The following is a 288,358-nucleotide window of genomic DNA, read 5'->3' as shown; positions in this document are numbered from 1 at the left end:
GGATCTGTTTTGGGCCAAGGCCACACCAAATACATTTTTACAAATGTTTTCAATATCTTATAGTCAATATTCAAATTCCCCTAAATAGTGTTCTGTTTGTAATATTTTCCTGGCTCGAATTCAAATTATTGCTAAAGACAGAAAGAATGAAAGAGAGAGAGAGAGAGAGAGAGAGAGAGAGAAGGAAGGAAGGAAAGAAAGAGAAAAGAAAAGAAAAGAAAAGAAAAGAAAAGAAAAGAAAAGAAAAGAAAGAAAAGAAAAAACAGGTCAGGTGTGGTGGTACACACGTTTAATTCCAGCACACAGAGGCAGAAGGGCATATCTCTGTAAGTACAAGGGCAGCCTAGTCTACATAGAAAGTTCCTAGACAGCCAGAGTGACATTGAAGGAAACTGCTCCCCCACTCTGCACAAAAAGAATGAATATAATGAAAACATATAATTTTATCCTCTCTAAATCTTGCTTTTTATTTGTTGCATGGTATAGTTTGTTGAAGAAATCACTGTTACTCCTGAAAAGATTTCATATCCTGCATTTTGTAAATCTTTGTTAGGGTCGCTTCTTTTCGTGCTTGCTTATAATAGGCTGTTGTGTCCTTTGTGTGCATCCTGAAAATTGATAAGCAGATCTTACACTTTTATCAGATTTAGGTTGAGTAAATTAGTGTTGTGTGTTTGGTGAAACTACAACACCCAGAACACACCAAGTTTTCTTAACCCGAGCACCTTTATTGATTTGAACAGCAAACTGACTTGGTAAAGACTCAGAACAGACGCGAGAGCTGAGCAGGTTTTAAACCCCAAAACCAAAAGAAATATGTTTAAGGGCACCACAAGCTGGAACCCCACAAGCAGGTGGACCCTCTAAGACTACACAGGAGGGAACAATAACACAGTATCTTCTTAATATAGGTTTCATGGAACAGGAAATAAGAAATAAGTCAATTTTTTTGCAGTTGAAACATGAAAAGGATGAAAAATAAAGAAAAAAAGAAAAGAAAACAAAAAAAGAAAAGAAAGAATGCATCTGAGCCCTTGGCTTGACCTTTTTTTTTTTTTTTTTTTTTTTGGTTTTGTTTTGTTTTTTTGGTTTTGTTTTTTTTTTTGTTGTTTTTTTTTTTTTTATTAACTTGAGTATTTCTTATATACATTTCGAGTGTTATTCCCTTTCCCGGTATCCGGGCAAACATCCCCCTCCCCCCTCCCCTTCCTTATGGGTGTTCCCTTCCCAACCCTCCCCCCATTGCCGCCCGCCCACCACCAGTCTAGTTCACTGGGGGTTCAGTCTTAGCAGGACCCAGGGCTACCTCTTCCACTGGTGCACTTACTAGGATAATCATTGCTACCTATGAGGTCAGAGTCCAGGGTCAGTCCATGTATAGTCTTTAGGTAGTGGCTTAGTCCCTGGAAGCTCTGGTTGCTTGGCATTGTTGTACATATGGGGTCTCGAGCCCCTTCAAGCTCTTCCAGTTCTTTCTCTGATTCCTTCAATAGGGGTCCTATTCTCAGTTCAGTGTTTTGCTGCTGGCATTCGCCTCTGTATTTGCTGTATTCTGGCTGTGTCTCTCAGGAGCGATCTACATCCGGCTCCTGTTGGTCTGCATTTCTTTGCTTCATCCATCTTGTCTAATTGGGTGGCTGTATATGTATGGGCCACATGTGGGGCAGGCTCTGAATGGGTGTTCCTTCAGTCTCTGTTTTAATCTTTGCCTCTCTCTTCCCTGCCAAGTGTATTCTTGTTCCCCTTTTAAAGAAGGAGTGAAGCATTCACATTTTGATCATCCGTCTTGAGTTTCATTTGTTCTAGGTATCAAGGGTAATTCAAGCATTTGGGCTAATAGCCACATATCAATGAGTGCATACCATGTATGTCTTTCTGTGATTGGGTCAGCTCACTCAGGATGATGTTTTCCAGTTCCAACCATTTGCCTACGAATTTCATAAAGTCGTTGTTTTTGATAGCTGAGTAATATTCCATTGTGTAAATGTACCACATTTTCTGTATCCATTCCTCTGTTGAAGGGCATCTGGGTTCTTTAAAGCTTCTGGCTATTATAAATAAGGCTGCAATGAACATACTGGAGCACGTGTCTTTTTTATATGTTGGGGCATCTTTTGGGTATATGCCCAAGAGAGGTATAGCTGGATCCTCAGGCAGTTCAATGTCCAATTTTCTGAGGATCCTCCAGACTGATTTCCAGAATGGTTGTACCAGTTTGCAATCCCACCAACAATGGAGGAGTGTTCCTCTTTCTCCACATCCTCGCCAGCATCTGTTGTCCCCTGAGTTTTTGATCATAGCCATTCTCACTGGTGTGAGGTGAAATCTCAGGGTTGTTTTGATTTGCATTTCCCTTATGACTAAAGATGTTGAACATTTCTTTAGGTGTTTCTCAGCCATTTGGCATTCCTCAGTGGTGAATTCTTTGTTTAGCTCTGAACCGCATTTTTTAATAGGGTTATTTGTTTCCCTGCGGTCTAACTTCTTGAGTTCTTTGTATATTTTGGATATAAGGCCTCTATCTGTTGTAGGATTGGTAAAGATCTTTTCCCAATCTGTTGGTTGCTGTTTTGTCCTAACCACAGTGTCCTTTGCCTTACAGAAGCTTTGCAGTTTTATGAGATCCCATTTGTCGATTCTTGATCTTAGAGCGTAAGCCATTGGTGTTTTGTTCAGGAAATTTTCTCCGTTGCCCATGTATTCGAGATGCTTCCCTAGTTTTTCTTCTATTAGTTTGAGTGTGTCTGGTTTGATGTGGAGGTCCTTGATCTACTTGGACTTAAGCTTTGTACAGGGTGATAAGCATGGATCGATCTGCATTCTTCTACATGTTGACCTCCAGTTGAACCAGCACCATTTGCTGAAAATGCTATCTTTTTTCCATTGGATGGTTTTGGTTCCTTTGTCAAAAATCAAGTGACCATAGGTGTGTGGGTTCATTTCTGGGTCTTCAATTCTATTCCATTGGTCTATCTGTCTGTCTCTGTACCAATACCATGCAGTTTTTATCACTATTGCTCTGTAATACTGCTTGAGTTCAGGGATAGTGATTCCCCCTGAATTCCTTTTATTGTTGAGGATAGCTTTAGCTATCCTGGGTTTTTTGTTATTCCAGATGAATTTGCAAATTGTTCTGTCTAACTCTTTGAAGAATTGGATTGGTATTTTGATGGGGATTGCATTGAATCTGTAGATTGCTTTTGGTAAAATGGCCATTTTTACTATATTAATCCTGCCAATCCATGAGCATGGGAGATCTTTCCATCTTCTGAGGTCTTCTTCAATTTCTTTCTTCAGTGTCTTGAAGTTCTTATTGTACAGATCTTTTACTTGCTTGGTTAAAGTCACACCGAGGTACTTTATATTATTTGGGTCTATTATGAAGGGTGTCGTTTCCCTAATTTCTTTCTCGGCTTGTTTCTCTTTTGTATAGAGGAAAGCAACTGATTTATTTGAGTTAATTTTATACCCAGCCACTTTGCTGAAGTTGTCTATCAACTTTAGTAGTCCTCTGGTGGAACGTTTGGGATCACTTAAATATACTATCATATCATCTGCAAATAGTGATATTTTGACTTCTTCTTTTCCGATCTGTATCCCATTGACCTCCTTTTGTTGTCTGATTGCTCTGGCTAGAACTTCAAGAACTATATTGAATAAGTAGGGAGAGAGTGGGCAGCCTTGTCTAGTCCCTGATTTTAGTGGGATTGCTTCAAGTTTCTCTCCATTTAGTTTAATGTTAGCAACTGGTTTGCTGTATATGGCTTTTACTATGTTCAGGTATGGGCCTTGAATTCCTATTCCTTCCAGGACTTTTATCATGAAGGGGTGTTGAATTTTGTCAAATGCTTTCTCAGCATCTCATGAAATGATCATGTGGTTTTGTTCTTTCAGTTTGTTTATATAATGGATCACGTTGATGGTTTTCCGTATATTAAACCATCCCTGCATGCCTGGGATGAAGCCTACTTGGTCATGGTGGATGATTGTTTTGATGTGCTCTTGGATTCGGTTTGCCAGAATTTTGTTGAGTATTTTTGCATCGATATTCAGAAGGGAAATTGGTCTGAAGTTCTCTTTCTTTGTTGTGTCTTTGTGTGGTTTAGGTATAAGAGTAATTGTGGCGTCGTAGAAGGTATTCGGTAATGATCCATCTGTTTCAATTTTGTGGAATAGTTTGGATAATATTGGTATGAGGTCTTCTATGAAGGTTTGATAGAATTCTGCACTAAACCCGTCTGGACATGGGCTCTTTTTGGTTGGGAGACCTTTAATGACTGCTTCTATTTCCTTAGGAGTTATGGGGTTGTTTAACTGGTTTATCTGTTCCTGATTTAACTTCGGTACCTGGTATCTGTCTAGGAAATTGTCCATTTCCTGAAGATTTTCAAGTTTTGTTGAATATAGGTTTTTATAGTAAGATCTGATGTTTTTTTGCATTTCCTCTGAATCTGTTGTTATGTCTCCCTTTTCATTTCTGATTTTGTTAATTTGGACACACTCTCTGTGTCCTCTCGTTAGTCTGGCTAAGGGTTTATCTATCTTGTTGATTTTCTCAAAGAACCAACTTTTGGTTCTGTTGATTCTTTCTATGGTCCTTTTTGTTTCTACTTGGTTGATTTCAGCTCTGAGTTTGATTATTTCCTGCCTTCTACTCCTCCTGGGTGTATTTGCTTCTTTTTGTTCTAGAGCTTTTAGGTGTGCTGTCAAGCTGCTGACATATGCTCTTTCCTGTTCCTTTCTGCAGGCACTCAGCGCTATGAGTTTTCCTCTTAGCACAGCTTTCATTGTGTCCCATAAGTTTGGGTATGTTGTACCTTCATTTTCATTAAATTCTAAAAAGTTTTTAATTTCTTTCTTTATTTCTTCCTTGACCAGGTTATTATTGAGTAGAGCATTGTTCAATTTCCAAGTATATGTGGGCATTCTTCCTTGATTGTTATTGAAGACCAGTTTTAGGCCGTGGTGGTCCGATAGCACGCATGGGATTATTTCTATCTTTCTGTACCTGTTGAGGCCCGTTTTTTGACCAATTATATGGTCAATTTTGGAGAAAGTACCATGAGGAGCTGAGAAGAAGGTATATCCTTTTGCTTTAGGATAGAATGTTCTATAAATATCCGTTAAGTCCATTTGGCTCATGACTTCTCTTAGTCTGTCTACATCTCTGTTTAATTTCTGTTTCCATGATCTGTCCATTGATGAGAGTGGGGTGTTGAAGTCTCCCACTATTATTGTGTGAGGTGCAATGTGTGTTTTGAGCTTTAGTAAGGTTTCTTTTACATATGTAGGTGCCCTTGTATTTGGGGCATAGATATTTAGGATTGAGAGTTCATCTTGGTGGATTTTTCCTTTGATGAATATGAAGTGTCCTTCCCTATCTTTTTTGATGACTTTTAGTTGAAAATTGATTTTATTTGATATTAGAATGGCTACTCCAGCTTGCTTCTTCTGACCATTTACTTGGAAAATTGTTTTCCAGCCTTTCACTCTAAGGTAATGTCTGTCTTTGTCTCTGAGGTGTGTTTCCTGTAGGCAGCAGAATGCAGGGTCCTCGTTGCGTATCCAGTTTGTTAATCTATGTCTTTTTATTGGGGAATTGAGGCCATTGATGTTGAGAGATATTAAGGAATAGTGATTATTGCTTCCCGTTATATTCATATTTGGATGTGAGGTTATGTTTGTGTGCTTTCATTCTCTTTGTTTTGTTGCCAAGACGATTAGTTTCTTGCTTCTTCTAGGGTATAGCTTGCCTCCTTATGTTGTGCTTTACCATTTACTATCCTTTGTAGTGCTGGATTTGTAGAAAGATATTGTGGAAATTTGGTTTTGTCATGGAATATCTTGGTTTCTCCATCTATGTTAATTGAGAGTTTTGCAAGATACAGTAACCTGGGCTGGCATTTGTGTTCTCTTATGGTCTGTATGACATCAGTCCAGGATCTTCTGGCCTTCATAGTTTCTGGCGAGAAGTCTGGTGTGATTCTGATAGGTCTGCCCTTATATGTTACTTGACCTTTTTCCCTTACTGCTTTTAATATTCTTTCCTTATTTTGTGCATTTGGTTTTTTGACTATTATGTGACGGGAGGTGTTTCTTTTCTGGTCCAATCTATTTGGAGTTCTGTAGGCTTCTTGTATGCCTATGGGTATCTCTTTTTTTAGGTTAGGGAAGTTTTCTTCTATGATTTTGTTGAAGATATTTACTGGTCCTTTGAGCTGGGAGTCTTCACTCTCTTCAATACCTATTATCCTTAGGTTTGATCTTCTCATTGAGTCCTGGATTTCCTGTATGTTTTGGACTAGTAGCTTTTTCCACTTTACATTATCTTTGACAGTTGAGTCAATGATTTCTATGGAATCTTCTGCTCCTGAGATTCTCTCTTCCATCTCTTGTATTCTGTTGGTGAAGCTTGTATCTACAGCTCCTTGTCTCTTCTTTTGGTTTTCTATATCCAGGGTTGTTTCCATGTGTTCTTTCTTGATTGCTTCTATTTCCATTTTTAATTCCTTCAACTGTTTGATTGTGTTTTCCTGGAATTCTTTCAGGGATTTTTGCGATTCCTCTCTGTAGGCTTCTACTTGTTCTCTAAGGGAGTTCTTCACGTCTTTCTTGAAGTCCTCCAGCATCATGATCAAATATGATTTTGAAACTAGATCTTGCTTTTTGGTGTGTTTGGATATTCCATGTTTGTTTTGGTGGGAGAATTGGGCTCCGATGATGCCATGTAGTCTTTGTTTCTGTTGCTTGGGTTCCTGCGCTTGCCTCTCGCCATCAGTTTATCTCTAGTGTTACTTTGTTCTGCTATTTCTGACAGTGGCTAGACTGTCCTATAAGCCTGTGTGTCAGGAGTGCTGTAGACCTGTTTTCCTCTCTTTCAGTCAGTTATGGGGACAGAGTGTTCTGCTTTCTGGCGTGTAGTTTTTCCTCTCTACAGGTCTTCAGCTGTTCCTGTGGGCCTGTGTCTTGAGTTCACCAGGCAGCTTTCTTGCAGCAGAAAAGTTGTTCTTACCTGTGGTCCTGAGGCTCAAATTCGCTCGTGGGGTGCTGCCCACGGGCTCTCTGCAGTGGCAGCAACCAGGAAGACCTGTGCCGCCCCTTCCGGGAGCTTCAGTGCACCAGGGTTCCAGATGGCCTTTGGCTTTTTCCTCTGGCGTCCGAGATGTGTGCACAGAGAGCAGTCTCTTCTGGTTTCCCAGGCTTGTCTGCCTCTCTGAAGGTTTAGCTCTCCCTCCCAATGGGATTTGGGTGCAGAGAACTGTTTATGAGTTCTGTTTCCTTCAGGTTCGGGGGTGTCTCAGGCAGGGGTCCTGCCGCTCCTGGGCCCTCCCCCACGGGAGCCCAGAGGCCTTATACAGTTTCCTCTTGGGCCAGGGATGTGGGCAGGGTTGGGCAGTGTTGGTGGTCTCTTCCGCTCTGCAGCCTCAGGAGTGCCCACCTGACCAGGCGGTGAGTTCTGTTTCCCAAGGGGTCTGGGAGCAGAGAGCTGCTGCGGGCTGGGATCCGCGGGCGTGGGACCTCTGGCAAACACAGGATGTGCCCGGTCCTAGATGAACTCTGCCTCTGTGGGTCCCGATCTCACCAGGCAGCTCTCTTGCAGCAGACAAGTTGGTCTTACCTGTGGTCCCGAGGCTCAAGTTTGCTAGCGGGGTGCTGCCCAAGGGCTCTCTGAGGCGGCAGCAACCAGGAAGACCTGTGCCGCCCCTTCCGGGAGCTTCAGTGCACCAGGGTTCCAGATGGCCTTTGGTGTTTTCCTCTGGTGTCCGAGATGTATGTACAGAGAGCAGTCTCTTCTGGTTTCCCAGGCTTGTCTGCCTCTCTGAAGGTTCAGCTCTCCCTCCCACGGGATTTGGGTGCAGAGAACTGTTTATCTGGTCTGTTTCCTTGGCTTGACCTTAAATGGGATGCAAGTCCCAGAAAATAGGCGGTTGGCTTATGAAGATGACACTCACGCCAAGCCTCAGAATTCTTCCATTAGCATGGATAATTTACAGAAGCAGGAGATACCAAATAGTTCGTTCTGTATCGTGTGAGTACACAGTTCCTCCCAGCCAGTGCACCTATCTGTGTTACTATGCTTACATAGCAAATACAGACGTACCCACACACTTAGAGACCAGTTTAACTGCTTGCTGCTTTCTTCTGTAATCCCTTGTGCGGTAGAGGCTGAGAATTAGGAACACGAATCCAGCATAAGCTATATTTCTCACAATTAAAAAATAAACAAAAATAAAAAATAAACATGCCCCAAACAAAGAGTACGTTGATTGAGTTGAACAGCAAAGTGACCGGCCAGGGACACAGCGCAGACTCCAGTATCAGCGACCTGAACTGTTCTGGGTGAGCAGGTTTTAAACCTGAAAAACAAAAGAAATTGGTGAGGATGTTTCAATTCCACTTATCTGGGGGAAGGAAATTTCACTGGTGACAAAGGGAGTGAGGGATCTGGGTAAGAGATGGGAGGGGAAGAAGTAAAGGGGAATCTGATCAGGTATGGGGGACTGGACAGGAAAGAAGCCCAGAGGGTCAAGAGCATGCAAGGAAGATATGCATCAGTGGGCAGGGGGATAGTTGGGCAGGTCACTCTAGAAAGTACCAGAGACCCAGGAAGTGAGAGACTCTAAGGACTCAATGGTTGAGACCTTAGCCAAATGCCCAACGTTGGGAAGAGGCAATTCGAAGGGTCCACTTCCAGTAGATAGACAGGGCCTCAAGCAGAGGGACAGGGTTACTAACACACAGCCAAATTTTCTGACCCAGAACTGTTCCTATGTAAACGAACTATAGATAAAACTTGAAGAAGAGACTGAAGGAAAGGTAGTCCAGTGTCCGACCCAACTTTGGATCCATCTCATGGGAGGGCACCAAGGCCTGATGCTATCTATGATGAGCTTATAGATGAGAGCCTGACATGACAGCCCTCTGATAGTCCCCACCAGCTGCTGACTGAGGACAAAAGCAGATGCACCCACGTTGAATTGAAGTTGGGGAACCTGATAGTTGAATTAGGGGAAGGATTGGAGAAGCTGAAGGGGGAGAGCAACCTCCTAGGAAGGTCATCAGTCTTACCCTGACCATAGGGAGCTCCCAGAGACTAAACCACCAACCAGGAGCATAGAGAGGCCAGTCAGAGGCCCCTACCACATTTAGCAGAGGTCTGCTTGGTTGGGCCTCAGTGGGAAAAGGCACACTTAATCTCTGGTTGAGACCCCAGAGAAGGAGGAGGTCTCGTGGGGGTAGCACCCTTTCAGAGACAAGGGGGGGTTGATGAATGAGATGAGGAACTGTGGAGGGGGGACCAAGAAGGTGGGCAAAGACTGGGATGTAAATGAACAAAATAATAAAGATTAAAAATAAATATTTTAAGTACATATTGCTATTACTGAGTACAAAATGCCAATATTCCCATTTTGTCACCGACTTCATTCACTGTCTGAAATAGCCCCATGCAAAAGAATTTAATTCGTTTAAGGTGTGCTTAATGTCAGAGAAACAAGGAAGTGCCTGTCAATTTCTCCCCTTATTTAACAATAGTGAGCACGTCTTGTGGGGCTTAAGTTTCCCTACATTCCTTCAGCTCTGCTCTTTTTCATGGCTACAATTTGCACCTGCCTTGGAACAGGACTCCGTTCGTAGAGGTCCCTACATGAGCAGTCGCAGCTTTGCCTTCAAGATGCTCTAAGGCCCTCCTATCCTTTCATTACAATTTTGTTTTATTTGCCCCAAACCTGCCATCTCCTGCTGGTCTCCCAGTGCGTGGTACATGATTCCCTAGGCTGAGAGGCTCGTTTGTTTTTAGAAATTTTCAATGGCAATCCCCTAAAACATTGTGTTCAGATACGCTGTGTCCTGAATTAGGTTTGATCAAGTGTATTTAAATCTAGGATTACAGAGTTTCAGTTTGACTTTGGCTTTATACTTATCTAACAATAAGGCCATTCCGTGGTGGCATAAAAAGCACTTGTTTGCTTTCTCTGAAAATATATAGGTGGTGATTTTAAAAAATTGCTAAGGGACTAACTTACACATTAAATAGTTTGTCTTTTTAATGATCTTCTTGGATTTGAATGCGGCTTGCTTTCTGTTTGCTTTGTTTTCTGTTTTATAAAATCTGGCATGAACACATAAAGCTTGTGTCTAAATTCAAATGAAAAATGAGGCACTCTGCTGTTTGTATTTCCTTCTTCCCAAGGCTAGTTTTGTTAGTCTTTTTTATCACCTTTCTTCCCATTGTTTTAACCTGAAAGGTAGTTAAGCATGCATATTTCTTTGCAGCATTCTGATATTATGAGTGCTTGTTTGTCAGTTATTTTGGTTTAAGTCGAATTTGGTTTGGTGGTTCCATTTTCATGGTTAGTAAGCCTCTTTCCTGGCCGTACATTATACTGAGGTGAACTGATTTTTTTTTTCTTTTTTTTTTGCCGAGATGTTTAACTGTCCTCTCATTATTTTGGCAAGAACGAAAAAAAATCTCTAACATTGCAGTTTCTAATTTGAGTGTGTGTGAAGTGTGAAGCTTGCTCCTATGATTGCCAAGTTGTTCCGGGCAGACATGGTATCCAAGGGTACTTTCTTCAGTACTGTGGAAGCCTCAATTGTCTACCCTGAGAATCTCACATGAATACAGAGGTCATCACAGCATCGTTAATTTCTCTAACATTTCTTTCTTCAATGCATTTCATCAAGTTAAAAAGGTAATGAAATTTTGTATGAATTTCAAATTTATCCTGTAATACAGAACCTTTTAAAATATATACCCATAAAGATTTCTGCATTACAGCCTGGCATTTCCAGAATGCAGTGAAAGTTCTATTTCTGATTTCCTCACTCTTTCCCATCTCCAAGTACTGTGGATTTATATGAGAGAGGTCAAGCTGTTCCCACAGCTTTCTTCCCACGTTAGAATCCCATTCGGGTCCAATTTTTCCGATTCATACCTTTTGTTCGCACAGTCCCCCAACAACCACATTGACTTGCTTTATGTCATCTCTCCAAGGCCCCTCATAAATGAGATGTAACTAATATGGTAAATTGATAAGAAACTCAAAATCACTCAACTGTGCTACGTGGCTAATGGCAAACCTAATGTGATAATAGCATAGCCACACAAGTAGACATCTATATTATAGAGGATTACACCGCATTTGGATATTTTTCAAGAAGTACCAACTGAGTACTAATTGGTCACCAGGTACTATGCTAGGGGACTTAGTTTATAATGGTAATCAAGGTAGATTAGTCCCTAAGACAACAAAACATAACAGAAAAAAAAAATAATTCATTTTAAGACTCAAAAACAATGAGTTTGGAGTCCTCACTTTTGAGAAAGAAACTTTTAATAAAGTTAGAAGACTTTTAAGAAGGTCCCTTCTTTTAACTGAAAGGTTAATGCCATGTAAAGGAGTATCAGTGAGAGTGAAGGTGTGTGAGTCAGGTGTTAGAGACAGTCAGAGAATGGGATGCAGACAGCTTAGGAAGTAAAGGCTGAATGATGTGCTCCTTTGCTGCCTCTGGACCTGAAAAAAAATTCACATCTAGAATCTAAGCTTAAGCAGTGTTTACTGATAATTCAGCTGTTGTTTGATGTGCATTTTCAAAACACATATAAGAGGACACTCACTCTCTCTCTGATGAATCTGTGCTCACTGGAGATGAAGCATGTCAGAAACACACAAGAGGAACCTGGGAACAGCTCAGTTGCTGTGCGTGCGTGCGCGCGCGCGTGTGTGTGTGTGTGTGTGTGTTAACACTAGTCTGTGCAAACTGGATACTACCTGTCCACTGAAGGAAGTGTGAGGGAGTTGAACATCCTGACCCAGAGAATGTATACTGTCACTCTGTTCCTTTTACAGGTTCTAAAATTTCCCCTGACACCGTACAGCATCTCATAGACCCTTAAGACTCTCAAAGCATAACATAAACTACAATCATAATGCAATGACATGTAATGATCTGATTAGAACTTGCCTATCACTTAGAAGCAAAAATTGAGAATAGTCAGCTAAATGATTCATGCAGAGCTGTGAAATATGTAAACACATGAATCAGACCTCCTTTGCTGCAAAACTTTATATTACGCATCATCAGTTCTCAGGCATGCTCGCTAACTGTTTATAGCATAAGTCATACTGGGCATAATTACTCATGGAAGCTGTAGCTTAATATCTGTCTCTACTCCTTAAATGTAAATGAAGTTGATGAGCAAAAAGATGGAAGTCATGCCAAACATAGTCTTTATTACATTCATGTATATTTAATGGGGGTTTCCATATTACCATTTGTTGAAGTAGCGAACATAAGGAATCAAGAAGAAAAGAAAGAGAGGGCCAAATAGAAGAAGGGAGTGACCAAAGAACAAGCATGGAGATATATGTGCCAGGGGATGGACTCTAATGTCCCAGTGTGTCTAGGTTATGTGGATGTCTGTTAGGTACAAATAGGTTACAATTAGTATTATTAGAGATGTTTAGCCTCTGTCAGTTACTGACCTGTGTCAAATGAGATCTCCATGAATTTCCTCCTTATTGGGCTTTCAGCAAACAGCATGAAATAATAACTTTTATCATTTACCAGCATGGACAGTATCTGAGAGATACACTGCTACTATTTTTGGCAATGGCTTCCATTTTGACAACTGCATAAAATCTCATAATTCTCTAAAGTAAGGACAAGTTATAGCCATTTTTGAAACCTATATTTCAGGTACTATTTTGGTCTAGGTATTAAGAGGAACATTCATCCTCCTTTTGAAAATCATATCCAATCCTTTATCTACCCCCTTTCTACCTCTATACAGAGAGATCATTCCTATTTATTGTGCAAACAAAGCAAAATGGCTTCCATGAGGAATTACTTGGTCACAGAAGATCTCCAAATCCTTAATTGATTTAAGAAAAGAAAAGAAGCAAGGGGAACTGTGTTCTGGATGCATTGTGTCAGGGAAAAAACTGTTTTTAGTTTAAAAAATGAAGAAAATAAATAGTAAAATATACTGTTTTTGACATTTCTTGCCTTTAAAATAATAGTCAAAGTAATAATGTATAACCAAATGTTTGAAATCTGAGAAGGAACCTAACCAATCTAAAGAATTTCATCTGGAGTTCAAGGTGATTTTTGTGCCTTTCAAAAAGAACATCCATGTTACTGCTTTATTGATTGGTACTTGGAAACAATAGAGAAATCCAAACTTTATAATTTAATCTTTTTGCTTTGGGGGATACTAGCAAAGATTTGGGCAATAATAATAGGACGTCTTTCCCTCTGAACTCTTAAGTTATGTATGCTCTGTGGATTTCCTGGAGTAACACCAAGGCTACTGAGAACAATATTGCTTTCGGAAGGATGCCAATATTTCTTGATAATTCTTCATTAACAAAAACCAAGCTGGAAAAGAGTGCATTGTTCACTTGAGCAGTTTCTGAAAATCTATATAGCTGGTGCAGTCATCCTTGCTGGGGGAAAGAACATTCCTTGAATTTTTTCTTATACTCATACTCATAGAACCAACTATGCACTTATATAACCGTCATATTAATCCTGGAGTTAATATTACTGTAATCTTTCTTTATATAAGGTAAATGCAGTCCTGAGGTCTTTGGGGACTCTTTTTGAAATGTTCTCTTGGAAGGCGAAAGTACCAATTGTAGGATCTGTAGTATAAAGTGTTTCATGTAAGTGTAAAATATGTTTCATCTCCAAAGAAACCTGAGAGTCTATTAAATATAAGAGCCTTCACCATCATAGCAATCACATTTAAGGAGATTAGAAGGAAACAAAAGACTTCCGAGCACAAAGATGAACTGCTCAACACTTCTTTCCTCTTTGCTTTTCATCCCTTTGTGTTTCATTATTGAACAGGCTCCTTGGCTCTAAACTAGTCATCTTTATCATCAGAGCTCCCATCACCTGCCACATGCCTGCTTCTTGCAAACCACATCTCCAGTTTACAGGCTGGCTTCTTAGGCAGGAAAGAGCCCTAAGAGGAGAGTTCCTATTTAAACAGAATGCTTGCATTTTGATGACAGCCCACAGGAATCACAAATTCCACAGTAGCTCAAAACTCCCTACAGTAAAGTCAACCTTTTACACTATGGTCCTTGATTTTCGTTTGATTTTTTTTAGGACTTGCATACACAGTACTCCTGTATCTCCCCCACCCCCAGGGAGAAGGGAGAAGAGAGCTATAGGCCTATATATACAGGAGGATGTAAGAACTTTTAGGATGTGTAAGGGTATTTCTTAAACTAGATTTCTGTGTATCTCACCAGGGATTTATGATGAAAAGGTGAAATAGAACTCAGGTGTTTTATGGAATTTTTAATTAAAAACTGGTGTTCTCTGCCATTTTTCTAATGCAACAGATACACATTTCTAAAACATGCAGATTCTGAAAATTTGGGTAATACTTGTTTGCATGTGTTTGCGTGTTTATGTGTGTTGTATGTGTGTGTATGTGTGTGTTTCTGTCTTTATGTGGGTTGTGTGTGTGTATGTGTGTGTATGTGTTTGTGAGTGTATGTGTGTATGTGTATGTGTGTGAGTGAGTTTGTGTGTGTGTGTGTGAGTGTGTGAGTGTATGTGTGTGTGTGTTTTGTACCTCCCCAAGACTGCTCCTATCTCTGGGAATGAAGAATCCTGGGGAATCTTGCAATGTCTCGTTTTTGTTTGCTTGTTGGTTTGTTTTTAAGTGCTAAAAGTATTGGGGCTTGTGTGAGGTATGAGTAACCTATGAGTAAGGTTTAGATGACATATAGACCTGGTGACAATGTTCCCCATGTCTCTAATTTTTGCCAACTTTCAAAAACTTTTGATAACACCTAAATTTAAGCTTTGAATTTCTTTGTGAAGAAAATACCTATTGCTTTCCCTGATTGAAGATACTGATATAGTATTACTTTTTTTGCAAAAGTGTTCATTACTTTTGCTATAGAATCTAGTATTTACCTTTCTCTTTACTAGGACAAAATAACGGACAAGCAAATTAAGAGAGGAAAGGTTCACGAGGTTCATTGTGACTCATACTTTGAGGGTCTACAATTCATCATGGCAGGGGCATAGAGCAGGATTAGGCAACCTACATTGGGTCTGTAGTCAGAGAAAAGAATGAACAGGATGTTTGCCCGGATACCGGGAAAGGGAATAACACTCGAAATTTATATAAGAACTACTCAAGTTAATAAAAAAAAATAAAATGTAAAAAAAAAAAAGAATGAACAGGAAACAGGGCTAAGGTTGGACCCAGTGTTCCTCCTCTAATGAGGCTCTAAACGCCAAATGGTTCCACAACCTTCACAAACCACATCATTTACAGAATTTCAAGTATTCAAATACATGATCCATGGAGACACTTCCTGAGAAAGCTGTGTGTCTTGCAAAAACATTAGTTTTTTTTTTCTTTTTTCGGAGCTGGGGACCGAACCCAGGGCCTTGTGCTTGCTAGGCAAGTGCTCTACCACTGAGCTAAATCCCCAACCCCAAAACATTAGCTTTTAATGTATGTCTTACTTTGGTTTTGATTACTGGGAACAAATACTAGATAAAATCGTCTTGAGATGGACTTACTTGGCTTGAAGAAACACAGGCCATCATTGAGGGACATGATAGCAGGAACTTGAGGCAGGAATGGAAACAGAAACAATAAAGAAACACTGTTTATTGGTTTTCTTCCTCATTGCTTGCTCATATACCTTTTTAATGTAATCCTGGACTACTTGTCCAGGGTGAGTATCAGTGGCATCAATTATTAATAAAGAAAATTCCCAATAGACATGCCATAGATAAGTTTGATAGACACTATTCCATCACGACTACAGGAGTCTTTGCACATGACTCTAATTTGTATTTAGTCAACAGAAAATTATCAACGAATGTTAAGTAAGGATTCCCTTCTCTGCTAAATATTGAACAGGCTCCATGTTATATTTATTCCCCCCCCCCAAAAAAAACACAGTGAACACTATTGATTATTTTACTTAATAATGCAAAAGTTGCACAAGAGATGATGATATCTAGCAATAAAATAAACCTACTTAATTTTAAAAGCTTCATGTTCATAGTAGCTTAATCTGATTTTTTTTATTTTAATCACTTTTTGGGGTTGTCTTATAGTATTATCCTATTTTAAGCTCCACGCTGTGGTACCTGATATGATGTACCATTTCCTGAAATAAAAAATTTCTGTAGAAAAGCATGCCTCACTTCATGAAATAAAATTAACCACATAGGTTTGCCCAGGATCCACATACTAAAAATAGTAGTTCATTCCTATTGTGAGAGCGAGTATGCAGCATCCAAAAGAATATTCTTGCCGAAGGAGCTTAAAGCTTTAAATAAATAATATATAGAATATGTAAGCTTAGTGTCACTGTGTGTATGGCATGTGTATCTAGATATCAATAAGAACCTTAGCCGGCATATAAATTAGATTATGTATTCATCATAAAATGCTATATCCCGTGTATCACCCAACTTCCCTTATGTGCAAATGGCCCCAAGACGACCATCTTCTAAAGTGGAAATCTTTGTCTTGGCTCTCAGCTTTCACACTATAGTCTGTGATAGGCTGGCTTTCATTGACTTGGACTTTGTGGCTAGGCGTTGCAACATGGAATAATAGTGTGGGAATGTGAATATGCTCATATCATCATCAGGAAGAGAAAACAAGGAAAAAAGACAAAGAGAGAAAAAGACAGAGGATGTGATGGGGTTGTCATAAGCCCATTTAAGGATACTCCCTAAATAAGCTGGAAACATACTGATAGATTCAGTCCCTTAAAGAGTCTCCCCTCCAAAAGGACATTAGGGTAAGGATTAAGCCCTTCACATGTGGACCCTGAAGGACAATATCTTTCAAAATACAGCATCCTGGGTATATAAAAAGCTAAAATGTGTTCTTTGAGTCCAAAGCTTTAAAATCGAAAGATTGATGTCTGATGGGATTCGATCTTTTGCGTGGACTTTCTCACGGGCTTTTGGACTCTCCTCTCAGAGGATATATGTGCAGAGTAGTGGTTGGCTATTTTCCTGCTCTTACAATGCTACAAGTCACGTTATATCAGGGCCCCATCAATAGACTTGATTAACATATAAAGTTTCAATTTTCAGTCACAGTGAAGATTTTAAAGAACTGTAAGATATGCATGAGGAAAGGCATAGTTAGTCCACAGCAAGCTGACACCCAACAGATCTCACCAGGAACGTCATCCTGTTCATAGCCAATCACTGTCCATATTAATCAGTATCCATACCGTACCTACTGATACATGTCTTTACCTTTGTCACATTATAATTATCAAAGTGAATCATTATGCGTAATTTCCCCAAGGTTCAGCTTGTCAGGATCTTAAGACTTTAATGTTACTGAATATGATGACCCAGAGTTCATTCAGTTTGAGAAATGCCAGGCCTCAGAGCAAGACCATAATAAGAAAACAGAAAATATATTAAAGTTAGTGTTTTATTGCACAATGACATGAATACAGCTAGATTTGTATAGAGAAGTTGACTTTAAATTGGGGGTTGCAGAAATTTTTTTTGTTCCAGTATTATTTTGCTTCTAAAGCTGGTAAGGGCAGCCAATTATTTATCTGCGATGTTGGTATAAAACCATATCCACAAAGTTCTAATCAGGTATTACTTGTGCAGTGGTGGAAAAAATGGCTAGAACACTGAGCTTACAAAACTGATTATCACAAGAAAATTTCCTGATGGACCAAGGAAGTGGCTCATTTAGTGTTACTAAGTCTGCTAACCCGACTTTAATTCCTGGATCCAAACATTAATTCCTGTTCTTTCCTTTTAATTTGATTACTATTTTTCAGTTTGGATGTTAAATAGAAAAGCTCTGAGAGTCCACTTCATGTCCGTTCTCCAGACAGGAGAAACGTCCACAGAGATAAAGTCCTAATCATTTTTTTTCCTAAAGTCACTAACCAATATATATATAGTCACTAACCAACATATATATATATATATATATATATAAATATATATATGTATATATATATTGCTTATACAACTTGTAACACTCTAAGGAAAGTGAGCTGAAGGACAATTTTCCACACTAATTAACCCTCACAAAAATTAACTCCGAGACTGCTATACTGGCACATGACTATAATTCCAATATTTGGGAGGTTGAGGCAGGAGAATTCAAGGACTCAAAGTTATGCTCTGCCCTCATCGAATACTGATTTTTAAGGCCAGCCTATACATTAGACAGTCTCCAAACTCCAAAAATAATAATTTAAGATGAAATACTATTATTAGGTCTAAGAATCTGTGTTTGGGGGTAATCATTTAGGTTTAAAAAATTATGAGAGGAGGAGGGAAAAGGAAAAGTGGAAGAGAGTTAAGAAAGGATCTAAGAGGGGAAGGTAAAATTAATACATAGAGTTAGTAAAATAATTTTCTTCATCTAAATAATATATTTGAGAATGATGGAGTATTTTAATTTAGATTTGACCAATTGAATCACTTTGCTTGATAGAATGTGTGTTTTTTCCCAAAGGTGGGCTTATGATAAATGATATTAAATGATACTTGTTTCCAACACTGTCTTAAGAACTTCTTTCTAGTTCGCATATAGTCTGTTCTACATGTAGTCTGTTTTTGGTATCAGACACTTAGAAACCATAGGGCATAAACTTCCTGAAAGAACAAATGTTAGCCGTCATTTGTTGTGCAAATATGCCCCCTACGTTAGCTACTTCTGGTTTCTTTGAGTCTTGAAAATTAATTCACTAATGATGCTATGACTAATAATTTATAAAGTAAATATAAAACTTTCCCCAAAGAAGCTTCATTTGTCTAGTAAAACTGCTTATCAGTGAGCAAATTTGTATTCACATATTTTAAGAAATATTTTAATGCACTCATGTGTATTTATATGTATTTGCATATATATGTGTGTAAGTGTGCACATATGCATTTCACAAATATATAATTCTCATCTAGACTGCGTGTCCCAGGGATTGAACTCAAATATTCAGGCTTTGCAGAAAACACCTTTACCTATTGACTGGTCTTGCTAACCCTACATTCAGAATTTTTGAATAACTAACGCAGCGGTCCTCAGGTGAAAACAATATGTCAGTCCAATATCAGGGACACACAGCCCTGTTAAAATTCAAAGTTTTCCTACCAGATGCTTTATGAAGCTCTGTTACTTGTTTTGCAAAATTGGACCTGCTAACGTTGCATTCGGAGTTATACATTTTAAAATATCAAGAATCAAATGTGTTTTCCTAGCCAGGTGTGTTGCTATATACCTGTAGTTACAGCATTGGGAAGTAGAGTCAGGATCAGGAGCTATTCCAATTTTGTTTCAAAAGAGAAATCCTTATTATATGCCTCAGTACCCCAGATTTTCATCAGTCATCCAGTTAATGTTATTTTTCTAGTGGGGAATAATATTACTCAACTTTGCCCATCTCTATGGTTGCCACCTGTGGTGATTTAAATAATAAATGTCTCCCACAGTCTTGATCATTTGATCCCCAGTTGGTGGTACTCTTTAGGGAGGTTTAAGAGATATGTCCTTGCTGGAGGGAGTTACTGGGGACAGGCTTTGAAGAATAACTTATAGCCTATTTCTAGTTCACTCTTTCTTCTCTGTGCCTAAGGTTCAAGATGTGAACACTCACATCCTGTTGCAGTTACCATGCCTGTTGTGCCTTCCCACCATGAAGTCATGCTTAACCCCCTGGAGCTGTAGAGCCAAACAAATTCTCTCTCTTATCAGTTGTCTCAGTCATGGTGGTTCAATAGAGCAACAGAAAAATCACTAATAATGCTACCTTTGTCAGCATACTATTCCCTCAACATCCAATTATAGGTACTATCTGCCAACCTGATCCCTTCTATCCGTTCTTCCTTTAAACAGTATCTGGAGCCATCTTTCTAAAGTGCCAAAGAAGTTGGATTGAAAGCTTTCTTATCTTGAAAATAATGGAAAGATAAAAACTAACTGCTTGGTGGAAACTTCCTTTCATTGTAGCAAAAGGAAGCACTCTAGGATCTAGCCCCCTGTTTCTTACCCGTAAGCTGTCACTGTTTTACCTCCAACACTGCAGTATAACTGTGATTCATGGACAATGTTTCTACTTTGTTACCTCTGAGAATTTTCAGAAGATGCTCTTATTTATCAATCCCTCCCCACCTCATGAACTCTTAATTTTCTTCCTTACTGTGACTTAAAAAAACAACTCTTTCTAGGCTCTCTTTTCTACAAAGAAGGTCAGGATCTCTTGTATGCTCCCAGGATTATCAATGTTGAGTATAGCCTAGAAAATTCTGCTAGCATGGCTACTTTCTATTGTTAGTTCTTAGACAAAATGATTACAAAAGTCATATGACTTATGTATATGAGGAGCTTTCTTCCTTGTTACGTGTTTCAAATTTAGTATAGGGTTGGATAAATGGAATAGTGGTAATATGAGTTACAGTGCAAACAGAAGGACCTGAGTTGCACCCATGTAAACACCATGTTTAGGAGTGGTGTACATACTTGTAACCACCAACTGTGTGAAGTAACAGCCTACTTGCCAGCTTAGTGAAATGCTTTCTCAGGGTAATAAGAGTGATAGAACAGGATGCCAGGCATCCTCCTTTAGTCTCCAAATAAGCACAAGGTCTTATATACCCTCATGTATGCATGTAGCATTCATAGTACATATAGCACACACATACAAATGTAAATATATTTTAAAAATTAAATTTATTAGATTTTATACATAGATAACATAGTAAACAATATACTTACAAGATGTCTTATATAATATATTAACTATAAAGAAAACAAATGAGTAAAATATTTAGGAAGGATTTACTCCTCCAAAGGCATTTCTATATTTGGAATCTAACACACTATTATTCTTAACACTTACACAACTCTTGTGTCTGATATGTACAATTAAATGAAGACTTCCACCTTCTATATGTATGTATCAACTCACAGGTGAATGACAGTGTTTATTTAATCCTGCTTTTTAAAAATTATTTCCTCTCTTTTAGTTATGCATATGTGCAGGTACCCAAAGAGTTGAAAAGAAGGTGTTGATGTTCCTGGGGACGAGTTACAGACGGTTATGAGCCACCTGATGTGGGGCCTGAAAATTGAACTCAGATCTTCTGTAAGAGCAGTTCTTATATTAATGTCTGAACCACCTCCCTAACCCTAATATCCGTTTTATACTATTTTTAAAAAGTGCAAGGTTTTGTTTATTTGTTTCGTTTGTAACCATTCATTTTACTTTTAATATTGAGTCTGAGTACGGATGTATCATGTGAGTGCAGATGACAGTGGAGGCCAGAAGAGGGCACTGAGTCCCTGAAGCTAGAATGATAAGCAGTTGTAAACTTCCTGACTTGAAAGCTGGGAATGGGTGTTTGGACAGCTGAAGAATAGCATGTATTAATTAATTTCTCAGACATCTCTTTAGCCCATTATATAAACACTTATAATTGATTATTTCCTAGAGATCAAAAGTTCTCTGTAATATTTTCAGATTCTAACTGTACTTCCTACACCCTCCAAAGTCTGATAACTAAAGAGGGTTCATCTGATGTGAGAGCAAGGGCTGGACCCTCACTGACACTACCACAGTATAAGTCTACACTCTGAATTTAGTATATTAAATTAATGCTTTAGCATATTCCACCATAACTCTTGCTTAAGATTTTGTGGCTTGATTCTTGTAAATTTTCCTAGTTTTCCAAGAGTTCACATATAAGAAAATCTTTCTTCAAGAACATATCCTAATTAGGATATTTTTACATGGTAGGATAAGCCAAATCCTGCTTTGGAGCACCTCCTGAATAGTTTGCATTAATTAGAGGAACGGGGTGGTGTTCTAGCAGGTACATTAATCTGACTCTTCCTTGGAGTGAATCCAGTAATTAAGATTAAGGCTATTGTCAGAATGGGAAACGAACTAGTCTCCATGCTGAATTACATCTCTGTTTGTGATTAAGCTTTTCCCAACAGGTTCTTTTTTTCCCAGAAAACAAGTCTGTGAGCAGCGGGCCTGGATATCCGTCCACTCTCTGCTGAGTCGAAGCCTCTTTGGGGACAGCTGTTACAGAATGTTATCTGCTGCACAGAGTCAGAGAGAGAAAAAAGTGACAATCCTATTAACAAGGAAGGGAAATGCAAGGCTTCTATGGGGATGTTCATATTAAGCAAGTAAGCAGGGGACTATTTGAAATCATTCATAAAGGCGGCCCCAGTGTAATATTCTCCTGGTGACAGTCTTTATGTGTCTGTGAATGAATGGAGTTGTTCCCTACCATTTTGTCTCTCTTAATAGCAAAACAAATCCGGGAACTTTGATGTCAGATGAAATTTTAGAATTTTCCCTCAATTTCAAACAGCACTCGATACTGGAACAGTTCTCTGGATGCAAGACATGGCACCGACCTCATAGGTAGATGGATGCAAGGCAAGATTTGACCATTCGGAGCAGAAAGGTTTTGAGTTTCAGTGACAATTTTGTAACTAAATGAGTCTATAATCTCTGCATTATTATTTGTATCCTCTTTCAGGAAAGGAATTATGCAAATAATAATTATACCAATTCCACAAGACCATTGTGAGGCTAAAGTGATGAGTACAAAACCCACAATATGATCCCTGGGATGAGAAGTTACTGGGGTGTGTTCTGCACTGAGTAGTCATTCAAAAAGACCCTGACATTATTATTATTGTAGAGTTTCTATCTCGTTTTTTATTGGATATTTTCTTTATTTACATTTCAAATGTTATCCCCTTTCCCAGTTTCCCCTCTGAAAACTCCCTATACCATTTCCCCTCCCCCTGCTTCTATGAGGGTGCTCCCCCACCCGTCCACTCCTTCCTGCCTGCCTTGACATTACCCTACACTAGGGCATCAAGCCTTCACAAGACCAAGGGCCTCTCCTCCCATTGATGGCCAACAAGGCCATCCTCTGCAAAATATGCAGGTGGAGCCATCAATCGCTCCATGTGTATTCTTTGGTTGGTGGTTTAGTCGCTGGGAGCTCTGGGGTGTCTGATTGGTTGGTAATGTTGTTCTTCCTATGGGGTTGTGAACCCCTTCAGCTCCTTTCTCTAACTTTTCCATTGAGGACCCCGTTCTCAGTTCAACGGGTAGCTGTGAGCATCACCTCTGTATTTGTCATCCTCTGTCAGAGCCTCTAAGGAGACAGCTGTATCAGGCTCCTGTCGGAATGCCCTTCTTGGCATCAGCAATATTGTCTGGATTTGCTGACTCTACGCGGGATGGATCGCCAGGTGGGGCAGTCTCTGCTCTACACTTTGTGCCTGTATTTCCTCCTGTGAGCATTGTGCTCCCCCTTCTAAGAAGGGCTGAAGCATCCACACTTTGGTCTTCCTACTTCTTGAGTTTCATGTGGTCTGTAAATTGTATCTTAGGTATTCATAGCTTTTGGGCTAATATTCACTTATCTCTGAACACATATAATGTGTGTTCTTTTTAGATTGGGTTACCTCACTCGAGATGATATCATCTTTAGTTTCTAAGTTATCTGTATCTAAGTGAGAAATATCATCCTAAGTATCTGTTTCTTATTTTGAGAGAAATCTGCTGCATTGAATTCACCAAATTGGGATGAGTATATTGTTGCTAAGAAGTTCAACGCCACCATCTGGAGATGAATACCTTAACGTGTTATTTCTTTCACACATCAATAAATCCTGAGTTGGCTGAGTGACGTAGAAGAAAGAAGTCCTGAAGCGCCACCTGGTGGCATGTACTGGGTTCTTGCTTCTGCTAACACGCATCAGTGATATCACAAATCCCATAAGGCTCATTCAAAATGAAGTCTTGGACCATTACGTTAATTAAGTACTTTTGGGCACCATAGTGCGTATGACCCAATATAAGAATTTTCATGATCCAAAATTGAAACTAAATTTAGACTAACATCTCTCCTTTAACTGTGAGTTGATTCACAGCCAAACTCTTATTAGAAGGATTTCAGATTGTGGGATTTCTGAGCTATGCAACCCAAAATTAACTTATAAATTGAATGTTCATCTCATCTCAAACACTTATCCACTGTTCATTAAAATTTAAATATTTTTTCACTTTAATTCCAATATTCTTTTTCTGCCAAACTCTGAATTTCCTTTCCCAGCAGCATCTGTCCTAAGCCCCAGCACAGCAGGGCTTCAGAACATGGCTGATAAGGCGACTTTTCTTTTTACTGCTAGCGTTCAAGGGTATACATGTAGTATGGATCTTTTATGAGTCCTGCCAATTAACTGTGTCACAGTGAAGAGATATACGCAGGCGATCAATTATAGTCCAGCTTCTATTTGGCTGGAGCCGTAGGTTTCACTGACCAGAAGGCAAATTTGGTACCTTGAACAACATGAATGTGTTTGCAGCCTGTAAGGAAACAGACAATATCCAGTAATGAGGGTGGTGGCAGCCAATTAGGAGAATTAGAATATCTTTCTTCAAAGAGTCGTATTTCTAAGCTAGCTCTCTTATGGCTCAATTAAGCTACTTTCTTAATGCTTGAGTTTCGAGAAGTGGATTGATCATCATTAATCTACCCCAATGCCCACAAAATAACCTGGTTTCTTCTGATCCTCTGAACCTATAGGAGCGCTTCAAAACAGTGTTCTACAGGTTCACTAAGATATGGCTGATTTGGAGACCACCCAAGGAACTGATTGTATGAACTACCATTATGATCCAAAATTTCTTTCCTCCATTTCCCCTCTACAACCCTAAAGCACTACATGGTAGAGACTCATTATTTCCTCTCTTAGCTATTTAACCATTCCTTAAGCAGTTCCCCGGTTTCTAAACACAAAATCAATATTTCCCTTGTCTTTCACATGATGTGGCAAGACAATTTTTAAAGAGCACACATCTAAATGTCTCATAATCCCAATACAAATATCTCATATATGGGTATACATAGACACATATAAACATGCATGTACATATTTGGACATAGACCTCTTGGAATTTGTTTCAAATACTTTCAAAATAAAATTAAATATTTTAGCAGAAAGCTAAACATTCAGATATTATTGGTAGCTGATATTTAGCTGTAGCGCTCCGGGGTTGTCACTTAAAATCAGCACACAACACATAAGCACCCATATTTATTACAGTTTTACTTGCAATAGCCTACTTATGGAATTTTCCTGGGTTTCCATCAACAGATGAATAAAGAAATCACATTTTCACACTGGCTTACTATTCATTCATAAGTAAGATCAAAGTACATTGCTTACAGGGAGAAGGATGGAGCTAGAGTTCATCTGGTAAGCAATCCAAGTCAGTCTTACTCAAATATCATACTTTTCTCTCATATGTGGAATCTAAATTTAATAAGAGAATGAAAGGACACGAACCTCCAAAGACCACTTGGGAAGAAGAAGGGAGCCAAAGGGCTCCACTGTACAGCACGTGACTGTGAATGTGATCGAATGTATTATAAAATTCTTTACATATAAAGAAATATCATGAGTGAACTACGAGCCATTTAACTAAGCATACTAAAATATTGTAAAAATTAAGGATCAAACCAATTTTCCCTTTTATCATTAAAATTTTCTGCTTCTCATAGAACACACACACACACACACACACACACACACACACAAAATTGACTTTTCCAGAAAGCCCTAAATGCTATTTTAAAGCATATTTACCTTTATTTTATGTATTTGGGAGTTTCATCTATAAATACATTTGTACACCACATGCTTACAATGCCTGAACATGCCATTAGGACATCACAATAATGAAGGACAGTAGATCTTCAGAAACTGGAGTTACTGGAAACTGGGGTGCCATATAGGTATTGAAACCCATGTTATCTGCAAAAGCAACAAGTGCTTTTAATTGTTCAGACATCGCTCCATCCTCCTAACCCAATTTTTATTAATAGAATGTGGTTTTATGTGTATGTGTGTGTGTGCATGCATGTATACATTTATTATTAAAATGCCAAGTCTCCATTCTGGTATTCTTCCGATTCATATACATATATATGTGTGTGTGTGTGTGTGTGTGTTTGTGTGTGTGTATATATATACATATACATATATATGTATATATATATAATCTTTTACCCCTGCCATTAGAATCATGTCTTTTATAACTTCAAGTCCTCAGTCAAATTATTTATTTTTCCCAAGCTTACCAAATTAATAGACAATGTCTTGTCCTTGAACCAAACTGATATGGATTTAAGCAATGTCTAAAAAAAGCATAATGAATTATTCTGAGGAACTTGTTCACTGTTTAACATCCCTCTCTCCTGAGTAAGGAGAGCTGTTTGCTTACCACTATTGGTTCGGAATGCAAATGTCGAATGGGATTGGATTGGTGCTCATGTGAAGCCTTTCTCTTCACACTTTATCCACCTGTAATAGTGCCATAATCCACAGATTTGTACAGATATGCACAGTTTCCATCAAACAGAAAGGTGTATTCATTTCAAAGTGTCAGATCAAATATTAAAGAATTCGTGAACCTAATGCCATATGCTCTGCCTATAGCTGAAGGTTTTATCTTTCTCTGAGAGTCAGTGGAACTTCCAAACACAGTTTTAAAAGCCCATTACTTTGTGTTTTCTAGAAAACTCTATTAAAAAATAATTAAATGTAGGGTTGAGGTGTTGTTGCACAGGACTGTATCTGCAGTATTTAGGATGCTGGGGCAGAAGAATTATCCATTCTAGGCAGACTGAGTTTCACAGTGAGATCCTGCCTCAAAAGGAGAAGAAACATAGATGTGAACTCAGGATGGCTACTTGGTGTCAGAGGCAGAGATGGACTGGGTAAGAGATGGCTTCACAACCTCACGTAGCCGCTGCTCCACCTAATGCACAGCTGCAACCCTGTTTACCTGATTCTAGAAGCACCAGGAAATGAAATAAGGCATTCTATTTTAGCAACATGTATCTATTAGAAAAAAACATCCAACAGAGACATGCGTCCGGTGGGAAAGCAAGCAAGCTACACAGCATAGACTTTGGGGTGTAATGGACTCAACAAATTAAGAAACATATGTTGTGGCTTTCTGCATTAACACAGACTTGAGTGTAGAGGTGTGGGCTCCTGCGTATGGTGCTATTGGCAGTTGTTGGTGGGAATCTTTAAGTGCTAGGATGGAGTTTGATAGGATGAGTTAGGGCACTATAGGTAGGCAGTTGAAGGGATATCAACATCCTGAGTGTCTTGACTTCCTCTATTTGTTTCCAGTAGCTATAAAGTGAGCAGCTTTTGCTGCCAGTTACTCCTGCCATGATAGTCTGTCCCGGCTTAGGTAAAAGCAAACAGACCCAGCTGAGCATGAACTTAAATCTCCAAAATTGTGACTGAAAATAGACTTTTCTCATTTTTTTAAGTGGGTGATTTCAGAGGTTGTGCTACAGTAATGGAAACGCAATGTCCCTCTATAGAGCAGGCTCTTAACTTCACTTTGAGATGATAGCTGAAGCTGTGCTAACAAAAAGCATCCACTCTGTGACAAGCAGGTAGAGTGTCTGAGTCTGGGTGAAGTCCAAAGAGCTACCAGAAACCGAATCCACAGAAAGTGGCAAGGTAATTTCGTGAAAACACATTTTAGATAGCCTCTTCCTCACCTGGGAGCAAGCCCATCAGCAAAGAGGCTATAAACTGGTTGTCTTTTCTTTGCAGACAGTGTCTCATGGACCTCAGACCGGGCTCAGGATAACTTTGAACCAGCTAACCTCTCATCTTCATGTCTTACCCAGCAGGTGCTGAGATTACATGCATGTACCTTCCTGCCACAGCAGGCTAGGGACTGGAATCCCTAGCACATTGAATATGCATGTCAATCTACTTAAATCAACCTCTATTTTGACATTCATTAACTGGCCCAAATTCTCCCGTCAGCATAGTAGAGTTGGCATTGGAAGGTGGTAGTATTAAAGCTAACGTACAAATGTGCAATCCATTGGCACCAAAACTATGTCTCTGTCCTGAGGCACTAAGGATTCTTAGAGAAATACAAAAAGGAGTTGGTTTCAGTCACATATGTAGAGAGATCTTTACATAAATGTACATTTGTGAACTTGCATATACATGTTATGTGTACTCATCTATCTGTCTATCTCTCTGTCCGTATGCATGAAAAGAGAGAATTAATACAAACAATGAAGAGAAAACAAATGCAGAAAATAGAAGAAGCTGGGCACTGTGAGTTTTGAAACTCATGAAATCAATACCAATTTCCCAAATTTGAACTACCCTGTGACTGTCAAATAAGTCCACTTGTACTGTACTCTACACCTAGGACATAGGAAACCTTCTTAGTGTGTTCCTGAAAGCTCTCCTGGAGGCCACTAATATGAGGAACAGCTACCTCAGGGTATAGACCCACTAAGTATGAAAATGGCCCTATCCAAAAGCCTGTGGCTCCCAAATGAACAAAAGCCAACCAAGAGCCTTGCACTGGCAAACACATTCATGCTATCTCTCATTTTCCTGAAATCAGAAATTGAGCGTTGTCCTGCCTCACAATTATCTACTAACAACCGGAACCTCTGAGCCAAAAAAAAATGGTTTTGCTTTTAACTCTTTCTCTCAGGTATTTTTTACACTCAGGAAATTCGAACCAAAACATTAAGATACACCACATGAACACAGTCCAAAACAGGGATGAGTGGTGGTCTTGGCGTCACTAATAAAGTTTTCAAAGCCTTAATTTTGTAGAAAAGTTATAGTACGATCATTAGAAGTCCTGAAAAACCTAACAATCAAATATAAAGCAAATGGAGAAGACACTGCTTTCTCCATGTATTTCAGTGGTATAAATGCAAGTCTCTTATGTACCACAAAGAAAAGACGTCACCCTTCCCTAAATGAGCAATCAAAATGTTATGTAGGCCTGTATAGTAAAGATCTTAGCAGCGATCATAAACAAGTAGCACAATTAAAATAAAAATATTCTAAAAGTATAATATTATTAGAGGGGTTATAAAAGAAATAGGTGAGCCCTGGGCATCAGCTAAGCATGAGTATCTACTGGAATCAGTGGTAAGCGTGTTATGCGTTATAAGAACACTGCTCAATCTGGGTACCACTGACATTCTAGCTGGTTGCTCCATGGGATGCTGCTCCATGGCATTCACAGTTTCTGCAGACTAAATGTCTGCAAGATGCTGCTTTGATCTGAACACAAATCCCATAGGATCAGATGCAAAGGTTTGGGAAATTCATGATGCTACAATATGAGATCCTAGAAACTAGAGGATATGGGATCTCATGACAGGACAGTCACTAAAAATGTCTTTGGGAATGGTGACTTGTTCTCAAAGGTCTCCCTTTTCTCCAACTTTGTTTCTCTTCCTACTTGCTACCACCATGAGGTGTCAAACATCTGTCTCACTAAAGGCCCAGAATCAGTGAACTCAAGAATTACAGATTATGGTGGTTTGAATAAGAATGGCCTTCATAAGCTCATAAATTGGATGCCTAGCCATCAGGGAATGACACTACTTGAGAAGCATTAGGAGATGTAGACTTGTGTGTGTGTGTGTGTGTGTGTGTGTGTGTGTGTGTGTGTGTGTGTGTATGGGGGTGGGGGAGCGTAATGGATTTGTTGGTGAAAATGTATCACATGGGTTGGGCTTTTAGCTTTTAAAAACCAAAGCCCAGCCCAGCAGCTCTTTCTTTCTGCTGCCTTCAGACCAGGATGTAGCTCTCAGCATCTTCTCTAGCATGATATCTGCCTGTGTGCTGACATGCTCCCTATCCTGAAGACGATGGACTGTAAACTGCAATTAAATGTTTACTTTCGTAAGAGGATTTCATGGTCATGGTGACTTTTCACAGCAATAGAACATCAACTAGGACACAGACTGAAACTTCTGAAATCATGACAGAAAATAAACAATTCCTCCCTTGAGGTTTTGGTAGGTTCTATGTTTTTCATTGATTGTGTTTTAGTGTGATTTAAAAAAATGACATGCTCTGTCAATAAAAGATACCTCCACATGTTCCTATGGACAGACTTGTCCTAGTTGAAAAGTTTGAAGCCAAAGAAAATGTTAAGCAGATGAAAAATTGAACTATAAAATTCAAAGCTACACTCAGGTCAAAGAGGTCAGAGGAGAGAAATGGAGAAAAGATTCTTGCAAACATAGAGAGCTTTCCGGAAAACAGACAAAAGAGCTTAAAGGTGAAAAAGGTGTTTTCATGTGAGAAAGTAAAGCTAATGTGTGATTCAATGAAGATAGTGTTAGTGGTTGGGATAGACAAGGATAGGCAAAAGCAGAACAGAACACTGATTAATTTTCAAGTAATGTAGGATAAGAGAGAAACAGCTACATAGGTTCTTGGAGGAGAAACTTCTTTTGCGTAATTTTATAGTGATGAGAGAATACATATTATAGACATTGTGGTGTGTGTGTGTGTGTGTGTGTGTGTGTGTGTGTGTGTGTACTCCCAGACAATGGCAATAACATTAGTTTTAAATCTTATATATAATATCTGTAAGCAAGAAGAAGTCTTGGTTATAGTGATTATTTTACTACGAACTGTGTGTGTGTGACAGGTATACTTAGTTAAAGGAATCTATTTTGAAAGTATAAAGAAAAATTGTAGCATTTAGAAAAATGAGGCGGCATTAAGAAGTTATGGTCAAAAGAAAATGTCAAATAAGCCAGAGAAAGCAGGCAAAGATGTGCAGGGCAAAAAGTTAATACTAAACCAGAATTCAATCAGCACAATTCCAACCCAATGGCCAAGTACCTTATGAATATTTTAAACAGTTTTTAACAGTTTAGATTCTTTTGTGCTATAGGAATTGTAAGATGAGAGATGGGCTGAGAGATGGAGAGAGAGACAGAGAGGAACAAAGACAGAGAGATAGAGTTAGAGGAATAGAGAGGTCCATAAATTCTTTTTTTCTCTATATTCCTGTACTGGTAAATTTTGCACAGCTTTTCCTGGCCTGTGATTCATCAGTCTTATATCTTCCAACATAATTTGTGAATATTTTGCTTTGTATAAAAACAAGAAATGTAACTACTCATCAAAGGACATGTGCTTTCTAGAGCTCTGAAGTTGCAAACTTGCAGAGTGCTGAGGTAGATAATGGAGCTAATGCCTGCCGAAGTTCTTTGCTTCCATTTTTTATCTTTAAAATGAGAAAGTTTGAAAATATGGTCTCTAGTGTCCCTATCATGTTAAAATTGAGATATTATCATTCTATTTGGTTCTGTGAATCCTCACACTTTTCTCTGTCTTACAGTAAAACATAGCTTAAGCAATTGTTAGTGTGTGTGTGTGTGTGTGTGTGTGTGTGTGTGTGTGTGTGTGTGCACGCACACGCACAAGAAATTAGGCATTTTAGTAGTCAGGCAATTTAAGCATATTAACTCTTTAAACCATAAAATTATAGTCTAGTGCCCTGAAGCAGCAACTTACTAAATGGTATTCTAAGTAGCCTGGAAAATTTAATGGACCCTCTAAAAAATGACCAAAAGCTTTGGGCTAGACATTTCCCTTAAATTGTCCAGTATAAAGACCATGTTGATGCAAAGATGGCAGCCATTAAGAAGGTTCCATATATAAACTCCACATAGCCACAGACACTGAGGTGATTTATTCCTGATGAAACGTGCATTTGCTGACATGGGAGCAATCTTAAAGTGAAATTTTGCTCTAACATGTGATGATATATCTTTCAAATCAAAAGTTGCCACTAAACAGCTAAAAATATGTCTACAGAAATGAAATAACATACATTTATTCTGGTGCAGAAATTTTATCAAAAATTATAATCACAAAACATCAGGATATATGATAGCATGAAAGTATAGTATCTTAAAAGAAGTCAAGTTCTGTCTCAAACAATGTCTAATACAATATCTGTAAAGAGTCAAGACATAGGAGTATTAATTACTTGCATTATTACCCTATCATGATGTAAATGTGTTCCAGCTTACTAGCCACATAATTGGGAAAGGCAGTAAGATTTGTGACACCCCATTAAAACCTGTACTAATCAATGAAACATTGCTTTAGAGCTAAATAGCATAGCGTTCACTGAAAAATCCTTGTACGATTCTGAATGTTGAACCACGTCCTTCGAAAGTTGGACTTTGGTTGAGTTCCCACCTTTTTGTACCTACTTCCAATCCAATATGGGGATGAGATCATCTTCTCTACCTACTGATTAAACTTTACCTAACCCTGACACTAGTTAGCATCTTAGTGCAGAAGATATAAAAGCCAGTCAGCTTGGAGTATTATGTATATTTTGAGACTGACTTGAGGACTGTTCCTAATTACACAAGTCCAAAACTGTCATAACATGTACATCACAAAAATGCACACATGACATCAGTTCTGCAAGCTGTCTCAAAGATGTAGTCAAAATCCAAAGCTAGTATATATATATAAGTACCTGGAAGAATAGCCAAAAAGCGGTGCTCTTAATAAATCATAGATTGTCCCTATATCTCTCTAAGCATGACTAAATAAAAAAAAAACATTTTTAACCAGTGTGAATCTTCCTTCTGTTTACTGCACAATATATCTTTATGCTCACACATAACATGGAAGCTCTTTTTGTTGACTTAAGCTTTTATTTATGCATAACAAACAAGGATACAAATTTTCTATCTATACTAATTAGGTCATTTGAATATCTAAATACATATGTATGTGAACATAGTGAAAGATTTTAATGCATCACAGTTATGGCTGTATTACAAAAAAAGTAATCTTATTTCTTTATGAGAAATCAAAAGCTATTTTCAGGTCACATTTTGTTCTTATGGGGCATCATTTATGTGCTTTGGATTTCTTAAGTCACACTTATTATTCTTACCAGATGTATAGTATCAAAAATAAACAGAAAATTGGACTATTAGGTAAATTATACATATTCTATAGCCTGTTCCACTAAGGGCCATGTCTGAGAAGCACCTAAAGAAATGTTCAATATCTTTAGTCATCAGGGAAATACAAATCAAAGCCCTGAGATTCTCTCTTACACCACTCAGCATGGCTAAGATCACAAACTCAGGTGACAGCAGAAGCTGGTGAGGATGTGGAGAAATAGGAACACTCCTCCATTGTTGGTGGGATTGCAAGCTGGTACAACCACTGTGAAAATCAGTCTGGAGGTTCTTCAGAAAACTGGACATAATATTACCTGAAGACCCAGCTATACCTGGCCATATACCCAAAAGATGCTCCAACAGATAACCAGAACACATCCTCCAGTATGTTCATAGTAGCCTTATTTACAATAGCCAGAACCTGTAAAGAACCGTTATGCCACTCAAAAGAGGAATGGATATAGAAAATCTGATACATTTACAGAATGGAGTTCTAATCAACTATTAAAAACAATAACTATATGAAATTCTTGGGCAAGTAGATGGAAGAAAAAAATATCATTCTGAGTAAGGTAACCCAGTAACAAAACCCACAAATGGTATGCACTCACTGATAAGTGGATATTAGCCCCAAAGCTCGTAATATCCTAGAAACAGACCATATGAAGCTCAAGAAGAAGGGAGACCAAAATGCTTCAGTCCTTCTTAGAAGAGAGAACAAAATACTCACAGGAGGAAATACAGGGACAAAGAGTGGAGCAGAGACTGAAGAAAAAGTCGTCCAGAGACTGCCCTACCTTGGGATCCATCCCATATGCAGCCACCAAACCCAGTCACTATTGCTCCAAGAGGTACCTACTAACAGGAGCCTGATATGGATGTCTGCTGAGAGGCTCTGCTAAAGCCTCACTGATACAGATAAGGATGCTTGCAGCTAACCATTGGACTGAGTACAAGGACCCCAAAGGAGGAGTTAGAGAAAAGACTGAAGGAGCTGAGTGGGTTTGCATCCCCATAGGAAGAACAACAATATCAACCAACCAGAACCCCCAGAACTCCCAGGGACTAAACCACCAACCAATGAGTACACATGGAGGGACCCATGGCTCCAACTGCATATGTAGCAGAGGATGGAATTGTCTGGTATCAATAGGAGGAAGAGTCCTTGGTCTTATGAAGGCTAGTTTCCCCTGTGTGGGAGAATGCCAGGCTGTTGAGGTGGGAGTCGGTGGGTAGGAGTGGGAGCATCCCCATGGAAGCAGGGGGGCGGGGAGGATATCAAAGAGGAGGCAGAAGAGATAACATTTGAAATGCAAACACATAAAATATCCAATAAAAATAAAATTAAAAAGAAAAGAAAAGAGACTTTTGCCTTGAATTCACCCTGAGGCTATTTCAAATAAAAGAAAATCTTTTCTTGTACTAGGAGGGACATGAAGACAACTGGATGATTCCACTGAACTCTGAAAACAGCACTTCATAAAAGATCTCCCATCTTTTACAGCATTTGTGTACTGTTTTCCATTTTCATCAGAAGACACTCAGTTGCTCTTGGATTGGATATAGCTTTAAGTTATAAGGTTCCAGTTATGAGCTGTTGTTGCCATTTTTTTCAGGATAGGGGATTGAACTCTGGGCCTTGAACTTCAGAGCCAAATGTGCTCAGAGTTATATCCTCTGTTCTCAGCTGTTACTGCAGAGTCTATAAGATAATCTATTCAAAATCATATACGTGAACTTTGAATGCCTTTATGTATGTTTGTGTATAAGACTCATTTAATACTTCATGATTTCCTTTATCAATAGGAAGAGATACCTAAACCTTGTCCTATGATTTGGAAACACCACGACCACCCCTCTCATCTCCTCAAGGTAATGCTGACATAACCCGCTTAGGGATTCCAATTTGTTTATGGTCAATGCCATTTCTTCAGCTCTGTGGCAAAGCTATCCTTTAGGAATTGAGACACCCAAAGGACAACCAAAAACACCCAAGGAAACATAGCATAGATGAAGAGAGACGCCAGCAAGCCTAAGACATAAAAATTGATCAATGTACTTATAAATAATGTTCCTATAAGGGATAGAGCTCTGTATTTGTATGCCTATGCATGTATACATGTGTATGTATTTTGTCTGGCACATGTATATAAGTCCTAGATTTCAGTGAACTAGCCATACAAAATAGGAGCTCAGAGAGATGGACACAATTGTGATGAATTGGATGCACCATAGAGCTGCGGAAGGTGTTCACACAGCAGTTCGAGATCAAGGCTTGTATCAGTGGAATTCTATCTTCCTCAAGGAGAACAGTCTCTTTTTCTTCTTTGAAAACTGTCATCTCGTTAGCGCAAGTCCATCTTAGTGACAGAGGACAAGTCTACTAATACACAAAAAGGTTGTGGCTGGGCATGGTACCACATGCCTATAATCCCTGCATTCAGTAGCCAGAGACAGGATCATTGAATCTAAAACACTAGGCTGAAGGATAAATTGAGTTGCAGGTTCACATAGGTTTACGTAGTGAAACCCTATCTCGGAAGATCCTAAATCAAATACTCCGTGTCAAGTTGATAAGTGAAAGTAGTCAGTATGTAAGGAGGTATCATGGATAGCAAATCACAAAGAATATTTACCAAATAAAGAGGTTTGTGGGCTTTGGGTAACCCATGATAATTATGAAGTTATTCTTGGGTTGAATTGAATGAGAAGACAAAAACTACAGAATCATTTTCACAAACAGTGTTAACATCTTGTAAAACTGAGGACACTTAAGTTTATAACACAAAGAACAGACATTAGTGATAATTATCATTATTTTAGATCCTAAGTTTCTATTTCCTTCATTCCTTGTATAAATGTTGCCTGAGTGCCAATTTTCCCTGCCTTTACATTTCTAGACATAATGTCACTGTTATCAAGAACAAAACACTTAAGTCTTACCATGCAAAACATGAATCTCAACTATCAGCCAAAAAATAAAAAAAATATCTTTATTGTGATGTGTTATAGTCACAGGAAAAATATAAACTCTCTATCCTGGGTTGGATTTTTTCCTGAGAACCACTGAACATCTATGATAAAGCTTGCCACTAAAATCTTTCCCTTAGCCCTAGATTAGCACCTAACTACCTAGTGATCCAGCACAAGTCAGAATGTTATTACAGAAAGCACATATTCTCTTCTGAAAAAGAAATCTTGGCGAGACATAAGGAAATAATAGAGGTCGTATTTCACATCTGCTTCTTTCTTGACAATGAGTATAGTCTTAGACTTATTCAGGTTCTCAAATATGAAACAATTTATCAATGAAATTCCAATTGTCTTAGTGGAAAGCAGCATCTGTGGGTTACCCAAACACTTCAAAATTCTTTTCTTTTTTCAGAATGTCTCAATAAAAGTGTTTCCTGACATATTTATATGGTTTTACTTTTCAACATATAAACTCAGAAATATTTACTGTGGGGTTTTGTCTAATGTATATTGCAACTATCCATACTTGAATATAGTTTTCAATATTTGAGCCTCTGTATAAGGTTTGAATAGTGGATGAAAATACTTTGGTTTTAAAAATGGGTATGGAAATTATGTCAATTTAAAATGGGAATTACAAACAAGGAGTGTTGTCAAGAATGAGATTAGGGATCACACAGGAGACAAGACAGCACTCTAGATGTGCCTTGAGAAATTTTCTAGATGAGATTCACTGATGTGGGAAGATCCACCTTCACTGTGACTAGAGTCTTGGACTGAATGAGAGAGAGAAGAGAAAGAAAGCTGAACACGCACATTCATCACTCTCCGGTTCCTGGCTGTAGATGAAATGTGAGCTCTCTATTTCTGGACATACAGTCCTTCATGGGAGGATAGGTTCAGTGATGGGAGCAGGAAGTGGCTCATTCATTATATTGCACACAGAGGACAGAGAGGGTTATTAAGATCACAGAAACTGCAGTGAACACATGACTGTGAGCTGTCATATGCAAGCTAGTAATCTTTTTATAATTTAATTTTTTTACTTATTTATTTTATATCCTGCTCACTGCACCCCTGTCCCAGTCACCTCCTTTCACAATACTTCTCCTCATCCCCCCTCACTTTCTCCTTTGAGCAGGTGGGCCTTCCCCTCAAACAGGGGTATCCTTCCATTCTGGCACTTAAAGTCTCTGGTAGGCAATTCCTCCTCCACTGAGAGCAGACAAAGCAGCCCAGCTAAAAGAAAATATTCTACATACAGGCAACAGCTTTTGGGATAGCCCCTGCTCCAATTGTTCAGGAACCACATGAAGAGAAAGCTGCATATCTGCTACATATGTTCAGGGAACCTAGGTCAAGCCTGTGTATGTTCTTTGGTTGGTGGTGCAGACTCAGAGCCCCAATGACCTCTGTTGTGCTTCTTGTGGAGTTTCTAGCCCCTTCAAGATCTGCACTCCTTCCTCCTATTCTTCTGTAAGAGTCTCCAAACTCTATCCACTGTTTGGAGTGGGTGTCTGTATCTGTCTCAATCATGTGCTGGGTAGAAACTCTCAGAGGAGAACATGCTCCTGACTGCAAGTCTAAGAGAGGAACAGGAATAGTATTAGAGATTTGTTCTTGCCCATGGGGTAAATCTCAAGTTGGGCATATTATTGGTTGGCCATTCTCTCAGTCTCTGCTCCACCCCCTGTGCCTGCATTTCTTATAGACAGAATAAATTAGAGGTTGAAATTTTTTTGGTTTTGTTGGTATTTCTTTTGCTCTACTGGGGTCCCTGCTTGACTACAGGAGGTGGCCTCTCTAAGTTCCATATCCCCAATGTTTTCAGTCACAGGTAAGGTGACTCCAATTGATTCTTGAACATCTCCCTTTCTCCAGGTCTTTGTCTTCTCCTGAAGATGTTCCCCTACACTTCATTACCCCCATCAATTACAGATTTCCATTCATTTTCATGGCATTCTAGACATCACTCCTGTCCCTCCCCACACCTGATCCTGAAACTCCATTTCCCTCCCAATTCCTCCTCCCTCCATGTGCCTCTTATAACTATTTTATTCCCACTTTTAAGTGAGAATCAAATTTCCTCACTGGGACCATCCTTTTTGTTTAACTTCTTTGGGTCTGGGGAGTATAGTAAGGTACCTGTATTTTATGGCTAATATCCACTTATAAGTGAGTACATGCTGGACATTGTCCTTTTGGAACTGGGTTACTTCACTGAGGATAATATTCTCAAGTTCCATTCATTTGCTTGCAAAATTCGTGATGTCTTTGTTTTTAATAACTTAATAGTATTACATTGTTTACATGTACCACATTTTCTTTACCCATTCTTCACTTGAGGAACATATAGGTTGTTTTCCATTTCTAGCTATTGAGAATACTGCTGCTATGAACATAGTTGAGCAAGTCTCCTTATGTAATGATAGAACGTCTTTTGAGTATACGCCCAGAATTGGTTTAGCTTGGTCTTCTAGTAGAAATATTCCCAGTATTCTAAGAAACAACCACATTCATTTCCAAAGTAGCTGTACAAGTTTGCATTCCCACCAGCAATGACGAAGTGATATCCTTGCTCAATATCCTCACCAGAATATGTTGTCTCTTGAGTTTTTTAATCTCACCTATTTTGATGGATGTGAGATGGAACCACAGGTTTGTTTTGATTTTCATTTCCCTGATAACTAAGCATTTTCAACATTTAAGTGTTTCTCAGCAATTAGTGATTCCTCTGTTGAGAATTCTCTGTTTAGCTCCATACCCCATTTTTTTTTAATTGGGTTATTTGGGTTGTTGGTGTTTATAGTCTTGAGTTCTTCATAAATTTTGGATATTAGCCCTCTGTCAGATGTAAGGTTATCATTTCCCAGTCTCTAGCCTGAAGTTTTGTCCATCAACAGTGTCCTTTGCCTTACAGAAGCTTTGGAGTTTCATGAGGTCCCATTTACCAACTGTTGATCTTAGAGCCTGAGGCTTTGGAATTTTGTTTGGAAAATTGTCTCCTGTACCAATGCATTCAATGGTTTTTCCCACTTTCTTCTCTAGGAAATTTAGTATATCTGGCTTTATGTTGAGGTTCTTGATCCTCTTGGACTTGACTTTTATACAGGGTGATAAATATAAACCTATTTTCATTTTTCTACATGTGGACATTCAGTTATACCAGCACCATTAGTTGAAGATTCTTTCTATTGTATAGTACTGGCTTCTTTATCAAAACTCAAGTGTCCATAGTACTGTGTGTTTATTTCTACAGCTTTGATTCTATTCTATTGATCAGCATGTCTGTTTCTGTACCAATATGATGCTGTTTATACCACTATTGCTCTGTAATACAGTTTGAGATCAGGAATGGTTATTCCTCCAGAAGTTCTTTTATCATTGAGGATTGTTTGGTTTTTTCCCCACATGGCCATTTTTACTTTGTTAATCCTACCTATCCATGAGCATGGGAGAACTTTGCATCTGTTTGTTTGTTTGTTTGTTGATTTTTTAGTAGAAATGTTTTATTTCTTCATTTAGCTACTAATTAAGTGAATTTATTTTCTATTAAAATACAGGGTGAGTCACATAAAATCTGTCCATGTGAGCATGTTTATCATCTCAGAATAGATTAGGAGCATGTAAGGAGGATTGAGCAGAAGCTGAACCAATCATCCTGCCTATACACAAACAGGCTGTGCACTAAATCAGTGCATATAACACAAAAACAGAACTCCCTGCGGCAATTTCTGAAATGCTAAGAATACTAAAATAATGGGCTGTATGAATGACCCTTCACTTATTTTATTAAATTTTTTTATTTACGTTTCAAATGTTATCCCCTTTCCCAGTTTCCCATCTAGAAACCCCAACACCAGGCTTGGAAATGTAGCTTAATGGTAGAAACCCCAACACCATAACCCCTCCCCCTGCCTCTATGAGGGTGTTCTCCTACCCACTCACCCAACCCTTTCTGTTTCCTGGCCCTGGCATGCCCCTGTACTGGGGCATCGAGCCTTCTCTTTCTATTGATGCCCAACAGGGCTGTCCTCTGCTACATATACAGATGAAGCCATGGGTTTGTCATACTCTTTGGACGTGGCTTAGTCCCTGGGAGATCTACTTGGTTGGTATTGCTGTTCATATGGGGTTTCAAACCCCTTCAGCCCCTTCAATCCTTTCTCTAATACCTCCATTGGGGACGCTGTTCTGGTTGGCTGCAAGCGTCCATCTCTGTATTTGTCAAGCTCTAGCAGAGCCTCTCAGGGCACAGCTATATCAGGCTCCTGTCAGCTTGCACTTCTTGACATCAATAATATTGTAAGGGTTTGGTGGCTGTATATGAGCTGGATCCCCAAGTGGGACAGTCTTTTTATGGTCTTTCCTTCAGCTTCTGCTCCATAGGAAGGGAATAGTCCAGGGTACAGGCATCAGTTCCTGATTTTAGTGGAATTACTTTAAATTTCTCTTAATTTAGGTTGATGATGACTATCAGCTTACTATATATTGCTTTAATTATATTTAAGTATGTGCCCCATGTCCTTAATTTCTCTAATACCTTTAACAAGAAAGGATGTTGAACCTTTTACACAGGATTTTTCAGCATCTATTGAGAAAATAATGTTATTTTTTTCTTTCAGTGTGTTTTTATGGTCAATTACATTGATTTTCATATATTGAATCACCCCTGTATTCGTGAGATGAATCCTACTTGATCTTGATGGATGATGTCTTTGAAGTGTTCCTGGATTCTGTTTGTCAGTATTCTATTGAGTATTTATTTTCTCAATGTTCATAAGAGAAATTAATCTGAAGGTCTCTTTGTTCAGTCTTTGTCTGAGTGACTATGGCCTCATAAAATGAGTTTGGCACGTTCCTTCCGTTTCTATTCTGAGAAATAGTTTGAAGAGTATTGGTATTAGCTTTTCTTTAAAGTCTTGTAGAATTCTGCACTAATACCATCTCTGAGCCGTTTAGTTTACTGATCTTGGTTTAAATTTCATAAGTGATATCTGTCTAGGAAATTGCCCATTTCATTAAGATTTTCTAACTTTGTGGAGTACAAGCTTTTTCAGTAAAACCTAATCGTTCCTAGAATTTCCTCAGTGTCAGTTGTTATTTCTCCCCTTTACTACTGCTTTTATTTATCTGGATACTGGTTCTCTGTGTCTTGGATATTTTGGCTAACACTTTCTCTATCTGATTGAATTTTTCAAAGAACTAGCTCTTGTTTTCATTCATTCTTTATTATTTTCTTAGTTTCTACTGATTGATTTCAGCCCTGATTTTGGTTGTTTTCTGCCTTTTACTCCTCCTTGGTGTGCTTGCTTCTTTTCTCTGGAACTTTCATTCAGGTTTACTTTTAAATTGCTGATATATGAACTTTCTAAATTTTTTATGGAGGCACTTAGTGCTATGAACTTTCCTCTTAACATTGTGTCCCATGAATTTGAGTATGTTGTGCCCTCATTTTCATTTAATTCTAAGAGTCTTTATTTCCTCCCTGACTCAGAGATCATTCAGTAGAGAGTTGTTCAACTTCCAGGAGTGTGTAGGCTTTCAAGTATTTCTGTTATTGTTGAAATTTAGCTTTAATCCACAGTGGTCTGATAAGATATAAGACATTATTTCAATTTTCTTGTATCTGTTGAGGCCTGTTTTGTGACCAACTATGTGGAAGAATACATGAAGTGCTAAGAAGGAATATTCTTTTGTGTTTGGGTGAAATATTCTATAGATATCCATTAGACCTATCTGATTCAGAATGTATGTTAATTTCATTATTTCACTGCTTAGTTTTGCTGGATGATCTGTAAATTGGTGAGAATGGGATGTTGAAGTCTTCCACTATTAATGTGTGGGGTTAGATGTGCGAGTTAAGCTTTAGCAATGCTTCTTTTACAAATGTGAGTATCCATGTGCTTGGTACATAGATGCTAAGAACTGAAATATCATCTTGAAGATTTCTCCTTTGATGAGTACAAAGTATCCTTCCCTGTCTCTTCCAATTAATTTTGGTTGAACATCTATTTTATTAATTATTAGAAAAGCTACTTCAGTTTGCTTCTGAGATTCATTTGCTTGGAAAACTTTTTTTCCATCTCTTTACTCTGAGGTAATGTCTATCTTTATTGCTGAAATGTTTCTTATATGCAGCAGAAAAGTGGATCTTGTTTTTGCATCCATTTTGTTAGTCTGCATCTTTTTTACTGGGAATTGAGTCCATTGATGCTGAGAGATATTAATGACAAATGATAGTTATTTTTTGTTGTTTTGATGTTGACAGGATTAGTGTGAATGTGTGCACGTGTTTGTGTGTGTGTGTGTGTGTGTGTGTGTATGCATACATACACACATGTGCGTGTGTGCATGCTGTGCTTTCCTTGATTTTGCAGGTTTGGAATTATTATTTTTAGATGTAGTTATGCATCTTGGGTTGGAGTTTTTCCTTCTAGTACTTTCAGTGGGGCTGGATCTGTGGATATATATTGTCTGAATTTGGATTTGTCTTGAAATACCTTGTTTTCTCCATCTAAGATGATCGAGAATTTTGCTGGGTATAGTATTCTATGTTGGTGCCTGTGGGTTTTTTTTAGAGGTTTCAAGATATCTGCCCAGGCCCCTCTACCTTTTACAATCTCTCTCGAGAAGTTGGGTAAAATTCTGATATGTCTGTCTTTGTATATTTGTTCCCTTGCTTTTTTCTCTTACTGATTTTATATTATGTCTTTGCTCTGTAGATTTTGGATTCTGATTATTATGTGGTAGGAGATTTTTTTTCTGGTCCAGTCTAATTGGTATTCTCTAAGCTTCTTTTGTGTTCATAGGAATCTCTTTTTTGAGGTTGGAAATGTTTTCTTCTATGATTTTGTTGAGAATATTTTCTGAACCTTGGAGATGGAAATCTTCATCTTCTTCTATTCCTATTATTCTTAGGTTAGGTCTTTTCATGATATCCCAAATTTCCTGGATGTTTTGTGTCAAAATGTTTTTATCTTTAACATTCTTTGACTGATGTATCAACTTCTTCTGTTGTATCTTCTATGCCTGAGATTCTCTCTTCCATTTCCTGTGTTCTCTTGGTGATGCTTGCATCTATTGATCCTGTCCTTTTCCCTAGTTTTTCCCTCTCCAGTTTGTGCTGACTTTATTGCTTCTTTTTACATTTTCAAGTCTTGCACAGTTTTATTTAATTTCTTTATCTGTTTGATTGTATTTTCCAGTATTTCTTTAAGGAATTTATTCATTTCCTCTTTAAAGGCCTTTATTATCTTTGTAAGATTTTAGGTCATTTTCTTGTGGTTTTAGTTTTATTAGGATATCTAGGCCTTGCTGTGGTGGGGTAGCTGTGCTTTGGAGGTGTCACATTACCCTGGCTTTTTTCAATTTTGTTCATTTGAGGGACTTTAGCCATCTAGATGGTTTTGGTCCCTGGTTGTTCTTGTTGCAGTAGGATTGGGGAGGGGAATGAACCTTGATGATGTGGTGTGTAAAGCATTTGATGGATATCGTTTCAAACATGCAGTTCTATATGGTTCAGGATCTCAGGCCCTATGAAAGTGGGCAGAGAGGTAGCAGGAGGTTGGAGCTCCTCCTGAGATAGCAGGCTGCTCAAATCAGCTTGGCTTGGCCCAGAGGGTTGAGAGAGGAGAAAGATGAATAGGGAAAGGGAAGCTTATTTGTATGGTTCAGCAGTCTGATAAAGGTGGAGGAAAGGTGGGAGAATGGAGGCCCCCTTAGAATAGCAGGCTGCTCAGGGTAGCTTGGGTTGGCCCAGAAGACTCATCCAGCAGGGAAGATGGGTAAGAGAAAGAAAGCTAACCTGTATGGTTCAGGATTCTCAAGTCTGATGAAAGTCGGAGGAAAGGTGGCAGGAGAATGGAGGTCTCCTGGAATAGCAGGCTTCTCATGGCAGCTTGGGTTGGCCCAAAGGGCTTGGCAAGCAGGGAAGATTGGTGGGGGGGAAGGGAAGCTTATCTGTATGGTTCAGAAGTCTCAGGTCTGATGAAGATATGAGGAGAGGCATTGGGAGAATGAAAGTCTCCCTGGGATAACAGGCTGCTAATTATTGTAATTAATTAATTAATTAATTAACATGCCAAATGCTCCCTCCTCCCATTCCCTCCTCACATCTTCCTTCTCTTTGACTTTGAAAGGGCATCCCCCACCCCTGGTATATCAAGTCTCTGCAAGATTAGTCACATCTTCTCCCATTGAGGCCAGATAATAAATCCCTCTGCTACATATGTGCCAGGGATCTCAGACCAGGCTGTGGATGGTCTCTGGTAGCTTGGTCTCTGGGATCTCTCAGAGGTCCATGTTAGTTAATACTGTTTGTCTTTCTGTGGGGTTGCCATCACCTTCCTGGTCTTCCTTACTTTTTCTTAGGGGTCCCCAACCTCTGGCCAATGGTATCAGTCAGCTGTTGGGGAGATTTTCTCAGATAATAGCCGTGCTAGGCTCTGTGTACAAGGACAACACAACATAGTATCACTAATAGTGTCATGGAATGGTGTTTGCCAGTGGTATGGGTCTCAGGTTGGGACAGTCAATAGTTGGCTATTTCTTCGATTTCTGATTTCTGTTCCATTTTTATCTCTGCATTTCTTTTAGGCAGAACCAATTTTGTTTCAAAAGTTTTGTAGGTGGGTTACTGCCCCCAACCCTCTACTGGGGGTCCTATCTAGCTACTAGAGGTAGTCTCTTTAGATTCCATGTCCTTACTATTGGGCATTTTAGCTAAGGTCACCCCCATTGACTCCTGGGAGCCTCCTCCATCTGAAGTCTCAGGGAATTCCTAGAGATTTTCCCCAACCCTTAATCTTGGCAGCTCCATATTTTCATTCTTTCTCTTGGGCCTCTGGGCCTCTTTCTTGTCTCTCCTCATACCTGATCCTGCTTCCCTATTTCCCATCCCCCTCTATTCCACCCATGCCCCTCCTTCTCTCTCCCTCCCTTAACTACTTGGTTTTCCCTTCTAAGTGGGATTCAAGCATCCTCACTTGGGTCTTCCAAGGTTTTCCAACTTCTCAAGGTCTGTGGGGGGTATCACTGGTATTCTTTTTGGCTAATATCCCTGTATAAATGAGGATATACCATGCATGCCCTTTTGGGTCTGTGTTACCTCACTCAGGATGATATTTCTTGGCCAAAACACCAATGGCTCAGGCTTTAAGATCAACAATTGATTAATTGACCTAAAGAAACCAAAAAGTCTCTATAAGGCAAAGGACGCTGTCTATAGGACAAATAGAAGGCTACAGATTCACAAAAGAACTTCAATAATCCTACAACTGACAGAGGACTGAAATATATGAGGAACTCAAGAAGTTAGACTCCAGAAAACCCAATAACTCAATTAAAAATGAGGTGTTGGGGGAGGGCGGCAATGGGGGGAGGGTTGGGAGGGGAACACCCCTAAGGAAGGGGAGGGGGAGGGGGGAGGGGGATGTTTGCCCAGAAACCAGGAAAGGGAATAACACTCGAAATGTATATAAGAAATACTCAAGTTAATAAAAAAGAAAAAAGAAAAAGAAAAAAATGAGGTGAAGAGCTAAACAGAGAATTCTCAACAGAGAAATCTCAAAAGGCTGAGGAGTGGAGCACTTAAAGAAATGTTCCACATCCTTAGTCATCAGGGAAATACACATAAAATAGATACTGATATTCTTAACTTACACTAGTCAGCATGTCAAAGCTGAACAACTCAAGGGATAGCGCATGTTGATGAGAATTTGGAAAAACAGGGACACTTTACCATTGTTGGTGGGAGTGCAATTGTTGCAACCACTCTGGAAATCAATGTAGTGGTTTTTCAGTAAATAGGGAATGGTTCTCTCTGAAGACCCAGTTATATTGATCCTGGGCATAAACTTAAAAGAGGTTCACTGTACCACAAACACACCTGGTCCATTGTATTCCTAGCAGCTTTATTCATAATAGCCAGAAACTGGAAGCAGCCCAGATGTCCAGCAACTGAAGAAAATGTGGTTTATTTATACAATAGAATATTATTTATCTATTAAAAACAATTTGGCAGGCAAATTGATGGAACTAGAAAATAGCATCCTGGGTGAATTAACCCAGCACCCAAAGAGCATGCTAGGAATGTAACACAGATCCTCTTGAAAGATAACAAGTGCTCTTACTACAGCCTGCAATGATTTTTTTTTCAGATATTCTGTAAACTCTTCTTCCTTAAGTTGTATTAGTCTGGTATTTTCTAATGGAAATACGAAAAACAACTAATAAACTGGTGACTATGATAATTAACATTAATCTACCATTTATGCTGTGCCAGGCACTGCAATCTTGATGAAAACATTGCTTTCTCTGTGTCAGTCACACAGCCCACTCCTTGCATAAACACTGCCTTGATTATCACAATGCTACAAAACATTTATTCACCATGGAAGCATCAACTTACTTGATCAAAACAGCAATTTGTGTTAAGAAACATTATATTGCTTTTAACATGAAGAAAATGAATTTTAAGAAAGATATGGCATAAGTCCACAGTCACAAAACTCATAATTAGCACTCATGGGCTTGGAACTCATGTATGTTTGGATCAAAGGATTCTGTTATTAAAATTTGTGCCATACTGCCTTTAAATTCTCCAAATACATGAGACTGTGAGAGTGTGTTAATGGCTTATGAATGTGTCGGCAAGATAGCTCAGTGGGTAAAGATACCTGCTGTCTAGGCTTAATCATCTGAGTGGAATTGACAAGACTCGTGTGATAGAAAGAGAAACCAATTCCAGCAAATTGCCTTCTTACAACCATATATGCACTGTGACTAAAGCATGAGTGAGTACACACACACACACACACACACACACACACACACACACACACACGCACGCATGCACACACACACACACACTAAGTAGATACACTTTAATAAGAGAGAATTTTAAACTATATTACAAGAGTAGTGTTTGCTGTATTTATTTTGGAAACCATTATGCATGTGGCAGTGATTTAAATCCCAAAGCCAAATTACATAAAAAAATTTTATCTAGTCATAGACCCTACTGAGAATAATTAAAATAACTGTGGCTTATCCAGACACAAAAAGAAATATAGATTCTGCTGATATGAAGTACCTGGAAGCTTAGTATTCACAGACAGAAAAAGTGTTTAGAGACATAATAGAAAGAGAATTAATGTCTAGTGGGTGTTCACTTTCAAAGAGGATTTTGAAAAAATTCTGGAGACGGGGCTGGAGAGATGGCTCAATAGGTAAGAGGACTCTCTATCTTCCAGAGGATCCAGGTTCGATTCTCAGCACTCATAGAATGGCTCACATATTTTTGTAACTCCAGTTCCAGGGGATATGATGCTTCTGTCTTCTATATTACATAGACATGCATATAGGCAAGCTGTCCATACACATAAAATAAAGTTTAAAAATTCTGAACATGGATAACAGTGATATGTAAGAGCACACTGAACTGCCTAAGTTAAAAGTAAGTCAAATGGTAAATTCTGTGATTCACATATTGATCAATTCCTCCATAGAGAAAATAAAATTATAGCATTTTAAACAAATTTGATGGCATTGAAAAATAGGTTCAGTAAAATAAATCAGATGTAGGAGAACAAACCGGTGTGTTTTTTCTGTATGCAGAGCCTAGATGCTTACTATGTATATTTACATGCGTCTCTGATGGTCATGAAACCAGAGAAAAAGTCCCGGAGGGAAAGAAGAAGGCATTAATACAATACACAGGCTGTGAGATAAGTGAGCTAATGGAGAAATGGAGCAATAGAAATAGAGTAAGGAGAGATGGGAAGGAGAGAAAAGGGGTAAAGTGTGAAAATGTCATAATGAAAGCTATTGTGTTCTATCTTAATTAAAAAATAATAACCATGTTCTTATGGTAATGGGTTTAGGTGAGAGAATTTTTTGAGAACTGCAAAGTTCCAATCTTCAATAAAAATACCACTACTAAAATGAAACCATTTCTATTACAATAAGGCATATGCTACAAGAAACAAAAGTTCCTCCTGATCTTCTCTTGATATCCTATTTCTTCAAACTTGTCAATGATATTTTCCAGATGTTCTTATCCTTTTATGGATCAGAATAACGATTAGATCCAACAGTCTTATCAAGGCCCTATCTTAACATTTACCATGAGTCTATAAACAAATGCATTCGGAAGCACATGACATTCAAAGACACCATGAGCTTCTCTAAGTGCAGCTATGATTACAAATTGTACCTTAGTCCTTTAAGTGTGATGTGAGCATTATTTTCCTTCAATAAATTATATATAAAAAGGGCAAATGGAAAAATACAACCTTTAATTCTAGGGAGGGTACACTGTGCTACAATTCATCCCAAATAACACAGTAAGCACTCCTGACTGAAGCAGGTCACCAAATCTTTATCAACCTTGTAACATTTGACATTTACAAGATTTCTACTCTTTTCCTTGACCTTTTTTATAAAAAGACTAAGTACAATTTGAATCTCATGATTTTAAAAAATCATACCTACAAATATTGCAGTAATATTGTATGAACAGTATAATAAAATAGCTTTGGAGTGTGGTGCCTTAATAAACAAGAAACATGTCTAAACTCAAGGACTCCAGTATCAGCCATACACTAACTCAGAATCCTCTCTGACCTTCACATACAGACATTTTATGAGATGGTTCATAAGCTGATCTAAAAGAAGAACTTGTGCCTCAATAGTAGTGATCCCAGATTTCACCTGTGGAAGCCAGCCCTGATGGTTTGTCCTGAGGGCAAACGATCTCACTTCCTTGGTTCTTTGATGACAGCTGACATCAAGGATGGCTTGAAAACAGGCAGTAGCTGAAAGCACTTTGGAGGTCATATGATATGACCCCACTGTCCGGAAGAAAGAACTTCTACTTTGTAGCTTCAGCATTCATGTTCTGGATGCCACCATGGTTGGCAGTACTAACACATGCACGAAGCCAAGTAACATTTCCACCACCCCCCACATCACTTAGGGTTCCAAAAACAAATTCTTGGATTTTTGGAGGGAGATTTAAAAAAACATGGAAATAAATGAGGGACTCAATTTCTTAAAGTTCTAGTCATGACTTTAAATTCTACAAACTAAACTAATGAATTATCCTTATCAAAAGGAAGATAAGGACATTTATGTTCACCTGAGCTTACTACACAGATGTAAACTAACTGCAGGCAAAGATTTTGTTGATACAACATTCTTTATCATGCCAGTTACTGTATGCTACTTTATTCTGCAACTCAACCAATTTGGATAAGCAATTGCATATACCATTTTAATGTAAAAATGTATATTGAAGAGTGGTGTTTAAGTCTCTAATGCATTTATCAAATAAAGCAGGTAATATTTTGCTTGGGATATGGCTTTTAAGATATGGCTTCTGGAAATGTAAAAAATATGTTTCTTCCCCTCCCTCAAAGGTATTTTAAAGAATGGACAGTTATTCCTTGAGAACCTCGTAAATTCCAGTTTCTAAGCAATTACATGTAAATTCTTGTTAACCATATATATTCCATCCAGTCTTGAGATCAGTCTTCTAATCTCCATTATAGAGTCCCTTCATTTGAGTACCTCTATTTGTAAATGCAAAACGGGTGCAGATTTAGACAAAGTCCAAGGTCAATATCATCTTTTATGACCATTATAATCCTTCACTCAACTCTTAGATATCACAGACAAAAATGGTCCCCAAACAACTATCAGAACCAACAGAGCCATTTAGTAACTAACATGTTTGTGCTATGATTATTAATATAACTCTACTTCCAGTGGATTAAGATAACAGGGAAATATAATTGCCACAAATATTGGATAGTTTATTTAAAGATTAAGATGTCTCACCTTTTCCTCTGTGATCTCTAAAGTTACCTAGCTTGAGTCATTGACAGTCACTTTTTTATTTGTGGAAAGGGGCTTAAAATATGTATGTAATGGACACGGTATAACATTTTAAACCTAAACATCTACAAAGCTAAATATTATTCTAAACACTGACTACATCTCACAACCTCAATTCTGGTTCCTTCCTAATATGGGTCCTGTAATAAACATAGAGCTGTTTTCATTCGTGTTCTTACCAACTGTCACATCAGTTATCAATTATCAAGGCATACCAAAGCATAAAAAAATTAAAAAATTAAAAAGCAAACAAACACAGTGTGTCTTTGTTTGCCTATGACAAATATTGTCTTATGACAATGTTATCATTTTTTAAATATTGAAGCTGGAAATGCCTTATTTTTTGAATGATTATTTTTCCAAAAATCAAAAGAAAATCAAAATTTCTTATAGTCACAAATGTTAAATATGTATCTGCAGAGGTAGTACAACAGATTCTACTTAAAAAAAGAGCCAGTATGAAAGAAGGAAACTGAAAATGAAAATATAAAGCACAAGAGAAAGACACACTTTTCTATAAGTATATACTTATGTGTTTGAATGTGTACATGTGCATGCAATTATATGTGTGAGTGGTGTGTGTGTGTGTGTGTGTGTGTGTGTGTGTGTGTTATGAACGCATTTGAAGACCAGATGACAAGCTCATGTGTCCTTATTTAGGTGCTATTTACCTTGTGTGTTTGAGACAGTCTCATAGTGGAATGGACCATGATATACAGGCTAGGCTGTTGACCTGTGAGCCCCAGGGGTCTACCTGTCTCTGTTTCTGTCTCTGTCTCTCTTTCTGTCTCTCTAGCAGTGGGATTATGTGTGTGCTTTTCTTTAATGTATGTCTGGGGATCAAATGCAGGTTCCCTTATTGGCAAATCTTATTGTACCAAATCTCTACCCTTTTGACAACCATAACTCAAATAATTTTAGCCCCATTTGGTTACCAAGAAAGTTATTTTTGAACAAATAAGGGAAAATCACATTCTCAACTCTCATTCTTTTGAATGCATAGAAAATTAATACAGCAATGAAGATGAATATGGAAATTAATCGAACAAAAAACTGTAGTTTCACACACATGTTTCTAAGTGAATTAATGATTTCCCTTTATTATAGTAAATGTGTCAAGACTGTAAAGTGTGAGGAATAATTAAAAATGTAGGCTTAAAAGCTTGACACTTTGCCCATATTAATGAAGCACTGTGCTGAAGCCGAAACCAGGATACAAATACAATTATGTGAAAGTGTCATCAGCAGAAATTTTCAAAATATGTCTAGGGAAAAAAGAATCAAATAATAGCTTTAAAAGAGAAGCATTGAAAAGACCTGAGACATTCAGTTTTAAACATGGCTCATGGCAAGAAATAGTACACATAGAGAATCAAGTGTAGATGTGAAAGCAAAAATTCAACAGTCTAGAAGCTTTGGCCAATGTACAAACCTAAGGAGGAAAAAATAGTCCCCAGGCTGGGCATGAAGCCTAAGATCTCATTCCTATCCCTGGGTAGGTGGGGGTGGTGGATCACGTGGGACTTACTGGGCAGTGGGTAGAGGGAAAGCATCTAAGGACAACACCTAAAGTTGTTATTCATATATTCTATTCCCAGGAATATGCACAGAAAGGTTGGAGGGCAGACAAAAAGAAGGAGAGAGGGGAGAAGGAGAAGGAGAAAGAGACAGAGAGAGAGAGAGAGAGAGAGAGAATAATAAATGCTACATTGGATCATAGTGGGAAAAATCTGTCTACCTTTCTAGAACAGGAAATGTGAATAGAGTTATAAAATAACTTAACATTTTCATTGAAAGTAGGACTACTGAGGCTGGAGAGATGGCTCAGCAGTTAAGAGCACTGATTTCTCTGCCAGAGGTCCTGAGTTCAATTCCCAGCAAGCACATGGTTGCTTGCAGCTATCTGCAATGGGATCTTATGCTCTCTTCTGGTGTATCTGAAGATAGTTACAGTGTGTTCATATAAATAAATAAATCTATTTCTTTTTAAGAAAAGAAAGTAGGACTACTTAAGTGATTTTTAAAAATTTTATTTTCAATTTTTTTTATGAACAAAAGAACATGATAGATCTCACAGATAAAAATACTTGCTGTAAGCTCTCCCAACCAGGAATGCACTGGCGACTACAAGGTGTGAGGGGGCTCAGAGCAGGGAGGGCTCTTCTCAAACTAAACGTTAAGAACTCTAGAGAGCTAAGGATTTGAATTAAAAGTTAAATAAAAAAAAGTTTTAGCTATACTGATCAGGAAAGGCAAAGGCATGGTTAGGCTGTAGGTAAAACTAAGTGATAGGATATTCCTGGTGGACCTGAATTGTAAGGAACAACCAGAAAAACCCTTGAAACTAAGAACAGAAACACAGAGAAATCAAGTAATTAGGAGCTTTGGTGTCACGCTATAGAATTTTTACTTAAGTCTACACATGTTGGGATCCCCAAGGAGTTATTATGCTAGATAATGGAATACGTTCAACACTGTGATTTTAGAAAAGTGTTATGCAGAGAGTTATGTCTAATGTTCATGTTTTTAAAAAGAGAACAGAATCTAAGCCCTACACAGCCTTCTGTTTTCTCATGGGCAAGTGACAAATAACAGGGGCCGCCTGCAAGTCAGGTAGTGAAGCAATAGTGTGAAGGCTTAGCACAGAGCTTGCTTCCTAGTGCATGCAAATGGGAGGCAGCTACAGTTATTGTGGTTTTTAGAGATTGAAACAAGAGCCACTCAGGCTAAGAGCATAGGAATGTGGTGGTCCTGATTGCAGTGGCAATACTGAGAACAACAGAGGCTGAAATGGTAATGGACCCAGGAGAACCTTAAGAGGATAGAACCTAGAATGTCTTACTTTCTTTTTGTAATTTTTAACTGACCCACAAAGTAGTGCTTATTTCTTTTTTAATATCTGTGTAACTGTGAAATGTTCAAATTGCAATCATGTATTTATCTTCCCACATGTTCGTTTGTTCTTTGTGGTGGGAACGTTAATCTTTAGAGCTGTATTGAAATGAACATTACATACATGTTTCCTAAAGTCATCTTACTGAATCATAGGGTGTGTGTGTGAGAGACCTTATTCCCATCTTCTATATCAGGTGGTTCACAACTTTCAGTAATTCCAGTTCTAGGGAAATCTGACATACCTTTGGCCTCCAAGAGAAGCAGGCACAAATATGACATACTTACATACATGTAGAGTAAAATTATTCATACTTGTAAAGCATAAATAGATAAATCCTTTTAAAAGACATAAAAGATCTATTTTGATTTCTACATTGTAGTCAATCAGATATAGAAAAAAAGTAAAATGTGGAAATAAATAGATGATTGTGCATTTTAAAATATAGTCAATTGGTGCTTACAGGATTGTGTTGACTAGAAATAGTTTGTGTAGATTTTCAGAAATTTTAATTTCCAATATGCTACCATTAATAAAATATTTAATCCATTTCCCCTTATACTTTTAATGAAAATTCCAGTAACAGCAAGTCATAGCTACAGACAATTAAGGTGATTTTCCATGCTTATCTCTATACAAAAGATGGTTCCTTCAAACCCTCACTACCAGGCCACTCTGGAATATGAGCAGGTTTAAATAATCTGTGTTTAAATTGCTAACATTCTGCATTTCTCAGGAAAGCAAAAGCATTTGTAGCAGATTTTCCCCCACCGCACTTTAAAAGTTAGTCCTGTGCAATTTAATCCTTCAGAGAATCCTGTTTTCTGATAAACTACAGAGAATTCATGTGGCTGATTTGACCCAAACCTTTCCGTTAATAAATATGAGAGGGAATCTTATAGAACGGAAACGCAATTGGGATGCTCACAGAAGGTTTTTCCTGAAGGGTAAGAATAATAGTGGTGTTTGACTTGCCTTTACACCTAGGAGCAGAAGATGTCCTTGTCAAATATCTCTCAGCAGAACTGAAGTTGGACAGACACTTGCCAAAGATAAGGACAGTATAAAAAGGATAGGAATATTGGACAAAATAAAATGAGGAAAACTCATTTCCAACAGCATTTTGAATAACAATTCAGAAAAGTTTGTATTTATCAGTCATAATTGAAGTGAGTTTTTAAAGCAGAAAGATAAACTTCAGGATATCTCCTGCCTACATGGTCCAAAGGACTTTCATTTACACTTTGTGCTATTTATTTGTGGTCTTTACTGGCAAAGCCCCATTTTATCTTTTTTAGCCAGGAGGCTAAGTCTAAAAATAAAGATTGTTCCCCATGATATATTTAAGAAAATGTGGTTTAATTTGCTGCTCACATTATCAAGACAGAGCAGAAAACAAGCTACTCTGCACATGTCTGGTAAGTAGGCGAATGCTGTGCCTTCATGGGAATCTTCTTGGGCGGTTAATACTGCTGTTAATTATTATCTTTCATTTATTTATCAATTATTCTTTCATTTCCCTTATATCCCTGCCCAGAATGCTCACTGTTGTCAAACAAAGAACCAAAACTAACACACAAAGAGAGGAAACTTGCAGGATTCCCTACCCTGGAAATGTAGATACTGCAATAAAAGATAAAGATTACCTGAGTGACAGCCTCATGGTCCTGTCATGTTAGTATACTGATCCTTTTTGTTTTCTATTTATTTATCTTGAATTCCAGATAATGCATGAACAACTTCCTTAAGTCTACATGTTAAACAGGATGACAGCCTTACAAAGATTTCTATCAAGTCAGAAGCTCTGATTGACAACACAATTCTGATCTGTGGAGCCACAGCCTGAAAAGGTTTCCATTTTCATACATACATATACCAAAGGAATACTGTGTTATTAACAAAAAGCAGCTCATATACTGAAAATTCTGGCTAAGTGGAGACAGGAAAGAAAATAGACTAAAATGCCACTTTCTCCCTGGCATCAGAGATGACTTGGATACATATTAATGCAATCTAGGATGGGTTAGCACAGTGACCAGGGTTTGATCAAAGGAGAACGCTGACTACAAAGGTCACATCACCTCAAGTGTACATTCTCATTGGCTTCCCAATTGTGCCTGTCATGTAAGGAGGGGTAAGGGGAGTGCTCTAAAATGAACTGAGTACCTGAGGCCTTATAAACACCACTTTGCCAGGACTTTAATCAGCCATATATCCCTTTCCTAATGTTGATTTTTTTTAATATTTAACTTAAAAGAAATGCTTTTCAACAAGTAACAATAACATTGGTCTCCAGAGCATAATAGCACTGTGCTTATCAGAATACATAGTACTAGATTTCGTTTCCTGGCAAAACTTATGAAATGTCTCCTGACTAATTGAAAAGAATTAAAGTGAATAAGAAATGATCTTAGACACAGTCTCCATTGATGAAGCATGCCAAAATATTTTAGTACATTTAAATTCCACATCTATCTATATATTTAACATATTTATAAACCAGGTTCCATTTTCAGAGAATTTTAAATTGACAGCATTTGGGCATTATGGAAAAGAATTTGTATTAACCTGACAGGCCTTGTCAGTTTCAGGTAATGAAAGACTAGACATTGGTTTCTGGCTCTACTTTATAATGGCTTTCATCTCACCAGGATCAAGAATTGGCAGTGCTTGCCAGTCTATAGTTAGCTTAATTAAAATCAACAATGTAAAAAGTCACCCTTTCCGTCTCTTTCTCACTTCCTTCCATCTCCCATCTTTTCCCTTTGGATTCAATTCCCTTAGCCCCATAAGCACATGAACGTGCATGCAAACGCTTCTGCAGCTGTACAGTAGTCAAACACACTTAACTACACATGTTTAGCTCCCAACAAAATTGCTTACCTCTGCATTTACTAGATAACCAGAGATATCCAGGGTTTTGTTTTGATTTTTGTTTTGTTTTTACTTTTTAGTTTTGTTTTGTTTTGTCGGTGGAGGAGAGTTGTTCTCCCACAGATATTACACAAGGGGCAGTCTAATTGCAAGTGAAGGGAATATAGACAACAGGTTTAGAAAATGAATCATGCCAAAACTATCACCTCCCCCAAGCTGAGTTACGGAGCTTGGCTCTCCAAATGTGAAGTGGTTGGCAAAAAGGATTTGCCTGTTGTTTTCTGGATTTAAGGGGGAAAAAATCTGGAACTAGAGAAAATAAATTCCAAATAATAAAACAAGGCTAACAAAAGACTATGAATAGGACCAATTGTAAAGCTCCCATGATTTTCAACCCTGATCTGCTAATGTCCCATTGATTTTCTCTGGAGTGAGTATAGGGGCTGAATACATATGTCAGAGGGATGCCTACCTTTGAAGCTGGAAAGACTGACTAAGTTAATGTCATGAGCAGTTACCACCTTCTACACAACAGCCCTGGCCCATGCAATCTACCAGATAGAGAAATGAGGTGCAGAAACATTAAAATAATTACCAATTTATAATTATTTTAAAGATCTATTAAAACTCTATGATATATGTATATAATATTTCTCAACCAACCTATATTTCTCATGCATGTGGTGTGCCTTTACATTGTGTGTAGGTGGAAGGATCTATGAGGGTGCATGTGCATATGTGTTCTTGTACATGGGGATTCCTTAGGTCAGCCTCAGCTGATGTTCCTTCGTTACTATTCATCTCCTTACTGGAGACGGTGTTTCTCCTTGTTCTAAAGTTTGCTGAGCAGGCTTGACTAGCTGGCTAGTTAGCCCCAGGAATCCCCTGTCTCTGCTTCCAAGCCCTGGGATTTCAAGCATCAATTACTATACTGGACATAAACAAACAAACAAACAGAAGCCAAACAAGCAACTAAACAAAAAAGCATGGAGTAACTTAGTTAGCAAAACTGTCAAGTTGACACACTCTAGATGTACCTGAACAGAAAAATGACTGCCAAATGAGTGACTGCCTTTATCAGGTTGATCTGTGGATATTTTGTCAGGGTAAAAGCTAGCCTACTGCAGGAAGCTATGTAAGGTTGCTAGCTGCTAATCAATCTTTTGGTGAGACAGGAAATGAGCCAGCAAGTTGCATCCTCCCCACCCTGGATTATGGCTCCAGGTTTCTACCTTAAATTCCTGTCCTGACCTCTTTGATGATGGATTGTAACAAGAAAGTACAAGCCAAATAAACCCTTCCCTCGATAACCCATTGCTCCTGATTAGAGGGTTTCATCTCAGCAGCAGGAAGGAGACAAGGACATGACTGCTCTGAGATTCAAACTCTAGTCCTCTTTGCTTGCATGCTGTGTACTGTACTGACTGTTATTCCCTCAGCCCCAAGTTTACATACACACACACATACACACACACTCACACACACACACACACACACACACACGTGTGTGTGTCTGTGTGTTACAAAGAAATACCAATATTCTAATGATGCAAAAAATTCTACAATAATCATTAGATTTTATGCATGTTAAACATCCATCTAAATATATCTCAGATGAAATTCCTTTCACATAACTAAAGTGCAACATGCCAAGAACTTGGAATGTTCTAGAATGTTCATGCACATTACTCCTCTGACCTCTAAGACAGAATACTTAACAGAAACAATTTAAGGGGTAAAACATTAAATTTTGGTTGATGGTTGTAGTTTCTACAGGCATGAACGAATATGATGACACTCACAGCATTTTTTCCATGGGCTGGAGTAGCAGTTCCCACTTGCACTCAATTTCCTGTCTCGTCTGTATTTTGCTTAGTTTGAGACTCCAGCATATGGGATGAGGTCACCCACAGTGCAAGGCTTTACCACTTCATTTAAACCTTTCTGAAAGAACTTTTACAGAGATGTGTGCACTAGACTATTCTAACTCCCAAGCTGACATTCAAGATTAATTGCCAACAGTACCACCAGCAAGAAATTACAAACATGAAAGTCTGGTAGAAATGTTATATAACCTAAATATCACAATATATATCAAATGCATCTAGAAGAATATCAAACATCTGACTATAGAGATGGGATGTTTAATTAATTATCAAACTTTGTTGGTCTAAACAGAATCAACTAACCTGGACCCTTGGGGCTCTCAAAGACTGAACCAACAAAGGAATAGACATGGGCTGGACCTAGGCCTTCCGGAACATATGTAGCAGATATGCAACTTGGTCTTCATGTAGGTTCCAAACAACTGTAGTGGAGGCTATCCCAAAAGCTGTTGCCTGTATATGGGGTATTTTCTTGTAGATGGGCTTCCTTGTATTTCCTCAGTGAGCAACAAGCATCTAGCCTCTCAGAGACTTAAAGTACCAGGGTAGGGAGTTACCCAGAGGCTCTCTATCTGCTCAGAAGAGAAGGAGATGGGAAAGTATTGTGGGAGGAGCTAACCTGAAGAAGGGCAGTTAACAAGATGTAAAGTGAATAAGTAAAAACATGAAAAAGATGTTGGTCTAACTTAAAATTATGCATTTAGCATTATTCTAACGAAGGACTATTGGACAATATTTTTTTATTTTTAATTATTTTTTCTCCATCTTTATTAAATTGGTTATTTCTTATTTACATTTCAATTGTTATTCCCTTTCCCAGTTTCCATGCCAACATCCCCCAACCCCTCCACCTCCCCTTCTATGTGGATGTTCCCCTCCCCATCCTCTCCCCATTACCGCCCTCCCCCAAACAATCCCGTTCACTGTGGGGTTCAGTCTTGGCAGGACCAAGGGCTTCCCCTTCCATTGGTGCTCTTACTAGGCTATTCATTACTACCTATGAGGTTGGAGCCCAAGGTCAGTCCATGTATAGTCTTTGGTTAGTGGCTTAGTCCCTGGAAGCTCTGCTTGGTTGGCATTGTTGTTCATAAGGGGTCTCGAGCCCCTTCAAGCTCTTTCAGTCCTTTCTCTGATTCTTTCAATGGGGGTCCCGTTCTCAGTTCCATGGTTTGTTGTTGTCATTCGCCTATGTATTTGCTGTATTCTGACTGTGTCTCTTGGGAGAGATCTACATCCGGTTCCTGTCAGCCTGCACTTCTTTGCTTCATCCATCTTATCTAGTTTGGTAGCTGTATATGGGCAATATTTTTGTAGAAACAATAAATGTCTGAAGAGTTTATGTAAACACAAAGGTATCATTTTAGAAGATGTTTCTTTTAACACACAAAATCAGACATTGCAATTAAAGAAACAGCATAAAGGCCCAATTTCAGTTTGTGACAAATGAGAATATTGCACTTTGTGTCGGCACAAAGTCTGAGGGTTGAGGGCTAGTGGACCTTTCCACAGTCATCAACCCACAACTTGAGAGCCCTGCACTGACTTTCGTGGAAGTCTGAACTGACTGTGCAGTTTACCTCCTTGTTTCTGCAATGTCCACTAATGAGAATGCTAATTCAACAGCTTCCTGGCTTAACAGTTTCAAGAACAAGGGGAAAGACAGGACAGAAATATGGCACCCAACGAATAGAAGATAATGTGGAACTTAGAAAAGCTAAAAAAGATGACCAGATGCTAAAAATGAGAAACATCAGCTCATTTCCTGATGATGCTACTTCTCCACTACAGGAAAACCTAAACAACCAGGGTACTGTAAATTGGTCTGTTGAGGACATTGTGAAAGGCATAAATAGTAACAATTTGGAAAGCCAGCTCTAGGCTACTCAAGATGCTCGGAAACTGCCTTCTAGAGAGAAGCAGCCTCCTATAGACAACAGCATTAGGGCTACTTTGATCCCAAAATTTGTATCCTTCTTGGGCAAAACTGATTGTAGTCCCATTCAGTTTGAATCTGCTTGGGCGCTCACCAATATTGTTTCTGGAACATCTGAACAGACCAAAGCTGTGGTGAATGGAGGCGCTATCCCAGCATTTACTTCTCTCTTGGCATCTCCCCATGCTCACATCAGCGAGCAAGCTGTGTGGGCTCTTGGAAGCATTGCAGGGGATGGTTCAGTTTTCCCAATATTTAGTTGTCAAACATGGTGCAACTGACTCACTGTTGGCACTTCTTGCAGTTCCTGATCTATCCCCCTTAGCATGTGATTACTTATGTAATCTTACCTGGACGCTTTCAAACCTTTGTCGAAATAAGAATCCTGCACACACACACACACACACACACACACACACACACACACACACACACGCACACTCTTTAGATGCTGCTGAGTAGATTCTTCCTACTTTAGTTCGACTCCAGAGGTATTAGCAGATTCCTGCTGGGCTATTTCCTACCTGACTGATGGTCCAAATGAGTTCATTGTGATGGCTGTGAAGAAAGGAGTTGTTCCCCAACTTGTGAAGCTTCTAGGAGCTCCTGGATTGCCCATTGTGACACCAGCACTAAAAGCCATGTTGTCACCGGAACAAATGAACAGACTCAGAAAGTGACAGATGCAAGAGCACTTGCAGTCTTTCCTAGCCTGCTAGCAGCCCCCAAAACTAATATTCCGAAGAGGCCACATGGAAAATGCTGGACACCAGGAGCAGAAACATCAAGTTGTGAATCACAGCCTAGTCCAGTTTCTTGTTGGTATCCTCTCTAAGGCAGACTTTAAGACACAGAAGGAAGCTGCATGGGCTATAGCCAGCTATACCAGTGGTGGGACTGTTGAACAGATTGTATGTCTTGTTCATTGTGCAACAGTTGAACCTTTGATGAATCTCTTGAGGGCAAAAGATACCAAAATTATTCAGGTTATTCTTGATGCCATTTCAAATATCTTTCAGGCTGCTGAGAAACTAGGTGAGACAGAAAAACTCAGTATAATGATTGAAGAGTGTAGAGGCTTAGATAAAATTGAAGCACTACAGAGCCATGAGAACAAGTCTGTATCCAAGGGCTAATTAAACTTAATTGAGAAGTACTTCTCAGTGGAGGAAGGGGAAGATCAAAATGTGATGCCAGAAACTACCTCTGAAGGCTTTGCCTTCCAGGTTCAGGATGGAGCTCCCAAGATCTTTAACATCTAATGTCCAGCCAAGGCACAAAGTTGTTAGCTCTGCGCTGTGCTATGCTGTGTTCTCATAAATTTGTCTTACTGCTTCTCTACCAAGAACTCTTTTTAAATGTGGTTTGTTATTGTAACATTTTTTTACAAAAGAAATATACTTGAGCAGTTATAAGCGTACATACTCTATGAAGCTGTCCTCTGAGTTTATTTCTATGTGAAATTTTGTACCCTGTCGTGTCCTGTAAATAAAGGTTAAGTTCCATTCTTCTTTTAAAAAAAGTAGACAGCCATGTGCCACTTAAGAATTCAGTCAATGCCCAAGAGAGGTATAGCTGGATCCTCAGGCAGTTCAATGTCCAATTTTCTGAGGAACCTCCAGACTGATTTCCAGAATGGTTGTACCAGTCTGTAATCCCACCAACAATGGAGGAGTGTTCCAGTGTTCCTCTTTCTCCGCATCCTCGCCAGCATTTGCTGTCACCTGAGTTTTTGATCTTAGCCATTCAAAAGATGCCCCAACATATAAAAAAGACACGTGCTCTGCTATGTTCATAGCAGCCTTATTTATAATAGCCAGAAGCTAGAAAGAACCCAGATGCCCTTCAACAGAGGAATGGATACAGAAAATGTGGTACATCTACACAATGGAATATTACTCAGCTATCAAAAACAATGACTTTATGAAATTCGTAGGCAAATGGTTGGAACTGGAAAATATCATCCTGAGTGAGGTAACCCAATCACAGAAAAACACACATGGTATGCACTCATTGATAAGTGGCTATTAGCCCAAATGCTTAAATTACCCTAGATGCCTAGAACAAATGAAACTCAAGACGGATGATCAAAATGTGAATGCTTCACTCCTTCTTTAAAAGGGGAACAAGAATACCCTTGGCAGGGAATAGAGAGGAAAAGATTAAAACAGACACAGAAGGAATATCCATTCAGAGCCTGCCCCACATGTGGCCCATACATATACAGCCATCCAATCAGACAAGATGGATGAAGCAAAGAAGGGCAGGCTGACAGGAACCGGATGTAGATTTCTCCTGAGAGACACAGCCAGAATACAGCAAATACAGAGGCGAATGCCAGCAGCAAACCACTGAACTGAGAATAGGACTCCATTGAAGGAATCAGAGAAAGAACTGGAAGAGCTTGAAGGGCCTCGAGACCCCTTATGAACAACAATGCCAAGCAACCAGAGCTTCCAGGGACTAAGACACTACCTAAAGACTATACATGGACTGACCCTGGACTCTGACCTCATAGGTAGCAATGCATATCCTAGTAAGAGCACCAGTGGAAGGGGAAGCCCTGGGTCCTGCTAAGACTGAACCCCCAGTGAACTAGATTGTTGGGGGGAGGGTGGCAATGGGGGGAGGATGGGGAGGGGAACACCCATAAAGAAGGGGAGGGGGAGGGATTAGGGGGATGTTTGCCCGGAAACCGGGAAAGGAAATAACACTCGAAATGTAAATAAGAAATACTCAAGTTAATAAGAAAAAGAATTCAGTCAATGAAAGACTGAATATGGTATATATGACTTATAGCTGTCTATACCTTATAGGACTAAGTAACTGTGTTCTCTAACCTCTTTACAATGTTTAAATAACTGACATTTCTCACAATGCATTTCCATAATAAATTAACCCTCAACCATGTATCCATAACAAGATCCCTGGATGGTATAGTAAACTATGAACTGGGGGAATCATAAAGAATGGGATAATATTTTTTATTCTTTTGCAAGAAATAGGAAAAGTAAAACTCCAGGTCATTATAAACACGTGCTATTTATTTATATGAACTCATAACTTTGTAAGTAACTGGAAGAGTGAACTCAGAAAGCAAGGAGGCCTGTTCAGACATCAGCGTTATAATGAAAGATCAGTACCCAAGGATGATGGTGGCTATGCATGCTATCTAGATGCCGTTATGCTAGGTACTCCACTATTACTTAGTGATAATGAAATTTTAAGCAACTATTGTTATCACAATAAAGTAAGTAAACACTAAAAATTGACTAATAGGCACCATGAGCAAATAGAATTGCCAATAAGGAATTTCAAAACTAAACCCCAGATGTAAAAGTCACAAATGAAAAGAGGCATTTATTTATTTGTTTGTTTATTTGTTTGCTTTTAATAGGTTTGTCCACAGACTGGTTGGATAACTTTGGGAAGATTTCTGAGCTTACAAGTGCTTCTAAATCTATTTGCAATAAAAATCCTATAGAGAACCCAGAGACGAAATGAAAAGGCAGAACATTAATAATGACTGAGAATTTCCCAGCAACAATATCACATGCAAAATCACACATTCAGGGTTCTGTGAAAACAGTAAATGCAATAAATTAAAAAAATTACACCCTAGGGCTGGAGAACTAGCTCAGGGAATCAGAGCTCCCACTGCTTTCTGGGCGTCAATATGTGATTACTTGTTTATTAGCTTGTAATCCCAGCTCCAAGTGATCTAACATCTTTTTTGGAACTCTATGGCACTTGAATCTGTGTGCGTGTGTGTGTATGTGTGTGTATGTGTGTGTGTGTGTGTGTGTGTGTGTGTGTGTGTGTGTGTTTGGTGTGTTTGTCTTTTTGTGTGTGCGCGGGCATGAGTGTGTGGGTATATATAATATATATGTATATATAATCATAGCATATTTAAAACTCAAACAAATCTCTAGATAGCGCAAAACATAGACCTTCACATATCATAATTAAACAAGAAAAAGGAAAAAAGAAATTAAAGAAAAGAGAAAAGAGAGCAGAAAAGAAAATGAATGTCCTTGTGGAAGTAGAAGAGGAAAAATTGCCTCTCAATGATCAAAGACATGCTTCTCCTCAGACATCATAACATCTAAAAGATGTAGAGTAGAATATTAAAGTGTGGAGAGAATAAAAAGAAGTTTTCACAGTCTGGACTCTCTGAAAGTATCCTTCAAAAGGAAAGGTAAAAGGAAAATTTTCTCAGACAAACAATATTAAAGTGATTTGTTGCAAACAACACCACACAAGACATGTTAAGAGAGTAAAGGAAAACGGACTGTTTTCAATTCTGATCTGCATTGACAAGAAAGAGCATAAAGGAAGAAAAAGTGAAAACAAAATGAAAATATTTCCTTTGTATTTATCATAGTAATAGTAACTATAGTTCATTATGTGTATACATACATATACATGCATATAAGCACATACATATATGTTTAGGTATATTTAGTTACAAGACCAGTGAGTGAAAGAATTATACCTAGAGGCAGGAGGAAGATATTAGAATGATTTCACTATTAGAAATTAACTACACAATTGGAATAGGTGTCTATCATTTTAAAAATATAGTCAGGTAACTTAACTTAAAAAGTCAATGTATATCTCAGGTCATAGTTTTGGGGTTTCAGCCCACAGTTCATTTGCCCACTACTTTGTGTCTATGGCAGCACTGGTCTTGATGGGACTCTATGACGAATGGAAGCCCATTCATGTCCCAGTTTGCATAAAAGAGAAAGGATGTCAGCAAGAGCCATAGACTATCTGAAAAAGCCTCAGTATTGGGCATGCAAATGCTTCTTTCATAATTAGTGGTCTTTGGAGTCCATGTGAACAATGTAGGCTATTGAGTGCCACCAAGAATTTGAGGATAAGCTATGATAGATTGAAGACACTCCACATTTCACACTGAGGATTTGGAGGGATTGAGCTGGATCTGACTTAGGAGTCTCACTCCTGATAACTAGATTTCACAGTATGGGGAGATGATGTGCAAACTGCCAGAGTGGGAAAAAATAATCAAAAGTACTGTCCAGATGCAACACCAAGACCCACAACATGAAGAGTGTCTCAAAATATTGACTCAGAAGTATAATAGATGCATCTATGTTTTTTGTAGTAAACAACAGCTATCTAGCTGAGCTTAAAAACTCCTCCATGAAGGTGAGCTCATACCTGGTACTATATATTGAGTCATTACTTATTACTAGTGAGGCCCTAGAAGCAAGAGAAGAAACTACCATTGCTACATTACAAATTCCGGCTGCATTCTAAGTATTTAACTTTGTAGTTAGGGGTAAAGAGAACTCTCATCCCACAACCCCACATATTAATGGAAATTGAACAATAATATACTTAATGCTCTCTGGGTAAGGAAATAAATAAAGAAATTACTTTCTAGAATTCAATTAAAATGAAGGCCTAACATGCTCAAATTTATAGGACACAAAGCAAGGCTAAAAGGAAAGTTGATAGCACTAAGTGCCTCCATAAAGAAATTAGAAAGTTCCCATGTCAGCACTTTAAAAGTATTCCTGAAACCTCTGGCAAAAAGAATCAAGCACGCCAAAGGGGAGTAGAAGGAAGAAAATTATCAAAATCAGGGCTGAAAACAATCAGTTAGACATAAAGAAAATAACAAAAACTCAAGGAAACCAAAAGCTGTTTTCCTTTGTGTCTTTGTTTGATTTTTGAGAAAATCAACAAGATAGACAAACCCTTAACCAAACTAACCAAGAGACAGAGAGACAGCATCCAAATAAAGAAAATCAGGAATGAAAGGGGAGCTATAACAACTGACACTGAGGAAATTCAAGCAATCATTAGATCTTATTTCAAAAACCTGTACTCACCAAATTGGAAAATCTTAATGAAATGGACAATTTTCTAATTTACCAAAGTTAAATCAAGATCAGATAAACTATTTAAACAACCCCATACCCTCCAAAGAAATAGAATTAGTAATAAAAGTTCTCCCAACCAAAAAGAAAAAAAAAAGAAAATGAAAGTTCAGGGTATATTTTAGTGTAGAATTCTATCAGATTTTTAAAGAAGAGCTAATTCCAGTACTCCTCAAACTATTCTAAAAATAGAAACAGAAGGAACACTGCTAAACTCATTCTATGACACCCCAGTCACCATGATACCTAAACTGTATAAAGATACAAGAGAAAGAGAGAGAGAGAGAAAGAGAGAGACAGAGAGACAGCGACAGAGACAGAGAGACAGAGAGAGACAGAGAGAGAGAATTTAAGACTTATTTCTCTTATGAATATTAATGCAAAAATATCTGCAAACCAAATCAAGGAACACATGAAAGACATCATTCACAAAGATCATGTAGGCTTTATTTCAAGGATTAGAGGATGGTTGTGTACAAATATCCATCAATGTAATCAACCATATAAACAAACTGAAAGACAAAAATCACATGACTATATAAATAGACACTGAAAAATCCTTTGATAAAATCCAACACCTCTTCATGTTAAAGGTATTACAGAAATCAGAAATACAGGGCACATACCTAAATATGATCTATGCAATATTCAGCAAAATAATAGCCAAATCAAATTAAATGGAGAGAAACTTAAAGCCTTTTCATTAAAATTAGGGACAAGACAAGTCTGTTCACCCTCCCTATCTACTCAATATAGCACTTGAATTTCCAGGTAGAGCAGTAAGACAACTAAAGGAGCTCAAGTGGATATGAATTAGAAAGAAGTCAAAGTATGACAATTTGCAAGTGATATGATAGCATACGTAAGTGACCTCAAAGATTCTACCATAGAATGCCAATAAATGACAAATGCCTTCAGCAAAATGTCTGGGTAAAAAATTAACCCAAAAAAATCATTAGACCTCCTTTATACAAATGATAAACAGGCAGAGAAAGAAAATAGGGAAACAGTAGTCTTCACGATGGCCACAAATAATGTAAAATATCTTGATATAACTCTAACCAAGTAGGTGAAAGATCTGTATAACAAGGACTTTAAGTCCAGAAAGATTATATATATTATATATACATATATATGTATATATATATTAAAGAAGATATCAGAAGATGGAAAGGTCTCCCATGCTCATGAATAGGGAGGATTAACATAGTATAAATGGCTGTCTTATCAAAAGCAATCTACAGATTTATTGCAACCTGCATCAAAAATCCAACACATTTTTATTGGAACACATTGGAAGACAAATTCTCAATTTCATGTGGAAAAATAAAAAAACACAGGATAGCCAGAAATCCTGAACAATAAAAGAACTTTGAGAGAAATCACCATCCTTGACCTCAAAATCTGCCACCTAGCAGTAGTGATGTAAACTGTGTGGTATTGGTTCAGAAACAGACACATTGATCAGTGGAAATGAACTGAAGACCCAGAAATAAACCCACATACCTATGGACACTTGTTTTTTGATAAAAAAGCTTAAACAATACAATATAAAAATGAATGAAAGCATCTTCAATGAATGCTGCTGGTCCAACTGGATGTCCACATGTAAAAAAAATTAAATAGATCCATACTTATCACCCTGCATAAAACTCAAGTCCAAGTGGATCAAGGACTTCATCATGAAGCCATATACACTAAATTTCATAGAAGAGAAAGTGGGAAAAACACTTGAATGACAGAACACCAAAGCCTAAGGCTCTAAAATCAATGATTGATAAATGGGATCTCATGAAATTGCAAAGCTTCTGTAAAGCAAAGGACACTGTCCTTAGGGCAATTTGACAGCCTAGAGATTGGGAAAGGATCTTCACCAACCTTGTATCTGACAGAGGGCTAGTATCCAAAATTTAAAAAGAACACAAGAAACTAGGCATAGACAATAATAATCCAATTTTAAAAAATGGGGTACTGACCTAAAAAGAGAATTCTCAAAAGAGGACTCCTGAATGGCTGAGAAGCACTTAAAGTCCTTAGTCATCAGGAAAATGAAAATAATCTATCCTGATGTTCTATCTTACACCCATCAAATATAAAAGAAACAAAACAAAAAAACAAACAAAAGACAAACAAACAAACAAAAATCTCAACAGATAGCACATGCTGGCAAAGATGAAAAGCAAGAACACTTGTTCAGTTCTGATGGGGGTGTAGACTTTTACAACCACTTTGGAAATCAATTTAGCAGTTTCTCAGAAAACTAGGAATAGTTCTACCTCAAGACCAAGCTCCTGGGCATACACCCAAAGATGCTCCAACATTTCACAAAGACACTTGCCCAAACTATGTTCATAGCAGTTGTATTAGTAAGGGCAGAAACTGGAAACAATGTAGATGTTCCTCAACTGAAGAATGGGTAAAGGAAATGTGATACATCTACACAATGCAACACTTTTCAGCTATTATAAAACAAAGACATCATGAGTTTTGTAGGCAAGTGGGAAGAACTTGAGAATATCATACCGAGTGAATATCACTCCAAAAGGACATGCATGATATATACTCACTTATAAGTGGATATTAAACATAAAATACAGGCACCATGTTACACTCTTCAAACGGAAAAAGGCTAAACAAGAAGAAAGCTCCCAATGAGGAAGCTTGAATATCATTTAGAAGCAGGAATAAAATAATTATAAGAGGTAGATGGAGGGGATGGACTGGATGGGAGGGAGGATTAGGAGGGAATGGTGGTGATGGTGGGGTTGGATTAAGTGTGAGGAAGAACAGAAGAGATGACCAGATGGCCATGAACGTGAATGGAAATCCACATGGGAAGTTTTAACAAGTGAGAAGAAAATGTGTCAGGTTAATGATCATGCTAACATTATCACCTCACCTGTCAATAATATCATGTGCTTGGGACCAAACTTTGTTCCATGGACCCTGCAGTCATTTTAGATGCAAATCAAAGTGTCCACTCTTTATTATGTGTTACCTTTCTCTGAGGTTGAGTTTAGGTTGAAGTGTAACTTGAAAGCTCTACATCAATCACTAATAATTGTCAGCAGGACGCTAAACTGCTAAGCAAGGTAAGAAACAGAATCATATGAAATCCTTTAAATTATAAAACACAATAATTCATCTGAAGATAATACATGAACCAACAAATCTGACAAATATATAAACAAGAAATATGGTTAATATTAGCCCAAATATACAATTAGTTCAGACATCAGTGTTCTAAATATACTAATTTCAAGACCTAGCCTCTTAGAATGGATAAAAAAGTTTCCAAATTTGTACTACTCTCAAGGAAGTCACATTAAATACTTTGTTTAGTATTTAGATTAGCTAATTTAGTATTTAGATTAGATAAGATTAAAATCAAATGATTTGTATACAAATAGGATTATACATACTAAGCAGGTATATTAACATACTCAGGAATATTTTATGTAAAAATAAAATGATTATATTTATTATGTAATATAAAATATCATGAACATTATGAATATATAGTATTCCAAATTATATTATATATTCATATATAAATATGTGCCATGAATTTGAGAAACAGAGCAAAGAGAGTTGAATGAGATGCTAGAAAAGAAAAAAGCCAAATAATGTGGCTACATGATAATTTTAAAAATCTAAAAACAAAGGATTGCAAATATGTACAGCATGCTACTATTAGTTTTAAAACAAGAGGGAGCTATACGAAATCTATGGCATATAAAATATCAGATAAAGAAGTGTATTATTATGGGAATTTCATACTTTTATGAACAAAATAAAGATTTCAATTCTCCAAGTCCTTAATGTGCACCTGTCTAAAAATTAGAGCACCAAAGGCCGTGAGCCAAAATACAGTAGAGCTTTAAGATTGCGATACAGAGAAAATTGCCTTTGCTCTTGCTTTCTGCCAGAATTCTAAGGTAAGAGACACTGATTCTGAAGACATCATCATTCAGTTTGGACACAGAACAGAGGAACCAATCTCTACTGAAGTGGCAGCTAGCTTCTATAGAGACAGAGTGTGCTATACAGGCTTATAGGCATGTGGGAGATCAGCTGTGAACTCTGCAGGCAGTAGTACTGGCAGGCCAGCCAAGATGTGCCCACTGGTACAGTAATGGCTTGAATATTATGAGAGCAACCAACCATCTTCTAGCATTTTACACATGCTCCAAATTCCATGATTAGGAAGATTACAGGCTCTAGAATATACATATCGTTTTGCCAAATCAGCGCCTTGTTAAGATATGGCCTCCTGTTGAGGGACAGGGCCACCCACCCAGCTCAAAATTTTTAACCCAAAATTTTCCTGTCTGAAGAAAATGAAGGGACAAAAATAAAATGGAGCACAGACTGAAGGAAAGGCTATCTTGAGAAACTGACCCAAACTTGGAATTCATCTGAGATTCAGACCTTGAACCCCAACACTTTTGCTGATGTCAAGATGTGTTTGCAGACTGGAGCCTGGGATGGCTGTCCTCTATCAGCACCTGCCTGAGTCAGATGCAGATACTTACAGTCAACCACTGGCTGAGGCTAGGGTACCACAAATGAACAGTTAAAGGGAAGTCTGAAGGAGCTGAAGGGGATTGCAACCCCTTAGGAAGAACAATACCAACTAATCAGACCCCTGAGAGCTCCCAGGGACTAAACCACCAAGCAGAGAATGTTTGCGCTTATCTGTGACCCCGGCTACATATGTAACAGAGGACTTCCTTGTCTGGTCTCAGAGGGAGGGGGTGTGCTTGGTCTCATTGAGGCTTGATGCCCCAGCTTAGGAGGATGCTAGAGGGGTGAGGTGGGATTGAGTGTGTGGGTGAGGGAAAAACCTCTTTAAGGTGGTGAACAACTGGCAGGGGATTAGGTAGGGAGATTCACAGAGGGGGGACTGGGAAGGAAGACAACATTTGAAATATAAATTAAAGAGAGGTTTGTATTTGTGTCTATAAATTAGTGCTGTTTCTTGCTTTCTTCAAATAATCTTCACCACTGTAAGCGGAGGTTAGTGAAAAAGACTCATACCTGGTCAAAGTGCTAAAAAGAAGCACTGGTGGAAGACCTGGTCCGAAGAAAATCTCTAATCGTATTTCACTCATCCAAGGTATAAGAGTATCATTACAGGTGACACAGGAAAGAGTAAGAACCCAAGGAAAAGAAAATGTACCACAAGAAGATATCATGTGATGTGACATGGTAGTTACACTTATGGATTTACTGAACATGTGGTGATTTACATAAGACTTTTCATCACGGATGGCAAAGGGATTCATGACACCCTTCACTGATGGACAATTGGCAGTTGATGGTTGCTGGGGACTGAGGTGTTCTTTTATTCAGTATTGTTGGCACTAAAAAGTACCTGATGTTCTTGAAAGACCTACTACCTATGGTCATGCAAGCAACTCTAAATTTGTGCACACTTATGCATGCATGCACACGCTCCAGCACACACACACACACACACACACACACACACACACACACACACACACACACACAAGCTCTTGACATGAAAGTAGGAAATGGACTTCTTGCAGGAAAATAGGTCAGTAATCATTTTGAATAAATTTACACAGAACTTACACTTTTTAAATTCATTGCAAGCATGCTTAAGGGAAATTTATAGCATTGAATATATGTATCAGAATATTTGGAGTACTAAACCAGTTTATCTAAACTTTTACTCCCTGAAACTACACAATTAAGTCTAAAGTAATCAGAAGAAAATAAATAAAATTTAAAGCAAAAATCAATGTGACTGCAAACATGAAATAAACTGAGAAAAACACTACCACCAAGAGCTGGTTCTTTGAAATAATCTGTAGAATTTACACCCTCTAGCTATATTAGCTGACAAGTCAAATGTTACTATTAGTCACTAACCAAAAGCAAACATAAAACTAAAAGTACCTACAATGTCATAGTTACTACGCAAATGAATCGTGTAATGATAACAGCTGGAGAAAATTCTAATATTTAAAAATTTATAGGTACATACTTGTGTATAAGCCTTCTCAGTACACCATTTAATGACTTCTGATAGTATCACATTTATCATGGCTCCACTTTGCACTTTTCAGCCTTAAAGTGGTAAAAAGTGATAATTGTTTATCAGAAAACATGTATGATTAAGTATGTAAAGTGTATGTAAAGCATTTGCCAAGCCAGCATAAGAATCTGACTTTGGATAACTAGAACGCACAAAAAAGTGTACACGGACTTGTCTATCTTTTTTGTTGGAAGAGCAGGTTGGTTAAGTATACACTCTTTATGCTATCCCTAATTCTGACTATTGGTTCTTTTCATTGCTAAGCGAGTAAAAGTTATCTGCATCCAGTGACATTTCCCTGGAGGACCCTTATGTTTGCACATAGTTCCAAGAGAACCCCGCTCTGTTGATGTGCATCTGTGATTGTCCCTCATTGACTAGAGCTCCTTAAAGGAAGGGGTATGTATCAGCCGTGCTTACATCTTATCACCCATGCCTGGGCCTTAAACACATCCCTATATTTAATAAGTTTGAACATGATTTGCTTAGGTTATTTAATCACAAGGAAAAATATTTCAGAGCACACACAGGCAGACACACACACACACACACGCACCACACATACCACACACACACACACACACACCACATACACACACACACACCACATACACACACACACACCACACACCACACATACACACACACACCCCATGCACCACACACACACACCACATACACACACACACCACACATACCACACACACACACCACATACACCCACACACCACACACACACCACATACACGCACACACCACACACACACCACATACACGCACACACCACACACACTACACATACCACACACACACCACACACCACACATAGCACACACACACACATACACACACCACACACACATCAAACAAATCACCAACAATAAAAACCTTCAAGTGTCTTTTCTTCTATTTCTAACAATATCCAGAAAATATTATTTCTGGGACAGCCAGTTGTACTATTTATCTTTAATCCCTTCCTTCACTCCTGTGGTGAAAGGGTTGATAGACAGGAGAATCCTGGGAAGCTTGCAGACCAGTGAGCACAGAGTTTGTAGCAACAATCACCAACAGACCATAACTTAAACAATATGGAAATCGAAGAATAACAGGGTGTCTTCTGACATCCACAGTCACACCATCACGCCTATACTCACATAAACATTCACATGTACAAAGACTCTAAGAAAAACATGCTTTGAATTTGGGTCATTTCCAATGTGGATGTATATTGACAGCCATTCTACAATGCTAGGCAGTGGGAGCATGCTGGAAGGCCAGCTACATGCTATCAGGGTAAAAGACTGACCACAGTACGCAGTGTTGCTAAGGCAGGCTGATCAGCTACTGTAAGCGTTATATTCAGTCTCTAGTTACTCTAGATTAATGGGAACTTGACCCCCATTGTGTACCATGAGTCTCTGTAAAGCAAGGTCCACGCTTGCCTTTAAAGCTGTTCTTGTTCCTAAACTTCAGCACTATCATCATAGATGAAAACTGTAGCCGCTGTTCTTCCTGAAGCATCGTAATATCCCACTTACATATTATCCAGGAATATGCTATCTTGATTTCCTCACGTGTATTTTGTTAAAAGTTCGACTATTATGTACATCTGACCCAATTCTAATCCCTAATAATGAGAAAGAAACAGACACCAAATTTAAAATTCAAATTAATCTTTCATTCATTGGTAGACTAAAGGGTGGTTTTAATCCCCCAGGTCATTAGAAAAGTAATGAGGAAGGCTTTAGAAGTTAACCATGAGGAATATTAGCTGTTTATTTGAAAGAAAAACACTTGATGATAGACTTAATCACTTTTTTTAACTTTTATTTTTATTTCCTAACCCTGTGAATTATTTTTACTTAACATTATATTTAATAGCATAGTTAAGGGGGCAAGATAACAAGATTTTTATATCAGAATTTGAATTTGAAATAAACACATGTGGAAATGAAGATGAGGAAAATCAGCAAAGTAAAATTTAACTGTGCTTCTTCTCCTGAAGGCAAATATGAGTTTGACTACTTTGTTATTGCAGCTTGCATAATAGAATCTATAAACATATGTAACAAAATATACAAAGGAGACAAAAATATACTACACAGACAGATGGAGTCACTCAGCAGATACAGGCACATGCTGCTAAGCCTGAACACCTGAACTGGATCCTGGATACCCATATGGTAGAAAGGAGAAATATTTCAACTTTTCCTGACTGCTGTATATATGTCCTGGCAGAGCACTGATGTATGCATGCACACACACACACACACACACACACACACACACTCACACACACACACTCACACACACACATACACACATGTGTGCAGACACACATACAAATGCAAATCAATATGAAAAACTAATCATTCTATCATTCATACAGTGATGATCATTTGACATATCAATACAGTATAGTTTGGTGAAGATTTGGCATCCTGTAATACTGTCTTTCCATTACAGCTGTGTTTTTACATTATGGCCTCTGACTTTGGACAAGACAGAAGAATCCCCTTCCAACCTTTCTTCTTTTTTAATAATTATTTTGTTTATTTACATTCCAAATGTTGTTCCTCAGCCTGGTCCCAACCTCCATAAGTTCTGTACCCCCTCTTCTTTGCTTCTGAGAGGGTGCTGACACTGCCTTCACTAAAATCTCTCCAAGTCACACCAACATATCTTGAATGCACAAGTCTATATCTGAGAGCATTTGCTCAAGTTCTCCTGACGCTTGCCACACAGCAAATTCAATGTACCACTGACATTTTTATGAATGAAACTACTTGACATTCTCTCTTCATGCTGTTTTCCTGGTGCTCAGTGTGCTCATGAATGGTTGTCTTGGTTCTGAAGTCAGTACTGCTGGCCCATGGTCTCCATGGAAATCAGTTCTAGATGCTTTCTCACCTCTCCAGTCCTTTGCACATCTTTGCTGAATGCATCACATCTTTGGACCCCATCAAATGTGTGTGTGCTCTAATTCTGGGTCTATGTACTTTCCCATTGTGCTTTCGTCCACTTTTTGTCTCTGTCAGCAATTTCCACTTAGGTCTCCACATATAACTCTAGACATGAAGATTATTCATACATTTTCCTAACTTTTAGTTTTCTGTTTGGATGCAAAGTAGCATGCAAACTTAATGAACTCAAAAACACAGGCACTGCATTAAATTAATAAATAACAATAAATAACCAGTAATTTTTAATATCCTACATATTTTAACTTCTTATATCTAAGTAACTGATAACACCATTTCTTTTGACAGATGCCCAGTCTTCTGGGAGAAATTGTGAATTCTATCCTATTTCATTGCTAGCACGGTGAATTACCCTTTCCAAAAATGTTTGGAACCAGGAATATTTAAAATTTCAGGGACTTCTTAAATTTTAGAATACTTACATATACATAATGAGATAAATTGGAAAGAATTGACCATTTTAAGCATTAAATGCATTTGTGTTTTACATATACATATCTGAAGATGCATTCATAATTTTACTGTGTCTGCATTTCGAATGACCTATGATCTGTGAGTTGAGGTCTAGATTTTGTGAGGTTGTCAGTACTCAAATAATTCTGGTTTTGCAATACTTCAGATTTCTGAATTGGGTGTTAGGGATATTCATCTTGCATATCTTCTTATCTCCTTCAAAGAGTTGAGGCCTATACTTTTGTAGTTCATATAAGAATCCTATCCTTTCTTTGACTCTCACACTGCAGTTCAATTGTAAGCCACTAATATTTGCTATTTCCAGTATAATAATTCTTTCTCCAACTCCTATATCTCCTCTCCCAAATCCAACAAAACACTGACAAATGTCACATTATTTAAATATTCAAAGATAGCTAATTAAAATTATTTGTTTTTATATAACGAAGCCTGAAATTAAGGCTTTAAAAATGATATGCACTTACTGACTCAAGGACCTGACAATCTATTAGGCTCAGGTGGAATGACATGACTAGAGTACTCAGGAACCATAAATCGGATAGAGGCAAGGCCAAAGTCACCATCAAGTCTATATGACTGAGTGTTTTTATCTTTGAGCTGTCATGGGACAAATATAGGACAGTGAAAAGCTGGGATTCATCAGCCATGTCTCTTTTCATTTAAGAGACACTCATATGAGCTCTTTCTAATATGGCATATCTAGGGTAATCAGGATAATTTTACGACCTTTGTGGAGTATGGAATCAAGACAACATAGTAGGCCAGTATGGCGGTATGGGTCTCTAATCTCAGAAGATTGGATGATGTGATAGAAAGACAAGGAACTTTGAGACTAGTCTTGATAGCCTAGAAAGTTCTAGATCACATACTTAAAAGAAACAACAGCAAAACCTAAACCGAACACACAATTCAACAAAAAAGAAAGGGGAGGTGAATAGTGGGAAATGGATATTTATTTTATGCCCCAGCATTGAAAATACCATATTCTATCAGCCAAAGAGCTCAGAAGCACAGTCAACTTCAAAGCACAATGTAGAGCCACTTCTTAGTGGGAAACATACTGAAGAAAGTGTAACAACTTTTCAAAATGTAGACAAATTATTTCTAACATCAATGTACAAAATAATGACACTAACAATCCACAATCCACAATGGAATCAGCAGATTTTTTGTCCCACAGTATGCTTTTGCCGATCAAGTTTGCATGGGTGAGAATACAGTCACTTTCTTAGTTACATCTTATATAGGCTCACTTTTACTTTTTGCATAGTTTGTATTGTACCTGAAACAATTATAAAGAAAAAAGGGACTTATGGCCGATTTCGGAGCCTACAGTCTCATAATGACTTTTTCTAGTTTTGGACCACTGGTGAAAGAGTAAATGCTGGCAGTAGTGGTGATTGGGCAATACCCACCTCACAAGAAAGAAAGCATTGTGGCAGCACAACCTGCTTTTCACACACACCCATCAGGACATCGAGTCCGCCTTCACCACGGCATCACACCTCATAAAGACTCCACCGCCTGCACTAATGACAATTAAAAAAAAAAAAGACCTCCAAGCTGCAGCACCCTGTGACACCAGAGTTAAGTAGACATAAGTGGAAAAATATGGCTGTCAAAGATACAATTACTTAAAATATGGCCCATGGGTACACAACTCTGATGACCCTCAATCCTCCAATATCCAGCATCTGTTTCCTCACAATGTATTTTCTCTCAGAGTCCCTTTGCCAAGCCTTTTATTTCCAATTGATATGTCACCTTGCTTTTAACTTTACAGGGATGATTCCTACTTGGATGAATAACTGGTTTCCTCACCTCTTTCAGGTATTTTTCAAGTTTCCCTTTTAAATAAGTCTTCACTGAAATGTTCAATTAAACTTCACATCCATTTTATTTCTCCTAAGCTTTCATCCACCCTTGCCAAGTTATTTTCTCCTATATTATTTATAACATTCTCTGTGGTATAAAATTAATTTATTTCATTTTTGGCAGGTTTCACCAATCAAACCATATTGGTGTGGATTGTTGACTCTTGTGACCACTGATATATTCTAGAAATTACAACAGAAGAGATACTGGTAAATGTACAAAGGTGTGATCATAAGATCCCGTAGAGGAGTACAGGATAAATCTAAAATGAAAAATTATAGGTGATGTCATAATGAAATGTATTAGTTGCCTGGGATTATACAAATTGTATATAGAAGTGAATTAAATTCTAAGAAAGAAGATATTGATGTTCATATTGATCCTCTTTTCTTCAGGATGAATTATGTTTTGAAGATTCTGATGCTAACATTAGTTTGAGCTCATTCAATATTGTCAGAGCAGGAAGAAAATCATTGGAGATCTCAGATATTAATATTCTATTCCCTAATGTCTGTCTTTTTTAACTCATCTATCACCTTGGGAATAAATACACAAAGCAGAAGCACAGGATGAAGGCTGGATGCACCGGAATGCAGTCACATTCGTTTATTTTCTTACTATGATCGTGTATGTTGTGTGCATCAGTTTGCATTATTCTTATTATAAACTGAAAAGTTTCAATGCAGAAGACTGCTCTTTGATATCTTTAGGTAAATTAATGGAACAAGAGTGCAAAAAATGTTGATTTTTGTGTTTCTAGTTTCCCTCTCTATAGAGTCAGTGCGAAGCTGACTCTACCAGAGGAAGAGTCTGCAGTGCTTTGCCATCTCATTCGTCTTTCTCAGTAAGGAAATAAAGATCAAATTCTACTGTGAAATCGTGGAGTAGTTAAATGCTATACTACGTGAAAAGTAGTTGAAACGTTATCTGTTTCTATTGTTCACTAACTAATGGTAAAAATGAAAGTGTACTAATGGTTATAAAATACTAAAATAAAACAAAAAGCATTAAAACAATCTTTCCACATTTCAACAACAATGGTCACAGTAGAAATTTCCAACCTACTCAAAATGTCATTAAAAAGATAAAATCAGGGGGTATCAGGTGAGGTGGGGAAAATGGGAGGGAGAGAATACAGTGAAAAACAACTGTAATGGGAGGGAATCAGGGGCTGTGTGGAAACCTAGTGCAGTTGAAACTCCCAGGATTCTATAAGGGTGGCTTTATCAAGGACTCCTAGTAATTGAGATTATAGAACTGAACCAGCCATCTTCTGTAACTAGGCAACTTCCAGTTGTGGCACTGGGATAACAATATCAAATTTTCAGCCTATAATCTATTGTGCTTGAAAGATGTGTTAGGACAACAGAAGCAGAGAAATTGTGAGAGTATCCAATCAATGATTGGTTTAGTTCAAGGCACAAACCAGAAAATGGAGCCCATGCCCAACACTGCCTGATGACCAGGAGCCAGAAACTGGATGAACCTAGGATAGAAATGCAAAACAAAACAAAAACATAAAATAATACTTAATAATATGCTGCTATACTTATAGATTGGTGCTTAATCCAAACATCATCAGAGGGACATCTTCCTGAAGCTGCTGGGGGCATATTCAGAGATTCACAGCCAAACAAGAGAGAGAGAGAGAGAGAGAGAGAGAGAGAGAGAGAGAGAGAGAGAAAGAGAGAGAGAGAGATTTCCAAAGTTGTGATATCCATTAGGGTCATCTCCTTGGAACTCAGGAAACTTTCAGAAGAGGAGGAGAAGAAAATGGAAACCATAGGCATGAAGAAAACCAGAAGAACGGAACCACAAACTTAACTAACCAGGGCCCATAGGAGCTCAAAGTAACTGAAATAGCAATCATGGGGTCTGCTTGGGTCTGTGCTAGGTCCTTTGAAAATAAGCTATGTTTGTCAGCTTGGTGTTTTGTGAAACTCCTAATATGTGAAATGGGGGCATATCTGACTTTTCCTTGCTCTTGGGACACTTCCTCCTGCTGGGTTGCCTTGCCCAGCCCTGATCAGTGGGTTTGCCCTAGTGTTATTGTGTCTTGTTATGCTATGTTTATTTGATATCCCTGGGAGCCCTGCTCTTTTCTGAGGGGAAATGGAGAAAGAGTAGATCTAAGTGAGATGGGAGGGGGTACTGGAGGAGTGTGGAGAGAGGATAAACTGTAGTCAGGATGGAGGATTGGATGAGAGAACTAAAAGAAACAATTCTTTTAGTATCTGGCAAGTATCTGTTAAGATTGTCCTCCAAAGAAGCTCCAAGAGACTGTAAATGGGGTAAAGCAGTGAACAGTTAAATATATTTGCCTTCCTGTATTGGATACCACTGCACATTTAGGCAACAAAATCTTCCCCAGATGCCAGAATATAAAGAAAGTAGCACAGAAGGCAATCCAAAAGATTTTAATTAAGTAAATTTATATATTGATTACCAAGTATAGATCAAATATTATGGAAATCACTGAATATACATCAATTTATAAAGTAAGTTTCTGTTCTAGTCAAGTTCAGCAACTTGTCGCTAACTTTAGTAGAAGAAAGACATCTATTGGTGTATGCAATGATCTGGTGGGGGTCTGTAATTAATAGCGTCAGAGGTTGGCTCTCTCCTATGTAATGCGTCTCAAATTTGGCCAGTGATTGGTTGGCCATCCATTCAATTTCTACTCCACCTTTATCCCCACATATCTTGTAGGCAGGACAAATTTTGGGTGGAAGCTTTTGTGGGTGTGTTGGTGTCCTTGTTGATGGGCTTTTCTGATTTCAAATATATCAATCATACAGCTAGAAAATGCTCAACTTGAGATTCAAGCATGCAAGTAGCATAAAGAGTAGGACATATCCTCCTGGGATTTACTCTAGTTCAGAAATAAGTTTCCAAAGACCTAGGTTAAGTATTTCAATTTCCATCACTGATAAAAAAAATAAAGCAAGTGAGTTTGAACTGAAACTATGAAAACTAAAGGGTTAAAATTATTTCCAAGTGTTTTAACACTCTTATCTTCATAACACAATTAAGTAGAAATTACAAAGTATCTCATTCAGAAGGCTTGTTGAGACACACAATTGAAGACATTTTCTAGTTTCTTTTACATATTATTATAGAGTTGTCTTCACAAGACTAGCTTCTTCAGCATGAATTCCCATAAATGCAGAGAATAATACAGGATTTTTTTTAGAGAACAAGGTTAATGCATTTGAATGTTTCTATCACAACGTCAGTGATAAATCTTAAATATTTGTACCTTTCCATGTGCTATATAGGGAACTACTCTTAAAAAAATATAAGGCTTGATGAGGTATCCTCTTTTAGAATCTACCTCTCCCTTTTCCTCTAAAAGCTTGATAGATCCATGTGCCATATGACCTTACACGATCAATTTGAAATGAAACTATGTGTTAGAATTGTTATTCATAAGTCCTTATTCCTCACAGAAGCAACATAGTTTATCATTTACATAATTGCTGCTAAGTACTAAGTTAGACTGATCAGTGGTGCCCTGTATACATTTTAAGGAAGGGGGAAGGTATGTGATAGCTCTTTTAAAACCTGAACATAGTGTCAGTTCCTCTATATTTTACTAGAGAAGAAGTTCCATAGCAATCCCTAGTTTAAAAAGAGAAAAATAAACTTCAGCCAGTAATAAAGAGGGAAAACAATGGTGTTTCACTAAACGCAAGTGCTGGCTTGCCTCTGTAAACTTAGTACTCTAGAGGAAAAGGCATGGTACTTATAAAGTCAAGACTATCTAAGTCTACGCAGAGAGTTCCAGCCAGCCTGCATTAGAGAATGAGTTTCTACCTCACAAACCTATAACTAACTGAATCATTAATATTTAAAAATAAAATTGCAACTGTCATTCATTTGCCACAAACAATTCCTGTTTCCTCACTGGTGAGATTTTCCTGGTTGTTAGTACTTTTTGACACCACAGACAAAGGAAGAAAAGGACACAACTCAGCGTGAAGTAGTGATAATTACATTTTCATTTGTGTTTCTGGCCTTCATTACCATACATATAAGAAACAATCTATCAAAAAATCAAACCATCCCTATAATTGTTTTCTGAGGTGAAAATCAATGTGTTTACTTTTAGCTTCAAAATCCTCACTTTAAAAAATCTTATAGACAATTAAACACCTATTTATGGAGAAAGCTTTGTATATAAAAGACTACAATAAACATCTATGAGTCAATATTAAGACATGAAACAAAAATGGGCCTATGATTGGCCTCTGATGATGCAAAGCAGAAGCATGTCCTCTATGTTCAAGGAAGAAAAGAACTTTAGCAAACATTTATTTCAAGAATTATCGAAGAATGGGGTAATAGCAAAGGTCTGTGTGCTTAAAAAATCAATACCTTCTCCAGCATCTTCCCAAAGAGGAGGAATAGACAATAATGCATGTAGGTTGACATATTCTCAGATTAATTATACAAGCATATACTATGTTCTCGAATGGCTCCAGTGACTGCCTTGACTGAGGCAGCAGAGAATTAAAAATGGACAGACATAAGGACACATGAACACAGAAAAGTTTGGGTGGGGCAAACCCTCAGATTAAGAAGCCATGATATCCTGGAAGCTCAGTATAGTTAAACTATACAGTTGAACCCGGAGATAAGGCTATTGCATATAGTTAAATAAGGGTTTGAATTACTCCATCCAGAAAAACAGTGAGGCAGAATTACTACTTATAGCAGAACAAGGAGGCTGGTTTAGCTAATGCCAATAGGAGCAGTCCCTGTAGGCTTTAGGCAAGCAGTCTTTAGACCACAAACATGAGAGGGTAAGGGAAGGTAATAAGGTAGACATAGTTTGCAAGCCCTATCCGCATCTGCACATGAAGCAGAGAAAAGCTTTGTCAAGCTCTGAGCCACACATAGGGAAAGCTTTGGCATTTTCCCTAGCCAGGGTCATTGGACTCCATGGCATGGCTGTAACAGACGTGAGTACATGAATCATTTGTCATAGACAATACGTATTCAGTCAGACTGAACTTGATCCCTATAACCATCTTTTGTCTTAAAACAAAAACAATGAAAATCCAGTTATGAGTATTGCTTCTTCAAGTTAAAGTGTTAATAGATATATTGTAATGGCCTGGAAAATTCAGTTGGTTTTTGTTTCTAAATGTTATGGTTAGGATAATACCTTTAATAGAATCATAGAAAACAATGCCCAGTGATGACAACTGAGTTAACACAAAAGCCCTCTATCTAGAATAGAAGGTGATTTTCCTTCTTGTCTAAAGAAAATAAAAGTTTATAGAATTTAAGCCACCACTACAGTCAAGGAAAATATTTTGAAATAAACATCAGAATAACAGGTTGGCCATAAGTCAAAACAAACTACCAAATGATTCAATATTGTGTGTACTTATATAAAGACCAAATTTGAATAGAGTATAGAGGAAAGGCAAGGCCAGTCTACAATCTACTAGCTCTGAGTAGGAACATGGCAAGCTGAATGTAACTGCTAGAGATTGAAAGTCCTTGTGGTCCTTTGTGAAGAGAATAAACAAAACAACAACAACAAAATAAACAACAACAACAATAACCAGGGTAAAGATCACAAAAACAAGAGTGAAAGTGATCCTACTTGAGTTGCACAAAGGAACACAGTGTGCATAGCTTATTTCACACTGCAATGAATGTTAGAAGCTCATGACTAGAGTGCTGGCATGATGGGGATTGGTGGAAGACATTTCTGTTTTCCCTCATATGATATGGAAACAGGAGGCCAACTGTCTTCTAGTTTTCATTTAAGAACATTGATCCAGTAATGAAGGCTCAAGTCTCATAACCTAATGACTTCTCACTGGCTTTGTAATTAAATGTCATTTGGGAATTAGGAAGTATTAGGATCCAGCATAATAACTGGAAGGGAGATACATTATTTCACAACAAACGTTAACTCACATTAGATAGAATATAGTTTTTTCTTCTCTTCTTCACCATTACCAATACTCTGAAACTAATGCTTTATTTTCTCAGAAGCATAACTTATTCTTTCTAAAAATATGGAAAGAATAAATTACATAAATTAAATACAAGTTAATATTAAATATAATAATTTAATAATTATAATATTAAATAATGTGATGATTTAATATAAAAATAACCATGCTTATGTAAAGATGTGCTTATGTTTATTATGTTTACATGTTTAAATAACAGCACAGCAACTATGGATTTCTTTATATTAAATTTCAGTAAATTTTACAGAATGTATTCCAGAAATTGGCAACTCAGTTTCCTTAACTGAAATCCCTTCCTCCTGTGATGACTCTAGTTTTCATCAATTTTGTTTTGAACTATCCAGCACAACTGACCCCTTAATAACTTAACACACAAACACATCACACAGATTTTTCTTTATTGGTCATCATGAAGTTCACATATTAATGAAGAAGTTAAAGTGTAAAGTCTACCAAGTGTAGGCTCCTGTAAACTTAGAAGGAAATTGAGTAGTTTCTTATGTCAGGAGGGATAAAAAATGGGTACAGTCACAATCTGAACAAAACAAACCAAATTTCAACAGTATGTAAATAACCCAATTTCCGGTATCTGTGAGTTACTCACATGTTCTGGGCTCCTTTAAGGAAAGAGCTTAGGTCACTTCTCTGCCTCTGCCCTCTGTAGCACACACACCTTGTCTTCTAGCTTCTGGCTGGCTCCATTCCACCACTGCTGCTATTCTTGATGGTCATCCCATGAGACTGGCATCTCAGTAATGCTGGGGCCTCTCTGCTGCAACTGCAATGAACTTTGACCAACAGCCAATCTTAGTCTCTGTACATGGTGCCAAGCCACAACCTCTCTTCATACATCTCTCAGTTTTAGGCTTCCAACTGCTATTGAGAGTGCAGTTTCACCAGTGACCATGACTTCAGCTGCTTTCCATGATTCCTCCGTGCCTCCAAAACCTGTATCATCTAGGTAACTCTTACACTATCCAAGACAGGAGGCTTTAGACACCTGTGGAAAACAGCTTGTGAGAGCTGACTCTGAGCAACTACTTCCCAGAAGACTTTGCCTCAATGATGTTGGCTTCTTTACATCCTTACTGCAGTTCCTCCTCTTTCTACTCCTCCCAGTATTTTCCTACCTTCTCACTACTCCAAATTCACTCTTCCTCCAATTACCTTCAGAAAAGAACAGGCTTCCCAGGGATGTCAACTGAAAAATGCCATAAAAAGGTCCAAGCCTAGGCATATCAAGACTGGAAATGGCAACCCAACAGGAGAAAGAGGGTTCCAAGAACAAGCAAAAGAGTCATAGGCTCCCCAATTCCCAGTATGAGGAGTCTCATAAAAACACCAAGCAAATAACCATAACATATTAGAATAGGGCCTATCACAACACATCCGTCTCCATTGTTACTGCTCCAGTTTCTGTGAGCCCCAAGAAGCCTACTTTGCCGATTCTGTTGACCAGGCTTTTGTGGTGTCACTTCTTTGGGATTCTCTTACCTCTGAGGGGAGGGACTGAATGGAGATATCGAATTTGGACTCCTGCTTTCTGACTAATGTTTGCTGTGGATCTCTGCATCTGTTCCCATTAACTGCCAGAGGAAGCCTCTCTGATAACTTTTGGGCTAGGCTCAGATCTCTGAGTATTGGATGCTGGCTTCTTGATTATTGCTAATTTCTCAGCTCCAGCTGACCATCATCAATTGCCTAGTAGCAAAGGTTTTATTCAGTGGTTCTGTTCTTATTAATGCTGATTCTTCAAGCCCAGCTAACCAGAACCACAGAATCACAACTCAAATTAGTAAACAACCTTTTACAAAAGTGATTCTCTAACTTCTCCTGGAACTTGAAAAGCCAGGCCTCCATCATCTCTATTGCTCTCAACATTTGTATCTCCCAAATTCCTCCAGAAAAGCCACTAGGCTTTAAACATTCAGTGGCTTCTAAGCTCGGAGTTTCAAAGCTCTTCATAATCCTCCACAAAACAACATAGCCAGGACTGCCATAGCAGTTCTTTCCTATCTTGGTATGAAATTCTGACAAGCTGCTCTGTTGCTATAATGAGACACTGTAAACAAGGCAACCCTTTTAAAAAGCAGTATTTAGTTGGGAGCCCACTTGCATTCTCAGAGGTATATATAGTCAGAAGTTTAGTCTCTGAGGTTTAGGGAGCATGACATCATACATGGCACTAGAAAAGTTGCTGAGGGCTTTAGATCTGGATCCACAGGCAGGCAGGCAGGTAGGCAAGCAGAAATTTCTGTCCTAATTAGGGTTTCTGTTGCTGTGATGAAAGACCATGGCCACAGCAAGTTGGGGAGGAGAGGGTTTATTTGGCTTTTATTTCCACATCACAGTCCACCATCTAAGGAAGTCAGGGCAGGAACTAAACCAGGGAAGGAACCTGGAGGCAGCAGCTAATACAGAGGCCATGGAGGAGTGCTTTCTATTGCCTTGCTCTCCGTGCCATGTTCAGCTAACTTTCTTATAGAACCCAGGGCCATCCCACTAGGAGTGGCCTCAGTCACTATGGGCTCAGCCATCTCACATCGCTAATTAAGAAAATATGGACCATGAAATTAGCAAGTCTTCGTTATTTTAAAAACAATATTGGAGTAATCACTAGACAATGGTAGTTACTTGTAACTACAGTAGGACAGCCTCTGATCTAGATTCTCTAGTAAAACTTAAATGATTTCATGGGTTCTTTCTGAATAATGTCAAACCAAGTATAGATGTAGATAAACATAAAAGTGATCCATTATAGCAATATTATTTAAAAACTTCTTACTACATAGATTTTTTTTCTCATCAGCTTCTTAACAGTCTCTCTCTCTCTCTCTCTCTCCCTCTCTCTCTCTCTCTCTCTCTCTCTCTCTCTCGGGGTGTGTGTGTGTGTGTGTGTGTGTGTGTGTGTGTTTGTGCCTGTGTGTGCATGTCATAAATCAACAAATACTAGAGTATACAAGGTAAAAGTTTGTTACTGATAGAAATATATAATCTAAAAGTTTGGAAGCCACTAAACCAAGCTAAACATTCTAAGCATAGGAATAATCTAAATTATATGCACATATATATATAGTTACATAGGTATATGATGAAACATGATCATATCTACTGCCAATTTGACCATACTAATTCTTCCTCAGTCCCCTATCATGCCCCCTCCAACATCATGGCTTTTTCTGTAATCAAATGCATTCACTTAGTGATGCCCATATGTGCATGTGTATGGGCCATCCACTGTAGCATAGGAAAACTATCCCTGGCCATATGCTCAATAAAGAATGAGTCTCGCCTCCCAGTAACTACCCACAGATAGTAGCAAACTCAGTATGAAGTGGGGCCTAGAGATCATCTACCCCATCTGTGCAAAGATTTTGTCTGCCTTGATCTTGTGCAGGTTTTGTATACCTCAGTAATCTGTCTGTTGGTAGAAATAAAGTGAGTTTAAATAAATCTTTTATCATCCCCTTCTTTAAAAGATTTGTTAATGTTCATATAGTGTCTCTATCTCTTATCCGCCTGCTTATGTCTTCATGCCTCTGTCTTCTGTAGATACTCTGTCTCTCTGTCTCTGTCTCTCTATCTCTCTCTGTCTCTCTCTGTCTCTGTCTCTGTCTCTGTCTCTCTCTCTCTCTCTGTGTATGTGTGTGTGTGTGTGTGTGTGTGTGTGTGTGTGTGTGTGTGCTTACATAAATGCAGATTTTTCAATGCCAGAAAGTGCTGAACTCCCCTGATGCTGGAATTGCAAACAGATATGAACAACCTGACCTGGGTACTTGGAACCAAAGTTTTTGACAAGACAAATATGTGTTCTTATCACTGAGCTATCCGTGAACCCCCTTCCGTCTTTCATTCATTTGCATTAAAATTCTATTCAGACACAAATAAGCAGACTTGACCTTAACGTCTGAAATAAAGTACAACCAGACAATTTTAGGCAGGAAATCCTAACCAACTTAATCTTCAACACATCTAAAGGAAAGCATCTTGTGTTTTGCCTACTTTCAGTTGTTCACTTTTATTTGTTTACTACTGGTGTGCAGCACTCAGAGAATAAAGAATTTCCAAAGCAATGCTGTCCTCTTGCTCTGTGTTGATTAGCCTGTTCCTCCATTCACTAAGGGAAGTGGTTCTGGATTTTCCTTTCATAAATCCTCCCACATCATTCTCTGGTCCATTCTCATTCATTGTGCATCTTCCTCCTCTTCCTTCATCAATCGTGCAAATTTCACCCTTTCTGAACAGACCAATTCTTTCTGGTGGTAAAAAACCTTCTCTTATTCCTAGTGGAGCTTTTTTCACAGAATCAACCAGAGAGCAGTACTAGGTAAGGGCTCTATAAATATTTGCAGGTTTGCGCTGTGGTTGACCTGCCATAAAGAACAATGGTTTCCTAAGGAAATTCACTGCTCCCAGTGCATGAGGCAAGAGTTAGGTTTTAGCAACTGTGTACCTAAAACTAACGAGCAAACAACTTCATTGTAAGCTGAACGATAAAACTGAAAGGCGTTTTTATTGAGATCTTATCTGTTCAGCTAAGCTAGGTCTTGGTTTAACTGGGCCCCAGAATCCAAATATAGCTTTAGGGTTTTAACGCTGCTTGGATTCAGAGCACATTGATGGCCAGGCTGCAATACATTCTGTTTTTACTGAAGCAGACTCATTCTTTAGAGATGGGTAATGCATAGTATCAGTCCCCTACAAGATTAGAACATAAGTCCAGTATATTTAATGTTTCTCTTTGAATATTAACATTAGCAAATGACTATATTTTTCAATTTACCGCAAACGAAGGAAGATATTCTAGCAAGTATTACAAATATCCTTAAATGTCCATTGCTCTATTACTAACCATGTTCATTGTTTTAGAAAAAGGAAACAGATTTATTGTAAAAATGAGTATGTATTATATATACATATATATATAATTTCTACTGATTTAAATTGTATGCCTCTGTAAGTACATGTGTGTATATACACATGAGTTCAGAAACCTCTGGAGACCCTAGGGATTAGATGCTAAAAGGTGGTGGTGAGTCACTTGACATTGATGCTAATAAGTAAAATGGGGTGTCCTCCGTAAGAGTAATACATGCCTGTAACCACTAAGCAACCTTTCCGGTCACAAAGGCTATATTTTGTTTGTTTATCTGTTTCTTGATCTGTTTGTTGTCTTAAGCATCTGAATATATAAATGAGACTGGACTAGACGACATAGAAATCTGCCTCCCAAATGCTGCTATGAAAGGGGTATATTATTTTGTCTATATGTATTACTGTATGTATTTTGTCTATATGTAATACTATATGTATTCTTCTTCTTCTTTGATTTAAACATAACCTCTCAGAACTTAGAATCACATGGTAAATAAATATTATTTGTAACATTGACTTCCAAACCAAAGTAACAAGTAGTATTAACATTCAATTCATGAAAGCTAACAAAAGAACGAAAAACAAAAGAAAAATGAGCGTGGAAAATGCTGCTGGAAATGGTGAGTAAGACCTTCCTTTAAATTTAAGTTGGTTGTGTACACCTGCCAGTGAATTTTGTGCAGGAAATGGTCGAAGCCATGTCAGGTACACATAGTGCATCACACTGAGAGATGTACACCAAGGGAAACGAAGACACTATGTGGTTATTGAAAAGGGTCAAATTTGCTTCTTGCATATTCGAAAGTCTTTCCAGCACTCAGCTGTTAATGAAACGCAGAACAGTGCAATTCTTCATGTTAAATAACATCTGGGATTGTTCCTTAATCGAGTAAATTGGGTTAAAATATTGCATTTTTATTGCTAGCTTAATAGCTTAAAGAGGTATTAAACATTTAATTATTAACCTTGACATGAAAGAATTGAAGAGATTTCTTGGATGATTTAAGGATTTAAAAGTTCTCTCTTCTGAGTGAAATTCATATACCTGATAAAGTAGATCTAACTAGTAATCTTGAAAAAAAGCATTTGACTTTAATTGAAATAAAGTAATAATACTGCATAAGTTGCTTGAAGACATCATTCAGAAGAATGAAAGTCTTACAGGAAAGGCAACTGCTGACAGGTGTTAAAAATGCCCTGAAACTGTTACTACTAAGTAATAAATAGGTCAAACTTGTAATTCCTTTATTAAAGTTTTAAATTTTATTTATATACTTGGAAGTGTGTCCCATCATGCATATGGACATCAGAGAACAACTTCTGGGAGTGGATTTTCTCCTTCAGGTTTTGTGAAGGCCCTGTTTTGACTGACTCATTTCTTTAACTCCCTAGTAATTATTTTTTAAAAAAAAATAAATGAAACAGAGACTCAAGCGAAGGTCATTCAGAGACTACCCTACCTAGGGATTCATCCTATCTGCACACACAAAACCCTGAAACTATTGCTGATGCCAAGAAGTGCTTGCTGACAGGATCCTAGTGTGACTGCTCCCTGAGAGGATGTGCCAGCACCTGGCAAATACAGATGCAAATACTCACAGCCAATCATCAAAATTAGACCAGGAACCCCAAAAGAAGAGCTAGGGGAAGTACTGAAGGAACTGAGGGAGATTACAACCCCATAGGAAAGACAGTATCAACTAACCAGACCACACAGAGCCCCAGGGACTTAACCACCAACCCAAGAATATTAACGGAGTGATCCATGGCTCCAGATATATGTGTAGCAGAGGTTGGTCTTATCTGGCATCAGTGGGAGGGGAGCACCTTGGTCCTGTGGAGGCTTGATGCCACAGTTTAGGGGGATGCTAGTGCAATGAGGCAGAAATGAGTGAGTGGGTGGAGGAGTACCCTCATAGAGGAAAAGGGGGAGGGAGAGAAGAGGAATGGGATGGGGGGGAGGGTTGTTGAAAGGAAACCGGGAAGGGGGATATCATTTGAAATGTGAATGATTACAATGGCTAATCAAAAAATTTTTATATTTATCATGTGAAAATACTGTTCTAGATAATGGATGCCATCTCTTTTGTGTTAAAAGTTTATGGCATGATAGATTTTGATCTTCCAATATGCTTACACTGTGAAGTAGGAAAGAGATACATTTCATCAGTCTCATTGAGGTATTCCAAGGATGCTTCCACACTTACATAATGAAAGGACTATTTACAAGATGCTACCCAGAAAACCCTCTTTAGGAAAGTGACAGCTTTCCTCAGATCTGAATAACCAGAGACAGTCACATACTGAGCTGGAGATACTGTATGCCGAGCAGGGAAAGCAGGTAGCATAAAGTCTAAAAGCCCCAGTCAGCCTGGATTGTTGGCAGAACAGAAAGCAGTCATGACTACAACAAACAACGAAATGATATTAAAGTAGGCTGGAGAGGAAGCCAGAGACTTTCATGTAGAACATTGTAATATAGGATGTGGGATTTGCCTGAGATATCCTTGGAAGGTTTATGAATCATATTAATTCCCTTGATTAACACTTACTGCATTTAGACTGTGCTGTCCCCAGTGCAGTAACAAGCCATTACTGAGGAAAGACAGCCGTAAGCTCACTGAGCCTAAGAATACTATGAGAAAACTCCCGGGAACTGGACTGAATAAAAGCTCAGAGTTGATGAGCATGTCAACATGCTATTACTAATTATGACATCCAACAAACAATAATTTGCTTCATTCACATAACACTTTTCCTCCTTTTGTTCTGTATGGCCAATTACACTGTCAGGTTGTCACTACAGTACTCTTTAGAAAATGATTCTATCATATAAAATCAACATAATCTAAAATGACTTCTGGAGATCTTGACCTAAGCACTTATATATAAAACAAATGGTTTTTAAATTGTGGTTATAATAGCACATAAAAGCAAGGAGTAGTTGCAACACACATAATATCTGGCAAATAAAATGTTATGGACTCCAAGGGAACTGTAGATATTTCTAACTCCATTCAAAACTGTCCTGGAACTCTAGATAGAATTTTCCTGGGCTACAGCAAAGCACAGATGGTATTAATGTTTATTAGATCCATGAAGGTTACTTTTAAAAATATATCTGAGAAGCACTAACATTCTGCCTCAGAATGGTCAAAATACAGAGGTTGGAACCCACAATGTCAACAAAGTAAAAAGTCACTGTGGTGGTAGAAAATAAGAATGTTTCCAATAACAAAGTAGCATCTTAATAAAAAATGTCATCCCAATAATGCTATGTTTCCTAAGTTACAAAATAAGTTGCAGGGTTTATGAATTATGTGAAGCAATATTACCTCCACTGGAGTGGACCTAGGATAACAGGAATTCACATTACAATCCCCTCAGTCTGGTAGAGGAAAGCTCAGCACACAGAGACAATCACAAAGGTACAGTGCACTGTGGTCATTCTCAAATAGAGATAGGAAAGAATTCCACAGGTCCAAGGACACCATGACTATGTTTGGCTGTGGAGAATCCCTTGAAAAGGAAGACAAGTTGGATCCCATGGATTGAAAGATAAATGGAAATGGGACATGCAGAGAGGAAAGAAGAGGCTCGATATTGTGGTGCATGTCTATAATCCTAAGAGTTTGTTATAGAAGGCAGAATTCTGAGTTCAGGAGCAGTCTGGTCAATAGATCAAGACCATGATGCAATAGCTGGAACACAGAAATGGAAGAGGAGAAAGAAAAGAGAGATCCCATGCGTATCTGCAAGGGACTTAGAATGACTGAGATATCAACCACTTACACAAATAAGAAGAATTAATATCTAAGAAAATAAATTTATTCTGGACTTGTATTCTATGCACTGATAAAACTTTGTATGTTGTCCATCCTTGGCCTTGAGGAATCATTATAATCCTCTTAAAACATAAGTATTTCATTTTGAAGTAGCTTAAAAGATAAAATGGGAAAAGGTTCTTCCTATTCCTATCCTCACACACTCCCAGGCCACTGGAAAATCTATTCTATTTCCCCTTCCTAGGGAGGTCCATGCTTCCCTCATTTCAGTCCTCCTTGTTAGATAGCCTCTCTGGGTCTGTACAATGCAAGATAACTATCCCATACTTTAAAGTCTATGTCTATTTATTGGCGAATGCATACAATGTTTATCTCTCTGGATCTGGGTTACTTCATTCAGGAACATCTTTTCTGGTTCTATCCATTTGCCTGTGAATTTCGTGATGTCATTGTTTTTAACAGCTGTGTAGTACCCCTTTGTGTAAATGCACCATGTTTCTTTATCCTTTCCACTCTTGAATGGGCATCTAGTTTTCTTTTTCCCAGTGTTTGGTTATGATGAACAAAGTTGCAATGAACATAGCTGAGCAAGTGTCCTGGAGGTAGGATAGAACTTCTTTTGTGGAAGTGTTCAAGAGTGATATAGCTGAGTCTTGAGTTTGATCAGATCCCCATTTTCTGAGAAACTGCCAAATTGATTTCCACTGCCTTGATGGCCAGGAACCAGAGGCTGGATATCCCAGAAACACAAATAAAACCAAAAACTACTGGCAAAAAAATCAATGAAATAATTCTTTATGATATTGTGCTATACTCATAGATTGATGCCTAGCCAAATTGTCATCAGATGGATGTCATCCAGTAACTAATGGGAACAGATGCAGAAATCCTCAGTCAAACACTAGGTAAAGCAAGGTAACCTCACAGAACAGGAGGGAGAATTGGAAGAGTCAGAGGGATAGAAGGCACCATGAGAACACGGTGCACACAATCAGCAAAGCAAGGCTCATAGAATCTATTAAAGCAACAAACATGAACCCTACATGACTCTGAGCTAGGGTTTTGCATGTGTTATGGTTGTGTAGCTTGGTCTTCTTGTAGGGCTCCAAGAAGTGGAAGAGAAGACTGTTTCTGACTCTTTTGCCTATGTTTGGGATTGTTTTTCCTCTGATGGAATGCCTCATCCAAACTTGATATGAGAATTTGGTTCTAGTCTTGTATTTTATTAAGTTATGTTCAATGGATATCATTGGGAGGCATTCTTCTTTTCTTTCTTTCTTTCTTTCTTTCTTTCTTTCTTTCTCTGTTTCTTTCTTTCTCTCTTTCTCTTCTTCTTCCTCTCCCACTTCCTCCTCCTCCTCCTCCTCCTCCTCCTCCTCCTCCTCTTCTTCTTCTTCTTCTTCTTCTTCTTCTTCTTCTTCTTCTTCTTCTTCTTCTTCTTCTTCTTCTTCTTCTTCTGTAATAGAAGGGAAGTAGATCTGGGGAAAGAGAAGGTGGTAGAGACAGGTACCTAGAGGAGTAGAGAGAGGGGAGACTGCAGTTGGTATGTGATGTATGAGAAAAACAAAAGCAAGAAGAAAGGATGGAAAAGAAAAGAAAAGAATGGGGCTGGAGAGATGGCTCAGTGGTTGAGAGCACTGCCTGCTCTTCCAGAGGTCCTCAGTTGAATTCCCAGTAACCACATGGTGGCTCACAACCATCTGTAATGGGATCTGATGCCCTCTTCTGGTTTGTCTGAAGTCAGCGACTGTGTACTCCCATACATGAAAAAATAAATTAAAAAAAAAAGTTAAAAAAAAGAAAAGAATGGACCTGAACACAGCCATGTCAAAATAGAAATAGACATTACAGCATAGACAACAATGTTCTCCCAGCCACTGTTCAGCAATCATACATCTATTCTTTTCACTACAGATTTGTCATACTGACATTGTCACAGAGTGCAATCATATGTTAAATAGAGTTGGTAGATTAAGGGTAAGTTATGGTCAACATAAAACTTTGGCTTCTTCTATTGTATATACTAACAATTTCTTTCCCTTGACTTCTACATAGTATTCTACTATAGGGATGGTTTGCTTTTCACTAAAAGACGGTGCTGTGTTTCTGCTTTAGAGCTATTACAAATAGAGCTTCAAAAATATTTGTCCATGTTTTTCATGTAACCAAAAGGCTTGGTCTTCTGAGATAAATACTCAGAAATTTTATTTGTATATCATTCAATAACCACATGGTTAAATTTCTAAAATTGTTTTCCATAACATATTCCTCATTTATATTCTAGTCACCAACGTAGGAGTGATGTGACTGTTCCACACCCTTGCCATGAGTTGATATTGTCAACTCATTTTCTCTCCATAGTAACTGGATGCTGCAGTATCGGCACACTACTCTTACTTTAATTTCATTTCTGAAATAGTTAATGATCCTGCACTGAAAATCTTTTAGTCTGTGATTATGGTGTCATGATACAATGGTCAGGTACTCAGGGACTTATACAGAAGTCAAATTGAAATGCCTAGAGATACAAGGCTAAGATAAAATTGACTTGATGGGAAACTGAAATGTTAGATATCTTCAAAGTCTTAAATAAAGATTATTGAAAATGTAACACCAGCAAAAAGTAAAGAAAGACAGATTCAATAAGCAGTTGAAAGTATGTTCAAATGTATTGGGATAATTAATTACATTAGTAATCAAAAGGAAGAATCAGTGAGCAGTATATGAGTAACTCAAATTAAAATACATGCAGTAGAGATCTTGGACAGTAAAGGATATTGAGAATATGTAAGGAACAATGAGATCCTGGTGTCTAACTCAGGCTAATTATATGGAGAGAACAGCCCTCAAAATAGGCACCTGATTCATAAAGAACACAGATCTAGTGGATGAAATGGACCAATTCGCATGTAAGTATTTTGTCTTTTTTCAGAATTTGCTGGACTGACATTTGACTTTTAACGTAATTTACATTAGAAGTAAGAAACACAGAAAGACATACATGGTATGCACTCACTGATAAGTGGCTATTAGCCCAAATGCTTGAATTACCCTAAATGCCTAGAACAAATGAAACTCAAGACAGATGATCAAAATGTGAATGGTTCACTCCTTCTTTAAATGAGGAAAAAGAATACCCTTGGCTGGGAAGAGAGAGGCAAAGATTAAAACAGAGACTGAAGGAACACCCATTCAGAGTCTGCCCCACATGTGGCCCATGCATATACAGCCATCCAATTAGACAAGATGGATGAAGCAAAGAAGTGCAGACCGACAGGAGCCGGATGTAGATCGCTCCTGAGAGACACAGCCAGAATACAGCAAATACAGAGGCGAATACCATCAGCAAACCACTGAACTGAGAATACGACCCCCGTTGAAGGAATCAGAGAAAGAACTGGAAGAGCTTGAAGGGGCTCGAGACACCATATGTACAACAATGCCAAGCAACCAGAGCTTCCAGGGACTAAGCCACTACCTAAAGACTATACATGGACTGACCCTGGACTCTGACCTCATAGGTAGCAATGAATATCCTAGTAAGAGCACCAGTGGAAGGGGAAGCCCTGGGTCCTGCTAAGACTGAACCCCCAGTGAACTAGACTGTTGGGGGGAGGGGGACAATGGGGGGAGGGTGGGGAGGGGAACACCGATAAGAAAGGGGAGGGGGGAGGGGGATGTTTGCCCAGAAACTGGGAAAGGGAATAACACTCGAAATGTATATAAGAAATACTCAAGTTAATAATAAAAAAAAGAAGTAAGAAATACATATTTAGCTATGTATATAGATATAAGATAGTGATACATATATAAATATGTAAATATTGATGGTAGAAATATAAATGACAGATGATAGGTGGATATATGACAGACAGATAGATAGATAGATGATAGATAGATAGATAGATAGATAGATAGATAGATAGATAGATAGATGACAGATACATGGCAGATAAATGAGCACAGCACTAATAATATACCAACAGTGAAGCCAGATACTTAAAATTGTTTTATCTGTTAATCTTATATAGCATTCTTTGTAGCTTGCTGGAGAAAATGGTACAATTTTCTTTTGTGTGAAAACCAGAAAAGGTGCAAAAGTTACAACAAAGGGATGGAAAAATATTTTTAATTCTGAGAACAGTTGAACTTTCTTCCATCAAAAATACACTGAGCTTCCTAATCTAGCCACAGACCCTTCTGAGTCCTGGCAAATCTACTTGAACCACAAACACATGATTAAAGGGCAAATGTAATCCATATTTATGCTCCTCAGAAAAAAGATGAAAATCTATAAAGCACTGTGATCATATTTAGAAAATTTTCAATCAAACCATTCTGCCAATTCCTAAATGCGCTGATACCAGCAAAGAAGCAGATGTCTCATTTCATTCCTCTGCCAGGGATGGGAAGAAGAAAACTGTTCCAAAGCAGAAATTCTGCTGCACTTGAAAGCCATGGTGCACTCAAACAAGTGAGTCCCCTACTTTCTAAACTCAAGTAAGATGGAACTCAAATTGGCAGGGAAGAGAGAGGCAAAGATTAAAACAGAGACTGAAGGAACACCCATTCAGAGCCTGCCCCACATGTGGCCCATACATATACAGCCACCCAATTAGACAAGATGGATGAAACAAAGAAGTGCAGGCTGACAGGAGCCGGATGTAGATCGCTCCTGAGAGACACAGCCAGAATACAGCAAATACAGAGTCGAATGCCAGCAGCAAACCACTGAACTGAGAATAGGTCCCCTATTGAAGGAATCAGAGAAAGAACTGGAAGAGCTTGAAGGGGCTCGAGACCCCATATGTACAACAATGCCAAGCAACCAGAGCTTCCAGGGACTAAGCCACTACCTAAAGACTATACATGGACTGACCCTGGACTCTGACCTCATAGGTAGCATTGAATATCCTAGTAAGATCACCAGTGTAAGGGGAAGCCCTGGGTCCTGCTAAGACTGAACCCCCAGTGAACTAGACTGTTGGGGGGAGGGCGGCAATGGGGGGAGGGCAGGGAGGGGAACACCCATAAGGAAGGGGAGGGGGGAGGGGAATGTTTGCCCGGAAACCGGGAAAGGGAATAACACTCGAAATGTATATAAGAAATACTCAAGTTAATAAAAAAAAAGCAATTACGTATCCAAGAAAGTAATTAATATCAGTAAGAGATCAGAAATTATTAATGAAATAAAGAAAGGGAGAAATATGATCTGAACAGGACAACTGCCACTCAAATACTGTCCCCCAATCCACCCCAACCTCTCCTTCTCTTTCTCCTCTCCTCCTCTCCTTTGCTTTTGTTTTGTGTTTGAATGTTTGATTGGTTGTTGTTTTTTGTTTTGTTTTTGTTTTTGTTTTGTTTTGTTTTGTTTTATAAAATCTTAGGCTAGCCTCGAACTCCAGATCTTTCTGTTTGATTTTTTTATATGGCTAGGAGCACAAGTACAGGTATAGACACCAACTGTATACTACTTGTAAAAGTAACGGGATGAAAAATAAGTAAAGGAAGAAGTATTGACTCTAAAAACTGACTATGACAAGGTTAACCTGTAAGCTGAGAAGCTGCAGTGAAAAATACCATAAGGATCCACAAAGACAGACTGACATAGCTGGGAGTGAAAAGGTTTTCATAAAAAGGAGGTAAATGGAAGAAGGGAATTGGTTGCCAAAAGGGATGGTGGGGCAAGCTGGGATCAGGATGAGGTGTGGTGAGTTAGGGAGAGAAGGCCAAGAATACAAACAGAAATTGGTGGCTGATAGGGTATAGGGTAATCTCTAGGACTGGACAGAGCCCTGGGATGGAGGAGGCTCCCAGAAATCTATGGAGGTGACTTTAGTTGAGACTCAGAGCAGTAGGGATATGGAACTTGAAGTGGCCACCTCCTGTAGTCAGGCAGGACTCCCATTGGAGGGATAAGGACATCAACCTACCCACAAATCTATCAAATATTTGTCCTGTCTACAAGAAACTCAGAGACAAAAATTGAGAAGAGACTGAGGGAATGACCAACCAATATTCGGTCCAACTTGAGATCCATCTCGTCGTCAAGCACCAGTCTCCAACACTATTAATGAAACTTCACTGTGCTTGCAGACAGGAGCCTAGCATAGCTAGCTATCCTCTGAGAGGCCCCATTAAGTAGCTGACTAAAACTGATGCACAGACTCACAGTCATACATTGGTCAAAACTCTGAGAGACTTATGGAATACGTGAGGGAAGGACTAAGGGGCCTGGAGCAGATAGAAACTCTTCAGGAATCCCAATAGACTCTTGGGTGTTCTAGGAGAACAAACCACTAATGAAAGAGCATACAAGTGCTGGGACACGTATTAGGCAGATTTGCATCTCAGTTTCATGTGTGTCCCCCAATAACTGGAGTGGGCTCCCCTTAAAGCTGTTATCTGTTTGTGGACTTCATTCACCTAACTGGGCTGCCTTGTCTTGCCTCAGTGGAAGAGGATTGCCTAGCCCTGCAGAAAGACTTGATGTGCCACGAGAGGGGCCTCAACCCTCTCAGAGGAGAAGAAGAGGGTGCATGGGGAGCGAGAGACTGTGTGACAGGGAACATGGAGGAAGGGGACAGTGATCAGGGTATAAAGTGAATAAATAAATTAATGGACCAAGAGGAGAAAAGCACATTTTATGAAACTAAATTGGGAAATTGACTTAACTACCTTTATCTTTTATTCAAGTAGAAAAAAGAGACTCCAAAACTTAACTGATTTAACTTGTGCTTAGCAAATATAACAGGGGCCTAGAGACATGAATCACTAGATAAAAATACTTGCTGCTTGTAGGGGACCTGGATTTCATTTCCGACTATATGGTCACACACAGACAACTGTCACTACAATTGCAGAGATCTGCTGAACTGTGCAGGGAGCAGTAAAGCATGAGTGTGCACATATACATGCACACTACACACTCATGCACATAAAGTAAATGTGAATCTTTAGCAAATCAAACAGGAACAGAGTGAAGATATACAACCTGGTCAAGTGGCAACCAGTTCTTCAATTCTGCACTCAGTTCCACTCAAGAGAGATAGCCTCAAATATCAAGACGCCCTTGTAGTCTATTGGCCATGTTTTTAACCTTCAAATGTATGTATATTGTGTGTGTATATATTTATACATACATGCATGCATACATATGTGTGTGTATGTGTGTGTGTTATGAGGGGGTTAAACTAGTTCACTAATATTCTGAATGATAGTACCACAGTACACACACACACACATGCACACACACACACACACACACACACACACACACGCACACACACACTTCTATCATGCAGGGCTTTCTGAGATTACACAAACAACTGATATGCAAAGAATCGTAAGTAAGCAAACAAAAGGAAAATGCAACCAGGCTTTATCTGTTGTGATAAAAAATGAAAGTATAGGATAGTCACTGTGTTATTTAAAACCTACAATAAAGTTCAGCAATGGTAAAACATTTATTAAATGAACAAAGTTGTGCCAGCTGAAATATCCAAGGATTCAGACTATATTGGCCAGACAAAAAGAATAAGAAATAAAATAATTGTTTGAAGCATATTTACTTTCTCTCCTAGTGTCCAGAGTTAAATAAAAAATTCAGCAAATACTGGTGTATTAATCAAATAACTAAATATTGCTATTATATATCAAAAGTCTAAGGTGGTAAAACTTTGCAGGAAAGTCAGTTTAGATATATATGTTAAATTAGTTTTTGTATAAAGAAGCCCCACATTCAGTTATCTAACATAAATAGAGTGTTGTATAAAAATGAACACTGAAAATAAGTTGATTTAATGTAAATGCAGGCTTCTGTTTGTCAGTAAAGATTACCTTGCTTTCTTGGATTTGCTGTAGAAAACGATGAAAATTTTTTAAAGCTCAGGAAAGCACATTTATTTTGTTAGCACTTGGAAACAAATAATGAGCAATTGCTGATCTTGTTGATTTTTGAGACTTGAGATAAGACAATTAAGGCAAAGAAATCATTCATCAGTTCTCTATGTAAAACAGAGAAGGGGAAACACCAGAGCACTACAGCTGAGAAGCTGTTAGACAGGGGCAGAGGTAGCAGCCACTCATCATAGTCTCCTCTTTAATGATAAAGTATGTTTAGCACACTGGATTCAACACTTGAGTGAATATATATATATTGCTGGCACTGTTGTTATTAGTGTTGTTGATGTGATCCTAAGTGCCTGGCCTTTAATGGCTGAGCCACCCACCTCTCCAGCCCCAAAGGACTATTTTAATAGTTTGACATTTCAAATATAAGAGGTTTGGTCTCCCCATAATGGAGTGAACACCTTTGTTTCTTGAGTTGCTCTCTCAAAAACCTCCTGATTTTCTAACATGACAGTGCATTGTAAATGTTATTGGCATTGCATTTTACCCAGAGAAGGGTCTCACTAAAGTGACTACAGAATCAAAGTCAGATGGAGTGGCTCTTGCCTACAATCCTAGAATTTTGGCAACTGAGGAATAAGCATGGAGAGTTTGAGGTCAGCATGGGATCCATAATGAGAACTTTCCTCAAAAAACAATCCAAATATCCCAAATTGTAAAACAAGCAGGCAAACAGCAACAACGGTAAAATGCAGAACCTTTCTATTTTAGAGAAATATCTGGGAAGTCTTTTAAAATAAATGACTTAATAGCTCTAGAATCAGCTGTACTTGTAGATTTTGTAGAAAATAAATCAACTTATCGTTCATATTGTCTATTAATATATTTAAGTTATTGTTGCTTAAAGCTTATAATTCTTGTGCTATTAATTACATTATTATAAATGTATGTATTTAAATTATTAAACATTAAAATACTGGTAGATTGTATACAATTAAAATATTCATGAATTTCTGGTAAGATGTAATGACAGAAGGGATGAAGAAAAACACAACCTTGGTTTGTAAATACAGCAACTATGAATACATACATGGGTGTTTAGGAAAGAGATGGTCTTTTAAAATTTGTTCCGTGTTATTCCAGTTTTTGAGTCAGATAAGCAGAGCAATATAAGGCAGGTGATGTAAGATTTTATTTTTTTGGAAGGGCTCAGATTTTGTTTTTATTTGGCTGCACATGTGACTGCGATGATTCTGCATTATACTAAAATAAATAAATAAATAACAGAACGGAAAGCGAGACAGGAGAGGTGTTAAAATGATAAATGACTCATCTAGGGAGAAGCCAGGAGCTTCAAGAGGCAGCCAGGTTGTGTGTGCGAAGTAGAGACATTGCATAGGATGCTTTCTTGCCTTCCCAAGAGGACATAAGAGCAGTGAGCTGTCATCTCACCAGCACAAAGGCAGTGCTGTAAGAGTTCAAGTTCCATCCCTTCCCCTATTAATTAGCAAGGCTCCGGAGTAACCTGCTGACTCACACTGCAAAACAATCAGGCTTCACGCTGTCTCTTTATGCACGTGATCGTGATCCTATAGCGCTCTCAGATAATCCTGGCTGCAGAATCTTAAACACAAGCTGGAAACATCGTTCCATGTTTGTTTTAGTAGCTCCTTTTATTTTTAAAAGTAAGTTCACATTTAATTGTTCCGAACATGACTACAGATATCTCTGTACATATTGAAAACATGCTTGGTAACCAACTTTTAAAAGTGAAAGACACCAATCTTCCAGAAACAGATGGTAGCACTTTCACGTTATCGAACATTCCATTATTTATCAGAAATAAATTGATTTCTGGGTACAAGCCTAATAGAAATGGAGAAAAGCTTATGAGCAAAGTAACTCAGACCTGAATAAAATCCATATAGGTGAATTTGGGAATATGCAGACACAAAAAAAATCTATAGAAGACGGCAGGAGAAATTATGCACTACATATATATAAAAATGGTAATGTGACTCACTATAACTATCAGAATGGAGATGAAATACGGAAGTAAGCAGACTGCGAGAGGAGCAGACATACTCTTAACTCTGTAGTGGAGTGCAGTATGTAAGTATATATGACCCAAGAATTGCCTATGTGATTATGTTTTTAAAAACCTATGCTTTCTTTCAAAAATTACTCAACATGGAAAAAAATGGCATGCATGAGAGGAATGTTCACTGTGTTTTAAAAGCATTCATCCATTTCCACAAGTGAAGAATTAGCGTCATGTATTTAAAGAAGAAAATGAGCTGGCGCAGTCTTACTGTTTTCAGGATTTTATTTGTTAAGCAAGAAACCCAAAGCTGAGTAAATAGTACAGAAAAACCCAACCTTAATCTGCATTAATTTACTCGTGTGGTGGCTGAAATGTTTGTATTCTATGGTATTTTGTTGTCATTGGAGTTGGAACCTTCCATTTCAACAACTTAATTTAAATAATGTAACTTGTTGATAGAATGGTAGAATACATGTGTTTTATATATATATATATATATATATATAAAGATATATATATATATATATATATATAAAGATAAAGTGTGGGTGGCATAATTTTAATAGTTTGACTGTATTTTCATTTAGCCTAAAATGCTTTCCGCTTGTGATACAAACTCCAGGATTTTATGAAAAGCTGGAACCCTGTCCACTCTGCCCCACCAGCTTTGGTTGCCTTCATCTACATATCACATATGTATAAACCATCTGTCATCTTTTGGCTTTATCTGAACATCTTTGCAAAGAGGCCATCTGGACCCTTTCTTTAAATATCTATTAGTGCTTCTTCTCTTATCTATTTTACAACTTTTTTGCATATGTCAAAAATTCAATTACATGGCTACATATTAGTATGTCATTGACTCAGGAGGAGACTAAGACAGACTCCTGGGAGCCCAAAGTTCATGGATAGGACTGAGACTAAAAACCCATCTAAAATGGGATTGGGGCACATGAATATAAAAGCCTTTCAATGCATGAACTTGATAATAGATGTGAGATTCCCTGGAGAGACTTATGCCCATAATTTCCAAAAAGCTGTCATTTCACTGTGGAGAACAATATGAATTTACATTGAAATTTATTTCCACTATCAGGACTGTGTTTCCTTTTGCAAATGTGCACTTTTAAGGAAATATACTTTTAGAAGAAGTGCAAAAGAAAGAAAGCACAAATAGATGTTTTAATGGTACTTGTACAATTCTGGAACAATTTTTTTTAGGGCAGGCTTATCAAAGAAATTTCTGAGGTTAAATAGGAAGCAGACATTTAAGTTTTGAGGGTGTTTGCTAAAAGCAGAATGCTGTGATGAACTTGAAAAGGAGAAATATTAAAAGCAGTGAACGCTTTATTTTCTGTTTCCCCAGGAGCAAAGCTTTAAGATAGAGTTCTGTAGATAAAATGATGCTTCCAGCTGTGCTGGGAGTTCATAGTGGTGAGATTATAATTGGGACAACAGGTTCAAACACTGTCATCACCAATTCTCCTTGTTCACATGAAAAAGTAAAAGCAACAACAACAAACCATTAAATTCCCATATGCATAAGTATAAATACATATTTGCATGATTAAAAAGGTCATAGATATTTATGATCTGCATTAGGTATCTGGAAATTTGCAACTTGTTCTAGAAATTGCCATTTCAAAGTTGCACCAATGATAGATGGGTAAATCATAAACAGGCAAGTATAGATAACAAATACCTGGAAATGCAGTGAGATCTCAACACTGATGAGGGTACTGCTATGATAAAACTGACGACTCTGGTAGATTTGTAAGTGGTAATGTACTAGTACCATAAAATAAGGGAAACCTTCTCTAAGCATAGCAGAGGCAGTGAGAAGACATAAAGAAAGGTTGCAACCAGACTCCTAAAAAAATTCAGAAACGTCTGTGATTGATAAATTCAAATTTACATGCTTCTTGTGGAAAAGGATGATTCTGCTAGTTATCAAGTATAATTGGAATTTCTTATCCAGAGTTATTCACAAAAAAAAAAAATTATCACTTAACCCTTAAGATCACAGAGCAATAAATCTTAATTGATGACTTAGAATACCCTACATGAAGCCACTTTACCGTAAGCCCCGAATTTTGATCTTCATGAACCATGTGTAATCCACTGTGTCAAGCTGCAAATCTGAGCATAGCGCCTGGCTCTAGAATGATCCTTTCACCGTCATCTGCCTGGAGCAGGTGTCATTTTCTCTTCATACATGTTTAGAGATTTAAAAAAATTCACTGTCATTATTTCTGGTGTGTGATCTCAGTATTTACATGTTATACACTTGGCTCAAAGTTCCATACATCCCCATTTAAGTTCCTCCTTTATGCTGGTCTTGCTTTGTGCTTTTTCTGTGTAATAATTGTCATTGCAAATGGTCAGTCACTTTCTTCTAGATCTTCACATGGAAGCACTCTTTATGCTCTGTAGGGGTGTGTGTGTGTGTGTGTGTGTGTGTGTGTGTGAGTGTGTGTGAGTGTGTAAGTGTGTGTGAGTGTGAGTGTATGTGAGAGTGTGTGTGAGTGTGTGAGTGTATGTGAGTGTGTGTGAGTGTGTGTGAGTGTGTGTGAGTGAGTGTGAGTGAGTGTGTGTAAGTGTGAGTGTATGTGAGTGTGTGTGTGTGTGTGAGTGTGTGTGAGTGTGTGTGTGTGTGTGAGTGTGTGTGAGTGTGTAAGTGTGTGTGAGTGTGAGTGTATGTGAGAGTGTGTGTGAGTGTGTGAGTGTATGTGAGTGTGTGTGAGTGTGTGTGAGTGTGTGTGAGTGAGTGTGAGTGAGTGTGTGTAAGTGTGAGTGTATGTGAGTGTGTGTAAGTGTGTGAGTGTGTGTGTGAGTGTGTATGCATGAGTGTGTGTATACGTGAGTGTGTGTGTGTGTGTGAGTGTGTGTGTGTGTGTGTGTGTGTGTGTGTGTGTGTGTCTTTGGAATGTCAGCTACATCCTCTTACTATATCCTACTTGTCAACTGATTTGCCTTCTCTGTGGCCTGACCACATAAACACAAACACCACTTCTACCACTTATTTGAGTGTGAACTTGAGAAGACTCATTACGTGTTGGGAAGAAGTGGAAAAATAGAAATAAGGCGACGAGACCACAAAAATATCTTCCTGTGTGCCATTTATAATATAAAGTCAGACAGGGTTGGGAGATGCCTGCTTTTAAAGACATGACTGTAGGCTAACTCTGCAGGTGCTTAGATGGCTGAATAATTATAGTTAGTAACATAAATGAGGCTATATACCTGTGTTGCTTTCATAAAAATATGTGGCATTAGAGCAAAATTGGCACTATATGTCTCCTTCAAGATTCCCAAAGAGTTAAAAAAAAACATTTAAATTTGCTAAACTTGATATTTGCCTAAAGTAAAGCACTAGTTCATTTAACAGAGAGAAGATTGGATGAAAGACAGAAATCAAATCGAAACGTAAAGATATGTGCCTGAAATGCTTGAGGAAATGCATTAGAAGTTGGTGAAGAACAGCAGAGAATACCAATATTCCAGCAACAGCAATTTCTTACCAGCAGAGAAATGAGCTGTCTTAGAAGAGTCAAAAGAATGTTTAATATTTACAAGAAAATCCCATTGGTTGCCTTCTATAGCATTAGAGTACGACCCGTGGTTTTAAACATGTTGTATACTTAGGTTATAGAACAGAAAAATCTAGTTGGTTCTCAACTGGATGCTTCATCTCTGCTGGCTAGTATTCATAATGGTGGAAGTTGTCATTCATGAAATTATCTCACACAGCTAAGTATTTAGCAAACAACAGCAATGACCTGCCTAAGTAAGCAATGATTGTTTCAATGGATTTAAGGCCTGCTCCATTAAATGGAACCCCTACTTCACAGTGTCAATGAGGCCAAGAATCTATGATTCCACAGGACATAGATCTTACTATCACTTATTAAGTTTATTACTATTTTAATTAAATTGGCATAACAAAATAATTTCTAATAATATATTACTATGCTTGCAGACTGTTGCATTGTTCAAGCCTCATCAGAGAAGCTTCTCCTTGCAGTAGATGGCAGTTTACATAGAAAGTCAAACTGATAATCACACATAAAATAAGCGATATTTGAATGCTAAGTCACAAATGAGATGTCTACCTCATGTCTATGAAATGGAGGTTGAAAGATTTAAAGAGCTATGTGGAGGGAATAACTTCAAAGAATCAGTATTTTTAAGACACACAAGGGGATAGATACTTGTGAACTCAAAGAAATGTATGAAAGTCAGCATAAAAGACAGGAGGTATTAAGTCCCACCCCTAACTGAAGGCTGTTGGGAGAAGGAATGTCATTTTTTTAAGAGTCATTCCTGTTAAATTACTCACGCTTCCTGGAAGACCAATAAAAATTTGGAGAGGCAGGGTTCTCTCTCTCTCTCTCTCTCTCTCTCTCTCTCTCTCTCTCTCTCTCTCTCTCTCTCTGTGTGTGTGTGTGTGTGTGTGTGTGATTTTATTCATCTCCTCCTCAAATACTTTTTCCTCCCCTCCTCCTCCTCCAGAGACATTTTTCATTGCCAAACATTTAGATGTCTACAGAAAGGAATTCAGGATATCCAAGCAGGGAGAGATTGCTGAGTAGAGAAGCAAAGGAAAGACATTCAACATGCATCAACTGGATTTGAGAAACAGAAGGGCAAAGCTAGCAGGGACCTCTCAATTTGTCTATGCCAGTGTAAACTACTATTGTCAGTGGAAGTGAAAGGGTTCAAGAGACACCAAGCTTACTGCACCCTGAATTCTGTTTTGGTAGAAATTTTAAGAGATATTTCCTGTGTCTCAACTTTTAAAAATGGTGGCTTCTCATGAATTCTCTTGATCAAGCAATATTAATCAAATTATCAAGCTAATGTCCCCTAAAATGATGCTGTCTTCCTGTATAGTGTTCATAATCATGTCTCAGACTCCATGAAGCAGAAAAACGTCTACTGCACTGAAGACTAAGATGACTCATCCACTCGGATGTCATCCTAGGACAGATAAAACAATGCACACCTTGAGAAATGTAGCAGTATGTCCAGAACATACATAGTACCCATGCCACCCTCAAGTCAGGGCATCCTACTAGCCACTAGTCCTGATTCAGTTTAGGGTCAATTTCAGAAACCAGTGCCAACGTAGTTCACACCAGTAGATATTCTATTCTGCTTGAAGTAATGCTAAGAGGTTTGACTAGGCCCACGTTACTCCTATGAGAAACACATCTGCTGTTTTTACAACTCAAAGTAGAATTTGACAATTCATTGCCCTCAAAATTGGTTTTCTCAATTTCTCTCTCATTCTCTTTTTAAAAACCTTGGTTCCAAATAAAGAGTTCAGTATATAGATGATCACAGAGTGCTGTGCAGGTGGATTTGCCCTTGGTACCAGACACAGCTGTGCCTATTAAATACAAAATATGGTATTTAATTTGGGAAAATTGCTAACGGCAGGCAAGCAAAAGTCACCTTCAACTGTCAGTCAGGAAGAGACAAAGATGTCATGAACAGAAGTGTTTTTCCAAATGTTTCTGAGCTAGAATTGCACTTGGTGGCTTTTCAGAGGCACTGAACAATGAAATGGGTAGCAATTTGCCAAGTACATACAGCTGTGTGTCTCTTTGCCTGGGGTGCAAGTTGGAGGCTGGAGGAAATGGGGTTAGGGAATCAAAGATGATAGGTACCACCGGCTCATCCATTATATGCCAATTGTCCTGGTCAGAATGGCTTCCTAGGTGGAATTCATATTATAATGCACTTTCCAATTCCTCTCCACTGCTGGGCCACATGTTTTATATCATGCCTTGGCACAAGATTGGTGGCAGTATTTCACAATGCTGCAATTATTCTTTTGACAAATCCAGGCAGTTGTTGATATGAATAAAGAGTGATGGCTCTTCATACCTCTATGCTCATGAATACAGGTGGTGAAGTTGACCAATTATTCAGAAGCAGCTAGATGCAACACACATTTTGGTGTGGGTTTGACTCCCATCCCTACTCCACATGTAGAGGGTTCTTTTCTCTGGGCTGAATTACATGGCGTTTTACTACAGAGAACAGATGTCCTAATTCTACCACTCCACGGTACACTGGAATGGATTCAAAGGTACACTCCAATCTTTGGGTATAATTTATCAGTATGAACACTCACTGATTCTATAGCAAACACATAATCAAATCCACTGAAGTGGCCAACATTGTTAAGATATTGTCCTTTTAAACTGAAAGTACAAGGTCTTCTTTGTGTCAAACATTTGCCACTTTACGGAGTCCATTAAGTATAGAGTAGTTCTCAAATGATTTCTTCCTGATTGTGTGTTTTTATTCTTCACCTATAACATAATGTAAAGAACAAGCCATTTGCACATCCATTGAAGTTGACCACCTAGCCTTTTATTGTGACTAATAGAGAGAATGATCAGACCTGAGATGGACATTTATGGTAGTGCATACGTTAATAATAATAGGTTCATATGTATTACAAAGAAAAGCTATGTTTTCCTAAACTTGACAGCTCTAAAATAACCAAAAACTATCTTAGTCCCATGGACATAAACTTCAAAATGTCAGGTGCATTTACAATTACGAATAATAGTGAAACTCTACTCCTGAGGGGAAATAATAAGAGGAAAAAGGCTTCATAGATGTTTTTCAGCAAAAACAAATAATTTGCATCTTTTGTACCAAAGGGGAATAAAGCCTTTAATATGAAATGTCCCTCAGGTCTCCTTTTTGGAAATGAAATTCATAACCACCTGCCATTTGATGAAGTTAATAAATTCCTGATATAGTATACACTTCTCTAAAGTGTTTGCTGGCATTTTCAAAACAACTACCAAAAGGTAAGTGTAGACATAGGAACCTCACCAGTACAGAGGGAAGAATAAATGCAATATGCTTTAAATTTATGCTTCTCAGTAATGGAGAACATACCTGGAGTATTAATGTATAAACAAAGTATATATGTATGGGCGTATATGCATACATATGTACAGTATAATATAAACATAATATATTTGTATAATATATATGTGCAGAGTAACCAGGTTACTGATTATGTTTATCAGTAGTGTTCAAGCCATAGTGAAAATAGTTGTCAATGTCAACTGTATTCTTAACCTTTACTTTTGAAAGATTTAAATCTGTTTATTGACAGTTTATTACTCTTGCAGGTATATTGACTTAAACATTAAACATGATGTATTTTGGACATGACTGGCTATCCTTTTTATGATTTGAAGAAGCTGTGGCTACCTGAACAAGATTTACACAAATAAATGTTCCAGCATACATAGGGTAAATATTCTTCAAGCCACACCCTATATTGAGGCACTACTGGCAACTGATAGCTACTTGGTGAGGGAGGTTCATTCTTCCTTCCCAATGTGTCCAGGGGTAAGATTATCATCTTCCAATGGATAGCCACACACCCACGCACACACTGGCAGCACTCACTGACTTAACGTGTTACTGTTCCTGGTTTTAAGGGAGTACAAAATACTGTATTTTCACTCATGTTGAGTTTTTTTCTATTATTTATCCAATAAATGACATTAGATCCAGTGAATGTTCAGTTCATACAGATTTGGGGTCCAAAATATAGAACTATGCATAGGTCCAAGTCATTCTTCACAATGATAATGTTCACATAGCCCACGTATGATGACACGTGGAAGTGTCACATGCAAACCTTTCTTCATATAATATAGCGTATGTTTTACTCTGCTGACGATATAGCTGGAAATTAGAAATAGAAAGCAAGGTATGACTCATTAAATAATTAACTAGAGATCATCTTGAGATCTTTGAGGGGAAATAAAATAAGCTCTTTGCAGGAAATATAGAATCAAATGTTTCTGTAACTATTAGGATGGGGTTGAAGTTATTCATTTTCTGTGCCACTTTCAGCTTTAAATTCAGTATATCAACTGTAAAAGCAAGTCACTAACTACAGAAGAAATTCATGAAACTTACTATACTCCAAACTGTGTCATGTATTTACTGTGTATACTATTTTATGGCCTCATCTAATAGTGCAGAAGGCTTCAGTGTATGTCTACCTTGTATGCTGAGTGACTGGGCTCAGAGAAACTAAGAAAACAGAGTTCATATTCAAATCTGGTTTCTACATTCATTCTTGATTGCAGTTTTTTTCAATTCATTTAGTTAATTATTAACTAAAATCAGCAGTTGAAATTTTTATTTTATTTTTACATTATTAAATTCATTTTGAGATGTGTTCTTATTATGTAGTCATGACTAGACTGGAACTCCCTGTGTAGACAAGGCCTCTTCAGTGCTAAGATTAAAGGCAAATATGGCCCCCCAAATTTAAAATTTTAAGAGAGTTTAATATTACTGTAAACCTCAAAAATAAAGAAATACATAAGTAATTTTATTAAATTTATTTATTGCATCTGTATTGTTTAACACATGACGACAAATATCATGTGGACAAAAATCCAATCATTTCTAGAGTCACCATTTTATTGCTTTCCACCAACATTGTACCTTTCTCTTTGGAGGACTTCTTCATCTTGTGGAAACAACATAAGGAACATTTAGCCCAAAGTAGCAGAACTAGGCCTGACCCTTGGAGATTCCATGAAATGCCAACCACCAAGACCAACTGTGTGTTCACAGTTAATGGGAAGGTTAGAGGTGAAAGATCTACTAAAGGACAAAAAGTCAATGGTAATAGCGTTTCTTTAAGGTAGCTGGGATCACTTTTACCGTGCTATCAATAATAATCGTGTTTCATAGTGTGATGTGTTATAAGGACTTCAGTCTGTTTTTCTTATGTTTTCCTTGTGCTATGAATAACCTGTACAGGCTATGTGATAATCATATGATCTTCTTTGCAGAGAAATTTTAGATGGTTGAATAATGAACAGTCTGCCCCCAGATGATTGACACATGTGCATGTGAAGGCTCCCATTAACTAATTTCTACAACAAAGCACAGATTCTGTCACAAGAGCATAGAGAGGCTAAGATGACAGACAACGTTTGTCACATTTTTAAAGAATGGAAAAAAGGTTTAAGGAACAGCAGTATGATTCAATACACACAGGAACCGGCACCTTTTATAAAATAAAAATCTTCCTATTTCACCAAGAAAGCAGTAGAGAGTCCTCAAGGTAGGCGGATTTGGTTTGGAATTTTAAATCTGCCTTTATGACAACTAAGACTCAGTTTCTACATCTATAGAATGGGAAGAAACAGTTTGAAATATATATACATAAAACAAATTTAGTTGTTTCTCCTTTCATAATCTTCTCTCATTCTCCCTATCTTCATTAAAATATTTCCTGTAGTTTTGGAGGTTTGTGACCACTAAGTTGATTGCGGGGGTGGGGGTGTATGTGTGCGTGTGTGTGTGTGTGTGTGTGTGTGTGTGTGTGTGTTTTGTATGTATTTAAAGTATGTATGTATATATGTAAATGTATGTACACACACACACACATATATATATATTTATAGATATAATGAGATAAATTTTGTTCTTTCTATCTCTGGTTGAAAACACCTAATATAATAACTCCTTCTAATTTTATGAAAACCATATAATTTCATCTATATAGTACATTTCCTTCATCATTGCATTTGTTGATGAATCCCTAAACTGATTCAATATCTCAGCTTCTGGCAACTGTGCTATAAGAAACACAGTTGAGAAATTTTCTTTGTGTTGATTTAAAATCCTTTAGGTGTGTTTCCCATTTTGCATATTCTAAAACACTCTCATTTCTACCTACCATAAATTAATCTTGAAAATTATTGGCTAATTATATGTTAGTATTCTGGTTTGCAAATGCTATATGTATTTTAATTTCTACATAGTATAAAAAGCAATTATTTCTCAACTAATGTTTACTTTATTTCTCATGATACATGTGGCAACATGTAAAGATGCAGCTGTTTGGAGCTATGGAGTATTGTATGAAAAATGTTCCCTACCACATGTTTGGACACCATTCTTCACTTAACAATGCTATCTTTCCTGTTGTAAAAACTTCTTAACACAGCCAGAATACAGCAAACACACAGGCGAATGCCAGCAGCAAACCACTGAATTGAGAATAGGACCCCCGTTGAAGGAATCAGAGAAAGAACTGGAAGAGCTTGAAGGGGCTCGAGACCCCATATGTACAACAATGCCAAGCAACCAGAGCTTCCAGGGACTAAGCCACTACCTAAATACTATACATGGACTGACCCTGGACTCTGACCTCATAGGTAGCAATGAATATCCTAGTAAGAGCACCAGTAGAAGGGGAAGCCCTGGGTCCTGCTAAGACTGAACCCCCAGTGAACTAGTCTATGGGGGGAGGGCGGCAATGGGGGGAGGGTTGGGAGGGGAACACCCATAAGGAAGGGGAGGGGGGAGGGGGATGTTTGCCCGGAAACCGGGAAAGGGAATAACACTCGAAATGTATATAAGAAATACTCAAGTTAATAAAAAAAAAAAGAGTCTGTTATAAATCTAAAAAAAAAAAAAGAAATACTCAAGTTAATAAAAAAAAAACTTCTTAGTGGTCAGGTGGTGGTAGTGTATACCTTTAATCTCAGCATTCAGGCTAATCTCTGAGTTCATGGCTGGCTGTTCTACAAACTGAGTTCTAGGACTGCAGGGTTACATAAAAAATCGCTGACTCAAAAAATACAAATAAAAGTATTCATTTATGAGATTATAATTATATAATTTCTTCCTTTCCATTCCTCCCTTCAACCCCTAATCCCAAATACTCTTCTCCCTGTCTCTTTCCAATGCATAGCCTCATTTTAATTCATTGTTGATGTGTGTGTGTGTATACATACATATATATATATATATATATACATATATATATATATAATTGTAGGAGTTCATGGAACCTTTTGGAGTATAGTCTTCTTGAAGGATGTGTAACACTAGGCAGGGAGTGTTACCTCACCAGACATTCAGCTTTCTATCTCTGCCTTTTGTGTGCAGAAGAAAAGATGATCAGTCAAAGACTTATTCATGCTGCTATGCTTTCCTTGGCTATTTCTATGCCTTTTCCACAGGGATCGGCTTTCTCTCCCTGCAACCAATAAACCAAAGGAAACCCTTCTCCTCCCTAAGTTGATTTTTGTCAGAGTATCTGATCACAACAGAAAAGTATGTATTACGGGGGAGCAGGCAACGTTATACACATCTGACAGAGACAAGGTTTTATGAGTGTGACTCGTGTGACCTCAAACTCATTATGGGAAAGGTTTGGTACAGAATGAAGCAATATTCAAAGATGGGCCTTCACAGGGGTGATCGAATCACAGGGACTTTGACCTCATCATGGAGTGAGGGCTCTACAAGACAGAGGTAGTAGGAATTTAAGAAACGAGGCTGACATAGTTTCTTTTTTCTGTTGTTGTGATAAAATGCTCTCAGAGGCAGCTTAAGGCAGAAAGTTTTCATTTAGCTCACTGTCTCAGGTTATCTTCATTGCAGCAGGGTCAAATTGAACAAACACTTCTTATTTTAAAACTGTCTAGACTCACAGCATCTGTCAATCCATAAGCCCATCTGGCCCAAGTCAATCCAAATGAGTCAACAATAACCAAGAATGCAAGGGGATCTATGCTTGTTGGTTTTTATATAGGATATAACTGGCTATACAAATTTCAACCTGTGCCTTAATAGAAGAAGACTTGCCAATTGTGTATTTTCTATACTTGGTTATCTAAGTAGAACAATAAAGTGATTTGGAAAAATGCCCCCTTGCTATATAAACAAATCAACAATGCAAGTTTCCACAATACTCCATTTGGTAAGAAAAAGACACAGATGTTAGATTCATACTCTATGATTCCAGAACCTAGAACTTTCCCACTTCCCCCCCAAGAGACCAATAAGTCTTTTCATACTACAAAATGGGACAAGTCCAGTGTGTTTTTTGTACTAAAAATATCAAGGTTCAAAAGAAAGGCAATAAAAGAAAAACAAAGCAGCCAAAATAAATGCAAACTCTTGTTGACTATTTTCTATAACTAAGTATCTATTATCAACTTGATGTGAAGTTGATGAATTTAATCTTTTTATTTACTTTAAAAGGAGAACATTAAAGCTCCATATGACAAAATAGAAATGATAGGTCACTAAGTAGTTTGCCCCAAATAATAAAGTAGGTCAATAATTCATCAAGGTTTTAAATGACAAGAATGTCCACCTTAAGGTTAGACTATATGCATTCAGAAATAGCTGTGAATGTGGTTTAGCATATGTGCAGAAAACAATATCATATTGTAATAATAAGGGACTGCACACCCCTTAAGCGGAGGCAATATAATTCCTCTATCTGTGTCTTGAACAAAGATTTGAATGTTGCCAACTCCAGGAAGACAATGACAGAAGAAAAGGATTTATTGTTAAATGAAATAAGCTGACTTTATTAAAATACATGTGTAAATAAAAATGTATTTATATATACATATATAGCATGAAATATGTACTAGTGTATACACATGCACACAAATATCCTAAGTATATAAAATTCATCCAGTTTTTTAAATGTTCAAAACTGAAATCTCATGACTGACAGCATTTTATTGTTCCTTTGCCTTGCACAGAACTGCCTGCTGGCACCTCTCCTTTTGTCAGAGACTGATAAGGGCTGTACAATCTTGTAGTCACAACATCTCACTAAAAAGCTTCTTTGGCGGCAAAGCCTATCTCTGAGTGTGTTTGGTTTCCTGGCTGCCTTATTTGTTTACAACAATGCTCTTAAAATTGTCTCTGCCATCTGTGTGAGGTCTAGTTCCTTGAATGAGAATGAGATATTAAAATGCCATCCAGATGTCTAGATGCAGATCTGCATTAACATATTATGCAAATTGTCACAAGGCATTTTTTTTCCTTTCTTAAACAAAAAATATTTTTAGATGGAGTGTAAAAAAGTAAATCTGTGGAGGCAAAAGAAAAAAATTAAAGTAAAGAAAACAAGATGCACTGGATTTGCAATGCTTTGCTCATAATCTCTTATAAAATCACATGCTAACTTGTGTCTATCAATTTGGAGAGAAGAGACAGATGCCAATCGAAGAGCAAAATTCACCTCTAAGAAAGTATGAGTTCACAATATACCATTTTTTTTTGTGGTAGAATTTGTATATTGGACAGCAGGGAGAGTAAAGCACCCATCTTCACTCAGCATTCCCAATTGGAGTTTACAGTGTCTTTGAAGGCTGCATGCTCCTTATTACAATGGAGAGCATATTAAAGTCTCAAAATTGAAGGCTGGAACTCCAGTGAATGGGATTCTTGTGGGGAGGGTGGTAGTGAGGGGAGGATGGGGATGGGAACACCCATAAAAAAGGGGAGGGGAAGGGACTAGGGGGATGTTGGCATGGAAACCAGGAAAGGAAATAACATTTGAAATGTAAATAAGAAATACCCAATTTAATAAAGATGGGAAAAAAAGAACTGATTATTTACCCATGTCAAGGCTGTGTTGAGTATGAACAGTTAAGAACCCCTTTAAAATGTTACAAGAAAGTCCACTAAAAATGACATGCTGGTACTAAAAGTAATAAATTATTTTAGACTTCAGGTATAGTTATTATTCAAGAGGGACAAGGTATCTAATTTATTCATAGTTAATCTGTATATACCTTGTTTTGTGTGTGTGTGTGTGTGTGTGTGTGTGTGTGTGTGTGTGTGTGTAATGTCTCTGGTAATGTTGTCTGTGGGGTAGTTGTAAATGCTGAATATATATTGGGGCAAGGAGAAATTTTCTCTCCACATATTTAACTTCAAACTCTCATGATAGAAAAACTATAGTAATGACATTTTATAAAAGATTTTATTTTACTTTTAATGTGTGAGGGTGTGTTCATATGAAAGTACAAGTGTTTTGAAGAATCCAAAGGAGGATATTTGATACTCCAGAGTTAGACTTATAGATGTTTGTGAACCACTTGGTGTGTGTTGTGTTTTATAAACAGCCAAAGATGTGTTTAATGGAGCACAGTATGGTGTGGTCAAAGGAGCACCTTAGCAGGCCCATACTGAGGCATCCCTTCCCCAGAAACACCAGCCACACAATCGGTATAGTATAGAGTAAAGTTTATTTGGGGGCATGGGAAGGGGATTGAAAATGGAGTAGAGGCAGAGAAAGAGAGAGGACAGAGAAGGGAAGGGGAGAGAGGCCCGGCCAGGCAGGAACACCTGGAGAGAGAAAGGGATCAGGGAGAGAAGAAAGTCAGAGATGGAGAGAGAGAAGGAGCCCAGAGAGCTAGGAGGGTCCACACAGTCTCTTTTATAGAAAGTCAGGTCTACCTGGCTATTGCCAAGTAACTGTTGGACAGAACCTAGAAGGAATGGAGGTTTAAATTAAACCCCAATTTTGGTTAAATTTTTAAAAAGGAGAAACTAGAAAGTCATGGTGGTCAAACAGGAATAGGGTCATTGTGATCTTTAGGTACTTCCTGCTGACTGTAGGACAGCATGTCTCTGGAAAAAATAAGAAAATGCGGAAGGGAATATTGATCCAGTCTTAGGAGAGTTGGCTGTTTTCTTGCTGTCCAGGGTCAGTGGAACCATCTGTGGGTAGGAAGGTGCAGATCCAGAAGGGGCGTCTGTGATAATAGGATGGAGCTTCTGTGGATTGCTACTCTGGAGCTCTCCTGAATGTAGATTTTGAGTAAATGCCTGCTTTGACAAGATGCTGAAACACACACACACACACACACACACACACACACACACACACACACACACACATATTAGAGGCATAAAATAAGTTAAATAGGTTTGGGAGGAAAACTTTGTCTTAGGTGCATATTGGAAACCCTTAGAATTTGGTGGTTGGGGTGAAGGAAGTCCTAATCCAGGACACAGGAGAGGAATACCACCCACTGGAATAGGCAGCAGGTGGGAACTTCAGCTATTGATTGACAGGTTTATTTATCTGGATGGAATCTGTGTGGTCCATAAGAGGTAGTTCTGGGTGGGTTTCCTGAAGCTTTTAAGTTTATAAAAGAGATAAAGTTCTTAACAGCATAAAGGAATACCAACAGTGAGCATGCTTGGAATTAAAATTGAACCTCTACAAGGGTAGTACCTGTTAAATCTGAACCATTCCCAGCTCCAAATTATGGTATTTTTTTTTTGCGAAAATTTATCTTATATCTCATTGTTTTCCAACTCAATATTCAAATTGCAATTGTATTTACAGTGAACCATATCTGAGGCATGACCCACAGGTAATTACTTCCTCACTAATGTAGGAAACCTCGACATAGAGGGGATAGTATAAAACAAAACCCAAAACCTTTGAGGGCTTTCCTATATCAGAGCTTGTCATTAATGATAGATTTTCTATTTTTCTCAATGTGTTGACTCAATAAATAGATGATTAATACCTACTAAAATCCATTAAAATGGTTTATGCTCCCAAACTCTCCCACCACACTTTCAGGAGACATGTGGCATGCAATATTAAAATATTTAACACAGTATCAGCAAGAATGTGCAAAGTGATTTTCAGGTGAGCAAGAGAAGGCTGAAGGGGAGCCTGAAAAATTAAAATACAAGTAGGAATTAAAGCGTTTACTACTACATAATGAATTGGCTGGGCTTTCTGTCTTCATTCTCTCACAATTACAATGTGTTGGGGCTACAAAGAGAAAATGAAGATAATTACCTAGTAGATTCAATTCTGCAAACACTCGGTTGTAAGAATGAGACGATCCATACAGTTTGCTGGTGAACTTTTTCCAGGTTCCACCTGCTCCACATTCTTGGTCTATTACAGAGGCTGTGCTGTCTCCTCCCTGCCCACCCCGCCCTTTTCTCAGCAGTGGTCATAGTTGTTCTCAGAGGTGCGAGAAATAAACATGAAAAGGTGTTAACTCAACAGAAACAAACCCTCCTTCTTTGAGAACCCACTGCAATCCCGGTCTAGGCATACAAAAGCAAAATAAAACAAAACACTCAGCACCAAATATCATTTCTCCAAATGGCTGCGATTAGTCACTTTCAGGACGTGAAATACTAAGGAACTAGATATCAATAATACCTAACCAAACCACACAAAGGGCACTATACCAAATCAATTCAACATTAAAAAAAATCAAGAATGGTGCCCTGAGGGCAGTCTGTCTTTCACTACAGAATCTATTTTCAGGGGATTATTAAAAGCGCTACACAATCTAGTTCACTCTGGTATTCTAATCTGATTTCCAAAGTTAAATTTTAACCCTCTAATCTAGGACCATTGAAATGGCTCAGCAGGTAAACATGTGTCCTGCACAATCTCAATGACCCGAATTTTTTCCTAGAACCCATGGTGTCATGAAAGAACCAGTTCCCAGAAGTTGTCCTCTTAACAACATCTTAGTCTGCTTTCTGTTGCTGAGATAGAGCCACTGAAAGCAGCCTGGGCAGAGTGAAGGCTGTATTTTGTTTACAGGTTATGGCCAGTCATTGAGGGAACCCAGGGCAGGAATTCAAGGCAGAGATTTGAAACAGAAATCCTGGAATACTGCTTACTGTCTTGTTTTTCATGGCTTCTTCAGTTGCTTTCTTGAACAACGCAAGGTGGCCTCGCTCACAGTGGGCTTATTCAGAAACCAATCAGTAATCAAGAAAATGCTTTAGAGAAATGCTCATAGGAACTTTAATTTGTGTCAAGTTGACAAATGATTACTAGCAAGACATTTTCAATCATGTGTGGCATATAAGCGATCACCTAATGATACGAGTGCATCATATGACCCTTATTCAAAGGACATTATATTTAAACAGCAATAAAAGAGATCAACTCCGGAAAAACAAATCCATTCATGACAACTATTGTTTTGGTGGAGTCCAAAATCTGGTTTATGGCATCACATTGTTATTCATTTAACAAACATTTATTGAACTTCTATTGGGTACCAAATTTCCATGATGCCAGAATCAACTTCAAAAATTTTCCACCCCAAAAAATTTTCCAAAAGTTCTCATCACCTAACAAAAACCAAGGAGACTTCGTATGTAGCAGTTTGAAACTTCTTTGTTCAGTCCAAATTAGCAGAGTATTTTCTTCTTTGTAATTATCCATTTTTTTCTCCAAATTCTCAGAAGTCTTCTAAATTTGTTACACAAAATAAACTTGCACCTCTGTGCTGGTTTCTCATGAATATCCTTATTTGAAACTTGTGTCATGTCTTCACGTCTTCACATTGTTTCAAGTCTGTTACATGTACTGGAAAAAATCCTTTTTTAACAATTTAATTTGCACAATCTGTATATGCTCAACTAAAATATAATGTGTTTGTATACCTCCAGTACCAGAGATTTAATAAAGAGCCTCGAACATACCAGGCAAGTACTCTACAATAGAGCTATATATAGTCCCAGTAAAATGAATTGGTTTTTCAACTCAGTTGCAAATACAAAAAAAATAAATAAAGTAATTTGTGCGTGTGTGTGTGTGTGCATGTGTGTGTGTGTGTGTGTGTGTGTGTGTGAGGATTTCCTATATATATGATGAGGTTTCATAAACCAAACACAGAGTATGACAGGATTCCATAGTAGCCCTCCGAAGTCCTACACCTATTAATTTTTCTTGACTTCCAACGGCAGGCATGTAGTCTCACTTGCCATAAATTAAATCATACAGTCTATACTCCTGTGTCTGTGTTCTTCTCCTAATGAGATGATGTTGGGTATTGATTGGCACTTGATAGATGCTAAAATCACCTAGGAGAGCAGCCACTTGGCACATCTGTGAAGGAGTTGCAAGACTAGGTTAATTGATGTGGGAAGATCCATGCACAAATGTGCATGGCTCCATCCTCTGAGCTAGGACTCAGGACTAGATTAAAAGGAGAAAACGAACTGAGCATCAGAATTAATTTATCTGTCTGCTACCTGACTAAGGGTGAGACATGACAAGTGACGATCCCGTCTCTATGACTTCCCTAAAATGACAAATGAACCTTCAAACTAAGAGAGCCAAAAGAAATGTTTTCTTCCTTAAAAATGCATTTGTCTGGTATTATTCTTACAGGAACAAGAAATAACGAATACAGTGGCTTTTTTGTGTTCAGTCACATGCTTGCCATTTTCTCTCTATCATAACTATAATAAAAACAATCAACTCTGGCAAAGTTTAACATTTTATTGCTGATAGATATCTGAATAATTCTTGTGTTGATTGTCTCAAGTAATGACAATGTCATTTGAACACATGAACACATTTCTGATGAATACATAGAAAATTTTTAAATGACCTGACTGACCAGAAGAGACCACAGGCCCTTTCATGGCTGTACATCTATTGGCTTCTTCCTGGCATCTTGCCTGCAGTAATGAAGTAACCAATGTGAGTAGCTATAATTGAATACATTGGTGTATAAAATCCTCTGGAAAACATTTCTTTATTTTTAAGTGAATAATTATATTACTTACCATTACTGCAACTAAGTAATCGAGACAGTCACTGCCATAGAGGAATCCACGTATTTCATAAGCTGCTGCTGGTTTCTCAAGTTGACCCTGAGGAAGGTCATCAACTTGCTCTAATTACTGCATCCTTCAAATCCAAGCAACACAGCTAAGGTAATAAAACCTGCAAAGAAATGCCTCTATATCAAGCTATAAGTATGTTAAGAGAGTCACAATTAAGGTAATATAGAGTATTCTAAATACAAAAGTCCATGTACTTTTCTAAAATGAGCAAATCGCCCAGGCCATGCAGCTGACTCTGGTTCCCGTAAGACTAATAAAGTCCGTGTGTAACTCTCACTAACCCTGAGATTTGTGTGTCTCCACATAGCTCAAGAGGCCCAAGAGAGATACTGTAAATTTTTCCACTCACGAAGGGAAACGGGCAATGAATTTTGCTAGTTTTAACACCAGACTCAAGCATACCCTAAAAGTGTTCAAGGGCAGCAAGTCCTTATTTATAGGAAGTCACTCTTCGCACCAGATGTAAACTTCCCACGTGTTAGATTTATGCCTGGATTTGTTACCATTCATTATCACTGCTGTAGTTTAATGTGCTGTGAAAACCCAAGGTAAGTCTGCCCAGGAGTCACCTGACCTCCTCAATACTTCTTGTGAAATAGTCTTAGAAGAATAAATATGTTCATTAGGTCTGCTTTGCTAGACCCCGCAGGTAATGTTAACATCTTCTAAGTGGCCTCCCATCCAATTCTCCCTTTGTGCATTCTTTCATGAAATGGCTTGACAAGCTTAATTTTCCTTAACCCATAACTTTCATAACACAATTCTGTTACATCCTGGGATTTCAAACACTCTGTCCATTCTTTCATTTTACAAGTCATAGCCCTGAATGTTTGGTATAATAAATCAAACAGTATTTTTTGTGATGCATACCAAAATTTGCCTTTTGGTAACACAGCAATTCATACACATTGCACTTATCATGTAGATACACCAGAAATACAAACAACTTAAGGGAAAAAATAAAAACACTTAAAACGGCCTCACAATGCACAGGAATATTTGGAAGGAGGAAAGAAAAACTAAAATAGTCTGTAGTTTTTATTTTCTCCATAATAACTTTCTAATTTTAAGCAAAATAATGCTATAGTTCTTTTTTGCTATTTTTTATTGGATATTTTTTATTTATATTTCAAATGTTATTCCCTTTTCCAGTTCTCCAGACATAAGCCCCCTATCCCATTCCCCTCCCCTTCTTCTATAAGGATGTGCCCCTCTCCATGAACCCCCTTCCACCCCCCCAACATTCCCCTACAGTGGGGGTGGGTCCAGCCTTGGCAGGACAGAGGACTTCTCCTCCCATTGTTGCCTCTCAAGGCCATCCTCTGCTACATATGCAGTTGGAGCCATGGGTCTGTCCATGTATAGTCTTTGGGTGGTGGTTTAGACTCTGGGAGCTCTGTTTGGTTGGTATTGTTGTTCTTATGGGGTTGCAAGCCCCTTCAGCTCCTTCGATCCTTTCTCTAATTCCTCCAGTGGGGTCCCTGTTCTCAGTTCAATCGTTTGCTGCTAATGTTATAGTTCTTATTCATATCCAACATATCCTATTTCATTACCTTTATTAGAAACACAGACTTTTCAATAGTGCTCACTTAGAAAAAGCTTGCAGAATACTATTTATAAACCTCTACATGTTTTATCACTATTGGAAATAAAAGTTAAAATTGCACAAGGAAGTGTCGAAGGAAAAAAAAAGACCAAAGAAAGCCCACTTAAATTATAGATCAACAAGATCATCGTGAGTGGTGCAAGAATAAACTTACAAATGTGTCATCAACAGTGATGATAAAATACTCTGTATTTCCAGTGACACAACTAGAAATGGAGATAAGGAGGAAGTTTCAAGGCCACCTCAAATTACTTGCCCCAATTTGGATTGAATCGGACATTTAAAAAATTTTGAGAAACAGATCAAGGTCATAAGTATTTTATCCTAGCAAAATTTACAGAATGCATGTGTACATGTGTGATATGACTGTATGTACAGGTTTCACTCAGGCACATGAATGCAACAAATATCTTTGGGCCTATAAGAATTTGCTTTGGGCCTGCAGAATTTTTCTGCAGATAAATTTTTGGGGAAGTTTGTAAATCTTTAGACAGTATTCAAGTTATAAAAATGTATTCCTTCTTTTGGGTGAAATATAGGAAGAACAAACTGCATTATTTTTATGAACAATTATGGTGAAACCTTAACCACTTTATCCTATGATATCATAGGTATACTGCAGAAAAAAGAAAAAGCAGCTCATGACATTCTGACCAGTTTTCATAACATTCTACCCAGAAACCTGCCTTGGCTACTCAACATTCCTTAAATGTGTACTCAGAGTCAAACACCGATGTAAAATTTTGCATGCCTCTTACATTTTAATCCTCTTTTATATCTTCTGGTCTCTTTTCCCTAGCTCCAGCCAGATGCCGTCCCATTCAACAACATTATGCTTATTATAAAAACACCCCTATTCCTGCCCTTTACATTTGTGTAAAGGCTGGGATATCCTCCTATGGAAATACTTTGTTAAGAGAGCAAAATGCCATCCACAAGAAAGTAAATACATACCCATGGGCCAGCATCTATTATCGGATCCAGTTCAGCAGTGCCGTCTGTAGAGTGCTCAAGGGCTCTGGAGCAGGGTGCGCAGTGCTCAGCATGAAAACAGACTGGATAAACTCAACCTTCTCTCCTGCACACGGTCTAATCTTCGCATTCGCTGGGAAGAACTACATGCCTTCTTTTTGCGTTGGCCTCTAATTTTGAGGGAAAATTCAAGAGTACACAGAGCACATTGAACTACTGAGAAGCACGCTGTTTCACACTAGCATGAGATGAATGTGCTGACATAGTTCTTTCACTTCCTCAAGATAAAACTTAGACTCAGTCTGTCCAGCACAAAGCCTTGTATTCACAGGCTCCCAGGATATTCTCTCCATCAGGTTTATTAGCACCAGAAGGGAGAAGGGAAGGAATCTAACAACTGTGGACTACAGCACCTACAGAAGCAAATAACCCATGGCCCTGTGTAAACCATGTAAATCCATGCCTGCATCATATGATTCCCACACTCCTCTCCATAAACTACTTCTCACTCACATTTACTCACAGTCAGACTTAAGACTTTTAAGGTTAGGTTTAGCGTTACTGTTTCAAGTCTCCTTTTAACATAGGAACAAAAAGTCGTGGGAACTTGATCGGCAGAGATACTCTACTTTGATGTCTCCTTTCTTCCTTCTATTATCCAGTAATAAAGAGGGGTTGACTAAAGAAAGGCTATTCCTTAACCCCAAAGCCTGGTGAGGAAGCTTTGCTTCTCAATGTTTTCCTGGGATACATTCTTGGCCATCAAATTGAAAAAAAAATCAAAGATTTCAAATGCAAAAGCTTAACACATTTGAAGAAATAAAGGATGTTTTTAAGTTTGCATTTGGATACATGTGCAGCAGCATCTGACTGTGAGATCAATGTGCAGAAGGCAGAGCCAGGAGGAGGCAAGCCTGGACCCATAGTAAGATCCTAGCTCAGGCAGTGGCCCCCACCACTGTCCCTACTGGCTCCCTAACACATCTTACATTTGGAAAGCATGCCAGGTCACAGTCACTGAACACTTAAGATACTCATATGAGAGTGTATGAAATGTTAGAAAGAAACAAGATCAATTTATTTTATATCATTTTAATTGTATTTTGAATCATTCTTCTGCAGTTTTATTTTTCAAATGTTATCAGTGAAGCTAATTACAAATAACCTTCAACAAATGCAATAATCTTTGTTACAAATGACTCAAATCACATGGAGCAGAACGCAGTTTTGACACAGTCAGTAGCCTACAGTCCTACGAATCATTCTTTGACTCTACATTTACTATGGCAAAGCAGCCTATTAGTAACTGAGTAGAACTTCTTAACTTCCAGTGTCTCGATTTCAATCTATTTTATTGCCTGTGTGTGCCCGGGGTAACACCCTTGAGAGGGAGAACTCTTTCAAGCAAATAACATGTTCACGTTCAGTGGTCACCAGAGTGTTTCTTAAAGTAGTTAAGAACTGGATGCTTTTGTGGCAGAGCTGAATGACACAGATGATTAAAATTTGCAGCTCAAATGTGGGTACTCTGAAATGTCTCAATGTGGCTTTAAGCTATATTTATTTTGTAAGATTCTTGTTATTGCTTCCTTTTTTCCAGGCAGGTTCCCATGTAGTCCAGACTGGCTTCAAATCCTACATAGTAGAGGATGAGCTCTTAGTGACCCTTCTTGCATCTTCCACCTCCTCAGTACTAGGATAATAGGTGTGCACTGCCATGACTGCTTTATGAGATGCGAGACATCCAACCAGAGTTTCCTGTATCCTAGGCAGGCATCATTATAATAACTGAATTACATCCCTTCCCCAGTTAGTAGGGATTTCTTTTCCTTCTAATATTAGATCTCTGAGAGGATGACATAAATGCCATCATGACGTGATGTGAAAACACGGTAATAGTGGAACGTGTCTAGTTTCAGAATGAAAATGGTTCATGTCCATCTCACTGGATGTCTTGGGAATCTGCAAGCATAAAGTCAATGTGGCTCTTTTCAATCTGATGACGATGGCTGCTGGGAGAGGCTTGCAGAGCCATACATCACTGAGGCACTGCCTCATCTTTCTCATGTGCTCCAAATTCCATATGAAGGGGTAGAAAACTATGCCACACTGACTCCTCCTCTTCCCTCAGGATCATTTATATTTAAGAGGATAAGCTTAATGAACACTAGCAGGCTTTTGTTTTATTTTTCCCAATTTTCAGACAATAGTCATGGTTGATCAATTACTCAGCCTTTTTGTATCATTGCACTTTCGTTTGTAAAGTTTTATCATAAAATAACTTCCTTCTCTACAATTTTGCCAGAAATTAGAGAGATCCTCAAGTACTTTAATATAGTTCTTAGACATATCCACAAGTTCGAAGTATTTGGACCGATGATTTCAAGGCCAAATGAAATAAATGGATATATTTGATTTCTATATCAATCTCACATTCAGGTAATTATAAGTAATAGAATCAGATCAAAGCATAGACTTTGTGCTCGATGCTTTAGGGATCATATCTTTCCTTTTACCTCATTGACTCTTCACTCATGACTGACTTTTCCTTCTCAACAAGCCATCTTGCAATCACAGTCTCTCTTTCTCTTCCATTTCCATGTCTCCATCTCAATCACAACACCGGCTTCCTATAGCTTTTACTATTTCATCCATACAATGAAGAGCATAAAGACTGTGACATCCACTAGTTGGTGAATGCCAGGCTAAGTAAAATCCAGTCCTTTCATTATTTTTGTCTCATGTCTGTACCCTAAGTTCTAAATACCTATAATACCACCATCCCCAAGCATATATGAGAATCCATATGCCTTCTTTGTACTGGTTGAAATAACAGGAAAAAAATTAGAAGCTCTGTATACTCCAATGGTTTATTTATGAAAGATCTATGGGAATGTCAACAGGCACTAATCAAGTGAGGCCATTGATTGCTACCAGATACTTTTCATATGCTGTCCTCCCACAAATATGGTTTCCTAACTCTTATTAATTAAACACATAAATACCAGAACATGAAAGCACCAGGTAACTTCACAGAGTTGTTTGTTAGTATAGAAAGTAGAAGACACCATTCCCTGATCACATAATACATTACAATATAAAATATTATAAAATTCATTCAGTCAGAAAATGTATTAAGTATCAACTAGTTCTCCACTTTCTGCACATCATTTTCTAAAAACAGTTCCAACCATAAAATCTTTCATTTTTGAGTCTTACTGATGGAAAGTACATTTTAAATAGGAGGAAATCTGGAATTCAATGTATTCTATATCTTTTTCTATATATTATCTCTTCCTCTTGCCAACTCAATATACCTTTATTTCCACATGTTTATTTATTTCACATATACGTGCTATGTTATACAAGTGGTTTTCAGAAAACAACTTGTTCAGTTCTCTCTGAGCATGGGGATTCTTGGGATCAATTCAGATGGTTAGAATTTGGCAGGAGGCACTATTGACCGCAGCCATAATGCCAGCACTAACCAAAATCTACCTTTTATTCAGTATTCAGGGTTTAGGAATGAGAAATATGAGCACTGCCTTCATTCATTCTTCCTCCCCATCTATCTTCATATCTAGATAGAGTAAGCACCCTTGACACTCTTGCACCTCTGTGGCTTTTGCAAGGAATTTGAGTAAAAAACATTGAGCAATTATAGGTTTCACACTCTACAAAACTGCAGTTACAAATGCATTCAGCACATTATTTTGTGATTACAGCATATATTTTTAGATTGTATAATAATTTTTCTTTGGAATGCATGTAATAAAAGCACATTTAAAGTCAAGAGGAATAAATTTACAGATTCCCCTTAAATCAGTCTCTTCTTTAATGTTAGAGGCGAGCTAAAATATTGAGTTGTTCAAGTAATTTGTAGGTTAGGAAAAAGTAAATGCATGTTTTCATTCCAAGTAAAGCATTTATCATTACCTGAGCTGCTACCTAGATTATAAAATAATGAATCTACATCTTCCCTGCTAGAATTGATTGGACGGTTTCTAACAATGTGAATGGTATTTTCAAAATGTAATTGATCTTCCCTTTGACAAAAATAAATTACACAGAGGTGAAAACATGTTCAGTAATGCTAATGACCATCTCATCTGCTCAGCAGAAAGCAATACAATGATAACCAGATATTTGCAGAACATATCAGTTAATGATCGAGAAAATTAACCACACAATTCAACTACAAACAGCATAAACAATACTTTGACCTGAAGAACTGAGTAGTTGATTCTTCTTTAATGAACCACTTTTCATCTGGGATGATGAACATGGCTATAATGGCGACATATACTATGAGAGAGAGAGAGAGAGAGAGAGAGAGAGAGAGAGGATAGATAATAGATGACATGTACATATATATATGTATATATATATCAATTTTTTCCTAATTAATTTCTTTGACTTTCTCCACTCTGATTTAATTTTACTGATTTTACTAAAACTCACACCTCCACAGGCACACACACACACACACACACACACACACACACACACATTTGTATTATATATATAATATATAATATATATGTGCTCTGAGTCAGCTATTCAAAAGAAAATTGCCATAAATAAAAATAATTCAGTAATGAATTTTTATTTTCCTTTGGGTGGGCATAGAACTATGGATCTATACACAAGGAGAACAAAGTAAATTATAATTCACAGACATGTCTAAATATGAATGCCTAATTTTCTTTAAATGATATAAAACAGTCATCTGACCATCAGTGGACAGTCAGCCAGAACTGAAAACTCACTGATGGGTGAGAGGTATGAGTAGCTTACAGCCAAAGGACTGATAAATGGAAATTTTAGAGTAAGACCTAATATTCTACTTTTACTAAAGAAACAAAGTATGGGTTCTCTTGTGATTCAGTTATGTTCTGTGTGAGTTTAAGTCTCAGGTGATATCAAATTTGATTTATGTGAGAGAGACAATAAAACATGTTTTGAGCTGACGTTGTGAGGCATACTTGAAACTCCTATAATTCTAGTACAAGTCAGAAGCAGAGAATCAAGAGTTCAAGGTCAGACTGAGTTATCCTAGAGGATCCTGTCTCCAAAACAACATCAAACAAAATTGTTACTACTGTGAGAGTTGTTGCAAGGTGATGCTGTAATCTTGATAAACACTACTCTAGTGGTAGTGTGTGTGTATCAACTGTATTCCTGATTCTTTTTATTGCTATGGACTCAAACATAGAGTCTATCCTCATGGCCTTCTTCGGTAAATGTTGGCATTTTAGATACTTTTATCATAAGTAGACTGACAGAATAGAGAGTATACTGGTGCCTTCTCTATCGTGCAAGCAATCTGATGTTTCCCTTCATTCTCTTTCTTTTCCAGTGTGATTTGGAAAGCATGGCTTTGCTGGCCTGCTGTTTGAAAGGCCAGAAGTGATATGTGGGCTCTCTTCCATAGGAAATGCTCAAATCGTCTTGGAGAAATAGAGTTTCCCTACCCTTTTTCAGCCACTTCAGGCCACTTAAAATAGGATATCACAGCCAAATTTTGATCAGGCACAGCAGAGCAAGCTTGCACCCACCTGAGCATTGGTGGATGATCATTTTAGTATAGCTTCATTTCATAGAAATGTGAGCTCAAACAATGGAAAATAAATAGAAAATTCTGCCTTACAACCTTATTGACTAAACTTTTACCAACTCTTCTATCTGGGTAAGAGAGTTTTATGTTCTTTATTATATTTATTTATTCAATGATTTTTCAGTGGCATTCATTGTGCTGTAAACTGAGGTATGGTTAATAAGTATATTAGCAGTTGCCATGCAATTTAATAAGAAATATTTATAATAGAGCTTGGTAAACCTGAGGACAGACATATAATTTCTATGCCTTCAGTTTGTGAGCTGGCTAATTTTATCTCAGCTTGATGCAGGCTAAAGTCACATTGCTATGATGAGCAAGCCGGCAAGCAGCATCCATCCAAGGCTTTTGTATCAGCTCAGGTCTCCAGGTTCCGACTCTGTTTAAGTTCTTAACCTGACTCCTCTCAATAATTTACACATAGAAACATAAGCTAAATAAACTGTCTTCCCCAAGTTGCTTTAGTGCTAGTATTTCATCATAACAAGAGTAATCCTAAGATACTATGGTTTCACTCCTTAGCCTCATCAGGGAAAGTTGCATAAAACCAACTTTTTAACAGTGTCACAAAGGTGAAAGCAACTGTCACTTCCTCACTGACATTTTGGCAACAGTGGTCTTGGGTTAAGTTAAAAATCTCTCATTAACAATGTACTTCAACTGGTTCTCAGTTCATTGGGATTTTAGCAAGAGTACAGGGGGAGGCAAATCAGTATGCCCAACATTAGCACTATGGAATTCTTGTGAGCCCCTAGGAAAGATTCTGCATATTTCACCCTCAAGACAGGTATGCTAGGTGCACAAAGAACCTCACTTATATAAAGCCACTGGTGTGAGCTCATTCTACCATATATTTTCTGTTTCTTGGATAGATGCTACAGTGTATATAATTTGGTCTCATACTTTGGGATAGTAACATCTCATCATTTGATATGACAAAAACTACCAGTGCCATGGCACCTGCTGAATTCCACTCATCATGACTTAGCAACATAAACTTTAGAAAAATTCCTTGAGGTAAACTCATCAGAAGATGTGACCATAATCGACTATTTCTGTCAAGGAGGTTAGAGGAAAAATCACAGTGTCTGTCTTGACACTTTCCATACAAAAGATTGTGTGTAGGTGGGAAAGTAGAGAAGCATGCTTCAAAATAGAGTTGTGGAATAAAGAGACAGGAAAGTGGCTTTAAAATCGAGAGGACTATATTGTCATTACTTAGAGGAAAAAAAATTCAGTATGAACAAACAGGCAGTCTTTAGGGATAACACTCTGTGGCAATGACAGGATAAAAAAAATAGAAATAAACCACAACCATACAAGAAATACCAGGTTTTTTCTAATCAATTATTTGAAACCACACACTCAATGAGCTCTAAATATAACATAGAATATATATGTATATATATATATATATTTACATATAATTATAATGCACACATATATGCTTGGGTGATTTACTTTTTAAGACAAATGTCTTATCTGGAATGTGCAGAGGAAAAGAAGTTAGAAAGATGTATGTAATATTGGTGAGCAAGATATTATATGATTCAGAAAAAAAGAAATTAACCTGAAATTGAATAAGGGTTGATGAAAATAGCAGTTTTGATGGATTAGAAGAAAAATACAATACCAGCCTTTTGCTGATCAATACATGGGAGAAGAATGTTGGAATAAATCACAGTGCTTACTTAAATTTCTGATTTGTTCCTTAAGAGAAATTTCTGGTTTGATCCATTGGATCACACATAGAAGACCCACAAGAAAATGAATTCCATTCTGCTACTAGTTTTTCAGGTTTCTTGAGAACACTCAAATAGAAATAATGTTGAGAACATTAGCTAGATCAGATGTTCTGAAGTGTCAAATAGGATGAAAGATTAATTACAACAAAAGTCCCTGTGAATCTATTAATGACATTTCATTGGTGCTGATGAACTCATACCCAGACTCTCAGAATTGAGATGTGACAGGCACTTGGGATATAAAGAATAAATGTTTATCATATTACCCATCTGTCTATAATAGAAAAGAATTTGAGATGAATGATGAGAACTTAATCATTTACAGCCATTTGATAAAGGCATTTTTTTTTGCACAAGGACAAAGAAAAAATTTTCTGGTCAATTAAAAATTAAAAAACCTTAAATATTCATTCAGAATAATGATGTATATCAGAGACATCTTTTTATCACTGTTTAATTGTTCCAGATCCTCTACATTTAACCCTTAAGTCCCCTTGGCTAGTGTTAGTAACAAAAATATTTGGCATACTTAAAGTGATAGTTTTCATAAAAGAAGTACCAGTTTTCTCATCATATGAAAATATATTTTGTTTTAAAATGTTTGGTAGAGGGGCTAGAGAGAAGACTCAATGGCTAAGGGTGCCTGCTACACTTTCAGAGGACTTAATTTGGCTCCTAGCATCCACATCAGGGGTGCAAAACCGTCTGGAACTCCAGGGGAGCCCACAACCTCTTCTGGCCTCTCTGAAGGCACATACACTCAAGTGGCAAACACATATACATATACAAACACAGACACCTAAACAAACAAACAAATAAATAAGTAAATAAATAAATAGTAACAATTTGAAACTTAAAATAAAGTTCTTGCTTACCCTTCCCTAGAAAGACGAAACTGACTTTTGCATTTTATTTAGGCTCATTCTTTTAGACTCCAGTTGATCAATTCTATATTGCTTATAATCTAACAATTGAATTTTCTACATATGTGATATCGTTGGCCAGGGCATGGGTACAATATAGTTGTCTTTCAGTCATTTAGAATACCATGAAGTTTCTCAAAACAAAATATTGTGCTGCATTAAAATCCTTCCAGAAACAGAGTGGCCATTGCCCCTTTGTCTTCTTGATCAGCCTTCTCTGTACCTTCGACTGCTTTACCAGCCGATACTCCATCTGCTCTATCACTATGGTTGTCTTGAAAACCCATTCCCACACGCTACTCCCACTCTGTCTCTCTTAGTAGCATGTTGCTTAAAGTCCGTCCCCTACATTTTCTTCCTTGTGCATTGTTACGAACATAGTCTCCATTTTAGGAAAGTAAAGAATAAATTAGCTGTCAGAACCACTTTACTTTTGTTAATTCTGTAAATCAAAGTCCTATGAGAGAGAAACTAGTGAAAACATTTAAAAAGAAGTCATTTGTTGATGGTAAGTTTGCAACAGACAGTTGTAAAGTGAGAATTAAATCTTCTTCCGTCATAAGAATATTTCATGAACAAGAAGGTAACCCATCAAAGTATGTAATGTTACTGTTTTCATTAAATACAGTTTTCTGCTATTCATTTCTAATACTAATTCTAAGAATAAAGTACTATTAATATTTTACTTCTTGTATTATGTACAATTTTATTTATTATATATTTAAACATATGCAAAAATAAAATGTAAGGGGCTAGTGAAATGATTCAGTGTGTAAAAGCACTCTTCATAGAAATGGTGGCCTGAATCCCCAGAAGCCATATAAAGGATGACCATAAAATGCAAACTTCTGTAATTCCAGAGCTGCTATTCAAAGATGTGAGGCAGAGACAGGAGGCTCCCTAAGGGTTAGCAAGCCTGGCCTTTCCAATAGAGAAAGAACAAAATATCCTTTCTTAAACAAGGTGGGAGGCTAGGACTGAGATCCAAAGTTGCCCTGTGAACTCTACATATATGACATAGCATACTCATACCTATAACTAAATATGAACATGGATAAACACATATATACCACACACATACACATACACCATATATACATACACATGCAATAAAATGAGGTAAAAATAAAAACAATAACATTTAAATTTAGTCAGGACTTACCATTATGAAGAATGATGTCAGCCCACGTTTGTCACCTGACGTAATCTCTTTTTGTGCTTATCCTAGTTGAGACACTTCTTGGTTTAGTTTTCTGGGTTCCCATAAGAGAGTATTCTAATTTGGAAGGTCTAAACTACAGGAATTTATTTTATCACACTTCTTTGACCTAAAAGACAAAGATCAATGCTGCTTCCTGAATGCCCTTCACTTAGCCTCTACATGCTAATATTCTTTTCCCATGTATAAAATTTTGTCCTAGATCCCTGTTCTTATAAGGACAAGCTCATCTTGAACTATATTCTGACCAGGGACCTCAAGTAAATAAATTTAAACCACTTTAAATACTTTGTCTTCAACTATAATCCCATCCCAATATACCTTATTTTCATTCTTTTATATATCAATTTTGGAGATTAATTCAGTCTATTGTATTATTGTTATTATTACCAATTGAAACTATTATTATAATTAATTATTTAAGAAATTTCCAATCGGCAAACCATTGAGGCCAACAAAGTGTTTCATAAAACCCCACACATTCTGAGGTCCAATAAAAGTTTTCTTTGTAATACTTTGTGTTTATTACTTATTATTGCTGTATTTAATGTAATCTGAAAGATTTAAATGATGGCTTCAGTTGCTATTGTGAGATTGATGTCCATAGGCTTTACAAAGACATTCTTAAATTTATTAGCATTATCTTAGGTAATTTTCTTGAAACTGATTTGTTGATATTAACGATCTGTTAAGTCAAAGATTAACATTCTGAATTTAAGTTTACCCATTATGTTAGCTCCATGTATTTATGTAGTTGATGCTTGCAATTGCTTCTTCATAATAAAGTATAAATTTGAGAGATCGAAGGACCTGAATTCAGTTCTCATCACCCACATTATGTGCTTCAGAAGTACATTTAATTCTGTCTCCTTGGAACATGATGGACTCTTCTAGCCTTTGACAATTAGAAACAAAATAGCATCAGGACCCATGAACATTATATGAGCAACATAACTAGCCTTTAGTTTTCTAATATATCATATTCTGTTTTGTAGAATTACTTATCTGTCTTATTGCTTTTATGCTGGGTCTCCTGTTGCTTGTGAGTGAATTCCACTCTTACCAATATCAGCGCAGTATCACAATTCCTTAAGCTCTCTAAGTTTTAGTTTTTGAAATTCATATTAAAATACCTCTCATACATATATACAATAATGGTTTCTCTCTTACTGTTATGGTGAAAATGAGAAAATGAACAGAACTTGCCTGATTCATTATTTATTGAAGAGTAACTGCAACCTCAGGGCTTAGCAACTTAAAATCATGAGACCACTATGATCTCATACAATAGAAGTGAGCTGAGATTTGGGCATGACCTATCTTGGAACTTCTGGCTCAGAGTGTTCAATTATGTGCTCAGTGGAACTGACCTTTGTGAAGGCAAAAGGATCAGCTCCTAGCAGATACGTATTCATAGACAACAAGCCAAACCGAGTGACGAAAGGTCATAGTTCCTCTACACAGACCTCCCTATGGGCTACTTGATTCCTTTGAACATGGTGTCCCTCGTTTCCAAAGTAAACAATAAAAGAGAGAACTAGATAGAAGTTAAGATCTGTTCTTGAAGGACACAGGCCCTCACTTCTACTACATTCTTTTCATATGTAGCTAGTTAAAAGTTCAAAACCTGAAAGATGAAACAAATTAGACTCTTCCATTTGAAAGGAAGCACATTTGAGGATTTATAGAAATGGTTTCAAGATAACCATATTGGAATTGCCTGTAAATATCCAACATAAATATTTCTCCATGGAATTTCCTTCACTCCACTCCAACATACACATGTGGACACACAGATGCACATAAACACATGTACATTCACTCATATGCAAGTATGCATACTCACCCACAGTCACATAAACCACACCCCAATTTCTTTGTCTTCAGAGAGGAAGACTCAACTGTATATAGGAATCTAAGGTTTTTTTTTTCCCTTTGTTGCTACAGAGAGAATTTAAGTGTATATATATATATATATATATATATATATATATATATATATATGCATGGAAGCAGCTTCCAGTCCTCCAGAGAATTCATTATTGGGCAGTGGTAAAATGTCAGCAAAGGCCGTGGCTTGTTATTATAAAAATTACAGCATGCTTTGGCTCAAATCGAATTCCTTGAAATGTAGCATCTATACCAGCAAGAGGTAGATATACTGGGGTTAGCATATGGCAAGTACTGCCCTGACCCCTGATTCTCCAGCTAAATGATGTGTGACTGGAACAGAAAGAGACCAATTTCCATAAGTTTCATGTGAGGAGCGGTTTCTTTACAGTCTCACCATCTGTTGCTAGTTAAAAATTTTTGCCTTCAAAATGGTATTTTTACTTCCCACCCTCTACCCCTTTCAAATGCTGTAATGAACAAGAAGAATTATTGAAAATGAGGAGAAGTATCTCCCTAGTTCTTTCAAAGCACTCATTAATGGCAACAGAGTACCAATTTCATTTCTGAAAGCATATTTTAGCTTCCAACGCACTTGGAAATTTTTTACTGATTATGAATTATAGCATCACGTTAAAAATGGTTTTCGATGCTTTATGGTGCTGAAAAGAAGATCACACTTCTAGGTTTTAATGATTAGGCACAGGCTTCACAGAAATCTCTACATGCTCTCATGTACTAATTTGGGGACAAATCTAGTTAGCGTCCTTTATTTCAGAATTTGCCGGTCTACAGATCATGTAAAGTGGCTTAAACATGTACAGGGAAACACATGTCAAACACAGGGCTTAGCCTCTTCTGCAATTAAAGGGAGGTAATCAGACTGGGTGTGCCAAGTAAGGAAAAGCTCCAGTGCTATCCTGATCATGGTTTCTGTTGACGCTATTTACCCATGCAGTTTTTCAATAAGTCACTCTGTATTTATGTTAAACAATTTACACATTAGCCTTAACTATCACTAGCCATTTATGCTGCATCCAAATATCTAAGAAGGCTTCATTTAAATGGATATTCTAAGATACTGGACTTTGCTTTTGGCTGTATTCCTTGTAAATCTACACATTGAATCTATGTCTAAGTCAGCTATTGCATAACAAACAAGATAGTCCCAAAAGTACTTAGTGATAAGCATGCATTCTGTTGTCGGATTGGTATGTCATCTGGGTTCCCTCTACTCCTTCAGTTGTACTTGCAGGTTTCAGGGAAAACATTATCCGACATGCAAATTTCTGAGCCTAACTGCACAGAATAAGATAAACCTTTCTTGTGTCTTTCTTTTAATCTTCACAAGACAAGTGGCCACCACTGTCGAAGTTATGAGGCAGGGAAAGGCACGCATATCCTGATGATACATAAGCCTTGTTGCAAACAGTGTTGAAAATAATCTAATGTGCAGCATTCTGATCGAGAAATTATGTGCTGTACACCAAAGCTGTAAAATAAGCAATGCTATGAACCATTCTTTTTGGCACGGTATAGTTTTGTAATTTTTATATATAGACAGTTGTGTGCCTGTATGAGTTTGTTTGGCAGCATGTATGTGTCAGAGGCCTAAAGATGGCATCGTATTCTCTGGGAGCCATGATATTTTTGGGATGAACAAATTCCCAAGCCTTTGATGTCCTTGCTGAAAAATGTCAATAAAAAAAGATAGGATTCCAATTTCGAGCTCCCAAACACTGTGGGAGAGAGAGCTCACCGCCAGAACAGGTGGGCACTCCTGAGGCTGCAGAGCAGAAGAGACCACCAACACTGCCCAACCCTGCCCACATCCCTGGCCCAAGAGGAAAGTGTATACGGCCTCTGGGTTCCCTTGGATAAGGGCACAGGAGCAGGAACTCCGCTGCATCTGAGACAGCACCAGAACCTGAAGGGACCGACCTGATAAACAGTTCTCTGCACCCAAATCCCATGGGAGGGAGAGCGGGGCCTTCAGAGAGGCAGACACGACTGGGAAACCAGAGGAGACTACACTCAGCCCAAATCTCTGACTCCTGAGGAAAACACCAAACGCCATCTGGAACCCTGGTACACGGAAGCTCCAGGAAAGGGCGGTGCAGATCTTCCTGGTTGCTGCCACCGAGGAGAGCTCATAAGCAACACCCCACAAGCAAATTTGAGCCTCGGGACCACAGGTAAGACAAACCTTCCAGCTCCAAGCAACCTGCCTGGTGAACTCAAGACACAGGCCCACAGGAACAGCTGAAGACCTGTAGAGAGGAAAAACTACAGGCCCAAAAGCAGAACACTCTGTTCCCATAACTGGCTGAAAGAAAACAGGAAAACAGGTCTACAGCACTCCTGACACACAGGCTTATAGGACAGTCTAGCCACTGTCAGAAATACCAGAACAAAATAACACTAGAGATAATCTGATGGCGAGAGGTAAGCGCAGGTACCGAAGCAACAGAAACCAAGACCACATTGCATCATCGGAGCCCAATTAACCCACCAAAGCAAACACAGAATATCCAAACACACCAGAAAAGCAAGATCTAGTTTCAAAATCATATTTGATCATGATGCTGGAGGACTTCAAGAAAGACATGAAGAACTCCCTTAGAGAAACACAGGAAAGCATAAATAAGCAAGTAGAAGCCTATAGAGAGGAATCACAAAAATCCCTGAAAGACTTCCAGGAAAACATAAATAAGCAAGTAGAAGCCTATAGAGAGGAATCACAAAAATCCCTGAAAGAATTCAAGGAAAATATAAATAAACAAGTAGAAGCCTGTAGAGAGGAATCACAAAAATCCCTGAAAGAATTCCAGGAAAACACAATCAAACAATTGAAGGAATTAAAAATGGAAATAGAAGCAATCAGAAAGAACACATGGAAACAACACTGGGTATAGAAAACCAAAAGAAGAGACAAGGAGCCATAGATACAAGCATCACCAACAGAATACAAGAGATAGAAGAGAGAATCTCAGGAGCAGAAGATTCCATAGAAATCATCGACTCAACAGTCAAAGATAATGTAAAGCAGAAAAAGCTACTGGTCCAAAACATACAGGAAATCAAGGACTCAATGAGAAGATCAAACCTAAGGATAATAGGTATAGAAGAGAGTAAAGACTCCCAGCTCAAAGGACCAGTAAATATCTTCAACAAACTCATAGAAGAAAACTCCCCAAACCTATAAAAAGAGATACCCATAGGCATACAAGAAGCCTACAGAACTCCAAATAGATTGGACCAGAAAAGAAACACCTCCTGTCACATAATAGTCAAAACACCAAATGCAAAAAATAAAGAAAGAATATTAAAAGCAGTAAGGGAAAAAGGTCAAGTAACATATAAAGGCAGACCTATCAGAATCACACCGGATTTTTCGCAAGAGTCTATGAAAGCCAGAATATCCTGGACAAATGTCATATAGATCCTAAGAGAACACAAATGCCAGCCCAGGTTACTGTATCCTGCAAAACTCTCAATTAACATAGATGGAGAAACCAAGATATTCCATGACAAAACCAAATTTACACAATATCTTTCTACAAATCCAGTGCAACAAAGGATAATAAATGGTAAAGCCCAACATAAGGAGGCAAGCTAAACCCTAGAAAAAGCAAGAAACTAATCGTCTTGGCAACAATACAAAGAGAAGAAAAGCACACAAACATAACCTCACATGCAAATATGAATATAACAGTAAGCAATAACCACTATTCCTTAATATCTCTCAACATCAATGGCCTCAACTCCCCAATAAAAAGACATAGATTAACAAACTGGATACGCAACATGGACCCTGCATTCTGCTGCCTACAGGAAACACACCTCAGAGACAAAGACAGACACTACCTCAGAGTGAAAGGCTGGAAAACAATTTTCCAAGCAAATGGTCAGAAGAAGCAAGCTGGAGTAGCCATTCTAATATCAAATAAAATCAATTTTCAACTAAAAGTCATCAAAAAAGATAAGGAAGGACACTTCATATTCATCAAAGGAAAAATCCACCAAGATGAACTCTCAATCCTAAATATTTATGCCCCAAATACAAGGGCACCTACATAAGTAAAAGAAACCTGACTAAAGCTCAAAACACACATTGCACCTCACACAATAATAGTAGGAGATTTCAACACCCCACTCACATCAATGGACAGATCATGGAAACAGAAATTAAAGAGACATAGACAGACTAGGAGAAGTCATGAACCAAATGGACTTAACAGATATTTATAGAACATTCTATCCTAAAGCAAAAGGATATACCTTCTTCTCAGCTCCTCATGGTGCTTTCTCCAAAATTGACCATATAATTGGTCAAAAAACGGGCCTCAACAGGTACAGAAAGATAGAAATAATCCCATGTGTGCTATCAGACCACCACGGCCTAAAGCTGGACTTAAATAACAATAGGGGAAGAATGCCCACATATACGTGGAAGTCGAATAATGCTCTACTCAACGATAACATGGTCAAGGAAGAAATAAAGAGAGAAATTAAAGACTTCTTAGAATTTAATGAAAATGAAGGTACAGCATACCCAAACTTATGAGACACAATGAAAGCTGTGCTAAAAGGAAAACTCATAGCTCTGATTGCCTGCAGAAAGAAACAGGAGAGAGCATATGTCAGCAGCTTGACAGCACACCTAAAAGCTCTACAACAAAAAGAAGCAAATACACCCAGGAGGAGTAGAAGGCAGGAAATAATCAAACTCAGAGCTGAAATCAACCAAGTAGAAACAAAAAGGACCATAGAAAGAACCAACAGAACCAAAAGTTGGTTCTTTGAGAAAATCAACAAGATAGATAAACCTGTAGCCAGACTAATTGTGTCCAAATTAACAAAATAAGAAATGAAAAGGGAGACATAACTACAGATTCAGAGGAAATTCAAAAAAATCATCAGATCTTACTATAAAAGCCTATATTCAACAAACTTGAAAATCTGCAGGAAATGGACAACTTCCTAGACGGATACCAGGTACCGAAGTTAAATCAGGAACAGATAAACCAATTAACAACCCCATAACTCTTAAGGAAATAGAAACAGTCATTAAAGGTCTCCTAAACAAAAAGAGCCCAGGTCCAGAGGGGTTTAGTGCAGAATTCTATCAGAACTTCATAGAAGACCTCATACCAATATTATCCAAACTATTCCACAAAATTGAAACAGATGGAACACTACCGAATTCCTTCTATGAAGCCACAATTACTCTTATAACTGAACCACACAAAGACCCAACAAAGAAAGAGAACTTCAGACCAATTTCCCTTATGAATATTGACGCAAAAATACTCAATAATGTTCTGGCAAACCGAATCCAAGAGCACATCAAAACAATCATCCACCATGATCAAGTAGGCTTCATCCCAGGCATGCAGGGATGGTTTAATATAAGGAAAACCATCAACGTGATCCATTATATAAACAAACTGAAAGAACAAAACCACATGATCATTTCATTAGATGCTGAGAAAGCATTTGACAAAATTCAACACCCCTTCATGATAAAAGTCCTGGAAAGAATAGGAATTCAAGGCCCATACCTAAACATAGTAAAAGCCATATACAGCAAACCAGTTGCTAACATTAAACTAAATGGAGAGAATCTTGAAGTAATCCCACTAAAATCAGAGACTAAACAAGGCTGCCAACTCTCTCCCTACTTAATTGCTTCTTGAAGTTCTAGCCAGAGCAATCAGACAACAAAAGGAAATCAAGGGGATAAAGATTTGAAAAGAAGAAGTCAAAATATCACTATTTGCAGATGATATGATAGTTTATATAAGTGATCCCAAAAGTTCCACCAGAGAACTACTAAAGCTGATAAACAACTTCAGCAAAGTGGCTGGGTATAAAATTAACTCAAATAAATCAGTAGCCTTCCTCTACACAAAAGAGAAACAAGCCGAGAAAGAAATTAGGGGAACGACACCCTTCATAATAGACCCAAATAATATAAAGTACCTCGGTGTGACTTTAACCAAGCAAGTAAAAGATTTGTACAATAAGAACTTCAAGACACTGAGGAAAGAAATTGAAGAAGACCTCAGAAGATGGAAAGATCTCCCATGCTCATGGATTGGCAGGAATAATATAGTAAAAATGTCCATTTTACCAAAAGCGATCTACAGATTCAATGCAATCCCCATCAAAATACTAATCCAATTCTTCAAAGAGTTAGACAGAACAATTTGCAAATTCATCTGGAATAACAAAAAACCCAGGATAGCTAAAACTATTCTCAACAATAAAAGGACTTCAGGGGGAATCATTATCCCTGAACTCCAGCAATATTACAGAGCAATAGTGATAAAAACTGCATGGTATTGGTACAGAGACAGACAGATAGACCAATGGAATAGAATTGAAGACCCAGAAATGAACCCACACACCTATGGTCACTTGATTTTTGACAAAGGAGCCAAAACCATCCAATGGAAAAAAGATAGCATTTTCAGCAAATGTTGCTGGTTCAACTGGAGGTCAACATGTAGAAGAATGCAGATCGATCCATGCTTATCACCCTGTACAAAGCTTAAGTCCAAGTGGATCAAGGACCTCCACATCAAACCAAATACACTCAAACTAATAGAAGAAAAACTAGGGCATCATCTGGAACACATGGGCACTGGAAAAAATTTCATGAACAAAACACCAATGGCTTATGCTCTAAGATCAAGAATCGACAAATGGGATGTCATAAAACTGCAAAGCTTCTGTAAGGAAAAGGACACTGTGGCTAGGACAAAATGGCAACCAACAGATTGGGAAAAGATCTTTACCAATCCTACAACAGATAGAGGCCTTATATCCAAAATATACAAAGAACTCAAGAAGTTAGACCACAGGCAGTCAAATAATCCTACTAAAAAATGGGGTTCAGAGGGGTTGTGGATTTAGCTCAGTGGTAGAGCGCTTGCCTAGCAAGCGCAAGGCCCTGGGTTCGGTTCCCAGCCCCGGAAAAAAATGGGGTTCAGAACTAAACAAAGAATTCACAGCTGAGGAATTCCGAATGGCTGAGAAACACCTAAAGAAATGTTCAACATCTTTAGTCATAAGGGAAATGCAAATCAAAACAACCCTGAGATTTCACCTCACACCAATGAGAATGGCTAAGATCAAAAACTCAGGTGACATCAAATGCTGGTGAGGATGTGGAGAAAGAGGAACACTCCTCCATTCTTGGTAGGATTGCAGACTGGTACAACCATTCTGGAAATCAGTCTGGAGGTTCCTCAGAAAATTGGACATTGAACTGCCTGAGGATCCAACTATACCTCTCTTGGGCATATACCCACAAGGTGCCCCAACATATAAAAAAGACACATGATCCACTATGTTCATAGCAGCCTTATTTATAATAGCCAGAACCTGGAAAGAACCCAGATGCCCTTCAACAGAGGAATGGATACAGAAAATGTGGTACATCTACACAGTGGAATATTACTCAGCTATCTAAAACAATGCCTTTATGAAATTATAGGCAAATGGTTGGAACTGGAAAATATCATCCTGAGTGAGCTAACCCAATCACAGAAAAACACACATGGTATGCACTCATTGATAAGTGGCTATTAGCCCAAATGCTTGAATTACCTTAGATGCCTAGAACAAATGTAACTCAAGAAGCATGATCAAAATGTGAATGCTTCACTCCTTCTCTAAAAGGGGAACAAGAATAGCCTTGGCAGGGAAGAGAGAGGCAAAGATTAAAACAGACACAGAAGGAACACCCATTCAGAGCCTGCCCCACCTGTGGCCCACACATATACAGCCATCCAATTAGACAAGATGGATGAAGCAAAGAAGTGCAGACCGACAGGAGCTGGATGTAGATCTCTCCTGAGAGACACAGCCAGAATACAGCAAATACAGAGGCGAATGCCAGCAGCAAACCACTGAACTGAGAATAGGACCCCCGTTGAAGGAATCAGAGAAAGAACTGGAAGAGCTTGAAGGTGCTCAAGACCCCTTATGAACAACAATGCCAAGCAACTAGAGCTTCCAGGCACTAAGCCACTACTTAAGGACTATACAAGGACTGACCCTGGACTCTGACCTCATAGTTAGCAATGAATATCCTAGTAAAATCACCAGTGTAAGTGAAAGCCCTTGGTCCTGCTAAGACTGAACCCCCAGTGAATGTGATTGTTGGGGGGAGGGCAGCAATGGGGGGAGGGTGGGGAGGGGAACACCCATATCGAATGGGAGGGGGAGGGATTAGGGGGATGTTTGCCTGGATACCGGGAAAGGGAATAACATTCGAAATGTAAATAAAAAATACTCAAGTTAATAAATAAATAAATAAATAAATAAATAAATAAATAAATAAATAAACAGATAAAAATTTAAAAAAGATAGGATTAAGAAGAGTTTCTCAGGAATGTGTACATGCCTGATGTCTGAGTCAACAGCACCTCTGGGCAGGTTTTATATGGTAGAAATGCAGTAGAGTATGTAGAAGGGTAGAAGCCAAGTGATTACAAAAGTAATACAATCTATGCAGAATGAGAGCAAATATTTGAACACGGTAATGGAAACTCTTACTGAAATTCACAAATAAAAGTAGAGTTCAAGTGACCTAAGATGAAATCCCATTGCTAACATCACAAAAGAATAGTGCTTTGTTGGAAACCTACCAAGGACAGTATGCAGGGCATTGTTCACTGGATCCCCCTTTAGTCATTTCCTGCTACATTACTAATACAGTAAATGTCCATGAGCATCATTTTACCATCCATACGTTTGCCCAGTGTTTTCAGCTCGACAAGAAGAGTGTGTGGTTATATGGGGTTTTTGTTTGTTTGTTTTGTTTTTGTCTGTTAATTTTTGTGTTTTTTATTTTTTGTTTTCTATTGCAGGCCCAAACTTGACATATCAAGTAGTGTTTGATAAATATGACAGGATTTACTTCCACAGATATGATGAATAGTAAAAACTCCAGGATAAAACCTAATGGAATCCTGTCATACACTGAGGTTGTCTTTGATATCCTTTGACACACATCCATCCCTGTAGCACAATTACCAGGTTACTATTTAGAAGCCTAATGGCCTTCAGTTTAAAGCAAACCAAGTAATCAACTAACCAAACAAAAACATTAACCTTCATTATAATTATAAAATATATTATTGAGACAGAAGTAGTTTTTCTATAACAAAACAGATGTCCAAACCCACTTTAAGCAATTTATTTCCTGCCCAGATGTTACTTCTGCTGTGGAGTCATAAGTACCAAGAATGATCTAATGTCTCCATGCCAAGACCCAAGAATTGGCTAGAAAATTTAAAGCCTATGATATTTCTTAACTGTAGATATCTTAGCAAATTTGGACATGGTGTAAAAATGTTTCCTTCATAGGAAAGACAAATATAGACAAAGCTTAAATCCTTTACATTACCAAGTATTTCTTTCACTCTTGTGAGAATAAATTCTGAAGAATATTGGCATATCAGGAGAATTTACTGACAGAGTAGCAGATGATAGAAAGAAAAATCTATAGGTATGCTAACCCCGTCCTAAAATGAGGCAGCTCTCAGTACAAGTCTGGTTAGATATACTAAGCCCTTTATGCTTAATTTAATACCTGTCCCTCAAATCACACAACTTTGGCTCTTGTGAGCTATGTTGTTACAAAAGGGGATGATTTTCTGAACATGTTTTGAAAAAGTCAATCACAGTTGCAAAATCAAACATTGGAACTATTGGATAATTTCTCAATTTCCATTTTTTCTCTTTCAAGTTCTCTCAAAAGCAAAGAAACAAAGAGACATAGAAAGTAAGCCTGGGTCTTCCTTTGGAGTGCAGCAGTCACATGATTGATTGTGAAAGGGTCTGTATGGTTTTCCGTATTTTTTGTCCAGTCCTACGTCTAGAGAAAGACTGTTCAAATTTTCTTTATAGAATAGAAACAAAGAAGGAAAGAAGAAAAGAAGAAAAGAAGTGCTGGGGAGGGATACCATGCATGGACAAGAAGACAGATTGCTGGGATTGCCATAAAAGTTTAACAATAAAAAATACTGACAGTGTACTGAAACCTCATGGAGATGTAGAATTTCTTTTTTTTTTTTTTATTAACTTGAGTATTTCTTATATACATTTCAAGTGTTATTCCCTTTCCCGGTTTCCGGGCAAACATCCCCCTCCCCCCTCCCGTTCCTTATGGGTGTTCCCCTCCCAACCCTCCCCCCATTGCCGCTCTCCCCCCATAGTCTAGTTCACTGGGGGTTCAGTCTTAGCAGGACCCAGGGCTTCCCCTTCCACTGGTGCTCTTACTAGGATATTCATTGCTACCTATGGGGTCAGAGTCCAGGGTCAGTCCATGTATAGTCTTTAGGTAGTGGCTTAGTCCCTGGAATCTCTGGTTGCTTGACATTGTTGTACTTTTGGGGTCTCGAGCCCCTTCAAGCTTTTCTAGTTCTTTCTCTGATTCCTTCACCGGGAGCCTATTCTCAGTTCAGTGGTTTGCTGCTGGCATTCACCTCTGTATTTGCTGTATTCCGGCTTTGTCTCTCAGGAGTGATCTACATCCGGCTCCTGTAGGCCAGCACTACTGTGCTTCGTCCATCTTCTCTAATTGGGTGGCTGTATATGTATGGGTCATATGTGGGGCAGGCTCTGAATGGGTGTTTCTTCAGTCTCTGTTTTAATCTTTGCCTCTCCCTTCCCTGCCAAGGGTATTCTTTTTCCTCATTTAAAGAAGGAGTGAAGCATTCACATTTTGATCATCCGTCTTGAGTTTCGTTTGTTCTAGGGATCTAGGGTAATTCAAGCATTTGGGCTAATAGCCACTTATCAATGAGTGCATACCATGTATGTCTTTCTGTGAATGGGTTAGCTCACTCAGGATGATATTTTCCAGTTCCAACCATTTGCCTGCGAATTTCATAAACTCGTTGTTTTTGATAGCTGAGTAATATTCCATTGTGTAGATGTACCACATTTTCTGTATCCATTCCTCTGTTGAAGGGCATCTGGGTTCTTTCCAGTTTCTGGCTATTATAAATAAGGCTGCGATGAACATAGTGGAGCACGTGTCTCTTTTGTATGTTGAGGAATCTTTTGGGTATATGCCCAAGAGAGGTATAGCTGGATCCTCAGGCAGTTCAATGTCCAATTTTCTGAGGAACCTCCAGACTGATTTCCAGAATGGTTTTACCAGTCTGCAATCCCACCAACAATGGAGGAGTGTTCCTCTTTCTCCACATCCTCGCCAGCATCTGCTGTCACCTGAGTTTTTGATCTTAGCCATTCTCACTGGTGTGAGGTGAAATCTCAGGGTTGTTTTGATTTGCATTTCCCTTATGACTAAAGATGTTGAACATTTCTTTAGGTGTTTCTCAGCCATTCGGCATTCCTCAGCTGTGAATTCTTTGTTTAGCTCTGAACCCCATTTTTTAATAGGGTTATTTGTTTCCCTGCGGTCTAACTTCTTGAGTTCTTTGTATATTTTGGATATAAGGCCTCTATCTGTTGTAGGATTGGTAAAGATCTTTTCCCAATCTGTTGGTTGCCGTTTTGTCCTAACCACAGTGTCCTTTGCCTTACAGAAGCTTTGCAGTTTTATGAGATCCCATTTGTCGATTCTTGATCTTAGAGCATAAGCCATTGGTGTTTTGTTCAGGAAATTTTTTCCAGTGCCCATGTGTTCCAGATGCTTCCCTAGTTTTTCTTCTATTAGTTTGAGTGTGTCTGGTTTGATATGGAGGTCCTTGATCCACTTGGACTTAAGCTTTGTACAGGGTGATAAGGATAGATCGATCTGCATTCTTCTACATGTTGACCTCCAGTTGAACCAGCACCATTTGCTGAAAATGCTATCTTTTTTCCATTGGATGGTTTTGGCTCCTTTGTCAAAAATCAAGTGACCATAGGTGTGTGCGTTCATTTCTGGGTTTTCAATTCTTTTCCATTGGTCTATCTGTCTGTCTCTGTACCAATACCATGCAGTTTTTATCACTATTGCTCTGTAATACTGCTTGAGTTCAGGGATAGTGATTCCCCCTGACGTCCTTTTATTGTTGAGGATAGCTTTAGCTATCCTGGGTTTTTTGTTATTCCAGATGAATTTGCAAATTGTTCTGTCTAACTCTTTGAAGAATTGGATTGGTATTTTGATGGGGATTGCATTGAATCTGTAGATCGCTTTTGGTAAAATGGCCATTTTTACTATATTAATCCTGCCAATCCATGAGCATGGGAGATCTTTCCATCTTCTGAGGTCTTCTTCAATTTCTTTCCTCAGTGTCTTGAAGTTCTTATTGTACAGATCTTTTACTTGCTTGGTTAAAGTCACACCGAGGTACTTTATATTATTTGGGTCTATTATGAAGGGTGTCGTTTCCCTAATTTCTTTCTCGGCTTGTTTCTCTTTTGTATAGAGGAAGGCAACTGATTTATTTGAGTTAATTTTATACCCAGCAACTTTGCTGAAGTTGTTCATCAGCTTTCGTAGTTCTCTGGTGGAACTTTTGGGATCACGTAAATATACTATCATGTCATCTGCAAATAGTGATATTTTGACCTCTTTTTTCAGATCTATATCCCCTTGATCTCCTTTTGTTGTCTGATTGCTCTGGCTAGAACTTCAAGAACTATATTGAATAAGTAGGGAGAGAGTGGGCAGCCTTGTCTAGTCCTGGATTTTAGTGGGATTGCTTCATGTTTCTCTCCATTTAGTTTAATGTTAGCAACTGGTTTGCTGTATATGGCTTTTACTATGTTTAGGTATGGGCCTTGAATTCCTACACTTTCCAGGACTTTTATCATGAAGGGGTGTTGAATTTTGTCAAATGCTTTCCCAGCATCTAATGAAATGATCATGTGGTTTTGTTCTTTCAGTTTGTTTATATAATGGATCACGTTGATGGTTTTCCGTATATTAAACCATCCCTGCATGCCTGGGATGAAGCCTACTTGATCATGGTGGATGATTGTTTTGATGTGCTCTTGAATTCGGTTTGCCAGAATTTTATTGAGTATTTTTGCGTCGATATTCATAAGGGAAATTGGTCTGAAGTTCTCTTTCTTTGTTGTGTCTTTGTGTGGTTTAGGTATAAGAGTAATTGTGGCTTCATAGAAGGAATTCAGTAGTGCTCCATCTGTTTCAATTTTGTGGAATAGTTTGGATAATATTGGTGTGAGGTCTTCTATGAAGGTTTGATAGAATTCTGCACTAAACCCGTCTGGACCTGGGCTCTTTTTGGTTGAGAGACCTTTAATGAATACTTCTATTTCCTTAGGAGTTATGGGGTTGTTTAACTGGTTTATCTGTTCCTGGTTTAACATCGATACCTGGTATCTGTCTAGGAAATTGTCCATTTCCTGAAGATTTTCAAGTTTTGTTGAATATAGGTTTTTATAGTAAGATCTGATGGTTTTTTGAATTTCCTCTGAATCTGTAGTTATGTCTCCCTTTTCATTTCTGATTTTGTTAATTTGGACGCACTCTCTGTGTCCTCTCGTTAGTCTGGCTAAGGGTTTATCTATCTTGCTGATTTTCTCAAAGAACCAGCTTTTGGTTCTGTTGATTCTTTCTATGGACCTTTTTGTTTCTACTTGGTTGATTTCAGCTCTGAGTTTGATTATATCCTGCCTTCTACTCCTCCTGGGTGTATTTGCTTCTTTTTGTTCTAGAGCTTTTAGGTGTGCTGTCAAGCTGCTGACATATGCTCTTTCCCGTTTCTTTCTGCAGGCACTCAGCGCTATGAGTTTTCCTCTTAGCACAGCTTTCACTGTGTCCCATAACTTTGGGTATGTTGTACCTTCATTTTCATTAAATTCTAAAAAGTTTTTAATTTCTTTCTTTATTTCTTCCTTGACCAGGTTATCATTGAGTAGAGCATTGTTCAATTTCCACGTATATGTGGACATTCTTCCCTTATTGTTATTGAAGGCCAGTTTTAGGCCGTGGTGGTCCGATAGCACGCATGGGATTATTTCTATCTTTCTGTACCTGTTGAGGCCCGTTTTTTGACCAATTATATGGTCAATTTTGGAGAAAGTACCATGAGGAGCTGAGAAGAAGGTATATCCTTTTGCTTTAGGATAGAGTGTTCTATAAATATCCGTTAAGTCCATTTGGCTCATGACTTCTCTTAGTCTGTCGACATCACTGTTTAATTTCTGTTTCCATGATCTGTCCATTGATGAGAGTGGGGTGTTGAAATCTCCCACTATTATTGTGTGAGGTGCAATGTGTGTTTTGAGCTTTAGTAAGGTTTCTTTTACGTATGTAGGTGCCCTTGTATTTGGGGCATAGATATTTAGGATTGAGAGTTCATCTTGGTGGATTTTTCCTTTGATGAATATGAAGTGTCCTTCCTTATCTTTTTTGATGACTTTTAGTTGGAAATTGATTTTATTTGATATTAGAATGGCTACTCCAGCTTGCTTCCTCTGACCATTTGTTTGGAAAGTTGTTTTCCAGCCTTTCACTCTGAGGTAGTGTCTGTCTTTGTCTCTGAGGTGTGTTTCCTGTAGGCAGCAGAATGCAGGGTCCTCGTTGCGTATCCAGTTTGTTAATCTATGTCTTTTTATTGGGGAGTTGAGGCCATTGATATTGAGAGACATTAAGGAATAGTGATTATTGCTTCCCGTTATATTCATATTTGGATGTAAGGTTATGTTTGTGTGCTTTCATTCTCTTTGTTTTGTTGCCAAGACGATTAGTTTCTTGCTTCTTCTAGGGTATAGCTTGCCTCCTTATGTTGGGCTTTACCATTTACTATCCTTTGTAGTGATGGATTTGTAGAAAGATATTGTGTAAATTTGGTTTTGTCATGGAATATCTTGGTTTCTCCATCAATGTTAATTGAGAGTTTTGCTGGATACTGTAACCTGGGCTGGCATTTGTGTTCTCTTAGGGTCTGTATGACATCAGTCCAGGATCTTCTGGCCTTCATATTTTCTGGCGAGAAGTCTGGTGTGATTCTGATAGGTCTGCCTTTATATGTTACTTGACCATTTTCCCTTATTGCTTTTAATATTCTTTCTTTATTTTTTGCATTTGGTGTTTTGACTATTATGTGACGGGAGGTGTTTCTTTTCTGGTCCAATCTATTTGGAGTTCTGTAGGCTTCTTGTATGCCTATGGGTATCTCTTTTTTTAGGTTAGGGAAGTTTTCTTCTATGATTTTGTTGAAGATATTTACTGGTCCTTTGAGCTGGGAATCTTCACTCTCTTCTATACCTATTATCCTTAGGTTTGATCTTCTCATTGAGTCCTGGATTTCCTGTAAGTTTTGGACCAGTAGCTTTTTCTGCTTTACATTATCCTTGACAGTTGAGTCAATGATCTCTATGGAATCTTCTGCTCCTGAGATTCTCTCTTCCATCTCTTGTATTCTGTTGGTGAAGCTTGTATCTACAGCTCCTTGTCTCCTCTTTTGGTTTTCTATTTCCAGGGCTGTTTCCCTGTGTTCTTTCTTGATTGCTTCTATTTCCATCCTCAATTCCTTCAACTGTTTTATTGTGTTTTCCTGGAATTCTTTCAGGGATTTTTGTGTCTCCTCTCTATGGGCTTCTGCTTGTTTATTTATGTTTTCCTGGAATTCTTTCAGGCATTTTTGCGATTCCTCTCTGTAGGCTTCTACTTGTTCTCTAAGGGAGTTCTTCACGTCTTTCTTGAAGTCCTCCAGCATCATGATCAAAAATGATTTTGAAACTAGATCTTGCTTTTCTGGTGTGTTTGGATATTCCATGTTTGTTTTGATGGTTGTATTGGGCTCCGATGGTGCCATGTAGTCTTGGTTTCTGTTGCTTGGGTTCCTGCGCTTGCCTCTCGCCATCAGATTATCTCTAGTGTTACTTTGTTCTGCTATTTCTGACAGTGGCTAGACTGTCCTATAAGCCTGTGTGTCAGGAGTGCTGTAGACCTGTTTTCCTCTCTTTCAGTCAGTTATGGGGACAGAGTGTTCTGCTTTCGGGCGTGTAGTTTTTCCTCTCTACAGGTCTTCAGCTGTTCCTGTGGGCCTGTGTCTTGAGTTCACCAGGCAGCTTTCTTGCAGCAGAAAATTTGGTCTTACCTGTGGTCCTGAGGCTCAAGTTCGCTCATGGGGTGCTGCCTACGGGCTCTCTGCAGTGGCAGCAACCAGGAAGACCTGTGCCGCCCCTTCCGGGAGCTTCAGTGCACCAGGGTTCCAGATGGTCTTTGGCTTTTTCCTCTGGCGTCCGAGATGTGTGTGCAGGGAGCAGTCTCTTCTGGTTTCCCAGGCTTGTCTGCCTCTCTGAGGGTTTAGCTCTCCCTCCCACGGGATTTGGGTGCAGAGAACTGTTTATCAGGTCTGTTTCCTTCAGGTTCCGGTGGTGTCTCAGGCAGGGGTCCTTCCGCTCCTGGGCCCTCCCCCACGGGAGCCCAGAGGCCTTATACAGTTTCCTCTTGGGCCAGGGATGTGGGCAGGGGTGAGCAGTGTTGGTGGTTTCTTCTGCTCTGCAGCCTCAGGAGTGCCCACCTGACCAGGCGGTTGGGTCTCTCTCTCACCGGGTCTGGGAGCAGAGAGCTGCTGCGGGCCGGGATCCGCAGGTGTGGGACTTCTGGTAAACACAGAACGTGCCTGGTCCTAGAGGAATTTTGCTTCCGTGTGTCCCAAGCTCACCAGGCAGCTTTCTTGCAGCAGAAAAGTTGGTCTTACCTGTGGTCCCGAGGCTCAGGTTCGCTCGTGGGGTGCTGCCCACGGGCTCTCTGCAGTGGCAGCAACCAGGAAGACCTGTGCCGCCCCTTCCGGGAGCTTCAGTGCACCAGGGTTCCAGATGGTCTTTGGCTTTTTCCTCTGGCGTCCGAGATGTGTGTGCAGGGAGCAGTCTCTTCTGGTTTCCCAGGCTTGTCTGCCTCTCTGAAGGTTAGCTCTCCCTCCCACGGGATTTGGGTGCAGAGAACTGTTTATCCAGTCTGTTTCCTTCAGGTTCCGGTGGTGTCTCAGGCAGGGGTCCTTCCGCTCCTGGGCCCTCCCCCACGGGAGCCCAGAGGCCTTATACAGTTTCCTCTTGGGCCAGGGATGTGGGCAGGGGTGAGCAGTGTTGGTGGTCTCTTCCTGTCTGCAGCCTCAGGAGTGCCCAGCTGACCAGGCGGTTGGGTCTCTCTCTCACCGGGTCTGGGAGCAGAGAGCTGCTGTGGGCCGGGATCCGTGGGTGTGCGAGATGTAGTATTTCTAATGCCTTAGTTAAGGTTTTACTGCTATGAACAGACACCATGACCAAGGCAAGCCATTTGAAAGACAACATTTAATTGTGGCTGACTTACAAATTCAGGGATTCAGTCCAGTATCATCAAGGCAGGAACTTATGAGCATCCAAGCAGACATGGTCCAGAAGTAGCTAGGAGTTCTACATCTTCATCTGAAGGTTGCTAGTGGAAGACTGACTTCCAGGCAGCTAGGGTAAGAGTCTTATAGTCTACACCCACAATGACAATCCTACTCCAACAAGGCTACACCTCCTAATAGTGCCACTCCATGAGCGAAGCATAAACAAATCATCACATTTCACTTTCTGGCCCTCATAGGCTGGTCCAAACACATGGGTCTATAGAGGCCCATAGCCATAGCATAGTAAAAAGTACATTTCTTCCAACTTCAAAAGTCTCCATATTCTATAGCAGTCTCAACAATGTTAAAAGTCCAAAGTGCAAAGTTTCTTCTGAGATCCATTCAATCACTTAACTGTAATCCCCAAATCAAGACAGGAAACCAGCTGTGCAAACTCCAGACTCCACACCTCCATGTATGATATCAAAGCAGTTTTCACATTTACAACTCCTTTTTCATCTTTGTTGATAGCAAGAAATTGCTTTCTCCTGGCCTGGTTCCACGCTCTGTTAAGCAGCATTTCTCAGGAGACATGCTATGGCTCTGGAATCTTGAAACTCTTGAGGTCTCCAAGGCAGTTTCAATGTTATAGCTTCTTGCTTCAGTGTCTGGGATCAACAAATAATCGTCTCCAAAGAGCTGGCATCATTTCTGCAGCTCTGCCCTCTATGGCACTCCAAGCTCAGGTGGATCCATCCACTGCCTCTGCGGTTCTTGGTGATCATCTCATGGTACTGGCATCAGCAATACACTGGGGTCTTTTACTGCTACTAGGTGTCCCCAATAGCCTCTCAAAGGCTCTCTTCATGATTTCAAGTTTCAAATCCTTTGCATGAGTCCTTCAGTCCTGGGCTATCAACTGCAACTGAGGCTGCACTTTCACCAATGGCCTACCAATGGCCTCGCACAATGCCAAGCCTCAGGTGTTCTTCATGACCTCTTCATGCCTTCATGTTGGATGACTCTTAAACATTGCAAGGTGCAACTGCTGAAGGAGGTACAACCTTGACTATCTCTGGAACACAGCTTCTTTGTGCTCTCAGAAAAACACTTCCCGGAAGATTTCACCTCAGTGATGCTAGTATCTCCTTAATCACCACTAATTTCTTAGCTCCAGCTAATCAGAATCATTGTCCCTGTAATCCCTTCTATTATTCACTCAAAAGCCAGAGCCACATATCCAAACTGCCAAGTTCTTCTGCTTTCTGGGGCTGGAACATGCCCCCCTTGTTCTATTACATTATCTAATGATCCTCTTTTCCAACTGTTTCTCAACCTAAACTTGGCTGTCTGGGACCTTGCTCTGTAGATTGACCTTGACCCCAGAGATCTGCATCTCTGTCTCCTGAGATTAATGGCATGTATCACTATGCCTGGATTTAAGCTTTTCTTCACCTAGAACTTGCCCAGTCTTGGACTAACATTGAACTCAGAGATCTGCTTGGCTTCATCTCCTGGGATTAAAGGTACACACCACCATACTTGAAAATAAACTTAGCTGGGTAGGATATTGCTCCAAAGTTCCACTCCCTTAAATCAATTTAATATCCTTGAACACAGGATTAAACTTCATGTTGCAATTAAACTTCATGAAGCAATCCTGGTGCCCCTTTAATGCTTGAACCATATATTTTATATTTTTCCTTTCTAAGCTTGCTATTCTTGTTCAAAATGTTCCCCATGAGTCTTAACCAGAGAACTAAATCTATGGTGAGCATTTCCGAGATTTCCTTTGTCAATGCAATTAACAAAGATATCTCTTCACCTTAGTTTCAGGCAGACTCTTCAGACAAAGGCAAGAAGTAGTCATACTTTTCACCCAAATACCACAAAAACAGTCTCAAGGCCACATATTGAAATTATCCATTGAAACCATTTGGGCCAGGTTCACACAATTCAAATCACTCTCTGTTGCAAAGTCTTCCATAGGCCTACTAGGATAGCCATTAAGACAACATTTAAAGCATTCTACTGCTTTCCAAATCCAAAGTCCCAAAATCTACATTCTTCCAAACAAAATCATGGTAAGCCCTATCACGGCAATACCCCAGTCCCTGGTACCAACTTAAGGTTTTACTGCTGTGAATAGACATCATGACCAAGGCAAATCTTTTAAAAGACAACATTTATTTAGGGCTGGCTTACAAGTTCAGAGGTTCAGCCCAGTATTATCAAGGCAGGAACATGGAAGAATCCAGGCAAACATGTTGCAGGAGGAGCTGAGTGTCCCAAATCTTCACCTGAAGGCTGCTAGTGGAAGACTGGGTTCCAGGCAACTAGGGTGAGGGTCTTATAGCCCATATCCACAGTGACACACTTACTCCAACAAGGCCACTTCTCCTAATAGTGACACTCCCTGGGCCAAGCTTATACAAATCATCATATCTAGTAACAGAGAGGAAATGCCGTTGGTCTTCCTTTGGTCCTCCCCTGCCCCATTATTACCAAGGCTAGTTTTGTTGGGTGCCATCATACTCTCTACTCCACCATCCTCAGAATGGGATAGAATGAGAGAATAATGGAGAGAAGGGGGAGGTAAAAATAAGATTAAAGGGCCCTAAGAGGAAAATGGATGGAAAGGGGGAGAAGGGAGAGGACAGAAAGAATGGTGGGGTGGGGGGAAGTAAAGGGAAGAGAAGAACGGAGAAAGGAAGCCATTGGAAAGTTTTCTCTCATATTGGTGGTTTTACCTGATCATCACTGATTATCTCTCTAAAGAATATCTTTCCTTTTCCCGATAAATACCAGTCCATTTGACTTGTGCTCTGGATTGGTTTCAGTTGCACTGACTCTTTCACAACCAGAGGAAGGATTCCAATGAAATACAGTCTTTCAGTGAGTGTTCTTTCCAGGAGTATGTGGGTAACATGGCACAGTCTAAAGACAGTAAACCATGAGGCACTTGCTAGCAAGATTAAAGAATTAAAAGATCTTTCTTGTCAACGTGTACACCAGACAGCAGATCTGAAGCTGCCATGAGCCACATTGCAGTCTGCTAGATCAAGGAAGTCTGCCAGGAGGGAGGCAAGCACCAGGATAGAAATAAAGAATTCCAGACTGAACACAATTCTTTATGTTTTCCCACCAAATCTTCTATAGCACCTTTCTTAAATGATAGAGTTGCTTTTATGACGTTTGATAATTGTAGGGCACGACAGGCACATTTCTTTATTTCTTTGTTACTACCCAAGAACTGATGGCTTATTCTCCCTGTATGATGTTCCCATATATATGCATCCTTCCTCACAGCATCCCACTATTGGGTCATAATCTCTTGAAATAAGACAAATTTACTAACCACTATTTTTCTACCTTTATACAAAATTGATGCTGAAATGCTGTTGGAAGAATTATTGAAAGTAACTGCACATAACCTCTTATTTGGAAGGTCCAGTTTATTAATGCAACTATACTTTTACTGTATTTTGAAGTATTTTTGGAAATGAGTGTGGGAAATGAAATAATTATGAAAATATCTTGAAAATTGCTTCATATTTTATAGCTTACATCGATGTTTCCTACCATTATCACAGTAGGGAAGAATCCTCTGGCACCAGAAAAAGCCACAAAACATAATGAATAGCAATTTCTCTTTAGTTTATGTTTGTTTCACTCCTTATAATGATTGCCTTGACACTATTTTCAATTATTATGGATGTTGAGATGCATTTAATAGCTATCATGGTACCAAATATACTCCACAGCCATTTAATAAGTATCTAAATTTACAGTTATTAAAGTTTGTTTTCTGTTCCTATTGAAATACACAGCTATGTCATTTTATATTTTTCTTAGAGAGTGAACTACAGCTTGAGGAATGGAGAAAAGCCAGCACTTTAAGTGTACTGCTCTGTTTCCCAACATATGTATGTCTCTGTAACCATAACCGTTACACCTCTATAGCTCAGGTTGCCCTCAAACTCACATGAGTCTTCCTGTGTGAGCCTCTTTTACATTGAAATTACAAACATAAGACACCATGTTGATTTTTATACCATAAGAAGGGGACAGAAAACAGCATAGCATCAGTCATTAAGAGACTTTTACATACCACCACATGCAATCATAATGAACAAATGTCAAGTCATTGACAAATTAAAAATAATTGAATCTCCTGTCTTTGCTCTGCTTGCCTATCCTATGCCTCAACAAAGCCTTATAAGGTCTCTATACCTGGGCATACACACTCCATATCTAACCTCCAAGTCTAGCCTGGATCATATATTTGTATGCTGGCACAGTCTGGAGAGCCTGTGGATACTAGCCAGACTGTGCTATCTGCAACCTCTAGACTTGGCTCCAGTTGTACTTGTGTACTTTCCTTTCTCTTGACTCTCACCTGCTCATGTGATTCCCAACATCTAGGCTTATGCACAACGAAGTGCCAGGTCAGTGACCCTCTGGTGAGGGTAAAACTTTCACCTATCTATGTCATCTCAAATTCTCAATGTTGGTATGCCATTGTAGCCTTATTTGTGCCTAAGATCCCAACATCTCACACCATCCTGACATTCTAATGTATAGCTTGAGTCGAATAGCTTACAGAGCAGCCCAAGCAGATCTAAATAATTATCTCATTGCCATGATTCTTTGTTTAACACTGATTTCAAATTCAAATCACCCTGTACCATTAAGCCAAACTCAAGACTGAGTATCTGAGCAACAAACCAACAAAGTATATATAATCATATATCATATATATCATATATATATATGATCTGAAATCAACCAAACTTAGGTAACAACAAATCAAAGCCAAATTCTACTACTGAGTCAGCCTCGGATCTAATAGCAGATACAGAACCAATGAAAGAAGTTTTTGCTCAAGTCGCATTGCAAAACCACAAAAGATATAAAAACCTCAACCAGTAAGTTCTCCCTAAAATTCACAAGACCTATAGAAATATTCACCAATGGAAATACCTTGCTGAACGCCAGGTACAGAGTTTGAAACAGCAATAAAAAAAAATTGATTAACCTATGGTATAGTATGCAACAAAACTCTCTGCAAGCAAGTAAATGTATCTACTATTACATCTGACAACCCGAGTTTATCTTTTAGACCCAAGAAGAGATAAAGCTGACTCTTCCGATTTATCCTATCACTGGCACGCACATATACTGTGGTCTGCAGGAGTACATAACATGCATGCACATAAATTAAATAAAATGTTAAACTACTTTAAAATGGGAAAACAAACTGGGTAGTAGTAGCATGTGATATGTAATACACAATAAAATACATTTGTATTATTCAATACCACTACTTTGGAATGTGAGAGGCAATTCATATGTAATATCATATCAGTATTTGGGCTTATATTTCTAAGTTTCATTCAAGCTTCAGGATGCTTTGCTCTAGTTCTCATATTAGGACATACTCCAGTGACTAAATATATCCAGTAGGCCCCAATTTTTCAAACCCATGCTGTCCCAGGAGCATGACTCTTGGAACCAAGCCACGTATGTGGATTCCAGAGGCATCTCACCACTAACTACAGTGAGAACCTCTCACTTCTATATATTTTTAAATAAAAGATAATTCACCTATATTTAGGTATTCTTCAGTTTTATTATACACAATAATTGGAGGTAATTTGTAAGAATAACCTCCCATATATATGTTCCAGAACATGAAACAATACAAAATAAAAACAGGTAACTCTGAAGCATGAGTGGACACAATTGAGTATTCCTAGTCATTCTGACACACCGAAACCTGGGAGATATATTTCAGATTCAATGAACTAGGAATCTAGGCAAGCAACGAAGGACAGTTTAACCTAATGAAATAAGAATGTGATGGTTAATCTTGTGCACCCATGTGATTGGGCCATACAGGAAACAAAGTAGTTATTGTTCTAAGCATATCAACAGGGGAGCTTCCAGTTATTTGCAGATGTCATAGATGATGTTCCTTAATATAAAGGGCTATCCCTAAATCCATGGAAAGTTTGTAATAATCCATCATGTGAACACCAAGCAGAGGAGGAATCTATTTTCCCCCTTATTCCACTTGCTTGGGTATCTCATCTCATCTCTCGCCTCCAAGACAGAACCTGTTGGTTATATTTCTCTGGAGACTCATAACACAAGAGAACTACATGTTTTCTTACAGAAAACCAATCTTCAAAATTCTTGTAAAGTATTATAAAAAAAAGTAAAAACAGCGAGAGAAAATAATGTGCCTGACAAACAGCTGTGAGCAAATTTATGTAAACAACTAGACATCCATAAAGAAGCATTGGATTATAGAACAAAAACAAACCTTAGAAAATCGATTCCATACAAAGCCCAGGATGTAGGAGGAGTCATTCCTCAAGAAAATGAATAAAAAAATGAATATAAAACATTTGGAAATCCAGGGGGTTTATAAGTCTCCTCTCCAGATAAAGTTTATCAGACTTAAACTTCCTATGCCTTACTGAACAGGTTAGTAATTTTCGTAATGCTTATGAGGATACATGTTGTCTCACTTTTAGTCAGAGGCAGGGTGAAGAATGACCTTGGATCTCCAGACACCACATGTTATATTCTTATATGATTATATATTTGATAATGAATTTATTGCATGATATATTTTTCAAAATTAAGTCATAAGCAATTATCAAATCATATAGAGTTTTCTTTAAAATGCAAAGGAAACTGTTGTTCTATCTCCTAATTATCTGTCTCCTAAGACCGAAAATTAAACATCAATTGATTGTTAAAAATCCACAAGTGAAGCAACAACTTTTCTGATCTATTTTGGAATTATATTTCTTGGGGTCAGGCATAATGACACATATGTTTAATCCCGGGCAGACCACTGACTTTGAAGCCAACCTGGTCTACATAGTGAGTTCTGACCCTGTCGTGAAAAAACAGAGCAATTTTCTACTTCCATCCATTTGTCTGAAACACCCGGATATCCTCCTTCTTAACACATGAGTAGTATTCCATTGTATAAATGAACCACATTTTTGTAGCCATTGTTCTATCATGGGACATCTGGGTTGTTTCCAGCTTCTGGCTATCACAAAGAAGGCTACTATGAACATGGAAGTTTAGGGTATATTCCCAAGAATGGTGTATCTGGGTCTTTAGACACACCCATTTCTAATTTCCTGAGGAATCTCCAAATTGTTTTCCAGAGTGGTTGTACCAGTTTGCAATTCCACCAGTATACCACATGTATACTATAGGTACACATGCCTACATACATGTGTGCACCTATAGAACACGTACAAAAGAACAATAAAGAAGGGTAAATGTAAGAAAATAATAAAAATATTATTTACATAGAAATCAAGACAAAATAAGCATTACAGTAAGCATAACAAACACATCCAAGGTTTTCATAAATCAACTCATTTATTTTTATAATATCTCTTAAGAATCAAAAATGTCCCCATATGCAAACCAAATATATAATAACAAGTGTAATTTATAGACCAACAAAATCTTTTAAGACTCTGTGAGGAGGGTAATTTTTAGGTGATATCAGGAACATTCATGATAGTGTGGTAGTAAATAAAAATATAGTTTTCAAAGACAAAGAATATTTGATTTTCAAATCAAAATTTTAGTGTCAGTGTTATAGACATTATAGGAACATATTTTCTCAGAACTTTCTATTCTCAGACAAACTCTTTCTTTTCTGGCTAGGATAGATAAAGTAAAAATCTGCCTTAAATGTTCATAAATACATGTCTGGCAGAAGATTTTTTGATTACTCAAAAATTTGAATTATATAGAAAAACTGCTCAATGTTAAATTTAAGAAGCAAATTGCACTAACAGGTAGAAAATGAAATGAATATAATATACAATGCCATAAAATTTTTGAATCTATAAAATACCCAAATTAAAGAATATAATATTTTGAAGTTTTTAAAACCCTGTTAACAATCCTACATCTGATAGGAGGCTAATATCCAAAATACACAAAGAACAAGTTAAACTCCAGAGAATCAAATAACCCTATTAAAAATGGGCCACAATGCTAAACAAAGAATTCTCAGTTGAGGAATATCGAATAGCTGAGAAGCACCTAAAGAAATGCTCAACATCCTTAGTCATCAGAGAAATACAAATCAAAACAACCCTGAGATTCCACCTCACACCAGTCAGAATAGCTAAGATCAAAAACTCAAGTGGCAGCAGATACTGGTGAGGATGTGGAGAAAGAGGAACCCTCCTTTATTATTGGTGGGATTGCAAACTGGTACAACCACTCTGGAAATCAGTCTGGAGGTTCAAGACTGATAACAAGGACACATGCTCCACTATATTCATAACAGCCTTATTTACTAAAGCCAGAAGCTGGAAAGAACCCAGATGTCCTTCAACAGAGGAATGAATTCAGAAAATGTGGTACATCTACACAATGGAGTACTGCTCAGCTATCAAAAAAAATGATGTCATGAAATTCATAAGCAAATGGATTGAACTAGAAAATATCATCCTGTATAAGGTAACCCATTGACAGAAAACCACACATGGTATACACTCACTGATAAGTATATAGATATTAACCCAAAACTCGAATTACCCAAGATGCAATCCACAGACCACATGAAACTCAAGAAGAAATATGACCAAAATACACATGCTTCACTCCTTCTTAAAAGGGGGAACAAAAATATTCATGGGAGGGTATATGGAAGCAAAGTTTAGAGCAGAGACTGAAGGAGTGGCCATTTAGAGCCTGTCAAACATGTGGCCCATATATATCCAGCCACCAAACCTAGGTAAGATTGATGAAACTAAGAAGTGCATGCTGACAGGAACCAGATATATATCTCTCCTGAGAGACATAGCCAGAGCATGTCAAATACAGAGGCGAATGCTAGAAGTAAACCACTGAACTGAGAATGGGATCCCCGTTGGAGGAATTAGAGAAAGTATTGAAAGAACTGAAGGGGCTTGCAACCCCATAAGAACAACAATGCCAACCAACCACAGCTTCCAGACACTAAACTACTACCCAAAGACTATCCATGAACTGACCCATGGCTCCAGCTGCGTATGTTGCAGAGGATGGCCTTGTTGGGTACCAGTGGAAGGAGAAGCCCTTGGTTCTGCCAAGGTTGGACCCCCAGTGCCACGGAATGTCAGGAAGGGGCCGGTAAGGAGGTGTGGATGGGGAGGGGAACACCCTTATAGAAGAAGAGGAAGGGGGGGCTTATGAACAGAAAACCGGGAAAGGAAATAACATTTGAAATGTAAATAAAGAAATATATCCAGTAAAAACAAAGAATAAAAAAATACCATCTGGGGGGCCTCTGTTAAAATATACATAATATGAATCTTGTCAGTTTAGTGCAAAGAAATATATCCACATTGTTATGTGCCCATTATCATTATGTATCTCCAAAACATGTCATCTTACAAGCTGAAAATTCTATGCCTATTAATTTCTCAATGTATGCTTCTTCCAGCCACTTATCACCAGGATTCTCCTGTCCCTACATTTTGTGTGTGGTGACTCACACATCCTTTGCCTTTTGGAGGTTGGAACATGGTAAACTCCCTAATAGGTAATATTAATTATTATTCATTGGTCAATAGGTGCGTAAGTCTTGTTAAATGTTTTTCTGTTAGTTTTCAATAAGCACTTGAATTGTTTCAACATTGTAGAAAATGTTATTGCATTGCTTAAAATATGACTATCGAGAATCTTTACCAAACCTTTTCATTATTTTACACATATATGTAATTGCTCAATAATAAACATTATTAATAAAATATTTGAGTAATTACTATACTGTTTTTAGAGTGGCCTTAATATTTTATATTACCTATCATCAAAGTACCAAAGCGATGTAATTTCATCAAATTCTCACTAATGCTATAAATTAATTTATTGTTTTAATAATATTCTTCTTACAGAGTGCATGATCATATCCCATTGTAGTTTGTATTTCCATGTTCCAAATGATTAGGAAAAAATACATTCTGGTTTTTCAGAAATCAACTAATTTCTGAAATAATACCTTTTAAGAATCAAAAGTCTACCCATTCGCAAACCAAATATACAATAATAGTGTGTGTATATTGCAGGAACACATGTCCACATACATAAGAACACATATAGAACAACAAACAATAACAAAGAGTGGTAAATGTGAAGAAACAATAAAAATATTGCTTGTGTAGAAATCAGAGACGAATACAATGTCAGAATGTCTTTTTCTGTGTTGATTGGACAATGGTACAGCTTTGGGGGAATGTTTATTCAATTCTACTGCCCATTTTTGAGTGGGTTATTGGGCTACTTGATGGGGAAGAGGTCTTTTTTAATCCTATATTCTGGGAAATCAATTCTTTAGCTAATGTGTGATTTTAAAATATTTTCTCCCATTCTGTGAATTGCCTTTCATAGCTAATAATAAAAACATTATAATTTTTGTGTCGACACTATGCAGTTCAGAGCATAAAGTTACAATCCTTCAAATAAAAGAACTTTACATCGACAATACTATTGTGAATACTAAAATCTGTTTTTATATGTGTCTGTGTGTGTGTCACAATAAATAGGAGCAATAATAAAAACACAATATCACACAAATGCATACACTCACAATTATGTAAACACATATACACACTTTGTATGTTCTATGTTAGTTTTTATGACACACTCATGTAATTTCTGTACTCAGCAGACTGAGGTGAGGCACAAACTTTTCTTTTCTGACAAAAAGTTGGTAAGTGGTCTGGATATTTTTTTGAATATTTTTATTTACATTTCAAATGTTAACTCCTTGTCTGGTTTCCCAACGATACACCCCATTTTCCCACCACTTCCCCTTCCTCTATGAGGGTGTTCACCCACACACCCACCCTTTCTGACTCCCCACCCTGATATTCCCTTACAATGAGGTTGAGCATTGGCAGGACCAAGGGCTTGTCCTCCCATTGGTGCCCAACAAGGCCATCCTCTACTACATATGCAGCTGGAGTCATGGTTCTATCCATTTATACTCTTTTGACGGTGGTTTAGTCTCTGAAAGCTCTGATTGGGTGGTATGGTTGTTCTTATGGGGTTGCAAACCCCTTCAGCTCCTTCAATTCTTTAACTCCCACAGTGGGACCACGTTCTCAGTTCAGTGGTTGGCTGCAAGCATCTGCTTCTGTATTTGTCATGCTCTGGCAGAGTCTCTCAGGAGGCAGGTATGTCAGGCTCCTGTCAGCATGTACTTCTTGGCATCAGCAATATTATCTGGGCTTGGTGGCTATATGTGTATGGGCAGGATCCCCAGGTGGGACAGTCTCTAGATGGCCTTTACTTTGTCTTTGCTCCAAACTTTGTCTCATCATCTCCTCCATTGGATACTTTTGTTTCCCCTTCCAAGGAGGACTGAAGCATTCACACTTTCTTTGGTCATCCTTCTTCTGCTCCATGTGATTTGTGGATTGTATCTTGTGTAATCCAAGTTTATGGACAAATTTATCAGTGCGTGCATACCATGTGTGCTTTTTTTGGGATTGGGTTACCTCATTCAGGATAATGTTTTCAAGTTACATCCATTTGCCTATGAATTTCACCATTTTTTAATAGCTGAGTAGTACTCCATTGTATAAATGTCCAACATTTTCTTTATCCATTCCTCTGTTAAGGGACATTTGGTTTCTTTCCAGCTTCTGGCTATTATGAATAAGCTGCTATGAACAAAGTGGAGCATGTGTCCTTGTTATATGTTGGAGCACCTTTTGGATAAATGCCCAGGAGGAGTATATCTGGTTCCTCAGGTAGTACTATGTCCAATTTTCTGAGGAGCCTCCACAGTGGCTGTACCAACTTGCAATCCCTCCAAAAATGGAGGAATGTTCCTCATTCTCCACATCCTCACCAGCATCTGTTGTCACCAGAGGTTTTTTATCTTAACCATCCTGACTGGTGTGAGGTGAAATCTCAGGGTTGTTTTGATTTGCATTTCCCTGAATTAAGGATGTTGAAGATTTCTTTAGGTGTTTCTCAGCCATTTGATATTCCTCAGCTGAGAATTCTTTGTACCCCATTTTAATAGAGTTATTTGATTCTCTGGAGTTTATCTTCTTAAGTTCTTTTTATATATTGGATATTAGCCCTCTGTCGGATGTAGGATTGGCAAAGATCTTTTCTCAATCTGATGGCTACTGTTTTGTCTTAATGAGAGTGTCCTCTACCTTATGGAAGCTTTGTAATTTTATGAAGTCCATTTATTGAGTTCTCTGCACCCAAATCCCGTGGGAGGGAGAGCTAAACCTACAGAGAGGCAGACACGCCTGGGAAACCAGAATAGACTGCACTCTGCACACATCCAGACGCCAGAGGAAAACACCAAATGCCATCTGGAACCCTGGTGCACAGAGGCTACCGGAAAGAGTGGCGCAGATCTTCCCGGTTGCTGCCGCCACGGAGAGGACTTAGGCAGTACCCCACGAGCAAACTTGAGCCTCGGAACCACAGGTAAGACCAACTTTTCTGCAGCAAGAAACCCGCCTGGTGAACTCAGGACACACAGAGGCAAAATTTCTCTAGGACCAGGCACTTCCTGTGTTTACCAGAAGTCCCACACCCGCGGATCCCGGCCCGCAGCAGCTCTCTGCTCCCAAACCCCTTGGGAGAGAGACCTCACCGCCTGGTCAGGTGGGCACTCCAGAGGCTGCAGAGCGGGGGAGACCACCAACACTGCCCACCCCTGCCCACATCCCTGGCCCAAGAGGAAACTGTATAAGGCCTCTGGGTTCCCATAGGGGAGGGCCCAGGAGCGGCAGGACCCCTGCGCCTGAGACACCGCCAGAACCTGAAGGAAACACACCAGATAAACAGTTCTCTGCACCCAAATCCCGTGGGAGGGAGAGCTAAACCTTCAGAGAGGCAGACACACCTGGGAAACCAGAAGAGACTGCACTCTGCACACACATCTCGGACACCAGAGGAAAACACCAAACGCCATCTGGAACCCTGGTGCACTGAAGCTCCCGGAAACGGCAGCGCAGATCTTCCTGGTTGCTGCCACCGCAGAGAGCTCGTGGGCAGCACCCTGAGAGCAAACTTGAGCCTCAGGACCACAGGTAAGACCAACTTTTCTGCTGCAAGTGACCTGCCTGGTGAACTCAAGACACAGGCCCACAGGAACAGCTGAAGACCTGTAGAGAGGAAAAACTACACGCACAAAAGCAGAACACTCTGCCCCCATAACTGGCTGAAAGAAAACAGGAAAACAGGTCTACAGCACTCCTGACACACAGGCTTATAGGACAGTCTAGCCACTGTCAGAAATAGCAGAACAAAGTAACACTAGAGATAATCTGATGGTGAGAGGCAAGCACAGGAACCCAAGCAACTGAAACCAAGACTACATGGCATCATCGGAGCCCAATTCTCCCAACAAAATAAACACGGAATATGCAAACACACCAGAAAAGCAAGATCTAGTTTCAAAATCATATTTGATCATAATGCTGGAGGACTTCAAGAAAGACGGGAAGAACTCCCTTAGCGAAACACAGGAAAACATTAATAAACAAGTAGAAGCCTACAGAGAGGAATCGCAAAAATCCCTGAAAGAATTCCAGGAAAACACAATCAAACAGTTGAAGGAATTAAAAATGGAAATAGAAAAAATCAAGAAAGAACACATGGAAACAACCATGGATATAGAAAACCAAAAGAAGAGACAAGGAGCTGTAGGTACAAGCTTCACAAACAGAATACAAGAGATGGAAGAGAGAATCTCGGGAGCAGAAGATTCCATAGAAATCATTAACTCAACTGTCAAAGATAATGTAAAGCAGAAAAAGCTACTGGTCCAAAACTTACAGGAAATCCAGGACTCAATGAGAAGATCAAACCTAAGGATAATAGGTATAGAAGAGAGTGAAGATTCCCAGCTCAAAGGACCAGTAAATATCTTCAACAAAATCATAGAAGAAAACTTCCCTAACCTGAAAAAAGAGATACCCATAAGCGTACAAGAAGCCTACAGAACTCCAAATAGATTGGACCAGAAAAGAAACACCTCCCGTCACATAATAGTCAAAACACAAAACGCACAAAATAAAGACAGAATATTAAAAGCAGTAAGGGAAAAAGGTCAAGTAACATATACAGGCAGACCTATCAGAATCACACTAGAATTTTCACCACAAACTATGAAGGCCAGAAGATCCTGGACAGATATCATACAGACCCTAAGAGAACACAAATGCCAGCCCAGGTTACTGTATCCTGCAAAACTCTCAATTAACATAGATGGAGAAACCAAGATATTCCATGACAAAACCAAATTTACAAAATATCTTTCTACAAATCCAGCACTACAAAGGATAATAAAGGGTAAAGCGCAACATAAGGAGGCAAGCTACCCTAGAAGAAGCAAGAAACTAATCGTCTTGGCAACAAAACAAAGAGAAGAAAAGCACACAAACATAACCTCACATCCAAATATGAATATAACAGGAAGCAATAATCACTATTCCTTAATATCTCTAAACATCAATGGTCTCAACTCCCCAATAAAAAGACATAGATTAACAAACTGCATACGCAACGAGGACCCTGCATTCTGCTGCCTACAGGAAACACAACTCAGAGACAAAGACAGACACTACCTCAGAGTGAAAGGCTGGAAAACAACTTTCCAAGCAAATGGTCAGAGGAAGCAAGCTGGAGTAGCCATTCTAATATCAAATAAAATCAATTTCCAACTAAAAGTCATCAAAAAAGATAAGGAAGGACACTTCATATTCATCAAAGGAAAAATCCACCAAGATGAACTCTCAATCCTAAATATCTATGCCCCAAATACAAGGGCACCTATATACATAAAAGAAACCTTACTAAAGCCCAAAACACACATTGCACCTCACACAATAATAGTGGGAGATTTCAACACCCCACTCTCATCAATGGACAGATCATGGAAACAGAAATTAAACAGAGACGAAGACAGATTAAGAGAAGTCATGAGCCAAATGGACTTAACGGATAATTATAGAACATTCTATCCTAAAGCAAAAGGATATACCTTCTTCTCAGCTCCTCATGGTACTTTCTCCAAAATTGACCATATAGTCAAAAAACGGGCCTCAACAGGTACAGAAAGATAGAAATAATCCCATGCGTGCTAACAGACCACCACGGCCTAAAACTGATCTTCAATAACAATAAGGGAAGAATGCCCACATATACGTGGAAATTGAACAATGCTCTACTCAATGATAACCTAGTCAAGGAAGAAATAAAGAAAGAAATTAAAAACTTTTTAAAACTTAATGAAAATGAAGGTACAACATGCCCAAACTTATGGGACACAATGAAAGCTGTGCTAAGAGGAAAACTCATAGCACTGAGTGCCTGCAGAAAGAAACAGGAAAGAGCATATGTCAGCAGCTTGACAGCACACCTAAAAGCTCTAGAGCAAAAAGAAGCAAATACAACCAGGAGGAGTAGAAGGCAGGAAAAAATCAAACTCAGACCTGAAATCAACCAAGTAGAAACAAAAAGGACCATAGAAAGAATCAACAGAACCAAAAGTTGGTTCTTTGAGAAAATCAACAAGATAGATAAACCCTTAGCCAGACTAACGAGAGGACCCAGAGAGTGTGTCCAAATTAACAAAATCAGAAATGAAAAGGGAGACATAACTACAGAATCAGAGGAAATGCAAGAAATCATCAGATCTTACTATAAAAACCTATATTCAACAAAACTTGAAAATATACAGGAAATGGACAATTTCCTAGACAAATACCAGGTACCGAAGTTAAATCAGGAACAGATAAACCAGTTAAACAACACCATAACTCCTAAGGAAATAGAAGCAGTCATTAAAGGTCTCCCAACCAAAAAGAGCCCAGGTCCAGACAGGTTTAGCGCAGAATTCTATCAAACCTTCATAGAAGACCTCATACCAATATTATCCAAACTATTCCACAAAATTGAAACAGATGGAGCACTCCCAAATTCCTTCTATGAAGCCACAATTACTCTTATACCTAAACCACACAAAGACCCAACAAAGAAAGAGAACTTCAGACCAATTTCCCTTATGAATATCGACACAAAAATACTCAACAAAATTCTGGCAAACCGAATCCAAGAGCACATCAAAACAATCATCCACCATGATCAAGTAGGCTTCATCCCAGGCATGCAGGGATGGTTTAATATAAGGAAAACCATCAACGTGATCCATTATATAAACAAACTGAAAGAACAAAACCACATGATCATTTCATTAGATGCTGAGAAAGCATTTGACAAAATTCAACACCCCTTCATGATAAAAGTCCTGGAAAGAATAGGAATTCAAGGCCCATACCTAAACATAGTAAAAGCCATATACAGCAAACCAGTTGCTAACATTAAATTAAATGGAGAGAAACTTGAAGCAATCCCACTAAAATCAGGGACTAGACAAGGCTGCCCACTCTCTCCCTACTTATTCAATATAGTTCTTGAAGTTCTAGCCAGAGCAATCAGACAACAAAAGGAGGTCAAGGGGATACAGATCGGAAAAGAAGAAGTCAAAATATGACTATTTGCAGATGATATAATAGTTTATTTAAGTTATCCCAAAAGTTCCACCAGAGAACTACTAAAGCTGATAAACAACTTCAGCAAAGTGGCTAGGTATAAAATTAACTCAAATAAATCAGTAGCCTTCCTCTATACAAAAGAGAAACAAGCCGAGAAAGAAATTAGGGAAACGACACCCTTCATAATAGACCCAAATAATATAAAGTACCTCGGTGTGACTTTAACCAAGCAAGTAAAAGATCTGTACAATAAGAACTTCAAGACACTGAAGAAGGAAATTGAAGAAGACCTCAGAAGATGGAAAGATCTCCCATGCTCATGGATTGGCAGGATTCATATAGTAAAAATGGCCACTTTACCAAAAGCGATCTACAGATTCAATGCAATCCCCATCAAAATACCAATCCAAATTTTCAAAGAGTTAGACAGAACAATTTGAAAATTCATCTGGAATAACAAAAAACCCAGGATAGCTAAAACTATCCTCAACAATAAAACGACTTCAGGGGGAATCACTATCCCTGAACTCAAGCAGTATTACAGAGCAATAGTGATAAAAACTGCATGGTATTGGTACAGAGACAGACAGATAGACCAATGGAATAGAATTGAAGACCCAGAAATGAACCCACACACCTATGGTCACTTGATTTTTGACAAAGGAGCCAAAACCATCCAATGGAAAAAAGATAGCATTTTCAGCAAATGGTGCTGGTTCAACTGGAGGTCAACATGTAGAAGAATGCAGATCGATCCATGCTTATCACCCTGTACAAAGCTTAAGTCCAAGTGGATCAAGGACCTCCACATCAAAGCAGACACACTCAAACTAATAGAAGAAAAACTAGGGAAGCATCTGGAACACATGGGCACTGGAAAAAATTTCCTAAACAAAAAACCAATGGCTTACACTCTAAGATCAAGAATTGACAAATGGGATCTCATAAAACTGCAAAGCTTCTGTAAGGCAAAGGACACTGTGGTTAGGACAAAATGGCAACCAACAGATTGGGAAAAGATCATTACCAATCCTATATCCAAAATATACAAAGAACTCAAGAAGTTAGACCGCAGGGAGACGAATAACCCTATTAAAAATGGGTATCAGAGCTAAACAAAGAATTCAAAGCTGAGGAATGCCGAATGGCTGAGAAACACCTAAAGAAATGTTCAACATCTTTAGTCATAAGGGAAATGCAAATCAAAACAACCCTGAGATTTCACCTCACACCAGTGAGAATGGCTAAGATCAAAAACTCAGGTGACAGCAGATGCTGGCGAGGATGCAGAGAAAGAGGAACACTCCTCCATTGTTGGTGGGATTGCAAACTGGTACAACCATTCTGGAAATCAGTCTGGAGGTTCCTCAGAAAATTGGACATTGAACTGCCTGAGGATCCAGCTATACCTCTCTTGGGCATATACCCAAAAGATGCCCCAACATATAAAAAAGACACGTGCTCCACTATGTTCATCGCAGCCTTATTTATAATAGCCAGAAGGTGGAAAGAACCCAGATGCCCTTCAACAGAGGAATGGATACAAAAAATGTGGTACATCTACACAATGGAATATTACTCAGCTATCATAAACAACGGCTTTGTGAAATTCGTAGGCAAATGGTTAGAACTGGAAAATATCATCCTGAGTGAGCTAACCCAATCACAGAAAGACATACATGGTATGCACTCACTGATAAGTGGCTATTAGCCCAAATGCTTGAATTACCCTAGATGCCTAGAACAAATGAAACTCAAGACAGATGATCAAAATGTGAATGGTTCACTCCTTCTCTAAAAGGGGAACAAGAATACCCTTGGCAGGGAAGAGAGAGGCAAAGATTAAAACAGAGACTGAAGGAATACCCATTCAGAGCCTGCCCCACATGTGGCCCATACATATAGAGCCACCCAATTAGACAAGATGGATGAAGCAATGAAGTGCAGACCGACAGGAGCCGGATGTAGATCGCTCCTGAGATACACAGCCAGAATACAGCAAATACAGAGGCAAATGCCAGCAGCAAACCACTGAACTGAGAATAGGACCCCCGTTGAAGGAATCAGAGAAAGAACTGGAAGAGCTTGAAGGGGCTCGAGACCCCATATGTACAACAATGCCAAGCAACCAGAGCTTCCAGGGACTAAGCCACTACCTAAAGACTATACATGGACTGACCCTGGACTCTGACCTCATAGGTAGCAATGAATATCCTAGTAAGAGCACCAGTGGAAGGGGAAGCCCTGGGTCCTGCTAAGACTGAACCCCCAGTGAACTAGATTGTTGGGGGAGAGGGCGGCAAGGGGGGGAGGATGGGGAGGGGAACACCCATAAGGAAGGGGAGGGGGGAGGGATATGTTTGCCCGGAAACCAAAGAATTATTATTAAGTATTAAATAAATTTAAAAAAATAACATTTAGACAGATAAAAAAAAAAAGAAAATCCCAGCATTGATCTTTCTGACATATTTTAGAAAAGATGATCTGCCTAATAAAACCCTTGATTAAGTAAAAAAAAAAAAAAAAAGAAGTCCATTTATTGATTCCTGATCTTATAGCCATTGGTATTCTGTTCAGAAAAATTTCCCCAGTGCCCATGTGTTCAAGGTTCTTCCCAGATTTTTCTTCTATTAGCTTCAGGGTATCTGGTTTTATGTGGAGATCCTTGATCTACTTGGACTTGAGCTTTGTACAGGGCAATAAGAATGGATCAATTTGCATTCTTCTATATGTTGACCTCCAGTTGAATGAGCACCATTTGTTGAAAATGATATCTTTTTTCCACTGAATGGTTTTAGCTCCTTTGTCAAAGATCAAGTAACCATAGGTGTGTGGGTTCATTTCTGGGTCTTCAATTTTATTTCATTCATCTATCTGTCTGTCTCTGTGCCAATACCATACAGTTTTTATCACTCACTATTGCTCTGTAATAATTCTTGAGTTCAGGGATAGTGATTCCTCCAGTTCTCCTATTGTTGAGGATAGTTTTCACTATCTTGGGCTTTTTTTTTATTTCATATGAATTTGCAAATTGCTCCTCTTAACTCTATTTTGGAATTTTGATGAAGATTGCATTGAACCTGTAGATTGCTTTTGGCAAGATGGTCATTTTTACAATAATAAACCTGCCAATCCGAGAGCATGGGAGATCTTTACATCTTCTGAGATCTTCTTTAATTTCTTTCTTCAGATACTTGAAATTCCTGTCATTCATATCTTTCACTTGCTTGGTTATTGTCACACAGAGGTATTTTCTATTATTTGTGACTATTGTGATGGGTGTTGTTTCTAGATTTATTTCTCAGCCTATGTATCCTTTGAATAGAGGAAGGCTACTGATTTGTTTGAGTTAATTTTATGTCCTTATTCTGAGCTTCATGTAGTCTGTGGATTTTATATTGGGTATTCCAAGATTTTGGGCTAATATCCACTTAATAGTGAGTGCATACCATTTATGGATTTTTGTGATTGGGTTACCTCATTCAGCATGATATTTTCTGGTTCCATCCATTTGCCTGTAAATTCATGAAGTCATTATTTTTAATCTCTCAGTAGTACTCCATTGTATACATGTACCACATTTTCTGTATTCATTGTTCTCTTGAGAGACATTTGGGTTTTTTCCAGCTTCTGAACAAAACAGCAACCCACAGAGTGGGGAAGATATTTATCAAACCTACATCTGATTGAGGGCTAATATCCAATATATACAAAGAACTCAAGAAGGTAGACTACAGAGAACCAAACAACCCTATTAAAATATGGAGTACAGAGCTAAATAGAGCATTCTTAACTGAGGAATCTTGAATGTCTGAGAGCACTTAAAAAAATGTTTAACAAAGCAAAACCACCCTGAGATTCCACCTCACACCAATCAGAATAGCTAAGATCAAAAAAAAAAAAAAAAAAAAAAAAAAAAAAAAAAAAAAAACAACGCAGGTAACTGGGGTTGGAGAGATGGCTCAGTGGTTAAGACCACTGACTATTCTTCCAGAGGTCCTGAGTTCAATTCCCAGCAAGTACATGGTGACTCACAGCCCTCTGTAATGGGATCTGATGCCCTCTTCTGGTGTGTCCTACGAGAGCTACAGTGTACTCTCATAAAATGACTAAATCTTGGTCTTCCTGGTTGCTGCCGCCTCAGAGAGCCCTTGGGCAGCACCCCACGAACAAACTTGAGCCTCGGGACCACAGGTAAGACCAACTTGTCTGCTGCAAGAGAGCTGCCTGGTGAGATCGGGACACACAGAGGCAGAGTTCATCTAGGACCGGGCACATCCTGTGTTTGCCGGAGGTCCCATGCCCGCAGATCCCGGGCCCGCAGCAGCTGCTGCTCCCAGACCCTGTGGGAAAGAGACCCCGCCGCCTGATCAGGTGGGGACTCCTGAGGCTGCAGAGCGGAAGAGACCACCAACACTGCCCACCCCTGCCCACATCCCTGGCCCAAGAGGAAACTGAATAAGGCCTCTGGGCTCCTGTGGGGGAGGGCCCAGGAGCGGCAGGACCCCTGCCTGAGACACCGCCAGAACCTGAGGGAAACAGACAGGATAAACAGTTCTCTGCACCCAAATCCCGTGGGAGGGAGAGCTGAACCTTCAGAGAGGCAGACAAGCCTGGGAAACCAGAAGAGACTGCTCTCTGTACATACATCTCGGACGCCAGAGGAAAACACCAAAGGCCATCTGGAACCCTGGTGCACTAAAGCTCCCGGAAGGGGCGGCACAGGTCTTCCTGGTTGCTGCCGCCGCAGAGAGCACTTGGGCAGCACCCCACAAGCAAACTTGAGCCTCGGGACCACAGGTAAGACCAACTTGTCTGCTGCAAGAAAGCTGCCTGGTGAACTCAAGACACAGGCCCACAGGAACAGCTGAAGACCTGTAGAGAGGAAAAACTACACGCCCGAAAGCAGAACACTCTGTCCCCATAACTGACTGAAAGAGAGGAAAACAGGTCTACAGCACTCCTGACACACAGGCTTATAGGACAGTCTAGCCACTGTCAGAAATAGCAGAACAAAGTAACACTAGAGATAATCTGATGGCGAGAGGCAAGCGCAGGAACCCAAGCAACAGAAACCAAGACTACATGCCATCATCGGAGCCCAATTCTCCCACCAAAACAAACATGGAATATCCAAACACACCAGAAAAGCAAGATCTAGTTTCAAAATCATATTTGATCATGATGCTGGAGGACTTCAAGAAAGACATGAACACACTTAGGGAAACACAGGAAAACATTAATAAACAAGTAGAAGCCTACAGAGAGGAATCACAAAAATCCCTGAAAGAATTCCAGGAAAACACAATCAAACAGTTGAAGGAATTAAAAATGGAAATAGAAGCAATCAAGAAAGAACACATGGAAACAACCCTGGATATAGAAAACCAAAAGAAGAGACAAGGAGCTGTAGATACAAGCCTCACCAACAGAATTCAAGAGATGGAAGAGAGAATCTCAGGAGCGGAAGATTCCATAGAAATCATTGACTCAACTGTCAAAGATAATGTAAAGCAGAAAAAGCTACTGGTCCAAAACATACAGGAAATCCAGGATTCAATGAGAAGATCAAACTTAAGGATAATAGGTATAGAAGAGAGTGAAGACTCCCATCTCAAAGGACCAGTAAATGTCTTCAACAAAATCATAGAAGAAAACTTCCCTAACCTAAAAAAAGAGATACCCATAGGCATACAAGATGCCTACAGAACTCCAAATAGATTCGACCAGAAAAGAAACACCTCTCGTCACATAATAGTCAAAACACCAAATGCACAAAATAAAGAAAGAATATAAAAAGCAGTAAGGGAAAAAGGTCAAGTAACATATAAAGGCAGACCTATCAGAATCACACCAGACTTCTCGCCAGAAACTATGAAGGCCAGAAGATCCTGGACTGATGTCATACAGACCCTAAGAGAACACAAATGCCAGCCCAGGTTACTGTATCCTGCAAAACTATCAATTAACATAGATGGAGAAACCAAGATCTTCCATGACAAAACCAAATTTACACAATATGTTTCTACAAATCCAGCACTACAAAGGATAATAAATGGTAAAGCCCAACATAAGGAGGCAAGCTATACCCTAGAAGAAGCAAGAAACTAATCGTCTTGGCAACAAAACAAAGAGAATGAAAGCACACAAACATAACCTCACATCCAAATATGAGTATAACGGGAAGCAATAACCACTATTCCTTAATATCTCTCAAAATCAATGGCCTCAACTCCCCAATAAAAAGAAATAGATTAACTAACTGGATACGCAACGAGGACCCTGTATTCTGCTGCCTACAGGAAACACAACTCAGAGACAAAGACAGACACTACCTCAGAGTGAAAGGCTGGAAAACAACTTTCCAAGCAAATGGTCAGAAGAAGCAAGCTGGAGTAGCCATTCTAATATCAAATAAAATCAATTTTCAACTAAAAGTCATCAAAAAAGATAAGGAAGGACACTTCATATTCATCAAAGGAAAAATCCACCAAGATGAACTCTCAATCCTAAATATCTATGCCCCAAATACAAGGGCACCTACATATGTAAAAGAAACCTTACTAAAGCTCAAAACACACATTGGACCTCACACAATAATAGTGGGAGATTTCAACACCCCACTCTCATCAATGGACAGATCATGGAAACAGCAATTAAACAGAGATGTAGACAGACTAAGAGAAGTCATGAGCCAAATGGACCTAACGGATATTTATAGAACATTCTATCCTAAAGCAAAAGGATATACCTTCTTCTCAGCTCCTCATGGTACTTTCTCCAAAATTGACCATATAATTGGTCAAAAAACGTGCCTCAACAGGTACAGAAAGATAGAAATAATCCCATGCGTGCTATCGGGCCACCACGGCCTGAAACTGGTCTTCAATAACAATCAAGGAAGAATGTCCACATATACTTGGAAATGGAACAATGCTCTACTCAATGATAACCTGGTCAAGGAAGAAATAAAGAAAGAAATTAAAAACTTTTTAGAATTTAATGAAAATGAAGGTACAACATACCCAAACTTATGGGACACAATGAAAGCTGTGCTAAGAGGAAAACTCATAGCGCTGAGTGCCTGCAGAAAGAAACAGGAAAGAGCATATGTCAGCAGCTTGACAGCACACCTAAAAGATCTAGAACAAAAAGAAGCAAATACACCCAGGAGGAGTAGAAGGCAGGAAATAACCAAACTCAGAGCTGAAATCAACCAAGTAGAAACAAAAAGGACCATAGAAAGAACCAACAGAACCAAAAGTTGGTTCTTTGAGAAAATCAACAAGATAGATAAACCCTTAGCCAGACTAATGAGAGGACACAGAGAGTGCGTCCAAATTAACAAAATCAGAAATGAAAAGGGAGACATAACAACAGATTCAGAGGAAATTCAAAAAATCATCAGATCTTACTACAAAAACCTATATTCAACAAAACTTAAAAATCTTCAGGAAATGGACAATTTCCTAGACAGATACCAGGTACCGAAGTTAAATCAGGAACAGATAAACCAGTTAAACAACCCCATAACTCCTAAGGAAATAGAAGCAGTCATTAAAGGTCTCCCAACCAAAAAGAGCCCAGGTCCAGACGGGTTTAGTGCAGAATTCTATCAAAATTTCATAGAAGACCTCATACCAATATTATCCAAACTATTCCACGAATTTGAAACAGATGGATCACTACCGAATACCTTCTACGAAGCCACAATTACTCTTATACCTAAACCACACAAAGACACAACAAAGAAAGAGAACTTCAGACCAATTTCCCTTATGAATATCGACGCAAAAATACTCAACAAAATTCTGGCAAACCGAATCCAAGAGCACATCAAAACAATCATCCACCATGATCAAGTAGGCTTCATCCCAGGCATGCAGGGATGGTTTAATATACGGAAAACCATCAACGTGATCCATTATATAAACAAACTGAAAGAACAAAACCACATGATCATTTCATTAGATGCTGAGAAAGCATTTGACAAAATTCAACACCCCTTCATGATAAAAGTCCTGGAAAGAATAGGAATTCAAGGCCCATACCTGAACATGGTAAAAGCCATATACAGCAAACCAGTTGCTAACATTAAACTAAATGGAGAGAAACTTGAAGCAATCCCACTAAAATCAGGGACTAGACAAGGTTGCCCACTCTCTCCCTACTTATTCAATATAGTTCTTGAAGTTCTAGCCAGAGCAATCAGACAACAAAAGGATGTCAAGGGGATACAGATCAGAAAAGAAGAAGTCAAAATATGACTATTTGCAGATGATATGATAGTATATTTAAGTGATCCCAAAAGTTCCACCAGAGAACTACTAAAGCTGATAAACAACTTCAGCAAAGTGGCTGGGTATAAAATTAACTCAAATAAATCAGTTGCCTTCCTCTATACAAAAGAGAAACAAGCCGAGAAAGAAATTAGGGAAACGACACCCTTCATAATAGACCCAAATAATATAAAGTACCTCGGAGTGACTTTAACAAAGCAAGTAAAAGATCTGTACAATAAGAACTTCAAGACACTGAAGAAGGAAATTGAAGAAGACCTCAGAAGATGGAAAGATCTCCCATGCTCATGGATTGGCAGGATTAATATAGTAAAAATGGCCATTTTACCAAAAGCAATCTACAGATTCAATGCAATCCCCATCAAAATACCAATCCAATTCTTCAAAGAGTTAGACAGAACAATTTGAAAATTCATCTGGAATAACAAAAAACCCAGGATAGCTAAAACTATCCTCAACAATAAAACGACTTCAGGGGGAATCACTATCCCTGAACTCAAGCAGTATTACAGAGCAATAGTGATAAAAACTGCATGGTATTGGTACAGAGACAGACAGATAGACCAATGGAATAGAATTGAAGACCCAGAAATGAACCCACACACCTATGGTCACTTGATTTTTGACAAAGGAGCCAAAACCATCCAATGGAAAAAAGATAGCATTTTCAGCAAATGGTGCTGGTTCAACTGGAGGTCAATATGTAGAAGATTGCAGATCGATCCATGCTTATCACCCTGTACAAAGCTTAAGTCCAAGTGGATCAAGGACCTCCACATCAAACCAGACACACTCAAACTAATAGAAGAAAAACTAGGGAAGCATCTGGAACACATGGGCACTGGAAAAAAATTTCCTAAACAAAACACCAATGGCTTACGCTCTAAGATCAAGAATTGACAAATGGGATCTCATAAAACTGCAAAGCTTCTGTAAGGCAAAGGACACTGTGGTTAGGACAAAACGGCAACCAACAGATTGGGAAAAGATCTTTACCAATCCTACAACAGATAGAGGCCTTATATCCAAAATATACAAAGAACTCAAGAAGTTAGACCACAGGGAAACAAATAACCCTATTAAAAAATGGGGCTCAGAGCTAAACAAAGAATTCAAAGCTGAGGAATGCCGAATGGCTGAGAAACACCTAAAGAAATGTTCAACATCTTTAGTCATAAGGGAAATGCAAATCAAAACAACCCTGAGATTTCACCTCACACCAGTGAGAATGGCTAAGATCAAAAACTCAGGGGACAACAGATGCTGGCGAGGATGTGGAGAAAGAGAAACACTCCTCCATTGTTGGTGGGATTGCAAACTGGTACAACCATTCTGGAAATCAGTCTGGAGGATCCTCTGAAAATTGGACATTGAACTGCCTGAGGATCCAGCTATACCTCTCTTGGGCATATACCCAAAAGATGCCCCAACATATAAAAAAGACACTTGCCCCACTATGTTCATTGTAGCCTTATTTATAATAGCCAGAAGCTGGAAAGAACCCAGATGCCCTTCAACAGAGGAATGGATACAGAAAATGTGGTACATCTACACAATGGAATATTACTCAGCTATCAAAAACAACGACTTTATGAAATTCGTAGGCAAATGGCTGGAACTGGAAAATATCATCCTGAGTGAGCTAACCCAAACACAGAAAGACATACATGGTATGCACTCACTGATAAGTGGCTATTAGCCCAAATGCTTGAATTACCCTAAATGCCTAGAACAAATGAAACTCAAGACAGATGATCAAAATGTGAATGGTTCACTCCTTCTTTAAAAGGGGAACAAGAATACCCTTGGCAGGGAAGAGAGAGGCAAAGATTAAAACAGAGACTGAAGGAACACCCATTCAGAGTCTGCCCCACATGTGGCCCATGCATATACAGCCATCCAATTAGACAAGATGGATGAAGCAAAGAAGTGCAGACCGACAGGAGCCGGATGTAGATCGCTCCTGAGAGACACAGCCAGAATACAGCAAATACAGAGGCGAATACCAGCAGCAAACCACTGAACTGAGAATAGGACCCCCGTTGAAGGAATCAGAGAAAGAATTGGAAGAGCTTGAAGGGGCTCGAGACCCCATATGTACAACAATGCCAAGCAACCAGAGCTTCCAGGGACTAAGCCACTACCTAAAGACTATACATGGACTGACCCTGGACTCTGACCTCATAGGTAGCAATGAATATCCTAGTAAGAGCACCAGTGGAAGGGGAAGCCCTGGGTCCTGCTAAGACTGAACCCCCAGTGAACTAGACTGTTGGGGGGAGGGGGACAATGGGGGGAGGGTGGGGAGGGGAACACCGATAAGAAAGGGGAGGGGGGAGGGGAATGTTTGCCCGGAAACTGGGAAAGGGAATAACACTCAAAATGTATATAAGAAATACTCAAGTTAATAATAATAAAAAAAAATGACTAAATCTTGAAAAAAACACATAGTTGACAGCAAATGTTGGCAAGGATTAGGAGAAAGAGAAGCACTCCCCCCTTTTTGGTGGTATTGGTTGCTGGTACAATTACTCTGGAAATCATTCTGGCAGTTCCCCAGAAAATTGGACATAGCACTACCTGAAGACCTATCTAAAACACTACTGGGCTTACACCCCCCAAAAAAATGCTGCAACGTATAACAAAGACACATTGTCTCCATTATGTTCATAGAAGTTTTATTTATAATAGAGAGTTAAATTTTTAAAGAAAAGTTAGACACCCTTTCCCTTTAGCATAATAATAGCAGTAGGTTTGTCCCATGGACTGCCAGGTCTCCATCCATTTTTCCCTGGCCTGATTCGTATACCAGGCATACATATATTTCCTATGGAGATCACCATAGAGCTAATAAGAAAGTCGTTGATTACACTCATAACACTTGTGACACTATTTCATCTATAAGAATATCATGACATTATCATCCTGAGTGAGGTAACCCAATCACAGAAAAACACACATGGTATGCACTCATTGATAAGTGGCTATTAGCCCAAATGCTTGAATTACCCTAGATGCCTAGAACAAATGAAACTCAAGACGGATGATCAAAATCTGAATGCTTCACTCCTTCTTTAAAAGGGGAACAAGAATACCCTTGGCAGGGAATAGAGAGGCAAAGATTAAAACAGACACAGAAGGAATACCCATTCAGAGCCTGCCCCACATGTGGCCCATACATATACAGCTATCCAATTAGACAAGATGGATGAAGCAAAGAAGGGCAGGCTGACAGGAACCAGATGTAGATCTCTCCTGAGAGACACAGCCAGAATTCAGCAAAAACAGAGGCAAATGCCAGCAGCAAACCACTGAACTGAGAATAGGACCCCATTGAAGGAATCAGAGAAAGAACTGGAAGAGCTCGAAGGGGCTCAAGACCCCTTTTGAACAACAATGCCAAGCAACCAGAGCTTCCAGGGACTAAGCCAGTACCTAAAGACTATACATGGACTGACCCTTGACTCTGACCTCATAGGAAGCAATGAATATCCTAGTAAGAGCACCAGTGGAAGGGGAAGCCCTGGGTCCTGCTAAGACTGAACCCCCAATGAACTAGATTGTTGGGGGGAGGGCGGCAATGGGGGGAGGATGGGGAGGAGAACACCCATAAAGAAGGGAAGGGGGAGGGATTAGGGGGATGTTTGCCCGGAAACCGGGAAAGGGAATAACACTCGAAATGTAAATAAGAAATACTCAAGTTAATAAAAAAAAAGAATATCATGACATGCCAGTCATCAGTACATGCCAGTTAAATTGTTCAGTATTATGAAAGCCATCTAACTAAGACACTTCTTGTTCATATATATATATATATATATATATACATATATATACATATCAATCAAAAACCATAACAACATCCTTTATTATTTTTTGAAATCTTGAGAATTTCTCTGACCAAAGAATGGAAAGGAGGTATTGTTCATGAGGCATATGACTTTTATTTACTGGCAAAGAGTAGTTTCTTGGAGGAGAAGTATTTCCTATGAATGATAATATTATTCCAAATAATCGCATTTTTGAGAAAAGGACAGAGACAGAGACAAAGGAAGATAGAGACAAACGGAGAGTTTATAGAACTTATTAAATAACAGATTTCCACTAGGCCTTCCCAAGCACCTCAACAATAGTTTTATATTTAAAAAAACTTCAAAATTAAGCCTGCCAGGACTACCTGGGGCACAGCCAGCAAACATGAGATATTTTCTGTCCCCCAACCTCCACCTTCTGCCCCATGGCACTCCCTGCTTTTCTGAGAAGAAGTCCTACTAGCATCAGGATCAATCATCTAATACCTGCAACACTAGATATCTAAAAAATGGTGTAAGGGCACAATCAACTAGACCCATGGTAATATGCACTATCCAGCTATGCACTACCCAGGTATGCCCAGCTATCCTGCTACAGCAAGCCTTGAGTACCCTAAACAGCTGAAGCACAGAAAGATAGTCTTAAATTCAATCTTATGAAGATTATAGAAGCCTTAAAAGAGGAAATGAGTAAATCACTTTTAAAATACACGAAAAGATACTCAAACTGGTGAAGTAAATGAATAAAACTACCCAAGAATTAAAAATGGAAAAGAAGCACTGAGTACACACACACACACACACACACACACACACACACACACACACACACACACACACACAAACTGAGGAAGTCCTAGAGATGGGAAACCTGGAGAAGAAAACAGGAACTATATATAGGTGCAAGCCTCACCAAAAGAATACAAAAATGGAAGAAAGAATTTCAGGAATAGAAGATACAGTAATCGAAATCATTTCATCAATCAAATAAAATGCTAAATCTATAAAGTCTATGACAAAAAACATCCATGAATTCTGAAAGACTATGAAAAGACAAAACTTAAGAATGAAAGAAATAGATAGAGGCAAAGGTTCTCAGCTACAAGGTCCCAAAAGTATTATAAAAAAAATAGAAGGAAATTGTCCAACCTAAAGAAAAATATGGTTATTAATATATAATTATCTTACAAAATACCAAATAGATTGAACAAGAAAAGAAAATTGTCCTATTGCATAATAATCAAACACTAAACCTACAGAACAAAGAAAAATATTAAAAGCTGCAAGGGGGAGGAATGACTTCAGGCCCAGGACCAGAGGTAAGACCAACTTTTCTGCTCCAAGTGACCTCCCTGGTGGACTAAAGACACAAACAGTCAAAATTCCTCTTGGCCTGACACTTCCAGTTTCTAGCTGGAGCCCAAACCTGGCTGATTCCAGCCCAGAGCTCTCTGCTCCCAAACCCCATGGGAGAGAGAGCTCACCTCCAAGACAGGTGGGCACGCCTGAGACTGTACAGTGGGAGAGACCACCATAACTGACCACCCTTGCCCACATCCCTGGCCCAAGTGGAAACTGTATAAAGTCTCTGGGAAGAGGAAGACAGGGGCACTCAAGCAGCAGGTCCCCTGCGGTCCAGACACCACCCAGATATGAAGGGAAGTGGTCAACAGCTCCCTGCACCCAAATCCTGTGGGAGAGAGAGCTAAACCTTCAGAGGGGCAGACACAACTGGGAAGCCAGAAGAGACTACACTCTGCCCACATTACTGACTCTAGAGGAAAACACCTAATGCCATCTGGGACCCCTGTACACACGGGCCCAAGAAAAGGCAGGGCAGGCCCATCTGGTTGCCACCCCCATGGAGAGCTCAAACACAGCCCCCAGAAGCAACTTCAGGCACAGGCACAGAGGTGAGACCAATTTGTCTGCTCCAAGTGACCTACCTGCTGGACTCAGGACATATGCCCACAGGAACAGCTAAAGACCAGTAGACAGGAAAGACTACACTCCTGAAAGCAGAACACTCTGTTCCCATAACTGGCTGAAAGAAAACAGGAAAACAGGTCTACAGCACTCCTGACACACAGGCCTACAGAACAGTCTAGCCACTGTCATAAATAGCAGAACAAGGTAACACCAGACAACCTGATGGTGAGAGGCAAGCACAACGCAAGCAACAGAAACCAAGACTACATGGCATCATTGGAGCACAATTCTCCCACCAAAGCAAACACAGAATATCCAAACACACCAGAAAAAGCAAGATCTTGATTATAAATCACATGTGATCATGATGATGGAGGACTTCAAGAGACATAAAGAACTCCCTTAGAGAAACTCAGTAAAACATAAATAAACAAGTAGAAGTTAATAGAGAGAAATCACAAAAATCCCTGAAAGAATTCCAGGAAAACACAATCAAACAGGTGAAGAAATTAAAAATGGATATAGAAGCAATAAAGAAAGCACAAAGGAAGACAACCCTGGATATAGAAAACCAAAGGAAGCGACAAGGAGCCATAGATACAAGCATTAACAACAGAATACAAAAGATAGAAGAGAGAATCTCAGGAGCAGAAGATTCCATAGAAATCATCGACACAACTGTCAAAGATAATGTAAAATGGAAAATGCTACTGGTCCAAAACATAAAGGAAATCCAGGACTCAATGAGAAGATCAAACCTAAGGATAATAGGTATAGAAGAGAGTGAAGACTCCCAGCTCAAAGGACCAGTAAATATCTTCAACAAAATCATAGAAGAAAACTTCCCTAACCTAAAAAAAGAGATACCCATAGGCATACAAGAAGCCTAAAAAACTCCAAATAGATTGGACCAGAAAAGAAACACCTCCCGTCACATAATAGTCAAAACACCAAACGCACAAAATAAAGAAAGAATATTAAAAGCAGTAAGGGAAAAAGGTCAAGTAACATATAAAGGCAGACCTATCAGAATCACACCAGACTTTTCGCCAGAAACTATGAAGGCCAGAAGATCCTGGACTGATGTCATACAGACCCTAAGAGAAAACAAATGCCAGCCCAGGTTACTGTACTAGCAAAACTCTCAATTAATATAGATGGAGAGACCCAGATATTACATGACAAAACCAAATTTACACAATATCTTTCTACAAATCCAGAGTCAACTACCCTGGCCCAGTAAGAACTCACAGAGACTGCAGCACCAACCAAAGAACATGCAGGGCTGGACCTAGACCCCTTACAAATTTGTAATAGATGTGCAGCTTGGTCTTTACATGGGTCCCTTATAATTGGAGCAGGGGAGGGAGGCAAGGGGCTATCTATGATTCTGTTGCCTGATATTGGATTCCCTTCCACTAGCTGGACATTCTGGTCAGGCCCCAGTAGCAAAAGCACTTAAAGCACTTAGTTCTACTACAACATAATGTGCTAAGGCAGATGGGACACATGTGAGGGACTGCGGAGGTAGCTTCCCTTTCTCTAAGGAGAAAGGTAGGGGATGGGGGGAGAGGAGTTGTAAGGGTATAGCTGTGAGGAGAGGAGGGAGGATAGCTGTCTTTGGTATATAAAGTAAAATAATTAATGGGAAAAAGTTCAAAATTAAATATTAATATTTGTTGAGAAATCTGAAATTAACTTCATTTTAACAGGAAAAGGATGGAGAAGAGAATTCTAGAAGACGCCGCACATTCTAAAGTTTCTTATTGAAAGACCTTTTCCTATCTGAACCTGTGCAAAACTCACTTATGCTAGAGCTTCATTGCTAATTAGAAATCAAGCATTCAAGACAGATGCTTCAGTCACTTCCTAGAAATGGCACTTCATAAAAATCTCTCCCAATAATTGAGTTGGTATTTTGCTATCCTGCTTCTCTGCATTAAGCTATTCAACAATTCAACTTCACATCACCACAGAACTTTTATGCACACAAGCTTTGTGTAGAGCTATAAGGATTTTAAATTTTTTCTTTAAAACGTTATCCCTGCTTTAAGTAGAATTTTCTATTCATGTCATAAGTCATATCAGTGTAGAAAAGACACTGAGAAACCTTTAGGTTCAGTGATAAGGAATAAAATACCAAATACTGTTTTGTATTGTTCAGCCAAAAATATATAAATCATTTAGAATTTTATCAAACCTATGGACATACTGAGGAATGAATAGTGCCAGCCTATCTATCACCATACAGGAAGCCATGCGCTATAACACATCCTTCTGGGATATCTGAGTTTCCATTATAAGCTTCATTCTTCCCCATAGGGATTTTTGTGACTGATTCAGTGAGATTGAATGCTGGAAATCCACCATCCTTGATCACACTGATGGACCCTACATCGAGAAAGCAAAGGATGTATCTGTGAACCTGTGTAGAACAGATGTTAAATTTTTTTCAAAACGAACAGCATATATATATATACACACACATATATATATATATATATATATATATATATATATATATATATATCAGATGATGATCATGATATCAGGTAAGGTCTCCTTGTCAAGGATATTGATCTGAGGGTCAAATAGTATGTACTATGAAACAAGCTGATGACATAAATTACTTGAAAGTAAGGGCATAGTAGCAATTATGAATTATAAGGCAGATTACAGAGAAACTGAAATATGGCAAGCAGGCATGATCTGAGAACAGAGAAGGGCTCTCTGGACCACAACCTGTTGCAATGGGAATATCTGAATGCCTATTTTACAGGTTCCTGTCTTTCTGAGACAGGGAGCATTTTCTTCTGCTCAACAGCATTTCTTCAGAGACCCTGAATTACATCCTTGAGATCTTGTTAAATGCACTTTCAGGACACCTGAAAGTATTGAGAAATGTTATTTTTTCATTGTTCTGGAATTATATAAAGACTACATTAATTCACTAACATTTGGAAGTATTTTGAAAATTTATAACCAGTCATAGAAATACAGTTACCTGTGCTAATTAGGAAAATGCTTCAACACTATTATTAGAATTTATTGCTAGATTTATTAGCTAGAGCACATGTTCTGCCATTTTCCAAAATCCTATCACTCTCTATTGTACACTATTTCCATTATACTTAATCGTTTTTTTATTCTTCAAACTCAGAGAAAACAAATTGATAATGGAGAAAGCTCTAAGGTTTAGGGAATGGGGATAGTGCAAATACTGATGACATAGAAAATGGGTGTGTAATACTTGCATGGCAAAGACAAATGTTGAGGATTTAAAAAGAAAAGTAAAGGTTCTAGTGTTGGTGTGATGAATTAGCAGGTAAGTGTATGTGCTGTCAAGCCTGACAACCTGAGTTTGATGCACAGAACTACATGGTGGAAAGATAGAACTAATAGGACTTGTTGTCTTCTGACCTCTAAACACTTACAAATGTCCCTCATCTCTGACACAGTCACACACACATATATACACAATGAATAAAGAAAGGAAAGAAGGGAATGGAAATCAAAGGGAAAAGAAGAAAGAAATAAAGAAAAAAAGAAAGGAAGGAAGGAAGGAAAGAAGAGAAGGGAGAAATGCACACATGCACACAAATATACATAGACAAAAGATACATAGATACATACATAGATGATAGATACATATATACACATACATACATAGATGATAGATAGATAGATAGATAGATAGATAGATAGATAGATAGATAGATAGAAAAGGAATAAATATTCCATAAGGAAACAGTTTAAGCATTTTTTTCCAGTTGCAGGCAGTTGGATTTTAGAACTGACCTTATATAGAAATCTTCCATGGTAAACAAGATCATGTGTTTCCTCAGCATCCTTTTCTGAACTTACTAATCACCTAATCCATTCTTAATGATGTGTTGAGATTTTTAATGAAAACAAGATTTTTCCTAAGACATTAGTTTAAAGATGCTATAAATCTATTGAGAAATACAAAATAAAAATAAAAATGACTCTTCTCAAAATTTACTTGCTAGTAAATACAAAGAATTGACATGTATTGGGAAATAACTATACAGAAAATATATATAGTTTTCGAGTAACTGTTCTCAGAAAGAAATCAAAAATGACTACCCATGAGAAATAAGTGATCTAGGACACACAAAAGAAATGATAACACCTAATCCCAGAAATTTGGACCAATGAATTTATTGAGCTTCTTTACATGGGTACAAGGCTGTTTGCAAAGTATGGGCAACTCAAAAACTGATGGACCACTGGAAAGTCTCTCTCATCGTGGATGATGACTTTCTGGAAGTTATTATTTTTCATTCAGTTAATTCTACATTTCTGGTGTACATTAACATCTCCCAAGACAATCAAAGTGCATCTGAGAAGCATCAGGCAAAGGCAGAGAAATAAGTAGAATTCCAGTTAAGGAAAACTCTATGCCATCCTTCAATAGGGAGCATTAATATTTCCATGACTGTTACCATGGGCATAGCTTCATTGTACCGAGATGCTCATTTCATTACCATGGATACAAGACTAAGGTTATCTCTTATTCTTAATGGGAATGAGTGGGCACTGAAAGCTAAAAGCACAACATTATATTCTGTTTGTAATTCAGTTCTTGTAAATTGGCACTTTTACTCTAATTTAAAACATGAAACATCTAGGGTACAAAGGTTAAATGATTTGCCAAAATATAATGATATTATTAAATGGTAGCTAGAATTTAAACAGTCTGGATCAAAATCCCATATTATATCCAATATACCATTTTTCTATACTTAAAATACTTTTTTTCTGGCAAAATTTTGCCTATTGATATTTATATCGTTGGATATCACAAGAAAGTCTGGCCTCTTATCGGGATGAATTATATTAGGATAAAATGTTAGAATTAAATTGCTTGGAGACTTCCAAATTCCCATTGCTATGAAAATCATTTTGCACAACGCAAATATGTTAACTGGCTTAAGCTCAAGATATTTTAGATTAAATTCCTTTCTTCTTCTCCACAGAGTACTACTTATTTACTCTCTCACTGTTCATCCATGGTAAATATCTTCATTTCCTTATTGGTGTTTATTTAAATAATTGGCCTTCTAAATGAGAGTAGAGTTGTAATAGGACAATTATTCTACAACACACACACACACACACACACACACACACAGCATGAGAGTGAGAGGCATTGAGGTAGAGTTATAGAATAACAGACAGACAGACAGACATTCAGATATAGACAGACACACAAAAAATAATTGAAGTACTCACACCAGCTTCTATTCTAATACCACTAAAGAAAATAATCTTGCTATATTTAGTTCTTATTTCATTTTCCCTTCTCTGAACAGAGGATCTTCAACTATTTGCTTAAGAGATTTTTTTCATCAATTTTGAAAACTTGTGACAGCCCTAGCAACAACTAATACCACTCCTGATTGTTAGGAGAATTACTCTTATTTTAATATATAAAAAGCAATACTTATTAGTGACTATCAATCGATGAGTGGTTTACCTTGAATGTAATTTATGTCAATGATGTTTATTTATAAATATATGAATACGAATATATTTTACACACATTTACATATGCATATATATGTCATGCTGAGTATGTTTAGTGAAGCTTAGACATACATGTGTTTAGAGCTAACCACCTGAGACTAGATAACCTATCAAGAAGCTCATCCCTACATGAGACTCATTCTCCTGCTCTCAGTACTCATTAACTATTAATTGCATATAGCTCTTCATCTGAGCTCCTCATGAGTTCCCCACTTCCATTTTACTCAGTAATGGATTTCATTTTAAGTAGAAATTCAGAAAGAACCAGTGTGCTTCTTCAAATTTGAACATAAATATAAGACCTGTTCATTACCACCTATGAGGCATAGACTTGATAAACGACTTACTTTTTAAAGTAAAATTGCATCATCAATAAACATATCAATGTAGATTGTGACTACATGAGTACATATGACCATTTAAATCAGATCAGAAAAAACAAGCAAACAAACAAGCAAACAACAACAAAAACAGCAAAAGCAGGCTTTCCTAGGGCCTCAAAGACTCCAGACAGAAAGGGGGGTGCAAAACCCTCAAAAGCCTATTAGAAAGGAGACACAGAACACTGATATGATGATGACCCCACTAACTTGTCAAGGGATTACCTGGTATATACATCAAGGAATCAATAAACAGAGGGATTCTGAATGTCCACAAGGCTTCAGTTCTTCTTGGTTGACACAGGCTGTTTGAGTGCACATCTAAATTCCCATTTTTTTCATCCATATGAACCAAGGCCAGCCCTAGCACTGCAGTCCAATCCTGCAATTTTCAACTCCTTAAATTATTAGAGTGACTTCGAGTATATCACCTCTCTGCCTCTACCTCCTAGAAGGCTGTCTTGATCTCTCTGAACCCTGCTGCCAACTCTGTATTTATTTTGTTGTAATCTTGAATCTCAATCTTGAATCTCAATTCTGATTCTCAATTTTGAATCTCAATCTCTCTCTCTGTCTCTCTGTCTCTGTCTCTGTCTCTGTGTGTGTGTGTCTGTTTCTGTCTCTGTCTCTCTGTCTCTGTCTCTCTCTCTCTCTGTGTGTGAGAGAGAGAGAGAGAAAGAGAGAGAGAAGGAGAGAGAGAAAGAGAGAGAGAGAGAGAGAGAGAGAAAGAGAGAGAGAGAGACTCAGACTCCCTCACCAAGAGTTTTAAAATGTTCAATGGTACTACTTTGTACAAACTATAAACCACATCTTCCATGATCCGTGAAGTACTGAATGTACTTAAAGGACAAGGGGCTTTCTTTTCTTTATGAAAAAGTACAGCATGGTTCATCAATGATAGACATGTGTATCTCAACTACACTTTGACAGACAAGGCAGCCTGAGTTCCACCAATATTACTGAAACAACTGCAAATTTGAATCCTTAAAAAGACACATTAACTATGCATGAAAAAGTTCTTTCCTTTTATTGTTTTCAATTGTCATTCAATATCTGTTCAAAATTTGCAAATAGTTTTGCATTAGTATTGGATAGAAAAGCAAAATCAGGTACCTGACTACTGAAACTTGTTCTGTGACTATGGGGATGGAGTGAGATATTATCTTAATTCAATATTGGATTTCACCATCCACTTTTTCATTGAGAGCAGAAACAGGTGAAATTTCCAGATGCTCCAAATTTTTTTTCTTTAACTGCATTCAGATTTTTGAAGTCTCTCAACTTTCTTCCAAAGAAATGTGGTACTTACAACACTCTTGCCCTTTAATATCACCCAGGGAGATATAAAGCCCAGCAGAAAACTGTATTCTGTCACAATTACACCAGGCCTGCATATTTTAGCAATTTCTACTGCATTATGTAGTCAGATGAGGCTGGTCATTGACCACTTGCTCACCCCTATCAATTGCATTAGCATTTAACTTGTCAGTTTAAATTACTGAGGTAACAAAAGTTTAAGAAGGTTACAAAAGATGTAATCCCCCACTTAAAACAACAACCCCCATAACAAAGATTACTACTGAACTACACAGAGAGGTTACCTGCTTCTGCTGTCTCATTTTAGTGATGATATGTACAAGGTTTTCTTCCAGACACCTGGGTTTCAAAGTGCTTAAATTATATTTGGTCTAAAGAACTCATAAGATTCTATAGAGTTGGTACTGTAAGGGAGAACAAGTGAGTGTCATGTGTCACAGCAGCTGTTTAAAGCCACTGTATCACAGGTTGCCTTCTAAAGACAAGACCAATGTGGAAGGCATATAGGAGAAAGTAATAGGACTCTATAAAGCCCAGATGCCACTCTGATAGATCTCCATGGGTTTGGAAAGAGGCAGAGTTGGCAAGTGAAAGAATAAGACCTTTGTCACTTAATGTAACAGCATTGACTGTGCCTTCTGGTATCTGGGAAGAAGTCCCCTACCAGTCAATCGTTTGAAAACTACCCCTCTCCTATAACCTGGATTTGAGCTATCTCCCTAGGGTCCACTTGTCAAAGGCTTGATCCTCAATGTATTTTACTATTGGGAAGAGGCCGAATAATAAAATGTGGGCACTTGATGGGAGAAGTCTGATCACTGGGAATTGATCCCAAAAGAAATATTTAGAACCCTGCTCTTTCTTCTACTCACTTTCTGGCCACCATAAGGTAATCAAATCTCTTCAACCATATGGTCTCCCAGTGAAGTGAAAGGCTGAGACAGGCAGATCAAAACAGGGCTAAACAACCATGGATTGAAATTACTGATCCAATGGAACAAAGTAAGTCTCTCCTCCTCTGAAATAAACCATCTCAGGTTTTGCTATCAATTGCTTTGCTAACCCACCAACTAAACTAATTTATCCTAAATTGAGTGCTACTTTGACCAGTCTCACTGGGCAAGCCAAACTCAGACATAATTTAACAACAAAAACAACAAAACTATTTGGTAAGTTTTCCCTTTGAGCTAAATGGCTATTTTGTCTAGTGCATTCACAACTAGTAGGTAGACTGACGTATGATTATGCTGTGTTCAGAAAGTTCTGTGATAAGGTTGTACCTATATGAACATAGTGTTCAGCAGAGATAAATAATATACTGCTGGGTTAAGTGTTTCAAGTACAGTGAAGGCTGTGAATAAAGAACACAATGTGAAAACATGAATTCATGCATATATAATTGAGTGGTAGGTAGAAACATAAGTGCTGGAAGGAATATGTTAGCAGAAAACAAAAACCACAGTGTTCAAGACAAGAATATATTATTGTGGCGACACATTAGCAGTAGACTGCCAAATACCTTTTGAGTTTGCAAAGGAGAATTACCTCAAGGCATTACCTTTATTTGGCATGCTTTCTCATTGTTCTGCAAAGGCTTGCATTGTTCTTCTTATAATATCTACTATTAAAAAAATAACCAGTCACCCCCACCTCAGATATCAGAAGTTGTTTCTCAGTACTTGACAGACTCTTGCTATATTAAACAATCATTGAGACTCCCAGACCACAAAGCCCATTGTTATCTTCCTGGGTCCCTAGTGAATATTTCACACTGTCACCAGCAACCCATAAACTTGTTCTCCACTGACAAGAATTGCTGAGAGACCACACTGTTCTTCTCTACAATGTTACTGTTTTAAGAGAAAGAAAGATTACTTTGAAATTAGAGATAAGAGACCTTTAAAAAAACAATAACAACAACAACTGAGTCTGGATTGTCAGAACTGTCAAGCTTTTATAATTAAAACATCGTTGTGGGATTGAGAGGATGGCCTTATCCTATTATGTTATATAACGAAGCACAAAATACATCTGGAGAAAAGTGCATATAAAGTGCAAAGACAAACTTAAGGCTGTATACTTTCTAGTCACTAAAAAAGAGTATTTTTAATGTAAACATTTTACTATAAAAATATAATATGCAAATGAATAGGGACCCTGAATAGAGCAAGTGTGAAACACACATTTTTTTGAATAGGCAAGCTTTTTCTTTTACCAGAAATAATTATAAATTATTCAGAAGAAGAAAAACAATGAATCGCAACAAAAATAACTTGATAATATAGAAGTGGGGCCCCTATTGCATGAAATAATACAAAAGGCTGCACCATCCCACACTAGCACCGGCTACTCTCTAACCCCAGCGGTCTCGCTGCCTCCATGTCTAGCCTCATGCTGTGGCTACCCATCTAGTGGTTAGCTGTCACAAATTCCTATAACCTGGTAAAATTAAAACTCTAGATGCTTGTAATTTATCTGTCAGATTTATATCAGTAAATTCTCAACCCACAAAATGCCCAAACACAAAACTCAGAGCCAATTGATATTGACATAAGCTGCCCTTTTAGATTGAACAATTTTTTCTGTAACAATCCATCCCTTATATGATATTTATAGCTACACGTGCCTATTTAAAGCAACAGGGGTCTGAGTTGCCCTCCACTTCCTCCATTTTCCTTCCCTCTCCCCTCCCTCCTATCTCTCCTGTTTCTCAAAACCTCTCAGCCCGCCCTCCTTCTGTACCGTCCAATCACAGACCTTGTCTTTCACCTACCCTCACCTACTTAGATACAGCAATCTATAGGCACCCATACTCCATGACCTTCACTGCAACGAAGCTCCAACATGTGCGTGTATATGCAAGCCCACACAAACATATCCTAAGAGTCTGTCCGATCTGGCACTTGTTCAAGAACCAAGATTAATGAAATGCTTAATGTTCAAAACATGTATCCCATATGCAACTCCAGTTCAATTCTAAGTCAAATATTGCTCACTAGATTTTGTCTTACCCTATCAAAAGTTAAGTTTCTACGCATAAAACAAGCAATAAGTGGGAAAAAATAAGACAAAGAATATTGTTGCAAAAATAAATCTATGAGTAATTTTATTTTTAAAATATGTAGAATATTCCTTTTTAAGGAAAATAAACTGGACGTTATTAAATCAGTTTCGAAGTATATAACTTACAAGCTCATAGAGAATACATATGGCATATCCACTTAGTGCCGAGTACATAAGGGAGTAATCAAAGACATATCTCAACTTTCACTCCACATCATATTTGCATGCCCTTAAAGGAAGACCCAGTAAGGGATAGCAGCTAAACATTGTGTCAAGAATGTCTGTTTGCTTGTTATAGACACTGCGGTCTCTGATGATACAAATGCTCCAAACTACATCATCCTTCACTCCCCTAATGGGAGAGCTCTTCAAACTTTCTAGCACAGACAGATCATCTTCTGGCAATCAACATCTGGTGATTCACATTTCACAGCACAGGCAATTACGGTCATGATATCATGTGCAGTAATTATGACAGTAAACCAGAACATAAATGAACTCATACTATTCACAGTCTCTGGGAAAGATTTTTCTTCTTTGGGTAGTAAAACTCTGAATGTAGAGACATAAAGGCATGCTGAGTAATGGGACCGTCATTTGAATGAATGTAAAATTTTTCTAAAGAAAAACATTAAATTTTTATTGCATCTATCCATTTTGTTTGTACATCTGTATGTATGTTTGTGGGTACAGATATGCCATGTCATGCACTTGTGTAGAGATTAGGGGAGTGCTTTGTCCACTAAGCTATCTACTGGCTCAACAACAGCTTTTTATTTTTATTTTTATTTATTTATTTATTTATTTTTATTCATTCATTCATTCATTTTACATCTCAATCAAAGCCCCCTACTCCATGTCCTCTCTCACACAGTCCTTCTTCTTATACCCCTCCCCTTCTCTTCTGAGTAGCAGGGCCCCTGCCTCAAGGCATCATCCGACCCTGGCACACCAAATAACTGCAGGACTCCCTGCATCCTCTCCCAGTGAGACCAGACAAGGTAGCTCAGTGATAGCTCCCCACTTCAGTTATTGAACTCTAAGATTCCACTTTACACCCACCAGAATGGCTAGGATCAATAATTCAAGCAATAGCACATGCTGGCAAGGATATGGAGCAAACAGAACACTCTTCCATTGCTTGTGGGAGTGCAAACTTGTACATCCACTCCCGAAATTAACTTGGCAGTTTCTCAGAGAACTGAGTTTTACCTCAAGGACAAGCTATATCACTCTTGGACATATATCCCAAGTTGCTCCACCACACCACAAGGACATATGTTGCAGCATGTTCATAAGCAGCTCTATTTTGGAATAGCCAGAAGCTAGAACGAGTGCAGATGACCCTCAACTGAAGAATGGGCAAAGAAAATGTGGTTCTTTTACATAACAGAATACTATTCAGTTATTAAAAATAAAAACATCATGAAATGTGCAGGCAAATGGATGGAACTAGAAAGTATCATCCTGAATGAGGTGACTCATAGCAAAAGGCTTGCATGGTATGTACTCGAGTATAAGTGGAATTAGCCATAAAGTGCAGAATAAACATGCTACAGTCCACAGACCGAAAGAGGGGAAATAACAAAGAGGACTCAATGGACGATTCTTGAATCTTACTCAACAAGGAAAATAAAATAGACACTGGAGGTAGATGGAAGGTCTGAGAGAATGGGGTGGGAAGTGAGGATGGGAAGTGGAAAGGGGGATCAGGTGTAGGAAGAGTGGGGAAGAAGGAACAACTTTTAAAAAATAAATAAATCACCACATGTATATCTACGTGACCTGTGACTTTTCCTGAATATGAAACTCTCAGACGCATGTTCTATTCCTTTGCAATGCAGAATACAGGATCTAGAGTCTCTTTCCCCAGCAATCTGCCTAGGGACTACTAAGAATCAGTGGCTGAAATTCAGAATTTTTGCAGCTTGATCTGGGACAAGGTAGAGTAACTGAGTCTATTTCTGCTAATATGTTGAGGCTCAAATGTCCTCCACAGGCTCACGTTTTGCATCCTTATTCTGCAAATAGCTCCCAGAGTTGTTAGCAGTACTTGGAGAGGTTGTGGCAACTTTGGGACTTAAGGTCTAGTTGGAGAGGGTCTTTGGTGGCAGGTATTAGGTTTAACCTTATCTATTGTCTGTCTCTTTCCCTCTGACTCTCCCTCTCCTGCACCCTGCTCCTGTTTGCCATGAGGCTAATAGCTTGTGTCACATGTTGCTACTCTCATGATATTCTACCCAAACACATGGAGCAAGCAATCATATACTAAACCCACTGAGTTTCTGAGTCAAAATAAACACTACCCCCCATTAAGTCATTCTCACATAGTTTGGTTAGAACTACACAAAAGAAAGTAGTGCGGTCTGTGTTGTTTCCAGCTTCCTTGTATGTGTTTGTGTTGTCTGCTTTACCAAATCCCTCTATTTGTTTGCATGGTACAGTTATAATGTTCTCTAAATCTGGAGGATGTCCTGACTGACACACGTTTCTTATGTGTTTGTTTCTGTAATATCAGTTGTTCTGTTTTGTACTCATGCAGTAAAGTGCACTTCAAAATGTTGACAGATGGCTTACTCATACAATATGCTAACATTTTAATCTTTTCTAAATATAGACCTTTAAGGAAGGAAATAACTTTGCTCTTAGGTTGTCATTAGGCCCTTTCTCTGTTCTTCTGGCTCTCCGAAAGATCTATATCCTCCTGTCTCAGCCTCCTTTAGAGATGGGATTCCAGACATCCATCACCATTCACACTTGAGAAAGCAAAACAATGCGTTGCTACTGAACTGAGATGGCGCTGGGGCTGTTGCTCAGTAGTAGACTTCTTTTCCTGTCCAGATCACCCTTTGGCCTCTTATCCAATGCTCCAATGTTCACAGATATTTAAGACATTAGAGCGTATACAAATTAATGTACTTTCGAATGACATGTGGCAATCCAAAGTATAGGATGCATAGCTGCTAGGCATGAAATAAAAATATAATTCTAAAAAAGTGCCTCATCAGGCAGAGGCAGAGACAGATGGGTCCCTGGGGTTTAACTTGTCCACACACAAAGTTCCAGACCATCTAGAGCTACATAGCAAAACTCTGCCAAATGAATGTATGAATGAACAAGTAAATGAAAGATACTGTTTTTAAAAACCCAAATGACTGCTCACAAAAAAGGAGAAAGCCCAGCAAGTCTATCTTTCCTACTGATGGGTTGGTCCATAAGATCTTACATTTTTTTAAAGAGTGGAAAAAATTTATTATTCCATAGTTAGCTATGAAAATATTGTGACAGACATGTTAAAGGAGAGGAATAGGCTTGCCTTCCAAGGTATCGATGGCATCAGTCCATCAGATTTATCATAAGAGTAAATCTACCTTAGTGTCGTCAATCCCGACTACTTTCCAAATGTCAAGACACACATGCAAAAATGGCACAAAGTTGTTAAGCATCATAGTGGTAGAACATTAGACTATCAGGTAACATTCAAAATACATATATATCATCCAAATATATACTTCTCTATTTCATTTCTCCCTTTTCTAATTCTTCCCATTCATTTCCTTTTCCTTTCTTCATCCATTTCTATTTTTCTCCATAAATTTGAACACGATAGGAATATGAATGTTATCAATACTGTATGCATACAAATCTAGTAATATCTACTATGTCAAGGATATATATGCATATACATGAACACACATACACATGTACATAAATGTATATATATATATATATATATAACTTTTCTTGCAAATCTTCTTCTTATTGTTTGAGCCATTGCTTTGGAGTCATATTATTACACTATCATGTGTCTTGCATATTTTTCCTAAAGGAACATTCTAGCTCTTTGCTATTTAGTAAAGTGCTAAAATGTGTTTGGAAAATATAATTGCAAATTATGACTAGACAATAAAAAGTGCATCTTATTTGAGTGAGCAAAAGGTGTAGGCTAGACTTACTTGAATTCTGAATCTTACTGGGAGATTGCATTTATTAAGTTCATATGGGTAAATCAACTAAACAAAATTAATCAATTATATAAAAGTAAAATTTATATATAATAAAATTATCAATTTAATTGCATGATGATTGTGAGAAAGTATATACAGATGGTCCTTTACAAATAGTGGGTTACATCTGGATAAATGCACCATAAATGGAAGCTATCAAACGATGAAAATGTATTAATTACACTTAGTCAGACAACTTAGCTCAGGGCTACAGGTCGCTTCAGTGTCACTTGCTTTCCCTGTGGGTAGTATCCATTGAGAGTAGCAGTTGCCTTCTGTGGTGTGTGACATTTCGGAGTGTCCTGAATGTTACAACCCCAGAAAAAGATAAAAATACTAAAGATGACCTATACTACTGAAAATTGCTCCTTTTATTCCAATAAAGAAAAAACCCTAAAAACAATAAGATAGCCATCTTACCCATTCAATATAATTTTATACAAATGGATTTTAAGAATTATTCATTTTATGTGTATGAGTGTTTGGCCTTCATGCGTTTATATCTTCTATGTGCATGCCAGGTATTTAAGGAGACCAAGGAACTTTGAATCCACTGAAACTAGAGTTCCAGACTTGTGAGCCACAGTGTGGGTGAGGGGAACTAAACATTGTTCTCTGCAAGAGCTACAAAAGACCTTAACCAGCGCTCTAGCACCCATTCAAAATTTTCATCAGGGTTTGCTTTTGAAATTATTCAGCAGTTAATACTGATACTTGAAAATTCTTACAAAATCTGAAAACTGTATTCAAATATTCAGAAACATTAAATACTAAAACCCATCCCCCATCTCATCTCCTTACCTTTCCCCTATATTCCTCGTGTACTTTCATACCTTCTTTTAGTGTTGTGACCGTGTTAATTTAGGGTTGCATGCCTAATCATATTTGAGAAGTATTTTTTAACCAGAAGATGGTCAACTTACCCATAACTATACCACTGAAGGAAATGATATTATCTCCTTCTGATGACTATTAATCATTTTGTATATAGAAAATTCTGTTTACCTCCGATGATTAAACTTAAGATTTAACTGAAGATTGGTGTTGCTGTTACATTAGTAAGCTGTTTCCAAACATAAATAGTATGCCACATATTTACTCAGATCTTCATAATAGATCCATAGAAGAAATTATTATCAGATAGGAACTAAAGCTTGTGTAAAGTCTCTGTTCTAAAGTCTCCAATTTCACACTAGCTCATCTGGAACTTCACTCAAGGCTATCTGTAATAATGGTTTCTTTTATCATGAGAAACTGTCCTTTAGTTATTATGAAACAGCACATTTGTGATTAGTCTACGACAAATGCACCTGTTTGTGAAGAGAACTTCAGGTATGCTAATAGTGTTCTTTTATTTCATGTAGTGATTTTTTTCATTCAACAAATATAAACTGAAAAAAAAAATAAATTGAACAGGACTTTGAACATACTTCACATCTAACATGAAACTGCCTTGAGGAGCTGTGTGGCCAGACTGATGGATGAAACAATGCATTTGCAAAGGAGGAGTTGATGATCCGAGCCAAGATGAAGCGAGGCGACACAAAGAGGGAACTGCAGGATAATCATCAAGGAGCTTCGTGGAAGAGAGTACCATGACCAGCCCCATGATTTCAAATTATTGCCTGTGCCCATGGTGCCTATATTTCCACAGTGGCCTAATCCATCAATTAACAGAGAGTGTAAAAACAGTATTAATGAGGCAATGGCCAGCCTGGTCACACCAGAGGGAAATTGAACATATGACTTAAACACATGACAGACCTCAACTTTAGTCATTAACAAAATGATGATCTTTTAGTTATAAGGATCTTGATAACTCTTCAGCCTTCTAATCCATAGCCTGTAGTACTAATGCATAATGTTCTCAAATGGAGGAGACAGTGGAGAATATAGCAAGTGAGACTGCAAGGAGCCCTCAGTTTAATCGATGCAAACAAGTATTAATTCAGACAAAGGGTGATTGATTGGTTTAAATGCAGTAGTTCCTCCCAGTTATAAATGTGTTAAAAGCTGGATGTGGAGGGTGCTGTTTGAGCCTAAATATACGACATAGAAAACGTTGCAAAACTGTAACATGTGCTCACATTCTGAAACTTTGGACAAGTGTAATCTAATAACTACACACACACACACACACACACACACACACACACACACACACACACACACACACAGGCGGGAGGGCACAGAAGGGTCAGAGGTCAGAGGTCAGAGGTCAGTGTTTTTTACATTGGTTAACATGAAGAAAAGCTAAGTCATGATGTGCAGTTGGTAAGGGTATATTCCTAATAGGAGTCTAATTCCTTAGGGAACAACTCAACTTCTCTGTAAGCTTCCAGCATTTTTGTTCTTTCATTTGAACTTACCTCCTACCTCAAAGTAATGGTCTTGATTCCCATTCTTTATGGCCCTACAGGGAATCCAACTCTAACCCAATTAGACAAAAATAGCCACCCTTCTGTGTCAACAGGACTCTTGTGATTGAGACAAAGCACACCTTTGTCATTTTAAAGGCCTTCTTCAGGGAAAGGACACATTGCCAAGCTTTGCAAGCGAGCTTCTGGCAACATTGGTTGTTAACAGAGAAAACTCTCTATCTTTATCCTGCAAGAATATTATTGTTTGTCTATGAAAAATCATCAGGTAAAATATTATATTACAAAGGTGTAAAACAGGAGTGGTGAGAGAGGAAGAAAACGGCAGTGAAAACAGCAGTGGCCTCCCGCTCACAAATCCTTTAAGCAAACTCCAACTCCCCTTTCACTCTCCATCCATCGGGAGAAGTTTGTCTTTGTACCACCATAAGCCAGTAACCTGTGCTAATCAGTGGCCTTCATGTGCAGAAACTTATCTTATTTCTAAAGGAAATGAAAGTGGAGACCTTGGCCTTGCTGAGAAGCACTTAAATTCGATCTAAATTGCTCTTCTGAAAGCAGTTGGGGATTATTATGTCAAAGGATGTTTTCCAAACAAGCACTCCAGTCTAGAGTTAGTCCTTCATTTGGTCCTTGGTCACCACTGTTTGAAAAAAATCAAGATCTGACAATGAACACACTCTGTATCTATCACTTTCTGTGTCTCTCTGTGTCTTTGTGTCTGTCTCTGCCTCTCTCTGTGTCTTTGTCACTAACTCTCCCTGTGTCTGTCTCTTTGTCTCTGTCTCTGCGTTTCTCTGTCTGTCTCCCTCCCTGTCTCTCTCTCTCTCTCTCTCTCTCTCTCTCTCTCTCTCTCTCTCTCTCTCACACACACACACACACACACACACACACACATACACACACACACACACACACACACACACACACAAACACGTTCTACAACTTTAGAATTTACTGTATATTAACTCTGTGGTCTTAAGAAAGTCAAGGCTGTGCATCTGTTTTGTACTGTGCAAAAATGGGAGAAATACATATTATCTAACCAACGGTACCTTTCAGAATTCCCATGTGGTAATGAAATTGAAATACTTGGCCATTTTTCTGATTAATGTGGAAGTTTAGTAAGGCTTGCCGATACTAGGATATCCTATGCAGAACTGGATTTAGTGTGTGAGGTATACGGAACAAAGCAGGACGCATACTTACCCTTTCTTGTTAATGATATCAACACACAGGAACACAGTTTGTAATCTACACATTAATTATAATCTTCCCAACAAGGTGTTCAGAATCCTATGCTTCACCAAGAGCCCAAAAAGTATTAGTTAAAATAACTATTAACATTAAAGGAACTTATTATTTTCCTTTTTGAAATAAAATAAAGTGTGGCAAAATTCTTCTTGGACATAATTTCGAAAAAGAGTTTTTGCTTCATGAAGCCGTAGTGGGGCTTAGCCTAGTGAGTTAATTTGGTACAATAGAGGATGGATTAAGAAATTCTGCATAATAAGAATCTAGTTTGCATACTATTAAGACTATTTCACTTAGAAGGTTTGGAAATGTCTCCAAACTCAATTCAATGAACTCATGTATACATGTTAGTGTACTGGATCCAAACAATTTTGAAAAACTAGCTTTCTTTCAAATCTGTAGACAAACACTGCAACATGCTACCCTAATTAAACAATGCATTCATTCGTTCATTCATTCATTCATTCAATTATTCTGTCTGTCTGGGTGGCTGCCTGCCTGTTTCTCCTCTCTCTCTCTCTCTCTCTCTCTCTCTCTCTCTCTCTCTCTCTCTCTCTCTCTCTCTCTCTGTCTTGTTGTGTGATTGTGTGTATGTATGTACGTATGTGTGTACAGTGTATATTCTTAGTAGTGGTTCCATGGATATGAGTATCGTGCATGTGTGTTCACAGTGTATGGAAGACAGAGGTTGGCTGTAGGTGCCTTTTATTGCTCAAATTCCACATTTAATTTTTAAAAGAGGACTTCTCAGTGAACTTGAAGCATATGTCACCAGAGCAGGCTGACAGTGTACTTCAGGAATCTGTCTATTTGCACCACTCTCCAGCAAGAATTGCAGTTATAGGCACAAACAACTGACATGGATTCTGGGGGCCTAACTCAAGTCCTCGAGGTTGCACATTTACAAAATATGTCATCTTCCACATCCCCAGAAGGTATTCTTAATCAGACATCTAGGTTTGATATTCAAATACCTCTACCAATATAGATGGTGATTTTTCAGAACTTAAAGCCTTTTTTAAAGAAATTATTTTGTCCAGAAGAACAAATCTTTTTAATAATAAAATAGATAAAACAAAAACTAACAAATTGGAATTAAACCAAACAAATTGAAAAAGAAGAACACAAGAGAAGGCTAAAGAAAAAGAGACCCACTTTTTTATACAACAGGTATTCCAATAAAAACGCTAAACTAGAAACTATACTGTATGAGCAAAAGGACCTATAGGCTAAAATAAGAAAAAACATATATATTAACAGAATAAAATTAATCTAAAAATTATATGATAAAACTTGTGAAAAAGGAAAGATTCTGACAGGATCGTCATGAGACTATGAACCTCCTTATCTGGGTGGTATTTATTCTCTGTTGGCCATCTACTGCTGGGATTGGGGCCTGCCCTTGAGGTAGTCTTGTTTTCCCTGTGACAATACCTTGGAGGAAATGAAAATTTAATTTTATGAGGCTATCGATTGGAAATAGTTTCTAGGTTACAAACAAGGACGTGTGTCCACTGTTCCTCACAACTCTAGGACCCAAATGGTGCAGACCCTATGAGAGCTTTTGGCAAGTTGCCTCTGAGTGTATTTGTGTGTCAAGCATGTTGTTTGAGGACCTTGTTTTTTGATGTGTTCCATGCCCTTGCTGTTTTATCCTTTCCAGTAGCTCTTCTGTGCGGTTCATTAAACCCCAAAGTGAGGTATTTGATGGGAATATCTGATTTAGGGCTGAGTGTTCCAAGGGTGAGGGTTTTGTATAAGAACCAGTTCATATTCTCTGGATTCAATGTATGGTGCTGTTTTCAGCAATGGAGCCTTGCAGTCAGTTTGTGGAGAGCAACCTGTAGCTTTGACAACAGCGTGGTTTGTTTGGAGCTTCCCAGGCAACCCCTTGGCCAAAACCACAATTTGACATAAGCTAATCCTGGTACTGGAAGCTCCATTTGGGTGACAGGAGATGATCAGATGGGGCTCTGTCTCCCTTATTTTTTAGAAATCTCATTTAGATAGCCTTTGTATATGTCTCTATTTGAGGAAGATTCTACTAGTTTTCCATACTGCCTTCATGTGACCCTTAACTTTAGCTCTTTCTACCCATATTCTCTGCCTCATTCCTCTCTTCCATTTGATCATCCCAATTCAATCCTCCATCCACCCATAACTAGTTATTCTACTTCCTTTTCCTAGAGAGATTTATTGATCCCCCAGGACCCAGATCCCTACTCTAAACCTAATCACTGTGGTTCTATGGATTGTACATTCGTTATTATTGACTTCACAGCTAATATTCACATACAAGTAAACAAATAATCATTTGTCTTTCTGTGTCTGATTACCTCACCACAGATTTCCTAGTTTCATTCACTTATTTTCAAATGTTATGATTTCATTTTTAACTGCCAAATAATACTCCACTGTATAAATGTACAATATTTTCTTTATCAATTCTTCTGTTGAGGATCACCTAGGTTGTTTCCAATTTCTCATTATTTTAAATAAAACAGCAATGAATGTAGTTTAGCAGTTGTCATTAAAGTAAAAAGAAGCACCGTGTGGATATGTTCCCATGGTGGTATAGCTATCTTCCTGAGGAACCACCAGACTAATTTTAATAGAAACTGTTCAAGTTTGCACTCCACTCACCAGTGGATGACTGTTCTTTTTATTCCACACCATCACCAGCTTGAGCTGAAAATTGTTTTACTGATCTTAGGCATTCTGACAGATGTAGGGTGGAATCTCAGTATAGTTTTGACTAAAAAAAGTTGAATATTTCTTTAAAATGGTTCTTGTACCTTTGAATTTCCGCTTTTGAAAATTCTGTTTATATATGGACCCCATTATGAATGGGATTGTTTTCTTTATATCTAGTATTTTTTTTAGTTCTTTATACATTTTTAATATTAGCCCTGTATTGGACGTGGAGTTCTTTAAAGGCATCTTTCCATTCTGTAGGCTGCTTCGTTTTCCAAATGAGTGTCCCCTGTCATGGAGAAGCATCTCAGGTTCAAGTAGTCTTGTTCATTACTTGCTGATCTTAGTGACTGTGATAATGATGTTCTCTTCAGAAAGTCTTTTCCTGTGCCAGTAATTTTGAGGCTATTCCTCACATTCTCTTCTCTCACATTTAGACTATCTGGTTGTTGCCATTATCATCATCGTCATCGTCGTCGTCGTCGTCATCGTTGTTGTCATCATCGTCATCATCGTTGTTGTCGTTGTCGTTGTTGTTGAGGTCTTTGATACATGTATAGTTATGTGAAGGGTGAAAGTATGGATCTATTGGTATTCTGCTACATCCAGCTCTTCTGTTTAGCCAGCAAAATTTGTTGCAGATACTGTCTTTTTTTTCTTGTGTATTTCTGGCCTTTAAAAAAATATCCAGACATCCATACATGTTAGTGCAAAGTTAAAAGTGAGACTTTTTTCTCATCCCAGCTAGCTCCCAAATAATTGAGACAGAGACTATTAGATTTATTAAGCAAGCTTTAGGACATAGTAACTGAATAGATATTAATTTATTATAATCCACTAAACTAATCTAGCTACTTTCCAGTCAAAATTCCCAAGATACTTCGCATTTTAGTATTGATCTGACTCTCCTTGCTACACATGTGTTTTCGTGGTGGCTTCTGGCCTCTCACCTGCATGGAAGTTTTGTCTTCTACTTACTCCCTAGCTATTGGCTGTCAGAACATTTTTAAGCCAATCAGTGAGTGAGAAAGGTGAATGTTGACAAAATCTGAGGCCAGTGATAGGTCATAAGACTAACATGGCCAAGATCAAGCTAATACTCAGTTCTCTCCTGATTTAGCAAACAATTGAATATAGAGACAACATTTACACAGTGTACCTGAAAGCATATATGTGGGTTCATCTCTGGGTCTTGATTAAATTCTATTGATTGACATGTCTGTTTTGCTGACAGTACTATTCCGGTTTTACTGCTGTAGCTCTGTAGAGCAATTTGATGTAGCAGACGGTGATATCTCCACAAGTTCTTTTATTTATTCAGGATTGTTTTTGTATTTTATGTTTTTGTGTTTTATGAAACTAATGATTGGCCTTTCAAGATCTGTGAAGAATTGTGTTGAGACTTTTATGGGGATTGCATTGAATTTGTAGATTGCGTTTGGTAGGATGACTTCTTTCTTTTTTCTTTTTTTTTTTAATCTTACTGTCACATGAGCATGGGATATCTTTCCATCTTTCAGTATCTTCAATTTCTTTCTTGAGTATCGTAATGTTTTATTGTGTAAGGCTTTCACTTACATGTTTGGTTAGAATTACCCCAAATGCTTTATATTATTTAAAACTATTGTGAAATGTGTTGTATCCCTGATTTCTTTCTCTGTCCTTTTGTCATTTGTCTTTAGGAAGGCTATTGATTTTAGTGAGTTACCTTGTACCCAGCTACTTTGCTGAAAGTGTTTGTCACCTCCAGGAGTTTTTTGGTGGAATTTTATGGCTCAATTATATATACTAACACATCATCTACAAACAACAATACTTTGACTTTTTGCTTCCCAATATGCATCTCATAGATTTTCCTTGGTTGTCATATTGTTCTAGCTAAGATCTCAAGTACTATAATGAATAGTTCTGGAGAGAGTGGACAGATTTGTCTTGTTCCTAATTTTAATGTAATTGTTTTGAGTTTCTCTCTGTTTAAGTTGATGTTGGCTATGAGTTTCCTGCAAAATATCTTTATTATGTTGAGGAACACCCCTTATATCTCAATCTCTCCACAACTTTTGTATGGTCCTGGGTATTTGTAACCATGTTTACAAATTGTGTTGTTTACAACAAGTTTACAAACAGCTCCAGGATGTTTAATTTTCCCATCTAATGAAATTATAATATGGTTGTTCCTCCTCTTCAGGTTGTTTCTGTGTTGGAATGAATTTCTTGATATTCTTATCTTGAACCACCCCTGCAACTCTAGAATAAGGCTACTTGATCATGGTTGAAGATCTTTTTAATGTGTTCTTATATTGGATTTGCAAGATTTTATTTAATGTTTTTTAATCTATAAGGAAAAATGGTTTTTTTATTAACTTGAGTATTTCTTATTTACATTTCGAGTGTTATTCCCTTTCCTAGTTTCCGGGCAAACATCCCCCTAATCCCTCCCCCTCCCCTTCTCTATGGGTGTTCCCTTCCCCACCCTCCCCCCATTGCCACCCTCCCCCCAACAATCTAGTTCACTGGGGGTTCAGTCTTAGCAGGACCCAGGGCTTCCCCTTCCATTGGTGCTCTTACTAGGATATTCATTGCTACCTAAGAGGTCAGAGTCTAGGGTCAGTCCATGTACAGTCTTTATGTAGTGGCTTAGTCCCTGGAAGCTCTGGTTGCTTGGCATTGTTGTACATATGGGGTCTCGAGCCCCTTCAAGCTCTTCCAGTTCTTTCTCTGATTCCTTCAACGGGGGTCCTATTCTCAGTTCAGTGGTTTGCTGCTGGCATTCGCCTCTGTATTTGCTGTATTCTGGCTGTGTCCCTCAGGAGAGATCTATATGTGGTTCCTGTCAGCCTGCCCTTCTTTGCTTCATCCATCTTGTCTAATTAGATGGCTGTATAAGTATGGGCCACATGTGGGGGAGGTTCTGAATGGGTGTTCCTTCTGTGTCTGTTTTAATCTTTGCCTCTCTCTTCCCTGCCAAGGGTATTCTTGTTCCCCTTTTAAAGAAGGAGTGAAGCATTCACATTTTGATCATCCGTCTTGAGTTTCATTTGTTCTAGGCATCTAGAGTAATTCAAGCATTTGGGCTAATAGCCACTTATCAATGAGTGCATACCATGTGTGTTTTTCTGTGATTGGGTTACCTCACTCACGATGATATTTTCCAGTTCCAACCATTTGCCCACGAATTTCATAAAGTCATTGTTTTTGATAACTGAGTAATATTCCATTGTGTAGATGTACCACATTTTCTGTATACATTCCTCTGTTGAAGGGCATCTGGGTTCTTTCCAGCTTCTGGCTATTATAAATAAAGCTGCGATGAACATAGTGGAGCACGTATCTTTTTTATATGTTGGGGCATGTTTTGGGTATATGCCCAAGAGAGGTATAGCTGGATCCTCAGGCAGTTCAATGTCCAATTTTCTGAGGAACCTCCAGACTGATTTCCAGAATGGTTGTACCAGTCTGCAATCCCACCAACAATGGAGGAGTGTTCCTCTTTCTCCACATCCTCGCCAGCATCTGCTGTCACCTGAGTTTTTGATCCTAGCCATTCTCACTGGTGTGAGGTGAAATCTCAGGGTTGTTTTGATTTGCATTTCCCTTATGACTAAAGATGTTGAACATTTCTTTAGGTGTTTCTCAGCCATTCGGCATTCCTCAGCTGTGAATTCTTTGTTTAGCTCTGAACCCCATTTTTTAATAGGGTTATTTGTCTCCCTGCGGTCTAACTTCTTGAGTTCTTTGTATATTTTGGATATAAGGCCTCTATCTGTTGTAGGATTGGTAAAGATCTTTTCCCAATCTGTTGGTTGCCGTTTTGTCCTAACCACACTGTCCTTTGCCTTACAGAAGCTTTGCAGTTTTATGAGATCCCATTTGTCAATTCTTGATCTTAGAGCACAAGCCATTGGTGTTTTGTTCAGGAAATTTTTTCCAGTGCCATTGTGTTCCAGATGATTCGCTAGTTTTTCTTCTATTAGTTTGAGTGTATCTGGTTTGATGTGGAGGTCCTTGATCCACTTAGACCTAAGTTTTGTACAGGGTGATAAGCATGGATCGATCTGCATTCTTCTACATGTTGACCTCCAGTTGAACCAGCACCATTTGCTGAAAATGCTGTCTTTTTTCCATTTGATGGTTTTGGCTCCTTTGTCAAAAATCAAGTGACCATAGGTGTGTGGGTTCATTTCTGTGTCTTCAATTCTATTCCATTGGTCTATCTGTCTGTATCTGTACCAATACCATGCAGTTTTTATCACTATTGCTCTGTAATACTGCTTGAGTTCAGGGATAATGATTCCCCCTGAAGTCCTTTTATTGTTGAGGATAGCTTTAGCTATCCTGGGTTTTTTGTTATTCCTGATGAATTTGCAAATTGTTCTGTCTAGCTCTTTAAAGAATTGGATTGGTATTTTGATGGGGATTGCATTGAATCTGTAGATCGCTTTTGGTAAAATGGACATTTTTACTATATTAATCCTGCCAATCCATGAGCATGGGAGATCTTTCCATCTTCTGAGGTCTTCTTCAATTTCTTTCTTCAGAGTCTTGAAGTTCTTATTGTACAAATCTTTTACTTGCTTGGTTAAAGTCACACCGAGGTACTTTATATTATTTGGGTCTATTATGAAGGGTGTCGTTTCCCTAATTTCTTTCTCGGCTTGTTTCTCTTTTGTGTAGAGGAAGGCTACTGATTTATTTGAGTTAATTTTATACCCAGCCACTTTGCTGAAGTTGTTTATCAGCTTTAGTAGTTCTCTGGTGGAAAATTGGTTTTTAATCCTCTTTCTCTGTTGGGTCTTTTTTGGTTTTATTATTGTGGTAACTCTGGTCGTGTGAAACAAAATGGGCAATGTTGTTTCTAGTTCTACTTTTGTGGTATAATTTGAGACATGTTGGCACTAACTCCTCTTTGAATGTCTGGTAGAATTGTATGCCAAAACTTTCTTGCTTTGCTTTTCTTTTGGGGAGGGGGAGGTGAGGAGACTTATTCACTGCTTCTATTTAACTAGATCTGTTTAAATTGCGTTTCTGATCCTGACTTAAATTTGTTAAGTGGTACATACATATTGAAAAAATTATCTACTTCTTTTAGATTTTTCCAATTTGGTGCAGTATCATTACTTAAAGTATGTATTTATGATTCTCTGCATTTTTTGGTGTGTTATGCCTCTTCTTCATTTCTAATATTGTTAACTTGGATCCTCTGTTTCTCTACCTGTATCTCTCTGTCTGTCTGTCCCTCTCTTTCCCCAACTCTATTTGGAAAGGGTTTGTCAATCTTATTGGTTTTCTCAGAGGCATCTGTTTGTTTTATTGATTTTGATTTCTTTTTTTGTTCTTTGAAGCTCTCTTAAGTATGAGATCTTTATGTTTATTTTAGTGTAGGAGCTTAGTGCTTAACTCCCCTATTACAAATGCTTTTTTATGCCCCGCACAAGTTTGGACATGTCATGTATTCATTTATTCAAATCTAGAAAGTCTGTTAACTTCTGTCTGAATATTGCTAATTTGATTATGTGGGCTATGCTTATGTGCCCTTGACCCTTCTGGTTCTTACAATCATTCATTTTCCTGTTCTGTGTGGTTCTCTGAGTCCCACGTAATGTTTGGCTGTGAGTCTCTGCTCCCCTCAGTTGCTAGAGGAAGTTGTTCTGATGATGAGTGGGACTAAACACTGTTTTAGGAATGTAGCAGAAGATCATTAGGAGTCATTTCATTGACTTTCATTTTGGTGTAGTATGTTTTGGCTTTGTTGGTGGCTTTGTTGGTGGCTTGTTGTTGTTGTTGTTGTTGTTGTTGTTGTTGTTGTTGTTGTTGTTGTTTTGTTTGATCAGCTCTATTTGGGTCCATCCTAATGTCTCTGGGATATTCAGCCTCTATGTCCCAGCTATCCAGGCAATGTCAGGCCTGGATTCCCTCTTGGGGTATGTGCCCAAGTTGGAACAGTAATGACTCCCGCATGCTCTGCCCCATGCTGCTCCTGCAAATAAATCCTGTCACCTAAAACTACCAAGATCCACCATTTGTCAAGTATTTGTTCCTAAAAGTAAACTTTATTACATTTTTAAAACACAACTGCCATCAGTGATTAGGTTTGAAGCCAACTTCATTTGCCTACCAATTCTCTTTATTTAGAATAGCAAATTAGTCATAAATATCTGTGACAAAAATAAACCATGGAAATTCAGTGAAAATGCATCTTGTTATTATATCCAGGTTAGATTTATTCTATCTCATAATTTCAAAACAACAGTAAACTGGCATATCATTATATTATGTATTTTGGTACTTGAAAGTATTTTTATAATTATGGGCTATTAATAGACTAGTGGAACTCTGGCTTGGGCTTCTCTATACTTTGGTTAAGTCTAGAAAATATTTTAAGCTACAAGGATGTAAAAGATTCTAGGGAAAACCAAGTATCAAATTCTGCCATGATTTATAAGCATTAGCATGGGGTTTGTACAAAAGCATAAGAAACAACATTCTAATCAGAGTGTTCTTTGAATAAGACTTTATAGCACATCAACCAGACTTGGTTAAAGTATTTAAACATTGACCTCAATATTACTCACGTGTATCGTGGGCTAGGTTAACACAATCTTACTTTGAAATAGATACCTTCCATTAATGTTCAGAATGCAAAACAGGAGAGACAGGAAGCCAGTGAAAGGACTGCATCCACAGTCAGGATGCAACAGGAAGCAAGGCCAGACAATAAGACTGCAAGCCAATCCCACCCTCATCCCATGATTCCCCTGTTCCAAAGAGATTCTTTAGCTTCAAACATGGGAGCCTAGGAAGGAATTTTTACATTCAAGTATCAAAGGGAAATTTACAAGAATACTAAGATGTTTTAAGGCCCGGGGAGTGGACTACAATAAGTAGCAACCGGCTTAGTGTAAAGAATAACATTTGTCAATTGCTTCTTTTTTCCTCTGCATATATGGTTTTGCCTTTTCTTACTTTATAGCTAGCAAATTTTTTTCTGCTTTGATTCACAGATATTTACACATCAGATCTGCAAAATAAGCAAAAGAGTAAACCTTAAAACATTTGTCCATAGATGTGCTAGGCAATATATGACTCCTGCATCTATCGCAATAGTCCACAATTTGCAGTAGCTATGCAACTTAGGTTGGCCTGAGGATTGTTCTATAAGAACACTAATGTATTTAACACAGTTATCTCAATGGAATTTATGAGAAATATTAGGTCAGTAGAATGGTATGCTGAGAGTTTTTTTGATACTAACTTAAAAACAAACAAACAAAAAAAAAAAAAAACAAAAAAAAAAACCCAAATCTCATAGCCATCCTAGTAATCAAAAAGGACTTTTCACTTAAACTGTTGTTGCCAATACTAAGCACATATCATACAGAATTTTCTGTTACTGATTTGATAATTTAAACTTAGCCGTATTTCCTATATTTTGATACATCAATATATCTTTTGTCATCTTGGCAATAATTCAAAGCAATCCATACTCAGTACCCACAAGAGCACCTGTTAGCATGTCCAAGGTGCAAGGCAACACTTCTCACTGACCTAGTGATTGTGTGTGTGTGTGTGTGTGTGTGTGTGTGTGTGTGTGTGCGAGCGTGCGCACGCCCGCGCACTAGTGCGCACGTGCGCATGTGCATAGGTAAGCACCTTTGCACCGAAAGTGCATGCATTTGTTTGCTCATGTTTGTTTCCGGACATTGAATCAAGATCCTTGTACATGCTCAGAACTCATTCTACTATTAGGATATACCTTTAGTCTCAATGATTCTACTGATTGGTATTGTACCCAGTGCTGATCAGATCCATTTGGTCAAAGACAGAAGGAGAACAAACTTTCTAGTAGTTACCAATAAGTAATAGGCTAAAGAAAGGTAAACGGTGTTGGTTTAGAAGAGAAGCAAAGATTCATGTTCAACTGTAATTCTCTTGAAGCAGGGAAAAGGGTTGGGGACTATAAGGAAACAAGTAACTCTTAATTTACTGATAAATATAAAGGAGGTCCGTTTGTCCTTCCTTCAGCAGATGCTGGTTACAGTAATGTTTTGGAATGAATGGAGCATGGCAGGGCTTAACTAGGTCTACGCTCTTTTTTATAATTTGGTTTAGTTTCTAAAAATGGAGCTATCATTACAATTTTACTTCTAAAACTCAGGATGTTTTCACAGCATTTTACATCTTAAGTACTTAAATTTAAAAATGAAATGAGTAAATGCACTAAGATATTTAGCTTTGTATTACAATGACAGAGTAAGAAGCAGATTTGATAACTGCACTCAGATAAAATATTTTTATCATAGAATTCACTACAGAAATATGCAATGTTTTTGCTTCACTATATGCTAGATTCTGAGCTACTTCTACATTACATCATTTTAATCTATCTAGACAAATGAGTGATTGGGGGTCAGTTAATTCTTACATTGTAGCTTTCAGAACTCTCACATCCGGCATATTGGAGCTTCAGATTTGAAACTTTGCTCTGCACATTCTAGGAGGATGCACAACCAAGTTATTCCCTAAGGCAGGCAGACACATTTTGGACAAACTTGTTTCCTTCCACAACAAGTTTGCATACAACAATTTCATTGCTTGCCTGTGTGATATGAACGTTTACCTGTTTTGAACAGGCACATGTTGGGGTGGGGGACACAGAATGTTCCCTTCAGCGACCTTCATCCTTAAGCTAATCATGTGAATTTTAAATGACAGAAATAGAGAAAAATTGTTGATGTAATAATCTTCCACTGTAGCTCCTTTGATTTGGTCTCGGTTATTAGATTTCCTAAAATAGCTTTTTATCTTCATTTCCAGGATGACATTTTCATAAACAGAAACATGAATATATTTCCTTCCAGCCCTTCAGCTCTAAATACTAGTGCTGATGGTTAAGTAAGCATTAAAAATGCAAATGGCCTCAGACAAAATGTTCACAAGTGAAATTTCACTTGTAAATATACTACCTTTCTGAAGTTAACTGAGTTACTTAACAGCTCCATCCAGGTTTCCTAGAAATTATAATAATAATCCTTATAAACTTAGAATGATTAAAGTAATGATGGAAAAATCATGCTATTAATATGTTATGCATTTAATATTTTAATATTGTCTTACTGTACTCATGACCAAGAGTTTCTGCTCAAAACAAAGTAGACTCACTCCATACCCCCACCCCACACCCCATAAATATATATAATATATATACATATATATCTTCCTGAAGTAAATAGAAGAATCTATCAACGAGCATCTGAAAAGTCTATTTTGTTCAGCCTTAAAGTACACAAGCTCCTAAAGCTTCTAAACATAATAAATTTCTAATCTTATTTCCTCAGAATTTGCTCAATTAATACCTCTTATGTGTATACATTCAAAGCCATACATATTAATGGGGATTCATGTTGGTCTTTCCAAATATGCTTATGTATGTGGAATCCAGAGGGCAATTAGATATCATTTGCTATTTTTTGTTCTGGAGACAGGTCTTTCGCTGGCCTGGAACACAAAATGTCTTCTAGGATAACCAGTGGCTGAGAGATCTTCGTGTCTCTTCCTCAACACTGGTAGGATCGGCATGTACAAGCCACCCAGCCACTCTTACATGGGTTCCATAACACAGATATTTTCAGTAGGGTACACCACAACCTGCCTGTACTTTAGAAAAACAGAGAACAAGTTATCAGTCTGAACAAAAAATATGTGAGCTTGAAGTTAAATCCTCATTCTTAAAAAAGGCTGGCACTTGACTGCCGAATCACCTCCTGACATCCAAAAAAAAAAAAAAAAAAAAAGAAATCCTTAAAAACTTGACTACTCATTTGTCAATAAATTTATATTCCTCAATCAAAAGCAAGCCCTGTTTTTAGTGGCGCATGCAAACTCTGAAGATACTTTCAGAGTCTTGCAACTTCCCAGACAGTGGGAAATTGACTCTTGAGGACTGGAGACCTCGGGTGTAGCAACATTTCTGAAATTCCTATGGAAACACTAAGGTTCCCTTAACAAAATTTTCCTACCCAAACTAAATAGTAGGGCCACACACTGTGCACTATACTAATTACAGTAGAAATGAAATGGACTTGAATTAATCATACTGAAAGGCTGCAATCTTTAGAAAAGAAACATACACAATTCACACGTGTAGCGTGTAAGAAAATACACCCCAGTAGTGTGTATTATCCTGAGAGATTCACACCAGACTGAGTTTTACATGCATCATTTCATGATATCAGAAATTCTGTCATGATACATAATTTACTGATGAAGAATGTAGCTGAGTACTCTTACCACATTTCCTAAGTGTCTCAGATTAGAACAGCAAAGCATAAATATCATAAGGTATAAAGAGTCTATGGACACAGACCTTTACTTATCTCAAACTTTAATACAATTCTGCTGCATTAAATGCATAATAATATCAAATAGTGTGAAAGGAAAGTTCTTTAACACATAATGAATCTTTATTATTAGTAACTTTCATACATGCCAATCATCATGCTTGCTAGAATCTATTTCTAAGCCCCAATTTAATACCCACAGTGCTTACATGATTATGCAAGGACAGGCGCAGATGACAAAAATGTGAATTGTGCTATATACACTCTCTCAGCTACAGTGGATAAAGGTCTTTTTCTCTTTTACAAGTTTTGCTTTCATACAGTAAGCAAGCCTCCCTTATGGATCACATAGTGACATATTGAGTGTGGTAGATTTCACCTTTTTTCTCATCTTTATTTCACTCTTGAAAATGCATTTCAAGACCATGGTGCTAATATACTGTCAGTTTTCTGAGTGCTTGACAGTTGTGGCGGACCCATTGAAGAACATATAAATGCTTCAGAGAACTTGCTCAGGCATGAACATTGCACTGAGGTAGTACAAACCTAGTGAATTTGCAACATGTGTTAATTGAAAACACACACACGTGTGTGTGTGTGTGTGTGTGTGTGTGTGTGTGTGAATAATGACAAGTAGAGGAATGGATGGGAATATCTTTACAAATTAGACACAATAATGCAGACCTCAAGAGTACATGTTCAGTATTTGCTAGTTCAATATTAGTGAGATCTTTGTGTAACTAGAATCCACTATGTAAACTGATTGGATATGCATCTAGAAGAAATGTAGTATTTCCTGAAGAGCTAAATCAAAAGAAAATAACAACATATCAGGGCTTAGGACTCCTTAGCTGGAGAATGCTTCCATTAGACTCATGGAAACAAATCCCATGCTTTCTCAGAACACATATGTACCTGCGCTGGAGCAGAATGAACAGCAATGCAAGAAAATGAAGCCAAAGAAGAGCAGAAGATCATGGCACAAGGGTCAGCCAGGAATATAGTTCAGAGGTCTTGCCTAGCTTTTGTAAGCCCCTTGGTCCAGTCATGGTAGAGCATGCCTTTAATTCTTGAGTTCTTTATCTTAGCCATTCTGATTGGTATAAGGTGGAATCTCAGAGTCATTTTGATGTGCATTTCCCTGATGACTAAGGATGCTGAATATTTCTTTAAGTGTTTCTTAGTCATTTATGATTCCTCTGTTGAGGAATTTCTCCTCTCTCTCCCCATGCCTGATCCAGCTCCCCTATTTCCCTCTCCTTCCCTCGTAACTATGTAGTTCCTTCTAAGTAGGATTCAAGAAACTACACTTGGACTTTCCTTCTGCTTTAACTTCATTGGCTCTTCTGAACTTTTTGGCACTTGAGAGTCAGAGGAAGGTGAGTCTCTGAAGTTCAAGGCCACCCTAGTCCACATAGCAAGTTCCAGAACAGCCAAGATTACATGAAGAGACCATGTCTCAAAAACAAATTGTGTAAGCCACCAATTCAAATTCCTAGTCTCAACACTAAAGCAAAATAAAACAACAGACAATGAAAACTAAAATAGAATCCAAATGACTATATTAACTCTTTAAAAATGCCAAATGGTCTATCTTCTAGTTTCTTTCTGTATGATACAATAAATACTCTAAGTAGCCAAAACCATACAATGGAACAGGAATGATATCTTCAATAAATGATGTTGATCTAACTGGATCTCTACATGTAGAAGAATGCAAATATATCCAGATGTATCACACTCCACAAAACTCAGTCCAAACGGATCAAATACCTCAATGTAAAACTGGAAACACTGAATCTAATAAATGAGAAAGTGGCAAACAGTCTTGAATAAATTGATACTGTAGAAAATGTCCTGAATAGAACACCAATAGCTTAGGCACTAAGGTCAAGAATTAATCAATGGGACCTCATAAAAGTGGAAAGCTTTTGTAAGGCAATGGACACTAGGAAAAACCAGCAGCTTACAAATTGGGAAAAGATCTTCATTAACCCTATATCTGACAGAAAGCTAATATCCAAAGTACATAAAGAACTCAAGAAGTTAGACTCCAAAATACCAAATAACCCAATCAAAAAAATGAGGTACAGAACTAAACAGAGAATTCTCAACAGAGGAATTTCAAATGGTCAAGGAACTCTTAAAAGTATGCTCAACATTCTTAGTCATCAAAGAAATGGAAATAAAAACGACCCTGAGATTCCACCTTAACACAATCAGATCAACTATGATTAAAAACTCAAGTGACAACACATGATGGTGAGGATGTAGTGAAAGGGGAAAATTTCTCCATTTTTGGTGGGGCTGAAAACTTGTAAAACCACTCTGAAAATTAATCTGGCAGTTTCTCGGAAAATTGAAAATAGTTCTAACTGAAGACCCATCTGTACCACTGTGGAGCATATACCCAAAAGATACTTCATGATAACTCAAGGCACTTGCTCCACTATGTTCATAGCAACGTTATGTAGTGTAATAGCTAGAAACTGGAAGCAACCCAAATGTCCCTCAACTGAAAAATGTATGCAGAAAGTGTGGTACATTTACACAGAAGAATACGATCCAGCTTTTAAAAACAAGGGCATCATGAGTTTTACAGGCAAATGGATAGAACTCGATCACATCACTCTGAGTGAGGAAACCCAGACCCAAAAGGACATGCATGAAATGTACTCACTGAATAAGTGGATATTATCAAAAGAGCTCAGAATACCCAAAAAAGTTAAACAAGAAGGAAGGTTCAAGTGTGGATGCTTGAATCCTACCTAGAAGGGGGAACAAAATAGGTATGAGAGGTAGAGAGCAGGAGATACCTGGGTTAGAGAGGGAAGAGGAGGGAAAGTAAGGAGCAAGATCAGGCTGAGAGCCAGGAAAATAAATGGTAAGATGCAGGTGCTGGGGGTAGGGAACAGGGGATTCTCTAGGAAATCCTAGTAATCTGTGATGAGGGAGGCTCCTAGCAGTCAATGAAGGTGACCTTAGCAGAAATGTCCAATGGTTGGGATATGGAACCTGAAGAGACCACCTCTAGTAGTCAAGCAGAACCCCCAGATAGGGACATAAACTGAAAGAAATCCAGGGACAAAGATGGAGGAAAGATTGAAGGAACTGACAACCAGTGACTGGTCCAATTTGAGACCCATTCTATGGGAAGGCCCCAATTCCTCCCTCTGTTAATGATGCTGTATTGTGCTTACAGTCAGAAACCTAGCATAGCAACCCTCTGAGAGAAGCTGACTGAAACAAATGCAGATACACACAAAAAAATATTGTATGGAAATTTGGTACCATTGTAAATGAGTTAGGGGAAGGATTGAAAGTCCTCAAAGAGATAGCAACTCCACAGGAAGACCAATAGTATCAACTAACCTAGATCCCTGAGAGCTCCCAAAGACTGAGCCACCCACCGAAGAGCACACATGGCTTGGTCCAAGACCCACAACACATATGTAGCAGGTGGCTACATCTTCTGGCCTCAGTGGGAGTGATGCACCTAAACCTGTACAGACTTGATGCAACAAGGTGCGATGATTGGGAGGGCTGCCCGTTCAGAGGTGAAGGGGAGGGTTCGTGGGGGAAGGAACTCTTCAAGAGGGGACCAGGATTAGCAACATTTGGGATTAATTAATTAATTAATTAATTAAAAACCCTGTGATCAAAGCAACTTAAGAGAAGAGAGAGATTATTTGGCTTACACTTCCAGATCACAGTCGTCCATTTTTGCAAAAGCCTGGGCAGAAACTGGAAAGGTGGGCTAGGCCCTCATAAGTCAATTAATAATTAACATAATTCTTCACAGACATGCCCACAGTTCAACCTAGTACAGGCACTGTTATCTGAGAGAATGTACTCTGTGTCATTAAGGCTAGCAAGGGCAGACTACAAAGAAGACTTTATGTTGGTGACGGTGGTTATAAGAGGACAAGAATGTAATGTATTTAAAGAGCTGAGGTATAAAGAATTGGTCAATTTATTACAGACAGAGAGGTAGGTAAAAGGGAGAACATTATCAAACAAACAGGTATTAGAATGAGTTACTATACAGTAGCCTATAGTAAATGTGACAGTATTAACTTACACAATTAAATAACTACTATATACCTAGAAAGCCATAGACCACAAGAAATGCTAGTAAACTCAGAATGTCAAGAAGAATTGTGTGTATGTCTGTGTGTAAATTTTTATATATATATAATATAATATATAGAATATATTATATATACAGAATACACACACACATACATACATAGGTGTGTGTGTGTGTGTATATGTGTGTGTGTGTACAGCCATTATACGTATATATAGAAAGAGAGAGAGATTAAAGCGGAAGAACACAAACACAGTTCCCTACTACCACAAATTATTCACTTTTATTTTTCCTTTTTTGGGGAAAAACAATGGTTACATCAAGAGTGAGATATACAAACCATATATTTTTAGTGGTATTTCCCCACCAGTTAAGTGAACAATTAAGTTCTGAATGCAGTTATTGATCGTGTTAAATTGTTTATATCTAAACATATACAAAATCAAGCAAAAATATAACCATGTTCATACTTTTGCTCTTCCTCTATTCTCTTTCAATCAAATATTTTGGTTCTCTCTTCCCCAGGGGATGTTGACAGTCTTAAAAGCTTCAAGTATTATCTTTCCATATTTCCTTTGTCTTAGTAGTCCTGTAAAATTAACTGTGCCCATGTTATTACATGGGTTTACACATTCTTAAGAGACATTTTACTGCTTCCTGCATGTCATTTATTAATTCCATGTAATTCCCTGCTTATTATTCTAAGATTGGCTTTTCCAACCTTAAGGATTGTATTACCCAATTTTCTTTCTTTTTTAAAGCCAACGTTTGGTTTGAATCATTCTGTCAGAATTTTTACTTTGTGGCCTGAGATGGGGCAGATAACTATGGGTGCAGCAACAAGGAATCATGGACGCTACTCACCTTGTGGCAGCCAATAGTGAAAAGAGTGGAGATAAAGAGACCAAGAAAAGATATATCCTTCAAATTAATATCCTGCCATCATCTACTTTCTCTACAGTGTACACACTATCAACAAACAATTTCACCTTTGAATTTGTTAAAAGTATAATCCCTAGAAGAGGTTAGAGGGTTAAACACATACACACACACACACACACACACACACACACACACACACACACAGAGAGAGAGAGAGAGAGAGAGAGAGAGAGAGAGACATCAGCTGAGGACCAAACCTTTAATTCGAAAGCCTGTGGAGGATACATAGAGCCAAACTTTAACTGTAATACTGGCATTTTAGGTTAAGGTAAAGAACTATCTTTAGGGCACAATAGAAGTAGACTTCCTATGATTTTGGTGGAGTGTTTTGTAACATTTCTATGCTGCACTAAATAAATGGCCAATACACATTGATCCCATTTTTCATTATGAAAACCTAAAATGTCTCCAGATGTTTTTTCATATAATTTATTCACACCACCCAAAAATCAGCAATTTAAGCATACTAGCTGTATAATACTTCAAGGCACAAATGTCCATATTTTTTCCATCTTTATTAAATTGGATATTACTTTTTTCTTTTTTTTATTAACTTGAGTATTTCTTATATACATTTCGAGTGTTATTCCCTTTCCCGGTTTCCAGGCAAACATCCCCCACCCCCCTCCCCTTCCCTATGGGTGTTCCCCTCCCAACCCCCCCCATTGCCGCCCTCCCCCCAACACTCTAGTTCACTGGGGGTTCAGTCTTAGCAGGACCCAGGGCTTCCCCTTCCAATGGTGCTCTTACTAGGATATTCATTGCTATCTATGAGGTCAGAGTCCAGGGTCAGTCCATGTATAGTCTTTAGGTATTGGCTTAGTCAAATTGGGTATTTCTTATTTACACTTCAAATGTTATTCCCTTTCCCAGTTTCCAGGCCAACATCCCCCTAACCTCTTCCCCTCCCTTTCTATATGGGTATTCACTTCCCCATCCTCCCCCCATTACTGCCATCCCCCCGAGAATCCTGTTCACTGGGGGTCCAGCCTTGGATTGTTCTAGTGTTTTTATCAATAAACATTAATACTTAGCCATTTGTACATAAAATGTGCTAACAGATATAAAATGAATGTGTCAGAGCATGTCTGTCATTTGAATTTTTAAGACAGATGACCTGGATGCTTTTTAATAAGATGCATAATGCTATATATTGAGCTAAATAATAAATTTAAATGGTGTAAAAAATAAAACAGATGAAATTAGAAACATATTTGGAAATTAGTTAAATTTAAAACTTTAGATAACAATAAAAATTTTGAAATTTACAACATTCAATAAGAATAATTCCCAAGCATGATAACTTTGCTTTCAATAACAGGAGATGTCTGGCAGAGCCAGCCAGTCTGTCGTCAAGAAAACCATGACTAGCAGAGTGAGGATGATTATAGGAAAAGCATAAAGACGATGCACAAGACAGATTTGGGAGGGCTGCAGGTCAATACCACACCAGAAGTGAGTGTATTTCCTCAGTGTCGTTTAAAGGAAAGCAACAGAAAGCATGAGCAATTTCAAGAGGTTAAACCATGACCCCATATGCTTATGTAGTGAGTTTATGGTACAGAGTATCTATGTTTGACTAAACCCATTTTCAGACTTGGACGGTCTCTCAAGGACATATGCATAAGCAGAGGAACTTGGCAGGATGTAATTCATGTCTTTATTAAAAACAAAGACAGATGTTAGCAGACTCATTCATGAATAATCGCAAGCTGGAAGTCAGCCAAAGGTAACTACAGATGTCCTTGACACACGTCCCCCCCTTTTTTATCTATACAAGCCAAAAGTATTTCAGCTATTGGTGCAGAAAGACTGTGCCTGTCATAGGCATCCGTTCAAGAAGTGTGAACATTATCCATCATTGATACATGAATCTTAGCATTCATGCCCTGTCTTAGGTTGATTTACCTCTAAGAAAATCTTGCTGTATTTTTAATCTGTAAGAGCCTTGCACCTTATCAGTCACAAAGCAAAAAATTTCTTAGGTTGCCATCTGAAAACACAGCTCTTACCTGCCATTGGCATATGAATAGTCTTGCATTCATTACCGCCTAAGGTTGAGAAGATTTTTAAGATGGTCTTACCTGTCATTGACCACCAACTTCTATCAGAGAAGACTTTGGAGGTTGAACTTATGTAACTCTGTTTGACATCTGTAAAAGATCTGATGATTCTTCTAAAAAAAAAAGAAGTAGAAGAAGAAGCAGGTAAGAGACATGCCACAAAATGACCGTAAAGCCAAGTCCTGCTATACCTAAAAAGAGAGATGTAAAGGGGGACCTTAAAGGAAACAGGGCGGCAGCAGCTCTCTGCTCCCAGACCCGGTGAGAGAGAGACCCAACCGCCTGGTCAGGTGGGCACTCCTGAGGCTGCAGAGCGGAAGAGACCACCAACACTGCTCACCCCTGCCCACATCCCTGGCCCAAGAGGAAACTGTATAAGGCCTCTGGGCTCCCGTGGGGGAGGGCCCAGGAGCGGCAGGACCCCTGCCGGAGACACCGCCGGACCCTGAAGGAAACAGACCGGATAAACAGTTCTCTGCACCCAAATCCCGTGGGAGGGAGAGCTAAACCTTCAGAGAGGCAGACAGGCCTGGGAAACCAGAAGAGACTGCTCCCTGCACACACATCTCGGAAGCCAGAGGAAAAAGCCAAAGACCATCTGGAACCCTGGTGCACTGAAGCTCCCGGAAGGGGCGGCACAGGTCTTCCTGGTTGCTGCCGCTGCAGAGAGCCCCTGGGCAGCACCCCACGAGCGAACTTGAGCCTCGGGACCACAGGTAAGACCAAATTTTCTGCTGCAAGAAAGCTGCCTGGTGAGCTTGGGACACACGGAAGCAGAATTTCTCTAGAACCGGGCACGTTCTGTGTTTACCGGAAGTCCCACACCCGCGGATCCCGGCCCGCAGCAGCTCTCTGCTCCCAGACCCGGTGAGAGAGAGACCCAACCGCCTGGTCAGGTGGGCACTCCTGAGGCTGCAGAGCGGAAGAGACCACCAACACTGCTCACCCCTGCCCACATCCCTGGCCCAAGAGGAAACTGTATAAGGCCTCTGGGCTCCCGTGGGGGAGGGCCCAGGAGCGGCAGGACCCCTGCCGGAGACACCGCCGGACCCTGAAGGAAACAGACCGGATAAACAGTTCTCTGCACCCAAATCCCGTGGGAGGGAGAGCTAAACCTTCAGAGAGGCAGACAGGCCTGGGAAACCAGAAGAGACTGCTCCCTGCACACACATCTCGGAAGCCAGAGGAAAAAGCCAAAGACCATCTGGAACCCTGGTGCACTGAAGCTCCTGGAAGGGGCGGCACAGGTCTTCCTGGTTGCTGCCGCTGCAGAGAGCCCCTGGACAGCACCCCACGAGCAAACCTGAGCCTCGGGACCACAGGTAAGACCAAATTTTCTGCTGCAAGAAAGCTGCCTGGTGAACTCAAGACACAGGCCCACAGGAACAGCTGAAGACCTGTAGAGAGGAAAAACTACACGCCCGAAAGCAGAACACTCTGTCCCCATAACTGACTGAAAGAGAGGAAAACAGGTATACAGCACTCCTGACACACAGGCTTATAGGACAGTCTAGCCAATGTCAGAAATAGCAGAACAAAGTAACACTAGAGATAATCTGATGGCGAGAGGCAAGCGCAGGAACCCAAGCAACAGAAACCAAGACTACATGCCATCATCGGAGCCCAATTCTCCCACCAAAACAAACATGGAATATCCAAACACACCAGAAAAGCAAGATCTAGTTTCAAAATCATATTTGATCATGATGCTGGAGGACTTCAGGAAAGACCTGAACACACTTAGGGAAGCACAGGAAAACATTAATAAACAAGTAAAAGCCTACAGAGAGGAATCGCAAAAATCCCTGAAAGAATTCCAGGAAAACACAATCAAACAGTTGAAGGAATTAAAAATGGAAATAGAAGCAATCAAGAAAGAACACATGGAAACAACCCTGGATATAGAAAACCAAAAGAAGAGACAAGGAGCTGTAGATACAAGCTTCACCAACAGAATACAAGAGATGGAAGAGAGAATCTCAGGAGCAGAAGATTCCATAGAAATCATTGACTCAACTGTCAAAGATAATGTAAAGCGGAAAAAGCTACTGGTCCAAAACATACAGGAAATCCAGGACTCAATGAGAAGATCAAACCTAAGGATAATAGGTATAGAAGAGAGTGAAGACTCCCAGCTCAAAGGACCAGTAAATATCTTCAACAAAATCATAGAAGAAAACTTCCCTAACCTAAAAAAAGAGATACCCATAGACATACAGGAAGCCTACAGAACTCCAAATAGATTGGACCAGAAAAGAAACACCTCCCGTCACATAATTGTCAAAACACCAAACGCACAAAATAAAGAAAGAATATTAAAAGCAGTAAGGGAAAAAGGTCAAGTAACATATAAAGGGAGACCTATCAGAATCACACCAGACTTCTCGCCAGAAACTATGAAGGCCAGAAGATCCTGGACTGATGTTATACAGACCCTAAGAGAACACAAATGCCAGCCCAGATTACTGTATCCAGCAAAACTCTCAATTAACATTGATGGAGAAACCAAGATATTCCATGACAAAACCAAATTTACACAATATCTTTCTACAAATCCAGCACTACAAAGGATAATAAATGGTAAAGCCCAACATAAGGAGGCAAGCTATACCCTAGAAGAAGCAAGAAACTAATCGTCTTGGCAACAAAACAAAGAGAATGAAAGCACACAAACATAACCTCACATCAAATATGAATATAACGGGAAGCAATAATCACTATTCCTTAATATCTCTCAATATCAATGGCCTCAACTCCCCAATAAAAAGACATAGATTAACAAACTGGATACGCAACGAGGACCCTGCATTCTGCTGCCTACAGGAAACACACCTCAGAGACAAAGACAGACACTACCTCAGAGTGAAAGGCTGGAAAACAACTTTCCAAGCAAATGGTCAGAAGAAGCAAGCTGGAGTAGCCATTCTAATATCAAATAAAATCAATTTCCAACTAAAAGTCATCAAAAAAGATAAGGAAGGACACTTCATATTCATCAAAGGAAAAATCAACCAAGATGAACTCTCAATCCTAAATATCTATGCCCCAAATACAAGGGCACCTACATATGTAAAAGAAACCTTACTAAAGCTCAAAACACACATTGCACCTCACACAATAATAGTGGGAGATTTCAACACCCCACTCTCATCAATGGACAGATCATGGAAACAGAAATTAAACAGTGATGTAGACAGACTAAGAGAAGTCATGAGCCAAATGGACTTAACGGATATTTATAGAACATTCTATCCTAAAGCAAAAGGATATACCTTCTTCTCAGCTCCTCATGGTACTTTCTCCAAAATTGACCATATAATTGGTCAAAAAACGGGCCTCAACAGGTACAGAAAGATAGAAATAATCCCATGCGTGCTATCGGACCACCACGGCCTAAAACTGGTCTTCAATAACAATAAGGGAAGAATGCCCACATATACGTGGAAATTGAACAATGCTCTACTCAATGATAACCTGGTCAAGGAAGAAATAAAGAAAGAAATTAAAAACTTTTTAGAATTTAATGAAAATGAAGACACAACATACTCAAACTTATGGGACACAATGAAAGCTGTGCTAAGAGGAAAACTCATAGCGCTGAGTGCCTGCAGAAAGAAACAGGAAAGAGCATATGTCAGCAGCTTGACAGCACACCTAAAAGCTCTAGAACAAAAAGAAGCAAATACACCCAGGAGGAGTAGAAGGCAGGAAATAATCAAACTCAGAGCTGAAATCAACCAAGTAGAAACAAAAAGGACCATAGAAAGAATCAACAGAACCAAAAGTTGGTTCTTTGAGAAAATCAACAAGATAGATAAACCCTTAGCCAGACTAACGAGAGGACACAGAGAGTGTGTCCAAATTAACAAAATCAGAAATGAAAAGGGAGACATAACTACAGATTCGGAGGAAATTCAAAAAATCATCAGATCTTACTATAAGAACCTATATTCAACAAAATTTGAAAATCTTCAGGAAATGGACAATTTCCTAGACAGATACCAGGTTTCGAAGTTAAATCAGGAACAGATAAACCAGTTAAACAACCCCATAACTCCTAAGGAAATAGAAGCAGTCATTAAAGGTCTCCCAACCAAAAAGAGCCCAGGTCCAGACGGGTTTAGTGCAGAATTCTATCAAACCTTCATAGAAGACCTCATACCAATATTATCCAAACTATTCCACAAAATTGAAACAGATGGAGCCCTACCGAATTCCTTCTACGAAGCCACAATTACTCTTATACCTAAACCACACAAAGACACAACAAAGAAAGAGAACTTCAGACCAATTTCCCTTATGAATATCGACGCAAAAATACTCAATAAAATTCTGGCAAACCGAATTCAAGAGCACATCAAAACAATCATCCACCATGATCAAGTAGGCTTCATCCCAGGCATGCAGGGATGGTTTAATATACGGAAAACCATCAACGTGATCCATTATATAAACAAACTGAAAGAACAGAACCACATGATCATTTCATTAGATGCTGAGAAAGCATTTGACAAAATTCAACACCCCTTCATGATAAAAGTCCTGGAAAGAATAGGAATTCAAGGCCCATACCTAAACATAGTAAAAGCCATATACAGCAAACCAGTTGCTAACATTAAACTAAATGGAGAGAAACTTGAAGCAATCCCACTAAAATCAGGGACTACACAAGGCTGCCCACTCTCTCCCTACTTATTCAATATAGTTCTTGAAGTTCTAGCCAGAGCAATCAGACAACAAAAGGAGATCAAAGGGATACAGATCGGAAAAGAAGAGGTCAAAATATCACTATTTGCAGATGACATGATAGTATATTTAAGTGATCCCAAAAGTTCCACCAGAGAACTACTAAAGCTGATAAACAACTTCAGCAAAGTGGCTGGGTATAAAATTAACTCAAATAAATCAGTTGCCTTCCTCTATACAAAAGAGAAACAAGCCGAGAAAGAAATTAGGGAAACGACACCCTTCATAATAGACCCAAATAATATAAAGTACCTCGGTGTGACTTTAACCAAGCAAGTAAAAGATCTGTACAATAAGAACTTCAAGACACTGAGGAAAGAAATTGAAGAAGACCTCAGAAGATGGAAAGATCTCCCATGCTCATGGATTGGCAGGATTAATATGGTAAAAATGGCCATTTTACCAAAAGCAATCTACAGATTCAATGCAATCCCCATCAAAATACCAATCCAATTCTTCAAAGAGTTAGACAGAACAATTTGCAAATTCATCTGGAATAACAAAAAACCCAGGATAGCTAAAGCTATCCTCAACAATAAAAGGACTTCAGGGGGAATCACTATCCCTGAACTCAAGCAGTATTACAGAGCAATAGTGATAAAAACTACATGGTATTGGTACAGAGACAGACAGATAGACCAATGGAATAGAATTGAAGACCCAGAAATGAACCCACACACCTATGGTCACTTGATTTTTGACAAAGGAGCCAAAACCATCCAATGGAAAAAAGATAGTATTTTCAGCAAATGGTGCTGGTTCAACTGGAGGGCAACATGTAGAAGAATGCAGATCGATCCATCCTTATCACCCTGTACAAAGCTTAAGTCCAAGTGGATCAAGGACCTCCACATCAAACCAGACACACTCAAACTAATAGAAGAAAAACTAGGGAAGCATCTGGAACACATGGGCACTGGAAAAAATTTCCTGAACAAAACACCAATGGCTTATGCTCTAAGATCAAGAATCGACAAATGGGATCTCATAAAACTGCAAAGCTTCTGTAAGGCAAAGGACACTGTGGTTAGGACAAAACGGCAACCAACAGATTGGGAAAAGATCTTTACCAATCCTACAACAGATAGAGGCCTTATTTCCAAAATATACAAAGAACTCAAGAAGTTAGACCGCAGGGAAACAAATAACCCTATTAAAAAATGGGGTTCAGAGCTAAACAAAGAATTCACAGCTGAGGAATGCCGAATGGCTGAGAAACACCTAAAGAAATGTTCAACATCTTTAGTCATAAGGGAAATGCAAATCAAAACAACCCTGAGATTTCACCTCACACCAGTGCGATTGGCTAAGATCAAAAACTCAGGTGACAGCAGATGCTGGCGAGGATGTGGAGAAAGAGGAACACTCCTCCATTGTTGGTGGGATTGCAGACTGGTAAAACCATTCTGGAAATCAGTCTGGAGGTTCCTCAGAAAATTGGACATTGAACTGCCTGATGATCCAGCTATACCTCTCTTGGGCATATACCCAAAAGATGCCTCAACATATAAAAGAGACACGTGCTCCACTATGTTCATCGCAGCCTTATTTATAATAGCCAGAAGCTGGAAAGAACCAAGATGCCCTTCAACAGAGGAATGGATACAGAAAATGTGGTACATCTACACAATGGAATATTACTCAGCTATCAAAAACAACGAGTTTATGAAATTCGTAGGCAAATGGTTGGAACTGGAAAATATCATCCTGAGTGAGCTAACCCAATCACAGAAAGACATACATGGTATGCACTCATTGATAAGTGGCTATTAGCCCAAATGTTTGAATTACCCTAGATCCCTAGAACAAACGAAACTCAAGACGGATGATCAAAATGTGAATGCTTCACTCCTTCTTTAAATGAGGAAAAAGAATACCCTTGGCAGGGAAGGGAGAGGCAAAGATTAAAACAGAGACTGAAGGAACACCCATTCAGAGCCTGCCCCACATGTGGCCCATACATATACAGCCACCCAATTAGACAAGATGGATGAAGCAAAGAAGTGCAGACCGACAGGAGCCGGATGTAGATCGCTCCTGAGAGACACAGCCAGAATACAGCAAATATAGAGGCGAATGCCAGCAGCAAACCACTGAACTGAGAATAGGTCCCCTATTGAAGGAATCAGAGAAAGAACTGGAAGAGCTTGAAGGGGCTCGAGACCCCAAAAGTACAACAATGCCAAGCAACCAGAGCTTCCAGGGACTAAGCCACTACCTAAAGACTATACATGGACTGACCCTGGACTCTGACCCCATAGGTAGCAATGAATATCCTAGTAAGAGCACCAGTGGAAGGGGAAGCCCTGGGTCCTGCTAAGACTGAACCCACAGTGAACTAGTCTATGGGGGGAGGGCGGCAATGGGGGGAGGGTTGGGAGGGGAACACCCATAAGGAAGGGGAGGGGGGAGGGGGATGTTTGCCCGGAAACCGGGAAAGGGAATAACAATCGAAATGTATATAAGAAATACTCAAGTTAATAAAAAAAAAAAAAAAAAAAGGAAACAGGGCTGTAACATTTTTAGAATATCACTTGGAATGCTAGCAGGATCAAAAGACAGAGGCTTTGAATTCCTAAATGCACCACCTCCTTATCAAATAATGAATCAATTCTTTGTTTTAGCCATCTGTTCAAATCCTCTTGTAGGCTCAGGACATTGGTTACACTTTCTAAAATATGATAACAACCCTAGCTGTCTGTACCTCTTGTACTAAAGCTAGGGCAAAAGTAGTAGCACTGGCTACAAGAGTTATGAGAGCAACAACTCTGGCAATGATCAACTCAATGATACGTTTGTTCCTTGCCAGAGTGTGATTTAATTCTTCCAACATTTGTAAACCTTTCTCAGAATAACGAGGTTCAGATAAATTTAGAGGAATCATAAAAAAAGCTAGTTGATGTACTACTGATGTATTACCATTACAGATTGACCACCGTACAATGGAGAAACACAATTGGACAAAAGATAATTAAAACAAGAAATATTGAACTCATTATCAGAATCAATAACAAAGGTAACATTCCCAACTAGTAAAAGATGTTACATTTACTTTAACCCCAGAACCTGTTCCATTTGTATCCATAGGAAACATGGCATCATACAAGGCAGCTGCCCATTTACAAATATGTCGCTGAATGTCCAGAACCAGTCATCCAAATGCCCATTGGCATTACCTTTTGTCCAATATTGGATTGATTTCAAGACCAGCCCATAATTGATTTGGCATAACCAGTTGCATTAAAGGAAAGAAGAGAGTCATTACAACTTCTCTATTCGATTGATTCTTCTAAAACAGGCTCCATTATCTCTGTGTCCTTTGTCCCATAAGGCCAAAAAGCCTGAGGCAAAGCAGCTTTCCAGTCTGAGATATGGGAATTTCCATCTTAAAGCACTGCACTACAGTCTTAGAAATATTCTTCTTCTAAGTCTGAGGGTCCACAGGAGCACATCCAGCATTGGTACAATTTCTAGTAAAACAAACAGGTAGACGTGACCCATAGAAATGTAATTCACCAATTTGGAATAATGTTTTGCCTCAGAACAAGAAAATCCTAACAGCTGAGTATTATTAGAGGCCACAAGTACTTCTGGCCTTTGTCCATAAGTGGAGAAACATGGCAGGATATAACATGTGTCTTAACTAAAAATGAAGACAGATGTCAGCAGACTCATTCATGATTAATCACAAGCAAAAAGTCAGCCAAAGTTAACTCTGGATGTGCTCCCTACACAAGGAATTATTGTTTACTTAAGCAGATAAATCACTTAAGTAAAATTATTTAAATAAAAATTTACATTAAAAATTAGATTAAAAATTTTATATGAGAAGAACTAACACACTTTACAATAAGAGACAAATATATCTGGACACAGGAAGGGAAGAATAAAAAGGAACATAGTCAGGTATTGGGTGGGCAGAATAAGACCTAAGCACTGAGGGCCAGCAGAAAGAATGGAAACAGGCAACCTCGGGATGGAGGAGGTGGGGGCACCCTCCAGAATGGACCAGAGACCTGGAAGGTGAGAGACTCTCCGGACTCGAAGAGAGGGACCTTAGATAAAATGACCTACAGTGCGGAGAGGTAACTTGAAGAGTCCATCTCCAGCAGAAAGACAGAGAGCAGCAACAAATGAGTGGTGCTCACTTGTTGCTTTTGACGGTTCCACAGTCAAAAACCCTGACCCAGAATTGTTACTGTCTGAAAGAACCGCAGGGACAAAACGGAGAAGAACTTGAGGAAATGAAGTCCAATGACAGGCCTAAATTGGGATCCCACTCAAGAGGAGGCCCCAAAGTCTGACACTGTTACTGAGGCTATGGTGTGCTCACAAAAAGGGGCTTATCATGACTGCCCTGCGAAAGACCCAACAAGCAGCTGAAAGAGTCAGTTGCAGATATTTTACACCCAACCAATGGACAGAAGATGCTGACCCCTGTGGTTAAATTAGGGAAAAGCTGGAAGAAGCTGAGGAGGAGGGCCAACAGTCTCAACTAACCTGGACGCCCATAGATCTCCCAGACAATGGGCCAGCAACCAGGTAGCATACACAAGCCCTCAACACATATACAGCAGAGGATTGCCAGGTTTGGACTCAGTCAGTGATGTGCCTATCCCTCAAGAGACTGGAGGCCCCAGGGAAAGGGGAGGTCATCCTTGTGGAGAAAGAAGGAGGTATGGAATGGGGAACAGTCAGAGGGTGGTCCAGGAGAGGGAGAAAAATCTGGACTGTAAGAAAAAGAGTAAATAAAATTTAAAAAATAGAAGAGAAAGAAATTCCCATTGTGGCTCATCGGTTTAGAGCAGCTACAATAATTAAAAACATCTAAGGGGTACTCATTAATATGCATTTATAATATTTGGTGGGAAGAAATGAAATGCTGAATTCAATTATTGGAATTAATCATGTCTGTTATTTAAGGAAAAGCACAAAAAGTGGCCTAGTGGCAACAAACCATTGAAGAAAAGGAATTATAAAATAGAGAAAACTCTCTGTAAAATCAACAAAAAATAGGAACACAAAGGGGAAAAAACTAAGAAGAATTAATAGAAAATAATAAGGAGAGAAGTAAAACTGTATCTATAAATATGGGATAATCTATTTTAACTCACAGTTTAAAAGACATGATATCTAACAGATGACATTTTTATCTGCAGCAAAATGTTTTAAAATCAAATGGAAAAATCATGTTGTGCAAACTTTAATCCTGATCTGTTTAGTGCCTCAAAAACTATGCAAAAGACGAATAGAACAAAGTGGAGGAAAGAGAACATTATCATATAATGATATATTGGCATATTTTGCAAGCTTTCAAACATTACTAAAAAAATAAATAAATAAAACCAATACAAACTAAAGCCAGTTACTGATAAATTCAGAAATATCAGAGGTGATTCTTCACATATGTGTCAGAAACTAACAGCAAAGCAAGCATATACTGGATATTATTATGTGCCGTATGATATAGAAACAATAATAATAGATAAATTCATTTATTTAAATGCAGGTTTTTCCATAAGTATATGTAATGTATTTAAATAACTGAATACTGTTATAGCACATGGAGTAAAATTGATCTTGTACCTCTCACTAAGCTCTAGACAGATCCCAAGGATTTGCGCATGCCCAGGATGTGCTCCTCACTGGGCCTCACATCCATGGCCTTGTTTTCCACTCTTCAGATCTTTTTATAATAACCTAAGATCACTTGCATATGTGAATACTTTAAGAGGTAACAATTTTAATTATTGGATTATGTCCAACAAATTTCTAATTTTGTATAGGTTCTGTCAGTTTGACATGTGTCTGTGACCTTCGAATATCAAAATTGTTTGGGCAGATATTTAAACAAAATCCTACACACATCTGAATAGAATGAGTGGTATCTATTTACATTAAGGTAAGGTAAAAAAAACTTATTTGATAATTTGTGCCATCAAACAGATATCAAAAAGAAGTGTTATTCAAAGAAAATATCTTGAATATACATGGAAGATGGCAGAAAAATGTGAGGCACTATTTTACAAAATAAGGACTTGCATGTTATACCGTTGAAGCATAATACTGTAGGGGAAAGAGGACGGGACAACTGTAACAAAGAAATGAACAAGGTATGTAAAATATTCCAATTGGAACCTTTACATGTAAGTAGAAGGAGAAGAACCATTTACAAGAACATACATACAGGGAGGCCTCACCTGGAAGAAATTTAAAACATCAAACAACAAAAACCCACATGTAACGTATGCACAAGCATTAAAATATTCATATCATTTAGTGATGGAGATGTCTCAACCAAATCTAGAGGGTAGCATCACATAGATAAGGTATTCTGATAGAAAGGCACTCCTTTTTAATACTGTAGTTTTCTGTGCAAACAGCTAAAAGTGCATATGTTTGTCTGAGTTATATCAGATTTGGGGAAGTGATAGGTTTTCAGTAGAACTTCTGAAATGGAAATGCAAAGAAAACAGATGTATTCACCTTTAGTGCCTCTTTTCCAATATTTGACTATCAAAGCAGAGGGATGTAAAATATTCACATAAATAAATGACCCATTGGACATTGTTAGCAGTTCCCACTTATTTCCACTCAAAGGCAAATCTATTCTGATGCTTATCGGAGTAATTTCATTTTGCTGTTTAAAACAAGTGAAAAAAAACCATCATACTAGGTTTCTTTAGAAGAATAGAACATTCAGAATATATATACATATATACATATACACATACAATTACATATATGTAATTTGTTATGATGTCTTATATTCTAGCAAATGTAAGAGGTAGTCCAGCTAGTCAACAATGGCTACCAACCGAAAGTCCAAGAATCCAGTAGTTGTTCAGTGTATTATTCTGATGTCTAAGTCAGAAACCTGAAGAAGTAGGCTGTAATACCAGTGTTGAAATTGATGTTCCAGAGAGAGTAATTGCAAGCAGGCAAAGAAAGCAAGCTTCCTCCTTTCCTGCCCTTTATATAGGCTGCCAGCTTAAGGTGTGGTCAGATTAAAGTTATATCTTCCCAACTCAGAAGTTCCAAATAAAAAGTGAGTTTTCCTACCTCAAATCTTTTTCTTGATTAAAAATAATAAAATAACAATGATAATAATAACAATAACAATAATGATAGCAATAATAATCCTATCAGGTATACCCAGCTGCTGGTTTTAGTTAATTCCAAATGTAGTCAAGTTGGCAGTCAAGATTACCAATCACAATCCATGTGAGAATTTTAGTGTATATTTTATTCAACTGTAATAATTTTTGTCCCAAAGGCTTAGTGCCTCAGTCTGATAACCTAAGCCCAGTCCTGGAAGCATCTAGCCTCCAAACAATCTTTCTAGGCCTAGAATGTTTTGAGCCTCTGAGACTTGCTACAGAATAAGTTCACCCTGTCTTGTTCTTTCTGAGCTCTGCCTGGCTTATCTCAGTTGGTCTCACTCAAACTCCTCTCCAAGCTGACTTATTCAGTCTGAGTTCACTATCAGTTTCTGACTTTTTGCTTTGCTTGGCCTGAAACGAACTCTGAAAATCTGTTCTGATTTTCTGACCTCATTTGCCTGGCTCATTCTGTCTTCACTTGTGTCTAGTCTGTTCTCTCTCTCTCTCTCTCTCTCTCTCTCTCTCTCTCTCTCTCTCTCTCTCTGTAAAACTGTCTCCTCTTCCTGCACTGCTCTGTCCTAAGTAGCCTCTTTTCTCTCTCTCTTTCCCTGAGTTGAGCATGTGCTACTCTGTCAATTTCTCTGATTTCAATTTGTCTGTCTCTCACTTAGATATCACTTTCAAACACGGGTGCTTCCTTCTACAAACTAACTTTACTTTCATTGTTTGGGATTAAAGGTGAGTAGTTAAGACAAAGATTTATTACACATCTTAATCCCCAAACAGGAAGGTAAGGTTAGGTTGGGAGGGTAGCACCTATGTTTGAAAGTCACATCTAATTGAGGAACAAACAAAGTGATGGATCAAAGAAAGATTTGACAGAATAGTCAGAAATAGGATACTCCCAACTCACAGGAGAACAGCAGAAGGAAAGCTACTTGCAAACAGCAAGAGAGAAGGAGGAGGAGGAAGAGGAGGAGGAGGAGGAGGAGGAGGAGGAAGGGGAAGGGGAGGAGGAGGAAGGGGAAGGGGAGGGGGAGGAGGAGAAGGAGGAGGAGAAGCAGAAGAAGCAGAAGCAGCAGAAGAAACAAGCAGAAGCAGAAGCAGAAGCAGAAGCAGAAGCAGAAGCAGAAGCAGAAGCAGAAGCAGAAGCAGAAGCAGAAGCAGAAGCAGAAGCAGAAGAAGCAGAAGAAGCAGAAGAAGAAGAAGAAGAAGAAGAAGAAGAAGAAGAAGAAGAAGAAGAAGAAGAAGAAGAAGAAGAAGCACCAGAAGCAACAGTAGCAGCAGCAGAAGCAGAAGCAGAAGAAGAAAAGAAGAAGAGGAGGAGGAGGAGGAGAAGAAGAAGAAGAGGAGGAGGAGGAGGAGGAGGAAGATGAAGAGGAAGAGGAGAAGAAGCAGAAGCAGGAGAAGCAGGAGAAGCAGGAGAAGCAGGAGAAGCAGGAGAAGCAGAAGCAGAAGCAGAAGCAGAAGCAGAAGCAGAAGCAGAAGCAGAAGCAGAAGCAGAAGCAGAAGCAGAAGCAGAAGCAGAAGCAGAAGCAGAAGCAGAAGCAGAAGCAGAAGCAGAAGAAGAAGAAGAAGAAGAAGAAGAAGAAGAAGAAGAAGAAGAAGAAGAAGAAGAAGAAGAAGAAGAAGCAACGTGTGTGTTGAGTTGGTGAGTGGTGGGTAGTGTTTTTACCAGGATAGTTTTATAAAGACAGGTTACATAGAAAACAAGCAAGACACTTGCAAAAGCAGAACTTCAGATAATGAGAAGGAACCAGGAGATTAGAACATATTGCCAAAGATAAAATGAGGCCACATAGAAGAATACAGACATAAGTAAAGAAATTCTGGATTGAATCATTCAGCTTCGATGATTAGATTGTACAAAGGCTGGAAGCTTCCAGACCTAGGCCTAGGGTAAGTTGGAACTGAGAAGAAAATGCTCTTGGTTCATCCCAAGCTGAGTATTCACCCATTGTGAGTATAGCTCTTATTTATTTATTTATTTATTTATTTATTTATTTATTTATTTATTTATTTATTTATTTATTTTTACATTCCAGATTTTTTTTTTTTGGTTCTTTTTTTCGGAGCTGGGGACCGAACCCAGGGCCTTGCGCTTCCTAGGCAAGCGCTCTACCACTGAGCTAAATCCCCAACCCCTACATTCCAGATTTTAATCCCCTCATAGTCTATCTGAGGAATGTTCCACATCCCATACCTCCTCCCCACCCAACCCCCAGTCTCCACAAAGATGTCCCCACTCCACCCACACCCCCCAGACCTCTAAACTTACTGTGGCCTCCAGTCCCTTAAGGGTTAGGTACATCTTATCTCATCACTTTGAGGAAATAGAAGTGACATTTATGCATCCTCTTCCAATGCCTTTCTATAGGATACTTCACAATCAGAAGCTGACTTTAGTTATTGCATATACGACTCAAAGACTTACTATGCTGTCACATCACATTATTCAAGATTTCCCAATGACAGTATGCTTCCCTTAGATGACTTGAAATGTCATGGTTTTTTTTTTTTGAGTGGATATAATAATATGAGAAACTACAAGGTAATCAACTACATACAGTACATAACTCTACTCTCCACAGTTCATTGAACTGTGATGTGTCTGTAACTAGCATTTAACAGTCCAGATAGGGAAGAAAAACAATAACAGGAATAGACACTTTTAAAATAACTGTTGGTATCTGAGCAAGCGAATTCTGAAACTAGATTAAGCAATATTCAGAAAAAAAGTTTTAAGCTCACCTGTCATATATAAGTATACGCACACTGTTAGGTGAGTACTAATACATCCCCACCATTATGAGAAAATGCTACACAAATCAGTTTCACACTTGGAGTAGTTAAAATAAGAAACCACAAATACAGTTTGTATATTTAAACAGTATTTCAGGTTATCTTTTCAGCATGCTATTTAAAGTTTATGATTAACCCATTAGGATTATTTCTAAAAAAATTATCATATTAGCATGTTCAAAAAATCAGTCTAAAATTTATGTTGAACTTGGATTTTAAGTAAATATTGGAAGTATTATGTGAGGCAGTCAATTTATATGAGTGCTTGCTAGTTTCGTGTCAACTTGACGGCAACTAGAATCATCTGAAAGGAGACAATTTCAATTGATGAAATGCAGGCAAACATATGGGGCACCTTCTTAGTGACTGATATTGGAGGGCTCTTCCCATTGTGGGTGGTGCCATCATAAATGATGGTTTAGGATGCTGGAAAATAGGCTAAAGATGCCAAGGGGAGCAAGTCTATAAGCAACATTCCTCTGTGGCTTCTATGTCAGGTCCTTCTATGTCAGGTTCCTTCAGCGAGTTCCTGTTCTGACTTCTCTGAAAGTACAAGAGGAAGTAAACTCTCTCCTTCCCAAGTTGCTCACGGGCATGATGTTTTAGCAGAGCAAATGTAACCCTAATCTGAAATTGGTACCATAGTATGAATTATTGCTATTATGTACCTGACCATGGGTTTAGTGAAAGGATTGTGGTAGTAAGTGCTCAAGTTTAATGAGCTGCTGTTGTGGGAATTTAAAAGACATGGACACAGATGCAGACACTGGAGGCCTTGCTTATGAAGTTTGAGAGTCACTTAAAGACTCTGCTTGTGCCATTTATGTGATATTTGGTATTAGTGAAATGATATGAAGAATTGTTAGAATTATAATCTTAACCTTTTTAAAGGAAAATAACAATGTTTCTACTATAGAAGCAAAAATAGTACCTGTGATGTCTTGCTATTGCAAACACAAATTAGTTTCAAGCATAAACATATTTCAAAACTGCATAGCAACGATATGGCTGTAGGGTCTGTTCACCACCAGAGAATGAGACAGTACAGTTCCCCTACCTTCCTTTAACCCAGTAGAAACTGCCCCCATTCAGAGATCCGTCAGTCTCAAGATGAAATAATTATGGGAGTTAGAAAATTAATGTAACTGATAAAATTGAACCCACTTTGGAACATCATCAATATTTTGAAAATGGATATATTTCTATTGTATTGAATTTTTTGCCTTATAAAGGAAAATAATGGATTGGGACTGGCTTACAGGTCAGAGGTTTATTGCATTATTGCCATGGAGAAAATCATGGCAGAACATAGGCATAGACTGTGCTGGAGCAGCTCTGAAAATTCTACATCACTAGACAGTGAATGTACCCCTGCAGTAGCATGCTTCCTCCAACAAAGCTACACTCACTCCAACAAGGTCACACCTCCAATAGTGTCACTCCCTAAGAGTCTATCGGGGCCATTTTCATTCATACTCCCACAAATGTCCTCACCAACTATGGATGATGGCTTGCACACAGTAATAAATGGATCCTTCATCATCAACCTCCCACAGCATTTATACCATCGAGCCTCCCTAGACGAGAGAGGAGAGAGAGAGAGAGAGAGAGAGAGAGAGAGAGAGAGAGAGAGAGAGAGAGAGAGGTACTCTATGCCTACTCAAGAGTATGATAGCTCTCCTCAGGTCTTTCAAAAGCAGACACAGCTGATCAGATGCAGATGGTAGACTCTTTGCTTGGAGAATGGTTAAAAACTACATGGTAAAGTTTCAGTTTTAAAATCACTACTTGAGCATCTCAAGTAACTTAAGCTTTCACTGACTTAACTTGCTCTTTCCTAGATTTGGAGCTAAAATTCACCTGAGATGTGCAGTGTCTTTCCTGACCCTGGAAGTTCTACCATTCCAAAATAGAACCTTACTTCTAATCTTCTTCTTAAGGATTGCTTACTTTCCTGAGAGAAATACTTATGTCCCAAGAATTTTTCCGTGTTTTTGTTTTGTTTCTGTTTGTTGTTTTTGGCTTTCTTTTAGGTAATCATTTCCCTTGAACATCTATTACTGCATATTGTGATGAAAATATCATGTTCAGGTATAATCTAAAAATAGGTGTATCTGAAGTCTGAATTTATAGATAAATGCAAATAAAGTTTCAAGATTAGTCAGCACATCTGAAGGCAAACATGAGAAGACAGATATTTTTTAATTTTCAGATGGCATGCACATATTTAAGAACAGATTTTGAAATATCAGTATTAAAGATCATTTTAGAATATATTATCACCCACTGTAAAACAGCAGTTGTTAAAGCATCCATAAATAGGGATATGCAAAATAATAATAAGACATTTTCTCGCTCACATACAAAACCTTAACTCCAGATGTTTCTTAGAACTTAGTCTTGTGAAACACCTACTCATTTTTTTTTCAGCCTGTGCTATTGCAAGGGCACATCAAGTAACAAGTTACTAAAAGACTTTCTTGTTGCCCCATCCTGTAAACTTCTTCAAAAACCCCAATCTGGAAGAGCTAAGGGTTCCTTGATTTGGACCTTGTCATTCTTTTCCCTGAGTACTGAAAAGCATCATTTTTACTAGAGTTCATGGGGCCTCCAAGCCTCTTAGCTCTGACTGAGTTGTCTTTCACTCCACTTGAATGAAAAATGTATTTTTTTAAGGTCCGAAATGAATTTTTTCCCCAAGCCAAAACTTTTGGTCCCTGGAACGAGTTTTTGACAGCTAACCTTATTTTATAAAGTAATACATCATGGAGTGGCACTGACTTGATGGTATATCATGTGGTCCAGATGAAGGATTACTTCTGTAGATCCTATAGATCGAAAAACCCACATCACCTAGGCAATACATTCCTGCACTGTCACCAGAGCTGTGGAAACCTGCACAAGTGACAGAGACCTTTTCAGGTTTATTTACAGGAGTATTATTTAGTAAATCCTGTCCAGTTGTGGGGGGACAGGATTATGTCCAATATTCCTAGAGACACAGAATCTCTCTGAGCTTTTAGTAAATATATCTATGATTGAAAAAAATAGAATCAAGTGAAACTGATGAACTGCCCTTGCCCACTTACAAATGGGAGTCCAGCTGTTATTTTTCAATCTCCTTTTAAAACTCTGCTGTGCAAGAAATTACAACTCTCTGCTAGAGCCAGGGGGAAGGAGATGGAGTTCATCTTCAGTGTTTGTTCTGTCTTACTTTGTACATAGCTTTCTCCTCAGGCGCCTGCCCCTCATTGGAATTTCTGAACCACTCCTGGTCCCTGACTGTGACTGACTTTGGTATAAGAACAGGAGTCCTCTAAAATATCTCGAGTAAAAGGAGAACCTAGAAACTGTGACTCTGTCATTCCAGGGCACTCTTATTTCTTAGATCATGTAAAATGGAAATAGGAGTCACCTAAGATTGCTGTGCAGGTTAAATGACAGGATACAAACAACAATATGGGGCAGTCAGTGCCTATCAGAAAAATGAAGACCAATTCATACCATTTTGCCCTCATTTATTTTTCCTTATCGTTCTATCTGTATTACACTTTTGTAGTACGACTCTTTTGCCTATGAATTATTATTAAGAGTATATTTAGTTAATTGTTAGGATTTTAACAAAATCATTTGTTTGATTTTGGAGACAAGGTCTTCACTATGTAGACTAGCTTCAAATTTGCAATGATTCTCCTAGGTATTAGTACCACAGATTGTGTAGCATCATGCCCAGCTTTAGTGTTAAATATTTGTCTTGCATTACACAGACACACATACATAGAAGAGATGGCTAAAACTTTGTTACTTCTCTCACTTTTAATTAGAGAATAGGCTCTAGACCTATGATTATAGACAGCTTTATTCAGTTGATCGACTGACAGAACTCAATGCATGTGATGTTCTGTAACCAGAGTTCTGAAGCAGAATTGGAACCTTTCTCTGTGTTCTGTTAGAAAACTATATCTGAGGAAAGCTACACAAGCAGTGGTTCAGAGACCCAGAGATGTACCTTAAGTTCCTAGAAGAGACACATGAAAAAATCTAAAATCTTCAGTCAGGTTCCAGGTAAGAATCAACACCAAGTTTTATTGAGACAGGTTTTTCCAGATGTAGTTAGTTACTGAATCTGATATTATATGGATCAAAAATCGATTGACTCATGGGCTCTATTCTAGGTGCAAACTTTTCAGTAAAGTATTTGATCATTGCTACTTTGAACCAATATATTTTAAAGTGTTTCATTATTGTATTTGATAGCTAGAAAACCCACCTCTATCATGAGTTGTACGAGATTAGAAATTATCCCACATATACATATATATTTGTCCATTTTTATACAAACAGTGATTATCTCAAGGCCTTCCCTTCAAAAGAAATCCTTGATATATTTTCTGAATAGAGGAGTGAGTTTGGGAGCATGAAAGAAAGAAATAGAAACTAAGATAAAATAGAAATAAAGTATTGAATGTTATTTTACTAGTAGGTCAATTCTTTTTTTTTTTTTTATTAACTTGAGTATTTCTTATATACATTTCAAGTGTTATTCCCTTTCCCGGTTTCCGGGCAAACATCCCCCTCCCCCCCTCCCCTTCCTTATGGGTATTCCCCTCCCAACCCTCCCCCCATTGCCGCCCTCCCCCCATAGTCTAGTTCACTGGGGGTTCAGTCTTAGCAGGACCCAGGGCTTCCCCTTCCACTGGTGCTCTTACTAGGATATTCATTGCTACCTATGGGGTCAGAGTCCAGGGTCAGTCCATGTATAGTATTTAGGTAGTGGCTTAGTCCCTGGAAGCTCTGGTTGCTTGACATTGTTGTACTTTTGGGGTCTCGAGCCCCTTCAAGCTCTTCCAGTTCTCTGATTCCTTCAACGGGGGACCTATTCTCAGTTCAGTGGTTTGCTGCTGGCATTCGCCTCTGTATTTGCTGTATTCTGGCTGTGTCTCTCAGGAGCGATCTACATCCGGCTCCTGTCGGTCTGCACTTCTTTGCTTCATCCATCTTGTCTAATTGGGTGGCTGTATATGTATGGGCCACATGTGGGGCAGGCTCCGAATGGGTGTTCCTTCAGTCTCTGTTTTAATCTTTGCCTCTCCCTTCCCTGCCAAGGGTATTCTTTTTCCTCATTTAAAGAAGGAGTGAAGCATTCACATTTTGATCATCCGTCTTGAGTTTCGTTTGTTCTAGGGATCTAGGGTAATTCAAGCATTTGGGCTAAAAGCCACTTATCAATGAGTGCATACCATGTATGTCTTTCTGTGATTGGGTTAGCTCACTCAGGATGATATTTTCCAGTTCCAACCATTTGCCTACGAATTTCATAAACTCGTTGTTTTTGATAGCTGAGTAATATTCCATTGTGTAGATGTACCACATTTTCTGTATCCATTCCTCTGTTGAAGGGCATCTGGGTTCTTTCCATTTTCTGGCTATTATAAATAAGGCTGCGATGAACATAGTGGAGCACGTGTCTTTTTTTATATGTTGAGGCATCTTTTGGGTATATGCCCAAGAGAGGTATAGCTGGATCATCAGGCAGTTCAATGTCCAATTTTCTGAGGAACCTCCAGACTGATTTCCAGAATGGTTTTACCAGTCTGCAATCCCACCAACAATGGAGGAGTGTTCCTCTTTCTCCACATCCTCGCCAGCATCTGCTGTCACCTGAGTTTTTGATCTTAGCCATTCTCACTGGTGTGAGGTGAAATCTCAGGGTTGTTTTGATTTGCATTTCCCTTATGACTAAAGAGGTTGAACATTTCTTTAGGTGTTTCTCAGCCATTCGGCATTCCTCAGCTGTGAATTCTTTGTTTAGCTCTGAACCCCATTTTTTAATAGGGTTATTTGTTTCCCTGCGGTCTAACTTCTTAAGTTCTTTGTATATTTTGGATATAAGGCCTCTATCTGTTGTAGGATTGGTAAAGATCTTTTCCCAATCTGTTGGTTGCCGTTTTGTCCTTTTATCACTTCCAAATAATGATCTCTCTCTAAATGTAATGAAAATACCATTTCATAGGAGATTTCAGTGTTTTCTCATAGTACCTGATGGTTCAATGTGCCTTGGTTGGCTGTTAGAATCATATCCATGAAATACTCAATACAGACCTTCTCAAAATTGATGCTTGAGACCTGTATTTCTCACACCGTGATCTGTAGACCTATGTTGAAATTACTAGAAATTTTTCATTAAAATGCCAGATTCCAGGGACTCTCATCACTTCAAATATGCCGAATAGGAAGCATGGGAAGTAAGAGCTCCTAAAACAAAATTTTAACACATTTTTAATCCTGGTGGTGATTTTTTTTTATGCTACAAAACTCAAAGCCTAGCCAAGCCGGAGCTTCTTAGACTTCCTTTTTAATAAGAAGAAGAGTTGATAAGTGAAAGCAAAACACAGAGAACTCCTGGGCCTCTCCCTAGACTTGCTATATACTATAATCCTCCAGCATCAGGTTTGACAACCTTGGTTTAGTGATTTTTAAGAAACACCGTTGAACAGCTTTGTTTTTCCTATCCTCATTCTTTGTTTTCTTTTCTCCAGAGGAAATGGGCAAATACCTCATCTTTCCACTTGCCTAGATGTGTATTTTCAAATATACATAGAATGATACTTGCCAAGATATATAGCAAGTCTGTCAAGAGGGACACTAGGTTTTTGTTTTCCAAATCAGGGTTCTTTGTCAGATAATGGCAGAATTACATAAGGTAAGAAGCATCTAATAATTGCAAAACAAGCATAGGTATCTGAAACTTAATGGGGGATAGGTGGCACAGCTCATTTTAAAACAAACAGCTCCTAAAATATGTCTGCATATTTCTCTCTGCCTAGTCCATCTATCTTTATTTACATATGGATTGGAAAAGAACTGTGTATGCCATGATCGTCTATTGTATAACTGAACTGAATAGCAATCTCTAGAACAAGTTAAACATGCAGTAAATGCTTGGTGAATAGAGGGAAAAGAAAGAAGGCAGCATCAGATGGTGTTAGTGTGGAGACTGTAAACTCTTTTCTAGTAATACTCCATGCCTAGTAATGTAGCAAATATCTTGATTGTGAACTACTGTTCAATAGTTATGGATACATTTCTCTTCTTCTTTGTTTTGCCATATGTGTTATTAGGTTGTTCATCTACGCATTCTACAGGAGCAATGTTAAATACCGGTATGAGGTTTTCAACAAACAAATGCATTCAAGGCCAGGCTATTAAGACTTGGAGACATCAGTGTCTACAGAAGCAGCAAAGTACTTTGAAGTGTGTTTGTGAAGTTAGTGCAACTTGGATATCATAATATCTATTTAGTGCTAACCTGTGAAGCATTTTTTTCTATGACTAACATTATTGCATTTTATCTATTTGAAAGAATGAATAACTCAGTCATTAGAGATTTTGAAACTTAGCACATGAAATAAACTGCTTTTTAAGGAAAAGGGATTGAGGTTTGAAATATAGTAAATTCCCTTTGCAGCCAGCAGTGTGAAAAGAATAGCAGTGCTAAAAAAACCCATGTGACTTAATTAGGGTTTTACTACTGTGAACAGACACCATGACCAGGGCAACTCTTATAAGGACAGCATTTAATTGGGGCTGTCTTACAGTTTCAGAGGTTGAGTTCATTATCATCAAGGCAAGAGCATGGCAGGACCCAGGTAGGCATGATACAGGCAGAGATAAGAGTTCAACATCTTCATCTGAAGGCTGCCAGTGAAAGACTGACTTCCAGACAGTTCGGATGAGGGTCTTAAAGCCCACACCCACAATGACACACATACTCCAACAAGACCATACTTCCTAATAGTGCCATTCCCTGGGCCAAGCATATACAAACCTTCACACCATGTAAGTGTGATATATGGTAAGAATGTCCCCATCACTGTGTAGGCCAGGTCAAGAATAAATGTTCTGAGCCATTTTTTTTTCTGATTGTCAGACATTATAGCTTTGAAAGAATCTGTGGTGTCTAAACTTAGTCTTCAAAGACTTCAACAGGAGTGACAAAAACATTCTGGATTGGGAAATGACTCTGAGCAAATACCTGTATAAAAGCATAATTGCATGGATATCAGTAATACATGTACTGAAAACAAAAGACTGAATTTTCTTTTACTTTTAGAAATATTTCTCTACATTTCAAGTGTTATCCCCTTTCCTGGTTTCCCATTCATAAACCCCCTATCTCATCCCCCCTCCAACTTCTTCTATGAGGGTGTTCTCCCATGAATCCACCCACCCCTTCCCGCCTCCCCACCCTGACATTCCCCTACACTAGAAGGTTGAGCCTTGGCAGGATCAAGGGCTTTTCCTTCCATTGTTGCCCAACAAGGCCATCCTCTGCTACATATGCAGCTGGAGACATGGGTCTGTCCATGTGTACTCTTTGGATGGTGATTTAGTCCCTGGAAGCTCTGGTTGATTGGTATTGTTTTTTCTTATGGGGTTGCAAACTCCTTCAGCTCAAAAGGCTGGATTTTAATGTGAATACAAGAAATACAGCTTTATTTTGTGATGATGATACTAAAAACTACTTGTGAAAATGAAAGGCTGATGCATTGAAGAATTATGTTAGCAAGACTGGAGCATATCACTTTTTTCTGCATCTTCTGTGTCACCTTGACACACACACATAAAAGAGGCCTCAAACCCTAATCTAGTTGCACAATTTTAGATAAAGGGTCTAAGTATTCATTGCACATTCACCTGGATGTCATCGTTTCTGAAGCTCCAATAAAATATCTGGTGTTCAGCTCTACTCTGAAGTGAAACTCTTTGCAAACATCCTTCTTGTGCAGACCATCAGCTTACAATTTATATTTTACTTAATTTCTGCCATAGGTGTTATAACAATGACCTTACTCCTGTTTGAGGTGCTATTCTCCAACCACTTCCCACTCCCATATGGCTCTTTCTACATATAACCTCACCTGTGTTGGATCACAGGCGTAACCTTGGTGGCTTTATCAGATATAGATCAACACTGTCTAAAGGAGCTGTAAGGAAAGCCACAGATGATAAAATTTCTTGAAGCTACATCAATTCCTTTTAGGGATTTTAGTTGTCACTTGAATAAAATAAAGGAATAATATATCATATATATACATATATATGTGTGTGTGTTTATATATACTATAAAATATGCATATATATATAAAATTGTTCTAACATGTTTCCAATGTATGACACTCTTGTGCTTCACCATATTTATGAGCTGACAGAGATGCTGAAGTTTCTCACTGTCTGCTAGAGTACCCACTGCCCTAAAGCCACTGAGCCCTTTGAACTTTGAATATGAGTATTGTGACTGAGGAAAGGGATGTTTCATTTTAATTCATTTTAATTTAAACAGTCATATGTGGCTAGCAGTTTTAGTCTTGAATTTGAAGAAAAAAAGTCAGTTCAGGATAACAGAAAGAAACTGAAGTGTTGGGGAAGAGAGGTGTCTCTTGGGGAACAAAAGTTTGGGTCTGACAGTAGTATAAGTAATTAAAATTTTAAATGGGGGCACTGTGTATAGTGTGCTAGAGCAGTGCCCCTTTATGTTAAAGGATGATTAAAGTTGTTGTGTTTTCTGACCCCTGTCTGATCTATCATGGCATCTATAATAGCAGGGCCATTTGCCTCAATTACCCAGTCAAATCTCATGCTATGTCAAGCGATAACTCAGAAAATGGCTTGTGTCACTCCTGTATAATTTTAACATCTTCACTTGTCTACAGCTGGCTCGTGTTCCACGGTGTCTGATGACCTTTAAGTATTCTACCCGAATATAACTCCAGCAGCAGGGAAACTGATGGAAACTGATGATGCTTAAAAAACACACAATTACCAGGGCTTCGTTAAAAAGCAAAGCATGTTTCAAGCAACTTGTTCTTTGTATCAGTGAAATCTATGAGTACTCAAGTTAACGGTCAAACCTCCCCCCCCCCCTTATAATGAACCGGAAAATTACACTTGGCAATCAAGAGTGCTGCAGCAGATAAGTAAGGCAATTTTCCTCATCATTTTTCCTTTTGTTGTCAATCCCCTTGCAAAGCCCATTGCCTTTTCAATGAACCATAATGTGAAAATTCCAGACATGCTGTGTGTGAACATATATACTTAGGTCAAGCGAGGCTGGTTTTGAACTGTTCATTTTAAATAGGCCATACCAAGTAAAAGGTATGACTGGAAGCAGACTCCTCCAGTGTCTTAAGCTTATTTCCACAACAGGATGATCCTTTCTTACTGTTTTAAAAGATGCTTGAGTATATGACTTTGTATGGGCATGTTAGACTATACCAATTTTCCAGGTAATTAAAATGCTAGAAAGAATTACAGAACTGAAAAAGCATATCTATTGATGGAACCATTGTGAAATGTTTTATACAAACAAATGAAAGGAGTAAGAAATGAACCTTTCAGTCTAAGGCTAACAAAAGTAAAACTTCCATGGACTTTCTTTCTCAATGAACTTTCACTAGAGAAGAGTGAGACTGGAGAGATGGCCCAGTTGGTATAGGGGGACTGTTTATTTTACAAACAGGAGGACCCAAGCTCAGTCTGCAGTTTATACATAAAAATATCATGGGCCTGTAGACATGGCTTTGTCATAAAATTGTTATATGTGCCTGAAGACTTTATTACAATCCCCATAAAACATGCTTAAAAATATTTTTTAACAGTTGGGAATTCAGGTTGTCACTATAACACCAGTGCTGGAATGGTGGCTTGTCTTGCTGAAACAGTGAACTACTGGTTCTATATGAGACCATGTCTAAAATTATTAGGTGGAGAATGAGATGGGGAATATCCAAAGATAACCTCAGCCTAGTACACGTATATGCATGCATGTGTCCACACATGAATGCACACAAACAAACCTGCATACATACAAATCTAAGAGTCCCTAAATAGCCCTTAAGAAATTATGTAAATTAGGTCAGACTAAGTTAACCAGTGTGGAACCTATTCTAGTTACTCATCCATAAAAGTAGTGTTGATGGTCTTCTACTCTGAGAAACTGGACCCACGTTATATGGATATAGTAGTCACACAGGACTTTGCATTTACTCAGTTAATATATGACAAATGTTACTGCTGTGAAGGAACATTATTTGTTGCTGGTTTTGCTATTTTCATGAATTAAGCCCTGAGTTCTCAGACTTTGTTTTTTTCCAAGTTGTAATTATTATTTTTGGAATATTTTATTTATTTACATTTCAAATGCTAAGCCCCTTTTTTGGTTTCTCCTCTGGAAACCCCCTATTCTGTCCCTTCTCCCCCCCGATTCTATAAGGGTGCTTCCCCCACCCATCCACCCACTCCTGCTTCCCCACCCTAACATTCCCCTACACTTAAGCATCGAGCCTTCACAGGACCAAGGGCCTCTCCTCTCACTGATGCCCTACAAGTCTACATATGTGGCTGGAGCCAAGGGTCCGTCCCTCCATGTGGATTCTTTGATTGGTGGTTTAGTCCCTGGGAACTATGGGGTGGGGGAGGTTGGTTGTTTGGTATTGTTGTTCAAGCCCATTCAGCTCCTTCTGACCTTTCTCTAATTCCTCCATTGAGGACCCCGTGTTCAGTCCAATGATTGGCTGTGAGCATCTGCCTCCATATTTGTCAGGCTCTCACAGAGCCTCTCAGGAGACAGCTATATCAGGCTCCTGTCACCAAGCACTTCTTGGCAACCACAATAGTGTCTGGGTTTGGTATCTGTATATGGGATGGATCCCCAGTAAGTCATTTCATGTTGATTAAAAAAAAAGTCATTTGTCAGATGGCTCTCCTCCAAGTAGAGAAGAAGAGATCTGAACTATCTTATCATGTGGTTCTGCAATTCTCAAGAGGCTCCTGGATTTGCCCTAGAGATTCCAATCATCCCAACCACTGACAGAAGGAAGAGGATGTGACAGCCTTTGAAGACAGGAAGTGGCACGTGGTACTTCACAGTGCACATGACCCATGACCTCATATCACCTTGAAGAAGGACAGGGAAAAAAAAGAAGGCGACAAAACAGTATTTTGTGAATACTTAGTTTCCAGTACCAGAAACACAGGGAGTTTTCTAGAGACCATACAAATTTCTACTGGCAAGTCAGCATGAATGCATGCATCCTCAACAAGAGGACAAGTTAACAAACACAGGAGGCCTCTGGAGAAGGAAGGCTGAACAGTAGCAAAGCCAGGTTCCTCTCCAAGGACATGTGGTCCTAAGATGAGACACAGAATCTACTAATACCTTGATCGTGAACTCTGTAGCCTCCAGACTTCTAAAATATTTTCTCATTTGCTAAGTCACCGACTCTGTGAAAACCTTCTCTAGGATAAACTAAGCCATTGCCCTAAACACTATCAAACCTCATTTAGTAAGGAATCGAGTAGAGGGTAAAGATGGGAGGCTAACTTAAAAGACTCATCCCAGGACATATGCTCCTTCTACTTAGCAATGAAATAAGGCAGAAGTAGCACAGTTAGTGCTGACATCACAGTATTTAACAAGCAATATCCTCAAATCAAAATGTTTTTATTATGAAAATATAAAAACATAGCCTATATTTCATAATAAGCTCTATGATTTTTGCAATTCCTTTCCCTTTTCCCACTAGGTATTTAATCCTGGGTTTTTAATATGCTAAGCACACAGGTCATGATTACATGCACTACAAATTGATGTGTGCCCCAGCTCAGTTTTCATACATTAAAATGTATATTTCAAGAGTTTATAAAGATACCTCTTAATAACTGACTTCTCTTAAACCAAGATAGGAATCATTCCTTAAAAGAAGTAGAAATCATTGTGAATGAGTATAGCCTCAATTGTTATGCCTTGTGTATCCTGCAAAATGTTACTCTGAATATTTTACTATTTACTCACAACTATAAGGCTGGATTCCCCCCCCCTTTACAGGTAAGGAGATGGAAATATACAGATAATTAGGGAATGAGGATATTTTACTTGCCAACATATGAAGAACTGTTATCAAATCTCTACTCTCTTTTCAATTTCTTCAGCTTAACAATTTCACACAGAACAAATGAATATATTCTTTTTAATGATGATTACTTTATGTCTAATAGATTTTGAGGCATCCAAGCACAAAATGAATGTGGAGTCTGTACATATTTTTAATTATAAGATCACTTCACAATTATTATTAGACTCATTCAATAATTTCTCAAGTGTTTACCCAAACATTCCATTTTGGGATAGGCATGCACAGTTAGTCTTTTCCTAATAAACAGGACCAAAAATCTGGGATGCGATATGCATACAGTGTATCTAATTTTACTTGGGGTCCATACAAAATATTGATGATTATATTACTGTTCAAAGATCAGCAGTGGGACTGGAGAGATGGTTCAGAGATTAAGAGCACTAGCTGCTCTTCCAGAGGTCTTGAGTTCAAATCCCGAGCAACCACATAGTGGCTATAACGAGATCTGGTGCCCTCTTCTGGCCTGCAGGCATACATGTAGGGAGACTGCTGTATATAATAAATCTTTTTTAAAAAAAGATAAAGAGCAACTTGTATATTCCATAGCTTCTTAATGAAAGCAGTTTGGAGCTTAGCAACAACAGGTAATGAGGAATTATCTAGGATAAATAAGGAAGCAAAGAAATCAAATATTTGATTGGTTAAAGTGGAGCTGCAGCTTATTTGAGTCCTGGTGGTTCGTTAATAGGCGGCTTCTAACTGGGTAAGTTTCAGTTCTCATTTGCTCTTACTACTTCCACCAAGTTGCGTGGCAGTTCCTGTTGACATGAGCCCAGAGCACTGAAGCCATCAGTTCAAATAGCCTCTAAGTTACTTACCATTAGATCGTGTCACTATTATAGTCTGCCTAAGTAGCTTATTCCTACCCTTCTCTGACATGCTTCCCATTCTGATTCTATACATGGGGAACTAACACAAAGAGAATTGAATTAGAGATGCCAGGATATGGGGGAACTTATCAATCCTGAACCATGTTCTTGCCATCTTGATAATACAAATAATCCAATACACTATCCAAGGAGTTGGAACACATCCACTGTGGAATCAGACAGGATTCCAAGAATGTCTCCAGAATATTTTTTGAAGGAATGATGCAGTATTAGTTCTACCTGAGAGATTTGTTAGCAAGATACAGAATGCACTTGGATTCCGTAGTATGTGTTAAAGGTGCCACCAATATTAGGAACAATGTCTAGAATTTATTGTAGTTTGCCCTGGAGTTATCTGTATTTTGATGCTAATTCCACTACCCCAAGAACTGCTGCCTAGTCACATGCTCAGGACTCAGGTGACTTCACCAGAACCTTCTCCCCAGTGAATTTGTAAAATACAGGTGAGGGGCAGGTACAGGACAGAAGGAGGCCTGTCATTGGAGGAGAAGGAAGGATGGGTGGTAGAGAAATTTGAAGGAAGAGGAGGAGACTGGGACAGAAAGGGGGAAGAGACTGGAGAGAGAGGGAGAGAAGCCATGGCAGGTGACATTAAGATACCACTCTGTGTATTTACAGGTTGTTATTAATGATCTTAAGGGATGGATGGCACCGGGCTTTGTATGTTTAAGTGGATAATTATATCTTACCAATTGGGTCAAAGATTATTGTGTTGTGTGTTCTTTTATGTGACGGTTTGAGTGTAGGAAAATGTGAGGTGGCAGGAGACACTGGGTCTCCAGGGAGTTGGGATGTGTTTCCACCAAGATATACAGCAGATACCTTGGGCACCGCGGTGCTGAATCTAGCAAGATAAAAGACAACCATACTTTTTTATTTTTTATATTTTTACAACAACAAGAATTGTCTGGTTTTAGTAATGTGTGTACTGTACTATGCTAACACACTTTTATATATTGTCTAATTCATTAGTAACAGCAATAAATGGGAAATGTACTGATTTCTACAGAGTAAAAAGCTTATCAGTTTTACATTGACTCACCAAGGACTAGTGCCTGTTCTTTGCCCAATTATTTTGGAGTTCATGGAGACAGAGCAGTGAAGATGACCAAGTGCCACTCTTAAGGAATCTGCACTGAGTATGAGGACAATGGTGAGGTCACACAGTAAAGTGGCTAAAAACATAAGACAGCAGTCTGAATTAACAGTTGGACAGTGCAATTTTTTAGTAAACATTTTGGAAACTATTTGGCACTCTTCCTTTTTAAAGATAGATGTCTTAGAGGGTGAAATTTCATAAATTTTCTCCTATGCTCAAGTGTGAAGCATCTCCAATGACTGGCTCCCAAAAAAGAGAATTTGGCAGGCAGGAGAAAAAACAAAGTATCACCACGTTGGTAACTTCCAAAGCTAGGTCACCAATAGCCAGCTGGCTTCCAGCTGGCCCTCATGCTTTGGTTCAAGCTCAATCTCCCTCCCATTCCTCCACCTGTGTTGTTGGAGACTATCTAAGTTGAAGCAGCTGTGATAAAGAGACCGTGTGGTGATAGCACATAGAGATGGGAACAGATGTCCAAGGATCCCAGATGTTGAGTCTCCTCCATCCAGGTGGCATGCACATGGGAGAGGAAAGCTTCAGATCAGCTTGGGCCCAAGCCTGCTGGCCTCTCCCTTCATCCATCCAAACTAAGAGTTACCTGTTCTTAGGGCTCATCCTCAGATGTGTGAGTAAAATAACCATTTTTTATACTAACCAATAACATTTTTCAATGGCTTGCTACATAGCCTTAATTACCAGAATATAGATAGTATTCTGGAGTTCAAGTCTTATTTGAAAAACAGGCACTGCAACAGAAGCTTAAAGGAAAGAATTGTAAAGAGCAAATTTCTCAGTGAGGTAGAAGAGTGGACGTGCTGTAGAAGGCACTTGAAATAATACTCCAGTTTGTGGAAAGGAAATGCTTCAAGGGAAGTAGCAAAGGAGCAAGGGCAGTGATTACAAATGACAAGATGTCAGTATTCCAGTCTTACCCTTAGTTGGGTGACATGTTCTGTAAGGACTGGGCTGAAATCTCTGCTATGCACATGAACTGAGAGAAACTGAAGAAAGGAAGCGAGGCTGAGCCAGCAGGCTGATGTATGAAATGTGGCCTGTCATCCAACAGCATGGCTGAGAGAAACGGTGAACCACCTGGCTCTCCCCCGTCCCACTAAATCATCTCTGCCTTACCAATATGCTCTGGTGTTCTGTGCACAGATTAAAGTAAGAATCATTGTTTCAAACACCACAGTGTTTCAAGCAAGAACTTAGCTCTTTAAGACTGATCTCCTTGGCTTAAGGCTGACCTTGTGGTAATATGCTTGGCTCTAAGAGTAAATGAAATCTGTGCAAACATAATAACGGTGCACGTTCAGGCCCCCAGAGTAAAGTAAAAAGGTGGGTATATTAGGACATGCCTGTCACCTCAGCCTTGTTGAATGGCAGCATAGGTAGGCAGGTGTCAGAAACTCATAGGGGCCAGATGAACTAATGACTTTTGTGTTCAGTAGGAACCCTTACCTCATGTAATGAAGGTAGAGAGCAATGGGGAGTGATATTCTAGGTTAACCTTGGATGTCTGCACACACATGTTTACATGTGACACACGTGCACCATCCACATAGCAAGGAGTACAAGACTTCCTTTGAGAACTCTGGACAGCATAGAACACAAAAACTAAACAAACAGAAAATAATGAAAGAAATGCAATGGACTTTTGATCAGCCATTCAATAACTGTAAGGTGTCCACTGATCAAAAGTTCCATTTTAGGAGAATTTAAATGAGTTTCCATTTTCATTTTCACTAGAATTGAGTAGCTAAGTCTTAATGCCAACTAAGAATAGCCTAGAGTCACCAGAAAGTAAATCCTTGGCCAAGATACTGCCTAGATCAGAATTTGGGACACTTTCTTGATTATTAATTGGTTCAGGGGGTCTAGCCCACTGTGGGTGGCCCTATCACTAGGCATCTGCCTTTAGGTTGCATAAAAGAGTTAAGTATGAGTCTGTGAGTGAGGCAGCCAGGGGGAGCAACTATTCCTCCATGGTTTCTGCTTTAGGTTCCTGACCAAAGTTCCTCTGACTTGCCCTAAGGATGGACTTAAGGGTACACTGCACAAATTCTTTCTTCCACCACACTACTTCTTATCAATGTCAGCAACAGAAAGAAATCCAAAACATTCGCTCTCAAACTATACTTAAGAGACTATTTAATATCCCAACCCTAACCGAAAACTCAGTCTCAGAACTGTGCTCAACTCAGCAGGATTTCCTAAGATATAGGGTCTTACTAAAATAATAAGCACTTTTCCAAGACCTTCCCTTCCACTATTATTTTCTGTATAATATCCGGGACTTTAAACAATAATATGCTGAATGAAATGCCAGAAATCTTCGAACAACACAAAGGATACGGAAGTACTTTGGTAATGATGTTGGAGACCAAATTATCCCCAGAGTTCCTGCAGTTTGTAGATAAGAGCATTTTCAGAAGTTTCACGCAAAGTTCAAGATGACTAAAAAGCCGCATGCCAGGTGGATAGGTACTTTCTCAGTGAAGGGTAGAACTAGATTAGACAGATCTTCCTAAATCAGCCTTTCTCCCCCTTTAACAGGTTAAAGGAAAGTTGGAAAGACTGGCTACAATGTATTCCTTGATAAAATTAAAGACCTCTAAGGTTACAGAAAAAAGATTCTATAAAGCTAAACTCAAAATGTGTATTATTTCTCCTAGGATACAATCTTAGCAAACCATATCTGAAGGTGAAAACCCAATTATAACAGCAAAGGTTGCTCTCAGTTATTCCTTTCTTCTCCTGACAGCAAACTATGAAGTACGGCTAGCAGGAAGCCACCCCCTTCATAAATACTGGACGCCCACTTGGTATCAATTTTTCGTTGGTGGAAGAATGAAAATGGATAAAAATTCCAATGTATTATACGTAGCTTCAGTGTAGACTTCTGCATTTTTTATTTTTTATTTTTCTGAAGAAATGAGCAGAGAAGGAAAATAACCTTTCTAATGACAATAAGATATTCCCCACTGTAAAGTTTAGGCGTCAAAGCCCTTGAGTCAGAGTTCCAAACTTAAACTCTAGTGAGTTTTATAAATTTTAATAAATATCACACATACAGAAATCCACATACATGCGCGCGCGCGCGCGCGCACACACACACACACACACACACACACACACACACACACAACTTTCCCAGTCTCAGTTTTCTTCTTGGTAACAGTAGGAACAATTATAATTGTTCTCTTTAAAAAGTGAATTACGATTAAACTAAGAAATGGGCACAAATACCCGGCGAATAGTAATTATTAACTGCGGTTGTCAGCTCAGCCGTGTTACATACATTCTTAATAGGCTTGAGTTTCTTGTTACCAAACCAAGTTTCCCTGCATTGCCTTGGAGTTTGCTCATTTACAACCTGGGAAATCACAGAGACACCAGGAACACAATTACCTCAACACTTTCGTGATGTCCTTGCTAGAGAGCAGTGGGGAGATGACAGAAAAAATGGTTTTGCATTTCCTGGAATCCACTGGTGGAGAAAATGACACTGCGGTAAGGCTTGGAGTCTAAACGATGCTGATAAATTCTGTTGAATCTAACTCTGGTCTGCCTTTTCTTTCTAATGAACCCGGTTTGTCTAATCAGCAGAATATTTCCAGTCTTAACTCCCTTCCTTTGTGGCTGAAGAGAGGCTGAAACCGTAGGTGAGAACAAGGGACCATTTTTATCTCCAAGATCCCGAGAGGAAGAAACCCTTCCTCTGTATGTCGTGTGCGCGTGCGCGTGGTCTCTGATTTGTTACGCGGGGAATGCCTGTCAGTGCTGAAGTCCCAACGCTAAACTGTTGCTAGCCCTTCTGGCTCTGCTCACTGATGTAGCTAATGGCCACTCTGATAGAAAGCAGAGCCCCTAGCTGACTACTTTGCCTGTCACCATCCCAACCCTATGGTGTTCTTGATCTCACTGCCACACTGAGAAGTGGAAACAAGAAAGCAGCACAAAGCTGGCTTTTAAGGTCCCCTCTGCCTATGACCAGCTGTGTGGTCTCCACAAGGTCTCTTCATCTCCATTCGCCTCAATTTTTCATCTTCAGCACAGAGATAACGATGACACTTGCTGGTCGTCTGTGAAAACTAAAGGAGACAATTATCTAAACACTGGCAGCACATACAGGGGACTCCGTGTTTGGTCGCCAGACAGCTGTGATTTCAAAAACCTCAACAATGAAACAAGGAGGACAGCACTTTAGGCCAACCTCTCCTGTAGGTGGCCACACGCCCTGGGGATCAGAGGACTCCTCTTCCAAATGACTGAGGACAAGAGCTCTCGGATCACTTTGGGCTTCCTCAAAATCGATTTGGAGGTCATTTCCACAATGCTACCCTGAGAGTTCAAATGGGGCTTCTGGATGGACCCAGGAGAACCAGGAACTCTGGGCAAAGGCAAAATTACCAATATGGGCCACAAAACAAGGCAGCATGGTGCGGGACTGGTTCTTCGGTAAAAGAGTAGCCTTCAAGGCGTATAGATCAGTAGAAATAAAGTGCAGGGCACACTAGCAATTAAAGCGTGTGTAGTACTCACATTTAAAAAGTTAAGGGAAACAGCTCCGTCTCGCTTAATGTTTTATTTAGTACCACATGCTCAAATGATAATTTCAACTTAAATTCATTTTTTTAAAAAGTTGAGACACTGTGTATTACATTGTAGGTCTCTAGTCTTTAAAGTCCAGTATGTAGGGTCATTGTGCTGTAGCATGTTCAGAATCACGTATTCCAGAGGTACAAGCTAGAGAATCAGGAGTTCAAGGTCATCGTCATCTAAAGAGGAATTCGAGGCTAGCATAGGCTACATATGATCTTGGTCAGAAAAACAAACAAACAAACAAACAAACAAAGCAATTTTTCACGTACTCTGACTCTTACCACATTTCCTTCATTGTGAAGAAGCCATGTTCCCCATGCATAACAGCCGCCTGCGGAAAAACCACTACTCTCTAGAGAAATGAACAAGAACAGAATCCATTTTGCAGGTGTGTTAAAAAATTATTTTTAAGCCTATAAACAATTTAGTGAGGTCAACATATACATCGTTTTCCATAGTCTGCTTCTAGTTTTTGTTTTTAAAAAAAAAATGGTTGAAGACAAAAAAAAAAAAAAAAAAAATCCTCCTGTAACCCTGCTAAACTGCAGAAAGCTAAGTGGCCTACTGTGGCACTGTGTTTGATGGGCGCCCTCTGCTGTTCAAGTGTGGGATTAAACAGTAAAGACGTAAACTTGCCTAACATAAACCTTGACTCAAGCACTAGATTAAACTTATTTTCAGCTCAAGAAGATAGCAACTTAGATATGTGTAGTAAATTAGCAAGCATTTGACAAGTTGCATTGTTGACGAGTCGCGGGTTCGTCTTGTCTGGAAGAAACATCCTGTTACTTTAAGCTAAGCACAAAAAATTTCGAGGGATTCAAAACACATTCTAAAAAAAAAAAAAGACAAACATTCCCAAGGTCTGTTTGAAAGCTAGAAATGAACAAAGGCAGGAACTCTTAGAACAAAATGCGGGGTCAGAAAGTGGCTCAGAGGGTGAAGGTGCTCCTGCTGTAAGCGTGACAAGCAGAATCCGAGGACTGGAAGTGACAGAAAAGCGGCTGGAGAGAAGGAACCATAGAAACACTGTCCCCTGACCTCCAAGGGCACGCTGGGACATGCATTCCCACCCCCGCACTCACACGCGCTCACACACACACACACGTACAAGCACAGACCGTTTTTAAAAGGAGAACAAAAAGCGTTTGGGCCTTTTGTCGGTTACTTCTGTAGCAGTTGACTGCAGGCTACTGTCGATTTAATTTGAAATCTCAAAAGGCACATTTTCCAATGACGGCTGCAAACCAACAGCTTCCCCGGGTGGAATTTCCTGCTGCTGTTTGCGGTGATGGGGAGGAGAGCCTCTCAGTACCGTTCCCCACAGCTGTATCCGTGAGAAGAATGTCTACACAAGGTTTTTGCCAAGTTTGAAGAGAAGTCTAGTCATGTTTTCTCAAGGATGTTGATGGTCTTGGGGTATGTGGCTTCAGAAGACAGGTGCAATGAAGAGAAAGATTACATTATAACTATCCTTGTCATCTTGAAGGAAAGAATTCAATCAAGTGATATAGTTTAGGTAGAAGATTTTTAGCAAAGCAAACACTCCAAAGATGTTGGACTGGTGTCTCCCAAAGGCAGGGCCAGAAGGTTCTGTGCTAAGGATTTTTTTTTAAGTTTTATGAATATTCATGAGGTAGGGAACATATTTATTGAGCAAAATGACTCCGTTTCCCGAAGTATGGCAGATGGGATATCCTTTTCAGAAAACCCAAGAGCTCTCCAGACCATTATTACAGCTCTTTTAGAATTTTTCTAGCAGGTTTTTCTGATTTTGTTTGGAAAACCCATGGCCTATCTGGAGAGCGGTCTAGAGAGCTATCTCAAACAGACCACAGAGCTGCCAGCTTTACCCCATCGCTGACTTCTGCCACTGCCAAACACTCTTTTCCTCAGAACCCCTGGTCCTTGGCAAAACATGGTAGGACATGGCACAGCACAATGAAAATGATAGTAAAACAGTGAAATTGGAATTTAGAGGATGCAGCAGACCCTTCCTCAGCGTCCATGTGGGGGAGAATGTCCTGGTACCTCAGTTCAGTACATAGGGCAAACAACTAAAGGGTATTTCAAGAATGCTTCATCGTACAGGCTCACTTTGACCATCAAAAGTCACCTTGGTCGCTGCTACCTAACTCTTTGCTTTCCTGACATCAGGACCACCAAAAACACCCTTATAACCTAGATGAATCTTAAGAAAAACTGCCTTCCCTAGAGCCTACACCCTTCCTACTCTTCTGTCATTTCCTCTGACAGAAGCATACCTCCAGCTGAGGTTAATTCAGCTGACTCTCACCTAACTCTCAATTCTGTGTCACAGAATGCTCTGGACTCTATTGGTAAAGTTTTGTCCCTTCGATTCTAAGTGTGGAAAACTGAGCCAAGAGTTTAATGTTCTGTCAACAAATAATCTAGGGTAGCCACTGAAATAGGCAACGATGTTTTTCTATCTATATCTATCCTATGACTTGCATTAATGTGTGTATCCACATCTATCCTGTGTCTTGCATCAATGTCTGTCCATCGACATCTATCCTGTCTTTTGCATCATTTTTAATGAAATGGGACAAAGAAATGGATCCTGCAGTAATTCAAAGTAAAAATAGTCCATATAAAATTGAAATATCGTGCAAAAAGAATAAATAAATAATTAAGAAAAAAGACAATGATAAGTACCTTTGCTCTATGGACACACAAAAAATAAAAAACTAAGACTGATCTCAAATCAAATCTATATATTTTTTTGAAAATTTTACAAATGTACTTAAAAAGCGATGTACCAGAAGACAGAGATCAGCCTAAATTTGACTTCTACCCCATGCTATCTACTTGATAATGCTAAGGACCTATTCTATGAGGCCTGGTTCTTTCACAGGTAACATGGGATTACAGTATGCTCCACTCACAGCACTATTATGAAACTCAAACCTCATGATGGTAATAGACAGCCTCGTGAGACTCCCAATGTTTAAGAAAAGAATATCTAAGGCATAGAAGGGTTTCCAAATCTTTAGCCATAGGTGGGATGATAAAGTATGATTTATAAATATGAATCATCAATGGTGCTAGGCAATGAATGCATTAACTGTACCATCATTGGATTGGTAGATTGTCAGTTCTTTCACAGGACTGTTAAATACCTCCACCCTCTGTCCTATTGCATGATAGGCTCCCACCTACAAACTTGATGCTCAAAATAGCGGTTTAATATCCCTGTGAATTGACAGAGTGATTCCACTGCTAGTTTTGTGCAGGGTTCAACCACAATGCTGGGAGACCGTGGCTTCTTTTTGAAGTCTGCTTTCTCTTTTTTTCCATGTGGTCACAGACATCCCAAGAATGTTTTCCTTGGCTTATACATGGCAAGAGTACTCACACAGATCAAGTCTCTCCCAACCAAAAAGAGTCCAGGTCCAGATGGGTTCAGTGCAGAGTTCTATGAAGTCTCAATAATATCAACTTCTATGCTACTTTCTGCATTGGGCTTCTTGAAAATCTATTGGTTAACCAAGTCCCATGACTCTCCTAAGTCTAAAGAAGTGTATACAATACAAGGTGTGAAACTTAAGAGTGTTGGTTCACAGAGACAATCAGCTTAGCAGTCTGCCACACTTTCTATCTGGCCACCACCTTCCTCAGTCAATGCTGGTCTCTAAGTTGCCCACAGTCACAGAAGATTTCCTTCTACCCCATTGACAGAAATGTCTACAATAGCTTTTGATTGTCACAAATGGACAGAAATGGACCTGAGTGTATAATGTAAACTTCCAACAGTGTATAAAACAGTCATCCACAACACAGGAACATCTAACCCCAAATAGCAAAGGGGCAAAGATGAGAGACTTCCAGACACTAGGTTTCTCACATAGCCAGTAAGGAAATCAGACCTGATGCCTAAATCTAGTGAAATAGTTCTGTTGGAGTAAGACAAAGAAGAACAAGAATAAAGGAGTAAAAAGCATTCTAAATTATGGGGAAGAACTAGATGGACTGGGGCCAAAGGAAGGCAGTAGTCATTAAGATCTATGAGGGAGGAAAAGCCAGATAATGTAGGAATAGGTGGCTAAATCAGACCCTATGAAAAATGTAAGGGAAAATAGGAGTGCTTAAAACTATCCAACATCCCAAGAACGTCTACTAGTTACACGTGTCTGAATGCGGGCTGGAGAGAAGGTTCAGTGGTTAAGAGCACTGACTGTTCTTCTTAGACGTCCTGAGTTCAATTCCCAGCAACCACATGGTGGCTCACAACCATCTGTAATGGGATCTGATGACCTCTTCTGGTGTGTCTGAAGACAGGGTACATACATGAAATAAATAAATCTTTTAAAAATAACATGTCTGAATGCTACAGTGTGTGCAAGGAGAGAGAGCTGGAAACACAGCAATCAGCAAATCACCAAGAGTCACTGACTTAATTCTCCAAGTGTCTATCAGCTGCACATCAGAAAAACTGGGGAACTTTGAAAAGTCTCCCTAAGACTCCTGCCAGACTTACTCCTTTCTAGAATCCTGATTCTAACATCTATAAAACTTAATTGATTTATTTATTGTCACAATTGAAATCCAGGCTGAGTTTATCACATAGATTATAGAAGAACATTTAACAACTTGTGAACAAGGGAAAATATGAATCTTAAGAAAAGTATTTACTAGAGTGCAGAAGATGGACAAGAAAAGACAGAGGGATTTCCACACTGTGTAAAGGAATAAACTATAAGATAAAGGGATAGAATTTTATTCATGGACTCTATATGAATATTTTTATGAAGGACAGGCCTCATATCTATCAGTGGTCCCACGGCAGATACAGAAAGTCAATATCAACTACCATTTTTATTGTACTTTCTGTGTTTAGAAATAAACAGATCCTTCTGTCATGTAGTCAGCAGTACATTGGGGAGTAACATACCGTACAAGGTTTTAGCCTACTCGTTGCCTACAATGTAGGCTGCAATAATTCAGTTGGTGATAATGTACACTAGGCTCCATAATAATAAAAACACATAGAAGCAAAGTCATTATAACATCCCATTGAAGAACCCACAAGTATAAAATGTGATAACAGGATATATAGCCATGTGAAGTCCAAGGACACTGTAAGAGATGGAAAAACAAGAATTTAAGGATGTCTCCATTGCTGGCTTGCTACAATGGTAAAACTCAGTTGCTAATGTGAGGCGTGGGATGGAGATCCAGCCAAGCTATTCCTTTGAGTAAATCGAACTTCAGAGTGCTAAAAACTCACTGTGTTACTGATGCACCTCATTGTACTGCTTTTTGGGAGAGCGATACAGCTTTTGAGGAGTTTGTCTCAGTTTGGGTTTTACTGCTTGGAAAAGACACCATGACCAAGGCAACTCTTTAAAAGGACAACAGCTAATTGGGACTGGCTTCACTTTCAGAGGTCAGTCCATTATGAGCATGGCCGGAAGCATGGCAGCATCCAGGCAGACAGCATGCTGGAGCAGGATGTGGGAATTCTACATTCTTGATCTGAAAACAGCCAGGACACGATTGTCTTCTACAGGCAGCCAGGTGGGAGATCTCTTCCGCTCTGGGCGGAGCTTAAGGATAGAACCTCAAAATCCACCCCTCCCACCTCCACATTGTGATGCAATTTCTCCAACAAGGTCATACGTACTCCAACAAGGCCACAACTCCAAGGCCACCTCCCATGAGCCAAGCATATTCTAACCATCACAAGGGTGTTTGTTCGCAAGTCATTTAATTGACAGGATGGATGAAAGGGATACAGAGACTGAGAAGGGGAAGGCTAGGCTTTGTTCCTATGTCATACCAAGAGTACAGCACAGGCAGGACAGATGGGGTCAGCACAAACCTTGGCCACAGAGATACAGGGATCCTCATACTTTCGCATTCCAACTAACTTCATATGCCACCGTGGGAAGGATAGTATTCTGTAATGGCAATGGTCTCCTCACTCCACAGTTTGCATTCCTCAATGGCTTTCCACTTTTCTTTGGATGGAAACCAACTGCTTCATGTTTAGTTTTCCCTTCGCTATAGCTTACACATGTTTTGTTCAACTTTTATCCTTCACGTCTCTGTACTCACTCGACCTCCCAATAATCTCTCTGTCCTTGCTGTGTTTCCTGCCTGTTATTTCTCACATTTTTCCCCTGTCTTACTCAGCTACCTAGCCATTCAAGTTCAATTCCAACATCCCCTAACCTGGGATCCACATAAAACATTCTTTATACCCACTGCATAGTTCTTAAAGGATCTTGTATATATGTTCCCGAAATTAATTTGATCTGGGTCAGCAAGGCTGAGAGCAGGAGCTTTGATGCCATATCAGGCTTGCTTAGTTTCCTGTGGCCTCTCCCAGTGATTCCTCTTGAGAAATATACCTTTGGTCTTCCTGCCATTATCACCAGTGGATTGCCACACTTCTGTTTATATACCTTAATAAAAATGAAGTGAAAATACAGGAGGGATGTATTGCATGAGAGGAAAATAAATAAAATATAATTTCCTTTTTACTATTATGCCCTTAGTATTTTTTAAAACTTTTATTGTTTTACTTCTTTTCTTAAAAAATAATTTAATTGGAATATTCATTGGTATGATTGTAATTAAAGTTACAATAGCTCATTTCAAGGATTTTTTTTAAAAAAGTTGAACAGTACTAAATTCAAATACCTAAGAGGTTTAACTAATTTAATTTTTCTAGCAAAATAAATGGTTTTTCTTATAGATACTAAAAATAAATATATAATTTTTCAATAAAAATATTTCCCACCTTTGGGTCAAGAATTAATTCACATGTCTTTTCGTGGACATTATAGCAAATGACCTTTCTCCCAGTCTAATCAGGACCATAGTGTTATCTAATTAAAATACTATCAAAGTGCAGTTTAAACAGCTCAACTCCTGGGACAACTGTATTATGAGCAGCCTACTTACTATGCAGTTCAGCAGGTTTTATCATAGAAGACGATGAGGATTTCTCTAACAGTTGGATGATTACATATGACTGACAGACTACAGCTGGCTCTCTGTAAAATTTCACAGCAAGAAATAGCACCCAGATTTGGACCAAAGACTGCAGTTAGCAAAACTCAAGAGATGAAGGAAGGACCGGTTCACACAAGCATCATCTACCCTGCCAAGGCCATGACACTGTTCAGAAAGAAAGGCATAGCCATGAGCATCTTCACTGCTTGAGTGATGTTGACACTTGTCAATTATGTGTGATGTTACATATCTGAAGGTGCCTAACATTGAATCAGCTACTTAAAGTTAGTAAGAGCTCACAAACCAAGTCCTTATCTCCTCTATCCCATGCCAGGGACCAATAGGAGTTTGTGTCTTTATTACTCATTTGCCCTGCTTTGGAGGATGTAACTTGGTCCTGTTCTACTTTCTGTAGCTGTTTTCCTGATACACTGCACATGGGCATTCTCTTCTTCCTTTATGGTGCTTAGATCACCATGCATATTTTAATTGATAACCAAATAAAGAATATTATTAAGTGTTAAAGAAGTGTTATCATTCCTGTCTGTGAAGATTTGTACAGTGGATCTTATAGAACAGTTTTTTTTTTCAATTACCTTGCCCTGCATCCTGTGACACCAAAGTACTGTCTCCAACATTCCATTGACTTCTCCCAATAGCAGGTGACTGGAAACGTTTATATCTACTGAAAATTTCTAGGTTAAAACCCTTGTTTGGAGACCTGAGAGGACCGCAGTTGCTAGAGTTAGAACCTTAAATAGTTGATTGTGCTTTGTGGGTTTTTTTTTTAATTTTTTTATTGGATATTTTTTATATTTACATTTCAAATGTTATCCCCTTCCCCGGTTCTCCCCTCTTTCATACCTCCTTCCCCACCTCCACACCCTGGCATTACCCCACCCTGGGGAAAGGATCCTATACTGGACTATTTGCCTATAAATTTCATGAAGTCATTGTTTTTGATAGCTGAGTAGTACTCCAGTGTGTACATGTACCACGTTTTCTGTATCCATTCCTCTGTTGAAGGACATCTAGGTTCTTTCCAGCTTCTGGCTATTATAAATAAGGCTGCTATGAACATAGTGGTGCATGTGTACTTGATATATGTTGGAGCATCTTTTGAGTATATGCCTACGAGTGGTATAGCTAGGTCCTCAGGTAGCACTATGTCAATTTTCTGAGGAACTGCCAGACTGATTTCCAAAGTGGTTGTACCAGCTTGCAATCTCACCAGCATTAGGGTGTCCTCAAACTTAAGTAGCTGTCATTTCTATGAAAAGGAAAAAATCTGCAAGAAATAGACATCATGGCCTCAGGGCACATGGAAAATTCCATATGAAGAAGGACGATAAGAATGGAGACCTACAAGTTAAGGCATAAACAGACCTGCCAGTAAAGGAAAGTTGGGGGAACGTGGAATGATCTAGAATACAGAAAAAGTAGTTCTACATCCGGAAGATTGTAATTATTACAGATTTTCAGGGCAGAGGAAAAAAGTTTATCCTACTGAAAATGCCAGGCAGAATTAAACAGGGAGGAGAGGGAGTCCGAAGAAGCAAGAGAAAATCTGTTTTAAGGGCCTCAGGATGACTTCTAGACCTGGAACCTCTGCCACGGCCTTGACAAGAGTTGCTATTCCATTCGAATACTTTGTCTCTTTTGTTCCTTTTCTCTCTCTGTCTGTCCCGTTCAATCTGTAACTTTTTGTCTGGGACCCACAGGATCCAACTTTCACTCTAGGTCATTTTGACTTCACTCTAAGAGTCTTCTAGCTGTCATACTCTGTCACTGGTCCTTTATCCTCCAATGCACACTTCATTTACCTGGTCGGCTGAGTCTTCTTTCCAGGATGCACAATCCTTTATCAGTTCAATGGAACAAACTCCACAGTGCCCCGAGATAAACACCCCTCACCCAGTAACAATAGTGCCTTGATCTTAGATTTCAGCCGCTAGCATTGTGATGTAATAAGAAGGATCTGTTTATTCTGCCAAGGCTGTGGGGGTTGGCTGTAGTGCCCATAGCAACTTAGCACATTGAGATAACAAAATGTGGACTTTCTTTCCTTATTGGGAACCAACTTGCTGAATTCCTTTTCTCTCTTGTTTTCTCATTTCTTGTTCCTGAGCACAGCCCTTCAATATACTGAGTCCATCCAGATTTTTGTCTTAGTTTCTGTGCCTAAAGAACCAGATGTAACTATTATCTGAGCTTCAAAATACTCCCTTGTTCCAGAAGGGGGTCAGATCTTAGAGGTCAAGACTATGAGTATTAATCAAGTTTGGGCATGATGGCTATTGTCAATAGAAAGCTACTAGTACCCAGTTAATGACTTTCTCAGAATAATTATGTGCATCTACAGCTGTGCTGGTATTTCCAGCATATCAATAGCTCATGTGCATATCCCACTGGAATAGAAGGCACGTTCAGACACTGTGTCTGAGTTGGCAAAATGACTCAGGAAAAACCTGGCATCCTTAAACACATGTGGGCAGCAGATTTTTAAATACTCACATCAATCTAATTACAAAAAAAGCAGTGAAAATATTAATATCTTAGACATATGCAGGAATTTCAATTAACTTTAGCAATATGTTGTGATTTTCCATGTTACAAAACATCGTTATTTTTAATCCGTAGATCGTGATGTGTCTTAAGCAACTTTATGTGTACTTTTATAAAGCTTTCCTGTTTTAGAATTCCTTTGTATAAACAGCTCCGTAGTGCCTAGCCTCTGTGTGTGTGTGTGCGAGAGAGAAAGTCAGAGACAGAGACAGAAATATATACATAGATAAATAGAAATTGAGAGATAGACAGATACAGATCCTTACAGACAGGGACAGAGAGATAGACAAAGGTACTCTGATAGAGCAGGTAAATAATGAGAGAAACAAAGGGATAGAGTCAGAAACAGGGACAAAGTCATATAGATTGAGAAAGAGTAAAGACAAGGTGTAGAGAAATTTTATTCAGGCAACATGGCTTCTCTGGAAAGGAATCACATTCAAAACCCTTCTAGATCTAAATGATCCAGCCTGGTTGCAAACACACTGTGGATTACTGTATGATCTGGCTGCAATACAGACACACCCTAGCACACACCTTTAATCTCTAACAATGAAGGTAAAATTGGCAGCCATGAAAGTGGTGTCTAATTGAGAAGCAGACAAAAAGACAAATCAGGAATAGTTTCAAATCAGGAATTCTAAAACAGTGAGAGATAGGATATACCCGACTCACATGAGAACAGCACAGGAAAGAGACTACATAAGACAGACACAGAGACACAGAGAAAGAAAGAAAAAGAAAGAAAGGAAGGAAGAAAGGAAGGAAGAAAGAAAGGAAGGAAGGAAGGAAGGAAGGAAGAAAGAAAGAAAGAAAGAAAGAAAGAGAGAGAAAGAAGGAAAGGAAGAAAGGAAGGAAGAAAGGAAGGAAGAAAGAAAGAAAAGGAAGGAAGGAAGACAGAAAAATTAGTGGTGTGTGTTATGACAGTTTCACAGAGACAGGTTGCAGAGAAAATAAACTAGACCCAGATGAAGACAGAATACGTCAGAGAATGAGAAGGAGCCAGAAGATTAGAATCAAAGTTGCCAAAGTTAATATGAGGCCAAGCAGAGCAATTGAATCAGAAGTTGAAAGAAGCCAGATTGAATTAGTTAGCTTGGAAGATTGGATTGTTCATTGTTGGAACCAGCAAAAGGCAAGTCATTCAAGTGTGCAAGCTTCCTCTGCTTTCCTTATTCTGATAAATCTGAACCTGAACCACAGATGTTACAAACATTCTAATGGACAAAGTTATGTGAAGAAAATTTTACTCTTAGAAATTTAGCTTGGAAATGAACTTTCAAGTGAGGATTGAGTATTTGATTGCCAACTGGTTGTCTAAGGCAATGTGCTGAAGCTTCTAGGTCTAGGTGGAGGGATCGTTAGAACAGAGAAAGAAACACTCTGGGCTCTGCCCAGTATTCACCACAGTTTGGATATGGTGCTTATTACATCCCTTCATCTGAGGAAATAAAAGCATCATTTAGGAAAAGGAGACGGAAAGAGGAGAAAAATTTGTATAAGAACTTGTTCATATACTCTTTAGGCAATGTTCAATATAGCTCTTTATTTGTAAGATAATATAACCCACAATAAAGTTATGCTGTATTAAGAGAGAGCAGTGCACAGATATCGTCAATCAACCAAGAAATAAATTCCGATGATCTCTCCGTAGTATGAACAAAATGAAAATATGAAACAACTATCAAGTAACTAGGTGAAACTTCAAATAATCCTCATGATCCTCTCTGTCTTCTGAAAGTTTTCTGACATGTGTCTGAGGAACTCTCCTAATGCTCACAGAAATAATAAGGAGAAATGAGAACATCCACGTGGAGATTATACTCTGCTCTCTTTGTCCTTTGTCCATGAGCAAGTCCATGATTCTTATTTTCCCTGTAATTAATTTCCAGAATGAAATGAAATAGACCACTGTTGCGAGAACAATTAACGAAGTGGCGGAACTGGTTCTGGCATTCCCACTCAGAGTGGATCCTCCCGAGCCTCGCACTCAGGCTGTCTCGCTGGGAACTTTGCTCACATCCCCTGTAGCTCGGTAGGATCAAAGCTCTAGAAACTTATAGTTGATCAATTATATTTATATGTTAAATACTCAGTCACAATACATCCCCAGAATACATTCACTGCCAGTTAATGAAAATAGAAATTACCCACCTAGACAAGATAAAATTGACTTAGACCACCTGGATCAGAATCGTCTTCTTTCTCTGTCTCCATCTTGATTTCTTGCTCCTCCTTCCTCCTTCCTCCTTCCTCCTTCCTAGACTTTTCCCTCCGCCTACACTTCCTTCTCATCCAATGATAGGCTTTGCCTTATCCTGGACCTGCCTTGCTTCATAATGACATCATCCTACAGGCTACAAATAAATAAACAAAAATGTTAGGCATGATGTGTTGGTATTCAGCACTCAGGAGGCAGAACCTGGTGGAAAGCCATCCCAAAAGACATAGACTTCCAGCATAGCCAGGGCTACATAGTATGACCCTGTCTCAAACAAAGATTTCTTTTTTAATTAAAAAATTGATAAAAAATTTTCTATTTTCCTAGTTCATGAAATAAGTTGATTGTTTTCTTTCCTCTTTGCCCCGGCCCACTTTCCCCAGACACGTAGTTACCTCACGCAGACCATTTATCCTTCTTAGAACCACTGAGGATTTTTAGAAAGCTGGCATTCAGGCACTCACCTGTCCTACCTAGTACCACATTTGTGAGTGGCAGTTACTGAAGAACAGTAGTTCAAGTAGAAAAGTTTAGTCAGCCTTGTTCTTTGGCATGTTAAATACAGGGGCTTCAAACTATGAAAAAGAAATCTGCTCCCTTTTCTCTTTTTAAGCTCATGGAAGACATCCCTAATCAACCATGATAACCTTTCCCAATGAGTTAAGTATTTTCATAATCTTCATTGTAGTATTGATGGCTACTAGCACCTTAGAATTTGCCAGCAAACAAACAAATTATATTTGCTTTTAAGGCAAAAAACCAAAATTATGTAGCTGCTAGAAAGATAGTAAAAAGCCTTTAAAGTAACAACATCCCATGGTGCGGTTATTCAAGCTGTGGTTTGTGCTTTCCTATAGATGACTTAAATGCAGACTTATCTTTGCTCCTCTAAAGAGGAGTATTTTGTATATCATCTAGAACATACTGCATAGACGTCACCTTGAGAAGTTACTAACAGCCTTATTAGGAAACACTAATTTTGCATCATTGTTAGAACAGCAAAAGGCAAGTCATTCAAGTGTGCAAGCTTCCTTTGTTTTCCTTATTCTGATAAATCTGAACCTGAACCACTGGTGTTACAAACATTCTAATGGACAAAGCTTAAGTGAAGAAAATTTTACTCTTAGAAACTTAGCTTGAAAATGTACTTTCAAGAGTGGATTAAGTATTTGATTGCCAACTGGTTCTCTCAGACAATGAGATGTAAGGCAAGGGAAGTGGGCAAGTGTAGTAACAGAAATAGAGGGAGCAAGGGTCCTGGCGGGCAAATTAAACTTCTGGAAATTGTGTGGTGTAATATTAATAATCAGACAGAGGACCGACATTCAAATAGAATTGAAATTGGATTCAGACAGAAAACGTCAGCTCTAACACTTCTGACATGAACTCCTGAAGGCAGCACAATTTCAAGAAGCCAGACTTCATGGATGCCTTCCCTTTGATATTAGCCCTCACAGATAATTGAATCGGCATACTTTTGCTACACAGTCAGCCTCTGGAATATGGATCCAAGAAAGGCAGCTTTGAGGAAGGCACAGGTGGGGACAGTATGAATGCATTAGATATTTGATTGAGATGTTGAGGTAGTACAGGTATCTTGGTGCTTTCTTGTGCCCCAGTTGTGAAACATAAGGTTTGTGTTGAAAACCTGAAAATGTTTTGGTTCCCAGTTTTTCATGAGATGAGTAACTTGGTGGACCATGGTGAGGAAAGTATATTTCTAGTGATATTGTAATACATGGGTTTATTAAAATCATGAATTTTCCTGGTTTTCTTCAATGTGGCCTTGGATTTAGCTTGACTCAAGGAATCAAGCTTTAGGGAATTGACTGGCTGTTACACTATCTGGATCTTCTGTCAATAGAGTGGGCTTTGTCTCAGTTTACATTATGCAAATCCAAGGAACCATTGACATTGGGCAGCTACGCCTGGTTAACAGGAATGCACAATAACATAAGACTGAGATTCGGGTCTGAGATTGTAAGCAGGTAATTGTATTAACTTCCTTTCCCCCTGGGTTTCATAAACGTTGCCAAAAATAGAGACCAGATAGGAGCTAAATTTGTTGCTATTAATTAATGTCATGTTTTGTTTCCACATAAGTTCATTGTTTCCTTGAAACATATGTCTGTTATTTTTGGCCACTTTTTGATAATAGATCCAAAACAGGGTTTCAGACATTTGAGTATCATGCTCGGCATCTGTTCAAAGAGAAAGAGAAGTCTCTCCAGACTCCCATTATTTTAATATTAGTTTAAATGTTAGTCTTTGTCAATCAGAACTGAGTGTTTTTTGAAAAGTACCTTTTAAGTTGTTTTATTTCCTATTGCTACGACAGAATACTAGTGAGTGGGTCATTCATAAGGGAAAGAAGGTTAGCTCACAGTTTTGGAGGCTGGAAATACAAGATGTGAGGGCCACATTTACTAGAATTTCCTGATTCCACTGGGCTGCTTCTTGTATAACATGAATTTGGAAAGGCAAAGGACAAATGCAGATTAAGACATGTAAGAAATGAATGAGGAGAAGGCAGAAAAACCAAGTTCATTTCCTAGAAACCTGTTCTTCAAATCAGCAAGGCCTTGTCCATGAGGGGCCAGTTCCCATTATGTATTTGCTTCTTGTCAGACCACACATTTCAACAGGGTCCTGCCTAGGAACTAACTTTTAAATTTACCTTAAAGGGAAACAAATGACATTTGAACCATATAAGAGCACAGTATACAAAAGTGGAACCTCCTGACCCGTGAATACACCCTTCTGGAACTGTTGGTCGAAAGGTAAGGATTTGGGTTGAGTATTATCTCATGAGAACCTAAATCTAAATACTAAAAAGGACAAAAAGAACCAGATCGCATAGGATATCGTCTTTAAAGAAAGCCAACTGTTAAGGTCTCCCCCCGAACCCCGTTGCATAGCTATAACCATGGTTTTCCATGTTCGCCAGCTATTTCATATTGTTACTATAATATGTCTACCAGTCATTGACACAGAAAAATAATATGACTCAGATTAGGTTTGTGGTCCTCACACAACCTGTTATGTTCTGTATGTTAATCTTAAGAAATTCCATAACCGGGGTTGGGGATTTAGCTCAGTGGTAGAGTGCTTGCCTAACAAGCACAAGGTCCTGGGTTTGGTCCTCAGCTCTGAAAAACAAGACAAAACAAAACAAAACAAAAAACAAAAAAAAAGAAAGAATTCCATAACCATAAGCTTCACTTAGGACTCATCAAGCTAAAGGCCACTATGAACTATTTATATCTAAAATGTCTTGGGTCAGAGCTGACCACTGAGAAGCACTTCCAGCACCGTCATAGGAGCTCATTGTGCTTTTTATGGTTTTAGCCTTTATATGGCCCTGAGAAATATCTAGCATAGAGCTTTCAGTTCTCCAGCCTGAGCTGGAGCCTTGGTCAATCAGTCCTGAGGTGTACATTCAGTAAACCATCTCTGTTTAACTGAGATCAGTGTTTGTGTGGTTTCTAGGGTGACTCCTGGACCCCCAACACTAAGTAAGCTCTTCATCCAAAGCCCACCTGTTGAACAAAAGTGCAGGCTTCTCCTTGGATTTTCACGTCAAGCTAGCATTAGCTAAAGTTTTTGTGTTTAAAATATTTCTGACACGTAGCAGTGCAGAAACCTGGTAACAATGCACGGTCTGGTTCCTGCTCTCAGAGCAATGAACTCAAGATGAGTCTATAAATGGAAGCAATAGTGTGGTAATGAAGAGTTTCAGGGTTCAGGGTTCACTTCAGGCATTTAGTTAAGAAATGATGTCCAGAAACTTCGCCATCTTTAAAATGAAGGCAATCATGCTACCTTGGCAGTTTAAATAAAATAGCCTCTTAGAGGTCCATAGAGAGTGGCACCATTAGGAGATACGACTTTGTTGGAGTAGTTGTGGCCTTGCTAGAGGCAGTGAGTCTCATTCTCCTTTTGCTGCCTGCAGACGAAGATGTAGAACTTTCAGCTCGTTCTCCAGCAAAATGTCTGCTGCATGCCACCATGCTTCTCTCTGTGACAATAATGAACTAAACCTCTTACTTGTAAGCCAGCCACAGTTAAATGTTTTCCTTCATAAGAATTACCATAGTTATGGTGTTCTTCACAACAATAAAACCCTATCTAAGACATTTACATGTCTCCAGGAATAGGAATTAAAATATGGAAGAATACTCAGGCATCAGCCCAGAAAAATCAGAATAAACATGGTTTGGATGCGAATAAGAGTCTGTCAACTTTTATATAAGCATTAGTCTGTGTGACCAAAGAAATACAGAATTGTTGGAATGTTATTTATGAGATTATGCACTGAGTCACCAGAGCTTACATCATTGTTTTTATCATCTCACTTGACTGTGGCCGTGAGATTTCCAGGGGTGTGGGTGGGGGATTATGGGGCTGTCTCTGTAAGTGTTATGCAGTAAGAGACACAAACTGAAAAGAGGTGAAACTAAAAACTCAGTTCAGTTTGACTTAAACTGCCCCAAACTTCAAGAGTCTGATGGTTTATTACAAGCATATGTAAACATAATAGAACTTGGAAAAAAGTTTCTAGGCAACAATCACTCCAATTCTAAGTACATAATAAAATTTGACCGTGAAGATGGGATCTATAGCTTTGGGCCTAAGATTTGTTGTGCTCTCTGATAAAAACAGAAGATAGCATAGAGGTCAGCAGTCTATAAAGTACATATGACATCTCCCCTAAGGATGCTTTCTATCAACTGGGATCTAAAGATAAAGGTTTATTGGTGAAGAGACTGAGATAATCATTCTGAGAGATTTGGGTGAAGTCTTTATCTACAAATAATAAAAGGTCACGAGGTCATTAACAACACTTGCTCTCACTTCCTGGTGGGAATGTGGGTATTTTATTTCCTCCTTTGAGGAGACACCTACACATGTTTAACATATCTGTTTTCCCTAATGCTCCGTGAATACAGAGACTTCTGTGTCCCCAACATTTGTCCACTTACTCTAGACAAGGAAACCACATGAAAAAGTTGATATGCTTGGGAATTTAAACTCCTGACAATAGCAGTGACAATGAGTTCAGAGGTACACCAGCCAGATCAAGTAGGGCTTCAGGTAACTGATACTGAGCAGACACTCCAATTTACAGTCTTCTGAGAGACTGCAAGCTAGACGCCTAACTAATCCACCTCTCCTCTCCATTCACTCATCATCTTTGTAAAATAGCAAGTATTTTAGGGTTTTTTTTTTTTAATCTTTTCTTATTTTGCCTTTCCTTTTTTCTTGTTTCACTCACAGCATGCAAGCCAGATAAACCCTTTTTTGTTGTTGTCCTTGGTCTGTGACTTTATTGTCCTCAAGTTAGATGGAAGGTTTTGGATAGAAAAATATGCAGCATATTTAGATGACTGTCTTAATACATTAAGGTTATTTTTTAAATTGGATATTATTATCCAATTATTTATTTATTTACCTTCAAATGTGATCCCCTTTCCGGTTTCCCCTCCAGAAACCTCCCTATTTCCTCCCCTTCCTCCTGATTCTATAAGGGTGCTTACTTACTCACCCATTCCTCCCTTCCTCCCCTACCCTGGCATTCCCCTACCCTAGGGCATTGAGCCTTCACAGGACCAAGAGCTTCTCCTCCCACTGATGCTGGACATATGTGGAGCTTCGGGTTGCTCCATGCGTACACTTTGGTTGGTTGGTGGTTTACTCCTTGGGAGCTCTGGAGTGTGTGATTGGTTGAGATTGTTTTTCTTCCTATGGGGTTACAGTACTTCAGTACTGTACTACTTCAGCTACTTCAGGACCTTCTCTAACTCCTCCACAGGGACCCCTTTCTCAGTCCAATGGTTCGCTATGAGAATCTGCCTCTGTATTCACAAAATTCTTAGACAAATGGATGGAACTAGAAAATATCATCCTGAGTGAGGTAACCCAATCACAAAAGAACACACATGGTACGTACTCACTGATAAGTAGATATTAGTCCAAAAGCTCAGAATAACCAAGATACAATTTACAGACCAAATGAAGCCCAAGAAGAATGAAGACCAAAGTGTGGATGCTTCAGTCCTTCTTAGAAGGGGGATCAAAATAATCACAGGAGGAAATACAAAGACAAAGTATGGAGCAGAGACTGAAAGAAAGGCCATCCAGAGACTGCCACACCTGAGAATCCATCTCACATACAGTCACTAAACCCAGACACTATTTTGGATGCCAAGAAGTACATGCTGACAGGAGCCTGAGATAGCTGTCCCCCGATCAACCTTTAACTAGCATTATATGCCTACCTGACTTCAGACTTAAACAATCTTCCCACCCAGTCTTCTGAGGACTGGGATTACAAACATTAGTTCTTAAATATGTATTATTCATACTGTCATGGTTTTGCATAATTGTTATTCTGTAATATATAATTAATTCGTTAATTGATTTGACTCATTGCATTAAGAAAGAAGAGGAAAATACTTTAGGGCAGTGTATTCTACTTCCTAATGCTAAAATCTGAACAAAGAGAAATTTTGCTAATATCATTTACTTTCCTTTTGCAGATGTGGTGTTCAAAGAAGAGCATCATATTCAATGGCTAGATAATACTATACAATAGGGTACCAACCATGGCTAGGGAACAAGGTAGGAGGGTTGAACTAAACCTAAGTTCTTCTTTGGGATAGAGCTGACCTCCCTCGAATGTTGGACCTTTATGCTAAGATACCTACTTTAAGGAGGTCTGTATCTTGAAACACTTTGTTCCTAACGAACACAAAGAAACCATATTTGCTTGCAGTGGTTCCAAAGTAGGTGAGTTACCTTTTTGAAAGAGGTTGTTCTACTTTCAAATTCTTCAAATTCTTCCCATAATTGTGTATCTTTGTCATTTTGACTTTTTCATTAATAAAATTAGAAAAGTGTATATGCAATTGGATTATACAAGAATCATTTGAAAACAGTTTTGAAAAATCATCAAGCTTGTAGGTTTGTGCAGGGTGCATATGATGCTTCTATCTCCTTCTCTTATCTCCTTTATATCTGGCTGAATTTGGGCAGAATGAAAAGGCTTGTTTATGGGAGAAATACAAGCTTGCCAAATGAAAAAAGGCTGATAATGTTCCCCATTACAGCAATCATTAGGATAGACTCCCAGTGGGAAATCTTGCAGGAAGTAGACTCTTTACCTATGAGCAGCACATAAACAAGGAGGATGATACAGAAAATGGTGGCAGATGAAATGAAACATGTAGAATATATGGAGAGAACACATATGTGAGGAGTAGAGATGGAGCTTCTGACACAGCCACTGATATCTGCAATGTTATATAAGAATAAGAATAAAAATAAATGTGCTTCATACAATGATCTTAATTGCTGTATTTCCTCTTCTAAAATGAAGTTTCAAATACCTTGTATGGTTTGCCAATAATTGAATACGCCTAATTAAAAACTCTCATCCTAATGTTGAATATATTCTGAGAGACTCCTATAGTAAATTGCAACATTCTGCAAGATAAATAAAATTGGCTGACTGTTATTAAATTTTTATTCTGGCAGAAATTAAATCTCATATTTAGAATAAGGTGGTGAAGAAATAATACAATTATGTTCTGGCTTATGATTTAGGATCTTAATGAGTACAAGAATTAGCAAAGTGATGCTCCCAGAAAGGCATTTCTAGGGGTGAGTGGGATAGAGGATGCCATGCTGGTGGGGTACAGGGGGCAGTAGTTTCTTAAATTTGCTATTTCTTTTTTTCTTTTTTTTTTCTTTTTTTTTTCAGAGCTGAGGACTGAACCCAGGGCCTTGCACTTTCTAGGCAAGTGCTCTACCACTGAGCTAAATCCCCAACCCCAAATTTGCTATTTCTATAAGTTTCATTTCTGCTTTTGCATAATTATTCTCCAAGTTAACAATTTCACACACATTTAACAATTCTCTTTTCATATTCTCTATATTAAAACACTGTGTACAATCGTGTGCCTGGGTCTTAAATGTTAACTGAAACACAAACCTGATATCATGAAGGACACTGGGACAATATAGATTTGTCAAAACCTGAATATCTACTGTTGATTTGTTTATTTTATCTGAGAAGGTTATACAGAGTACCTTGTATCATATTTTATTGCAACTGTTACTTAACCATAGAATTTAAAGTGGGGGGTAAATGCTTAGCAATTATTAGAGACTTGAACTTTTCATTGACTTGTTCATTATTCTCACCCTTTATTTCTGCACTATTAATTTTATTGATTCTAAAAACTCCAGTTTTATACAATAAAGAAATCTCCCATAGGTCAGAGGAGAAAAGTTTAAAAATATACCCTACAACTTATGTTACAACTAAGCAATTAATGAATTATTTGATTTTGTTTTTTCAAGAGAATTTAGTCTCCTTCTGCTGAGTAATGTCAACCTCATTCTGTCTTGTTTGTTCTGACTAGGAAATGTTTTCCTAACTCCACACATTTTTTTTAAAATAGAAAACCAACATACTCAGAAAGTCTTCATGTGCAAGACATATGTAAATAAAGAAAGAACTTTTGAAATATTTAAAACAAAATGTAAATATCACTTTTATTTCCTCAAATGAAGGGATGAAATTATATATATATATATACATATACATAAAATTTCTTTCTCTTTTCAAACTATCCCTCATTGAGGCCTGAAAGTTTCTATCCTCATATAATCTAATCTTCAAGCTGACTGGTTCTTTTTGACTTCTCTCTGCTTCTGATTGAACTGCTCTGCTTGGCCTCATACTAGCTTTGGCAATATGTTTTAATCTTTTGGCTTCTTCTAATTCTTTGGCTTGTAATATCTTCATATGTGTCTAGCCTATCTCTGTAAAACTTTCCTCTGTAAAACACACACACACACACACACACACACACACACACACACACACACACACACACATCTACCTCTCTCCCTATGCTACTCATAAGTACCTCTCCTTCCTGTGCAGTTCTCATGAGATTTGGGGGTATTCTACCTCTGAATTGTTGTCAATTTTTTCTCTAATTAGTGCTTTGTCTGATCCTCAATTAGAGGTCACTTTCAAGCATGGCTATTTCCTTCTACAAAGTAACATTATCTTCCCTGTTAGGGATTTAAAGACATGTAGTAAAAGTGTGCCTGTATTCCAGCCAGATCGTACTGTAATCCAGAGTGTCTGTCTTCCAGATAGAGTCAATAGACCTAGAAGGTCTTTGGGTGTGTTCGCTTGCCAGAGCAGCTCTGTTGCTTGATTAAAATTCCTTTATAACAAAAAACTTGTGTTATAATTGTTGGCATTTAGTCTAAGCTCCACCCACAGATGTCTGATTCACCATAAAAGGGCCTGCATGCCCCTCCCTCTCCCTCTCTCTCTCTCTCTCTCTCTCTCTCTCTCTCTCTCTCTCTCTCTCTCGTTCTCTTGTCCTCTTACTCTCTCCTCTTGCTCCTGCTCTCCCTCTCCCCATTTCTCTTTACCTCTCTCCACCTGCTCATGGCCTGCCTCAACTGCTCTACTCTTCTCTCTTCCGCTCTCCACCCCCCTGTCTCTGCCTTTCTCTCAAACCCCCTCCCCATGCCCTAAATAAACTCTATTCTATACTATACCATCATGTGTCTGGTACCTCAGATGGGGAAGCGGTGCCTCAACATGAACCCATGTTGTGTTTTTATAAAACACAACAATAATATTTTCTGAGTAAAACATTCCAGTTTGAGACTAAAAGAAATATTGTAACTGCAGAAGAGTTGGGGAATCCACAGATAATGTTTCCTTAAAGTTTCTGGAAATCCACTAAACACAGCAAACTTTATATACCTACTACATAACCAGGAAGAAAATGTGAGTTTCCCTGAATAATGCCCAAACTTTAGAGCTCTCACTTCTCTCTGTCTGTCTCTGTCTCTGTCTCTGTCTCTGTCTCTGTCTCTGTCTCTCTCTCTCTCTCTCTCTCTCTCTCTTTTTCTTTGTCTCTTTGCATATGTTTTTTTCTCTTTCTCTTCCCTCTCTCCTCTGTCTCCTTTTTCATGGTGACTTCCCTGGCCTCTGTCCTTGGGACTAGTGAACCTGCCTGGGAGTTGCCCCCAATAAACCTGCCTTTATACTTTAATTTGGCTTGAATTTGTTCATTTTGTCAGTGGAGGCAACCTATCACTAAGCAGCACAAAGAACATACAAACCTTTACTAGAAGAACACTTAGTTCACAAAACGCCCTGATTGCTGTTACAATATGTATATTAAAAATATTGATGGTGTTGTAATAGCCTAGGCTAAACCTGGATCCTAGCATTTACCTGCCTTTGCCTAATTTCAATTCTATGGCATGTAACATCTCAGCACGAACACATGAGATGTTCAAATAATTTGAGTATAACTTTGTTAGTCTTCTGTCTAAGCTCCACCCCCAAAGTTACCTGGCAGCAGTCAAGTATTTCTGCCCCACAGTTACTTGGCAACAGCCAGGTATGCCTGCCACTATAAAAGGGGTTGTTTGTCCCCTCCTCACTCTCTTGCTCTTGCTCTCTTTGCTCTTCCCCTCTTCCCCCTTTGTCCCTTCTCTCCCTATTTCTCTCCCAACTTCTCTCCACATGCGAATGGCCAGCCTCTACTCCTCTACTCCTCTCCTCTTCTACTCTTTTTCCTTCCCTCTTGTCCCTCTCTCTTGTCTCATCCTTTCATTACATCTCTCCATGTGGAACCGTGTTGGCCTGGTGTGGATTGTTCAGACAAGATTTCTACCCCAACAAACTTAATATAGACAGTATTTACAAAAAATGCAAGCAGGATACACAGAACTTTTAATAGTAGTATACAGGAACAATGATGTTAAGTCTGAAGCATAAAATATCATTATTTTTTGACTATTTTATGCCTCATCTGCTTCTTTACAGTATCATTTGGTACTCTTCTCATCTCTGCTCCCTCCTTTTGTATCTAGAATTGTTTGTGCTAACGTACCAAAAGATGCTCTGTGAGTCCTCTGTAGAATTATAAAAAGCAATGTAGTATGGATGCAGTCCTGGAAAAGTCTTTGTTATAAAGTTTAGAGGAATGTAGTTCCTTAGGTCTAGTGCTGATTGCAGGCAGATAGATAGAATTTTCTTGTCAGTTATGGGAGAAAGCTTTCTTAGAAATAGATCCTCTGAACTCAACGTTAGCTCTCTGTGCCAAAGCTGGTGTCCTTAGTTTTAAATTTTAATGGTTACATTTTTAACTTTCTAGGTTTAGAGGTGATTGGCCAGAGTAATAAATGAGAGTTGACTCCCTTTGTGCCTGAAGGAGAGAAGGAATGCATTGGTTACTAAATCCCTCAAAGGTAGAAAGGGTTGTGTATTATTAACTGTCTCCTTCAAGAGAGGCAAAGGGGGAACAAAAGTGCTAAGCTCACCAGCTTCCTTCCTGATGGACTCCCGCTGGTTCTCTCATATGCTGAACCCGATGGGGTGCCAGAGGGTAAGGGAGCCGACTGATCTGATCCAGGCAAATTCACTCCAAGAGGCACAGAACAATGTAGAAAATGCTACAAAGAAGAAACTCAGCCCAAACTCTTTCAACTAACCTTCAGGGTTCTACGAAATACAATCTAAGACATACTGACCTACATAGGGCACTCGCATGAGAAGGATACTGTTTTAATTCTGATTGCTTTTAAAATTATGCTATAGATTCCCCTACCTCTCCAGAATGCCACCCATATGGATATATGGGTCAATACATATTAAACAGATCAATATGCTGGTGAAAAATGTAGCTATGAATTATTATACCATTCTATCAAAATATTGGTGATTTAATTTATTTTATCCACCTTTGTTTTCTGGAAGGCACAAGTATGAGGACATTTTCAGAATTGCTACACAAATGAAAAGTAGGATTCAGTCCACTCAATTCAGACATTTAAATATAAATGTCTCTTCTTTGGCTGAAATGAAAACTATCCTAGGAGTGAGTCCTTTACCAGGTAATATAAATACAGTGTGAAGACATCATGAAAGGCAGGCTTGCATGGAGTGAAAAGGAATGGCTTTTGTGGATAATGAAAGGGGAGATGGAGGTGAGAACCGTAGGAGATCACTGAGGTGGGGTCTGAAAGAGAGAAGTTTCTGAGCCTATACACGTGTGAATATTCCTGTGTGGTTGAGGGAGGGAAGGCTGCTGTAAGAAGGATGTCATTGGGGAGCACCAGGAGGCCTCTCAGCCTGCACCATCTTAACAAGTGTGTTCCTATCAAACCCAACACTGCTCTCAACTGCTTGGCTCCACTGTTGTTCAAGGTTTTTTTTGATGTTATCTAAGAAAGGTCCCAAACCCCAAGATCTAACAAAAAAAGTAATCTCAACCCCTGTAGTTTAATAAGCATGTCTCAAACACACAGAGACTCTAATTTTAAATACTAATGTTCATTATCAGGTTACAGGCTGACTGAACACCGGTTCGAGTGTCTCCAGAGTGTCTGTACATGTAGCACGTTCAGCCTTTGAATGTACTCAGGTCTTCTGAGACATGCTGTCCACAGAACTCGAAGTTTTATTTTGGGTTGTTTAGAAGAATCTTATTAAACATTTCTTCCGAAGTAGTAATCCAGGCTTTTGAGAGCCAGCGTGACACTTAAATGAATTATTCATGCAAGGCTCCGTAAGATGGGGAAGCTTCCTGCCAAGAGATGCGCAGCAGGGGCTGTTAGGAAACTGAAATTGGGATGTGTAGAAGGGCGGATGGAAAGATTTCAAAGGATGATCTCTATGCTAAGCTGGGGGGATATCCTCTAGACCTTTAAATACTGCTTTCTTTCTGAAGGCTCTGGTTCTCTCTCGCAGTTGCTTGTCATCTTGCAGAAGCCCAGAACAGTAAAACACTGGCCTCTCTTTGGCTGGCTTAATTAGAATAAGAAAGGAGTTACAAATAGGCCGTTCAGTTCTGAAAAGCCGTGGTGGCATTTCCTTGTACAAACTGGTTCTTTCAATTCTGAGGAGATGAGAGGGTTTTGAATGGCAATGTTATTGTGGTGGTGAGAAGACACTACCTTAAACAAACAAGCAGGCTGCTCTTGGCCACGTGCCTTCCTTAAACCTCAGACAGGAACTCTAACTTCGGCTTTGACACCTAGCAACAGTACAATGATTGCCAGTCCAAGGATTAAAGCCTTTGAGCCCTCCCCAACATGGCAGGATTTAATACTTTGATGCAGAACTACTGTGGATCTGTAAATGAATAAAGCGTTTGTCACTGATGGTACATCCTGCTGAGCAGCAGTAAGTAAGCTCACAACAGTGATAAAAGAAGCCATCCCGAGTTAGCAGTTAGAAGAATAAATACAAACTATAGATATTACTTATCTGGTCAGGACGTACAATTCCAGGGCGAACAGATCGCTCAGCTCTGAACAGTTCTGATAATGCCACTGTGAATAATGCAGACAGCCAGCAGACCAAGAGAGGCCATCATGTATGCAAAGCTATTCTGTGCCTCTGAAAATGTTCTTCTTATTTGAATTTATGTCTTAGAGGATGTCAAATACACACCATTCACAATTAGGCTGAAGAGCTTAAGAGCCGTTTATTCCAATTCGGTCTCAATTAGGGTTTTGGTGGCAGGCAGTCTCTTCTTTGCTCAAAGCGTGTTGTGATTGTCTGTAGGTTGTTATCCCTGTTCTGATAACATAAGAAACTTTGGCTGGAAAGTAATCAAAAGTTCACGTGAGTTTGAGATCCCTTGCACTTTCCAATATGCCCCTAAAGACTGTGTTTCGTCTTTACAGAGACTCCACAAAGCTCTGTTAAGGGAAGCTACAGAATATACAAGCTCTTGCCTGGCCTCTAAGAATATCCCAGGACCAAGGCAATCAATAGGAGATGACAGATTGAAGACACCCAATTGACAGTGACAGTAGGAAGTGGAAAGCAGGAATGTGTACAGAGTAAAGCCAGAATGAGCATCTGTGCCCTTAAAAGGTGTTTGGTGTTCTGAATGGCTGCTGGGAGTTTTCCTTTAAAAAAAAAATTAGGCTGAGGAAATGGTTCTGTCATTTAAGTGCAGAAGCATGAACATCAGAGCTCACGGATGCTCATACTCCATGAGAAGATTTGAGTGTGCCACTGTCTGCAACATCAATGCTACCAAGCTAGGCACAAGCAGATCTGCAAAGCTCACTGGGAGCCAAGCCCATCTGAATGGATGTGCTCTGGGTTCCATTAGAGAGCTTGTTTCAAAAAATAGTCATAGAGAGTTATCAAGAAATGACATCAGATATCAATCTCTGACTACAGCTCATGCTCTCCCACACAATAATAGTGATAATAATAATGACAATCATCATCATCATCATCACATACATTCAAACCACACCCCTATAACAGGCACACACATGCCAGAAAACACACATGAAAATAAAATTTTTAAAAATGAGTAAAAGCTTTAAAAAAAATGAAAAACCACGTATTTCCAGTCTACCAGGATATTTTAAGGTATTCAGTGCTTACTTCGTGAACCTGCCATCCTTGAGAATTAAATTAATTCCTTGACCCCCTAGGCCAGTAAGTTGATGTGAATATGTTTAATTTAGAAATACAAACTTACTAATTCTAGGCCAATGCAAATGTAGAACCCTAGGCTCCTTCTCCAGCACCATAACTGCCTGTGAGCTGTCAGGTTTCCTGCCATGATAATGAAGTAAACCTCCGAGCCTGTAAGCCAGTCCCAAATGCGTGTTTTCCTTTATAAGCCTTGCTGTAATCCTCTTGTGTCTTTACACCAATAGAAACCTCAAGTCAGCAAAATTCTCTATTTAGGAGTATTTTCTTGAATAACCCTGATGCACAATATTTTGAGAATGTTAATTAGCTATAAAATCAAATGGCTTGACCACTTCTAATTTCAAATATGTAGACTTAAAAATTAGAATGTGCTACATTTCTCTGAAATCAGTATAATAATAACACATGCAGGAAAAAAATGGCGTTCTTCAAGGTAACCGAGAAGATGTAAAACACTTCCAAAGTAATTTCATTTATCTTAAAGTGTGTTGTAAAAACGAAACAACTGAGAAATTTATGTGGTAATTAATAAAGAAGTATGTTTTATATTTAAAAAACTAAAACAAGACAAGATAACTAAAAATACATTAACTCCAATAATTTCTTGATTATCATTGAAGCAATATCAAATGTGAAAAAATGAGTAAAATGCCCTGTTAAATTACAGACAACATATGTATATCAAACAAAGTTTTTCATCATCCTCTGAAATTTTATTTTTTGAAATTCACTTAGACTTAGCATAGTAACTTATTATGTTTTGGAGTTTGTGGGGCCTCAAGTGATTTACATGGTCAAAGCATGCCCAACATATGTCCCAAATATGTCACTGGCTTTATAAAAGTACTTTTAAAACTTTCCATTTAATTAAAAAGTATGTCCTTAAATAATGTTGAAACAAAATATTGTCAGGCTACCTTTCGTACATTAATGATTCAATATTTTACAGTTTGGAGCCACACAAATAATCTTAGAATAAATGCAGCACTATCCTTGCCAGATGTTTAATGAAATAGCACACTTTCAGTGCATGGAAACAGGAATCCTCCATGAATACAGCCTTTGTGTTTTTAATCTGCTTTAGACCGTACAATCTTGGCCTACAGAAACTTTATAAAAGGGACTCCCCAAAGCATGCATTCATTACCAACTCTGAGTTTTTTTAAAGTGTTGCTTTGATAGTGTTCTCTATCATGATGAAATATTTCTGCAATTTTACATAAAATGAATAGCTACAAGTTGAAATAAGAACGCATGTCAAATCCATTTGTACATGATTTGTCATTAGAACAGTTAGCCAATACACTAAAATGGTTGAACAGATCTACTTGTAACATATTCAGACACTTTACAACAAAACAGAATCAATACATACCTAAAAGGATTTTTCTCATCTGTTTATTTCCAACATTATTAAGTAATTGAAAAATAAAGTCGTTTTTCTTTCACCTTTCTCATGGTTGCTGTTGTTATTGCTTTCACTTAAGTACAGTTCCCCTAGTCCATAGAAGACTTCTAGCCACAAGGTCACCCTTATAGGCTATCAGAATTCCATCTGCTAACTAGAACTATTGAGTGATAAGTCTGTACATGAAAAAATGACATTTATACCATGGAATATTGATCAGCTATTAAAAACAATGATATGAAATTTGCAGGCCAATGGATAGAGCTAGAAAAGATCATCTTGAGGGAAGTAATCCAGACTCAGAAAGACAATCATGGTCTTTAAATATTGTAAGAGGATATTAGGTGTAAAAAAGAGGATAACCATGCTATAATCCATAGACCCAAAGAAGCTAAGTAATAAGGAGGGCTGAAAGGAGACACTTGAATCTCTCTCACTGAGAATAGGAATGAGAGGAGGATGGAGAAAGGAGACTGTGTGGTGGAGGATGGGCATAGGTGGGATGAAGTACGAGAGCATGGAGGGAGACAGTACTAGAAGAGACTCTAGGAATAGGGGACATCTCTGAGACTAGCTAACAACCTAAGTTGAAAGTCCCAAAAATCCTTGAGGGTGACCCTAGCTAAGATTCCTAGAAATGGAGGATATGGAACCTGAAATGGCCATCTCCTGGAATGAGGAATATCCAAACAAGCACCAGTCTATCTTGGGACCCATGACATGAGAGGGAGCTATACTTGCAGAGGAGAATCTAGCATAACTATCACCAGAGAAGCTTACCCAGCAACTGATGGAAACAGATGCAGAAACCCTCAGCCAAACATGAGGCAGAGCTTGGGGTATCCTGTGGAAGAAAGGGAGGAAGGATTGAAGAAGCAGAGGAGCAAAGGACACCAAAATAAAAAAAAAAAAGAAATAAATAAAATAATGCAGAGTCAACTAACCTGGGCACATATGGTCCACCAGAGGCTAAACCATCAACCAGAAGGCAAACATGGGACAGACTTATGCCCTCTGCATACATATAACAGTTGTGCAGTTTGGTCTTCATATGATAGCATGTAATAGCAGGAGCAGGGGCTGCCTCTGACTCTGTTGCCTGCCTTTGTATCCCTTTTCGCTAACTGGGCTGCTTTCTCTAGCCACAATAGGAATAGATTCATCCAGTCTTACTACAACTTGATATGCCAAGGTTGGTTGATATTCATGAGAGGTCTCCCCTTTTCTGAAGTGAAAAAGAGTAGAGGTGGATGGGGCAGAAGATAGGGCAGAGGGAGTGACTGGAAGGAGAGGAAGGAGAAATAGTTGTGATCAGAATGTAATGTAAATAAGTAAATTTAAAAAGTTTCCAATATAGTGAATTGTGGAAAATGTTAAGGCCAATATGAACTAAAATACATAATATTCATCTTGATTATTCAAGTTTTAAATGTAATATGAGCTTGGAACTGATGTGGACCTCAGAAGACAAAACAGAATGTAGTTGCAATGGCTAAGAGGTTCAGAATCTAGTAAGATCAGATGAATACAACGAAAACAATAGTACCAGAAAGATAGATGTCGCCATTGCTGAACAGTGAGAAGTTCTATGACGTCTTTTCAAAATGGTGACCCTTGAGTTCAATATGGAAAGAGAAATCACCGTCACTTAAAAAGAAAATGAAGAAGAGAAAGAGGAGGAAGAGGAGGAGGAGGAAGAAGATTTCCCAGTAGGCAAGAGTTTTTGCTGTGTATGAGGATCTGAGTACATGTGTAAAGAAGCCAGGTACAGCTATAAATGTCTACAAACCCAGCATTAGGGAATGAAGACAGGTTGATACACGTGAATACTGGAAAATCAGTGGACAGTCAGTGTATTCAATGGGAAACCATTTCTCAAGGCAGTAAAACCGAACTCAACAGAATGACACTGGCATCTCCCTCTGGTCTCAACATTCATGTGTACCAGTACACATGCTTGCATTACATACAGAGAAGACGCGAGTGCATGCACATATGCACGCGTGCGCGTGCACACACACACGATAAAAGAACCCACACTAATTAAAGGATTACAATAGACAAGATTATGCTACAACCCCTACAATATCCTTTATAGAAGCTAGACAGTGCTGATATCCCAAGAAGTAAATTGTGCTTCTAAATAGTGAAACACTGATTTTGGAAGTTAATATATATTATTAAACTAATAATAATACTAAAGATATTAAGGCCAACTTAGAAAATGTTAGAAGGGGTAAATTATATTTTTGTAATATACTGCCAAATAAAATTTAGTTAGATCAAAGGCAGGGAGATGTATTCTAAGAATAAAATTCTAACGAATAATAAAAATAACAATTTTACATATTTATAAGATAGTCAATAAATACTTCATACATTTATTGATTAAATCCTCACAGTCGTTTCTGATATAGTTACTGTTATTGACAATAAAGAAGTGAGAAAATTGAGTCCATATATTTAATGAATTACATGACTTTATAAAGTAGAACTTCTGCCTTTTTTCATGTGTGTATACATATTTGCCTGTATGTGGATGTGATGGCTTGAATATGCTTGGCCTGGGGAGTGGCACTATTTGGAGGTATGGCCTTGTTGGAGTAGGTATGTTGTTGATTTAAAGCCTCGTTAAAACTGCCTGGAAGTGAGTGTTCTGCTAGCAGCCTTCACATGAAGACATAGAACTTTCAGCTCCTCCTGGATACTGCCATGCTCTCACTTTGATAATAATGTACTGAACCTCTAATCCTGTAATCCAGTCCCAGTGAAATGTTGTCCTTTATAGACTAGTGTTGGTCACCGTGTCGGTTCATAGTAGTAAAACCCTAAGACAGTGGACATGCATGAATGTATGGGGGTGTGTTCACACATGCATAATGGAAATTTGGAAAGCTGATCTACATTATGCTTTCTCAGTGACTGTTTTCATCTGAGACATAGACTTCCACTAGTCTCGAGCTCTTCAAATAGATCAAGCTGTCTAAACAGAGAATCCCAGAGACTTCCTGTCTGTCTCCTGAGTACTAGGATTAGAGGTTTTAAATATGAATTCTGAGAGTGGAACTTGATACTCATGATTGTAGGACTAGCAATTTATTGACAGAGCTAGCCCCCAGCACCATATTTTTACTCTGTAAACATTGAGTTAGTCTCTTTTATACCACTATGATGAAGAACCTGAGAGAACCAAACAAATGAGAAAGATTCATTTGACTCTCAGTGCCTCAGTACTTTGCTGGACGGTTGTTAGCTGCATTGTTTTCTTATCTAGGGCTAGGAAGACACGTCTGTGGGAACAGATGACAGAAGAGAACTGATCATTTCATGGTGGCTGATGAAGCAAATAGAGAGATTAAGAGTCAGGGGTTCCAATGCTGTTACATGTGTTTGTTCCGTCATCCAGGTGAAAGGAAAATTATACAGATTTGAGGTTTAAAAATATGAAGTTAAAAGAATAAGTTTTAAATTCAGACTCAGGGCTAAACACCGTGAAAAGCAAGTCCAGGCAGCCCCGCCCTGCCGCTAGAACTAACAAGACCATAAAAGGAAAGGAATGCAGAACAGACCAGGAGTACCGGATCTGACTCACAGGCCACCTGGCAGGAAGAGATAAGCCCCCAGCCCCCGACATCCAGGACGCCCCAAACCTGCCAATGTGTGTAGCTATACCTTATTACCTCATCATGTGAAATAGCCAATCATATGTGAACATGTCTATGTGCCTCGTTTGAATCCACCAGTCCCCGTAACTATGCATCTGCTTCTGTATGCCTGCTTCTGCTTCCCCAATCCCTATAAAAGCCCCATGCTGGAGCTGCTGGGCGCACAAGTCCTCCGAAGAGACTGTGTTCCCGCAGGTACCTGTGTTTTCCAATAAACCCTCTTGCTGATTGCATCCGAGTGGACTCGGCTCGGTCATTGGGCGCTTGGGACTCCTCCTGAGGGAAAGGTCCTCTCCGGGGGGTCTTTCATTATGGGGGCTCGCCCCGGGATTTGGAGACCCTCCACCCAGAGATCACCTACCACCCACCAGGAGGTAAGCCGGCCGGTGTTTGTCTTGTCTGTTGTGTCTTGTCCTGTGAACGATCGATCAATAGGCTCAGATCTGGGGACTATCTGGGCGTGCCAGAGAAGGAGCTGAGGAGCTAGGACTTCTCCCCCGCAGCCCTGGAAGATGTTCCAAGGGTGGTTGGAGGAGAGGGAGATCCGGATCCGTGGCACCTCCGTCCGTTTTCGGAGGGATCCGCACCCTTGATGACTCCGTCTGAATTTTATTGGAGTAGAGGATCCAAGACCCTCGCTGACTCCGTCTGAATTTTTGGTTTCAGTTTGGTACCGAAGCCTCGCGGCGCATCTGTTTGTTACTTGTTTGACTGTTGGAATTGTTTGTCTTCTTTGTGACCTGACTGTGGTTTTCTGGACGTGTTGGTGTCTGTTAGTGTCTTTTTGACTTTTGTTTCGTGTTTGAATTTGGACTGACGACTGTGTTTAAAATCTTGGACTGACGACTGTGTTTGAAATCATGAAACTGTTTGCTTTGTTCGTCAAAGAGTTTTACTTGGTCCTGTTGGTGCTTAAGTTAAAAGTTGAAAATAATTTGCTTGAGAGAAATTGTTTTCTGCCAGGAGTTTTATCTTTCTCTCTTGAGCCTCCTCCCCAAGGAGAGATGCCCCAGGTTGGGGGGCAGAGAAGCCCCTAAAATAGTTTCAAAAAGAATCTACAACTGTGAAGAACTTTGTTTTGCCAGTCAGGATTAATGTTTTCTTTTCCATGGGCCTATAGCCCACTGAGACAGTTTGGTAAAGGGCTGCTACTAAAGTCCTGAAAGCCCCAGGTGAACTGGTTACAATTCTTTTGTCAGCTGCTTAGTATCTAGCACCCAGGTTCTAACCATCTCTCCATCCTTTTGTTATTAGTTCTTACTGGAAGCCTAGTGTCATTTGGAGGCTGGTTCTCTTGAGAGGCAAAGCCACCAAGCTGACACTGAAGGGAGGTACTCCTTAAGGGAAAATCTAAGTCCAGAGAGACAGCCGGTAACAGATAGGCTGCCTTTTTTGGCCTTTTTTGTCCAAGAAAGCCTCCTGGTTTAGCTGTGTGACTAAATGCTGTTTGCCCCCTTCAGTGGACCTCTATTCTCAAGATTCTCTTGTTTTCTCACCATCCCATTTGAGATGCTTGTTAGTAACTGTTACAGGTCTTCTTTACCACCGAGGAAAGACAGAATCCTACTAGAGGCCAGAAAGAATGTTCCAGACATGGGTGGAAGGCCCTCACTCCTGACTGACTTCAATATGCCTGAAGGTAGGGAGTGCTCCGGGTCTGCCCCCAGGCTCCAAGGGTGGGTCTCCTAGGGGCTGGAAAATGCCCCACCAATCTGGCTAAGATAAGGAAAGGGTATGAAGAGAAAGTTACAGAAATTTGAAGGGTTAAGCTAAGTTGCTGAGAGTTAGAATAAGTTACAGAGAAAGTAAGGTTAAACAAAGAGAAAGAGAAAAGAAGGTAAAAAGAGCAGGAAGCTAGGGAAGAAAAGAGACTAAAAGAAGAGGAAGCTAGAGAGCTAAAGAGAGATAAAAGACAAGAGAGGAACATATACTGGCCACAGTAGTTAGGGAACCTAGGGAGACAGTACCTGGCAACAGAAGAGAATTCCTGAGGGAAAGGTCCTCTCCGGGGGTCTTTCACAGGAAGGTCCCTGAGCCTGAGAGGAGGTTGTAGAAGTTGAATTTGAATAAGTTTAAGAACATAGGTATTCCAAAGTGGACTTAAAAGACCTTACTACTATTACAAGTGTGTATTTATTACTAACTTTGAAACCACAGTTCAGGTATTGCTATGCAATATAAGTCCTGAACCACAATGTTCCACAGTTATAGAAATAAATTTCCCAAACTATGTTTTCAGTTGCAATGGACATAAAAACACCTAATTGTTCCTTTTGGTTCTGTTTTTTACCTCATCTGTATTGGTTAGGTTTGGTACTTTGATTTCAGTAAAGTATAAAAATTAGAAATTAAACCATATTCTAAGAAGAAATTTGAATTATCGAGTCACAATTTGTATAGGGTTTCCATGTGAAAAAGATACTGAGATATTGTGATTCTTGTTGTTATTGTTGGCTCACTGAGAAACCATAGCTTTGCATAACTCAGATTTGTTGGTTCCGCAGTGAAAAGTACAGAAAGTAATGTCTTTTAAACTAAGAAAGATATCGAACTATATAAAAAGTGTTGAAGATGGCATTCGGTCTTATTTTTGGGTAATATAAAAACAACTTTCTGGAGTGAAAAAATGTTTACTGCTTTCTGTGAGCCCATGGTAAGTGTTAATCCCTTACTGCTCTAGTCTTATGGGATCCAATGCCTCCTGTGTACACACCCTATGATGCGTGAACATGTGTGTGTGTGTGTGTGTGTGTGTGTGTGTGTGTGTATATACATATATATATATATATATATATATATATATATATATATATATATATATATATGAACACATGCTGGAAGGTAAAATAGATATGTAAAAATAAATAAAAGATCATTAGGTAGGTTTTACTAAATTTTAAGTATTTATTATGTAACAGCATGACTCACCTATCCATATGTAAACAGAAATGTAGCAAAGCACATCTGAATTCAGTCGAGACACACACTATATATCTACATATAAATTTATATATTAAGGAATAGTAAATTTAAAACAATTTATATACAAAATTATGTTTTTACTGGTATCTAATAATGGTTGAGTTTGTATAATACTTGGGTATAATCTTACAATAATTTGGAGAAAATGAACCAGTATTAGAATTTATAAATCAAAGCATTACTCAGGGTCAGCAGTAATAAATTGAAGATGTTTTCTGGTCAGAGGTAATATATTCTTATGAGTTCAACTTA

General features: G+C 38.6%; 2 long non-coding RNA genes, 1 other non-coding gene and 1 pseudogene across 6 annotated transcripts; 3 read left to right on the top strand and 1 right to left on the bottom strand.

Moving 5' to 3' along the window:
* The first annotated feature begins 58,961 nt into the window (after positions 1 to 58,961).
* Positions 58,962 to 60,564, top strand: Kpna1-ps6 (karyopherin subunit alpha 1, pseudogene 6; annotated as a pseudogene).
* Positions 60,565 to 117,768: 57,204 nt separating this feature from the next.
* Positions 117,769 to 262,856, bottom strand: LOC102549329 (uncharacterized). Of its 3 annotated transcripts, none has more exons than XR_010066248.1 (5): positions 262,574 to 262,856; positions 219,572 to 219,663; positions 122,191 to 122,378; positions 119,571 to 119,730; positions 117,769 to 118,362 (listed from the first exon to the last, which is right to left on the bottom strand). It is a non-coding gene; the product is annotated as an uncharacterized LOC102549329 (long non-coding RNA). The 3 variants fall into 3 exon arrangements; XR_001837661.3 differs by lacking the exons at positions 219,572 to 219,663; positions 262,574 to 262,856 and adding exons at positions 131,656 to 131,821; positions 132,437 to 133,589; XR_353537.5 differs by lacking the exons at positions 219,572 to 219,663; positions 262,574 to 262,856 and adding exons at positions 131,656 to 131,821; positions 132,437 to 133,587 and having other exon boundaries at positions 119,571 to 119,657.
* Positions 238,131 to 242,290, top strand: LOC120102180 (uncharacterized). Of its 2 annotated transcripts, XR_005503345.2 has the most exons (3): positions 238,131 to 238,266; positions 241,323 to 241,468; positions 242,132 to 242,290. It is a non-coding gene; the product is annotated as an uncharacterized LOC120102180 (long non-coding RNA). The 2 variants fall into 2 exon arrangements; XR_010066247.1 differs by lacking the exon at positions 242,132 to 242,290 and having other exon boundaries at positions 241,323 to 241,631.
* On the top strand, positions 255,498 to 255,560 carry LOC120102611 (U7 small nuclear RNA). The gene has a single exon (XR_005504242.1). It is a non-coding gene; the product is annotated as a U7 small nuclear RNA (small nuclear RNA).
* Positions 262,857 to 288,358: the final 25,502 nt, after the last annotated feature.

Source organism: Rattus norvegicus, chromosome 4 (genome assembly GCF_036323735.1).
Source record: "Rattus norvegicus strain BN/NHsdMcwi chromosome 4, GRCr8, whole genome shotgun sequence".
In the NCBI taxonomy this organism is placed as follows: domain Eukaryota; kingdom Metazoa; phylum Chordata; class Mammalia; order Rodentia; family Muridae; genus Rattus; species Rattus norvegicus.
Note: the sequence above shows the minus strand (reverse complement) of the source record. Positions and strands in the feature narration are given on the sequence as shown.